The sequence below is a fragment of the Hyaena hyaena genome, unplaced genomic scaffold (genome assembly GCF_003009895.1).
Source record: "Hyaena hyaena isolate Hyena2069 unplaced genomic scaffold, ASM300989v1 scaffold_777, whole genome shotgun sequence".
In the NCBI taxonomy this organism is placed as follows: Eukaryota; Metazoa; Chordata; class Mammalia; order Carnivora; family Hyaenidae; genus Hyaena; species Hyaena hyaena.
In genome coordinates, this window is record NW_024081407.1 from 649,151 (window position 1) to 933,339 (window position 284,189).

Consider the following 284,189-nt stretch of genomic DNA (forward strand, 5'->3'; position numbering starts at 1 on the left):
GCAGCTCTCTCGTTTGGTGGAGTTACAAGGCAGGATCTCTTAGATACTAGTTGCTCTTTTAAACGATGGTCTTTTCTGTGCTGTAGAGCAGACAGATCAGCTCATGGTCCCTCTGTGCTAACCTTCCCCACCGCAGTTCACAGGGCTGGGGGCTCCTTTTGTTACCATGTCCCCACCTCTCTGGCCATTCTTGATGTGCTCTGTTGCACAGAAGCCAGCCAGCCCTCAGTTCTTCAGGAGGAACGGCTCTATAAAATAGGTATAGATTGTGGAGGAGGTGAGTTCAGGGTCTTCCTACAACACTATCTTGGACCAGACTCAGTATTTTTATAAAACTCAAAATGCAAAACATCAAAAACTGTCAAGTAACCAACAGAATATTCAATGTTTACAAAGAAAGAGCCACTGAATTCAGTTTACAGTTTTAACTATTTAATAGAGGTATTCGTTGTACACATGGTTTCGGTTTATAGAAGCACAAAATTTCTCTCTGGAAATACTTAACCTGAGTTGAAAATGAAGTCAGAACTGAAGAGACTTTAATTCACAAAAACAATTCTCAAAATGCAAGCAACGATTCCCACCTGCGGAGTTGCTCTGAAATTCAGGGTTCACCCCCAGGACAGGAATGGGGGGACACCCCTTGTAGATGGAACGCTGTGCTGAGGTCATAGGACTGCACTTGTGGGCCCTTAATCAGGGTGAGCTTTCTCAGGCACCCCCGGAAGGACGTCTGGCTGCTCAGACAGTTCTGCTTCACATCAGCTGTTAAGGAAGAGAGGGGAAGTCTGGCTTAGTTCTATTAAATTGCACGAATAGCACAATAGGGGCAAAAAATAATATCGAGTAATTTCTTCATCAAAATTAGGCTTCTGTGATAAGTCCATGAAAACTTTTAATGTGTAGTAATTTTAAGGCATAGTTATGACTTAAGAGTCATCAACGAGATGTTTGTGTTGTCATTTGTAATAAGCACTGCGAACATCCGAAACATAGAATTCAAATCCAGGATCCGTGTGAGAGGGTAAGACCATGTTTCTTTGTCCTCTAAAATGGTTACCCGCCCTAAAATGATCTCCTACTCTGGGGGGTCATCTAGCTTACTTTACATTGCATCTGTGTTCTCAGAGCCTTACCTAATGATGAATTTACGTGCACAGATTTTAGTTTTTCTGAGAACTTCGAGGTATTTGAAATAGACTTTCTAAAAATGTAAAGGAATACATTTAGAAATGTAAAGGAATGCATTTTTAGAAAGTATGTATTTTTTAGAATGGTTTTTTAGAAACCATGTATTTTTCTTAATCCCTATTCTGTATCCAGCTAAACTGACAGTGCTGCTTCAAAGTGGACGGGCAAAGCAGACACCCATACGTACCTGGGTAGCCGCCGACATAAATGGGATTGTTGGTGTCTGCTGAGGTGGACTGCGTGTGTGGACTTTCGGCACGAACTGCATTCCCATCCACAATCAGAGCCAAGCGGTGTTTGCTTTTCTGAGCTTGAAGCGTGTGCCATCTCCCGTCGCACAGAGCACTGGCAGCTGGCGGTTTGTACGCGGCGGTTAGCCTCCCGGCACCATTGTTAACGTGAAACAAGATCTAAACAACCAAGACACAGGCAAATACCTTGGTGAGTTTTTCCATATTGAAGGAACACGATCCATTTACGTAATGCTCTTGGAGTAGATAAATCCCAACATTCTGCTAAAAAGGAGGGTAAGCGATGAAAAACAGTGATTGTGAAACAACCTCAAAGGATTCAGATTTCCTCACTCCCGAAATTACAGAAAGGATCAATGACCACCCCATGGGAACAAGCCCGAGCCATTGCCCTCAAAGCAGGGCCATTTTCAGGGCTGCAGGAGCTGATGGGTGTAGACGGTCAGTTCATAGTAGGTGGCTCACACCGATGAAGGAACATTTACAGACTCTCTTGTGACAGACGATAGGTACCCTACCTACCACAGCAAGTTGTAGCACAGAAAAATCTAAGACTTGCAAAAGAGAGCAGGGAAGACGTGTAAGTATAGTATTGTAGAGGTGAGTGTATTTCAAGGTCAACTCTGATAAATTAAAGATGTACAGTACAGACCCTCGGGCAACAGCTAAGAAAAGTTTTAAAGGAAAAATAAGCCAATAGTAGAGGTAAAATATACATCAGAAATCACATTTTTGGCAACTGTTACGTTTCCAATAACATTTTTTAGATGTCACATAAAAATGTGCAAATGATACAAAAATTTTTCAAAATTCTTTTGAAGCACAGACGAGACAGCCTTTGGCTATAAGCCACAGTGTAGAGAGGCAAGCGCTATGATGTAGAGGCAGCTCTGTTTAGACATGAAGATGAACTAAGAGGTGAAGGGCAAGGGGCAGCTCTGATTTTCTTACATCCTCCTCACCCCCATTCTAGGATGTCTGAGCGGCCAGAAACCCAGTGGGGAGAAGCAGAATTACTGGAAACAAGCAAATGAGATTGCAAACACAATTGGAAAAAACTAGAGCACAGAGACTTGTTCCTTCCCTTGCAGGAGGCAGTAGCTTAAGTAGGTTCAAGCATCTTAGTTCCAGAGCAACACAAGTTGACCACAGTGCAAGAGAAATGGCCAAGTGTAGTTAGATAGAGAGGAGATTTGAGAGACGCCTTTCATCCCCATGGTCTAGGAGTGGCCTGGCAACAGCTCGCCAGTTCTCCTAGGGTCCTCTGGGGGACACAGAAGATGGCTGAAAAGGTAGCAGTGTCCCTGACGGGAAGCTTGATCTGCAAGGGATGTTGGCCAGATCTCCAGGATCAGTCCCCACACACTGGCGAGAGCTGAAACTCCACACCACTCGTCACAGCTCACCGGGGAGCACAGGCCACAAAAGACAGAGGTGGGGCCTGAAGACCAGGAGAGCGGAGCCACACCTCAGCTACGGTCAGGAGAGAGCTTACAGAAAAGAAAGGACATTACATCTTGCCTGTATCCACATAGCCCCAGTGGGGTGAGGAAGGAGCAGGAGAACCAGGAGAAACCCTGGAGGCAGTTTTCAAGCAAAAGAGACTAAGGTATTCTAATTGTTCAGTTCATTTTGTTCCGAGCATGGGAAGGACTGGAAATGGAAAAGCAAGAGCGTAATAGTTAACAAGGAAAAAAAATGAACCGTTGATAAACACAACAGCACAGATCAATGGCAGGAAACGAGGCTGGGTGTAAAAACCCAATCTCAAGAGAATATATACTGTATCGTACCATTTATATAACACTCATGAGCTAACAGAGAGCTGGAGAACAGATCAGTGGTTGCCCAGGGTTGGGGAGAGAGTTGGTGTGGATACGAAGGGGTGGGTTGAGGGAGCCTTGAGGTACAATTAAGTGACTTGATTGTGAGGGTGGATACATAAAGCTAAACAAAATTGTGTAGAGCTACACACACACACACGTATATGTATAAGTAATGCAACTGAAAAACTTCTGGCGTGTGCCAGTGTCTATTTCATGGATCTGATGTTGTAGGAGAGTTATGCTGTGGCCCTGGGTGGCTCAGTAGGTTAAGCGTCTGACCTTGGCTCAGGTCATGATCTCAGAGTTTGTGAGTTTGAGACCCACATATGCTGACAGCTCAGAGCCTGGGGCCTGCTTCTGTGTCTCCCTCTCTCTTTCAAATGTTTGAAAAAACATTTTTTTAATTAAAAAAAAGTTATGCAGATGCTAACACAGGAGGATCTCCCTATACATTTTACTATAACTTGTTAGCAATCCATAATTACTTCCAAATAAAAAGGGAACACATATCAGGGAAGGTAGAGCATCAGGTTGGCAACTTTGAGATGGCTCTGGAAAAAAGATTTCTGTGTGGTAAAGTTGCAATTTTGCTTTAACTTTAATTTCCATTTTCTGGTCATTTTTAATTTTTAATTAATTAAGCCTTTTCTCCATTCCACTGAAACGATCAATGGAAGTCTGGATCTAGATATTTGTGCTGTCTCGGGCACTAGGGCAAAGGAGGACCCCAAGCACCTACCTTGCCATTCACAATCTCCAGTCCGATGGCATCCACTTTGGCACTGCTGATCCCCAGGAGGACGCCATTCTCGGAGGTGGTGCGGAATTCCAGTGTTATGTTTACATCTGACTGGACTCTGTAGCCTTCCTTGACTGAAAGATACAAGGATGATCTTGAGTTAGGGGTGAGCCTGGCCCAGGGAGGCTCAGAGTCAGAGAGGCCGTGGGCCGGCCAGCTGGCTGTGCCTCTTGGCTCCTAGGTCAGGGGCCCCGGCACTAGCTGTTTCTCTGAATCCATCTCCATCCTCGCCAGCAGCTCACCTCCACTCTCTGGCCTCAGATTCCTCATCTGTAAGATGAAGTGATGCTATTCAAGATAACCTGGCGGGGCTGAGGCGGACCAGAGCCCAGGCAGGCCCATTCTCTCCTCTAGGGAAAAGCCAGAAGGGATTTGATTCATAGAATCCCTTCATCAGCTACCCAGTAATAGTCCACTTTATTTTCCCAATATCCACATACCGAGTATGTCATCATTTACTGAGCATATTAGTACCCACACTAGTTTTGGGGGTTTTTTTGTTGTTGTCTTTGTTTTTTTTTACATAAGGATTTAATGGGTATTTTATTCAAGTGCTAGAAAAGCTGAGAATCCAAACTGGGGATACGTAGCTGGCAGCTGTTCAGCGCAGGGTTAGAGGAAAGTGGGGAGCAGGTGGAGTTACCAGAGCGTGGAAGCCCAGAGGAAGGAGAGAAGCGTGCTGGCTTTTCCGTTCCTCCCGGCCGTCCCCGGTCTCCCACTAGGACTCCCTGACACCTGTGGTTCCTGGGGTAGGAAGCAGAACCGAGGCCAAGAGGGGCAGGGTTGGGAGTGCAAACAGGCGAGAAACACTAACTCAAGTACATCACACGGAGAGGGAAGGCCGGCTCCATTACAAAGGCTGGTTCTGGGCCCTGAGGAATAGACATTCGAAGGCCTTTTAGACATTTAAATTCCTCTACTTAGGATCCATAGTGTCAACAGTCTCAGGGGAGTCCGTTTCTTCATCAAATCTGACTTGCATTTGGCTGGTCTAGATACTTGATGCACTGATTTTTGTCACAGGCCTTTATTAACTGGGGCAGAGAGAATATTCTGCCTTCCGTAAATTCAGGGCAAGTACAGAGAGAACCAGCACCACGTTTGCCCTCTGCTGGAAGGAGCCGCTCTCCGGGCTGGAGCAGCTGGGCCCTCTGGGGCCACGAGCGGGAGGAGGCTTCTGCCTTAGGAGTTGAGAAATGAGAAGACACTGGAACACTTAACTAACGATGGTCCGCCTGCCTGTCCAGGGGATCCCATCCTATCAGGACAGACCATTGGATCCATTTCAGAGTGCAGCCTAAACCCACACGTTGCCTTCCAGATCACCGATAACACGTACCAAGAGCTGCATATCCACTTCCTTCAAAGAAAGTTCCTTCCTGGGCCACTGCATAGCACCTGGTCACTGCAGATGCTGACACTGGGCTGCCCTTGTCCAGCTGTCTGCCGTTCACTATCACCTCCCCGATGCAGGCGGGGACACTGTGGGTGATCTAAACCAAGTGACATGAGAATAGATACACTAAGTATAACCAGAAGGGCAAGGGTAAAATTTTCTTAATGCTTCAACAAGACACGTTAAAATATTAACTTTTGGTTTTTAAAATCGAATTTCCACAACAGTTTACATAAACATCTAACTGAAAGCTACTGGCTAGTAAGATCTTGGCTCGTAATGCAGTAAACATATTTTCTATTATTTTGATTAAGTAGTGTGGGAATCAAGGCCCTGAGTTTTCTAATCTGCAACTATAAATCTACTGGACATCCTGCATTGTACCAGGGCTAAATGGCTGGGGAAAGGGAAAGGCTCGTTAATTAACAGGAAAGGTCGGCTGAGCTTCCAGGGGAAGCCCCCACACAACTTAGGGATGCCGTTTAAAAGGTGTGCATCATGGGGCACCTGGGTGGCTCAGGTAGTTGAGCGTCCGACTTCGGCTTAGGTCATGATCTCATGGTTCATGGGTTCGAGCCCCACATCAGACTCTGCTGTCAGTCTGGGACCTGCTTCGGATCCTCTGTCCCCCTTTCTCTCTGCCCCTCCTCTGCTTGTGTGCACTCTCTCTCAAAAACAAACATTAAAAATATTTTTTAAAAATATCATATACTGTAATACTTAGGGTCACTGGGGGCACCTGGATGGGTCAGTGGGTTGAGTGACTTCAGCTCCGGTCATGAGCTCACAGCTCGTGAGTTGGAACCCGGCGACCAGCTATGTGCTGACAGCTCAGAGCCTGGAGCCTGCTTTGGATTCTGTGTCTCCCTCTGTCTCTCTGCCCCTCCCCTACTCATGCTCTGTCTTATCTCTCAAAAATAAACATTAAAAAAACTTTTTTTAAATGCAGCCAAGCTCCAGTTTCAAACAAGGTAATTCAACAAATAACATTTTCCTTTACAAACAAAACAAAAGCACAACCACAATAAAGGCAAACTGGGCTCCATACAGGAAATGCAACTTACGTTTCCAATGTTCCTGGCTCTGTACTCAGAGGGAAGACCTCCTAGGTACAGCTTTCCTTCCACGTCCAACATGGTACCGTCTCCCACCGCGGTCACCGTGGCGGATTCCTGGCCGTCAACAGTCACGAAGCCCTTCCTTTTAAAGTGCTCTGTCTTGACCTAGAGCAAAATGAGAATATCCACAGTTTTTAAGGAATCTGAGAAAACTGTAACAGATGTTTGTTTGCAACATCTGTTCATTACAGCTGTAACAACGTGAATGAGGTCCTAAAGGACGGCTCCGATTTTTGCACGGTCGCTGCTGAGGAGACCGAGCCGGGCAGGAGGCCAGAGCAGGCCCAGCTAAAGCGCGCGCGTTAGGGGGCGCCTGGGTGGCTTAGTCGGTTAAGCGTCCGACTTTCGCTTAGGTCATGATCTCGCGGTTCGTGGGTTCGAGCCCCGCATCGGGCTCTGTGCTGACTGCCAGCTCAGAGCCTGGAGCCTGTTTCAGTCTGTGACTCCCTCTCTCTCTGACCCTCCCCTGCTCACGCTGTCTCTCTCTCTCTCTCTCTCTCTCTCCTAGAAATAAATAAAAAATATTAAAAAAAAATAAAAATAAAGCGCGCGCGTTAGAACAGGAAGTTCTCCCGACCTAGTTAGAGGCAAGCAAAGGCCATGACCTAAGGGTTGGCCCATTCACTCCACCCTTATCAAGGGCAGGCTTGATTTACTTCTCATCAAGTCGAGAATATTTTTGGTCCCTTTCACTCATTCCACCAGCGTTAGCTCCGGAGTGCCTTTTAGGTGTCAGACACCGAGCTAAGCCTCAGGATGCAGAAAAGGTCCCTGCCTGCAAGCAGCTCATGTTCTATAGCGGAGGCAGCGGACACACAGCAAGCTGGAAATCAAAAGGATCATTTCATGACGGTGAACTGGAGCGGATACGAGGGGATGGGTGGAATAAACCTTAGCACGAGTGATCACAAGCTTCCTGAGGGCATACCGTGTGCCACCTGCCATCACTGATCAGTGCCGGGTGGGAGACCTTAGTTCTGCCTTTCCCAAGATCGAACAGGAAGTGAAGGCGGCCCCCGTGCAGCTGGAGCATGGCATAATCCGCGTGGCTCTGATGGGCCATGTAGTAAATCAGACCACTGGAGGCAAACGTCCGGATGCTTAGCTGAACGGAGAGCCTGGAGGGAAGACAAGAGCTCGGCCCTCAGAAAGAAACTTTCACTTGTAACAGTAACCTCCAAGAGAGATGCCAATGGCTGTTTCAACCCGTATATTTAACAGCCCAGCAGAGAGCCATTCATTAGTCTTTCATCCATCCATCCATCCATTCACCCAGCTAATAGTTACCACATACGTGTGTCTGCCAGGAACTGTACTAGATGCTGAGGCTGGAGCAGTGGACAAAGAGGAATGTCCTTTCTCCTCCCACAGAACTAATACTAGAAATCTAGCAGAGAGAAAACTGGGTCATGGGTCCTGAGAGGCCAACTGGTGGTTCCGTTAAGTAGTCGGGGCAGGCAGCTCGGAACGGGTGCGGTTTCCGCGGAGACCTGAATGACAGGAGCCAGCCGCACAGAGCTCAGCACTTTGTTTTCAGACAGTGCTGGGCAGGTTAGAACGATGGGCTTGGTTTGGGCGGCCGCCCGGGATCCCCCTGCCAGGGCTCCGTGGGAGACGGCACCGCTCGGCAGTGGAGGGAAGGCTGCGTCTGGGTTCCCCCCCGCAGGAGGCAGCACGGCGCTAAAGCGCTCTGGGACGGGGAAAGGAAGAGAGTAGGTCTGTCCTCGTGGATGAGGGCCTCCGGGAGGCAGTATTTAGATTCCAAGCGCAGCGGGAAGTCACAGTATTAAGAAGCGGAGTGGGCATGGCTTGATTTACATCTTAAAAGGGACTTCTGATGTGAAGAGTCCATCCGAGGAGGCCAGGGTGTCCACAGACAGCTGTTGCAGCCGTCCACGAGGCCAGGGGGCCGTGGGGGACACAGAGGGGATGAACTCACTCCTGCAGTGCTCCAGAGGAGGAAGCAGTAAGACCTGTAGGTGCACTGAATTTGGGGAGGGCAGGAAAGACCACCGTCTCTAGGTTTGGGCCCTGGGCATCCACGGGTACGGTGCTGAGGTCTACAGAAATGGCAAAGATCGGGCGAGCAGGGGCGGGGGAAGACTGTGAATTCTCTTTTGGTTATGTTGATAGTGAGGAGCTCGTGCCAATCCAGGCAGAGATGTGGAGGAGCCAGCCGGGCATACACTGCCTGAGTTCGAAGCAGACATCAGGGCCAGGGATGTGGGAGCTGGTGCAAATCGATGCTATTTTACAGCCCTTGAAGTGTGGAAGCTCCCTGGAAGAATACACAGAAGAGGCCCTGGGCCTTCTCGGATGGAAGAGGAGCCAGCAAAGGAGGCTGAGCAGGGGTGAGGAGGGGTGAGCAGGAAATCAGGAGCAGCTGGGGCTAGGGCAGCCAAGGAGGCCGAGTGGCCAAAGGCATGTGACAGTGCCGAGGGCCCAGCACGGAAGGCACCACGGGATGTGGCCACAGCAGGTCTGGGAGAACTGTGGCAAGAATGATGCAGAGGGGAGGGGAGGGGAGGCTGACTGGGCGGGCGGGGAAGAAAAGAGAGGGAGGAAAGGGAGACTGCCACGTGAGGCAGCTTTTTTTTTTTTTTTTTTTTTTTTTTAATAAGGCAACTCTTTTAAGACGTCTTACTATGAAATACAGCCAGGATACTGTGAGCTCAGGTCCTGATCTCGCAATCCATGAGATGGAGCCCCGCCCTGAGCTCTGCATGAGGCCTGCTTGGGATTCTCTCTCTCCCTCTCTGCCTCTCCCCTGCTTGCTTGCGCACATGCATGCTCTGTCTCTCTCTCTCTCTCAAAATAAATAAACATTAAAAAATAATGAGGTGCAGATCTACTAGAAAGGGAATGACCAGCACAGACATAGCACCTGGGTTTGGATCCTGGTTCTGCTGTGTGCCCTGAGGCTGGGGACCTGACTTCCCTCTTACCTAGTCTCCTTGTCTATAAAATAAAGATGGTGCCTTCCCCATACAAGAACTCTGAGGACTGAGTTGGGGTATATCGAGGCAATCTGTGGCACAAGTGTTTGCACCTCTTTAACACTGAGGAGGAGGGTGATGGCTTGGGGGTGAGGGGGTCCCGAGGGCTAGCAAGAGAGGGAGCAGGACCCCTCCTCTGTGGTGCAGGGGAAGAGAGACAAGGGTGGGGACAAAGGCAGCGGGGGTGCTCTTTTGGGTAGTGGGCGGAGGAGGGGGTTCTCTGTTCACTGAGGCAGTCCTTGGCTGGGGCATGAAGAGAGGCTATGGGAATGCAGAGTTTTGAAATAAGAGAAGCTATAAAAACTTTTTTTTAGAAAATGAACATAATAGAGAAATGTATTGGCTTCCCATACAGTCTGGAGGGTCTATCTGAAATCAATGGCCGTGGCTTTCAAGTCAAACCAGGTAGGAAGGAGAGACACACTTTTGCAGCCTTGACCACCAGTTTGGGTTCTGGTACAGATTGGCCAAGTAGGAGTTTTTCCCGGGGCCATGGTGGAAGTTTACAAAGGAACACCAGTAATTATGGCACTGTGCCCTTCTTGGCTGGGGATAGACCGTTCTAGGGGAGCTGTGGGAGGGGGTTGGTGAGAAAGCATGAGGGGTTCAAGGTCTTGATGCAGTTGAGGAGCTGTTGGAATGGGAGGTAGCAGCAGAAATGAGGAGGAGTGGGTTAATAGGATGTGTCAAGTAGAGATTTTGGTTGGAGGAGGGATAGGTATTTACCAAGAAGGCCAGGATGTGTGTGACCATGGGGAGAGGGTGGCTGAGGAAGAGCCCTGGGACAGAGAGGAGCCAGAGGAGCGGGAAGGTCTGGTGTGGGGTGGCTGGATTCACGGAGAAAGACGGCCCAAGTTGTGGAACAGAGACATTTCAGACACAAGGTCTGAAGACGGTGCCATGGGGGCAGTGATCACGGGGGGCAGTTACACCAGGTGCAGGCCGAAGGAGCAGAGGAAGGTGGACTCCCCCAGGCCACATCGTGGGATGTGAGCTGGCTTTGTCAACAAAGAGTCCTCGGGGACAAGCAGATGTGAGGGCAAGAGTGAACATGCAGACTGGTGTGGGTGTGGCACCAGGGAGTTTGAAAGGCACAGTGAAAGAGTTTGGGTGGACAATTTGATCACATTAGTAAATGCTTACAAGAGAATGGGCTTGAAAAGTCCAGATGATGCTAGATCTAGAGGACTGGAGTTTCTGGAACAAGAGTGACTTAGAGAGATTCCCTACCTATATGCTTTCCTGTATTCATACAGAGAGGCAGCAGCTAGCCTTCATCAAGAAGGGGAAAGACAAGCCCCAGGAGCCCTGCAGAACCTCATTTTAAGCGTCTGAATTACACAAAGGCTGCATTCCTCTCTCTGCCTTTTCACTGCTGCCATTTGGTTGCAAGTTGAATACTCCATAATAAAATACAAGAAGCTTCTGGAAAAGACTCGTCTGAAGAATACCTCCCAGATTCATTTGTCAGTGAGACATCTAATAAAGACTTTAGAACAATACCCACCTCTTTCTGACGGCCAGCTGATTGAAAGGCAACACAAAATGGCTGCCCTGCGTGAGGCCAAACTGGTGAGCGTTGGGGACGTACTCGGGGGCCCTGTCCACAGCACACTGTTCCTGTAAGAGACGCAGACGAACTCTCAGCCACACAGAGCCAGGGCCCCCACCAATGTGTACAAAAGTATCTTAGAAGCAACAGGATCGGAACACCAATAGCCACAAATGCACGTTTGCACGGACTTATTCTCTGCTTTAAATCATGTACTTGCTGTGTCTTTATCTGAGAAGGCAATTAGAGCTTCTGTTTTTCACCTCAGTCCCACTCTTAAGTTTAACTTTTAAGTTTGCTTAAAATCCCCATGAATTTTCATCAGGCCAAAGGGGCAAAGGCCTTGCTGCTGCCCTCCCCTGCCTCTCACCCTGGGGAAGGCCCAGGGGATCAGTGGCAGCATGTGCACCAGGAGACCGGAAGTGCCCACAGGTGACCAGCAGGGGTCTCTAATTCCTCCCAGACAAGAGCAGGGTCCAGCTGGGAGGAGCGAGGCTGGAAGGGGGGCTGCTGGGGAACCTGCACGTGGCCTGGCCGCACCATCCACACAGTGAGTCTGGACCACGTGAGGCTACCGCTTGGGGTAGGTAGATGCTACCAAGAGCACTGTCCTCAGCTCAAAGATCAGCCCTACTTGGAAGGTACTGCTTTTTGTACGACTGCACCACCATCTAAATAATTAGATGCGTGTTTTCAACCAAGGAAACAGAGAAATGAGAAAAGGGAGAAGAGAATGAGAACTAATAACTGCCATTAAAAATACTTGTTCATGTGGCACCCGGGTAGCTCAGTCGGTTAAGTGTCTGACTTCGGCTCAGGTCATGATCTTGTAGTTCATGAGTTCGAGCCCCACGTCGGTCTCCGTGCTCACAGCTCAGAGCCTGGAGCCTGCTTCGGATTCTGTGTTTCTCTCTCTCTCTCTCTCTGCCCCTCCCCTGCTCATGCTCTGTCTCTCTCTCTCAAAAATAAACATTAAAAAAAATATTTTTTAAATACTTGGTCAAACTTGGCTTCTCCTAGATGAATCAATTTTTTTTCAAGCAACAAATAAATGTTCAATTTTTATTTTACATAATGACTTATTTTCCAGTTTCTGACTAAATCGAAAGTGACAATGTGTCCATATAGAAACTCTTCCGAAAAGCCTGCTGTATGGTAGTCCGATGAAGACAGCTGTCAGGGCCTGCTGTCTGTAAATGCTGTGCTGTGTAAGCAGAGAGCCATTCCCAGCCCTGCCCCTGCTCTGCTTCTCAACACGGGGATGACTCTGGCAACCATTCCTAGGCTTCTTTGAAAAATGGCTTCCTTGGGGCTCCTGGGGGGCTCCATTGGTTGATCATCAGACTCGTAATTTAGGCTCAGGTGATGATCTCGCAGTCCGTGGGATTGAACCCCATGTCGGGCTCTGTGCTGAGCATGGAGTCTGCTTGGGATTCTCTCTCTCCCTGTCTCTCTCTCTCTGCTCCTCCCCCACAGACGCTCTCTCTCAAAAAGAAACATTTAAAAGAAAGATAAAGAAAAATGGCTTCCTCTGGGAGTTGGAGGGCAGGTGAATGGAAGAAGCTGGAGTGTTTCTCCTCCCTTCCAGCTCCAGGTGGCCTCTCTGACAGGCCCTTCATTCTCTGTGCCCCAGTGCTCACCAGGACACCCTCTCTGCTCAGACGCCCCCCCCCCCAACCCCGCAGCCCCGACTCCCACGCCCTGGAAGCACTACCTCCCCCGCGGTGTCGCTCCACGGTGCTCCTTTGGTTCTCCCAACACCTTTGTGACGAGGTCCCCCTTTCAGCCTCCTCTGGGCTGCACACTTTCGTTCTGACCAGACGCGACTGATAGAATTAAGGAAAGCCCCTCTTACCAGACGTGGTAAAGGCTGAGGCTCTGGCGGGAGCTCGCTGTCCTCCCCACGAAGAGCTGGCTTCGGCCTTTCCGAAAGCAAGCAGGTGTCCAAGTCTACTTGTTCGTAGCCACCCGCACTCGTGAAGTCCAAATGTCTAGATACACAGGGTTTCCAACATTAACGAAGATACTACGTACAAGCTGACACGTGAACCAAAGTCATTTGGTGGTTGAATACCACAGTCCGTGAGACGCCATTAATATATTACTCTTGGTGAAACCAAAGTGACCATCTTCCAGTGACTAGAAGTCCCTAAATCTCATATATTCTCTCATTTGATTCTTCGGGCCGCCCCAGCCCCTCCCCGCATCGTCCTGGCCACCACTGGGCATCCCTCAAGACGTGGCTCCAGCGCAGCCCTGGCAGGGGTGAGAGATTCTGGCCCTGTTTCTCGCGGACCACACTGGCCTCAGGTGAACACCGAGTCCCTTCTTACAGGTGGACACCTGCCAGGCAGTCCTGCCCCACAGTCATGCCGTTGCCTTCGCTCTGCAGCCCTCAAAACACACCCCGTGCGCGCCTACCCTCTCAGCGCCTTGAGGACGCAGCTGGGGACAGCGCGGAAACACTCCTGCCCTACGGAACTCCCAGCCGCGGGGCCTTCGGGACTAAGATGCTGAGCCAATTTATTTAGAAACAGAGAACTGGGCGAATACGTAAACCAGCTGACCAGTGAGCAGAACAAGGCTCTGACATGATCACTGTGCTGAAACCCAGTGTAATGTTTTCTTCTTTCCAAGTCCAAGGACTCCTAAGAGGTTCTTTGACAGGGGGCAGCGCAGCCATCAGAGGCCCAAGCCGTTGTGCGAGGTCTCGAGGCAAACCGGCAGCTCCGCTAGGAGGGGGCTTGTGTGTCCTGGGCAGATCTGGCTCCGGCCCTACCTGGAGGTCTGCTTTTGTTTCCCCAGCCTTCTCACACAGGCCGGGGGCGAGTGAGGAGGAAATAGACCCCCGCGGGCACGTGTCTATTCCCTTCCTGAGGATGAGCTCCACGGGGGAAACACTTGCAGATCTTAGACGGTAACTGTTTTGGGAGGAGCCATTCACCCAAAGCTGTGGGAAACCCACTGTAAAAGTTCCTTTAAAGCAGAGAGTTCAAGACAGCAAGAAACTTGCATCACAAGATATCTGTATTCCCGGTAGTGAGCGTCAAGGTGTATTTGACCTCTGATGTCTGTTCATAGTCCGATGGAACTAATGTGTTTTGTTTTGTTTGTTTTTTTAATGTATGATTACCAGATCTATCCATTGTTCTAACCCAGTAGAATCCATTTGGGAGACTTGGGATAGAACAGTGGGGTTCACCTATTATTCAGAAACTTGTAGGATTTTAGGTAATCTCACACAGCAAAATTAGATGGCAAGTCAGGGTGGGTACTCAGCGTTAAAAGATTAGGAAGCACAAAACCACATTGAGAGCAGTTACACTTACTCCATATTAAAGATCAGGTTTTTGATACAGCCATGGAATGATCGTCGCATCTTGAGCACTGATGTCCACTCCTCCTCCGGAATCCCCCCTATGTACAGGTTGGATACATTGATTGTCCTGCTTTCTGCTGATGGGCCCAACTTCATTTCCACAGGATTGGTCTCATCCAGTTGGACAGTGATAATGCTAAAAGGTCAAAGGAGAAAAAAGCGTTTAAATATAATAAACATAACTATTTTAATACATAATTCCACAAGTTCTTACTGAAGATAAATTTTAATGACACTAAGTGAATAAAAAGGTGAGTCTTGAAAATTAACACTTAACAATGGAACATCCTCCCCAAATGAATGGATGTTATCAAATGCTACTGAGTTCAATTGATTTTTGGAGAGCATGTTTCTTTTCCTTGACCTGTGATAAAATGTGCAGCATGCTTCTGAAACATTTGGTTTACTTATCTACAGCTTTGAAGAGATATATGTAGGAATGTTGACACAATGCTATTTACTATTTTACTGTTATTGTGTTCCTACAGACTCTTTTACATTTATTATTTAGTATTGATGCAATGACATCTACTCCCACCATGGTACTATCTGCCACAGAATTAATCTGATGTGAAACATTTCATCCTGGGCCCCACACAAGAACAGAGTTAAGGTTTCTTTATTGTGAAAGTTCCACAAGTATCTTATTACTGAGCAGATGCACCAGAGTGATTCTGGAGCTATAAAATCTCAGAATGTTCATGACTTCATACTAATCATCCCAATCCTTTCGCTGCAAAGAATATCCTAACATGGTCCCTACTGCCAAGGTCACCGTGGCCTTGTACATGAATACCTCCCAGTCCTCAGCAGAGAGATGGAGTGCTCTTGCCCGTCGCCGTAGGTGCCCTTGGGGGCACGCAGCACAGCTCTTCTTGGGTTTGTTCCGTCCCCAGAATTAACATGCACTTCAATGTGGCCTTCAATCAGCATGATGGAAAAGAAGGCCTGGGAAGGTTGCTAAGAGATTTTCAATAGAAAACACATTACTCTGTGATTTTTTAAATTATGAAGATAATATGGGAATATTAACAAGGAAGCAACTTGTCAAGAATATCACCATCTAACACAAGTCTTTCAAATTTTGCGTATGACTTTCTAATCTCTGTTCACAGGATTTACATTCTGCTTTATGGTCTTCTCATTAACCCTATCAAAGATTCCCATTTCTACTTCATGCTTTTTATTGCCACATGATGTACCAGCAGATAGATATACTGTAAATCATTGACCAATTTTTTGTTAAAATTTTAGTTTCCAATTTTTTGTTACCAAACATAACACTTTTTTTTTTTTGGCCTGTGAAATTGTTTCTTGCATTTCTAAAAGTGGGATTAAAATGTTGAAGAGTTTGGAAATTATTAAAGCTTTGAGAACTATTTTGCCACATTGAAAATAGGTCCATCAGCAGAACGCGAGTATGAGTGTTTCACAGTACACTTGTGAGCCCTGGATGACAGCATTCCATTTTGCTGACCCAGCAGCAAACTATGATTTGCAGATGGTCCTATTAAGATTGGTGGAGGCAGGGCACCTGGGTGGCTCAGTCGGTTAACGACCGACTTCGGCTCAGGTTATGACCTCACGGATCATGGGTTTGAGCCCCACATTGGGCTCTACACTGACAGCTCAGAGCTTGGAGCCTGCTTCAGATTCTGTCTCCCTCTCTCTCTGCCCCTCCCCCCTTGTGTTTTGTCTCTCTCAAAAATAAACATTAAAAAAATTTTAAGATTGGTGAAGGCAAGCAGTCCATTGGTTCCTCAAAAAGTTAAACAAAGAATTATCATGTGACCTAGCAATTCCACTCCTAGGTATATACCCAAAAGAAACGAAAGCAGGTAGTCAAATACTTTGATGTGAATGTTCACAGCAGCATATTAACAACAGATAAAAGGTAGAAACAACCACCAAATGTCCATCAGTGAATAAATTATGCTATGTACGTATAATGGAATAGCAATTCAGCCATAAAAATGAAGTACTGACATATCCCCACAATGTGAACAAACTTCAAAAACATGCTAAATGGAAGACACAAAGGGTCACATGCTGTATGAGCCCATTTATATGAAATCTAGAGAATAGGGACACTCATTCATAGATACAGAAGGAAGATGCTGGTCACCAGGGACCAGGGAGCTGAGGGGATGGGACGTGCCTGCTTAGTGGCACAGGCTATTATTGTGGGTGACAAAAATGCTTTGAAGCTAGATGGAGGAGGTGGCCTCACCACGTTGTCAAAGCCCTACATGCTAACTGTTCACTGTAAAATGGTTACTTTTATGTAAATTTCATCTCAACTAGGAGAAAACAAAAAAGATTGGTGGAGCCCATAAACCACTCTGTCGCTGTTAGACCTTCGCCAAGTGCCTCATGAGGCACCAGGAGTCTGCAGACCGGTGTTCCTGCCCTGGCTCTAACATATATCAGCTGTGTGACCTTGGGCAGGTTAACAACCTGAACCCACTTCCTCCTCAGCAAAACGTAGGAAGCAGCATTCGCCCTGCGGCGTGGCTGCGACCACTACACAGCAATGTCTGTAAAGTACCTTGTGTGAAAGAGGACAGTATGCTATGAGCTCTACGTGAACTCTATCTCATTAAGACCGTAAATGAGCATTCTGTAAAGCCTCTACAAATTACGTGATACATGCAAGTTTGAGCAAAGGAAAGGGTAAATCTCATCGATGCTCTTAAAATGGAAAATAAATATGGAAGACCATCAACTTTTCTCTCTCCTACAGCTGCTCCGCTGTGCATATTGTCACAGGCCACATTTCTCTTTCTGCTCCTTTCAGTCCTATTTGTAGATAAGGAAAAATGTGCTACGTGGGGCACAATTTGACATTCACTGAAATGCTATCTGAATGAGTTTGAAAAGGAGGGGTAGCACCTTCTCAGAAGCTCAACAAAAGAAATGGATCGTGTAATACAAAGAAGTCACTGGTTCATCGGGGAAGGCATTCAGCGATAGGGACTTCTGCATATTAAGATGCACACTCGGAAACAACTGGCCACACGGCTGCAACAGATGTTCACGGCTAAGTCATCTTCCAACTAGTGCTTCTTGAAGTCCTTTCCTTCCTGAGCCCGTGCCTGAGGACCAACGGCATCTGCGCTACTCACCCCGTGTGCCTGCTGATGACCCCGCTTCGCCCTGTGCCCGCCCAGGGCAGCCAGGATGATGCCGCTGCTGCTCTTGGTGGCGAATGTTGCCAGCAGTTCTGATTCTGGCGACAAAGACTTGGGTGACAATTCAATGTAGCCACCTTTCAAGAAGCTAACACTTCGGATAGGCTGGATAAAAAGGAAAAAGAGCACCGTCAGGCCCCCCTGAACATTACTGCTGGCCTCCCCATCCTCTCTCTCCCCCATCCACCTCACTGGCATAGACTGTACTATTATTATGTTGGGAAGTCAGTGGACATTTACAGAAACTCATTCCAATATTAGTAAGATGCTTCCCACCTCCAGTATGCAGCCTTTTCTCACTCCATAGGAATTTCTGAGCAAATCAAAGGTTGATCTGGAGATTTCCAGGTTTTTGATACAGCCCACATAGCTTTTGCTGGTGACACCTTTCCTGTAGGGAAGGGTATAAGAATGACAAAATTTGGATTTTATAACTCCGTTTTTGAAAGAAGGAGTAAAAATAGACCTACAATTGAAGAAGATCTGCTTCTATGTGTCATTCTACAGGTATGTCTATGCCTCCCGCTAAGAAGGATATTGATGGTGATGGATATTGATGATATTGATGGTCTAATGACCAAGGAAAGGGGTTGAATTTAGGGAGTTTGGCTAAATGGCTACCCAGATAAAAATGCATCATATTTTAATGGAAAGTATTGTAGTCACTGCAATTTAAATATACTCCTTAAAACACAGACCAATTACAAGAAACTACACAGTCCTAAGGAAACAAAAGCACATAGATTGAAATCCAGTAACATATTTTTCTTTTTTAAAAAAGGTTATTGATTTATTTTGAGAGAGAGTATATGTGCGCATGTGAGCAGCGGAGAGGGAGAGGGAGAATCACAAGTAGACTCCTTGCCGTCAGCAGAGGGCCTGACGCGAAGCTTGATCTCACGACCTGTGAGATCATGACCCGAGCCAAAATCAAGAGTTGGACTCTTAGCCAACTGAGCCACCCAGGGGCCTCAGTACCGTATTTTTCTTAATAGAAGTTGCCACACTGCTGGTTGGGATAAAGTTGTAATGTAATCAATCTCTCATTTCCAAAATATGGAGATGACTGAACAGAGTTTGGAGTTACACTCTATAGCATCAGTTAGTCACAGGAGAACTTTGAAGTCACATGGTTTCCAGTCAGAGTCACATCTCCTTTTTCTTTCCCTCTGTGTTGAGTAGTGAGCTGCAGACCATTAGGCCACTGCAAGATTCAGGGCAGATTTTAACCTTTCTGGGTCTGTTTCTTCTTTGTAACTGAGGAGCCTGACCTTGATAGATACCCAAGTTCCTTCCAGCATAAAAGTCTGTGATCTGGAATGCCTTCCTAGAAAAGGGGACCTTTTCTCCAGTGTCTACACAGTGTCCATTTAGGCAGAGTACACAGGAACTGTGGCACAGCTTGTCGCTACAGGAGCACCCACCCACCCTGCTGCCGCCACGTGAGGAAACAGTATCTGGAATCGGGGATCAGGAGACCGTCTTGCAGTTCCAGATCCATCTTGGCAGAGGGGTAAGACCTGGGGCAAGTGACCGACTCCCCGGAAGCGTAAGTGTGATTCATTTCCAAGATGGGGCGTGGGGGGCTGGTGACCGTGGGCGCAAGCTGTGTCCCTTGGAACTTTCAGAAATTCCTGGCAAGGAAAAGGGGTGAGGAGTGGATCCGGGCTGCTCGGCTTAACAGCAACCAGAGTGGACGCACCCCCGTGCCGCTGATTAGGATTCCGTGCACGAGTCAGCTGGAAGACGGGATAGTGCTCCTAACGGATTTGGAGACCACTGGGCAGGTGACTCGGCTTTGACATTTGGTAATCCCACTCCCCGGAATCGGTCTTGCCCAGACTGCTGGCATTTTGTACAGGACCCTTTTGTTTTTAATGGTGTGAAAGAAACATAGGGCTTCATCTGTCCAATCCAAAATTACAAAACTAAGGACCAAGACCCACAGAGAGCTTATGTAAATTATCAAAGTCACCAAACTAAACATGAATCAGTGTTAAAAAGGGACTTCATTGCCTCCCCTGCCACCTTTCTTCCAACTTCCTGATGCTGGTCTTTCAGCCTTTCACATACATTATTCGTTCTCATCACACAAAGGAGAAATGCAGGCAGCATGATTTTATTTATTGTTTGCCCTGAAAGAGAGCCTACTGTTCTGACATTTCTAGAGAGAACAACTTGTGATGGAAAGTGGGGTCTACAAGTACTGTACAGTATAAAGTAACAGTAACGACCACTAGATGTTCTAAAGACAACAAATAGAAAATCGTTAATTTTCCCGCAGAAGGGTTTCTTTATATCCCAATTAATATGACACACAGTGGTTAGAATCAAGGCAGAGGTGAGGGGTTACAATTTGCCCCCCATAAAAGATAATGAAGTCCTAACTCCCAGTACCTGTGAATGTGACCTTATTTGGAAATCGGGTCTTTAGAGATGTACTCAGGATGAGGTCATCGGGCAGGTCCTAATCCAATATGACCCCTTGTCCTTATCAAAAGGGAAATTTAGGGGCACCTGGGTGGCTCCGTTGGTTAAGTGTTGGCTCACGTCATAATCTTGTGATTCATGAGATCGAGTGCCACGCCGGGCTCCGAACAGACAGCATGGAGCCTGCTTGGGATTCTCTCTCCCTGTCTCTCCCTGTTCCTCCCCTGCTCATATCCAAAAATAAATTTAAAAAGGGAAATCTGGACACAGAGATACAGAGGGAAGACAGTGTAGTAAGGCACAGAGAGAATGCAGGCCTCGAGCCGAGTAATGTCTGAAACTCCCAGAAGCTAGGAGAGAGGCATGGAACAGATCCCTTCTCACAGCCCTCAGAAGGAAGCACGCAGTTTTGTCGACACCTTGATTTTGGACTTGTAGCCTCCACAGTTGCTTATGTCCCCTGGCTTATGGCACCTTATTATGGCAGCCCTGGGAAACTGACACATTTGACAATTACAAACATGACAGTTGTGCCACGTGACATACCTCACAACTCTTGACCTAGGTAATCCACCCACATAAATTGGATCTTTATCTAGACGATTGAGGTCAGAAGATGCTCCTGGGGTTTCACCTTGCTTGGTTTCTTTATAACTGGTGTTATATGCATCAGTAACTGCTAGGAGTCCTAAAAGGAGATCAAAGAGGAGAAACGGGAAAATGAAAATCCCCTTCTACATTAAAGTAAAAACAAAGCTCATTTATAAAGACCTACTCTTTCACATTCTGCACATTTGACCAGGGAGTGTTCTTGACTATTAAAAAATCGTCTGTATAAAAGTCAGTGTATCTAGAATATACAAAACTAAATGACAGCAGTGTCTGCACGGCAGAAAAGAGAATGGATTTGATCCTTGATTTCCAATTCAGCAATTAATGTTAAGTAATGTACTTGGAAACCATAGAAAAATGGAATTATAATATTTCTCCAGCAAAATGTGAATCCTGGCACTTAGTATTTCAAAGAAAACCATGGCTTTCTATTAGAATATCATTCAAGAACACCCAAGGAGCTATAAGGTAAATAAAGACCACTGGTTTTGGAAGGATTTCTGTTCCCATGAGGGGGACCAGCATCTCCTTGCTCTTCTGTGCACTTAACTTGCTTTCGGTTTCTCTGGAAGGCGATTTTGTACCAGGTTCCGTTGTTATAGCGCCTGTCGGTAATAAGAGCAAGAGGCCCTGAACCCAGGTCAACGGTAACTCTAACTCTGCCATGTACCAGCTCGATGGATAAAAAGTCTTTCTGTGAAGAAGAGAAGAGAGTTACTGGCGGCTGTGTCATTCTTACAGACTCAAGGGTGGCAGAAGTCTTCCAAAGTCAAACTCAGAAAACTGGATCTGGCCTATCAGTCAGAGGTCTCTGTTAGGAAATTAACATGTCCAGGAAGACTTTCTAGAATACTACACAGATATAAAGGAGAGAAACACATTGTTGCCAAAATCCACAACTCCGTAAAATAGGTGGAATCTCTATATCTTTTTCATTGAGATTGACATGGGCCAGTCTCCCCACCCACAGAAAAAAAAAAAAAACACAAAAAAACGAGAAGATCAAGAGAGATCACCTGCACAATAGGATAAAAATAACATGGAATTCAAAGAAGGCCTCAGTGCTCACAGTGAACGTGGAGCAAGACATCTGAAAGTCAAAATTTAATCACAACTGTTACTGTTACCTATAAGGATAAGAAGGCTGTTTTCTACTTGTCTCTCTTCTGTATTTTCCAAAGGTTCTTCGGTGAATTTATAATAGTTACTTAAAACAGGAAATAGTATGGCATACATATGTATGTGTTATCTTCGCATATGCTCTTCAGTCATGAAACGTAATTCTCCTCCTAGCAATCTGACTGTACACACAGAGCCGCCTGCTGTCCCATAAGCCACTTACGGTGCCATTTGAAGCGAGGTAGAGAAGCAGCCCGTTGGGTGAAAAGGTGCTGAAAAGCATAATGATGTGGGTCCCAGTAGCCCGGAGTGTCTTCTCCACAACTGAATAACCACTCCCATCAAAATGGAAGGAAGACTCTTCGTTCTGGGGGCTGCAAAACAGAGCAGATGAAATACAATCTGTTCTCAGGAAGGCAGTTAAAGAGAGGACACGATACCTTTATGGAGATCCCCCCCTCAAAAAACTGGTAGAGCTGTTATTTCCGTAATTTGATAACAAGCATAAATCATAGTATCTTAGAATACGCTCGCCACGAGATTATGCAGAACAAGTAAGTGCCAGTTCCTTTATGCAGAACAGAAACTTAATGCAAGCAGCGCTGGCTGTAGTAAAGAGAAATGTCTTCAAAGGATGGATAACTGCTGTAAATACTTCTGCATATCAAGTAGATTATTTGTTCTAATGTCCTTTTAATTGTCCCTTCTTAATCCCAAAGCTTTCAGAGTAATTTTTATATCAGCATGTTATCACCCTCTACTGGTTTTAAACTAAGATGTCAGCTAAACTGGAGTAATGATGGAAACAAGTATGTATCAATGTAGCGGAAGGACCGCTGTACCAGAAAAATCATTAACAAAAAAAATATCAAAAATCTGCAGGATACATTTGGAACAAAACTATTTAATATAGACCTCAGTACTTCTCAGGCGAGCGTCTGACTTTTCCAGTCTTCGGCACACCTCGAAAGGCTGCCTTTATTCATGCTTTAATTATAAAGGAGGTTTATCTGGAACATGTCATAATAGGTCTAAAATTTTTGCTTCTGGGCTTCAGAGTGAAACTTGGACTTGGGCGTGTTTTGGGGGTAGGAATTTGGACTTTTCCCTATTGAATAACCCAACTCGGTGCCATATCTCCAAGCGGGACAAGTCACCCAACCGTGACGCAGTTTCCATCCACAAAACAAACCTAGCAGTGCTTTGTGAAACCCGACGTTTCAAACTGATCGCTTCCCACAGTCCAGCTTTCTCTAAAGACTGCCGTCTTCTGACCTCTTTCAAGAAGGGTTTAACTTAAAGGAAATGTACTCTGCATAAAGAAACGATGGCTTAATTCTCTGTTATTTAATTCTTAAACCTGTGACTTCCTCCAAGCATGTTCCATTGCTCTATCCCTTGGCTGATCACTTTCATGGGGCTAAGGACACAGACTCTAGAACCAGATTGCCAGGGCTCAAATCCCAGTCCCTCAATTTACTAGCTGTGTGAACTCAGAAAAGTTACCTAATGTCTCTGCGCTTCATTCTTTTCATCTATAAAATAAGGGCAACAATAGCAGCTCTCAGGAAGGGCTGTGCATGATTTAATACATGTAAAGTTCTTAAAACAGTGCTTGGCACTTAAATGTTCAGTCCATTCGGCTTTGATTATTCTGCTTTGTTCCAAGGTCCCTGATGGGTCGCCATTTTGTCTCTCAAAAGCTGAGCCTCAAAAATTAAGTACCTTTTCGAAGGGCACACCCAAGAAAATGGGGAAGCCAGGTTTCAAACAGAACTCCAGAAATCTGTCTTGTTCCGCTGTGCACACCCTCTCCTTCCCCAGAGCTCACGGGTTCTCTGTTCTCAGGAACTCTCTACTTCTGGCTTCTCTCCATCGGCAGGGTCTGCCCAAACGAGGCAGCCACAAAAAGGGGTGCATTCGGATGAAACAATGTGTGAACACACGTCTTTGGAGAAGGTTGTTCTTGCCCTTGGGTCAATGACACACTTCTGGGGCTTGTCCCTTGTGGGTCTTCCATTCTATAACCAGGAGGCCCCGGTGCCCATTGGCAGGTGGGCCACAGGAAGGCAGCTCCAGGCCCCCCACCCAGGCAGGAGGTCCCAGGACAGAGGAAAGCAGGGTTGGTAAGAGCACTTTACAGAGAGCTCTTTTCCAGACCCAACCATTCCAGGCAAGAGTCCTGTCAGGCAGGCCAAGGGAGACCCTCTCCCTCCCCAGCTATCAGCCCTGTGAGCCTTAAAAAATCACGAGGCCTCTAGTCCGAGCCCTCACTTATGATGGGGTAACACCTAATGCAGCACCATCAGCACTCAAGGCAGCTGTTACAAGAGCGAGTGGGCAGCACCGGGGCCCAGGCCTATGATGCCGCTTCACCTGTTCCCTGCTCCTGCCGTAGCAGAGTACTGTCTCTCTTCCAGACGGCTCACTCTCCTAGAGACCAGGAGATGTTGGAGGTGAAGTCAGGGGACCGATGTTGATCTCACCAGCACCTAGCTGAGGGCCCTGAACGCAGGCAACTGACCTGTCCCAAAGGTCAGCCACACAGCCTATCACAACATCCACTCATAACCAATACAAGAATAAAGACCTGTTAATTAAATAAAAAGGTTTTATTTTTCCATCATTAGATGAAAACTGCTAGAATCCAGGGTTTCTTTTGTAATATCCTTTAGAATTTAAGAGATTGTTTATAGTTATAAACATATGCCGACAGCATAGAAAGAAGCGTAAATATATTCAAAGAGGAATAAAACAAAAAATTCAATTAGTTTACTTGGTAATGTCAGTCAACGTTAAAGGTAAATTCTTCTATTGAGAAAATTATTTTTTTAATTTAAAGGACATCAATGGACCACACTAATGATTTAATAGTGGCAGATTACACGCAGAGGTCCAAAGCACATTGAATCCTAATCACTGGTCTGCTAACATTGATTCATTTACTAGAATTAGTGTGTTAATTCTTTGAGCTCAAGTCTTTGTCTGATAGGTAGGGACAGTTGCCTAAAATGGAGATAATTCAATTTACAAATGTAGACCAAAAGCACAGCTGTGTCTGTCTCAGCACTTGCCATGGTATGTGCTCTGTGGACACAAGCAAGTCTGGAATGCTGGTTTTTAAAAAGTTTGGAATCAAGTGAGTCTGGGGATGCTGCAACTCCAGCACTGTTAAACTATAGGGCAAGGTTACTAAACATTTGCACATTAGAGGCTCTGATGGCCTCACATTGGGGAAATGCACTTAATCATTTAACTCACTGTTTCCCAAACGTTTATGGTCAGGACACTCCTGACACCCCCACTTTTTAAAAAGTATGTATTATGCTGGTAAGGATGTGGGGATACATGGGCACCCTCCTACACTGTTGGTGGGAATGTAAACTGGTGCAGCCCCTCTGGAAAACAGTGTGGAGGTTCCTCAAAAAATTAACAATAGAACTCCCCTATGACCCAGCAATAGCGCTGCTGGGAATTTACCCAAGGGATACAGGAGTGCTGATGCACATGTACCCCAGTGTTCATAGCAGCACTCTCAACAATAGCCAAAACATGGGAAGAGCCTAAGTGTCCATCAACGGACGAATGGATCAAGAAGATGTGGTTTATCTATACAATGGAATACTACGTGGCCACGAGAAAGAATGAAATGTGGCCATTTATAGCAACGTGGGTGGAACTTGAGGGTGTTATGCTGAGCGAAATAAGTCAGGCAGAGAAGGACAGATACCATATGTTTGCACGTATAGGAGGATTAGGAGGAACTTAACAGAGGACCGTGGGGGAGGAGAAGGGGAAAAATAGTTGGGGAGAGGGAAGAAGGCAAACCATGAGAGACTCTTGAATACTGAGAACAAACTGAGGGCTGATGGGGGTGGCGGGGAAGAAAAGGGGGGTGATGGGCATGGAGGAGGGCACTTATTGGGATGAGCACTGGGTGTTATATGGAAACCAACTTGACAATAAACTATAAAAGAAAAGAAAAAGCCCTATGTGCTTAACTTCTCAAAGATGTTTAAAACTTTGTATAAATTAAAGAGGTACGAGATGACATCTGAGAATAATGTCAAGCTAAGAAAGCTTCTGTTATACACAGGCCAAAAATGTTTCAGCCCATTACATCAAATAAAGCTGATTCATTCTGGGTCAAGGAAAAAAAATTTTTTTAAATAGTAAAAGTATCTATTAGTATCCTATCTACTGGTATTCTTAAAAATAAAACATACTTTAGAAGTGGTAGTCAGTGTACGAATAGCCAGGTGATTTGTTCAGTACCCAGAAAAATATGTAATCAAAACTTTGAGCTAATGAGTCCGTCAGATGCTAAGGTTCAGCTGGGTGGTCAGGCTTCTACCAAAAAAGCCAGTTCCAGGATGAATGTCGGGAGGGTGGCGTGCCCCACCTGCTCATCCCTCCCCTCAGTTCGAAGTGACCTTCATCTTTCCCTGGAGGTTCAGGTTGGGTAGACATGTAGTGAGGGTGGGCAGTTCTTAAAGAGAAGAAAATCAGTGGCCACATAGAAAATTGACTTCCTCTCCCAACAAAAGAGAAGAGCTAGCAGTCATTACATTCACTCATTGCTGCAGTTTAAAGTCAGCGGTTTTAAGATAACCCTGCAAATGGCAGGTGAAATTGGGGACATTGTAACAGCTAAAGTACAGAGGGACATTTTCCATATTAGACATTTTCCATCTCTGTTAAGACTTTCTACAAGTAAGATTAATGATCAGGGGTCAGTATGGGGGCCCAGAGGCCCAGGGGCCAGAACATTTTCAAGTTTGAAAACTATTGCTGGAGAAGTGTCCCCAGTAGAGAAACAGCATGAGGAAAAAGTGATGGGGAGTTCTCTGCCCCCAGAGTTCTAGAGCTGGTGCCTTTACCTCACTAGGTGCTGACATTTTTTATTATTATTCACCGCAGGAAGATCAGAGGGGAAGAGTCTCAAATTTATTGAGCATTTTCACATACGCCATGCTAGATGTTCTTCACGCCACTTTCGGGAGGTAGGACAAACATGACGACGATTTTCCTTTTCTGGAAGAAGAAGTCAAATCTCCACGAAGTAAGTGACTTACTACCAAGTCACCAAGAGGGATTTTGGTAGGAGAGGGGGCCTGAGAAAGTTAGATTCCAAAGCTGGTTTTTTTTTTTCAGACCTAAGGCTCCGATAACCAAGCTTCTGGTCATGACTTTGAAAGCAAGTGGAGTAAGGGGAAAGTAGCAAATAAAAAGCTCAAACCACAAAATCCCAAGCTCTGAGCCCTAAGAGAAAACAGATCTGACAGTAACAAAATGAAAACTCGCCCACGAGTTTCCAAATGTAATGGGAATTGCTTCCAACTGATCTTGTCACAGCTCACTGTTAATTACAGATATCTATCTGGACAGAGCAGCCCATTAGATGACAGAATCCTATCAGATGTTACATTTCTCTAATGGCAAAGGCAATCTATTGTCTTAATTACTAAAGTGCTAGAAAACAGGTCTTGTATATTTACAGAGCGGCAATTAGTTTTTTAGAAAATAACACAGGGAGTGTTGAGCTCGGTGGGCTTGTTATTAAATGCCTGCTGCTACATCAATACCTGTAAAACGATTTTAGGTAGTTGCTCTCCATTGCCAAATGAATGCAATGCATTTAATAATTGAATCATTGCATTTAATTTCTAGAATTTTAGAATTTAAGAATAGGAAAGCACTTATCCATAACAACCGATGGCACAAACAAAATTCTTCTCCTTGGAGGTATTTTCAAAATAAAGATGTACCAGGATTTACCCAAGACTTCACTGTGGCTCTTTGAGACAGAAGGTTATTGGAGAGAATGTCTGATGCTTCTCAATTTTATGATCCATGATGCCAAAGCATACGGAAGAGTGAAAACAGTACTGTTTAGAGGTTAAAAATGATCCCTAAACTTCTATTAGTGAATGACCTACATCACATCCTTTGCAGTAAGATGACTGATACCACAGACTCTGTACTGCCCGTGATGCGCACGTGAATCCTCTAAGCACCTGTCAGGTGTTAACAACATACTATGTGTTCAATTATAGGGATTTTTTTTTTTTTTTTTACAAATAGTTTATTGTCAAATTAGTTTCCACGTAACACTCAGTGCTCATCCCCACAAGTGCCCTCCTCCATGCCCATCCCCCCTCCCCCCCACATCCATCAGTCCTCAGTTTTTGTCAGCATTCAAGAGTCTCTCATGGTTTGCCTCTCTCCCTTTCCCCCACCATTTCCCCCCTTCTTCTCCCCCATGGTCCTCCATCAAGTTCCTCCTAATCCTCCTATACGTGCAAACATATGACGGGTACTCTACACGTTCAGAGAAACTTCTCTAGTAACAGACTATAGAAATGATCCCTGAAAGTATAGTCTTAATTATCGGGCATTTTACCTTCCGAAGCAGCCGTGGCACTTGCCCTCCCGTTCAATATAGTTCCACAGGCCGATGGACTGTCCGTTCAAGAAGGCCTCTCCCATGCAGCCTTTAAAATGAGTAACCTTCACAGCAGGAGACTTCTAATATAAACAAACAAAACAAACAACCCACGTGTATCGGAAGGAAAGGAGTAAATTCTCCATGTGCACGAAACCCCTTCCTGGGAGCTCAAATCTAACAGATCCAAATTTGGGAATGCAACATCCAGAAAAACGGCCCGGTTGGAATCACTGAATTTCCTTCCAATTAATAAGTAGAATCCTAGAATTAGAGACAACCTGACAGGATTTTAAAGGTCACCTCGGTTCCCAGGATCCCTGGAGAGAAGCCCCTTTCACAGCCGAGGAAACAGGCTCAGAGCATGTCCGGGGTGAGGGTCTGGCTGGGGTGGAGACCCTTACTCTCATTTCAGAGCACTGAACCGCACAAGTCCAGGCGACTGAACTCTATTCAATAAGGGGACAACAGGTATAATAAAATACATATCACAGGCTCCTGTGGCCAACACGAATTAGCATCATTCTACCACTAGAGTTAGAATAGCAATAAGGGAAACTAGAGAAATTAAGGTGGAATATTGAATTTCCTGTTTATAGCTTTTGAGTTGCGCTCATTTCCTCTACACTCAACGAACCAATGCTTCCAAATCTATAAGGATCACAAAGAATTGCGAAAAGAACACTTTCAGAATTCAGAACTGGAAAAGAAATTCAAATAGCAAAAATGAACCACTGGCTTCTTTTCCATTTACGCTATTTATTCAGCAGGGCCCTTTGCTTCCTAAAACCAGCCCAATTCTGCAAATTTACTGTCAGGAAGCAAAATGATAGAAACAAAAAAATACTCCTCTGCATAAGATAGTCAATAATTTGAACATTAATTTTATATACAGGTAAACACAATCAGTCCTGTTCAGGTGAACGTTCCGAATGTTACCTTGATCTGTCCTCCAAGCCCTCCAACAAACATGAGTGTCGAGTTGTTTATATCCAGAACTTTAGCTGTTTGAGGTGATTTACTTGTTTTTGGTGATGGCTTCTGAGTTGCGCTCATTTCCTTTACACTCAATGAACCAACATTTCCAAATCTATAAGGGTCACCAAGAATTGCAAAAAGAACACTTTCAGAATTCCAAGTCCCTCCACGTACGTACGCATCTGTTTATAACACAGTTCCCTCGGTGGCCCCCACCAGTCTCCCTCTCCAAGGCCTGCCCACTTCGCCCCGTTTACTCTCAAACCCTTGTGAAGAAGGTCTTCTAAATCATATACATTCCTTCGTGCTAAAGATAGTTTTAGATAATGAGTTAAACTATACAGTAAAACCTTGGTTTGCAAGCAGAATTCATCCCAGAAACATGCTTATAATCCCAGAGCACTGGTTTATCAAAGCGAATTTCAACAACCATTGGCTCAGTTGTGATCATGTTGCGTTTAATGTCACATAGTACTCGTATTACAAGACATCGCTTGTTTATCGAGTTAAAATTTATGAGAAATGTTTGCTCGTCTTGCAGAACATTCGCAAAACAAGTTACACACAATCCAAGGTTGTGCTGTATTTGAAACAGTCTGCTGCCTTCGGTATTACTCCCTTTCTATAAATAGCAAAGCAAAAGACAAAAATTCCCAGCTATTAACACACCATCAACAATAAACTATAATATCACGGAAAAACAAAACGATAAACCTAAAGCTGCTTCAAAGGAGTCACCTCTGGAGAGGGGCTTTACAATGGAGAGTTTTGCTTTGGGTCTGAATTTTAAGAAACCACCTTCTCCATCTGGATCCTTGCATTCTGTCCTCTTCTCTGTGCACACCACACCCACCCACTATGTGGAATTTCTACCCGCTGCCTCACACCCCTCTCTACAGGGAAGAACACAATTTACTAGGTTGGCTGCCACAGATTTAGACCAAGCGTCCTAAAGTAACATAATTTTTTTTTTTTACTTCTTTTAATTATTGATTTTGGTAACAGTTTATTTCTTCTGTCATAAGAAATAAAGTCCTTATTTCTATAATGTAAACCAACTATCCTTTTACTACAACCTGACTTCCCAGAAGTTTCAAAGACAATCATATAATGTGAAAAACACGTTACAAATGTATAAGGTACAGTTTTCAGAAAGAGGCGCTTGGGGAACACTTCCTGCCTCTACTACCTGGTTACATGGATACTGTGCCATTTGTCGTTGTTGATTGCGAAGTCTGGAAATTCCAGCCGTGTTGACCCGGAGCCCATATCCCAGAGAAAGGCCACCTTCCCTCGCCGCATCTCCACCGCCAGGAAGTCGGACTGAGTGTGGGCATGAGCTGGGATGAGTTTATGTGCCAGACTGGTTGCATGACTACCAAACCATGTTAAACAAGGGGTTCCTACAGCATTTTCTCTATTCTTAAAAGCAGAAATACCTATTTTTTGTCTTTAAAATGCTCGCCTCCCTGGAGCTGGGGCATGACGCCGAGTATTGGAGACAGGCCACTGTTGGGCATGAGTGCCCCACCCCCCTGGCCTACCAGCATGGCCTTCCACAATCCCTTCCAGAAAATTCCCCCAAGAACTCTCACTGGGAGTCACCAGTAGCCTAGCATGTGGGAAGGCGCTGTACTTATCTGCTCAGTCTGAAAAGGCAATAAATGAATGTGAAATACACAGCAAGACGGGAGCCATGAAATCCCACATCACGGTCTTGTATGTAAGTGGCACCTTAGCTCCAAAGAAGATGTTCTGGAATTTGTGCTTGTTAATATTTTCTGCTGTAGCACCCACCCACTCCCACTGGTACAGACAAACATATCAGTGGCCTTCCACAGGGGACTTGCCTTCTGAGAACCACCAGAATGTTGGGTGCAAGAGCTTGGGTGAGGTTGGACACTTCTGATACACCCCTTAGGGTGCATCCTCCACTCCTGATAACAACCATCAAGATCCGATTTTACAATCCTAAAATCCAATGCTAAACTCAGTGGCTGAAGAGGCTGGACGGGGGAGGAAATACTACCCCACAGCTAGCAATTAAGAGAGCAGAGGGAAGACTCTCATCAATACCACGGTCCTCCTCACGGGCATTGAGTTTTGTACTATGTGTGTTTTTAATCTGATGCCACCAGTTCGACAAATGCTTATTACTTCCCTTAGAAGAATTAGTGATTTCACCAAGGCCCTATTTTTTTCCCCATCAGAAAAAAACACAACAAAACAACCCTGCCGATTCAGAAAATATCCATGTTCCTAAGAGATTCACTGTTGCTTTCTGCAGGTCCACACTCACACTGGTGCTGCTCCCCAGGTAGAAGAGAAGGTTATCGGGTTCACTTGTCTTAACATTTAGTGTTAAGGTGTTATAGTTGGTGGAAGAAATCTGAGGCTGGTAGGCCCGGATACAATCTCTGTCTGCAGACACAGCGACTTTAATCTGTAAAAGAAAAGGGGAAGCAGCCTAATCGCTTAGTGACTCATGCGGGCAGCATGCTGAGAGTTCAAAAGCGCCGTTTCCTAACAGATTTTCACTGTTTGGCAGGTTTCCTCTCTCGGTGGATGCCTCACGTTTTGGGTCTCCTAAAAGTGAGAAATCTGGTGGTGATGAAAGTGAGTTTATTTGGTGAACTATTTAAATAGCAAAAAATCACTCTTGAAGTTTTATAAGTATCTTCTGTAGGAAACAGTCTTGCTCATGTGAGATTTAATTCTGTAAGACAAGGAGCTTACCCGGATCACCTTGGAATCTTTACACAACACAGGGAGGATATTTGATAATCGTTTGACAAATAAATGAGGCGATAATCTATTTATACATTCAGCAAATACTTATACAGAAATTTTTGCCCTTACTACATATTTCTCTAAGTATCTGCATATATTTCTTATATTAACATTATTGCATATATTTTGCACGCATATATATTGCATATATTTCTTATATTAATGTTAAAGATTATAGGTTTGTATTAACCAGAGCATTTGGAAACCTCCATCCAGCTTACATTTATTTGGTAACTTTAACTGAAACAAATGGAAACCGGAGCTCACATCAATCTACAGCTCTTTTCCAATCGTGAGGCCACTCGAGGGAGAGAGAATCTAAGATTCCAGAACTTGTTTGTAACTAGAAGGATTCAGGAAGATGAGCCTGAGACCAGGGGTCACATTTATCCTCTACAAATTCCCGGCGGCATGACAACTGCATATTCTGTTGAAAGTATTATCATTTCCCTAAAATGCCTCTACTGATGGCCATAAACCATTTCCTCAAGTTCATAATTTTCCAGCTATCAAGTGTTTTCTGCATTTAGTGACCTGGATTTGTGTGTGCTTAGAGTGTTGTGTTGGACTCCTGGAAGATGAGTTTCATAGTGTGCAAACATCCTGAAAACTACTTGGATTATTAACACCAGGTTGGTCAAATGATGCCAATACCACCGCACCCAGCCATTGAAACTTCGGCGTAAACACTTTGACCAAGTGCTCTACACCAGGTAGCGAGGAGTTGTAAATGGATACATCTAGGCTACAATTATAAATCTCTATAGAGACATGAGATCTCTTGGCTAACAACATTTTGAAACATGTTGAACAAAGCAAAAAAAAAAAAATGATACTAATTAAGTAGTACATTTAGATATACGGTCTAGGGCAGGAAAGAAGGTATTTTTAAGACATGGCACAGGCGCCAGAAATAAAAGTCGTAAGTTGTCATTGAAAAATTTATGTATGTACTTAAGTAAATATATTGAACACAAAGTTTCAAATATACTGCAGACAAGGCTGGAAGAAATCTGAGATCTAAAGCTGAGTCCGTGGAAGCCCAGGGGCCCAGTGTGACAGTCACCTCCACACAAGTTCCCTGAGACCTGCGGTTCCCAAGAGCCCCAGCTACAGGATGGCTGCGTCCCCGCGTGCCACAGAAGCCCACACTCACAGAAGCCGCCTGTTTCCGGGCCTGGCTGATCAGCAGTTTGATTTCTGATAGGTTTCTGCTCAGGTTCTCTTCTAGGATCTTCAGAGGCTTCAACCGATCAAATAAAAGGCTGGCTTGTGTCTCTGCATCTTTAACTCTCCTTCCAGCTAGCAGAGCTTATGAGTTCAAGGTGGCAAGAAAGTTGGCAGCAGGGCAGAAACCAGAGAAATTAATTAGTCATTACCAGTGCATTGGATAAAATATAATATCCTAGTAAGCAAATCCTCAAAGTTTTGCTAAATACGGTTGACCTTTGAGCAGCGCAGGGGTTGGGGCACTCAAACCTCATGCAGTTGCAAATCTACATATAACTTTTGACTCCCCAAAGACTTAACTAGGGATAGCCTACAGTTGACGGGAGGCTTTACCAATAACAAAGATAATCAATTACCACGTTTTGTATGTTACATGTACTTTACACTCTATTCTTACAATAAAGAATAAAGTAAGCTAAAAAAAATGTTATCACAAAAATCATAAGGAAAATATATTTTCAATACCTTTATTATATTTATCAACTCTGTATAAGGGACCCAAGCAGTTGAAATCTCTTGTTCCAAAGTCAGCTGTATATGAAAAATGTACCAGCACCAGGCACTACCCACAACCTTTCTCTTTCTTTATAAATGCAAATCCAGATACCAGTGCTTTTTTGTTCTTTAGGAATTCTGTTTGGGAACAGGACACCATTGTACACCCGGCCAGTTCAAAATCTCACGACGCAGACTTCGCTAGTGGGAAGGGGGAGACCGTGACGTACTGGTCATTGAAGAGTCCTGTAGAAGTTTGTTTGTTTCTTGTAAGGTGGCATTAACCTTGGACAAGCTGGTGGATGTATTCAACAGCTCCTTGCGCAATCCCACAGTGTTCTTTAGAGTGCTTGCCGCACTCCAATTTGCAGATGTGGCCAGCTCTTTGATTTTGGTCCCTTTGTCTTTGACACCTGAAATAAATGTACATGCAATCATGCCCTCCACTGATTATACACGGGGAAGGCCATAAACCACAATAAATGTAACTTTACTTAGAAACCTGTTACAGTTGTTTCTCATTGGCTGCTAAACACAAAATGGGGCTCCCGGTTTGTAATGGCAGCATTAAGGCTGCATATCATATGCCTACTGCTCCCTTTGAGGGACAAATGAAATAATCTTGGTAACAATCCTCTCTGTATTGAAATTTCAGTGTGCAGGGAGATGGCGACAGCACCTGCTAATGGCCATGTGCTCAGCATCTTCTATGTGAATAAGCTACGCTTCTTTATTTGGTCTCACTTCTATCCCTCCATTCCCATATTCTTTAAACACTTTCTTCAGATCACTCTGTGTGTATGGATAAGCAGGTTGGGGGGTTTAAACTCGTAGGTGAGATGGGCATATCATAGGCTAGAAGAAGTCATATCTACTCACACTGTCAGCTGGCTGCTAGACATAACAGCAGAGTAAAGACTAAACGATCACTATCGATAAAGTGGAATTTAGCCATTCTAGAAAATCTGGGGGATGAATTCTCTTTAAAAAGGCAGTAGTATTCATTTTAAAGTATTCAATCACCAATGGGACAAAAATTAACACTAGAAGAAGCATGATGAAGAGTAGACAGGATTTTGGGACGCCTGGGTAGCTCAGTCAGTTAAGCATGCGACTTCTGCTCAGGCCATCATCTCCCGGTTTGTGGGTTTGAGCCCTGCATTGGGCTCTGTGATGACAGCTTAGAGCCTGGAGCCTGCTTCAGATTCTGTCTCCCTCTCTCTCTGCCCCTCCCCTGCTCACTCTCTCTTTCTCTCAAAAACATTTAAAAAAATTTTTTTAGGAGTAGGCAGGTTTCTTTTTTACTCTTGTGGCAACTTTTCTGCAAGTTTGAAATTATTTCCAAATAAAGTTATTTTTAAGGGCTTAATCAACATACATCCTGCATCCCTGAAGGAAAAGGAGGGAAGGAGGGAGAGGGAGGAGGAGGAAGAAAGAGAGGGAGGGAAAGGGAAGAAGGAAGGAAGGAAAAAGTGTCCAGATCAGAAAAGGCTCCAATGACTTAAGGTTACAAGTCCATTCAGAGAGCCCCAGGCCCAGGTCCCCACCGTAATTCTCATGTTTACAAGGTGAACTGGCAGGAAGAAGTCTGGGCTGTTAGGACATCCTAGAAGTCTTAGAAAAAATAGAGAAGGTTGAGGGAATGTAAGTAGCGCGTGGCAGCAGGATTCATTTGTAGGACGCTTTTAAAAAGTTATCCTATTTCAAATGTTAATGAATAGTGCATTTCCAAACCATCAATATTAAAGTGATTTATGAGCTTATTTTAGAATGCTTTATTGCCTCATGAAGGAAGATTCCCAAGCAAGAGTTCTTTAATTGACCACAGTTATAATGAATCTAGCATTTCCCCTTAAAACAGGAACATTCAGCTTCTTGCTGACTTCTTTGAATGACCCTTTCATTTAAGGGAGGTGTCAAGCTCACATTAAAAGTCAGCAATTCACATGCTAAAGTCAAGTCTCCCAAAGCTTTTGTTTTTTCGGAGTATAATTCTAGCATTTCAATGCCAGTGTTCTGGAATTATTTAAAAAGGAGTCCTCTTCATTTCCAAATCATACTCCTCGGCAGGTAAAAGCTCTATCAATCTTGGTCTCCTGTTGAGCAAGGGCGCCTAATCAGACTTGTGGCAGGACTTCCTCACACACACATTTCAAATGGCTTTGAAATGAGAAAGCATTAATTAAATCAAGAGCCCCCTTTTCCACTTACCTTCAGGGATTGCTCTAAGTCTCAAGAGTGATTCATTGGTCCGCCCAGTAATTGTACGAGCATTCTCTTGAAATCTGTTTGCTGAATTTTTCAATTCACTCAGTGCCAATGCGATACCTATTTAAAGGGGAAAAAGTGTCCTTTTTTGGGTTGGCCTACTCAGCAGTTTCATTGATCACTCTGATCCGTCTACAGAATCAACAGCTTTCTACAGAGACCTCCCAGTATTGACATTTTTCCAGAAAGACTTAGCATCACTCATTATAGAAGTTAAGGCTGTTTTTTGCTTGCTTGATCATTTTTTCTAGTTTGCTTGTTGCCCTTCTCCCTAATATTTCTTCTTAAATTGCATGTCCAATTTAATTAGAGTTCAAGGTGAAGACTTGTGTTTAAATCACTCAGTCTTCATCACTCTCACTGACTTCCTGTCCACACCCAAATCTTGTCCAAGTCTCTCCTCCGGGTTGTAAAACCTCAAACTAGTCCTGCCCAGGAATCTTCCCCAGCGGAGCCCCTCCATCCCCCATCCTTCTCTGGCCAATGGCCCTCCCCTTCCTGCACTCTCTCCCCACCCAATGGGTACTAGACTTGGCCTCCTTCAAGTCTGATCAGAGCTGTGGGAGCAAAGCTTTTAATATTTCTGTTCATAATACACAATCACGTCTTGATTCTGGACACAGGGTTAAAAAATGAATTACGAATAAAATCCTTGACGAACACGACGGTTCTGCTTAAGATTTTAATTGCCAGAAAATTCGTTACTTGGTAGCCTATGAAATACCTTTGGCTGTGTAAACGGAAACCACATCCCATCAACACTGATGCTAGAGTTTGTGTTTAATGTGCTTTATGATTCATCATTAGGAGCCTTCTGTACCGTGAGATGACAGCATAAATTTTAAATAATGTCACTCACAGAGAAACAAAAAATACGTGCATATCCATGCCCTGGGCTCAGACAGCTATGGGAGGATGCAGTACTGGCCATGGAAGTGATCTGAAAGGGGTGTGCGCTTTGTTTATGGCCCACCATTTACTCCCATAGGAAAAGACATTATTTTTGATATGTTAGAAGATACTCAGGTGAAAAGTATATGTTACAAAACTCGTATTTTTTTCTTATGCAACAGATTCCTGCTGCCATTGTGTGTTGTGCTTAACGGAGAGCCCTTATATGTATGCCAAATAATTGTTTACTGAAACCCTCAAGAAAAAAAACTATCTGCCTAGGTTATTTTTTAAATAAAATTGATAAAACAATTGTGACTTAATTCAATAATGACTTAATGAGAAGCTACCATGAGTCTAATATTATATTAGCTCTGTCTGGCCAAAGTGCCAAAGAAGTGTACCACACAGAGCACAACTCTTCACGAAACTGCTGTGTGGCAGATAGAGGAACCCATAAAGCCAAAGAGAACTCGCCAAATGCTGCGAAACGGTGACAGCTCACGAGCTAAAGCCATGGGTGGAGGATTTAGTTACCCAAGAACGCTTAACAAGCCTGTGGAAGATTAGAGGGGCCCGCACATTAAGAGAGAGCACTTAAATAAAAGTTTAAGAGATAAATAAAAACTTAAATTATATGCTGTTCCTATGTCAGGAAATTGGCTGTGACTGTGACGAAGCAGCATTCACTTTTCAAATTCCTCCAGGAGAGGAGAACGTTCCGGCAGTATGCTCAGAGAAGTTTTTGTATTCCCTCTGCTTAGCAATACAGTCCAAGCTAAAAACTCACCTTGATGCTTTCTGCTCAGGCTGTTGCCTTCTTTCAGAAATCTGGAACTGCGCTGGAGAGCCACTTTCCCATTAGGAGCAAGGGACTCTGAGAACTGGAAAATAGGAGAGTGTAAACATGGTGGTGGCTGGTGGTGGGGGGTGGGGGGAGGATTGGAACGGGGGGGGGGGGGTTGGGACGGGGCGGGGGGGGTGACAGGGGGCGGGTGCACTCCTGCTGGAGACAGGAGAGCAACTCTATCCGAATAGCCAAATAGTCAAGTTCTAGACATAGGAGTCCATGAGGTAATATGTAGGGATAATTTAAAGTGTCCCAGTTTATGGCTGAGGAGAAAAAACGTAAAGCATTTTTAAATAAAGACAAAACCCACCATTAAATGAATGGTATCCACAGGTAAGAAAAGCTACCTCAAGTAGATATCAAGAAGCATTATCCTTCTGTTATAATTGTGAGCTTTTCCTCATCTCCATATCACTAGTCCCTAGTCTTTGTAAAGTATTTATGATCTTAAGAAATTAAAACTTGTATCACATGATGACAGGACCAAACAGATCTCGCCAGATAAGAATACTGACCAGCATGAACTTAAGCCACTAGGTCTTTGCTCAGCACCTTCTGGAACAATCTCCCATAGTGCCTAGAAAAGGAAGGCACCTATTGCAGCCCCCGAGGCACCTCTCACCAGGCTTGCCATTGTCCCGGTCCTGAGAGCGTCTTCTGCCACTTTCTCTGATTCTTCAATCATGCTCCGAATGTTGGAATGGACGTGGGTGGCACTGGTGGCATTCAGGGACACATGTCTAACGCTGCCAAGGCCACTAGGTAATCAGCAAATGTACAGATGTTAGTATAAACTAAATGGAACTTCCCCACTATTCCTAAAGCTTCCTAGGTAAGAAACTAGAAAAGAATCAACAGGGAATTAACAACATAGGGATTCCCTTCCAACTCCAAATGCCATCTCTGAAAGAAGTAGCTACATTGTCATGAAGACACTCAGAGGTGCTGTTTAATGAACACCTGAAGAAGAGACCATTGCTTTTGCCCATCTTTTTAACCATCAGTTTCGACCAGCTGCCCTCAACATGGTTTCTGTTCAAGCCCTCTGCAAGTGTCTGGGGCACCGTGCCCTGTTTGGCATTGGTTGTAATCTCTCCTGGTCCACACTTGTTAATTTTCAAAGAGCGTCCCTAAGTATATATATAAGAATCCTGAATCTTGTCCCTCAAAAGGTACACACCGATTTAACGAAATTCACTAGAGGTTCTGGAGGAGGATCAGATAATATTTCAATCATCTGAACTCCACTCTTACAAGTGGGCAAGTCACTTATGAACTTGCCAACTGGTAATGATGCGATCTCATCCAGCTTCACTCTATCTTCAAAATGAAATCTGACAATTGACATATCTTTGCCTGCTGAGTAACTCGCTTCATTTTCTTCCCAAGGTTATCAAGTTGAGAGATCCCCTGACCAGACACCAGCACTTACTACTTGACTGGCAAAATTTGGTGATTGATAAATAGAAGGTAATGATGTTATTTAACCTCATGTATCATAACAAATTGCTTTTACGATTCGTACTAGGTAATAAAGGTTTTGTTCTACCTATGTATGTAGTCAGAGTATTTTTTTCTCTTTTGGAGAATAATGAAAGCTGATGAAAAGGGAGAAACTAAGCATCTAATTCTACTTCCTATTATAGATTCTTATGGCATGTGGAGGCAGTAATGCTCCATTCAGCACATAATGTACACAGCATTCTAGCTTCTATCATTTTTAATTGCTTTTGTTGTGTGAGCTAATCTTTTATGGCAGCACTCCTCAAATTGGAAAGATATTTATTTTTCTCCTTCCACAAAACACACGGAACACCCAGAAGCCCACATATTCTCAGTGTGGCCAGACATTTTCTACCTATAATTTGTAACAAATTTTAACAAAATCAGTTTACCAATTAACCAGGATATTGTGTGAATCACTGATAAGGCTGAAACACTAGTTCCTTTGTTTGCTGTACTTCAGATACACCAGGCCAGGGGTCTTTAAAAATATGTCGGGGAGAGGCACGTGAGTGGCTCCAATGGTTAAGCACCAAATCTTGATTTTGGCTCAGGTCATGATCTCATGGTTTGTGGGTTCAAGCCCTACATCGGGCTCTGTCTTCTTCTCTTTCTCTCTGCCCTCCCCTGCTCTTTCTCTCTCCAAATAAATAATCTTTAAAATATATATATGACAAGGGCACTTGGGTGGCTCAGTGGGTTAACCCTCCGACTTCAGTTCAGGTCATGAGCTCAGTTTGTGACTTCGAGACCTGTGTCAGGCTGTGTGCTGACAGCTCAGAGCCTGGAGCCTGCTTCCAATTCTGTGTTTCCCTCTCTCGCTCCGCTCCTCCCCAGTTCATGCTCTATCTCTGTCAGTTTCTCTCAAAAAGAAACATTAAAAAAATTAATATCTTCATTCCGTCCAACCTAATAAGGCCCTGAGTACTTAGTAGGTACTTAACAAGGCCTTAATGGCTTGATATTGCAGCATAACATTTGTATGAATTCCTCTCCAGTTCCGTTTGCATTTTTCCCCCATAGGTGGAAGGGCAACAATGTTCCCAGACGTGGGAGGAAATCCCCCTTGCCGTGTGAATAAAATAGCAGTCTTCCTTTGTCAACCAAAGAAGAGGGACTCAACACGGCGATCAAAAGAGCCATTCTTCTCTCCGATCAACGGATCACCTCCCCTGGGATTCCTGCAAGGCCTGGTCTCACCTGTCCAGAGCACCCGCTAGTCTCTGGAGGTTAGCTGCGTGGTCCTCCGCTCTGTATACAAGGTCAAGAGCTCCTCTTTGGGACATCTGCATGACCAGATCGTCTACGTGGCGCCTGATTTTGGCGGTCCAGATGAGCAGCTCATCCCGGTGCCGCTCTAACTGCTAGGAGAGAAATTCACATAATGCTTCGGTGTAACAGTGTACACTTGTGAGTGTGTGGGGAGGGGGAGGGGGAGGCGTGTGAAGACGCTTTGGAAACTGTATGTGGCGGAACTTACTGCGAGGGCAGTTTCTACAGCAGCTGCTGGCGAAGTGACAGCGTCCAGCAATCTTCTCCCTCTGGCAATCAGCGCCGAGGTCAGGTTTTGTTCCTGTTGAACATGTAGCTTCTTATCCTGCGGCAAAAATCACCTTTGAGGATGCTTCAAAAAAAGGGGGTTGGCTTCTAAAGGTCAGTGCCCGACACTATGTGTTGAAGTTAGTACTTGGGCCTCATTTTTCAAGAAGCTAAGACCGGTCTTATTTACGTAGAAGAATTTGGCTCCCAGTCCTGAGAAGGAAAGAGTCTGTCCTTGTTAAGACTCACAGTTAGGGGCGCCTGGGTGGCTCAGTCCGGTAAGTGCCTACTGCTGATTGAGACTCCGGTCACAATCGCATGGTCCTGTGAGTTCGAGCCCCGCGGCGAGCTCTGCGCTGACCCTGCTTGGGATTCTCTCTCTCCCTCTCTATGCCCCTCCCCTGCTTGCACGCGTGCGCTCTCAAAATAAACTTTAAAAAAATTATATATATATATGAAAACTCACGTTAAATTCTCGCAGGTTGGCGCTGACAAGGTGCAATAGGCGGTTGCTTTCCTGGGTCTTCACCTCTGCCTCCCTCACAAGGTCCCTCGCTGCTTGCAGTTCACCGTTGTGTTTTGAAAGAAGGCTGCTTGCCGCTTCTTTTAAGACCTCCAACTCTCTCTGTGGCCTCTGGAAATTTTTCTCAATCTGTGACAACAAATCTTCAGCGGCCCTGATAAACATAGATGGTTCGTGTAATAAGTGAATGAACAATGCGCACATCATGAAACGCAGTGGAAGGATCTGCATATCCATGTGCCGCGTCTTGGGGGACTTGTAAGTGGCCCATCATAACCTCTTAAAGGGAGTAATTTTTCTAAGACAGCTACAGGCACCATATTTTTATACTTTATCCTTAACAGACTATTGACAAACTTCCTAACATATGTTCATAAAAGAATTAAAAGAAATCCTCTTTGTGAATCTGGATGCGGTAAATTGGACCCACAGTCAGAGTGATCCCAACTGTAGTCTTGTTTTATTGTACGGCAAGAAACTGAAAAGAAGCCATTCGGTGATGTGCTATGAAGTTACCAATGTATCAGAGGACATAAAGGTATTTCTGCAGCTACTTAAAGAGATCTTATAAAAACTTCAAATTCAAGGTTCCAGAAAGATCTAACTCGTACCACCGATGATAGACCAAGGTTTAGGAAATTAAGATATTTTTTCCTATTCTTTTGTACATATGCCATCAAATTGCTCATGTAAGTCCATTTTGAACTTGAAGTTACATAGAATAAATGAAATTTTCACAGTATAAATGTTGGCAGAGATTGACTATATCCCATGAACTTCCTGCCTCAATTTGTTAGGAGAACTTCATGGCAAATGCCTGTGAATCACCCTCAGCTTTCACAGATGTCATATTGCTGGCCAAAGACAGAGCATAAAATGATTTCTAAAGGTGCATGCTTGAACGCTGACATTAGAGAGTCACCAGGAATTACTTGAACATTCTTAAGATTTCTCATGATCATAAGATGTCGCATTATGATACAGCAAATAACTCAAAGTACATGGGAAACACACAAGTAAATCTAATATATCTCTAATGTCTGACCATGGATCAGTCACGTCTTTTTTTAATATAATTTATTCTCAAGTTACCTAACATACAGTGTATACAGTGTGTGTATGTATACAGTGTGCTCTTGGCTTCAGAAGTAGATTCCCATGATTCATTGTTTATATACAACACTCAGTGCTCATCCCAACAGTGCCCTTCTCAATGCCCATCACCCATTTTCCCCTCTCCCCCAAAACTCCCACATCAACCCTCAGTTTATTCTCTGTATTCAAGGGTCTCTTATGGTTTGCCTCCCTCTCTGTTTGAAACTATTTCTTCCCCATCCCTTCCCCCATGATCTTCTCCTAAGTTTCTCCAGTTCCACATGAGTAAAACCTTATGATATCTTTCTCTGACTGACTTATTTCACTAAGCATAACACCCTCCAGTTCCATCCACGTTGTAGCAAATGGCCAGATTTCATTCCTTCTCATTGCCATGTAGTATTCCATTGTATAAATATACCACATCTTCTTGATCCATTCATCAGTTGATGGATATTTGGGCTCTTTCCATAATTTGGCTATTGCTGAAAGTGCTGCTATGAACATTGGGGTACATGTGCCCCTATGCATCAGCACTCCTGTATCTCTTGGGTAAATTCCTAGCAGTGCTATTGCTGGGTCATAGGGTAGTTCTACTTTTAATTTTTTGAGGAACCTTCTCATTGTTTTCCAGAGCGGCTACCCCATTTTGCATTTCCACCAACAGTGAAAGAGCGTTCCCATTTCTCCACATTCTTGCCAACATGTGTTGTTTCCTGCGTTTTTCATTTTAGCCACTCTGACCAGTGTGAGGTGGTATCTAGTGTGGCTTTGATCCATGTTTCCCTGGTGATGAGTGATGTTGAGCATCTTTTCATGTGTCTGTTGGCCATATAGATGTCTTCTTTGGAAAAGTGTCTATTCATGTCTTCTGCCCATTTCTTCATTGGGTTATTTAGTTTTCAGGTGTTGGGTTTGTTAAGTTCTTTATAGATTTTGGATACTAACCCTTTATCCAATATGTCATTTGCAAATATCTTTTCCCATTCCGTCAGTTGCCTTTTAGTTTTGTTGATTGTTTCCTTTGCTGTACAGAAGCTTTTTATCTTGATGATGTCCCAATAGTTCATTTTTGCTTTTAATTCCCTTGCCTTTGGAGACATGTCAAGTAAGAAGTTGCTGTAGCCAAGGTGAAAGAAGTTATTGCCTGTTTTCTTCTCTAGGGTTTTGATGGTTACCTGTCTCACATTTTGAGTTTATTTTTGTGTGTGGTGTAAGAAAGTGGTCCAAGTTCGTTCTTCTGCATGTTGCTGTCCAATTCTCCCCAGCACCATTTGCTAAAGAGACTGTCTTTTTTCCATTGGATACTCTTCCCTGCTTTGTCAAAGATCAGTTGGCCATATGTTTGTGGGTCCAATTCTGGGTTCTCTATTCTATTCCATTGGTCTATGCATCTGTTTTTGTGCCAATACCATACTGTCCTGATGATGACAGCTTTGTAGTAGAGGCTAAAGTCTGGGATTGTGATGCCTCCCACTTTGGATTTCTTTTTCAACATTACTATGGCCATTAGGGGTCTTTTCTGGTTCCATAAAAATTTTAGAAGAATTGTCTGTTCTAGCTCCGAGAAGATTGCCGGTGCAATTTTGACTGGGATTGCATTGAATGTGTAGACTGCTTTGGGTAGTACTGACATTTTAACAATATTCTTCCAATCCATGAGCATGGAATGTTCTTCCATTTCTTTTTGTCATCTTCAATTTCCTTCATAAGCTTTCTATAGTTTCCAACATACAGATCTTTTACATCTTTAATTAGGTTTATTTGGTTAGGTTTATTTCTCTTCATGGTTCTTGGTGCTATTGGAAATGGGATCAATTTCTTGATTTCTCTTTCTGTTGCTTCATTTTTGATGTATAGACATGCAACCGATTTCTGTGAACTGATTTTGTATCCTGCAACTTTGCTGGATTTGTGTATCAGTTCTAGAAGCTTTCTGGTGGGTTCTTTTGGGTTTTCCATGTACAGTATCATGTCATTTGTGAAAAGTGAAAATTTGACTTCTTCTTTGCCAATCTGGATGTCTTTTATTTCCTATTGTTGTCTGATTGGTGATCCTAGGAATTCCAACACTTTGTGAAACAACAGCGGTAAAAGCAGACTGGACCAGTCACTTCTTCCCATCAAAGTACCTAAGAAATCTTAAAACAGGCATCAACTTTTCATCTATGAAGTGACTTTGCCACCAAAAACTGTGATCACATACAGGGTTACAGTCATCATTGACCTGGCAAAGACTGTAAAGAAAACAACAACAAAAGAAACTCAGCACTCTTCATTTCTTCCTGCAAACTTTTTTCAACTGATACAGCTAAGCCAGTGTTTCTCAATCTACATCCCTCCACAGCACCAATGCCCCATGAGCTGGAAGCAGGTTTCATGAGAAAGAGTTCCGTGATGAAGTAAGTGGGGCTGTCTTCTCTCGGCTTCTCCCAGAGAGTTCTGATGCACAGAGCGTGCTAACAGCTTGGAAAGGATCTGCAGTGAAGACCTTGTCTCTCCTTAGTAGACACTGCCTTTCCCAAACTTATGCGGTCACAGGACACATTTCTTTAATGAAGTATCTCTGGCTAGCACTCAGGACATGAGCATGGAAAACAGCTGGGAAACAAAGCTACAAAGGATAACTTACAGCATGAAGTAAAGGAGTCAGCTATCCTTCGAAAGCCCTGCTGGCAAATCTGGCCCCTGGCTGGTATCTGCAAGCATCCCCACCAATCCCTGACTGCTAAGAATGGCTCATTGCCTCAACCGTTTGTGCAAACAGTGTGGTTTGTCCTGCTTTCCTTCTGAGAGTCTGGAATGTAGTATGTGCTAGGTGGAAGGTGCAGATGAGACCAGGCCCCAGTAAAAACCCTGGATGTTGAACTTTTCATGGGCTTTCCTGGGTAGAAACATCCCAAATGTGGTGCCACAGTTTCATTGCCAGGGCACTGTATGCTCTCACCCATCCTGGGGAGGAGAGAGCTTAGGAAAAGTTTCCTGGTTTCCTCCAGGCTCCGCTGTCTTCTCCCCTGTGTATCCAGCTGTGCATGCTTCATTCATCCCCTAAGAAATCTTGTCCATGAGTCTGGAGAGTCCTAGAGTCCTAGTGAAGCTCTGAATGGTTTGGGGGACCCCAACACAAGCATGATAAGCAACTGGATGGTGTGATAAGTATTCTCACCTATCAGAATGTCATAATTCAGCAGTGGGGCATCTGGGTGGCTCAGTCGGTAAAGCGTCCGACCCTCGATTTCAGCTCAGGTCCTGATCTCATGGTTTGTGAGATCGAGTCCCGCATAGGACTCCATGCTGGCAGTGTGAAGCCTGCTTGGAATTCTCTCTCCCCCTCTCTCTCTGCCCCTCCTTCTCAAAATAAGTAAATAAACATTAAAAAAATACCATACTTCAGCATACATGACCACTTTCCCAAGAGTTATTATAAAAAGCTGACATGTAACTCCTAAAATAATCTGTGACATTTGAAATGGCATCAACGCACAGGGATTATCTATGGAAAATAAGACGGAGATGGCCAGAGAACACATCTTAAACTCCTAAATGTTTTTAAATAAAAGGTATCTTTAGTAGTAATGATTTTACTTACAAGTTGAAGAGAGAGATCGGCAGCCTTATGGGTAACTTTATTGCCAATAGAAAAAGAGCTACAATGGCAGAAAAAGGGTGGTAGAGGGCCCAGCAGGTGAGGAGGGCTGGGCACGCTAAAGGAACAAGGTGGGGGAGGGGCTCCCCTGTCTTCCCCCCTCCTCCCAAACGCTACTTAGAAAATGAACTTCTCCCATTTGGACTATAAGCTCCTAGTGGGCAGGAAGGCTCTGTTCTCCTTTGGGTCCCCAACTCCTAGCACAATGCCTATCCCCTGGGGACTCAATCCATTTGATGAAGGAACAAATGAATGAATGAACTGACTGTGGTAATGGTGGGAGAGACATTCCCACGAATGAGTCCCAAGAATCTCCAGGGCATCTTCAGCTTTAATCAGCTCCCCAATGAGTCTGATATGCAGCCGAGGGAAGAAGCAATGAGAGGACACACCATGTGTGGAGGGTAGGAAGAGCGGGGCCAGTAAGGGAGCCCCAGGAGAGCTGGAATCGAATACACCAAGTTTAGATGTAATCCTGGAGGCAGTGGGGGGCTAAGGACGCTTAGGAAGCAGAGCAGAGCAGCGCTGAGCCTGGGATGACCGCCTCAAGAATGATGGGTCCTGGTGAGCTCTTTTCCTTCCCACACCACACATTTCAGGTGAAGGGAGGACGCACATGAGAGGTCAGGGTCAGGGAAACATGATTATAACCTAGCACATGTCTCTGATCTGCTCATTGAAATTCCACCCACCCATCTTTTATGGACTGGTCTCAAGTGGTTCTTCCTTCCATTGGGTTGGAAAATCATAGGGTTTAGAGTGACACAGATTTAGGTGTGCGGTCAGGTTTCATACGATCCTGAAGGTTTAATATTGGGCAAATCACTTGTAGTTTCTGGGCCCGTTTCCCCAGCTGGACCCTCCCCAACCTCACAAAGCAGCAGAGATGATTATGCGACGGGATGAGAGAAGTGAAGCCCGCACCTTCCTCGGCCCAGAGCAGGTGCTCCAAGATGGTGGCACTCTTCCCATTTCCTGGGACCTCATCTTCCTCTGATCTCTCCTCGCAGCCATTTCGTTGTGAGTTCTTGGCCCTAACCAATGTTCTAGTGATTATTTTACTAGTTCTCTCTCCAATGCCATCTGACAGTAAGTTCCTCCTTTTGTTTTCCACATAACATATCAACAACAATGTCAAAAATCATATTCAGTGATTTTTGTATAAGCTCAAAGAAAGACGTATGCCAAGAAAACCGTAAGCTCAACTCTGCAGTGTGTTGCCCGTGGAAGTGTAACAGAACTCTTTTTAAGTCTTTTGGAAAATAACTTGAAAATGCAAGTCAGGAATCTTCAAAATGGAAATTATTTGGCTACCTGATTCCACTTCTTAATATCTAGCCTAATAAGATGATAACATAAAATGTAGGAAAAGATTTTTGTCTAAGACATCCATCACAACATTATTTTAAAAAGCAAAATAGATTAAATACTGCACTACACAGAATGGAGTTTTGATGGCATATTGTGTAACTACTTAGATATTTATCACACCGCAGGAGGAACACAACTTGTGCTACGTTACATCAAGTAACAATTGTGAAAATACTAAGAAAAAAGCCTGAAAAAAAAACAAGCCCTAGTGAGCAGGTCTAACAATTCTTGGATCTCTCCTACCACATCGTGCTTTTCAACGAGAGTTTAAACAACGGAGCTACATCATTCTGACATAACATTAATCTGTCTTAGAGCTTACAGCGGGTTAACAGCCACTGACTATATTTTCTTCCATGGGAATTCACTGCATCATATTTGATCTTCAGTAAATATGGTATCATGAGGTTCTTTTGTGGTACATGGAAATGTTCCAGAGTCACTAAGAAAGACAGATACTGGCATTGATTATACTTCTTCTATTGGGAGTATCTGGCACCCATCTCTTCATTTTTTGTGTGTGACGATCGGGCCCCTCTCTTACGACATTCCATCCCCAGTGACAGCACTTTCCCTCACCCCCCTCCCACATGCCTCCTGACCCCTCAGTATTCAAGCTCCTACCTCTAATTGATTGTGTCATGAATGGTATTTAGAAACTTACTTGAGTTCCAGTATGGCTTGTTGTTGCAACTGCCCAAAATGCCTCTTCTGTATGATTTCTAGCAGAGATGTAATATTCTTTTGCATATTCTGAAGAGTAGAACTGGGTAGCTGGAAGTCTTCATCCAAGGTCTGGTTTAGAGTTGCTGCTTTTTCAATAATTTCTATGGAGGAAAGCCATCAATTGTTCAGCAGGTCTCTCAAAGTGGACAGCACTAAAATGGAAAGACTTGGAACCTTCTTCGGGGAGGCCAGCTTTGTTCACCTAAATTGGGGTGACCCTCAGGCCAAGCCAGGCCAGCCCATCGATCCCAATGTGCTCTGGTTCCCCCTTATCAAAATACTCAAGAATTTGAGATTATTGGTTTATTTAATGTTGGTATTCTCTGGTATCCATAAACTCATAAGGGCAAGGGCTGTGGCCGCCATGTTTCCCTCACCATTTCTTGCACCTGGCATAAACATTTGCACATACAAGAGCTCAGTAAATATTTACTGCATAAATGAACGACCAATACTCAATGCAATTCTTCTTAATAAACAGATCATGTGTTCTAATAATTTCCTTACCTTTTGCCCTGTAAAGTCTAACTTTTATAGGATTTAGTACTTTTTATATCCTTAAACTAGAACCCAACAAGAAAAGCCAGAATAGGGGCGCCTGGGTGGCTTAGTCGGTTAAGCGTCCGGCTTTCGCTTAGGTCATGATCTCGCAGTTCGTGGGTTCGAGCCCCGCGTCGGGCTCTGTGCTGACTGCCAGCTCAGAGCCTGGAGCCTGTTTCAGAGTCTGTGTCTCCCTCTCTCTCTGACCCTCCCCTGCTCACGCTGTCTCTCTCTCTCTCTCCTAGAAATAAATAAAAATATTTAAAAAAAAAAAAAAAAGAAAGAAAAGCCAGAATATGTTTCTGGTAGCCAGAAAACTGAAAATAGCATTCCTGAAGCCAGATCAGAGGATACATTTCAGTTGAGTAGAACGAAATTATTCTAATATTGTGGGTACACACTGAAGCCCCAAATCCTATCAGCTCCTATTCGGGGCAGAGGGGTTGGTGTCGAGAGGTTAGCTCACCTGCTCTATGGTGTTGCTGCCTTGGCATCGGTTTTGTGTGGTCAAGCAGCCTGCAGTGACCTTAAACTGACAACAGTCCCTCGTGCAAGCCCATGCCCCAGATAACAGCCCCGGCAAGGTCAACAAGCAAATGTCAATTCTTGTTCTGACCTCCCCAACAGTCCTGGTGAACAAGCCTCCCCTACCTCTCAGGGCCTTCTCCTTAGGGGCCTCTTTGATAAGACCTCTGTGGTGCTTACCAAGGCCCTTCTGTTTTGGTTTGGACTGACCAACCTTTGCCTGGGACCCCAAAGCACTCCACCAAAGAACCTCAATAGAAAATATACCCCAGGCCCTGTCTCTCTCTCTCTCTCTGCCTGTACCCCACCTTAACTTAGGTGGCCCCTTGAGGCATGGTGGGTGCTTCCTCCTGGACCTGTGAGTAATAACCTTCTGCATCTCATGTTCTCTTGGGGGCTGTTGTGGGGGTTTGGCTCACCATCTGGCCCTCTGTGTTCCACTTAATAAGCGTTCATTTGACAAATCCATAATAAATGGGGAGGCACCATACTCACTGATACTTAGGAACTTATAAGGAATTATGAAAAAACTAAAAAAAGAAAGCATTCATGTTTCTAAAAGACAAAACTCTGAACAAAAGTCTATGATCTTTCACCTCAGGACTCAGGATCCCCAAGTATGGAATATTCTAGGCTTTTGGCTCCAGGAAGTTTAGTGCGAATCACACACGTCTATTCATATGTTTAATAAATGGAATGGAGCTCTTCCTGCCACAGAAGCACAGGCGGGACACGGATCCCAAGCACACTACCTTGGATATTTATCTGCAGCTTCTCAGTAAATGTCAAGAGGTCTTGGGTCTTGCGGAGAAGTCTTTCCGTCACCCTGGTCACATGTTGGCTACTCCTTAACACTCTAGTGAGCTGACAGAAAATAAAGATCTCAGGTTAGTTTGACTTTGAATAACATGCAAGCTTTGGCATTCCAGTGGTCTCTTTAAGCAACAAAATATATCCCGGGGTATGGAGGAAAGCCATCTCCTGTGTCACGTAAAGCGAGGTTAATATTTCAGGGTTGGAAATGAAGTGCTTAGCGAAATAATTTACTACTCCATCTGTGGGAGGAAAGAAGGAATTTTTTTTTTAAAAGAGCCTAATTGGCTATTAAACCACAAACTCCCAAGCATGTCTATTGTGAAGATTCTATATTCACTTTAGGACACAAGTATATAGAGTATGGAAAGCAAAATCTCGCTCATTTGTACTGACCGCGAGAACTTAGCTGAGGAGTTAAGAACACGGAGTCAGGTGCACACGGGGTGTGAGGCCTGATTCCACCAGGCTGGAGACCTGGTACCTAACCATGTCCTGGCCTCACCAATGGCACGGAGTAATACTGAAGCTTACCCCATGCGGCCTTGTGAGGATAAAACGCCATGATGGCTGCGAGGCCTGCAGCCCGATAGCAGCGCCCCAGCGCCCCCTGCAGTTACTTTCATTAAGGATGTTACAATTTGTAAAAGGAAAGGTTGTACTTTTTGGGAGTGTAAAGTAACTCAGACTGGTTCTAAAAGTGTTTTCTAGTCAAAAATCCAAAGAGAATCTTCTTTAATGGGTAGAGAGAATTATTCTAATCGGCTTATCATTTCCTACCAACTGTTTGCTCACTGAGGTGCTTAGAAGCCACATTTAAACCCTTAAGCTCTTCCCAAATCATCCTTAATTCTAAATTAACAGGCCGGCCTAATACTTTAGGGTGCACGATTGTGTGTGTGTGTGTGTGTGTGTGTATACATACATGCAGAGATGCACTATCATACACATATCTATATACATACGTGCCTATGTGGGTATGAACATGGACACACACACACACACACACACACACGAAATCCAAAAGCGAACATTATAAATCTGACAATAGGCCTTCCTCACCATCTGCGAATGAGGAGATTTTTTTGTGTCACTAAAAACCATGCATCTGGCACGGGCCGAATGGAATAAATCATTCCCTGCTGACATCAAAACAGGTTCACTTGACGTTCAAACTGCACCAGTCAGAAGCACGCGGCCTGCAGCCTGAGAGTTGCACAGACACCTGTGGCGCTGTCCCCGGCAGCCCCTTGGTTCCCCGGAGGGAATGACAAGGCCAAAGGTGCGGTACAGGCCGTCATCCCTCAGCAAAAGTGACAGGAGGAATTAAGTCCAGACTCTCTTCCCACCAAACACAGAAACTGGCAGGGTTAAAACCAATTTGATGACATCGTTCCTGGAGCACAGCTCCTGGGAGGAAGGGCTTGCCCTGATTTAATAGAACCTTCCAGACTGGCCCAATGCAATGGCTTTCAAGGGCTGGATGGGAGGCGGGTCTTCTGGGTGGAGAACTTACCTCCCTTAGCAGGTGGTCTGTTTGTTTTGCAGCATCTTCGAGCTCATCTTCTGCCCGGTCCTTACGTGTTTTTTCTTTCAGTAAAGCTTCCTTAAAAGGACAAAGTAGACAAATTAGTGGTTCTGGACTAAGAATCACTTTTCTTTTTTTAAGTTTATGTATTCATTTTGAGAGAGAGTGAATGTGAGAGGGATGGAGAGAGAGAGAGAAAAGCGGGGAGAGAGAGAGAGAGAGAGAGAGAATGCCAAGCAGGCTTTGCACTGTCAGTGCAGAGCAGGATACAGGGCTCAAACACAAACCAGGAGATCATGACCTGAGCCGAAACCGAGTGTCGGACACTTAACCAACTAAGCCACCCGGGTGCCCCAAGAATCACTTCTTTTTTGCTGTTCACAGAAGGAAAACCTTCTTTCCTTAAAACTGCATTAAACAATAAAATAAGTCTCACTTGCTTAAGTTTTGATGATAACTAGTTTCATACTGTCATTTTTTGCATTATATTTCCTATATAGATATGAACGTAGTCAAGTGTGTTATGTAGAATCTGATATTCCTGCAGTTCTTTTTTTTTTAATTTTTAAAATTTATTTCTGAGAGAGGGAGTGTGTGTGTGAGCAGGGGAGGGTCAGAGAGAGAGGGAGATACAGAATCTGAAGCAGGCTCTAGGCTCTGAGCTGTCAGCGCAGAGCCTGATGCAGGGCTCGAACCCACAAAACCGGGAGATCATGATCTGAGCTAAAGACGCTTAACCGACTAAGCCACCCAGGCGCTTCTATTCCTACAATTCTTGGGTAAGCCTGGCTTGATTTCAGGATCAGAGTCGTGTAAGTTTTAACTATAATTACTGATACCTTAAAAAAACACTACGCAGAAATACAAAGTATTATGTAAAGAAAAGCCTTTATAATTCCTAACAATTAAGTGCTTGATTCATGCTAACACTCCTCTGGTTTTGTGACTTGCCTGATCTTATTTAAACCTTACAACAAGCCTCTGAAGGGGCTGTGTTATTGTTTAGGGTCAAGGGAGTTAAGTTGCCTTGCAAGGTGGCTGTTAGGTAAACTGTGGAAACAATGGACAGTTTAAGAGGTCACCTGCATACTTTACATACACATAAAAAGTGACTTAAAGAAACTGACAAAGTGGTTTAAATAAGAGCAAGTCATTCAAAAAGAGTTGAAATTTACATCAAGTACTTCCCTTGCTTGACAAATTTAAAATACTGTTACATTGCTAGGGTCTATGCTGACAGAAAATAATATTTACTGATTATGTCTATAGTAGCGGAAAAGAAATTTAAACGCTGCTTGCTTGCTTTTTTTTGGAGAACTTTTTCATCTTTCAAAAACATTTTTTTTTTCCATTTCAGGAAAAATAATGTGAAAACACATCTCTGAGAGTTCCCTAACCTCTCTTTATGGCCATTAAGTCTATAGAGAAAAGACGAGATGGTTGAAGCAGCCATATTCACACACACGCCTAAGCTTTTATCTTACACCAGGCATTCAGGAATGACTATGCTTTTCATTACCTCCTGACACAGTAAATTCACTATCTCAAGCTCTAATGTGTAGGTTTTAAGCAAAATTAAGAATTGCATTTTTTCCCATTAGAATTAAAAATGCTACAGTAGCATGCTGTCCACTAAGCCAATTTCTTAACTTTCCATCCCTTTTTTGGACCCAGATCCTGTGTGACTAAACATAAAACTATGATTTACTCCCAGAGATGTTTAGATACCCTTCTGGGGAAGAGAAACTTTTGTGCCCTACAAACCTAGCTAAGAATAATACATTTACAGAAAACAGTTGACTGCCAGCATACTCCAGCATTAAAGAAGACACTGTTTGCTTCCTGTATTGGTATTAGGACAGCTGCTTTCAAACATCCACAGATCTGTCATAAAGAGGTGCAAATGGACTTGTCTTACCCCAAAAGGCACAAGGACCGGACTGTGGGGAGGAATTTTTATGGAGGCATTTATGGGACAAGTCAACCAATTTATTTTTTATTTATCTTTTTAATTTAAAAAAACTTTTTAAATGTTTGTTTTTGTGAGAGAGACAGAGTGGGAGTGGGGGAAGGGCAGAAAGAAAGGGAGACACAGAATCTGAAGCAGGCTCCAGGCTCTGAGCAGTCGGCACAGAGTCTGACGCGGGGCTCGAACTCATGGACTGCGAGATCATGACCTAAGCCACGAAGTCAGACACTTAGTCGAGTGAGCCACCCGGGTGCCCCACAAATCAAACAATTTAGAGTGGTCCCACAAGGAAACAGGTTAGTGTGTGGACGATAAGTCCCTGATTACACTGCAGGAAGCCTAGACGCCGGGAATGAGACTCCCGCCCTGATGAGGAAGACGGACAGAATGACAGAATACTGTCCCCACTGACTCTCCCATCTCTCAGTGACATAGGTTTCTACCCATCTCCGCATTCCCAGTACCTACCCGGAGATATTTCGTTGTATTTTCCAGGTCTGACAAAATTCCAGACGGGACAGGGATCACGCCAGTGAGGTTCACGGAAAGGATGGTGTTCCCAATCTTATCTAAGTCATTCAGCAGCACACCCACACATTCATCATCACAAGCTAGAAGGGAAAGAAAGTTGAACTTGATGCACATTTTCTCTGGATCTGCACGAGCCATTCTGCAGTAATGACAGCCATGGGCAGAGAACATTCTCCCGCCACCTGTGTGACAGAAGGGAGGCAGGAAGTACTGAGCCCCTATTCTCAGACGATGCCTTTAAGCCTCAAATCAGACCAGTGACTTCCCTGGGGTCACACAGAAAGAAACAGCTGATGCCCAGCATGGATCTGAGGCCAGGTGTGTGTTTCCTTCTGCTGCTCCAAACTTCACAGTGCATTTGCTCATCTTTGACTTGGACGGATGGCAATGAACTCCAAACGTATTTCCTCTCAGAGCCTTGTCTGTCATATCCTCAGATAGCTCGCTGACACACCTACTTTATCCTGCCGATGCCATGACAGGGAAAAATTTGAGAGAGAGAAAAATCTCTGTACATTTAGAGGAGGAAAAATACCCACAAACACAAAAGCTTTCCAGCAGAATGTGCCTCGGTTCGCATTCGTCGCACCGGAGCCCTGTGGCGCCTGGCCTGCAGACACACTGCCCGGACCTGCGGTCACAGTTGCCATGGACAGAGCCACTGGGGCTGCAGTCACACCGTTGGCAAGTGCCACCCAGCGCTCGAGGGTTCCCGTGATAGCCTGAGGAGCACCTGCAGGAAGGTATACACAGTAGTATCAACACCAGCAAGTCCGTATATCACACCAGCCCTCGTTCAAGGAAGGCGAGCATTGCTGCCAAATAAAATACAGAGAACGCAAGCCCATTTACCTCACTCTACATTGTATGTAGATGCTGTTTTGGAATAAAATAAGGTCCCGTATCGGTCACGCACGTCCACACCGATAACGTCTCCCAAATCACATTAGTAAATACGCCCTGTACGCGTCAACGGGGCAGACGCGCCTAGCAATTTCCACGCATGGTAACCAACCCCCCAGGGTACCTTTCACAGTACTGTCCTTCGTAGCCCAGACTGCAGGCGTCGCAGCGGAAATCGTGATCACCTTCCAAGACGCAAGTGGGACTAAAACTAGAAGAAAAAAAATCGTTTTTTGAATTCTCAGATCTTCAAATCTTCCTTATGGGATTTACTCATCACTCTGAGGATACTCCCTACTGCTCTGAAGGTTAAGTGCTTACACCAGACAGACAACCTTTTTAGGACTTAAAATCTACTGGGGGTCAAAAGAAGGAAAACAAACATGTGACCAACACTATCGCATGCATCTCTCGTATCCAAAAGATACTCCTCGCACGTCCGCTCAGTGACAACCGTGCGTGCACAGGGGCAAATAGGCAGATTGCAACAAACCTGCACCATCGCATGCATTTCAACAAATTAGTCACCAAACAAGAACGTTTTCCAGGTGGAAAGGGTCTTGTTCTGAGGTTGAAGGGCATTATCACCTGGCTTATTAGATGGAAAGGGGACTGGAGAGAGCTGTACAAGCCCGTGAGCAAGCACGGGAGGCTGCCACCTGACCAGCGCTGGTGGCTGGAACTGACTAGAAAGGAGGCAAGGAGGAAAAGCAGAGAGGAAGTTCTGCACAGGGGAGTGGGCACCATCTGTAAATAAATGAACCCAAGGACAGGGAGCCATGTGATGGGCCATTAGGAGCAAAATGACAGAGCCGTTCAAAATTTAATAATCCTCTCAGATCTCAGGGATTTCAGCTTTTGGATACTTCAACCTCTGCTGCCACATTTTAAATTACCCGTGCCCCTTGCGCCATCTACAGGCTAAATTTGGTACCTGCAACCTGCTGGAAAAAGCCTCTGGGGTAGCCCGGTATTTTTGACAGGTAGGAGTTTCTGGAAAGTGTGACAGGGTTCTGGGTCAGCCCCATTTCAGTTTGGACTTATTTTTCCTCCTTAGAGACTAAAGGAACAGACTTTGTGGAAACAAGACATAAGCAAAGTAAAGCATGTCTGTGAGGGTCTCTCAGATGCAGAGCTCATAGAGATATCCACACCCGTCTCACTACCGTGCACCTGGGGGGTGGGGGGGGCTAGAACCTTTTTAGATTGAAGAAGTAAAATATCCAAAAGTATGCAAATGTGCAAGCTAGAAGGTGAAACGTGGACATGGAAGGAGCTATCTATATGTATATGGGCACACAGGTAGATATGAATTTTTTCCATGTTAGCATATTCTACATTCAGTTACATAGTTTAATTGCCCCTTTTGCCAATTAGGTACCTACAGATATACCTTATTCTTAGTGTTAGTCCCAGATTTCATTGTAGCTGTGTACCACGATATATAAAAATCAGTTCCCTGTAAGTAGATATTTCATTTCCCCTGTGATTGCTTACAAGTATAAGCCATGTCAAAATATATCTATCTTTGCACACACGTGCAAGTATTTCTATAGCATTGATTACAGAAGTGGAATTAAGGAGTCAAAATCTATATATATATTTTAACCCAAAAAGTTCACTAGTAATAACTATAAATTTTAGGGTGCCTGATAGTTCAGAAGGGAAGCTTCTCCCTTGGCACTCCACCAAGCATTACTTACTTGGAAACAATAAGAGAAGACTAAAGCAATGATTGAAAAGAAAACTTCATTTTAGTCTACCATAAGTTGGTATTCGATCTGTACACATTCCATGCCTTGTCAAATATTCTAAGCAATGATGAAATGTTATTTATGAATTACAATTTCATGTAAACAAAAGAGGTCTCATAGATATTCCAATATCCATATCAAATCTCTGGTTCTTTTTGGTGTTCGGATAATTCTAATGTGAGCATCACGAGTTCAAGGCAGAAGCTAGCCTCGATCTCATGACTAGAGCATTTCTGCATTTCATCGGTTCACCAGCATAAACAAATCCTAACCCCCCGTCCCTTACATTAAACAGGAATGGAATATTTTGTATCGATATTCATAAGATTAATAACAACTCATCTCCAGGTACGCTGGATATAGAGGCTGGAAGCTAAAATTCTTCTTCAGAAAATAAAACCTGAAAGTACTTTATTTCATGGGTTCCTTCTAATACTCCAATCCCAACACAGATACTTCGCTTTGGGAAAGATTCTCTTCAAATGCTGTACTAATGAACACATTCTCTTAAAATCAGCCTTTCTCAACACACAGGGTATTAGTCGACACAGGCCACACCAAGAGCCTGGAACCCACAGCCGGGAATGGAAGCAGCCCCAGCTTCAGGGCACAGGTGTGCGCGTGCACCTGTGCGGGCTCACCTGGCAGGCGGGCTGCGGGGACAGGCGCACACGGAGCAGTCGCTGGCTGAGCCAGTCACCTTCCCGAAGTACCCAGGGGCACACACGTCACAGTGGTCACCGGCGGTGCCATGGCTGCAGTTCTGGATCCCCGTGTTTCATGAGGAGAAGAAAATAATGGATAATTGTTAGAAATCATCTTTACCTGGTAATACCTAAGCAAGCCACGGTCTGTCAAGTAGTACTTTTATTATTATTATATTATTATTATTGGAGGAAGAGCATTTTTTTGTCCTTTTTTTTAATATTTATTTTTACTTATTTTGAGAGAGAGATAGAGAGAGATAGCCAGTGCGGGGGGTGGGGGCAGAAAGGGCGGGGGAAGAGAGAGAGAGAGAGAGAGAGAGAGAATCCCAAGCAGGCTCCACGACATCACCACAGAACCTGATGCAGGGCTTGATCCCACAAATAGAGATCACGATCTGAGCTGAAATCAAGAGCCAGGCGCTTAACCTACTGAGCTACCCAGGCTCTCCTCTTCTTTTTTTTTTTTAAACTTGGAAATACTGCCCACTCTGGCCTGCATTCATCATAATGAATACAGCCTAGAAATTAGCAATACATTCTTAAGGAAAACACACACACATACAACATGTATACACACGCAGGGCTTCCAGAAGCAACCAGCTTTCAGTTCCTTAAAATATGGATCTAAAAGATATACTAACTCAGAAAAAAGTTTTGAAGCACATTGGTTTTACACATAGTTGGGGTTCACTGATCTCACGTGAGGGGCTGAAAGAACAAAAGTGAACAGACAGACGATTTAGGAAACGGGGAAGAACATGCTGAGCTTTATTTAGAGCGCCACCAACAGATCCTTGCAATAAGCAAGTCATTTCTAGTTACACTGTATGTCGTCATTTTGATGACACGTCTTATGATCCACCCTTTAAAAAAGTTTTTGAATCTAAAAGAACAAATAACTGTTGACATCCATTTCCAAGGTGAAATCTGCTTTGGCCCAGTTGGCTCCCTGGCCACCCAGGCCCTGGGCACTGGATTCCGTGTGGGACGTGGGGACAAAAAGACAAGAGAGGTAACACTGGCAAACAGAAGCCGACTTTATTCTTGGCAGCCAGAGAGGACATACAAAGACACCTTTTTAGGCGTCTGAAACATTACTTTTAAGACCCTGTTGATTAAAAATATCCCAGTATTTTCGGTTTTGAAATTAGATTCCTATTTCACCCGGTGAAAGTAGATTTTACTGGGATCCCTATGGCTCCTAATAGCGCGATCTCCTTAGAAGTAAAATTTGCAACCTCTCTCTTAAAAAGAACATGTGTTAAGCTTCTTGTTTTGTTTTAATGATACACAATATAAATCTGATGAAGAATAAATAGAAGATGGTGAGGAAGGATTGATCAGATTTCCTGGTGTTCACTGCTGCCGCCCACTCCAGCATTAAAAACTCCCCAAATCCACAACAGATTGTGAGCTTCCTGGGTTTCAAGATCCTAGAGAAATGAAGACATGCTGTCCCCAAAGAGTGGCTGGGAAGTGACAACCTGTTGTCAACTGATATGGAGGGTGAGTTACGTGCCGTGAGACCTGCACACAAAAGGCTGGTCAGTTTTTCAATCATAAAAGCATTTTAAGTGGTATCTCGTGGAAGGGTGAACCCAAGGAATGGAACTCCATGGATACCATGGTGGTCCTCAGTCTCTGGCCCTTTCCAGGTCAACTGTCTGACCAGTCATTTTTAAGATACAATCAAAGTCCCAGTGACAGGAAGAGGGGGGAACACTCTACAGGCTGAGGGACAAAATCAGATCCAAAATGGTCTTGACGCCCACCTACGTGATAATCCATAGGGAGTGCTTAAAAGAGATTTTGTTAAGTAGAAGTGCGCGGTTACACTAAACCACAAGAGACCTCACAAGATGAAGATGGAAGAGGAAAGAGAAGGCCCCATGTTCAAAGAGCGAGGACTCGGGTGTTAAACACGTGGAAAGAGTGGAAGAGTCTTAGTGTCTAGTTTCCTGGCAGAGGCAGCCGTGACCAGGCTGGCAAAACCCATGGGCTGCATTCATGGGCCGCCTCGAGTCAGACAGAGAGGCCCCACCCATACCTGGAGTAAAGGCGCCAGGCTCTGGGCAGGATACTCTAACCTCAGGATGGTGAATGGACTCAACCATTGCATAGAAACATCAGGCATATAAACTAAGGATCTTTGACCAGGAGACTCAGGGCCTTTGACATGTGAAAGAGGAATTTAATGCTTTACAAGTTATTTCTTAGAATATTGCCATCTTTCATGGCCAAATTTGAATTAGTGGTTTGTCTCAATGGCTCCAAAGATTAAAAGTGCACATATAGGTGGACAGGCCAGGGCATTAAATTCCAGGAATGATCAGGGATGCCCAAAGATGAGATGAGCTGCTGTGGGAGTGAGCTCCCCATTGCTGGAGGTGTGAAAACATCCATTAAGTAAGTGCTTGGTGTGAACATTGTAGTTCAGACTTAAGTCATCTTGGAGCATGTGTATCCACTGTTCTGCAAATCTTAACAAATCCAGCCCTGAGCTCTTATGGGCTCCAGGTAACATCTGGCAAGCTTTTCCTCCCAGAGCAGGGAACTGTCCAAAAGCTATCTGTCTTCATTGATGCTGGTGACACTCTCACCACAATCTTTTCCTGGATTGGGGTAAGCCGGATGCATTCTTTCTTGGGTACGAATCAACAGGTCAGTTGCTGATCTTAGAACTTTGTTCTGTGAATTTGCACCAGGAAAGGCTGGGTAATAATTTAATGTCCTAAAAGTACCTCATCTTGTTAAAATAGTTAGCTGTACCAAGGAAAGGTGCAGCATGAAAGAACTGATAAACTTAAATAAACATTTTTAAAAATTTTACTTGAGAGAGACAGAGCACGAGTGGGAGAGGGCAGGGAGAGAGGGAAATACAGAATCCAAAACAGGCTCCAGGCCCTGAGCTGTCAGCCCAGAGCCGGGCACGGGACTCAAACTCATGAACCACGAGATCTTGAGCTTCAAGGACTGAGCCACCCACGAGCCCCAGACCTGACCAACTTCTTTAAATGTCCATGAGACCTTTGTCCCCATGACTGGCCAAGGGACCCTCCCAGCTAATTGCATCTCGGTTTAAGTTGCCTGAAATCAATTCTCCTTAAATCCTTAAATGAGATTTTCTCATTTTCTTGATTAGGACCTTACTGTTGCCTGGAGCATGAGCTGATTAAAGTGAATAAATTTTTTTTAATAGTGTTGCAGCTATCTGCATCTTCATTAAGTCCATTTTACCTGGTAGAACTGGAATAATTCTTTAATTCCACACCTATAATGGAGTTGCCAAAGGTTAATAGATATCTTTTTAATTGAGGGACTCCCTGCTGTGCTGCGGCATTGAAATTCACCTGCAACAGTTCAGCCACGTCCCCAGTGCAAATGACCTTTAAATGCCACATAAGAAAAATGCTTCCAGACAGAAGAAGGCAGATCTAGAGTGGTGCATGCCAGTTGGGAGCCCCCCACCTCCCCCGGTCCTAATTTCCCTGTCCTGTTCCTGTGCCTAAGCCCACCTGGGAGTGCTCAGGCTTCAGGTGTGTCTTTCTCGGCGGGCTGCTCACTTCCCTTCAGGGAGTTATTTTACCTGAGGTAAGTTAGTCTTGGCACAATTTATACGAGTTACCAATGTTTCTCCAAGAATTAGGATTTTAAAAATGAGATTTCCAGAGTTAGGGAAAGAATATCAGATTATTCTAGGTTATCAAGAAGGCCCTGTCAGCTTCAGTGAAATCACAGACCCAAGAGTTTGCCCTCAGTCAAGACCTCAAGACTTCCATCTGGCCAGTTTGTTCCTTTCTAGTGATGAGAATTCTCCTTAGGTTTCCAGGACCAATCTTGGTCTAAGGGGTTAGAAGGAGAACCCCAGGTCCCAAACGGCACCGCTTAGGCCAAAACACCAAACTGGACCTAATACCTACCCTGACTCAACCTCCCCCAGAAATGTATTTAACCAGTCAGTCAGGAGTTTTCTGATCAGCACCAGTGAGGTAACCAGTCACGTGGGCCCTCCTCTATCCCGGAAAAGGAAGGGGGAGGTAATCCACCTAATCAGACCCCCTGCCCCTCCCCCTAAGGGAAAGTGACCTTGCCCGGAACAATCCTTTTTTTTTTTTTTTTTTAAATATATTTTTTTATTTATTTCTAGGAGAGAGAGAGAGACAGCGTGAGCAGGGGAGGGTCAGAGAGAGAGGGAGACACAGACTCTGAAACAGGCTCAAGGCTCCGAGCTGGCAGTCAGCACAGAGCCCGACGCGGGGCTCGAACCCACGAACTGCGAGATCATGACCTAAGAGAAAGTCGGACGCTCAACCGACTAAGCCACCCAGCCGCCCCCTTTTGTTTTTGAAAATAACTTCCTTGCCCCCCTCCCTCCTAAAAAATTTCTATTCTGTACAACTCCAGAGACCCCCTCTACGTGATGGATGGGACTGCTGCCCAATTCACGAATCCCTCAGTAAAGTCAGTTATAGCCTCAACTTTTGAATTTTGAATTTTGGTTTTTTAACAAGGAAAAGGTGTCTGAGAAGCAAATGCATACTAAGACATCCAAGAAAAGAAGTATTATTCATTTTTTAAAATTTATTTTTGAGAGAGACACAGAGCATGAGCGGGGGAGGGGCAGAGGGAGAGGAAGACACAGAATCTAAAGCAGGCTCCAGGCCCTGAACTGTCAGCACAGAGCCCGATGAGAGGCTCGAACCCAGAAACCACAGAATCATGACCTGAGCCGAAGTCGGAGGCTTAACAGACTGAGCCACCCAAGATCCCAAAAAATAAGCATTTTTTTTAAAATGCAAGGAGAGAAATAAACTTGTAGGAGTGGCATTAACTTATTTTAAAACCTCCAGCGGACCCACCCAATTCCAGGACACAAAGGTCTCATCTACTTTGACCACAACCACCAGTACTGCAAGTACACGTAACCAATTCCCCAGTTGATGCCCACAAACAGGTTCACGGAACTAAAACTTCTAAAAGATTTTGCACTGACGACATCTGCCCTCTTAGCCAATAAGCATTTTGGAAGGACATTTATGTATGGTTTACTCTCTCTAAACCAAGAAATCGATAGGACTCTGGGCCAGAGATTCAAAGACTCGGTGCCTCCTCTAAGAACCCACACAAACACACGTACCAGACACTTCCCGGTTTCGGGGTCGCAGACATCACTGTGGTTGCTGCAATGGCAGGGCACACAAGGGGCAAGCAGAGGCCGGGGTCCTCGGCCACCACCCTGCGGGATCTCCCCTCTATGGTAACCAGGTGCGCAGTCCTGAGAAGATGCAAAAGGAAACGAACATGATTAAAACAATGGGTGAAGGACTTGTAAGGATTCTGATGCCAATTCCACTTCAGATCCCCAGCTCTGCTCAGTATATTCTGTGACCAGTTCTGTTGTGTGGGTCACCCCCCTCCCCCAAGCAACGTTTGGACACCAGCAGGGTGTCCTACAATTTATTTCTGACACTGAACACCTGGAGGTGGCATCAAAGCTCACAGGTTAAGGGCTCAGTTCTAGAAGTCTGCCCCTCCCCACCAAATCCAAGTTGTCACAAGTCCAGGCTGTCACCTGTGCTTCTGACAATGAGCTACAGACTGGAGGTTCCAACAACTCCCTCCTCGAGCTTGATTTTGCTAGGGTGGAGCCAGAACTAGATCACTGGCTTCTGATAGAAGGATATAACTCAGAAACCACCAGATGGAAGAGATATTGAGGGCATGGTATGGGGACGGGGATTGGAGCTTCCACGTCCTCTGTTGGCTCACCACGTGCCACCAACAAGGAGATTATCTGAACTCTATCCTTGTGGCCTTTAAAAAAAAATGTTTATTTTTGAGAGAGAGAGAGAGAAAGACAGAGTATGAGCCAAGGGAGGCAGAGAGAAAGGGAGATACAGAATCTGACGCAGGCCCCAGGTTCTGAGAGGTCAGCACAGAGCCCAGCATGGGGCTCAAACCCACAAACTGTGAGATCATGACCTGAGCGGAGTCGGACACTTCACAGACTGAGCCACCCAGACACCCCTATCCTTTTGGGTTTTCATGGAGTTTTCCTTACATAGGGCACAATTGAGGAAATCAATGGCCCCTGGAAACTGATTCAAGCTCTAGCCCCTCCTCTGTCCCCTGAGGTCTGGCGATAAGACTGAAAGTTCTCCCACATGCTGGGTTCTTCTGGTGACCAGCCTCCATCCTTACAGGACCTAGGAACTTTCCAAAAGTCACCTTATTCATATAACAAGAGACACATTTACAGATCTCATCACTTAGGAAATTCCAAGCATTTAAGAACTGTGTGCTAGATGGCACAGAAACAGACACTCAGATCAATGGAACAGAATAGAGAACTCAGAAAAGGACCCACAAACATATGGCCAACTAATCTCTGACAAAGCAGGAAAGCATATCCAATGGAATAAAAACAGTCTCTTCAGTAAGTGGTGCTGGGAAAACTGGACAGCGACATGCAGAGAAATGAACCTGGACCACTTTCTTACACCATACACAATATAAGCTCAAAATGGATGAAAGACCTAAATGTAAGACAGGAAGCCATCAAAATCCTTGAGGAGAAATCAGGCAAAAACCTCCTTGACTTCCACCACAGCGACTTCTTACTCAACACATCTCCGGAGGCAAGGGAAACAAAAGCAAAAATGAGCTATTGGGACCTCATCAAAATAAAAAGCTTCTGCCCAGCGAAGGAAACAATCAGCAAAACTAAAAGGCAACTGACAGAATGGGAGAAGATAGTTGCAAATGACATTTCAGATAAAGGGTTAATATCCAAAATCTGTAAGGAACTTATCAAACTCAACACCCAAAAAACAAATAATCCAGTGAAGAAATGGGCATAAGACATGAATGACACTTCTCCAAAGAAGACAACCTGATGGCCAACCGACACATGAAAAAAATGCTCAACATCACTCATCATCAGAGAAATACAAATCAAAACCACAATGAGACACCACCTCACACCCGTCCGAATGGCTGACGTTAACAACTCAGGCAACAACAAATGTTGGCGAGGACACAGAGAAAGAGGATCTCTTTTGCACTGCTGGTGGGAATGCAAACTGGTGTAGCCACTCTGGAAAACAGTATGGAGTTTCCTTAAAAAAATTAAAAATAGAACTACCCTACGTCCCAGCAATTACACTACTAGACATTTATCCAAGGGATATCGGTGTGCTGTTTCAAAGGGACCCATGCACCCCAATGTTTATAGCAGCACTATCAACAACAGCCAAAGCATGGAAAGAGCCCAAATGTCCATCAATGGTTGGATATACGGATGGCACACACACACACACGCACACACACACACACACACGCACACACACACACACACACACTGAAGTATTACTCGGCAATCAAAAAGAATGAAATCTTGCCATTTGCAACTATGTGGATGGAACTAGAGCATATTAGGCTAAGCAAGATTAGTCAGAGAAAGGCAAATTATGACTTCACTCACATGAGGACTTTAAGATACAGAACAGATGAACATAGGGGAAGGAAAGCAAAAATCATAAAAACAGGGAGGGGGACAAAACATAAGAGACTCTTAAATACAGAGAACAAATAGAGGGTTATTGGAAGGGTTGTGGGACGGGGGATGGGCTAAATGGGTGAGGGGCATTAAGGAATCTGCTCCTGAAATCATTGTCGCACTCTATGTTAACTAACTTGGATGTAAATTTAAAACATAAATTAAAATAAGCACAAAAGTAAATAAATAAATCTTCAATGGAATTCATGAGAAAATAATTGTAGGATTACAGTTATCAGATTACAACTGAAAAATATTTTGAATTGTCATTTGTAAGATTTCAAAGATAATTTTATATGAATCGTATGATGTCTGAATTATATCTCAATAAAGCTGTTACAGAAAAGCTAAAATAAATACAGAACTCTGTGCTAGGAATTGGGGATAAAGACCAAATATCTATTTCTTCTTATGAATCACAGTGTCACAACTTGAATAAACATTTCTCCAAAGAAGATACAAGCGGCTAATAAGCACCTGAGAAGGTGTTCAAGCTCACCAATCATTAGGGAACTGCAAATCAAAATCACCATGAGATACCACCTCATGCCCACCAGGATAACTACCATCAAAAAACCAGAAAACAATAAGTTGTCAAGGATGCGGAAAAAGCGGGCCCCTCATGCACCATGGGTGGGAATAGAAAATGGTGCAGCACTGTGGAAAACAGTATGGCGGCTCCTCAAAACGTTAAAAACAGAACTACCACATGACCGAGCAATGCTACCTTTGGGTATAAACCCCAAAGAATTGAAATGAGGGTTCTGGAGACATATTTGGGTAGCTATATTCACAACAGGCAAAATGAGTCAATGCAGCATCCACTGACAGATGAATTAACAAGAAAACTGTGGTGTATGCATACAGTGGAATAGTATTCAGCCTTCAAAAGGAAGCAAATTCTGATACATGCCACAGCATGGATGCAATCAGAAGACAGGAGGCTAGCCAGTCACAAATGAGAAATACTGCAGGATTCCATTTAACTGAAGGACCTAGTGTGGGTAGAATTCACGCAGAAGGGAAGGTGACTGCCAGGCCTGTGGGAAGGGAGACGGGGGAGTTCCCGTTTAATGGGTACAGATTTTCAGTTTTGCAAGTCGAAGAATCCTGGGGTTTGGTGGTACAACAGTGTGAATGTACTTAATGCTACTGAATGATACACTTAAAAATGGTTAAGATTTAACCAAAATTTGTGTTTATGCATATTTGACCATAATTAAGTTTTTTTAAAGAGAGAAATTATACAATACATACAAATTCCGATCATCACTGGGAGTTGTTTTAACAAGTGGATTTCCATTCAGAACCAGGTAATGGGTCTAAGTACCGTGTCCCTACCTGACAGGAGAACCCAGCCGTGCCAGGGGGACAGAGACACTTCTCTAAACGGGATGCCACCTTCCGTCCCGGGGGCAACTTTTCCACCTTTCTGCCAACCTCCATGGAAATATTCGAGATTCTGTGAAACCGTGAAATGTGAGAGGGGATGTGAATATGTAAAAAGACACTTTCTAGAGACCTAGCACATTACATAATGAATTTGCTCATATATTAAACCGGAGCTTTCCTGCCGGGTTGAGAGTAGCTCCTACATGATTATAAAGGGAATGTGTAAAAGCCCATCAGTACTGTCATTACACAGTGAAGGTCCCCAGCCGCCATCTTACACCTGACAAGTGATGTTCCAGAAAGCACACCTAGAACAACCCCGGAAGTACTAGTTTGGTCATAACTTAGCAGCTTTCTTTATGGGATAAGTACTAAACCAGCAGGTGACAGCATTCTTGATGTGTCATTACAAAGAAACAGCATTTCAGTTCAAGGGCAGAAGATGGCAGAACTGTTTTGTTTTGTCTTTATATTTCATCCTCAGCTAAGATTTCACCATTATGTACTCATATTTTATATCCATATTAATTGGAGGATGAATAATTGAGGTCATTTTCCACACATTTCACAATATTAATATTTAATAAAGTTTTGGTGAGGAGCACAGATATATGTAGACTAATAAATATATGAAGTAATAAGGATGAATCAAATCTCTTCGGTTTGGTTTCAAATTTTAAAAAATCTGTTTCGCTCTAGAAGATTCCAAGTACCTGCTTTGCTGTAATCCTTGACCATAAGATGCTTTGATGAGGATGTACTCGATGTTGCTTAGAACAGACATGAAATCAGAGCGTGTGACAGGTTTTTCAGAAACAGAGTTAAAATATCTCCAAAAATTCTGTGGGGGGAGAAACACAATTCGATTACATCCAGGTTACAAATCCTCAGGTGCTTGTGAACTTATTCTTTTATAAATTCTCCAGAAGTGAGCCCAGTCCCGTGCATGAGCACGAGCATAACGGAGGCAGTGTCCTGTCACCTCCTGGGGCGGCAGTGACACCAGCCTCGTTTGTCAGCAGACAGGTGTCATCTACAGCAGATGAATGGTGAACCATCCACAGACCTCTACTGGGTGAGAGAGCACACACCTGCCCGGTCCAAGCAAGTCCAGACCTTCGCACCATTACGTCCACTCAGGGGGAGGCTCAGGTATCACGATGAACGATTTAGGGTGCAATTTTGCCCCCAAATTAACACAAACCTAATATCCAGTTTTTGAGAACATGAAATTTTAATCATTTTTACAAATCTTGCCAAACCCGATGGAATTTCGATCTCCAGGTCTTCTGGCTGGCTCTCCTAATGGCTCCCTGTCATTCCACTGCACCCAGTGCTAACTTCACACCGTTAAGGGACATATGCGAAAAGGGTCACCATCACCTCTTTCATTCCCACTTCTTGGTCTTGCCACACTCCGTTCTCCGGTGCTGCCACATCCACATAAATGACTTGCTTTCTGGTCCGGCCTCCTCTGATGAGCACTTGGGGCTCAAGGTTGAAGGTGCCCATGCCATTGGAAGAATAGAAGGCCACACTGTACTTCAGTCTGCCACCATAGGCCAGGAGCTGTGGGACAGTAAATGGCTTACATCTCTGACATGCGCTGGTTTATTTTCATCACAAGCCTACTGCCATTTGAAAGAAATCCTGCATCTTAAAACTACATCACATGGGTGGAATAGGTTTTCTGGAATTTGCTTCCTTCTAATTCGACTTAATTATGGATTATTAGGTTGACTCAAGCTATAGTTCTTTCTTTTTTATGTTTACTTATTTTGAGAGAGAGAGAGCACAAGCACATGCAGAGGCCAACTCAGGGCTCGAACCCATGAAACCATGCCATCACGACCTGAACCAAAATCAAGAGCAGGATGCTTAACCAACTGGGTTACCTAGGCACCCCAGTTCCTTTTTTTAAAGTAAGTGATGTTTTAACAGGTTCTTTTTGTTTGTTTGTTTAAATGGAGGCATGCTCGGCATGTAAAAAGCTGTACCTATTTCCATTGTACAGCTCAGCGAGTCTGGGAATGAGTATACACCTGTGAGGCCACCACCCTCATCGAGGCTACAGACATGGCCATCACCTCCCAGAACTTCCTCTTGACGCCACCCATGGAGGTAAGCGCCAAAGTAACAAATCTGTGGTGTAATAGTCCTCATTATTTTCAAGCTCCTTTGAATTAAAAAGGACCTACAGCTATAGGAACACTGGATACATATTTGCAAATTTTAATGTTTTTTATTGTTGTTTTGTTTTTTTATTTCTGAGAGAGAGAGACAGAGACAGCATGAGCAGGGGAGGGTCAGAGAGAGAGAGAGGAAGACACAGAATCTAAAACAGACTCCAGGCTCTGAGCTAGCTGTCAGCACTAAGCCTGATGCAGGGCTCGAACCCATGAACCGTGAGATCATGACCTGAGCCGAAGTCGGACACTTAACCAACTGAGCCATCCAGGCAGCCCCATATTTGCAAATTTTAAAGATCTGGGCTAATTCACACACACACTCTGAAATTTATTTAAACAAAAATGTGAGTGAGGGCTTCACTACTCTGTTACAGTAGGTTGTAAACCCCGCCCTCACCCAACAACTGGTGATTTCTTAAGAAGAAACACAGCATCTAGGTTGCCTTGAGCTTACATTAATAACAATGAAAAATCCTTGTGAAAGGAGAAAGAGAGAGAGAAAGAAGAGAGAGAGGGGAGACACAGAATCCAAAGCAGGCTCCAGGCTCTGAGCTAGCTGTCAGCACAGAGCCCGATGCGGGGCTCAAACCCACGAACTGGGAGATCATGACCTGAGTTGAAGTTGGACACTTAACTGACTGAGCCACCCAAGCACCCCATGGGGGGATTTTGCTAAGAGTTGAACTTCTCCATCCCCACTTAGAAGAGTGAACTAATAACCCCCTGGGTTAATGGTAGGCTAACACAGCCCATTGTGAATTTGGAGACCAGAGTCTCCCAGGAAGTGCGGACCAGTTCTAGGCTGGGCGGGGCCTCACCTGGTCTCCCTGGAAGCGCTCTGGCAGCCTCCAGTAAAAAGGCTCCGTGTGGACATGCTGCCTGACAGTCACGGCGTCCAGGAGGATGTCAGGAGCCTGGTAATACACGCCCTGGGTCGTGCCCCTGAGGTTGCTCTGCGAAACCACACGCAGGAGAGGCTGACGGGAGCCCAGAGTTATCTAGTCATGGAAGGAAAGAAAAACACACCTTAGGACACGAATTCAAGCCCCACCTCTGATGTGCCAGATTCTACCACCGTTTCACAGACGGGATGGCTTTGTTATTAGAACAGGAATAACAAAGACGTTTCCTTCAAACTCAACCGTCTGGGGGAAGATGCAAATCACACGTGTTTTACACGCTTGCATTTAGGGCAAGCTACTGCTACACTGGGGCGAGAGTCCATCCTATGAAGGAGGCTGCTGTGAGTTGCAGTTTTATCTTCCCTCCAAGTAGAGCTTTCCATAGAGTAGCTAAGAGCAACACTGGGTGCCTTTGGTCCCAGCTTCGTTTATTTCCGTGGGTGGCAGAAAACAGAGCCCCGATTCACAACAAACCCAGATCAGCTTCCTGGAATTTCTGATGCCATCAAAGCAAAGTTTAAAGTACTGGACAGTCTCCCCTGCCGTCATCCAACTTCCATGGCGGGGAGGGCTTTACAAAGAGCAAGTCTTACTGCGTTTGCAACTTACCGGGGTCCTCACGTAACCCTCGAGCTCTGAGCAGACTTGTGACAGCCCGAAGCAGAAGCACGGGGCGCACCCCAGAGGGTCATCAGCGCGGAGGCCGTAGGTGCCGGCTCGACACTCACCACACTGAAGGCCAAACACATTTTCCTAAAGGGGAAAGAGCAACAGACTCGTTTGTTGGTACCTAAAAAAAAGGAGAGATGATTTTGGAACAGGAATGAAATCAGACACAAAAATAATTTTGGAGCAGCAAACGTTTCCAAAATAGCCGTTTCCTTAGGCAAAGCAAGCTCCCTAACCTCAAGGAACACCCACTCTCTGGCGCCCAGAGAGCAGTGATTCCCAAACGCAGCTGACCCTCCGGATCAGCTGGGAAGCCGCGGGCATATATAGACTGCCTGATGAGCCTTTCCTGGAGCGGCCTGACGGTGCCTCCCCAAGGCCCCAGGTGACTCTGATGACCAGTCAGGTGGCGAATCAGGGACCGGGTGATCCCTAGGGCAGGCCCTTCCTGTCCTGTTCGGATGAAAGCTGCTATCACCTGTGTGGTAAGCCAAAAAAACATTCACTGGTGTTTCCATTCCTTCCGGGCCATAGTAACTGCACGAGCTTTCCCTTCCTCATCCTTAGTCACTAATCAGCCCACTACCCTCTCTCTTCCATCTCACCAGCACCTGGAAAAGGATCAGAGGTCGTCAGTTACCTCCTAATCACAAAGCACAGCGGGAAACACAGAATTAAACATGATGTTGAAATCTTACCTGCTGGAACAACAATAAACACAAATTTCCTTCAGTCTGGTCGGCACATACCAAAGAATAATTACCAGCTAGAAAATCACATCTTCTTGAAGCCCTGTGCTACCTGTATATTCAAGATGCTGGCTACTCAGCCAACCGGAACACAACAGAAAACTCAGTGTTTTTCCGTTCATTTCCATCATCTGACACTTAGAATAACCAGTAAAAACCCCACTTTAGAGAACTGTTCTAGAAGAGCCCACACAGCCTTTTAACTCGAAACTAGAAGGTAGTGAGTGCTACAAGAAGGGTCTACAACCCAGCTGCTGATTTCAATACAGCAAAACCTTGCATTGCGAGTAGCCTGTTCTGCGAGCATTCTGCAAGACAAGCAAACATGTCTAGCAAATTTTGACTTGATAAATCAATGTCTTGCAACATGAGTAGGATGTGACGCTGCACGTCACACGATCCCAACTGAGCCAATGGTTCTTCTCTCTCTTTCTCTCCCCCTTGTTCACTGCGGGACTGTGGGTGATCATCAATGCAATATCACATTTCTGCGAAATCTTCCAAAGGAAGCAAAAGCATGTGTCATTGGATAGGCTCCTTGTTAAAGGTGCGTGAAAATAAAAAGCTTCCACTGAGCCAATAGATAGCAGTGATTCCGTTAGTGACCGTGAAAGGCGTCCTACACAATAACCCTCCTCTCTCTTATCTCCCTCACACCAGCCACGAAGCTTTTCAAAGCTGAGTGCAGGTGAATTTGTTCATTTTTCTTTATATGTTGTATTTTCTGTATTATTTTGTATTATACAGTACTGTGGTCATTTTATATGGATATTTTGGGGTTGTAGAACGAATCATCTGAGTTTCCATTATTTCTTATGGGAAATTCGCTTTCATATACAAGTGCTTTGGATTACAAGCATGCTTCCGGAATGAATTATGCTCACAGACCAAGGTCCTACTGTAGCTGAAAGCCCAAAAGTCATAATGATGTGTGCAAGAAGGGGAGAAAGCAGAACGCCAAGGGCCGTTACCTTGCAAGAGCAGGAACCGGTCTCCTCTGCGCAGCTGCAGAGACCCTGTTCCTCATCACAGGTGTCTGCCAAGGTCCCTCTCGGGTCACAGTCACAGGCCACACAGTCTGGAAAGCCTCTGTACCCCTGGGAGCACTGATGGCAGCTGGGGCCACCGAACGCCGGCTTACATCGGCAACGGCCAGTGAGCACGTCGCACTGACGACTGGCTGCCCCAACACCACTGCAATTGCAGGCCTGGAAAAACAAACTCACTAAATCAAAAGGTACCTCTTACATTTTCATCATGTACACGTGCTGGGATTACATTAGAACACTAAGTGTGGGGAAGTGATCTGGGTAAGTGGGTCTCTCTCATTATGGCTCCCCAGATTCACTTTGCCAGGAGCCCAGTGGGAGGCGGTGACTGGATGTCTGTGCCCCGTTGAGGCACATGCACCCTGGGCCCAACCTGTGACCTGAAAGTCAACATCATCTACAAGTCAAAGTCAAGTCTGTTTTCAAAACACAAACTATGTCTCAGTTTACCCAATGAAAGCTACATAGAAAACAGAAATGCTCAAGACTGGATATAACCCTCCAGTAACGTGACATATGCCCTTCTCCTGGAAGAGAGTGTACATGCAGAATACATGTAAGGGGCATCAAAATAAAGGTTTCCAGCCATCGATTCCACAGCTGGTTCTTAAAAAAAAAACTTAGAATGATGTACTTGAAAGGTGCTGCTCCTTCCACGTTGATGCCTGAACCAATCCTGAATTTTAAATCCAAACCACAGAGCTGTTCACTGGGTTAAGGTCAAGTGAATGAATGACAGAGAAGGAACATAACTTGTTCCAGCAAAGGGCTTCCGGTTAAGAAAACACAGACAGGGGCGCCTGGGTGGCTCAGTCGGTTAAGCGGCCGACTTCAGCTCAGGTCATGATCTCGTGGTTCATGAGTTTGAGCCCCGCGTCAGGCTCTGTGTCTGTCTCTCTGTCTCTCAAAAATAAAAATAAATGTCAAAAAAAAAAACAAAACCCCACCAAAAACCAAAAAAAAAAAAAACGCAGAGGGCAGCACACACCTGGCATCCGAGCTCCGGGTCGCGGCCCCAGTATCCGTCCTCACATTCATCACAGGATGCGCCCCGAGTATGAGGAGGGCAGATGCACTCCCCTGATTCCGGGTGACAAGTGTGCAGTGTGTGGGCACAGTCACAGGCTGCAATGAAGGCAGACAGTGTTGTAACACATCAGGGCCATCGTGCGGTTGAAGGGGTCCGAGTTGATGCCACGGGTCATCCCCCTTTTATTAATTATCCCAAACTGTTCTAAACCATTCTTCTAGTTCCTAACAGAGACCTCGTGGTTCCCAAGACTCGTCTGTGTCTCCCGGGAGGTGGCTGTTCCTCCCTGTTAGGAGGCGCTGCTGGAAAAGGGTTAATCGGGACAGATCAACAGAAACAGGTGGGAAGAACAGATACAGCCAATATTTACGGGGCACGTATCGTGTGCCAAATGCCGTGTTAAGGACTTTATACTCAGCATTAAAAATAAGTCCTGGATGGAGATTGTCATTAGCTTCTCTATTTGGCAGATGGAGAAACTAAAGCTAATCGAAGGTCACACAATTAGGAAAGCCTGACCAGAGCTCCTGGACTAATGAAGAATAGGGATCAGGAAACAGAAAAAAGGTATGAAATCTTACACATAAGGGAAAAAGTAAAGGGACGTAACAGAATTCGAAGTCAAAGGAGAGCTCCAAGCAAAGTCTGGAAATTCCTACACAGTCTCAAATAATAAAGTCCAGAACTTACGTGTACAGCCACCGTCCTGAAATGCATAGAAGCCATGCGCACACCTGTCGCACTTTTTCCCAGCTACACCTGGCACACAGGGACACTGGCCTTCCTCCGTGCAGTCATCCGACAGGGAGCCTGACACGCTGCAGTTACAGGGCAGGCACCCACGCCCTGTGTCCAGCCCGTAATAGCCGTGCTGTTTCACAGGAGGGGCAGAATTGGGGAAGCCACAAACACATTTTAGTTAGCCACTAACACTCACGAGAACGTTTCTCAACTCAAACATAGGGTGTTTCATAGAATCATAAAGTGTTCACGACCTCATTCCACCCCCTTGTGAACTGAACACATACTCTGCAGGTAAGGACCCACTGCATTCATCAGCCACCTTCTGGGCATTAGCTCTTTCCGGCTGTCATGAAGTCCATTTCATTGGAACCAATGTTAAGGTAGTGATCATAGACATCGCCGACTCACACTTTAATCGCACGCAGTGACCAGCGGGCATCTTACCGAGCACTGGTCACACTGCCGTCCGGTCACATGAGGTTTGCAGTCACAGACTCCCGTCTCCAAATGGCAGACACCAGAAAGGGAGCCTTTTCCATGGCATGCACAGGCTAACACACACACAAGAGAGACATTTGTGCCCATTTCTGGATACAGTTGTAATAAGATCCCCTAATCCCCAAAGGAACACTTTTAAACATTCATGTTTCAAATCATAAAACTAAATCACTTTACAATAACTTTTAAAGTTTAGTATTTTTCTGAAGAGTAAGCCAGAATAGGGGTGGTGGAAGAAAGCATCGCACAGGAAAACCACTGAAGCTATGAAGATAACAATTAACAAATGATCTTAACCAATTTCATGAATTCCCTGAAATTGTAAAAATGAGCCACCAGTGTTTATTAACAAATCTTCATAAGAAACGGATAATGGAGGTTTCAAAACCCATTGAGCCACCTGCTCTCATTCCAGTCATATAGATATTTAATATTTTAAGGCTCCGTTATAACAATCTAAATAGCTAATTTCATTTCATAGTTTATGTAATGTACTTCCCTGTTCTAAGTCAAGAGTCATTTGTAGCTCTAATGTACTCCGCTTCAGGCCAAACATTTCAATTTATCTACAGTTATAATATTGATGTTTATTTATTTATTTTTAAAAAGAGTTTTAAATGTTTATTTATTTTTGAGAGAAAGACAAGCCGGGGAGGAGCACTGAGAGACATGGAGACGCAGAATCTGAAGCAGGCTCCAGGCTCTGAGCCGTCAGCACAGAGCCCGATGTGGGACTTGAACCCAAGAACCGCAAGATCATGACCTAAGCTGAAGTCAGACGCTCAACTGACTGAGCCACCCGGGTGCCCCAACAGTTATACTATTGATGTTTAAAGCTTCCAAGTCCCTCCCCTTTTCAAAGTGATGCCATTTAACGGCTCCAAGAAATGTTTAATATTTATGGACTATAAATGTTTGATATTTACAGACTAGCTGTCAATATGCATGTCCCTGAAAATATTTCATATGTTCACTGACAAAACACCCTAGAAATGCACACGACTTATGAGCGCTTGCACTCAGGGAATGCGTGCTATCTGTCGTACGGTGTAATGATGCGAAAACAGAAAACCTTCACAAGTTATCTCAAGCGCAAGCACACTTCGTGTTGCAGAGCGGCGGCAGACACAGGACACTGCAAGCCAGAGGCTCAGAAGACAGGTGGCGTAACTGTCTGCGGCAAAGGCACCGAGCTGGTGTTCCCTGGTTTAAGTGGATCCACGATTCACTAGGGGCCCCACTCACCGGAGCCCATTGCTGTAACTCAACTGTGCCCCTGGGGCCTTGTGGACCCAATATCTAGAAAGAGTAAATAGCTGGCCTGCCAGAAGGCCTTTTGCATGCAAATCCAGAGCTCACACCCACAAAGGCCTTCTTCTCAGGCCTTCCCTTCATTTGGGCTCCACCTCCACTATCCCCCCCCCCCCCCCCCCCCCCCCCCCCCCCCCCCCCCCGCCCCTGACGGTTCACCCCAGGGCCACGCCTCAGACAACTAGGGCCGGCTCCCATGCCCCAGAGCCTGCTGAAATGGTTTAAAGTAGCCGATCCTAAACCCGTTTCCCCTGCCTTGCCCCTTCCTTCCTGAGGAAAGCACAACAAAGGCTCTAAAACCACATTTACCCTCCGGACCTACATGGGTGCTTCCTCAGTGCCCGCCCCACAATGCCTTGCTGTGTCCCTTCCTCCTGGCATCCGCTGGCCTTGCCATACCTAAATAATACTGAAACATATGTGTGTGTGTATATATATATATATATATATATACACACACATAATAATAAAACATATGTATATATATATAAAAAGTTTATTTATTTTGAAAGAGAGAGTAGGGGTAGGGACAGAGAGAGAGAGAGAGAGAATCCCAAGCAGGCTCCGCACACTGTCAGTGCAGAGCCCAACATGGGGCTCAAACTTAGGAACTGCGAGATCGTGACCTGAGATCATGATCATGACCTGACTCATAGCCCACTCCCTCTCACCGAGATTCGGTTTCCTCCTAATTTCTTGTGTCTCTCCCTCCAGTGCCTCCCTCACTGTGTCTCCGTGAAAGCTTCCCCTCCCTCTGGGGAAAGGCCAAAGTTCACTGTATGACCATCACAAAACATTGATGATAATAAATTGTATCTGCCGTCCTGTCTGTTTACGCCTGTGTCACATTACAGTAGATCTCACTTACCCTGCATAACAGACTGAGGAGGGACGCATTCTAATTTTCTCTACTGTTCAGTAAGAAATCTGCAAGTTAGAGAGATTGTGTAGGTCCACTGGTCACACAGCTGCTAGCAATTGGCCTTCTATGGTAACAACTCTAGTAGGGATTATTACAGAAACTTTTTTACTGTAAATAATACTAACTTAAAATAGTGCCACTAGGGGCCTCTGGGTGGCTCAGGCAGTTAAGCTTCCGACTCATGACTTCAGCTCAGGTCATGATCTCACAGTTTGGGGGTTCGAGCCCCACATCAGGCTCTGTGCTGACAGTGCAGAGCCTGCTTGGGATTTTCTCTCTCTCCCTCTCTCTCTGCCTTGCCCGGCTCACATGTGTGCTCTCTCTCATTCTCTCTCTCTCTCAAAATAAACTTTAAAGAAAATAAAATACAAAATAAAATAAAATAAAAGAGGTCCTAGTAACCGACTGCTAGGTGCTTTACATATAACGTAATTCTCACAACAACCTCACGATATAAAATGATACCCAGCTAACATGTTTCACATAAGGGTCCTTGAACAGTAGAGCTTGGTGGGGTCCCAGTGCCCCCGGGCTGCCCTGCAAAACCATTCCGGAAGCACCAATTCTGCTACCATGAGTCTCTGAGCTCCACTTCTTCCCTGATTCCTGCATACCTGAATGTCCAAATGCCTTCCCAACACCCCCCTAGGAATTCCCATGTCAGTAATAGCGAATACCGGGACTCTCACTGGGGTGAACCTAATAAAACAGTAGTATATTAGTAGGCGGGGGCTCTGGGAATCCATAAAAGGGATTCTATCATAGGCCTGGAACGTTTCTTTCATTATTATTATTATTATTGTTTTATTTTAGAGAGATAGAGAGTATGCAAGCAGGAGAGAGGGGCAGAAGGAGGGACACACAGAGAGAGAGAGAATCTTAAGCAGGTTCAAGCCCAATGTGAAGCCCAATGTGGGGCTTGATCTCACAACCCTGGGATCATGACCTGAGCCAAAATCAGGAGTCAGAGGCTCAACCAACTGAGCCACACAGGCACCCCTGGCCTGGAAGGATCTCTAGTGAAATACCCAGAAATAGGAAGAAATCATCTCATTAAAGCTGGGGAACAGGAAGAGGAAGTGAAGCAAGAATAAAACTTAAAAATGCTTGGAAACTAGAAAGAACCCGGACAGTGTCCCTCTATCACCAGTCCAGCCATCTGGGCCACCAACCTGCCCGTCCTAACCCTGACCCCCCTCCTGACCTCCGGTCACCACAGAGCATCTTCACGTCTTCCCGGTGACCAAGGCTTTGCTGGAAACCCTCGTTAACTCTGCCAGCAGCCTTCTTTCCTGGCCTCGTCTGCCTTCTTGCCAACGTCGTCCACCACAGCGGTTCTAGAGCTGCGTAGAACTGTTCTACACAGATCTGTTCACGTGAGCTGGAGTTCCGGACAGATGGCGCAGCCTCGGCGGGTGGGCTCCATCCACGCTGGAGGCCGAGGCTCCCGCCCTGGCCCGCCCTGCCTTTCACTTTCTAGCACACTCTTCCGGGACTCTGCTCCTCCGGCCTGGACGACACTGTCCCACCACTTGCCGGGCCGCCCGGGCATCTGCTACCCATCCTTCCAGACTCACATCAAGTGGTGTTTCCACGGACAGCGCTGGGCCCTTATGGAGTGTGTGCACACCCCAGGGACGGCCATTTATCACCCCAGAGACCTGCCTGTCGCATCTCCCCGGCGCTGCGTGCACAGGTCTCCTGAGCCCTGGGAGGTGGCTGATGCAGCTGACCAGCAAGACCTCTAATTTCCCTTAAATTAATACCTGGGCCAAGAGCTCGGACCCGGACCCAAACCCGTCTGTTCTGACCCTCCTCGCCCACTTCTGCTCATCACCGAGACCTATTATCTACACAAAATACCGAAGCAGTTTTGTCAGTGTAGATCCAAATAATGAAGGAAAATGATTTCTTTCTTGGCCACAGTGAAAAACGTTGAAACACGTTTGAACAGCTCGGGTATGTAAATTCCCTTTTGCAGCTATGAATTTTATGTTATCTAAATTACAGATCAAGTGTTTCTTGGGAAACGTTAGCATCCTAATCAAAATAGGCTATAAAATATGCACTGAAATTGACGAAGGAAAGCAAATATCTCATTAATAGTTTAAAAATCTGATTACATGACAAAGTGATATTATTTTTACATATTGGGTAAAATAAGATGTGTTATTAAAATATATTTCATCTATTTATGTGGTGACTAGAAAAAAATTTTAGATGTTTATACAGTGATTTTTGAGACGGAGAGAGAGAGAGAGAGAGCACATACAAGTGGGGGAAGGGCAGAAACAGAGGCACAGAATGTGAAGCAGGCTCCAGGCTCTGAGACGTCAGCGCAGAGCCCGACATGGGGCTCGAATCCACAAACCGTGATAACCATGACCTGAGCTGAAGTTGGACGCTCAACTGACTGAGCCACCCAGGCGCCCCAGTGACTAGAAAATTTTAAATTACATGTGCTATTTACGTTTCTACTGGAAAATGTAATAAAATAATAAATAGTAAATAATAAAAATAATTAAATAATAATAGTTATTATTATATAATAACTATATATATATTACAAAAAATTGACATAGTTATATATATGTGTGTATATATATATAATAATAGTTATTATAACACTTATAATAGCTACCATTTATTACATGTCCAGGACTTTGTTATCCCACTGACTTCTCACGAAGTCTCATATATGTGTGTGTGTATATATATATATATGTATATATATATACACATATATATAACTATGTCAATTTTTTGTATAAGGAAATAGTGGTTCAGGGAGGTTATTAAATTTGTCTAATGTCACACAGCTGGTTGTGACCAACCCTGAGCTCTATCTGTCCTGCATTAGTCAGACTCCAAAGCCCGAGACCCACATCTGTGCTTCACCTCCACACCTGAGTCATAATTTTTCCAACTCCTATGACTATACTTAGCATAGTGACTGTTTAATAAACGATGAATGAACAAAGGAATGAATCATCAAGGTTTAAAGATGAAAGGAAAAGGCATGAGTGTAGTGAAAGCATCCTGTAAACTTTGAAGCTTTACACAAACACCCGTTATCATAATGATCTTACTATGATAACCAATCAAGGTGGCCGGGTTGCTGAAGATCAAGATGACCGGCCCAAGGCTACAAAGCCTTTCCTGCCTGGGAAAATATCTTTTCCGTATCACTAGCACCCTCTTGTGTCCGCATAATGTAACAGCACAGTAGGACTGGACATGTATAGGAAATCATCAAAATAATGTAAAATTGCCATTTTTTCTCTTTCACGCCTTCAAGAGCTGTGCACAGAAATCTGAGGGCTGCATTAGCCCTGAGGCTACAAGCTGCTCATCTCAGGTATGTAAAATTCTGCTCTCTTCGGTGAATGGTTCTAAGTGATCCGTAATGTCGGGAAGGAAGCACAGCCCTGCAGAGCGGCATGAGAGTCGGTAGTTCAGACACGGACCTCTGAGATTCCAGGTTTCCCATTTCCCACCCTGTATCTTGAAATCCCGTCTGACTCATGAGACCCCTCGGCCTGTCTTCACAAACACTGCAGACCCTGACCCCACTCTGCCGCGGTCACGGAGAGCAGTGCTAGCACTCTGTCAAGCACCACCTCCTCCTCCGGGGCAAGGGCACCTATTTGCTAGACCATCTGACCTCCTTTACAGGAACTGATTGAGCTAAGGCGGGGCAAGCAGGGAAGACTTAGGACTTGGGTCTACACTGGCATTTACCACAAGTACCGATCGAGATGAAGTGACCCTTTGTGACACACGTAAGTAGATGGATGGAGACTTCACAGGGCGACCAATAAGGGCTCTGACCTCACAGCCCACACACTCACCGCGGCAATTTTTAGCAGTCACAGCATCCCCATAGAATCCGTCAGCACACCTCTCGCAGTGGGCGCCAGCCGTGTTCCCAGTGCACTTCAGGCACTCTCCCGTGACGGAGTCACAGTGACCGGCCTCTGAGGGATCCACGTTGCCGCTGCAGTTGCAGGGGACACAGGATTCCCCGGGCACTGTTGGGTTTCCATAGTAACCGTCTGCGCATCTGCAAAAAGATTGAAAGAGGGGTCCGAATGAATGCCATCACTCTAGACGTGACCCCACCATCCGGGGATTCTCTGAATGGTTAATAAGTCAGACGGACTCTTTAAGTAAGATTTATTGTGGAGCAGGGCAACCCCAAGCTCGGGCATTCGGGTTTTCTCACTCGCTGTGAAGACAGAGAGTGCATCCAGAAGGAGCCATAAATCCAAGTGGCTGTGCACTCAGCCCCAGGTCAACTGGATCTGCAGGCCACGAGTGTGGTGTGGCGCTCCTAGGGACTTTAGGCAGAGCCGGGCACTGACACTTACACATGGGAAAAGACACTGTTGGCTTTCGGGTGCCAGAAGACGGCTATTAAATCAAACTGCCTCTCACCTATAGAACTAGCCAGAGTCAAGGGATTTCTCAATGTGTGAACAGTAAACACTGGCTCCTCACTGGGTCTATTGTCCCTGATGAGAACTCACGTTAGCTCGAGGAGACCAAATGCTGTTCTTGAAAATTTCCCAGGGAGTTTTTCACATGAGTTTTCTAATCGGCATACTGGCTTTTCTCTATAATTATGTGACATAATAATTACACCCCAACGCTCTAAAATCACACTTAGCTACACATTTAGAAGTAAACACATATAACTGACACTGAATTAACAAAAAAAGTTTGATGAAACTTTCTGGAAATCAGTTGAGGGATGCAGACAGAGTACCTCTCGCACCAAGCTCCAGAGTATCCGGGGGCACACTGGTCACAGACCACTTCGTCCCCATCTTCTAGGTGGCAGGTGGGGCTGAAACTGTCAATGCATTACAGATTAACACAATTTTCCAATGGGTGATGCAGAACTTCTAAACATTTAAAGCGCTCGTGTTTTAGGGGTGCCCGGGTGGCTCAGTCGGTTAAGTGTCTGACTCTTGCTCTCAGGTCAAGTCATGATCTCACAAGGTTCATGAGTTTGAGCCCCTGATCAGGCTCTGCTCTGGCAGCATGGAGCCTGCTTGGGATTCTCTCGCTCCCTCTCTCTCTCTGCCCCTCCTCTGCTTGCTCCTTCCCTCTCTCTCTTAAAATAAAACAAACATTAAAAATTTTTCAAAAATAAAAGTAAAATGCTCATCTTTCACCACTCCTTACAAACTTTCACTACATCTTCACTCCAGAACCGCAGCCACGGACCACACAGCCCACCTCACTGGGCAATGGCCGCTCGCTGTTCCCTGTTCCTGCCTATCCCTCACTTCTTCAGAGAGTCCCCCTCTCTGGGTTCCCTGGCACTGGTCTACCTGTCTCAGGGCCCTGCCCCCACTGGCCAAGAGTGAGCTCTAGCTCACAGCCCCTCAACCTTCTCCAAAGGACCCCCACTGCTGACGAAGGTCCCTTCCACCCCTGTTCCTGGGTTTTGGGGGACCTGTGAAGGGGGGGCTGGGGGCAGCTGAGAGTCTCCCACAATTTCATCAGAGTAGCCCTGTCTGCATCTGTTTTGCACAATAGAGTTTCAAATAAAAATCCCCATGGGGGAGTTCTCTGAGTCAAGGGCAAGGGGAAGTCCTAAACAGTAAACCAGCAAGAGAGAAACAGGCTTTCAAACCACTGGCCCCCAAACGAGACCTTGTGCACCGCTGCCCCCCCAGCCCCCACCCCCCGTCCCTCAGGCTTTGTGCGGCAGGACAACTGTGAGTTCATAAACAGGATCTGCTCCTTTGTGCCACATGCCTCCGCGTACTCGGTTTCTCCTGCCCGGAAGGCCCTTCTCTGTGGCCTTCAAATTCCTTCCCACCCTCAAGCCTCAGATCAAGGGCTTCCTCCGTGCCATTCCTGGCAGATTCGCACTCTCCTGATGGTGGACGTACGTCCACCGAGTCATGACCACACTGCGCGTCCCGTGGGACCAACAGCCGTGCGCGAACACACTGATACTCGAGCACCTACCATGATGCTCAGCAGGCACTTCAGAAAGATTGGTTGAATCATTAAATGAGTTCAGCCCATTTTCAATGAGCCTCCTATTTACATATTTTGGTCATTATATCAAAAAGTCCTCGAGGCCAGGAACAACGGCATAGTCACTTCTCTGTACCTCATATGTGCTAGCCTACTGGCAAGTACGTACAAAAAATGAATGAGCAACGTTAGACCAAGAGGAACAAAATTATGTGTATGTCCTTGCCATCACATAACTTTTCTTATTTCATTTAGTAGACCAAGCTTGTTCTTTTTTTTTTTTTAAAGAGAATCCACCCCTCCATCTTTATTTTTTTTAATTTTTTTTAATGTTTTATTTATTTCTAGGAGAAAGAGAGAGACAGCGTGAGCAGGGGAGGGTCAGAGAGAGAAGGAGTCACAGACTGAAACAGGCTCCAGGCTCTGAGCTGGCAGTCAGCACAGTGCCCGACACGGGGCTCGAACCCACGAACCGCGAGATCATGACCTAAGCATAAGTCGGACGCTTAACCGACTAAACCACCCAGGCGCCCCTCCACCCCTCCATCTTTAATCCCACGTAATTACCACTGGGTAATCACGCTCTCCTCACACACAAAGTCTGGCTCTGAAGGCATCAGCGCACATCTGAAAGGACATTCTGGCCACGCCGGGCAGGGCCCCCGGGCGGAGTTTCCAGGCTTTCCAGGCTTACTTGTTGGAGGTTGTGGAGAGGGGGCAGGCACAGCGCTGGCAGTCCCTCGGAGTCCCTCGGGAAGGCAGCCCGTAGAAGCCGGGCGCGCACTGGTCACAGTGGGCGCCCGTGGTGTTGTGCTTGCATGCCTAGAACACAGGAATGAATGAGGAGGCGACTCGGTTGGGGTCTCCTTAAAGGAGTGTCTGATTCATCTACAGACAACCTGGAGTCAGAGTGGAGAAAAAAATAAAAGATCAAATGCTCAAACAAGTCACCAAACTCTGTTACATGAGGAGGGATGCCGGTTTCCAGATAAATGAATAACAAAACGTAATTCGCATGATCTGTATAAATGAGAAGCTTTCACTTCTGCCTATGGTGGGGGAACTGCTATCAGACTCACCCTTCTGGAGGAAAGAACTAGAAAGCTGGAGCAAGATATATCGAACAACTTCTTTCAGACACTGGGCCACAGAGGGGTGCAGAAAGACCCAGAGAAGGGAGGTGATGGAATGAACCCACAACGACATGTCTTTCTATGGGGAGGGGACGGGGTGGGCAACAAGTGGTTTTGCTGAGCTGAGGAGACAGAGGTCAGGCCATGGGGGGACTGGAGCTGCTGGAATTTGGGCAGAGAATCGGAGCTTCACAGAATAAGAGCTCCAGAAATCTGCACAGAAGACCCCTTCAAATAACTACTGCATACTAAACTTCTCGTGTGTAGAGTGCATTTCCATGAGGCCAGGTGAAAAATTCAGAAGTCACCCAGAGCCCAGGGACACTAGAATAGTCACCGGCCAGTACGAGGAGTCTCCGTTAAACACCCAGAGCGCTCAGCCGAGACCCCAGAAGAAAAACTCACTTGCAGTAAGGTAAAACCCACCCTAGAATAGAGGTTATTTTAGAACCACCCTATCAAAACTTAAACACAAAGTGTGAAACAATCAAGCTGACTTATGGTAATTCAACTGCCTGCCAAAACAAACTTTGATGTTCTTTAAAGGAAAGCAACAAAATCTAAAAACGTAACAATGCACAACTTTCACCCTGCAATCAAAAACTACGGTGTAGGGGCGCCTGGGTGGCTCAGTTGGTTAAGTGTCTGACTCTTGATTTCAGCTCTGGTCATGATCCCAGGGTTGTGGTTTGAGCCCTGCATCGGGTTCTGCACTGGGCGTGGAGCCTGCTTGAGATTTTCTGTCTCCCTCTCTCTCCCTCTGCCCCCTTCCCCTGCTCTCTCTCTCACTCATTCTCGCTCTCAAAAAAAAAAAAAAAAAAAAAAAATGCCTACTGAGTACACTTCCACTAGTCAAATCTAGGAAAATTTGGAATCCCTGAGTCCAGAGAGATAATTAGTAGGTAAATAAGTAAACACAAGAAAGGGGACACGGTTCTTGCTTACAGTGGAGGCTGTGCACCAAGCAAAGCAGTAAGCATGCGTGCAGGAGCACTGAAGTTGGAGAGCTACCCTTTTGCGAACATCATGGTAAGTAAACCCTGGGGCAAGAATCAACAGTGACTGCTAAATCTAAGGGGCAAATTTGATGATGAATATGATACTTGCATGGTCTTAAAGTGTCTCCCTCGGGCTGCTCATTAATTACAAAAGAAAAGAATGGTAAATATATAGTAGAGAAACTGACTAACCCCTGGCCTGTGTAATTAACACCACCCGCGAGGGGCAGTGGATACCATGGGCTTCCGCACGCGGTTCTGAGAAGGCCACAGCATCACTAATGAAGTGTTCTCGCCCGAAACGCATACCTTGAATCTATTCATGGAAGAGCAAGAGAAGAACCCCAAGTAAGGGGCATTCTGTCTTTGGAAAAAATGATTGTGTTCTTCAAGGTGCCATCATCATAAAAGACAAAGAAATGCTGTGGAAGTATTTCAGATTACAGGCAACTGAAGAGACAGAATACAATGCAATACCAGATCCTAGACGGGGCCTGTAATGGTGGAAAAAACGCTTTAAAGGACATAACTGAGTCAACCAGCAAAATGGACAAATGGATGGTAGATTAAAAAAAGTAGAACATTAATGTTCCATTCATTGAAGTTTATAAGGTACTATGGTTATATCAGAGAAAAACCTTATTCTCAGGACATGCACACCGAAGTATTTAGAGATAAATGAGCACAGTGTATACAACTTTGTATTAGAAAAATATTATGATTAGATAAAGAGATAATGAGAATAATGCAGCAAAAGAGTAAACTGTGGGATCTTTAAGTACTATTTTTATTCCCACTTTTGCATAAATTAAAAATGACTTCCAAATAAGGATTTGTTTATTTTTTAAATTTTTAATGTTTATTTATTTTTGAGAGAGAGAGACAAGAGTGTGAGCAGGGGAAGGCCAGAGAGAGAGGGAGACACAGAGTCTGAAGCGGGCTCCAGGCTCTGAGCTGTCAGCACAGAGCCTGATGTGGGGCTTGAACTCACAGACTATGAGACCATGACCTGAGCTGAATAAAGTTGGACACTTAACCGACTGAGAAACCCAGGCACCCAAGGGCTTTTTTTTTTTTATATGCAGGATAATAACTACTGGATATGAAAAAAAAAAGCAAACAAACAAAAACTAAATGTGATTCATAAGGAGAAAAATCTAAAAACCAGGCAGAGAAAAACAGACTAACACAGAGAGAATTACATTGATAAGAATTACTACCGATTTTTCATTTGAGACAATGCAAGCCATAAGCAAACAGAACAATTCTCAAGTACTGAAAAAAAAAATCTGCAAAAACCTATTTCCAACTTGCAGGTGAAAGAAAGCCTTTCTCAGGTGAATAAAACAGGAGCGAATTTGTGGGCCATCGGACTTACACTTGAGGAAAAACTTAAAAACAACTCTGCAGGGGGCGGAAACATGGAACCAGATAAGATCTTGGATTTATACCAAGGATTGAAGAGCATCAGAAATGATGAATAAAGGACAAACATGAAGGACTTATTTCCTTTTTGAAAACCTCTCTTCAGAGAGTAGGTATGCAGGAGAAGAGATGGGTACAGTGGGGCCAGGTGGGAAGCAACACTGAGCACAGGGTCAAATGCACGGCTCAAGGGAAAGCCCGGCCTGTTTTCAACATTCGTTCCCAAGATCCTCTCTTCCCGTGACTCCATCTCCCCAGGTCACCACATAAGCCCCATCTCTATGCTGATGCCACCCAGAGCTTTCTCCCATGATCTCTACCTACCCCTGCCTGTACTCACTTGCCCTGGCTTCCCCCTGTGGGTCCAATTTTGCCACCCTTTTCCCTTTACTGCCCTTCTCCTAGACCCGCTCACTATACATACCTTCTGGCCATCTCTCCTTTAACAATTTAAATAACATTTCTGACTTCTAAACTACATACTTTTCTACAATTTCTGAGGCTGATAAAAGTTTTCCCGTATGTTAAATTTAATTTGGGACTATAAATACTTGTCGTACATCCTTTTAAACAGGCTTTCATCATTGGGGCGCCTGGGTGGCTTAGTCGGTTAAGCGTCCGACTTTCGCTCAGGTCATGATCTCGCGGTTCGTGGGTTCGAGCCCCGCGTCGGGCTCTGTGCTGACTGCCAGCTCAGAGCCTGGAGCCTGTTTCAGAGTCTGTGACTCCCTCTCTCTCTGACCCACCCCTGCTCATGCTGTCTCTCTCTCTCTCTCTTAGAAATAAATAAAACATTAAAAAAAAAAAAGACTTATAAACAGGCTTTCATCAGTTTGAGTTAGGGTTATCCTAGATCAGGGCTTCTAAACTTGAACTGTTTACCAATCACCTGAGTTAAATGTCAATTCTGATTGATTTGTTCCCTGAGTTCCGCATTTCTATGAGAGCTCTCTGGTGATGCCTAGGCTATGTATGGTCTTCAGGTGACATTTCGGTAGGGACGTCTTAGACTTTTTTTCTCCCCACCCCCATATGACCTTAATTTTTATAATTAACCTGAATTAATTAAAAATGGAGCTGGTCTTGGTAAACGGCTACATAGCTGAGCTCAGAGTATTATGCAAAATAACTAGTTTCATTAAAATACATTTGATTACGTCCACTTGCAAAATAGCTAGGATATGATTTCTTTGATCAAAAGGCCAGATAGGGTTTTCTTTTTCTTTGGGAAGACCATTATGTAGTTCTGCTAAAAAACCTACTAAGGGCCTGTTTTATCTTTTAATTTCAATTCTTTTTTAATTTGAGAGAGAGAAAGAAAGACAGCATGAGCAGGGGAGAGAGGCAGAGGTGGGTAGAAAGAGAGAGAGAAACTTAAGCAGGCGCCACACTCAGTGCAAAGCCCGATGCAGAGCTCAATCCCACAACCTTGGGGTCATGACCTGAGCCGAAATCAACAGTTGGATGCTCAACCGACTGAGTCACCCAAGTGCCACCCCACACCCCCGTAAGTATCTGTTTTAATGCTTTCTCAGTCACCATCCCTGTAAGTGACCAGCCCTGTTAGGATAAGAATGTTCATCTCCTTGGGAAGGAAAAATATCTTCTCTTGATTGGAAAAGAAAAATAACTTTACAGTGGAAAAACCTGGCCGTCACCACCTTCTCTGGCTGTCCCAGGCTAACGTCCCCAGGAAAAAGACCAGGGCACTACATGTCCCTGACAGTGTGCACCGAGAGGCCACCTTCACGTCTTCTTATCTAAAATGCTTGATGCTGGAAAGGAACGGGACACGAGTGGAAAATCTGATGACATCAGAGTGAAGTCTGCAGTCCGTGGATGAGATGGAGCCAGAGTGAATGTCTTAGTTTTGATCACCAGACTCTGGTTATGCAAGGCAGCAGCATCAGGGGAAGCAGGGTGAAGGCCGCACAGGGTCTCTCTATACTGGTTTTGTAAGCCTTTCTGTACATCTAACATGGTTTCCGAAAATTTTTCAGTGATAAAAACCCTTATCATTTATGATCATTAGGACTTGAAGGCCAGGTGCTATTAGCATCTTCACTTTAATGTGGGTATTTATTTTTAATTTTATAAATATACATTGATAGAAGCCTGTACAAATACCCTTTCAGTCCACCTGTACCCAAAGTCATTGGTGCCACATCCACGCCTGTCGACCAGCCGACCCCCGTACCCCCAGACTACTCCACCCCCTCCCCCCCACTGCTGGCAGAGGGCCCTGGAAGGCTGGCCTTGAGAACCCAGGTGGAAAGGCAGAGGCATTTTAGAAAAAGCAACAACCTCATCAAGCTCTGGGAAACTAGTCCTGAGGGACTGAGTGTGTGTGCAAATCATCATTTCATGCAATTCCTACAGACACACACATTCCCAGAACAGAGAAATGAACAAAGAACAAAATGAAAGCTTTACTTACAGAATCAAGAAAAACTAGGCTCTAGAGAGAATAAGCAATCCAGGGCATCTCCACGGGTCTGATAATTAATTTTCCCTCGCCCTGGGACTCAATCAATCTCTTCTGGAAAGAGCATGAACGTTTCCCTGCAGTGAATCTGACTCCGCTGATTAACATATGTGTTCACTCCATCTACGTGCAGTAAATCCATTAGAACCCAGGAGTGTGGCCTGGCTCCCAGGCAAAAGAACCTAAAGGAATTCCTGATTGAAGTTAAAAAACAAGTCTTGCCCTGTATCTGCCCCAAAGTTCATTCTCAAGATTAACTGCATATTTGTCAAGCCATGTTTCAACTCCTGTTGCATGAAAGAAGTACTTGTTCAAAGAGTTTATCCGAGCTATGAAGCATTATATATTGAACAAACGAGTGTGATTATCAGAAATTGTATTATTCCTTTTATGATATACTGTGTAATATGTTAAAAAATATGAGAATTTTCATGTAAAAGTCCTGATCCTTTTTACTTAATCAGTGGATAATATTTTCTACCTTTATATCACTTTATAATCTTACAAAGTAATTTGTTGTTCTAATAATAAACCTGCAATGAAATTATATATCCCTTTTCCGTTTTCACCAAAGTAACTTTTTTTTTTTTCCCAAAAAAAGTGTGCGTCAGGGGGTAGCAGGAAACATTTTATGACATGAACTGAAGTCTGAAAATTTCCTTTGGGGTCTACAAGGGCAGGGATAATCTTCGATGGAGGAAGCAATTTTTAAAAAGCACTCTGCATGGCAGATGACTTTGGGAAGGGTAGGAGAAGGCACTCGAGGTTTTGGGAACAGACTCACAAAGCAAACGCCGTGGATATCACATTCGGTTGCATGGCCGTGGCATTCACAGGGTTGACAAATTCCTCCAAAGAGTATTCCATCCACACGGTAATAGCCAGGGAGGCAGGACTGCAAAAGACAGAAGGCAACCTTGGACATTATCCAAATCATCATCTTTTTTTATTATTACTTTTAAATTTCTTAAAGTTTATTTATTTATCAAGAGAGAGAGGAAACACGAAAAGACAGAGAGAGAGAGCGAACACGAGTAGGGGAGGGGCACAGAGAAAGGGAGACAGAGAATTCCAAGCAGCTCCCTGCTCTCAGTGCAGAGCCTGACACGGGGCTCGATATCAGGAAACTGCAAGATTGTGACCTGAGCCAAAATCAAGAGCAGGACACTTAACCAACTGAGCCATCCAGGCACTCCTCATCTTCTTTTCAATACATTAGAAACAAAAACGGCTCCATTTTCCATAAATAAAGAAATTTCTCTTTTTCCTGCAAACTTCTTTACCGAGGCATCATTTATGTGCCAAAAAATGCACCTATTTTTTAGAACTTTTTTTAAATGTTTATTTATTTTGGAGAGAGAGACTGAGTGTGAATGGGGGAGGGGCAGAGAAAGAGGGAGACACAGAATCTGCAGCAGGCTCTAGGCTCTGAGCTGTCAGCACAGAGCCTGATGTGGGGCTTGAACTCAAGAACTGCGAGATCGTGACCTGAGCCAAAGTCGGATGCTTAACTGACTGAGCCACCTAGGCACCCCTAAAATGCACCCATCTTCAGGGTACAGTACAATGAATTTTTTAGTAAACTTACCAAAGTGTACAATCATGATCACAATCCAGTTCCTTATTTCTTTTTGTTATTATTTATTTAGTTTTAATTTTTGAAAAAATTTTTGTATATATAATTTATTGTCAAGTTACCAAACGTGCAGTGTATAGTGTGCTCTTGGTTTTGAGGATAGATTCCCATGATTCATTGCTTGCATACAACACCCAGTGCTCATCCCAACAAGTGCCCTCCTCAAAGCCCATCACCCATTTCCCCCTTATTTCTTTTTAAGGGTAGAAGCATGTACACCCAAACCTAGTGGCTATACATGCACTTGAGTGGCATTTGCTGCAATATTACTAGAAATCATAACACTCAACCACTTCACCAGTGTTTCAATCAAGAGAACAGTTTCCTCTCAACTTGATTTTATTTTCTTCTGCATAAAATTCAGTAAATGTTACCATCAAAGTGTTCAAGCGTAGGTCTGTGTCAAACGGCATCAGTTTAATTGCGCAAACATTACAGGTGTGCTTTTCACGGTATCCAGGGTGCCGTCCCCTGCCTGTGAGGAACAGGGGGCCACCCCGGACACAGTCTTCCATGTAATTCTCATGATGACCCTGAGAAATATTCTACTTTATAGACGTGAAGTCTGGAACACAGAAGAGTTAGACATGATACCCACCGTGCCAGTGGAGTGATTCGAAGTCGGGTGTGTATACCACTCAGGCCAGCGGCCGCAGAGGTGCCAGGGACCACACCAGACACAAAACATGTTCACAGTACAGACTGGGGAGTGATTACTTTGGAGGCCAGCATACTCCCGTGGGGCTATGGAGGAGGGATGTGGATTCCGTTTTTATCGTAAAAAGTATTAAAATTTTATTTTCTTTATGTAAATAAGATATACATGTGCTCATTCGCACTGACCTTGAGGATGTCCCCTAACACCTCCATGCACCCATACTCTCCTCAAGGACAATGGGAAAGTCTACAGGTGGGCACCGAGGAGGGGCTGCCTGGGGGCTGTGTGGTCGCTACAGTGCCATCGAGAATTCCATTCCCAGGGTGCCTGGGTGGTGCAGTCAGTGAAGCGTCCGACTCTTGATCTCAGCTCAGGTAATGATCTCAAGGCTCCTGAGTCTGAGTCCCGCACTGGGCTCTGCGCTGATGGCCTTCTTGGGATTCTGCCTCTCCTTCTCTCTGCCCCTCTCCCACTTGTGCTTTCTTTCTTTCTCTCTCTCTCTGTCTCTCTCAAAATAAATAAACTTAAAAAAAAAAAAAAAGAATTTCATTCCCCACCAATAGCTGCCCAATTCCTTCTGTCAGCTTTGATTAGAGAAAGAGTTCTTCTGCCTGACAAAAACACTGAAATATATGCGTTAAGCTCCATGCACTAGCTTGAGCCATCATCTTAAGCACATGGGTACCTTTCCCTCCAAACCCAGTGGACTTTCGGTTCTCCAGCCGCACCTGCTCACTGCTGCCCCCTCTTGGTCGGGCTGGGTCAGGCTCTTACTTGATCCTCCAGTTTTCCTATTTCCTTCCACATCGCACACTCTGTGAGGTAGCCTTTAGGTCATTTACCCGTTAAGCATTAACTACATAGGAATTACGATATGTAATTTCTTGGTCTAAAAAGAAACGTTTTAGATCTAAAAAAAAAGTTCACTAGGTCAAAAATGAAACAATGCTGCAAAAAATTTAAAATAGCAATAGAAATAATTAAATATTGACATCATAAAGCATAGGCCAGCTTTATTAGCTGCAAAGTTTATAGCTGATAAAGATTCATAAAATCGGATCATAAATACAATGTTCTCTCTTTGTAAAAATGATTGCCAAAAAAATAACAGCCTAATTATGAACAAATGTTCATAATTATCGTCAGTCTTGAACATGGGAGAGGCAGGACCATTTGGCAGTTAACAGCACAGATGAACTTGAAACCTAATGAGACTACTTCCTAGCCCTTTCCTACAGAAAGATGTTAGGATGGTGCCCAATATATAAAGAGTTCTCAGCAGGAGAGAGTTATTATCAACGTTAATGTCCAAATAGTTTCAAAATTATTTCCAAAAAAAATTTTCTAACCAACAGACTACTTTCGGTGATGATTGACTGCAAGTGCATTTTCTTACCCTTCGTTGTGAGGTGGAGCTCACCTAAGTTAATGTAGCTGGGGGCCATAAAAAGTCTCAAAATGGGTCTGGCTTGCCTAGTGTTTTCTAGGTTGCATGCTTGTGATTAGTCAACATTCAGATACAGTCAAGTTCAATCCCCCTTAGAAATGCAAAATATGGCATGGAACTTTCCAGATGACTAAGGCAAGGGAGTAGACTTAAGTCGGAGCATTTCCAGGTGCCTCAGGAGCCCCCTGGAAGAGGCACCAGATTTCCTTAAACATCGTGATTACCAATATTCCTACAGCCTCCAAAAGTCTGAGTCAAACATTAAGTTTCTAAAGTTAAAATGCAAATGTGGGTCATTGTATTACCTTCGATGTGCTTTTTTCCCCTTAGGAAAAAACAAAAGGAAGTGTATGGGAAGGGGACAGGAAGGGACAGGAAGAGGAGCCTTACCTCACAGGAGATCCCTGCGTAGCCTTGGGGACATTCACAGTGTTCCACCTCGGTGGCCAGTGTCAGGTCTATGACATTAGGGCTGGCTGTGTCCAAAGAGACAGAATCCAACCTACCAATAGAAAGGGGTCCTCATGTGACTTAGCCACCCACCTGCAAATGACATCTAACACCTTGATGAAGGTGGATTCTTAAAAAAGGCTTGTTCAGGCAAAACAGGGATGTGACTTTTGTAAGCAACTAAAGATTTTCACACCAATATGATTTCTGCAAGCCATCAGTATTCGCGGGGAGGCCTTTGAGCATTTGGTGGAAAGGCATGTGATTGTCCAGACAGCTGTGGGAAGGGTCTGATGGTGTCCAGCCTGAGGTGAAGCATTTCGGAAAAATGAATCCATTCCATCATCCTATCTCAAATACAGAGATTGTCCTTAAATGTATAATCCTGTGTTTGCACTGGCTGTAGCCAATATTTACACTTAGCCTGGCATTGCCAGAGATTGACCTTCTAGAAGCAGTAAAAAGACTAAAGAGGGGAACGTTAGCTTAAATAGACAGTAAGATCTAAGACTGTTAACATGAGGAGTGTGAAAAGTAGATGCAAGATGGTCCAGCCGATTGTTAACTTGTCAGGAAGTTCTCAGAAAACCATCCTAGACTATCTCCTAACTGAGACACAGTTTCTTGGACAACTATTCTTATATCGTCCATAATATTATAGTCATAAACATATTTTTACGACAGCTGGTTCCATTAGGTGCACCTTTAAAATAATCAAGTAAAATACATTATGCTTAAAATGCATACTAATAGGTGAGGACAAGATTAACATACCTTCACCAAAACCTTTCCCTCTCATTCAGTACCCACCTGTAAAGAGCCATTTTTGCAGAATTGTAGTTGGCTCTGATCAAGAGATGTGTCATGTTGGCCAGGACAGTCATCAGCTGGTCACGATCTATCTCCCTTTTGTTATGAAAATCTCGGAAGTTCTCTGGCACAAGTCTGACCACGTTCAAATACTCTTCATAGGGTTGTAATGACAGGCCCTCCGCCTGGGTGCTCAGAGTGAGTCCATTTCCCTAACATTTAAAGCAAGAGGAAATATATTTGTAATTCAACTTCCTGGTCAAAAAGTAAAAGCAAATTTGTATTCAGCAATGTGCTTTTTATTTGTGCTTAGGTTCTCAGGGTAAACATGCAATAGTGTCTATAGCTCTTGGTCCAAAACGATCAGAGGAAAGGTGTTTCAGGGTCTCCCCTTCAGAGGGATTCAGAGTTTAAATCTAAAGACAGGTCCTTCCCTGGGATCTCAGAAAAGAAACGGTATATATCTGCCCACAATTTTCCTCAAAGTGATTAATCCAACACCTCTAATCTTTTTTTAAAAACTTTTTTAATATTTTTATTTGTATTTGGTGGGGGGGAGGGAAGAGAGAGAAGGAGACACAGAATCCGAAGCAGGCTCCAGGCTCTGAGCTGTCAGCACAGAGCCAGACACGGGGCTTGAACCCATGAACCATGTGATCATGACCTGAGCTGAAGTCGGACGCTTAACTGACCGAGCCACCCAGGTGCACCATGACACCCCTGATCTTTAACTGAAGGGCAAAAGTAGAAAAACTATGTAAGAATACCTCTAGCTTTTAATAAATTCCCATTCACAAAAATGCTTGAGGTCACACTGTCCCCACTTGCCACAGGCTGGACAGGGAGATTTGGGTCATCAAAGGTGCAGACTAGAAGCTGAAGTGGTTTCTTACCTTTGGGAAAATTTCTGGGGAGGCTGAGCTGGGCCTTTTTGTGACAGGGGAGGAGGGGAGTGAGGATACAGGATTAGGGACAGAGGCTGAGAACAAAAACGGCACCGCATCTCCTGTCCCCACACTGCCAAGTGCTACTGCCTAACTATTCATATGGGAGCCAATGAAGGAGGAGACAGAGGGACTCAAATGGCTGACAAGGTAGTTCCAACATCAAGGCAAACACCTGTCTCCGTTTTAAATGTGAAAAGACGCGTCAGCTTCAAGGATCCGTGGAAGAGCCACACGAGCTGTCCTCAGGCAATTCCGGAAATGGACCCAAAGACAACGCTCACACTGTCTGGTCAGTTTCCAGATCAGGCAAAGCACTGCTGAACAGCCACCTGGGCGTGTGCTCCTTGCTGCCAGAGTGTCCCTTAGCCACTCGGAGTCACAAAACCGTCACCCAACTAAGCCCTCGAGCTCTACAGCAAAGCAATGTGAGAGCACCTACCTTGATGATAACATCGGCGTGAGACATGAGGTCACCACCGTCCACCATCTCCACTGGAATATCATAGGACACCGTGTACTTCAGGAATCCACCAAAAGCAGTCAGCTGAAACATGTAAGCGGGAGTAAACACCGAGGGCAAATGATCTCAGCCCCCCAGGAAGAGGAAGTGGTGGCTAGGACCCATCGGGAAACAACCAGGCTACAAGGTGTCCAAGTGGCCGTAGTATGGAAGGAAGTTCATATTAAGCCAGTGAAAAGAAAGCATATTATAAGAATAGTGTGTTTAATCGATATTGCCAAACTGCAGGATATAATTTTTTTAATGTTTATTTATTTTTGAAAGAGAGAGAGAGAGCGAGTGCAGGGGAGGGGCAGAGAGAGAGGAAGGCAGAGTATCTGAAGCTTAACAGCACAGAGCCTGATGTGGGGCTCAAACTCATGAACCGAGATCAGTTACCTGAGCCTCTCAGGCACCACAATGCAGAATATAATTTAAAAGGACAGTTGGGGCGCCTGGGTGGCTCAGTTGGTTGGGTGTTGGGCTTCAGCTCAGGTCACGATCTCACAGTTCATCAGTTTGAGCCCTGCATTGGGCTCTGTGCTGACAGCTCAGAGCCTGGAGCCTGCTTCAGATTCTGGGTCTCCTTCTCTCTCTGCCCCTCCCTCACTCGTGCTCTGTCTCTCTCTCTCTCAAAAAAATAAACATTAAAAAAAATTTAAATGGACAGAAGATGCATTCCTTCTTAGAGACTCCCCCCAGATTAATTAGCATAAATAAACTCCTGCGAATCACACAGTACACGTGTATTTCACTTAAATCCTCTAGGATTTAGGAGTTAAATTCATGACAATAACCCCAACATTTTGATCTCATTGCCCAGCTTGTAGGAGAACAATAAGGATCCTGTCTCATCAGCTAGAAGAAGGATGAAAGGTTTTTCTTCCTGGTGATCTCCTTTAATGTAAAGTGGAAATTTTCATTGTGACAGGAATGTTACAATAATATCACATTCAAAATCTAGTCTTTGAGCCAGAGAATGGAAAGGCGATCATAACAGAAAAAAATAAATCATTGACTTTTGGTAATTAGATCCCATTATAAACAGAGTACATCTTCTAGGATTATAATTCGATGAGAAAAAAGAATCATTTTCAAAATAAATACTACTTAAACCTAAATCTAAGTAAAACAAGTTCTAAAATTAAAATATAACCAACAAATGAAACAGCTTACCAATCTATAAGACCTGCACTACGGTGAAACATATCATTACCTTATTATTTTTTTTACTTAAAAAGTTTTTAATGTCTACTTATTTTTGAGAGACAGAGAGAGACAGAGTAGGAGTGGTGAAAAGGCAGAGAGAGAGAGAGACAGCATCTGAAGCAGGCTCCAGGCTCTGAGCTGTCCACACAGAGCCCAAAGCAGGGTTTGAACTCACAAGCTATGAGATCATGACCTGTGCAGAAGTCGGACACTGAGCCGACTGAGCCACCCAGGCACCCCAACATACCATTACTTTAAAACAAACTGAACGTGTGGTGTAGGTAGGTGAACACCAAGCTCGAATGACTGAGTCTATTCCCAGATCATCCGAATCTGTAGACTTCCTACAACAGACTGCTTATGACCAATATGGCCGAGAACAAAGTTCATATCTTAATGATGTTATAAAGTCAAGCAAGGATAAGCAAGACCATGTGGGTTGGGCAGATATAAGTAAATGCTATATAATTTTCTGTCAAACCCTCAAGTAACCATAAGATGACTTAAATTGTCAAGTTACGTTCTTTCTCAATGTGCCTTGAGATCTTTGTCCAAGATGTTACTTCTGGTGATGGGCCTACCTTATTTCCGAGGTAGGCCTCCGGAGCCAACCAGTAATACTTGGAAGTCAGGCTCTGCACGGCCACCGTGTTGTTGATGCTGACCTGATGACGCCCACCCAGAGCGTCCTGCTGAGACGGGACCTTGCTTGCACTGATCAGGTCGGTGACAAGCCACCCAGACATATCTTTCACCTTAAAAAAAGATTCAGAATGTCGGAATACGAAATAGAAATCACCTTAGTTTTCACCCAGAAATCCTCATGATGAAGAAACAGACCCAGAAAGCTTAGCCAGGGACAGAGCTAACACACTGTGGCCACAGGACCACACGACGCATGACCCTCCTACTTGTCAAAGGGCCGAGAAAATCTGAGAATGAGTCAACACTCCTCAAATCCAGATCAATTATAAGCAAGCAGGTGAGCAAAATTGTCAAGGCTACAGATATACATTTTAGATTTTAAAAAATAGCAAAGACCTTAATATAAATGCATTGAACAAAATGTTTTTGCTAACTCTGATTTCTTCGTCATTGCTTCTTGCTTTTCACCAAAGAGCTAAAAAGTATGTAAATTAAACCTCCAGATCTTATCCTCCCAATTTGTCATCTACAAAGAGAGGAAAAGCCATCACCCCAGCATGGTGGCCATAGGCCACAGCATGGTGGCCACCGCATGGTGGCCTTCATTCTCATTACTGCCTGGAATTCCCACTCCCTCCCGCATGGGGCTCCCACTCCTCCCAGCCTGCCAGGCAGGGAGGGAGGGAGGGAGAAGGGAGGGAAAGGAGAGTGAGGGACTAGCACCCCCCAACCCCTCCCTGAATACTGGTCTCCCCAGATGGCCGTGGGGAGGTGAGGTGGTTACCATGGACGAACCCTGTGCCATGCAGTCCTTCCTAAGCCCCGGCCATCACACTCTCCTCCCAAGGCACCATTTGGCATGCCCTATGACTCCCCATTCCCAGAACAACTGAGGCTATAGTCCCTACGTCACTCACTGTTGTACCTACCCCCACCAGGTGCTCTGGACTAGAAAATTCCTCATGAGCCCATGTCCTGCTGTACGTCCTGGCCTGAGACCAGCGTGGAGCAGGTGGGGTGAGATCTGACCCCACAACCTGATACATTTCCCCACAGGAGAAATTTAAACATGATACATTCTATGATACCATAATATCCTATTGTTTGGGTAGGGAAATGTACGTAGGAATAAACACATGACCAAGGAAGAAATCTTCGTGACACTCCAATAGCAAGTGGCTTCTGATCCATGCCAGTGTCACTGCTAACTGCTGACAGCGGTGTTTCCAAGAGAGGGAAAGAACACAGGTCCCAGAAAACTCATTTGAGTGGGCACGCTTCTTAAATTCTGGCTCAGGGAAGGTACCCGCACCTGACTGATAGACCAAGAAAGGCTGCCGCAGACATCAGACACGCCGAAGCAGAAGCACTCTGAGCAGCCCTTGGGGTTTCTCTCCTTCAGGTTATAGAATCCCGGCTTGCAGAGGTCACAATTTTCCCCTTCGACATTTTCCTGCACGTTAGACAAAAGATTTGCCCTGAAACCAAAGTGTTCTAGGTAGACAGAATACGCTGGTATTAACATGACATTAACAAGAAAGTTGTTTAGTGATCCAGAGAAACAAGTAAATAAATAGATGCTCAAAGTAAATGTAAAGCCTCATGAAGTCATTATTTCCAGGATACATATTTCGAAATAATTACCATTTAATTTTGTAGTCAAGAATGAGGGTCAGGATCTCAGAGCTTGGTCATTGTATTAAAATGGCTTCTTTCAAATTGCTTTATTTGAAATCTCCCAATTTTGCTAATCTTTAAAGAAGCTTAAAATCTGAAGAGTGCTATATAATTGTTTGTCTTATTAATATGCTCAAGATTACTTTCAGTCACTTATGATGTGTGCTTACATAGGAAGAAGCACTTAAGATACAATGAGAAGTCCTACAATTATGGTTATTATGAGAAAATGGATATTAATATCAGATAGCCAATTTTTTAAAATCATTAATTATTTAATGTGTTTTTTTAATCATTGTCCAATTCCTTTCTTTTTTAACATTTTTTAATGTTTATTTATTTTTGAGAGACAGAGAGAGACAGAGCATGGGTAGAGGAGGGGGAGAGAGAGAGGGAGACACAGATTCGGAAGCAGGCTCCAGGCTCCAAGCTGTCAGCACAGAGCCTGATGTGGGGCTCCAACCCATTAACCATGAGATCATGACCTGAGCTGAAGTCGGACTTTAAACTGACTGAGCCACCCAGGCACGCCCCTGTCCAATTCCTTTTTAAGAGAAACCCACAATAACATATCTGCCTTTAATTAATGTTCTTATAACTGGTTCTCCTCTAAAAATTAAGCTGGAAAAGAATGTCATACAAGAGGTTAATGGCCCAGGCCGCAGAAATGTAGTAGTTGATTTCATCTTGGAAATCACAGAAATACCTCTGGACTATGTGGCCATTGTCCAGAAGGCACCAAAAAAACCAAACTGGGTGTGCCCATCTAAGTCCAAAGACATGGATGTGACATAACTTCATGCTTCTCGGGAAGATGTGGGGAAGGAGAGTTCTCCTTAAACCTTGCTGCTTTGCTCAAGAACTGATCTTCTGAGCCTATGGAATGTGTTCCTTTCTTGCACACATCAAAGGAAACTCAGGGTCACCTTTAACCCTCCCCCCCCCACATACCTTACACAGACAAGGTTCTGAGCATGGGTCCTCGTTCACACTGCCAGCCCGGCTACACTCACAGCGGACACAGGCTGGGTAAGCCTTGTAACCAAACTGGCAGCGATCACATTTTTCTCCTGCGTAGCCTTCCTTGCACGGACATTGACCTGGCCACTTCCCTGGGAAGAAAAGATAGCGGTGGCCCATCAGGAGGCTCAAAAGGTAAAGTAGGGGTTGGCAAACTATTTCTGTAAAGTGCCAGACATGAAATAGTTCCAACTTTTTTGGCCAAAGAATTGCTAATGCAGTTACTCAATTCTGCCATGACTGCTTCAAAGCAGCCACGCATAATACATAAGCAGATGAGCATAGCTCTGTTCTAATAAAACTTTATATACAAAAACAGGCAGTGTGCCAGATATGGCACATGGACCATAGCTTGTCAACCCATGATTTAAAAAAAGAAAACAGAGATGAAAAACAGAGAGAGGCTAATGAGAAGGTAAAACGGCACCGTGACTTTGGAAAACGGTTTGACATGTCTCCAAAATATTAAGCAGAGACTTACTATCTGACCCAGCAATTCCACTCCTGTCCTTTTACGTGAGAAAAATGAAACATACATCCACAAAAATGTTACATGTGAATACTTGCAGCAGCCTTATTCATAATAACCAGAAAGTGGAAATAAATGAAATACTCATTAACTGATGAAGGGATATACAAAATGTGGCATATAAATACAGTAGAGTAGTATTCAGGGGGAAAAAAAAAGTACTGATAGATGCTACAACATGGATAAACCTTGAAAACATTATGCTAAGTGAAAGAAGCCAGTTGTAAAAGACCATCTACTGTATGTTCTATTCATATGAAATGTCCGAATAAGCAAATCTATAGAGAGAAAGTAGATTAGTGGGTGCCTCGGGCAGGGATGGAGGCGTGGAGGGAAATGGGGAATGATTACCAACAGGTAAGGGATTTCTTTCTGAGGTGATGAAAATGATCTAAAATTGGGCTGCCTTGATGGTTGTAACTATGAATATACGGAATCATACACTTTAAATGGGTGAATTGTATCTAGTGAATTGTATCACAAAATACAGTGTTATTTTCTTTGTTAAAGCACAAAAGAAATGGTAAAGGACAATGGACACAATCTCTTCTTTTAATGCCGGCTTTGAAACTTTCTAATTGTGTAACCTCAGCCAAGTTTCTTAACTGCTCTGCGCTAGTTTCCTTGCCTATAAAATGCGTTAAATAATTTCTGCTATGGTTGAACGCTTAAATGATATATTTTTTAAAATGAACCCAATCAAGGGTAATTGTTGCTATAATCAACATCATCCTCAGTATCGTTAGGCTCCCATCACCAGTCACATGTAAGGATTAATTCGATTCTGTAAATTACCCTCCACATTTCGGGTGGGCCCCACAGTTTGGCACATCCTTCCCTGCTGATCAATATCCATTTTCACTGCTAGTGACTGAGGATTGGATGAGGTCACAGAAGTCTGAACAAATGCAACCTTTTCAGGAGATTCTGGTATTTGCCAGTCCTTCGCCAGTGTTTGAAACAGAAAGAACACTGACATTTGCAAAGTTAGCGGGAGAAATTGTTTGCTTTGCGAGATGATGTATGCGAAAGCTTTGTGAGTGTCTTCTAAGAGCTAAATAGAGGGGTTGCTATTTACTGTGTTCCCCATATGGCTTGAAACTGAATCTTATTTCGTCTCTCATCAAATGCTCAATTATCTGCTCAAATGTCATTTCATCGCCCAACGTTGCCTCCTTTACACCTCATCTTCCTCCAATCACGATTCCTAGTTCTCCTTAACGCCCACAGCATTCATCCCGACCTGGAGTTATATTATGCATGTACTTGTTCGTCTGCCTGTGAGCTGGAATTGTGATCATCTTGTTCAGGACACATTCCCGGGTTCTAAAAACATTGCCTGACACACAGTAAGTGCTGAATAAGCGTTTCGTGAACAGAAGAATCAAGAGGATCAGATTATCCAACCGCTATCCAAAGGTAACAGTTCCACCAGGTACAAGGCTGCCACACACACACACACACACACACACACACACACACACACACAAAATCAATTCAAGCCCCAGAACGAATCAAGTACTTACCTTTGTGTAAGCCAGATTGGAGCTCATCCTTAATACAGACTGAACTGAGGGACCCGAAAGGGTCACAGTCACAGGGACGACAAGGGTTGTCCTCATAAGGAGACACCTGAAAGGCGGGAGTTTGTCCTGGATTATCTCACTAGAAATAACAGCAATATTAGCAATAATAACAATATCAATGACAAAGGATCGGCTTTTTGTTCAAGAAGTGACGGTTCTAATGATTTTGTACACCCAGGGAGGCTGGGTCTCAGGAACATAAGGTGGGCTCAAGCCAGAAAGCCCCCAACAGTTTTGTGATGGGACGGCCTGGTATCATTAGCGGAGCGTCATCCTTTCCGGTGACCGCTGCTACGTGGCCGCCCTCGCTCAGCTATCTCTCACAGCCATTTAGGAGCATCACCCAGACCAGACTGTCACAGAGAGCCAGGTCGTAACTACATATCAGGTCAGCGGAGGAGACACTGAGCACTTCCTACAGGCACGACACATGGCTGACTCTCTACATTCACAGTTAGTGTTACAAAACCAGGATCACACAGCCAGTAGCCCTTCCCCTCCGCCCCGATCCAAGTTAAATAACAAGTGACCATCCTACTCTGAGCAAGAAACCACACAGATAGAGTAATAACCTGATATGTGAAAAAGGCTACTGGCATAATACGAATCTAAATGAAATATCACAAAAGAAAATGACTTTCTAATAATGAAGGTGACGCTTGAAGTCTCGTCTCCACTTTGAAATGGCAATGAAATTCAGCTACAGCGAAGAAACACTCTTACATTGTGCGGTCTGTAATATCCATCGATGCAGGTTTCGCAATTGATTCCCATGGTGTTTTGCAGGCAGTTGATGCACACCCCTCCTCCTCTGAACTGTCCTGCGATATTCAAGCTTCTCCTCTGACTTGCAACATTTCCATCATAGTAACAGTCTTGGGCTTTATTGTGACAATTACACTCTAGGAGAATTTCAACATCTCAATTCATATATCCCTTATGTCCTATATAAAGAAAACCCTTCCCTCCCCAAGGTAAGTGTCTATGACTGCAAATTAAATCAAAATTCCGGAATAGGTCATTTTAATAGGATATGGACAATCTGATGGAGGACAATGGAAGTCGCCGTCAAAACTATAAACATGCACACCCACTTGACCCCTCAACCTATCTTCCGGGATCATATCCTGCAGAAGTACTTTGCACTTATGACTGACATGTACAGGGTTAATCACTGCAGCACTGTTTGTGCTAACAAAAGACTGGTAACACCCAAACTATCCATGGATGGATAGCTATTTTAATTAGGTGGCATCCATTTAATAGAATTCAGTGTTCCTGTTTTTATTTATTTAAAAAAAATTTTTAATGTTTATTTTTTTTAATTTTTTTAATGTTTTTATTTATTTCTAGGAGAGAGAGAGAGAGAGAGACAGCGCGAGCAAGGGAGGGTCAGAGAGAGAGGGAGTCACAGACTGAAACAGGCTCCAGGCTCTGAGCTGGCAGTCAGCACAGAGCCCGACGCGGGGCTCGAACCCATGAACCGCGAGATCATGACCCAAGCGAAAGTCGGACGCTTAACCGGCTAAGCCACCCAGGCGCCCCTTTAATGTTTATTTTTGAGAGAGAGACACAGAGCATTAGCAGGGGAGGGGCAGGGAGAGATGGAGACACAGAATCCGAAGCAGGCTCTAGGCTCTAAGCTATCAGCAAACAAGCCCAATGCAGGGCTTGAACTCAGGAACCGTGAGATCATGATGTGAGCCAAAGTAAGACACTCAACTGACTGAGCTACCCAGGCGCCCCAGTGCTTCCTGTTTTTAAAAACAGCATTTTGAGGGGCGCCTGGGTGGCTCAGTCAGTTGAGCGCCGACTTCGGTTAAGGTCATGATCTCACGGTTTGTGGGTTTGAGCCCTGCATCGGGCTCTGTGCTGACAGCTCAGAGCCTGGAGCCTGCTTCAGAGTCTGTGTCTCCCTGTCTCTCTGACTCTCCCTTGCTCACACTGTCTCTCTGTGTCTCTCACAAATAAATAAAAAACATTAAAAAAATTAATAACAGCATTTTGATACAGAACAGTGTGATGGTTAAGAGAACAGAAGTGGGTGGGGGATGGGTGAAACAGGTGAAGGGGATTAAGAACACACTCATCATGGTGAGCACTGAGTAATGCGTAGAATTGTTGAATCACTATATTGTACACCTGAAACCAACATAACACTACCTGTTAATTATACTGGAATTAAAATAAAATCAATAAAATTTAAAAATGAGAACAGCATTTCATATTGCATATATAGTTAAATATAAAAGCAATGTGTAGAATGACATGCATTACATGTTAGGTTCTGTGTCCAAGCTAGCCTGGGGATAGGAACGTGTCGACGTAGGCTTCATTTACGTAAGAATGTCAGGAAGACCACAGTAGGAAACAGTAAAAGGTGGGAAGGATGGAGATGGAGCGGAAGTGATACTTTTCACCACATATTTGTATATATTGGTCGATGTTGGAACCATGTGAACCTATTGCCTATTTAAAAATTAAACCCAAATTAGGGGCGTCTGGGTGGCTCTGTTGGTTAAGCATGCAACTTCAGCTCAGGTCATGATCTCAAGTTTGTGAGTTCAAGTCCCACATCGGGCTCTGTGCTCTCAGCACACAGCTCACTTCGGATGCTCTGTTCCCTTCTCTCTCTCTCCGCCCCTCCCTCGCCCATGCTGTCTCTTTCTCAAAAATAAATAAACATTAAAAAAAACTTAAACCCACATTAATAAAGAATAAACTAATACAGGGGAAGAGGAACTTTAGCTGAAATAGCAAATCCCAAAAGACACACATGGGCCATAACACTTTAAGTTGTATTAAGGTCCTATGTAGCTTTGGGAACTATTTGAATGTTTAAGGAAACAGGTTACGTACTAACTACAAATGTCAGGTCCTCATAAAGTTAAGCATGTTAAGAAGGAAGACAACGACATTCTTCCAGCTCTCAGTGTACTTACTTTCACACGTGTTACCAGAAGAAACGGTGCCGGGCCGCCAGGGCTGCTGGTGGTAGCCTGGGCAACACCGGGTGCAGCTCTCCCCGCACGTGTTGTGTTCACACTGACACTGCAGTTTCTAGAAACAGGGAATGCAAAACCGCCTCTGAAAATGAGCCTGCATATTTATTTTACGAAGAACCTACCCCAGGGAAATCCGTGGCATGGCGGTACACGGGACGACACGCGGCTGTATCAAGCATACTGGCATTTACCTCTTAGAGGAAAATACACACCTGTGTCCCGGCGACAAAGAGAAGCGAGGAGGGACACAACAAGGCTAAAAATAAAATCGGTTCATGAACAAAAAGTGTTCAGAGTAACATGCACTGATGTTAAGGGCTTATAAGCTCCTATTAATAATTATCTTGATCTTCAGAGGTTTCATCCTCAAAAGAGGATAATCCTATTCGAGAGTCAGAGAATTACGAAGATTGGGGGTGTGGGGGAAATAACAAATCGCTTCATATAAGTTGTTTAAGAGAAGACAGGGTGTCAAATTATTCCCTTAGTATTGTGCTAACATGGGTAAACTTGATTTTCTCTTGATTTAGTGCCACAGAAATGGAAGAGGGAGAGAAATGGGAGGAGGGGAGCCATTCTTTTAAAAATATATGAGCATAATTTATAACTTTGTTGGCCTTTTGCTTGACAGTCTTATAGAGAGAAGAGCTTCAAAATTCATAAGGCCACTGAACTGTATACTTCTAAATGGTTAAAATGGTAAATATTATGTTAGCTATATCTTACCACAAAACATTCCTAGTAAATGCTTAATTAGAAGCACATCTTACAATCAAAAGATAAACTAAAGAAATAAAAGGCATCCAAATTGTAAAGGAAAAAGCAAAGCTCTAATGAGAAAGAATGAAATCTGGCCATGTGTAACAACATGGATGGAACTTGAGGGTGTTATGCTGAGCGAAATAAGTCAGGCAGAGGACAAATACCACACGTTTGCACGTAGAGTAGGGTTAGGAGGAACCTAATGAAGGACCGTGGAGGAGAAGAAGGGGAAAAATAGTGAGGGAGAGGGAGGGAGGCAAACCATGAGAGACTCTTGAATGCTAAGAACAAACTGAGGGCTGATGGGGGTGGGGGAGAGGGGAAGGGGGGAGATGGGCATGGAGGAGGGGAACTTGTGGGGATGAGCACTGGGTGTTATATGGAAACCAACTTGACAATAAACTATTTAAAAAAAAAGTAAAGCTCTCACTATTTGTAGATAACATGATACCATATATGGAAAACCCTAAAGACTCCACCAAAAAACTACTAGAACTGATAAATGAATTCGGTAAAGTGGCAGGATGCAAAATCAATGTACAGAAATCTGTTGCATTGCTATACACTAATAATGAAGCAAAAGAAAGGGAAATTAAGAAAACAATCCCATTGGGGCACCTGGGTGGTTCAGCAGGTTAAATGTCTGACTCTTGATTTCAACTCGGATCATGATCTCATAGTTTGTGGAATCAAGCTCCCCATTAGGCTCTGCACTGACAGAGTGGAGTCTGCTTGGGATTCTCTCTCCTCCTCTCTCTGCCCCCACCCCATACCTCATCCATTCACACATACTCTTTATCTCTCTCTCGCTCTCAAACTAAATAAACATTAAAAAAAAAAAAAAAGAAAGAAAACTATCCCATTTACCACTGCACCAAAACCAATAAAATATCTAGGAAGAAACTCAACCAAAGAGGTGAAAGAACTGTCCTCTGAAAACTATAAAATACTGATGAAAGAAATTCAAGAAGATGCAAAATAATGGGAGGAAATTCCATGTTCATGGATTGGAAGAACAATTATTATTAAAATGTCTATACTATCCAAAGAAATCTACAGATTTAACACAATCCCTATCAAAATACCAACAGAAATTTTCATAGAATTAGAACAAATAAATCTACAAGTTGTATGGAACCACACAAGACCTCAAACAGCCAAAGCAATCTTGAAAATGAAAGACAAAACTGGAGGTATCACAATTCCAGATTTTAAGTTACATTACAAAGTGATAGTACGGCACTGATATGAAAAATAGACACATAGATCAGTGGAATAGACTTAAAACCCAAGAAATAAACCCACAATTCTTTGGCCAAGTGATCTTTGACAAAGGAGGAATAAATATACAGTGAGAAAAAGACAGTATCTTTCACAAATGGTGTTGGGAAAACCGGACAGCTACATGCAAAAGAACGAAACTGGCCCACCTTCTCACACCATACATATAAATAAACTCAGAATAGATTAAAGATCTAAATGTGAGACCTGAAACCATGAAAATCCTTGAGGAGACCTCAGGCAGTCATTTCTCTGACATGTCTCCTGGGGCAAGGGAAATAAAAGCAAAAATAAACTTTTGGGACTAAATCAAAATAAACTTTCTGTACAGTGAAGGAACAAAACTAAAAGGCAACCTACTGAATGGGAGAAGATATTTACAGATGACATAGGTGATAAAGGGTTAGTACCCAAAATATATAGACTGATACCACTCAACACCCCAAAAAACCAATTAATCCAATTAAAAAATGGGCAGAAAACATGAACAGACATTTTTCCAAACCAACAGACACATGAAAAGATGCTCAACATCACTCATCATCAGGGAAATGCAAATCAAAACTACAGTGAGATATCATCTCACACCTGTCAGAATGCTAAAATCAACAACACAAGTAACAATAGGTGTTGGGGCACCCGGGTGCCTCAGTCAGTTAAGCATCTGACTTCGGCTCAGGTCATGATCTCATGGTTCACAAGTTCGAGACCTGTGTTGGACTCTGTGCTGACAGCTCAGAGCCTAGAGCCTGCTTTAGATTCTGTGTCTCCCTCTCTCTCTCGGCCCCTCTCCCACTTGCACTCTGTCTCTGTTTCTCTCTCTCTAAAATAAATAAACATTAAAAAAAAAAAAAAACCCAACAGGTGTTGGCGAGGATGTGGAGAAAAAGGAACCCTCTTGCACTATTGTTGGTGGGAATCCAAATTGGTGTAGCCACTGTGGAAAACAGTATGGAGGCTCCTCAAAAAGTTAAAAATAGAACTAGCCTACAATCCAGTAATTACACCACTGGGTATTTACCCCCTAAAAAACAAAAATGCTAATTCAAAACGACATATGCACCCCTGTGTTTATAGTAGCATTATTTACAAAAGCCAAACTACGAAATCAGCCCAAGTGTCTACTGATAGATGAATGAATAAAGAAAATAACAGTATATATATACCATGGAATGTTATTCCACCATAAAAAAGAATGAAATCTTGCTATTTACAATAACATAGATAGGTCTAGAGAGTGTAATGCTAAGTGAAATAAGACGGCTGGAGGAAGACAAATACCATATGATCTCATTTGTATGTAGAATTTAAGAAACAAAACAAATGAGCAAAGGGAATAAAAGAAAGAGGCAAACCAAGAATCAGACCCTTAATTATAGAGAATGAGCTGATGGTTATCAGAGGGGAGGTGGGTGGGATATAGGGGGATGGGTGAAATAAGTGATAGAACATAAAGAGTACACTCATCATGATGAAACCAAAAAAAAAAAAAAAAATCCCTGCTTTGTGCTGGACATAGTAGGAAAACAAATGTATATATATATATATATATATGGGTGTGTGTGTGTGTGTGTGTATGTATATCCTCCAAAGTGAAATAAAATTGTTCAAAAAATGAAACCAGTTAAATTATCTGATAAATCTTTTTCTGCAGTGTGATTTTATACCTTTTAACATCTGACTTGAATATAAAAACTAGTAAGTAAAACATTATAGCTGTAATTTCAATTTTGAAGCTTCAATACACTGTAAAATACTAGAACTCACCTTTGTAGTTTCATCCCACGGGCAGCTACTAGCATGGCCATAACAAATACACATTCCGCCAACAGAAATGTCTTTGATTGAATAGTAATACTAAGGAAAACAAAAATGACAAACAAAAATTAAGGCCTCTTCTATTTCAGTTAACAGAAAACGTTGGGCTCATCAATAAATAGCTCAGTTGTTATTGGTAACCTAAAAAATAATTAGATATACATTTTAAATTATATTTCATGTACAAAGAATCCTGTGTTCAATGAAAACAAATAATGCTCAAATGAGTTCATCAACAAAAACCAAAGGCATCTAAAAGAAATTCTTAAACCAAGAAATTCTTATAACTGCACCTTATACCAGGCAGTCATATTCAAAACTCATGTCACTGAAAACCGTAAAAAACATCATTACATTGAATACAGCACTATATAACTCAATATAGTACTTTATACAAGGGATAATAACTCATGACCAAGTAGGATTTTCCTCCAAAATACAACACACATAAATCCATAACTTTACATCACTGTCTTAATAGAATAAAGGAGAAAAAAAGCGTTTGATCATTTCAAATAGATTCACAAAAAGCCCTGAATTTATCATCATTCGTGAAAAACACTTGGGGAACCAGTGGAAGAGGATCTCCTCAGCCTAATAAAGGGAATCCATGAGCCACCAAAAGCTTGAAGTGAAAGATGAAGTGGTCTCCTCTTACAATCTGCTCTCACCATTTCCGTTCCGTGTCCATGGGAGGTGCCAGCCAGTTCAATAATGCAAGAAAAAAGAAATCAAAGGTGTACAGAGGACGCAGTAAGACCCAACTCTCAATTTTTGCAGGTAATATTATTGTGTACTTAGGAAAAATCTAAAAAAAAAAAAAAACTACTAGAAACACTATGTGACTTTAGCCATGTCTTAATAGGCAAAACAATAAACAAAAATGAAGGTATTTCTATACACTAGCAATGAACAAATGGAAAATAAAATTTAGAAAGCAATCTATGAAGTCTAACATGCAAAAATGTGTAATACTTAAGAATACACTGAATTATAGACGTACAAATAAACAAATAATAAAACATTGCCAAGAAGAACTACAGAGGACCTAGATAAGTAGAGAGATATAACGTGTTTATGGATCAAATGATACAATACTGTCAAACTGTCTTCCAAAATCCTTCCCAAACTGATCAAACCAGGGAAATCCCAATGAAAATCTTAGCAGGATTTTTTTTGACACTAATTAACAAACTGATTCTAAAATTTATAAGGAAACACAGTCAACCTAGGATAACCAAAAATATTAAAAAATAATTCAGTAGGGCTACCATAGGGCCTGACTTCAAGATTTACTCTTAAAAACTACGGCAATCGAGAAAGCTTGTTATGGGCATAAACACAGACAAATAGATCAATAGACTAGCATGGAGCTCAGACATGGAGGTAGACAATCGTAAGGTCAAATAATTTTCAACAAGGCACCAAAACAATTTAATGGAGGAAAATATTTTCAACAAACGGTGCTGGAACAATTGTATGTTTAGACGGGGAAACAAAGAGCCTTGACCTCTACCTTACACCAAACACAAACATTCATTTGAAAGGACAATAGCTGTCAAACCCGGAATAAAAAACTATTTTTCAAAAAGGATATAGAAAGCATTAATATAAAATTTTAAATGGTACGTTGGACTTCATCAAAATTAAAGCCTCTCAAATGTCATGGGAAAGTGAATAGCAAGCTCCAGACAGAGATCTTTGCAGTGTAGACACGTGACAAAGGACTTTCAGACAAAATATATAAAGGTCTTTTATAGCTCCGTAATAGGGAGACGAAATGACCCAAATGAAAAATGGACAAAAAGATTCGATCAGGTACCAATAAGCACCTGTTCAACATGTGTGGTCAGGGAAATCCAAATTAACATCCCAAGGAACTGACGCCACATGCACTTCAGAATGGCTGATGTGAAACTGGGTGACAACCCACGTCGGTGACAGCGTGTCATGTGACAGAACTCTCACACATTGCTGGTCTGCAAAAAAGCCTTTCCATAATGCTTAGCAAATTCCTAAATATTAAACACACAGCCACCCTATACCTCAGTAACTCTACTTCTCATTTATCCAAGGGACTGGAAAATGTTTGTCCGTACAAACCTTGTACGTCTACTGTAACTTAAAATTTGTACCTCTCCTTGAACATAAATAATAAGTCAAATTTTAAAATTTTCTTGTAAGTGACTTGCTGAAGATCAGATGTGGAGCCAGAGCAGAATGTGAAAAGCAAATACCACAACATTCGCTTCGCTATGGCATTATGGGAGGAGGGGGCTCAAGGACACGAGGTCAGAACCATCCTGCTTAGAGGTGGCACATTAAACAAAACATATATAATAATCCTCAATGAAATAAGAAAAAAAAAGGCTAATTTGGGAGGTAAAGGCCAACCGAAAAGAACAGGCTATTTCTCTTGAACAAAATAAACTTTTCACAAGGGGCGGGAGCCTTGCCGTAGACTTACCCGTCTTGTAACAATAGGATCGAGGTCTTTAGGGTCACGGTGGCTCAGGGTCATAAGATCGGCATTGAGGGTTCTGATACGCTGTAAGCGAAGGCGGATGTATCGTGCAGAAGTAAACTCCAACAGCTTGGGTGAAAGATCATCCGCGCTCGGTCTGCCGTTGATCAGTGACGTATGAATCTAAAGATAAAGACATCAAAATAAATAAATGTCAATTTTAAGCATGCAAAAATATAGCCCTGATTGTTTATCCTGAGGGTATAGGTATAATCTTTACTGATACTATCTAAAACCAAACCAAGCAACTAGATTCTTGTAGAAATCCAGCGTTCCTTAACTACTACTTGTGGACACAGAACCACTTCTCCCGGGGTAGTGAGGGTATTTTAACATGTTTCATTAGGCTACGATTTCTCTGAAACACATTCTAAGTGAAAGGCACAGACTGGGGAGAGTGAGAGAAGGTGCCAGGAAGCTTTGTATAGTTTCTCGCTCTTGAAACAAGGCAGGCTTGCTGCTGCATTCCTGCTGTGAAAAGTGCTGGGGAGAGGTTTTGTAGTTTTATCTCATCAAGCCAGGTGCTACTAAAGAACGGTTTATTTTTTATTACATTCTGACTTTAATGAAGTGTGTACGGTCTGGGTGTGGTGAGCACGGGGCTGAAATACTTTATGAGCCACCTCCAAGGCTCAACACCGCCAAACAGGAGAACTCCACAAAGAAAACTAGAAACTACATCTTTTCGAGGCATTTTAGTCCTCTCCTTAATATTCTGACAAATGTCCTTGTGCTGTTGTCGTGGGAACGATGCTCTGAAGAGGCTCTGATAGAGCTATTGAGTTACAGCTGAGTGAAGACCAGGGCTCTCCTAGAAAGGATGAAATCAATAAGGTGAAATGTACGGGTTATGACATCAATCATCAGCAGACATCAGTCAATACCTTAAGCACAGCTAGCCAGTTAGATTAAAGATCTCTGTAATCTGTACTAAGAGAGATCTATTTTGAGTGTTCATTGTTGGCTCTTACAATGGCTATCTTAACATGGGAGGTGAGGGCTCTGGTGAAACACCAGACGTCACTGGCGGGGGCACGGTACCTCTCCATGCTCAAGCGGCACCAGTCTAGAATAGTAGGAGGTGCAGATCACTTCGTCATCGGCCCTGTAAGTGGGCGGCCCCCGTCTTGGAGTGATATTGTAGCGGGTCAAACACTCTGTGTCACTGACGGCATAATATTGCCAGGGACTGAACTTGGTGCCATCCAGGGAACGCTCCAGAATCCAGTTTCCGGGTCGAGGGGCATTGGCAGCTTTGATGATGACGTAGGCGACTTGAAAGACCTGAAACAAAGACACTGAGAAATGTCAATCGAGAATCAGTAGCACTTGCAAAAAATAGTTCCCTCGAGAGAACTATCATACGATGACCACCAATGTCTCATAAGGCTTTTGAGTGCGACTGCACAGAAGGATTGATCAGAAATATGTTTTGTGCATGTTCTCCTGGTAGCACTGCTTTTCCAAATGAACTCAGAAAGTCCTCACAAGGACTTTTATATTTTTACAATTTATAAATAAATTTATATTATTACGATTATTATCAACAGTATTAATATTAAATAAGTGCTTGTTCTCTTGTTTCCAGTGTCTTTCCATCTGGATTCTGAATGATAATAGTGACATTATATTTCATAAACATAGCCTAAATGCATTTCTCTGTTTAGAGAGAGAGAGCACACATACTCGCTTGCAAACACATACTCACTTGCAACCAGAAGAGGGGCAGAGAAAAAGAGAGAGAGAGAATCCCAAGCAGGCTTCGTGCTGTCAGCACAGAGCCTGATGTGGGGCTCCATCCTACAAACCAAGAGATCATGACCTGAGCCAAACTCAATAGTTGGACGTTCAACCGACTGAGCCACCAAGGCACCCCTTAAGTGTATTTCTTATAGTAATTTGGAAATAACATATCTGAATATGAGGCAGGAAAGGCAGTCCGCTAAGTGTGTGCCTATCTGAATAATATAAACCCAAAGCACAACAATAGTGAATGCAGACAAGGATATGGAACAATAGGAACTCCCGTTAATTGCTGATGGGAATGCAAAATGCTACAGCCACTTTGGAATGCAGTTTGTCAGTTTCTTACAAAACTAAACATATTCTTACCATACAACCCAGCAAGTGTACTCCTTGGTCTTTACCTAAATGAATGGAAAACTTCCACTGGTGAATGGATAAACAAAGGGTGACACATCTTCAGTAATAGAAAGAAATAAGTTCTCACACCACGAAAAGTTATGGAGGAATCTTAAATGCACGTTGCTAAGTGAAAGAGTCAATTTGAAAAGGCTACATACGATGTAATTCCAAAAATGTCGCATTTTGAATAAAGTGAAAATACAGAGACAGTAAAAAGATGAGTAATCATCAGGGGTTAGGGGCAAGGAGAGATGCATAGTGGATCAAGAGGATTTTTAGGGCAGCGAAGCCGCTCTGTATGATACTGTAATTGCAGACACATATCATTATTTTATACATGTGTTAAAATCCATAGAATGTGCAGCACAGAGTGAAACCATGTAAATTAACGACTTAGTTAATAACAATATATTCATATCGGCTCACCGGCTAAAACAAATGTTTTACACTAACGCAAGATGTGAGTAAGAGTGTGGAGGCATGAGGGGGATACGGGACTCTGTACTTTACCGTCATTTTTCTATAAACATGAAACCTGCTCAGAAAGATTAAAAGCTATTCATTTAAAAGGAAATAAGAAGTTAGAAAGTAGAGAGGAGGCACAAAGGGGAAAGGGGGATGTAGATGACCACCAACCGGACGAGGGGACCGGCCAGGTAAACCGTGGGTTTGGAAGGGGCCCTTGTAGCTACGCCACCCCAAACTCAGCTCTAACAAAGAACCATCTCTCTACCAACCAGCCCCTCTTGGAACACTGCAGTGACAGGAAATTCACTTGCTCCGAAGATAGTTCTTTTGTTTTATGGAAGTTTCCTGTTGGAGGAGCTTTTCTTTCCCTGTATTGATTCTCAAGGTGCCTCGTAAATTCCATGCTCCAAAACATCAGAAAAGATGCTGATTCCATTTCCTGTCACTCTCCTCCAGACATCTGAACATGCCAATCCTATATCGTCTCCGGAATGCAAAGTTTTCAGCATCAACTTTCTATTTACCTGAAGATATTCATCATTTAACAAGACCTCATTGCTTTGTCGTGATGCTCTAAATGCAGACTTACTATCAAATGCAGTTCCCATGAACTGAATACAAAATTCCAAATGTTTTCTGAGTTGGGGAAAACATAGGAAAAATATTCTGTCCTTTGTTCCTTAGCACGCAGTCACTCTTCTGTTAGTAAACTTAGATTACCAGCTCAAAGGAGGGCTGTAAGCAACAATACAAAAAATGCCTTCTTCCATGTGAACTGCTATTTGCTCCAGATTTCCTGTAACCCAGATTGATGGAGGTGATTTTTTTTAAACCAAAGTGAAATATTTTTTATTTTTAAAATAGATATGCAACATATGTATATAAATGTGTACATACATATAGTGTTTATGTGTGTATATTCATGTGTATGTATGCATATAGATGTGTATGCTTTGGGAAGGAAGTTATTATTTGCTTATTCTGAGTCTTATTGCCTCTAGGTTTTTTGTTTCTCTTCTTAGCTTCTCCATCTTAGCCCTCCCAATTTCAGGAACACAAGAACTCCTAATGTTAACCCACCATAAGCCAAATAAATTCACATTCACCTCCTGACTCATTCTCTGGGAGACAATTATATTTCATTATAGTAACTCGATTCACCTACAAGAAACATCCTCCAACCAAGCTTAGTCTGCAAGTGATAGAAGTGTGTCTGATATTTTGATGACCTGTATTCATGTGCAATTTCCTTCTAAAATGCAACCACTGTTTCTAAAGCACATTAGAAGTAAAACAATATTCTCAGGTTTCAGTCATGAGGAAAATGAGGAACTATGTATCTGCTATTAATGCTTGGAACTAGACCAGAATAGGCTATGTTGAAAAAGCTAGAACCACTTTTAAAAATTAAAATAGCACAAAGACTATTTTGTCCTGGCATAAACATCTCCAGAAAATTCTCCCATAAACACAACTTCATGATTTTTATTTGTGAGTGTTTACTTCAAAGAGCCCTTCCCCCAAATTTATAATTCACATATTTCTATTCATATAATGTTTCCCTCATTTCCTATATTTTAATGTTGCTGAAATACTGAACCCTTCTGAGAAGTAGGTTCGGTTGGCAATGAACTTTACTGTCTCCTCTAGAACTAGTCCTGAAGTACATCCAGAGTTTGTTATACAGCTTAGTGGCGGGCTATTTCCACCTTCTCGAAGATCCAGTGCTGTCTGAGAGCATCCTGACAGACTCTAGCCTTCATAGGTTCGCACTGGTTTCGTCATTGTTGTTGTTTTTAATTTAAATGTTAGTTAACATACAACACAATATTGGTTTCAAGAGTAGAACTCAGCGATTCATCACTTACATAGAACACCCAGTGCTCATCGTAACAATACCCATCACCCATTCTCCTTAATACCTATCACCCATCTAGCCCATCCCCCACCCTCTTCCCTCCATCAACCCTCAGTTTGTTCTCTGTCCTTAAGAGTCTCTCGTAGTTTGGTTCCCTCTATTCTCTCCCTCCTACCCCAACATTCCCATTTATTCATCTGTTCTGTTTCTTAAATTCTACATATGAGTGAAATCATATGGTATTTGTCTTCTACTGGTTTTCATAGCGATGTTCAAACTAATTGAAGGGAGAACATCCTCATCTTTACTTATTGCCTGTCCAATTGCTTCGCAAATATTTTCATCATAGAAGTAGAACTCCATGATCATGGAACCTTGATCCTTGATCATCACCAGTGGTGAACATTTTAAACTAGACTTTAAAAACTGGGGGTGCCCAGTGAAAAAGAGGGATAGAAGTAAAGGAAATTCACAAAGACAGCTGACATGAACTGCATTTACCTTCAGTTTTCCAGTTTCACATTTAAAAATGGAAAGAGCTAATAGGTTGATGACTTCATGCATTTTAAGAGCTGTATGTGTGTCATCTCATTTAATCCCAAACAACTCCTTGAATTCCAAATGATTATTGTTCCCATTTAACATATTTTTTTCAAAAGTTTATTTATTTATTTTGAGAGAGAGGGAAAGAGAGGGAATACCAGGCAGGCTCTGCACTGTCAGTGTGGAGCCTGATGCAGGGCTCGAACTCACAAACTCAAAGACCATGACTTGAGCAGAAATCAAGAATCAGATAGCCAACCAACAGAGCCACCCAGGCTCTCCCTCTTCCATTGTACATATTTGGAAACTGAAGTATAGAGAGGGTCAGAGACCAACTACTGAGATGCAGGTCCCAATAAGAAATTAGGCAGTGTCTCTCCAAAGTCAGCCACCATACATCCTCCTGGCCCCCAAATGCCCACACATACCTAAGGTTGCCTTAATGAAATCTGTGACAGTTCTGTGTTTCTTTGTTTTGGGAGTTTTTTCTTGTTTGTTTTTTTTTGGTTGTTGTTGTTGTTTTATTTATTTATTTTTTTGCATGGTTGACTAAACTGCCTTTTCTCTCCATGTAAGGTTGGCTGAGCACAAGCTGATGTGGCAATTTTCACAAGACTCAGAGTCCCTGTGGTCTTGCCAGACCTGCAGCTGATACAGCCATTTCAAAATCCACCTTCATCACGGTTTTCCACCAAGTGACCTTTGTTAGTCATCACTGGAATGCACATAAACAGTGTCACATAAATAAAGTAGACATACATCAAACACCACTTTCTACAGAGGAATCCTGACATGAATTTTCATGTGGGCCGCCATCTTAAACATATTAAGTCCACCTCGGGCATAGCATCTTTATAATTTAGATAGCCTAATTCTCCAACATTGGAGGTTAATTTCCAATGTACATGAAGAAGTCAAGTCTCTCCTCATCACGGGAAGCTCAGCTCCTCTCGGCTGGGCCTCTGCATATAACCTGCAGGGGACCCAGATACCACACACGACCCCCCTCTGGAAATTTTCCAAACAAGCACTTACCTGCCTCCATGATAGTCACTAAGCAGTGAATGGAGGAATTTCTCTCTAATGTGAAGGAAAAGAGATTTTTGCAGAGTTTTGGGTTATGAGTCAAATTCTATTCTTAAAAAGTTAAGTGTATTTGATAAGCAACATTGCTCAATATCCCTACAGAAAGTAGTAAATGTGTGCTTTGTAAGCTCTATTTCTTATGACATTATTAGGATATGAAATTCAAAATGACCACTTGAATTAGTATTTATTACTCAAGAATAAAGAGGTTCTTATTTATCAGAAGGCTGACTACTACCACAGATACATATCACTTCTGGTTTTAGAGTATCCATCACTCATGTATCTAATCCGCTGATAATCATGCGAAGGAGCAAGGGAAGTTTGGGGCTTAGAGGACAGTACCGGGTATATACTTGCACACCCACAACACACGTTTTAGGTGTTGCCTCTTGTGGGCAATCACCTTAAAATGCCATTTCTACCATATTTTAGTTGGCTATTTTACTGTTATCTCTTCATTGTAGGACCCGTATACAAAATAAACAGACAGAAGGAAACAGCTTTGTGAATGAAAAGAGAATTCTGGAATAAAACTAGGTTTCTTTTTCTTTAAGTCTGGTGCTTTCATTAGAAATGCCAAATGAACCCCAATCTTACCCCTTCTTTCTTTTCCCACTTTTTCTCTTCATTGGGAAAAGGGGGACTTGGCTACCAGTAGTGACAAATTTAAATCAAGTAGCTCTCGTTCTTTAAATTTTTTAAGATTCAGGTCTCAGAAAATCAAGGGATGGCCCACTTTTGAATCAAGCCCACATACTTCAAGGAGACATTGAGGAAAAGCCAAAGTAATAAAGACGGTCAGCAGCAAACGGGGGGCCCAGAGATATGAGCCTGTCTAGAAAGGAAGCAGTAACTTATAACCAGCAATCCAAAGATGGGAAAGTGATATTCAAAACATCTGTCAGAAGCAGTTCTGTGTTTCGTCAACTGGAAAAGCTACTTTAAAAAGGACCCATCAGTAAGCTGTCCCATGTCACCGTTTCCATTTAAGGACGACTAGCAAGTATTTCAAAGGAAAAGCGTCACACCACTTGAAGAAGTCAAAACGGAGAAATAAGAGGTTGGTTTTCATTCCGTCTCAGTGTATTTCTCCACATAATTGTTCCCAGCGCTGAATTTTCCCAAGTGTTCTGGAATGCTTTTGCTAAATTCTGTGGAAGATTGGTTGGAACTACATCAAAAGCACAGCCAGGCATGTCACCATATGCCCTTTGTGGAGACCTTCACCATTTTTCCCTACTCTGTATAAGTGTCATGTGATGGCCTGGCACCCCTTCAATGAGATAAGCCCACTTGTGAGATGCAGTTTCAGGTCATTCTCCAACCTGAAAAATAAAAAAGGCACCTTTCCTATCCCCCGACTCCTAACCTCCACCCATTTTTCACCTACAAATATCTGAGGCTTCCAAATTATACTAGGCTTTTCACCAAAATGCAGTCTCCCGTTTATTTATGTTGGAGCAGAAGTGGCAATAAATAATTTTCCTTTCTTCCCCTCCTCACTGTGGAAGTAGGCTCAGAAATCTGTCATGGAGACTGAAGAAGGAAATCAGCAATATTCCAGAAAAAGGCAAAACTGGAGGTTATGGCCTCGCTGGGTAGCTGGAGTGGTCTGCCTCACCTACTGGCTCTGCATCACAGGCTGAGTGGACATGTGCACGCCTGCTCCATGACCTTGCCCTGTGGGTCAGGAACCTGTGTCCTATGAACAACCTGTCCAATAAAAGAAGAATAGGGCTGTGCGCCCCGAGTTCCCCCCCCCCCCCCCCCCCCCCCGACCCTGAGTCAGCTCTTCAGCCAGCTAGAAAAATGCCTGCTCCTCTCCTGGGGAGGAGGAGAGACAGGCAAAGAAGCAGAGATGTTAGTCTCAGAGGTGCTCCCGTAAGGACACATGAGGAAGGAGCAAGGAGTGCTCCCTAACAATTTTTCGCTTGAGCTTCATTCAATAAACACTGATTGAGTATCTGCTTTGTGCCAGGGACTGTACGTCACAGACACAACCAATACAGCGGGGAAGAGGACATAGTTAGTGTGGCTGGATGCCCTGATGGAAAAGACAGAGGTTGACCAAGTCGCCAGGAAGACAGAAGGTGTTGAAGGTGTCTGGCTACGGTGGGGGAGGCCAGTCTAAACTGGAGAAGACGGGATGGCTGGGGAAGTCTTCTTTGAGAAGAGGGGAGGACTGAGGAGGAGATGACTAGGTAAAGTGAGAGAAAGTGCAGAGGGACAGGAGGGACGACCCTGCAGGGCCAGAGCACAGAGCGGGAGAGAAATGGCAGGAGGCCAGGCCAGCTAGGTAGACAGAAGGAGGGAGCCTGCGAAGGGCACCATGTTCAAACTTTTAGAACATCAGAGGACCTGGGGCGCCTGGGTGGCTTAGTCGGTTAAGCATCTGACTTTGGCTCAGGTCATGATCTCGCGGTTCGTGGGTTCGAGCCCCACATCGGGCTCTGTGCTGACTGCCAGCTCAGAGCCTGGAGCCTGTTTCAGTCTGTGACTCCCTCTCTCTCTGACCCTCCCCTGCTCACACTGTCTCTCTCTCTCTCTCCTAGAAATAAATAAAAACATTAAAAAAAATTAAAAAAAAAAAAAAAAGAACATCAGAGGACCTTAAACCAGGGAGCTGCAGAGTCAGCAGGGGGGGAAAAGACCATGGAACTGATGTTGGTGCTGGGAAATCGGGAGAGATGGTGACACTGATGTAGTGAAGACCAAGACCAAAGCAGAGAAAAGGTCAAGTGCATCTTAAGGAGTTTTCTTTTTCCTTTTTCAAGTTTATTTATTTATTTTGAGAAAGAGAGAGCATGAGCGGGAGAGGGATAGAGAAAGAGGAAGAGAGAATCCCAAGCTGGCTCCAGGCTGTCTGCACAGGACAGGGCAGGGCTAGAACTCACAAACCGTGAGATCATGACCTGAGCTGAAACAAAGTGTCAGACGCTTAATTGACTGAGCCACCCGGGTGTCCCAAAGAGTTTTCTAAAAAGTCAAATGTAAGTGAGAAAGAAAATACAAAGAGGTCAAGCAGAGCTTTCCAACTCCAGCCGGACACAACATGGCTTCAAAGCTCACACTTCCCCCTTCTTTCCTCAGTCTCAGAAAACTTCTGGCTGCAAAATTTGGAAACTCAACTTCTTTTCACTTCATCTGCTAGAATTCCTGTTGGCCTATGGTGCCCCAGTTTTTCTCACAATGGTTGCATGCTTATAGCTTCCTATCCCTTCTTCTCATCCCTAATCATGAGAAAGCAGTGTCATCACAGCCTATGAAAGTAAAAGGGGCTCCTAATCATTAAGCCTCACAAACCCAACTGGCGATACCATCCAGAAAAGCTGCACTTGACTAACTCCATTAAACATTAACCTATTAGTTACACATTTACAGCTCCTAGAAACAATAATTATGTGTCTCTCTCCTTTGGTCATGAAATCTAGCCAAATTGTTTCTAGTTTTAGCACTAGAGAAATTAGAGAGCATTTTCTTTTTGTTTTTGCAAGACTTCATTCTTTGGTCTATGTCCTATATCAAGACTGTCATTTTTCTTTAGATACATCTAACTTCACTCAGCATCTATCACTTGTCAGGCATCAAATGGATGGTTATCACATTTAAATTATGAAACTTAAAGCTCTCTTAAAAAAAAAAAAAAAGAATATCTAGGGGCACCTGGGTAGCTCTGTTGGTTAAATGTCTGACTCTTGATTTCAGCTCAGGTCATGATCCCACAGTTCGTGAGTTCAAAGCCCACACTGGGTTCTGTGCTGCCAGCTCAGAGCCTGGAGCCTGCTTCAGATTCTGTGTCTTCCTTTCTCTCTCTCTCTGCCCCTCCCCAGCTTACACTCTGTTTTTCTCTCTCAAAATTAAACAAACATTAACAAATTAAAAAAATAAAATATCTAAATAAGTGTCTTATGTAGGAAGCTTTTGTTTACATAAAAATATGTGATGGAAATGTAAAATGGTACAGCCATTATGGAAGACAGTATGGTGGATCCTCAAAAAATTAATCATAGGATTACCATATGATCCAGCAATCCCACTTCTGAAAGTAACGACTTAAACAGATACCAGTATACCAATGTCTACAGAGGCATTATTCACAGTACCCAAGAGACAGAAATAACCCAAATACCCATTAATGGATAAATGAAACCCTGAGATGTCCCTATAATGGGATATTATTCAGCCTTAAAAATGAATGAAATTCTCATACATCCTATGACACGGGTGAACCTTGAGGACATTATGCTAAGTGAAATACATCAAACACAAAAGGATAAATACTGTACGATTCCACTCATGGGTCACCTAGAGTAGTCAAATAGAGGCTTGATTATTCATCTAGAGGTGAATAGTGGTGATGGTTGTACAACAGTGTGAATGCACTTAATGCCACTGAACGGTACACTTAAAAGAATGGTTAAAATGACAAATGTATATTTTACCATAAGAAAAAAAAGGATGCGAAAATAGAGAAAAGTGGATGGTATGAAGACTCAACTTTTCCTGGAAGATGGGGATTTCTAAATTGCACGTGAGTAGAACACAGTATTTCTGATCAGGGAACTCTGGAGAAGCCGATGAAGCCACGTGGAGGGCACACAATCAGCTCAGAGGGGATGTTTGGAATCTCATCTTTCCCATGATCTTGTTTCTGTCATGGTCTTACAAAGCTCTGGTAAGGCGCGACGGTACTTCACAAAATATAAAATCCAAGCTCCAGACCATTCGGGTTTGAAAAGGAAAGGAGGCCCTGGCGATGCCTTGACTGAAGACCCATGGTTCAGACAGAATGCTTTCCTCCTTGGGGCTACTTCCTGAACCACAAGCTGACCTAGGGGCAACCCTGTTTCCTGACTGGCCCGTAGATAAATCTGGTATAAAGCAATCGATAACCCTAAATAGTGACAACCTCAGTGGAGGCCTACTACCTGGTTATTTTACTGGCTTTCTTGTGCTTCTACCATATGAAGAGCAAACGTAAATATCCTCTGATAACATGCCATAAAATATTACTAAAGAGGAAATTTTAAATTATAAGACTGATGGTGATTTTCAGTCACCTTCTAAACATGAGGGGGGAAGTTCTTAGAAACTATTGAACATGTACTAGATCAATCACTTGATGATTTGCTTTTAAAACTATGATTAATCATTCAAATTTGATCAAAAGCTATTATAGAGGGGGGTATATGGAAACTTTTGTATTTGTCACTGAATTTTTCTATAAATCAAAAACTTCTCCGCGAATAAAGTCTATGAATTTGTCAAAAACAAACAAAACTATTTACACATGACTATCATAGTTATCACCCTAAGAAAGCTTAACCCACCCCAGTTGGCTAATAAGTGATTTTAAGACTTCACCAAATTTCACCAGACATCCGGTTCAGAGAGCTGTGAGGCCCCAGCTAATAATCTGCAGGTTTTAATTTGATCTCACAGCTTTCCCAGACTTCATTTCCGTACCTTATGGCACATAAAGGGCAGGCCAGAGTGACCCAGTGCCCTCCAAGTATCTACATAAAAATCTCAAGGGGATCCCAGGTTTCAGGAAGTGCACTGGCATAAACAGGCCACTGTCCCTGTCACTAGGGGTCTTCTACCTTTGTCACGCTGCCAGCTTTGTCATTTCACCAAGAATAATGCTCATAGAGTAAGACATTTTTAATTTCTTACGATCTAGAGAATTACAAAACTAAGCTCAATGCTTTCCACAAGTCAGGCTTAAAATGATAAATCCAGAGCGTGTTTCCTCTCCATCCCACTGCACTCTTCATGATGAAGAATGTGAATACAGATCGATACGTTCTTCACTTATTTCATATTATAAGTAGAGTGGGAAATAACGCATAGGAAATCACTTTATAAAATGCTCACTTCCGATGGAAGGTACCACTATCAGAATTTTAGTGACTTTTCTCCAGTGCCATAGTTATTCTTCTGACAAGTGGTACCTCTCCAAACAATGATATTTAGAGTCAATTCAACTTTTTCCTCTTTGGTGACAATAGGAGTTGAAAATTGTGTCTTGCCTCTTGCATGGATGGTCAAATGTCTAGAAATTTCACTACCATGTTACAAGCAATTTGATGGCTCCTGTAGAGATGAATAATCATGACATAATGATTATTCATACATGTGAAGGTAATAGACAAGAACAAATAAACACTGTTTAAGTATCTGAATCCAGCCCAGCGCCCCCAAATATATGTCCAATACAGTGACATAAGTCAATAAGTATATGTTACATCTGAATAAGTGCATGAACAAATAATAACAAATAAACAAACAAATAAATAATAGATGCTCTTAGTAGAGAACAAAAACTGAAGGGAAATGTTCATCTCTGTGCTGCTGAGGGGTTGTAGGACACAAATTTCCACTCACTGTCAGAGAGCATATAAAGTAACCAATATTTTGGAAAAACTAAGGCAGTAAAGATCCCATCTGAGGGGCGCCTGGATAGCTCAGTTGGTTAACATCTGACTTGGGCTCAAGTCATCATCTCACGTTCATGAGTTCCAGCCCACTTCAGGTGAGCTCAAGCCCTGCTTTGGGTAAAACAAACAAACAAATAAAAAACGAGCCCTGCTTATTTCTCTCCCCCTCTCTCTCTCTGGCCCTCACTCACTTGCACCTTCTCTCTCTCTCTCTCAAAAAAAGAAAAAAGATCCACATTTGAAAGATGTTTAAGCTCTTTGACCCAATAATCCCATTTCATGGAATCTACACTAAAATATAATCATTCCTTAGTCAGGAAAATATTCAAATATTTGTTGCAGCATGACTTTATGAAATTGGAAACAGCTTATATGTCCAACAATGGGAACAGGCTGAATAAATTACCATGTACCCAGATGGTGACCTATTATTCTGTCATTAAAAATTGTTACAGGAATTTAGAAGCTGGCCATGAAGAAGACATTGGTACTTCCTGGCTCTCCTGGAGCAACCAACTAGAAAACTGGATAAAGTATATAAAAGAGTGGCACTAAAAAATTAGGGGTGCGGGGGTGGCTCAGTCTGTTAAGCACCCAGCTTTGGCTCAGTTCATGATCTCACAGTCTGTAAGTTTGAGCCCCATGTCAGGCTCTGTGCTGACAGCTCAGAGTCTGGAGCTTGCTTTGGATTCTGTGTCCCACTCTCTCTCTGTTCCTCCTCTGCTCACGCTCTGTCTCTCTCTGTCTCAGAAATGAATAAACATTAAACAAATTTTTTAAGGAATTGGACAGCAGGCAGCACAGGACAGTGTTTCTGGGGAGAAGAGCTTATTGCCTGGAGACACTTTCTGGACGGTGGTTTGTCAATGTCTTATAAAGTCAAATATTGACATATCCTTTGGCTACACAATTCCAATCCTAAGAAATAAAAACATATGTCCAGAAAAAGATTTGCATACGAATGTTCATGGCAGCTTTATTTACAGTAGTCAGAATCTATAGCAACTAGTACATAAATAAGTTCTTAGATCTAATGCATAATACAGTGATTATAGTCCACAATACTTTATAATAAACTTCCAAGTTGCTAAGAGACTAGATCTTTGTTGTAGACTTTGGGTCTAAAGTTCTCTCTTGTCCAGCAAGACAGCGAATGCAGGATTAAAATGCAAGAGATGGCTATTGTCCGGGAAAAGACAAGAGCCCCGAATAAGAGTCCTTGCTCTGTATTTATTAAGATCAGAAGGCTTACAAACATCATGGGTGTGCACAAGGAGACCATGACTCTGTGAACATTAACCCATGGCGTGAGGGAAAGGGGGTTTTAAAGATATATGGTGTTAGGGGTTTGGGTCAATATAAACCAAACAAACTCCTGACGCTGGGCAGATGAATGTTAATGGGAGACATGAGGCACCGTGTCTGTTTATCTTAGCCAGCCTAGGGGATAAGACAGAGTGTGCAACCTCAAGGTCAACAAGGCACCTTTCTTTTGCTAATTAGCTCTGCTCTGGGCAGCATCACAGTGGTCTATAACCCTATTTACCTGTTTACCTAATTTGGTCCTTTCTTCCTGTGAAAGCAGCTTTCTGTTACAGTGCTAAATTGGGGGGGGCATATCGGCCCTGAATACCTACTCTTATTTACCTCATATACCTTTGTATTGGGGCCTTTGCCCCACCCTCCGTATCCTGGGGGCCTTTGACCCGCCCTCTATACTTATTTACCTAATCTTGTTTACCCAAATTGGGTGTGAGCATCCTATGGTTTTGTAATTCTTTTTGCTTTGTTAACCCATCAGTGCAGGCTCAGGGAATCCCTAAGGTATTCAATTGTTCTCAACATGAAACAGACATAATAATTAGATGACAGGATAGAAGTGTTGGCTAATGCTACTGTAGTAATCATACTGCAATAATAAATATATCAAACCAAGTTGTGCATCTCAGACTTAGTGTCGTCTGTCAATTACATCTCAATAAAAAATAAATAAAATAAAATAGGCATTGAGAAAAAGAACTGGAATAACCCAAACAACAGAACAAGAGGACCGAGAAACAAATGTTGGTATATTCCCGAAGTAAAATACTACCCAGAAATTAAAGAACAAGCCACTAATACAAGGACCTGTGGCTGAATCTCACAGATAGAACGCTAAAAGAAGCCAGACAAAGTGACACACCGTTTAATTCCATTCCTATATTATATAACAGGAGAAGCTAATCTAAAGTCAGAAACATTCAGAACAGTGGTTCCTCTGGAGGGGGGAAGGGGAGGGGCTGGTGGAGCGCAGACTGGGAAAGGCACAGGGGGAGATTCTAGGGCCATGGAAATGGTCTGTATTTTGATAAGGCTGTGGCTTACACACGTGTCTGTATGTATCAAAACCCATCCAACTATACCCTTGAGATGGGTGCATCCGGCAGTGCGCAACTTGTATCTCAATCAACAGGAAAATGAAAGAAGACACTTATTACAGGACCGAATGTACTATTTTAGCTCTGTAAACATGACTTTCCCTAGCTGCACTCCTGCGTACCCTTCCTCATTCCCTGCTCCTTTCCCTCTCTCCCTTCCTTTGGGTTGTCTCCCTCATCCCCTAAGCTGCCCTTCCTATGTTCTCCAAGCACCGTCAACGCCTATTGCACCGGACCAAAGAGGTCTACTTACTTGCATATTTCCCCCACGACCAAATAGCCATGATGGCCAGGCTCGGCCTTAAAGAACAATCGAAGCAGCAATGATAACAACCAGCATATATATGAGGAAGCTACTGTTTGCTCCGTACTTTCTCTGTGCTAAGGGTTTTCCCCAAATATCATCACTGTCTTGTTCATCAAGGAATCCTGAGACCCTGGCACCCAATAAGCAGAGATCATGAATTATTAAATATACACATTGTTCTCACCCAGCGTGGAACGGATCAAAAGGTAATTCCTCATAATTAATATCACAAGTGATTTTTTAAAAACTTGTTGTCTTATATTTTTTTATATTTAAAAAATGTCGCTTCTATATCAAAATAAAGAATATTTCTGCATAGAGAAAAGGTTAATTGAAGACATTAAAAACACAAGAGCTATTCTGAGGTATAACTGAGGTAATTATGAGCTCCTTGCTTTGTCTAGTTGTTACACCTTTCTTTTTAAGGATAAAGATGCTACAGTTTGAGTAGATCACTAAGTAAAAAGAAAAAAAAAAACAGCCAATGCTAGAATGGATTCCAACTGCACTGTATTTTTCAAAGAAGTATTTCTTTAGAAATTAAAACTTATCTTTTTTTTAACTTCAGTATAACAGGAAGAAATAATGAATTCAGAACAGACCTCTCTTTCTTTCCATACATATACAAAAAAACTTTATTTTGAAGTCAAAATAGTTGGGGACAAGAAACATATAAGGAGACAGGGTCTCAAAACCTGCGTGGATTTCCCAGAATCCTTCCCAAAGCCCAGTCTAAGAAGCCCTGGTGAGGAAGACATACGTATTAGTAAGACCAATCCGCTGCTGTTCAAAACAAGATGGGGGGGGGGGGTGCTACCATAAATGTGCTAAATGGAAATATGTTTATGCTTGACGGTTTGACAAACTATTGATAATATATAAATGATAAAGCTTAAAAATAAATCTTGTCGGGGCCGCTGGGTGGCTCAGTTGGTTAAGTGTCTCACTCTTGCTTTCAGTTCACATCATGATGTCAAGCATCATGAGATCCAGCCCTGCATCTGGCTCTGCGCTGACAGTACAGAGCCTGCATGGGATTCTCTCTTTCCCTCGTCCTCTATCTCTCCCCCCCACTCATGCATGTGCATGCTCTCTCTCTCTCTCTCTCAATAAATAAACATTAAAAAAATAAATTTTGTCAAGAAACCGAAGTCCATACAGTCCTTGAAGTCTGGCCTTAGTTATTTTCACGTATTCAGCTCACCTGCCAGGAACATTGAACAACTCAAGGCATAGTATTTGTATCCCCATTTGACCCTATAGCTCTCTAGGACACCGAAGATAAAGGTGTGACACCTAAGGACGAGCTATGGGAGGCTGGCAGAAGCCACCCGCCAGACACAGGCATTCTCAAAAGTATGAGGCGGTCACAGCTTTACGACAGGCCTCAAACTGTTTATCCCTCTTCCGCTGACAGGCTGGGCGGCTCCTTGTTTCCTCTCCTTGGATCCTCAATGACTGCAGTGACTGGGTGGCCCACAGAGCACAAGGAAGAGCTCCCACGTGACTCTGGAGGCCAGGTCTCTATGTGGACATGACTTCTGCCACTTTCTTTGACATTTGTGCTGGAGCCCTGAAGTGCCATGTAGGCAATCTGCCTCAAGGCTGCAGTGCTCCGAGGAAGCCCACACCAGCCCACATGGAGAGGCCACACAGAGAAGTCTTGAGACCACATGAAGGGAGAGAGTGGCCAGCCCCCAGGTGCCCAGGCACCCCTGTCTCAGCTGCCCCAATACCCTTTTCCCAGCTGTCCCAGAACCCCCCACCTCAGCTGCCCAGACCCCCCTCCCCGGCTCCCCCACCTCCAACCCCCATGGCCTGCAACCTTACACATGCACCTGCTCCATCAAGCCCTTCCTGAATCACTCACCCATAGAAACTGGGATAAACATAATGAATGCTGTTGTTTGAAGGCATAAAGGTCTGCCGTGATTTCTTACACAACAGATACACAACAGCTAACTGGAGGAGAAGTCCCATATGAAACAATAAAATGAGATAATAAAAATATGAAAACAAAAGAAAGACACATCGATGAGAGTAGCAGTTTCACAGAGAACAGGACGAAAATGGTAAAAATGCCCAAAGGACAAGAATTTTGTGTGGCTTACTTTCAGATCACAATGAAGAGCTTAAGATTTCTTCCAATCTATTCTTTTTGCCAAGCAAACTCAAGAAAAAACTTAGTATCTGAAATCGGTTGAGACCAGTATAAAGTAACAGAAAATTGAAACAGAATGAATCATTTTGGATAAATGCAAGTATACGGTTAACAATAATTCCTACCATAGTTTCCAGAAAGGGTCTCTGCCTGACCTCTTTTAATGAACAGCCAAGACTCACTTGCAATGAGAAACTCCAATTTACATGCAGTTCTTGTCCTAAAAATCTTTCAAGGTTTTCCCTCCGAAGACTGTGAAATCTTATTTACCCTGTCAGTGTGCTTAGCAAAACACTTTCTATTTGGATGACACACTCATAAACCTCAATCTAGTTCTGGTCAGTTTTTCAGAAATTTTAGGGAAAAAAAAAACCAACAGATATCCACATTAATGAGGTTTTATAAAACCAGGCAAACAAGCAGCTATTGTCTGAAGGTCTGTATAAAACAAAGGCCCTTCTGTGATTATGTTCCCACAACAAAGTGCCACTTCCTAATTAAACCTACACAGAAAATAAAGCACTGCCTCAAAAGGCAGTTTTCAGTGCCATAGGAAACATTTCCTTTTTTTTACGAGATGTATTGTCTCTTCTAAAGGAACATTACACACTCTGACTCACAAATTTGACCACCTCCCAGTGAAACATTTTGCCCAGGTTTAAACATTTTCGAGGGAGAATATAAAACATCGATTCATCTTCTTGCTTCTTGGCCAAAAATCCCATGGCAGGTAGCACCCACATCTACCAGTCACTGCAGGGAAAGGACCCACTGAGCAGAAACGTGAGGTGAGAAAAACGAGGGGAGGGAGTAAGAAGACCCTGAACTATCCCAAATCAGGAGGAAACTGTAAGACACCCCCAGCTGGTCTCCTCATAATGCAGAGGAATCCAGTGATAGGAGACCAGGCACAAATGAGGTGAGACAATAACAGAGTGTAGAAGGGACCACAAGTCTTGATTTCCAATGGCAGCTTCAGCACATAGAGCCACTTACCCCTTCGTGGGCCAGTGAACCGCTCTGTGCTGCAATGTGCTTACCTCCAAAGAGACCATCTGTATTCCAGGATTTTTGGAGAGAGCAGATAAAATAATATGGATGAGGGAAAAAAGTGCTCTGTAATCTATAACCTATACTTACGTAAGTATGTATACATATATAGAATCCTGTATATATTCATTGTATATGAATATACAATACATAGATTGTACATATACAATGTATACATGTATAGATTTAATATGTATATTAAAGTTCTGTATTATTACAAAATCCATAATATTAAATTCTGTATATTATATACAGATAACACAGTACATATAATCTATATACTACATACAGTTGACCCTTAAATACCCTATTATTGTTTAACCTGCATGAGTCTACTTATACACGGAGTTTTTGCAATGCAGTACAATACTGTAAGTGTATTTTCTTTCCTTATGATTTTCTTAATAATATTTTCTTTTTTCTGGCTTATTTGATTGCAAGAATACAGTAGATAATACATACAATATAGGAAAATATGTGTTAATCAACTATTTATGTTATCGATAAGGCTTCCAGTCAACAGAAGGCCAATAGTTGAGTTTTGAGGGTATCAAAAATTATATGTGAATTTTCAACTGTACAGGTGGTCAGTAATCCTAACCCCTACATTGTCCAAGGGTCAACTGTGTAAGTCCTATACATACACAATATGTTTTATACATATATACATGTTCACATGTGAAGTATACGTATAGATTCCTATAGACATACAGGCAATAAATATTCCTTTTAATGGGATAATCAAAATAAAAAATAAACTATAAAATAGTTGTTAGGGAATTGCTCTTAATTTTGTTAGGGCTGCTACTGGCATGGTGCCAAGTCAGGACAAATCTCTTTAGTTTCTGAAGACACAAAAAATACTGTATTAGTACAATATCATAATGACTGCCATTCACCTGGAAACTGCTTGGGAAGCTGAAATCAACATTCCAAAATGTTTAACAATCTCTGAATCTCAGGGTTGGGTATATGCACACTTACTGTAATATGCTTTCTATATATCAAAAAATGTCCATAAGAAAAAGGCTCAATAAATAAATAAATCTGAGAGAGATCTGCATAATGCACTTTTTAAAAACCGGAGAGCACGACAAAGATGTTACACTGTATAAAAAAGATGAAGACCCTTCTGAGTACCAATTAGTCTAAGCAATCTTAATTTGGAAATGTATCTAAAAAGCAGTAGAAATTACCTACGGGTCTATAACTATGTAAACATGCCTACTTTTGAAATATGCCTTAAAGACCTAAAACCAACGAACCCTTGGAATTCCTCAAGCCAACTCGGCTCAACCTAAAGCAAAAGAGTTCCAGTCAGGGGCGCCTGGGTGGCTTAGTCGGTTAAGCATCCGACTTTCACTTAGGTCATGATCTCACGGTTCGTGGGTTCGAGCCCCGCATCGGGCTCTGTGCTGACTGCCAGCTCAGAGCCTGGAGCCTATTTCAGAGTCTGTGACTCCCTCTCTCTCTGACCCTCCCCTGCTCACGCTGTCTCTCTCTCTCTCCTAGAAATAAATAAAATTTTTAAAAAATATATTAAAAAAAGAGTTCCCATCAGAGTGAGATCAAACATGACACACTGCATGATAAACGACAGTCTAACATGGATCTGAAATCTCTATGTGAAATGCCCAGCTATTGGTTTGTCTCTAAACCCACATACTATCACATTTCTGATGGTAAAAATGGCTGTAGTTTTCCCCTTGAAAAAAGAAAATAAACTGAAAAGATGACGGGAATACCGAGATCTCCTGCAGAAACATTCTCACCATTGAAATAAAAACAGACCAGGCCAATAGGGGGGCTTCTTTTCTCTTCTGCTTTAGGGGAATTTATAAATATTAAGACATGACAGCACAACTCAAGACATATGGCTGAAAACAGCTGGAAGTGTTACTTCACTTAAATAAATACCATGAACCTAAACATGGGGACCCTCGCATTTTGCTTCTTTTTTTACCGTTATTATTCGAAATCAAAAGTTCCTTGTACATGAATATACACAATATTACCTTGTCTTCTACTTAAAATCCTGCACATTTTAAAAACTATCCCTTATTTGGGGCACCTGAGCAGCTCAGTCAGTTGAGCAGCTGACTCTTGATTTTGGATCAGGTCATGAGATCAAGCCCCGCATTGGGCTCTGTACTGACATTGCAGACCCTGCTTAGGATTCTCTCTGTGTCCCTCCCATCTGGATCTCCCCTACTCACGCATGGCTACACTCTCTTTCTCGCTATTAAAATAAACAAACATTAAAAAAAAAAAAAAAACTAAGACTTGTTCAAAGAATTATAACTCTTTGCCATTAAATTACAATTCCTATTTCGACGCTGCAGTGCACATTTCAACGATTTGTCTCTTTCAGCTTATATTTAACATGATATTGATGAGTTCTAATGCAAGTGAAATTGAATGGAAATAAATAACAACATCATGCAATGGCTTTTCTGGAGAACTCAGATGAGAGATTTTGCCAATAGCCCAAAATACCGGCAATCTCTCTTTTCATTCCTTCCTCTCAGATTTCCTTTTCCTTCCCTTTCCCAGAAATATCGGGAAAACCAGGGCCCATATCGTATTTTTCTCCATCCTCCTATGTGGTCTTGAAGCAAAGCAAGAGGATACAGGCGTGGCCAGAGCCATTTATACGTTGCCGTGGCCAGCTCGTACTGAAGGCTCCCTCACAGAAGTAAGGACCATCCATTACTCTTGGCCTCACTGATGGCATGACAGGGCTGGAGCACAGCCAACAGGAGTCACGTGATCTCTTTGGTTTCTTAGCCTTATTTTCTATGTACACCCTTCTGCGATACCTTTGCACCCTGATAACAGCAAGCCAATAACCTCAAAAGCCAATAACCTCTGTTCCATCCCTGACCCCCAGCGTTTCTGATAACATGTAGCACACAGCTTGACATGGTACCCCAAACGGCCAAGCGTGCCCTGCCCTCTTACCCAGCTTCTAAGAACACCAAACCACGTGGACACTCATATTCTCACAGATACCTGGGAGTGACGAATGCGACAAGAAAGGGACGACTTCTGTACATCAATTGAACTCATCTGGTGGAAAACAGTCTGACCAGAATGTGAACATGTCCAGACACAAGCCGGGCTTTCTGGAAGGGCATCGGAAGAGCACAACTCAGCAACCCAGAGACACCCTTCGGTGCTTCTGGCCCAACCTACCTGCCTTAAGTCCAGAGTGATTGTGACCCAGTGATATTCTCTCCCGTTCTGAATACTGGGGCTTTGCCACCAGTTGTTGGTCCCATCGATTGCATGCGATATTGGATGGCGTTCTGCGAAAAGAAAAAATAGAAGTTTTTGACTTCCCAACAGCAAGGCTAGTGGGAATAAATGGGAGTGAAGGTGAACACAATGTTCGTGACTCCCAACAGAAGCCTGCAGCCACCATTTCTAGAGGTGCAGTCTCGAAGGGCACTTCCGAATAGGAGTAACACTTGCCTTTGGGGTTGGCACTGTTGGCGTCGCAGATCCGGCACTGGGCGTTGCGTACCGGTCGGCCGGGAACGTGCTCCACAAGTTTGCAGGACATCTCGGGCCCCCGCTCGCCGCAGGTGGCGTTGGTGCTGATGTGCGCATTGCTAGCAAGATTGAGGATGGCAGGAAACAGCCCTGAAAGTCAGGATTCACCAAGTCAGCCCAGCCACTTGAAATCAAAAGGATGGGATTGGGGCGCCTGGGTGGCTTAGTCGGTTAAGCGTCCGACTTTCGCTTGGGTCATGATCTCGTGGTTCGTGGGTTCGAGCCCCGCGTCGGGCTCTGTGCTGACTGCCAGCTCAGAGCCTGGAGCCTGTTTCAGTTTGTGACTCCCTCTCTCTCTGACCCTCCCCTGCTCATGCTGTCTCTCTCTCTCTCTCCTAGAAATAAATAAAACATTAAAAAAAATAAAAAAAAAAGGATGGGATTACTTCATCTCACTTTGCAGGTGAATTAAAAGAGATTTTTCAATCTGTGTGCTGAGGGAAGGAAGCCTTACACGGAGCAGCATATATGGTGGATTCATTTATATGAAATTCTAGGACAAGAAATACTCATCTCTGATGAAACAATCAGAACAGGCAGTTGCAGGGGGTGAGGATTGACTGGGGGGCGACACGAGGGAACTTTGGGGGTAATGTTACATTCTATACCCCGATAAAGGCTTGGATTAAACACACATGCTGTCGTGAAAAACTGAAGAATGCACAAGTCTACAGTTTGGGTAAGTTTGAGTAGTTCACTGTGTGTACACTTTACCTGCAAAACAAAAAAGAATCACATACTGATGTAGGTGCTTAAGAGTTTAGGAGCAGGGGTGCCTGGGTAGCCCAGTCGGTTGAGCATCCAACTGTTGGTTTCTACTCAGATCACGATCTCATGGTTTTGTGAGTTCGAGCCCTGAGTTGGGCCCTAGGCACAGACCACGTGGATCCTGCTACGTGGTGCCTGCTTGGGATTTTCTCTCTCTCCCTCTCTCTCTCTCTCTTCCTCTCACTCTGCTCCCTCCCCCATTCACGCTGTCTCTGTCTCTCTCCAAATAAATAAATAAAACTTATTAAAAAAAAAGTTTAGGACCAAAGCATACAGATATCTAAACTCACTTTGAAACACATCAAAAAAAAAGCTGGGTTGATGGACAGACATAGAATACAGGTGGGAGAAAGAGTAAAATGCTCATTGTAGGATCTAGGTGGGTGGAGAGAAGTTCATCGTACAATCCTTTGCACATCTCTGATCGAAAATCTTCACAATAAAATGTTGGGAAAATAGGTTTTGAGACAAGTTTCAAATGATCCAAGGCATGTACCTGCCAATGAAATTCAAACACCTTTCACTTAAAAGAAGGGCATTTCTCTGTCCGCTTCGGTCCCGCTGCCTCTGCTAGTACACGTGGTCTTTCTGTAATCATCTAGGATTTTCGCCTCCTTCTCCGTTTTCTTTACTGCCTATTTTTGTTGGTGAGTAAGAGGTTAGAACATAATGATCCCGGTTTCGAAATTCTCTTCAATTCAGTGTTAATCTTTGCCTTTGTACATTCCTTTTTGTCTTTGATTTTTGTCTCTTAGCAACTTGTCCAAACTATTCAGAAGATAATTTTTGGATGACTGTGGGAAGCAGAACTCCTTTAGGGTCTTTGGAAACTTAGCTTTATCTTGTTAAAAGAAGATAAGAGCAGTGAAGTTTCCATAAAGATCTAGAAACGATGGTGTACAGGACACCAGAGAGGCATTCTACCTAAATGGACACTGTGTACAGAGAGATACCACTGTGGTTGGGGGTGCTGGTTAGCTAAGGGGCGTTTCTCTAATTTACTCGAGGTTGATCTTCTAAGATCACAGAAGATAATCTCTTCTTTGTAAAGAACAATGAGTCAATGTTTTCTCTGCAATGTTTCTGTTCCAGTGAAATCTGAAAAAGCACAATATAAACTTGGTAATACAGAAGGAATTCATGTCTTCAATTTTTATTGTTTAGGTACTGCCTAATGTTTGCAATGATCTTTTCTAATATAGATATCTTAATCACTGAAATTACAAAATTAAAATGGTTTTTTTTCTTCAGAGTTACTGCATTAAAAAAAAACTTACTATGTATCTATAGTAAAAATAGATGCCACAGAGGCACCTGGATGGCTCAGGCAGTTGAGCGTCCGGTTTCAGCTCGGGTCCTGATCTCACAGTTCGTGAGTTTGAGCCCTGTGTCTGGCTCTGTGCTAACAGTGAGCCTGGAGCTTGCTTTGAATTCTGGAGCTGGCTTTGAATTCTGTGTCTCCCTTTCTCTCTGCCCCTCCCCTCTCTCTCAAAAATAAATACATAAACTTAAAGATAAATATTTTTGAAAACGCGACATACAACAGAATTACCTATTTGTAGTGTTCTACCCCAGGAGAATGACCCTGTTCAAGTCTGGAGGCCCTTAGCCTCTCAACAAAAAAATAGTTACTGAATGTTTGTGTTCCAGATCATGATTCCTAATTGTGAACACAATCCACACTTATAATATTATATACAATATTTAATATATACAATATTTAAAATATTATATATATTTTCACTGTGAACTTAAAGTTGGTTATTTTTATCATATTCCTTTAAAGGGGATTTCTTCTTTATGAAGAAACAGACAAATCATTACGTGTAATTATGCAGTTCCCTGATGTATTATTTTTATCTACCAGTAGTTAGTTAAACACATTTTACGTACAGATCTAGTTCCTAAAGTGACATGTCGTTCTTGCGTGTGGTATTCACATGGCAGGAGGTGCTGATAGTGAATTGTTTGGTCTGAGGCAAATACTAATGTTCTCCATCCTTGAGGATCACACCATTCTAGTCATCTGGTTTGAATGTGTCTAATGAGGCAATCATTTAAAATACAATATGGTTTGGGGGCGCCTGGGTGGCTCAGTCAGTTAAGCGTCCGACTCTTGATTGCGGCTCAGGTCGTGATCTCATAGTCATGGGACTGAGCCCCAAGTCAGGCTCCATGTTCAGCATGGAGCCCGCTTCAGATCCTCTCTCCCTTTTTCTCTGTCCCTCTCCCCTGCTCTTTCACTCCCTAAATAAATAAATAAATAAATAAATAAATAAATAATAAGCAGACATTTAAAAAAAGAATAAAGTGCAATAATGGTTTTACAGCTTGGTGTTTTAACCCTTCAGCTAAAATGATATTTTTCTGGCTCTACACCACATGTATGCAAGTAGATCTGCAGTACAAATCAGCTCTATCCATTCTCTTTGCACAGATCAGCCAAGCAAGAAAAAGAAACCAAGGTCATGGGAACTGATTTAGCAATGCAGTTCTCTATCAACAAATACTTCACATGTTAACTTCACAAGGCCTCCCCCTTCTTTGCCCCTCACCTCATTTGCTTCACATCAAGAGAACTCCCTGCTTTCTGCTCTGGGCTCCCTCCCACTCTGGAGAACCTCAATGGCCTTGAGTTACTGGGGGGCAGCTGGGGGTGGTGAGGGCACATGCTCTCTGGACTCAGAAGCTCCTGCTCTGAGTCACTGATGAAAAGAAGCTCAAACCTCATGAACATAACTTAACATAATTTGGTTGAATAATAGCTCATTTATAGTAGTCAACATCAGGTAGTTTTTGGTACTAGATAGGCTTTAATTTTGGTTTATATTTATTTATTTATTTGTGACAGAGACAGCTTGAGCACAGGAGGGCAGAGAGAGAGAGAGAGAGAGAGAGAGAGAGAATCCCAAGGAGGCTCCATGCTGTCAGCACAGAGCCCGATGTGGGGCTCAAACTCACGAAATGGTGAGATTATGATATGAGCTGAAGTCAAGAGTAGGATGCTTGACTGACTGAGCCACCCAGGTGCCCCTCTACTAGATAGGCTTTAAAGAACTTCTACATGTTCTTACCTTGCTGGTATCATAAATACACTTTTAATAAAAAGAAAAATAAATTCCTTGGGTAGCATGGCTGAGTAGAAAACCTTTAAACAGCTAATGTCATAAAAACATCCTGGCTATCTTTTACTACAACTCAGTCTTTCTTCTCAGATAAACTAGTGTTTGGGAAAAAAAACAAAAAACAAAAACTATTCTCTAAACATTATTCCTTACATGAATACATTTAGTTTCACTTCGTAGTTATAAAATAATTACTGTTCCCTGTTGCATATGACCACATCTGCTAGAAGATGAAAAAAAGGTAGTAATACACACTAGAAAAAGCATGTACTAAAATTAATTTTTTTTAAGGGGCGCCTGGGTGACTCAGTTAGTTAGGCATCCTGACTCTTGATGTCGGCTCAGGTCCTGATCTCAGGGTCGTAGGTTCAGGCCCCGTGCTGGCTTTCATGCTGAGTGTAGAGACTACTTAAAAATAATAATAATAATTTTTTTTTAATCACCTCAGGTTGCTGAATCATTTCAAAGACCACTGAAATATCTCAGTTAAGGGAAACTACCCAAGCTTCAAGTTGGAGGAGGGAAAGGAAATCAAAGAGTGAGAAAGGACATCGGGATCAAGAATCTAGCAAGAGCAAACGTTTGATTTTATGCATAAAAATCAAAGGCAGGATGGAGGCTACAGCAGTATACATATGTGACAGTTTTCTCATTCTGTAGCTGTGCACTTAATAAATTAGACTATACATTTTTGTTGAAAGACATTATTTAGTCAGTGTTCCTATAATACTAATCTGTATTTTTCCCTCATTCAATGGGACACAAAATGGAATCAGCCCTCTATGCATGTATTTAGCCAGTAGCTAAAGACTTTATAGTGCTAAACTCCATTGAGCATGAAATAAATTCCTTCTCATTCACTAGTAGTTGGTTTTGGGTTTCTTTTTTTTAATTCCCCTTCTTCACAGCCCGAGTACATTTGGTCATCTTAAATGCGTGTTAGGACCTCATCAATCTAGTGGAAATTCTCTTATTAATATGAGGTTAAATAAAACAAAACGCCACAAAGCTGGCATTTTGGCAACAACGCTATTACATATAATTACCCAAGTTTTCATCTGAGATACTTCAAGATAGCTTAATAATTCATCGTTAGAGGTTTCTAGACGTTTTTCTCAGCAGGAAATATTTTTGCTGCCTTTAAATTGGAGTACCAAAAATGTCGATTAGCCCTGAAGCTAACTGCAACATCTTTTTCACCAATATTTCTCAGATGATTCAGGGTCAATGGTTGAGGGTTTTAATGCATTTGTGTATAGGAGAAGCATGAGTTTTTCTAGGGAGGTTTGTTCTCTCTTTTGGAAAAGGAAAACAGTTTTGAGTTCTACAAAATGTTAGTATATGATGTTATACTAATCCATACTCAAAATCAATGTGATATCCTGAAAAGAAAATGATCTGCATTTCTTAGTTAAGGAGTCTGGGGCAATAATTTCAGATCATTTTGTTCCCCAAGACGGAATTATAAATTATGAGAACTGTATGGGGCTGAATAATCAAAGTGGCTTCTGGTGTCAGAAGTTTTTATTTTGCAAAAATAATCAAAGTTACTTATTCAATCATGGAGAAATTTGGAAAAATAGAAACGTAACTTTCTGAACCTAGAAATTTGTGATTTAAAAAAAATTCAAATCCATTTTTTAAAATTTTTTTAAATGTTTTATTTATTTCAGAGAGAGAGAGAGAGACAGTGTGAGCAGGGGAAGGTCAGAGAGAGAGGGAGATACAGAATCCGAAACAGGCTCCAGGCTCTGAGCTAGCTCTCAGCACAGAGCCTGACATGGGGCTCAAACTCATGAACCGTGAGATCATGACCCAAGCCAAAGTCGGATGCTTAACTGACTATTCTCCATTTATCCTAATCTCACCCATTTACCCAACTGACATCTATAAATTGATTAGAGAAGGCTAGTATTAGAAATAAAACACTCTGGGGCACTTCCGGTGGCTCAGTGGGTTAAGCGTCCCACTTCGGCTCAGGTCACGATCTTGTGGTTTGTGGGTTTGAGCCTCGCATCAGGCTCCGTGCTGACAGCTCAGAGCCTGGAGCCTGCTTCAGATTCATCTCCATCTCTCTCTGCCCCTCCACTGCTCATGCTCTGTCTCTCTCTGTCTCTGCTGCTTTCTCAAAAATAAATATTTTTTAAAAATTTAAAATAACAAAAGAAACTACCCAGTTTGCCAGCACTCTCTTTGAATCCTGGTAGCTGTCTGGTTGAACAATAAAAACAGCACCTCTAACAACCTCAAATGGCATTATTCAGAGAAAAACTCTAGAAGGATGTAATACTATTCCAGGATAATAACACCAAAGTGTTCTAATAACTTAATATTCCAGGCTAATAGTATTAAAGCATTCTAATGACTTGAATTTTAGGAAGATGCATGATTTCATTTGTGGTACTGTATCCACATGAGTCTGAAGAAGCAGGTGAGGATGTCTGATTAAGTTCAATAAACTTTCCGGAGACTCTCAGGATCAAAGCACTATTCCCCCACCCCCCACCCCCACCCCAAGACACCAGGATGCCTGAGCTGGGCTGTTCCTAACCCTCAGGCTATTACAATCAGAAGGGAAAGACAGGCATTTACTCACAGATTCTAGTAAGAATAATATTTAAAATGCAGCAATATTTTAAAACGTATAAAAGGAGAGACTCTGGAACAAGGAATGCAGTTAGGGATAATCAGGCAAATGGAGGAGGGTGTGTATGTACTCAGGCAAAGGCAGGTCTTGTTAGTCTTCAAATCAATTTCATTTTCCTTCCCTTTGCACATTTCATATAACCCTTCATGCCCTATTCACCCTTCCAGCTCAGTCCTGATCTTTCCAGAATCCCAGACTAATATAAATGTTCTTCTTGGGGCGTCTGGGTGGCTCAGTCGGTTAGGCATCCGACTTCAGCTCAGGTCATGATCTCACGGTATGTGGGATCGAGCCCCACGTCAGGCTCTGTGCTGACAGCTCAGAGACTAGAGCCTGCTTCTGATTCTGTGTCTCACTCTCTCTCTCTCTCCGCCCCTCCCCTCCTCATGCTCTGTCTCTCTCTGTCTGTCTCTCTCTCTCTCTCTCTCTCAAAAATAAATAAATGTTTAAAAAAAATTTTCTTAATTAAACGTCTTGTTCTTAATCAGCATGCCCTATCTGCATGCATGATTATACCAGTTCCCCTCTCCCTTCCATTTTTCTACCCTCACTATGCTTCTCTGGAAAATAAAAACAAGTCTGATCAATCTGTGGGTTACTTTGGGGCAGAACCATATCCTACTTGCCCTGTTTGCCTCTGGCTTATACGAATGCACAATAAAGCCTGAATGGAAGAATAAATAATGAATGAAGGAACGCTCTCTCTCACTCCTGGGTTACTTACTACTAAGTGCACAGAACTGGAAGCCTAAATCTAGACTCTTCCTGGCTCCACCACTAACTACATGACTTAGGCAAATCAGCCTCTCAGAGCCTCTATTTCTTCAACTATTTTTTTAAGCTTGTTTATTTATTTTTGAGAGAGGAAGAGATGGAGTGCAAGTGAGGGAGGGGTGGAGAGAGAGGATCCCAAGCAGGCCGACAGTACAGAGCCCAAAGTGGCTTCTCCATCCCACGAACCATGAGATCATGACCTGAGCCGAAACAAGAGTCGGACACTCAACTGACTGAGCCACCCAGGCATCCCAATTTCTTTGCCTATTAAATGAGTATTTTTATGAGCCCTTTTTTCTACGTTATTCGAATTCTGGCATTTTACCTTAATAGATTATCAGGTAAATTTGTCCACCATTCTCTTTCCCGCAATTTGGAAAATGAAGTAAAAAAAAAAAAAAAAAATTCTCCATTCAGTGTACAGAAAGGCAAAGAGAAGTAACTTGGTAATTCTTTTATCATTTTGGATAAAAGAACCAAAAAGAGGGGCGCCTGGGTGGCTCAGTCGGTTGAGCATACAACTTCGGCTCTGGTCATGATCTCAGGGTTCATGGGTTCCAGCCCCACATCAGGCTCTGTGCTGACAGCTTGGAGCCTGGAGCCTGCTTCAGATTCTGTGTCTCCCTCTCTCTCTGCCTGTCTCCCCGCTCACACTCTGCCTCTCTCTGTCTCTCAAAAAATAAAAATAAATAAATGTTAAAAATTTTTTTAAAAAGAACTCAAAAGAAATATAAACTGGCTTTCTATTTCTTTCTCTTTTTCTCTCCCTTTCTTTCCTTCTTTCTCTTTCCTTCCCCTCCCTTCCCCTCCCTTTCTTTCTTTCTTTCTTTCTTTCTTTCTTTCTTTCTTTCTTTCTTTCTTTCCTCTTTCCTTTGCTCCTTTGGGAGTCACTCCTCAGAGCTTCTGACTCTCAAGAGGAGGAGAGAAACAAATGATGCTTCCTACAGCCCTGATCATAAGCCAGAGAACTCTCAGAGGCTGGCTCTGCTTCTCATCTATGCCTATGGCAATAGCACTTCCTTGACTCCTGCCTACTCCCCAGGGTATAAATCTACATCATGTGGAATTCTTCCAAGACAGTAAGTTCTATTTAATATGGCAGGTTTAATGTCAAACCTGCACACATTCAGGATTAAAACGGAAATGTCCACTCCAACCATGTATTTTCTATCAATTCTATTAGAATGTAAAGTCTATTACAATCATCACGATTTATGAAAGGCAGTATCTGGGTAAGGAGGAAGAACATGGGCTTCTGAGTCATCACAGCATGGATGTGAAGTATAAGTTCGCCAGCTGTGTGGCCATGGCTAAGTGGCTTTACTCCTCAGTCTCCTTATTTGTGCAATGGGAAGAGCACTGCCTAGGGACTTTTGTGAGCATTAAGTCAGATTATGGGTAAAATATAATGTAGTAGGAGCTCAATAAAGAGTTGCTCTTATTACTTGCATATTATAAGTGGGTGCCACTAATGTCAATTTCCTCAACTACAGTTAGACTTACGTGGTTTATTTCATTTATTTGAGTCTCTGTTTCTCCGATTTTATTTTAGATGAAATAGCAGGTTTCCCTTTAAGAGTCACTGAGTATGAGAAATATCTACCTTTAACAGAAGAGACACACTCAGCCCAGAGTCATGTGCATCATGAAAGGCGCATGGAGGGAACCCAGATTCTGCAGGCAGGAACTCACCGCACAGAAGGCTGAGCAGGACAGCTCCCTCTATTCACACTTGACCCCCTTCCCTCCTCCCTGCCTCCCCCCTTTCTTCTTTGCTTACTGGTCCTTCTGATGCTGCCTTTGTGACGCTGTGTGGTTATAAATCCCTGTAAGTTAAATGCATATTTGTCAATCACAATCGTCTCTCATTGTCCTAGATGACAGGGGAAGACATCTCTGAGGAGGTGACATTTGAACAGTTACACCAAAAATGAAGAGTCAGATACGTTAACTCTTTTTTTTTTTTTAATGTTTTATTTATTTCTAGGAGAGAGAGAGAGAGACAGCATGAGCAGGGGAGGGTCAGAGAGAGAGGGAGTCACAGACTGAAACAGGCTCCAGGCTCCGAGCTGGCAGTCAGCACAGAGCCCGACGCGGGGCTCGAACCCACGAACCGCGAGATCATGACCTAAGCGAAAGTCGGACGCTTAACCGACTAAGCCACCCAGGCGCCCTCAGATACGTTAACTCTTAAGGGCAGCGCTGTATTTTAATCTATTTGGCTTTCTTTGTAATACGTTTTGTATGCACTTAAAAACACGCTAAGAATAGGACTGCCAGCTTTGCCAAGGGGGCCCGTTGGTACCAAAAGGCCAAAAGCCAGGAAGGGAAAGTACTCTTATTAAAGCGTTGTGAGTCAGGGGCTGATGGCATAGGTGGCTCGTAGTCCCCTTTCCCCACCTCCTCTTCCCCGAATCTAGTTCATCTTTGGACAAAGGCAGCCAGGAGGTCCCTGACCTTCTGATCCAGGTGGGTCATGAAGGTGAGTGAGAATGTCCCCGGCCAAGCCAAGAGCCAAGGTCCTGCTCAGGTGAAGTCCCACATGGCCTGACCAGGTGGGCCTGGCACGGCACCCGCCCCCAGCTCCGGGGCACTGAGTGGAAAATGAGCCCTTAATGCCACCCAGGCTGCCTGGGCCAGGAGATGAGATGCCTTAAGCAAGCTAACGTAAACTGTCAGGTCATCTTTATCTTCTCCACCATTCACCCTCATCAAGTTCTCACGTGATTTCTTGCATTTGGCATCGGAGCTTATTTTCAGGGACACATTCTCTACGGATGCTGAGGACTGTGGGTCTAAGTGAAAGAGAGGGGGAAAGACTGCGGAGGGTTTAAGTTGAAATCACTTACAGTAGCACATCCCCAGTCCCTAAAATATGTTCCGGAGGCTACCTACACATTGTGGCAAAATGCATCTTACCTTAAAAGTTTTTTCTCTAGGGGCACCTGGGTGGCTCAGTCGGTTGAGCGTCCGACTTCGGCTCAGGTCATGATCTCACGGTTGTGGGTTCGAGCCCCGCGTCGGGCTCTGTGTTGACAGCCAGCTCAGGGCCTGGAGCCTGTTCCAGATTCTGTGTCTTCCTCTCTCTCTCTGACCCTCCCCTGCTCATGCATTCTCTCTCTCTCTCTCTCAGAAATAAACAAAACATTTTTAAAAAGTTTTTTTCTAGAAAACAACACAAACATCCCTGCAGATTATGAATTAGATGTGGACGAAAAATAAGTGTAAGTGAAACTGTTTACCCACTTCTACTTGTGACTGATCAGCAACTGACAGAGGCTCCTTACAACACCTGGTTCCTTCCTCTTCTGTTCCTTTTCCCCAGGAAACCTACAACTGTGTTATCATAATAGGAGCATACGATTTAAAGAAACTCTATTTCAAGTTATTTATCCTAAATAAAAAATCATTTTAATCACTAGTAAGTGAACTTGTTTTGTATATCAAATCCCATTACTCTCAGAACGCTGAAATAATATCGATCAAGGCTAATGATGAAATGTGTAAAAGTCTCGTTTGCTTAGTGTTAAACAGGGCTTTTGTTTCCAACGCGAATTACTCAAAAGTGACCAGTTATTTTATTTTCTCAAAAAGCTCATACTTGGGAACATTTTTAAATGAAGACAACTTGGGGTCCTCTCTGGGCTGGGAGCCCTGTCAGCTCAAGACAGAAGCAGGGCACCAAGAGAGAATGGCTCCCCGCCCACAGCTCCTCCTCCTTCAAAAGCAAACACTTGGTTTTTGGACTACACCAATGTAATCATTGATGGCTGTTAGTAAAAGAAAAGCTTTAAGATATTCTGGAGATTTCAAGGCCCTTTCCAGCTCAGTGGGGAAAAGAGGAGGAGGAGGGGGGAGAAGGAGAGAAAGAAAGAAAGACCCCACATAATCAGTGAGGGAAAAGTCAAATCCAAACTCCTGGGAGTTTGGCATTTAACACAGTTGACTTTTTTTTTGTCTCACGTGGGAAGATGAAGAGAAGTTTAATCTCAGAAAAACCAGAGGGGGTGGTGAGCTAAAGGCCTTCTCAGGGTTTTGCTGAGTTCCATTTCCATAGCAATGGCCTCAAGGTGTCCTTGACAAAGACAGAGGATTTCACTGTAAGATAAATCAGTGGAATGAGCCAGCTGGGCACAAATATCTTCTGCAGAAAACAGCACCTTATCGAGATCTGCCCACTCCTCCCACAAAGGCTTATTTAATGCTAATATTCAATGACATTGTGGTTTTCGATCCAGCCTAAAAGTTCAGTTGCAGAGACAAAAACTAGAATTCATTTATCAGGAAGTGTTTTTCTCTTTGGCTGCCAAGGGTAGCAACTTAAATATGCTACCTGTCAAAAACATTATTGCATTTAGGCAAAACACAAAAGGTCCTCAACACACACACACAGTTTGAAAATTTCGTATCGTTCCCGCTGCCCTGAAAAGGCACTACGGCTCCCCCCTCCTTCCAGATTCTTACAGGGGTGAACTAACTGCAAAGAAAGTCAAAAAGCAAGTATGGACTTCAAGTTCAGTATTGCCAGCCTGTTGAATTCAAATGCAGTCATATTATATCTTGCTTATATCATGTATAATGTGGGCAATGTTTATAGCATTTGTTTAAATACCTAAAAACATCAATTAATTCAACATTTTCTAACCAGCCAAACGCTTCCCCAAACCATCGACTTTTCTACAAACCCTTCAAGGTCTTAATTATTTCTTTCTCCTTCTGCCACTGCTCTGCTCTGTGATATAGATTTTCCTTGCTTCTGCTTTAAAACTTTGGCAAGCCTTTTGATGAATGTGCCCCCCACATTTCCAGGGTGTGTGACCAGTGTCTTCAGTTTAATGCTCTGCTGAAACTGTCCTGAAAGTTTTCATAATTGAAACAAAGAGCCCCCTATTTTCATTTTTCACTAGCTCCTCCTGGGCACAGCAGTAGTGTCCAGCGAGGACTGTCCCCACAAGTGCCCACGTAACCCTGATGAAATCGTCTGCCATTCAAAGTCACCACCTGTAACTGAACACCAGTACAATGACCCCAAAGTGGCTGGATCCACCAGATTACAGGGTTTTTTTTATCCAGAACATTCCGACCGCCACATCTTACAAACAAGTTATCTGAGATATCTCCCATCTTGGAGTCCAACCATAGACAAATATATTTAACAACTAGAGTAAACACTCCAATATAAAGTACACAGACTTTAATGCTCTTGATAGCATTCTCATTGGGATTGATAACCTCGTATTTTCTCAGGTCCAGTACCATGGTTTGTTTCTGAAATCAGGCTACCTCTTTCAACAGATGTATACATGTAATGCAATCGTTCCTTTTTTTTTTTTTTTTTTCTTTACAAAAAGCTGTTACTAAGTCAAGGATGTATATAAGAATTTCATTCACTGTCTGTCCAGTTCCTTGCCTCAAATCTGCTCTTCACTCACCTTCAACTGGGATTCTGTTCCTTTAAGTCACTAAAAATGCCCTTTTCAAGGGCATCAACTTCCATGTTGCCCAACCCTATCTGCAGTTCACCTTCAATTTACTTGACCTTGCATGGGCTTCTGTCAAAACTGACCTTTCCTTCTTCTTTAAACCCTATCTTCCTTTGGCCTTCATCCTACTACAGACCCCATTCTCCCTCCATCACGGTAACTGGGTCACTCTTGGCTGGTTGTCCTAGAGGACCTGAGGGAGGAGCTGATTTCCTATGGAAAGCCCAAGATGGCCCAGGAGCATTTTCATGGGGAAAAGGGGAAGCAGTGTACTTTCTCAAAAAGCCATCTTGAAACAAAGAGAAGCAACCTAAAGCATACTGAACTGAGGGTAGATGCTTGGGTTCTCCACATCGTGTTCCCAAGGCGTCCTTGTTAATATTATTAATCCTAACTGAGATATTGATCGAAAAAGGCATCACATGTATGGGACATGAATATGCGGGGTGTGGAATGAGTGGAATCTCAACGAGGCCAAAATGAAACCAGCAGAAGTTTAACAGGGACAAATGCAGGACCCTCCACTTTCCTCCCCAAAAATCTATCTACAAGCATGGGAGGAGCTTGGCGAAGGTGGAAAAGATATTATGGATCCTGTGATAGGTATACACAATATGAAAATAGCACTCCGAAAGAAGTTACCATGATCCAAGGTTGAATTAATAATGCCATGCTATTAAAGACAGAAGAGAGGGTGCCTGGGTGGCTCAGTTGGTTAAGCGTCGGACTTGGGCTCAGGTCATGATCTCGCGGTTTGTGAGTTCGAGCCCTCGCATCGGGCTCTGGGCTGACAGTTTGGAGCCTGGAGCCTGCCTCAGATTCCGTGTCTTCCTCTCTCTCTGCCCCTCCCCCGCTTATGCTGTCTCTCTCTGTGTCTCTCAAAAATAAATTAAAAAAAACACTTAAAAAAATAAAAGACAGAAGAGGACCCTTAAGCATCCACAAATGTGATCGTTACAATTTAGCTATGCACAAGATAGTCGAAAGTCATTCTGCACTGACTGTGCAAAAGGAGTTGAGAATCACTTCTCCAGCTTTACATGCATAGATCACCTGGAGATCTCCTTAAAAGTGGAGGTTCCCACTGCAGGTCTGAGGTGGGCCTGGGATGCGTCATGAAAGAGAATCTCTGGGCGCTGCTGTTCTGGACTCCGGAGATTAAATGATCTCTTGGGTTCTTTCTAGCTCTAATACCACTCTGGGGTTGGCTAATTCAGCCAAGCCTTGGCATAACAATCAGCAGACTAATTAGCAAGATCATGCTTCCTCCAGTAGTTTTGTCATTATTGCACCAGAACCCCAGACTCCCCACCCTGCATTCATGTCTTGGAGACGCTGAGCGACTATTTCTAGAGGGAATGGGATGCTTCAGTTAATGAAGGGTCTTGGCTTACTGGAAAGAGAAAAAGAATCTTCAAGTTTCCCAAACTAAAGACACAATAGATCAGCAAGTTCAAATGAGCATCAACCAGGGAAATCTATGAAAGCAAACCAGTGGTTTGATTCCTCTGCCCTGTTCCATGTGAATAATGCTGCCACTGGCCTGCTTCACTCAGACTGCAAACAATGCTATTGACGACACAGTGAAATGCTTACAATATAATGTTGCAATTTAAAAGAAGAGGAGTGCTTGGGTGGCTCAATCAGTTAAGCATCAGGTATTGATCTCACTGCTCGTGAGTTCGAGCCCCATATCGGGCTCTGTGCTGACAGCTCAGAGATTCTGTGTGATTCAGATTCTGTGTCTCCGTCTCTCTGCCCCGCCCCTGCTCACCCTCTGTCTCTCCCCCTCTGTCTGTTTCTCCCTCTCTCTCAAATATAAACGTTAAAAAAAATTTTTTTTCCATTTAAAAGGAGGACATTTACTTGGCATGGTCTCACTCTGAGGGAAAGTCACCCTCTAAGCCTGAGCCCTGCAGGTTGCTGACACTCTAACCAGGTGTCTTTTCCCAGAGGCCTGCGGGAAGGGGTTTGTGCAAGGTGGGGAGGAGTGGGTTGGAGAGGACAGTGTGACATCTCTTCCCTGGCTGCCTGGGAACCTTGCATTTGAGCTTCTGAGACAGAACATAGGTCTAGGTGACAGAAGGGGAAGGAAGAGTTTTCAAGAGCGCCTCTGAAGGCACAAACAGGGCCATTCGCAGAAGGTGGGGCCAGCGCCCCACTCCAGGGAAGAGAACAGCTGGAGATAGGTAGGGAAGGTCACAGAGATACAGTTCATCACTACAGCGGGACCCTTTTTTGAAAAGAGTTTCTTTAGTTTGAGGATGTGTTTGTGCGTGAGCAAGGGAGGGGCAAAGAGAGAAGGAGAGAGAGGATCCCAAGCAGGCTCCACGCTCAGTGCAGAGCCTGACGTGGGGCTCAGTCTCACAAACTGCAAGATCATGGCCCGAGACAAAATCAGGAGTCAGATGCTGAACCGACTGAGCCACCCAGGTCCCCCATATTAACCTTTTATTTTTATTTTTTTTTAATATTTTTATTTATTTCTAGGAGAGAGAGAGAGAGAAAGAGAGAGACACGGCGTGAGCAGCGGAGGGTCAGAGAGAGAGGGAATCACAGACCGAAACAGGCTCCAGGCTCTGAGCTGGCAGTCAGCACAGAGCCCGACGCGGGGCTCGAACCCACAAAACGCGAGATCATGACCTAAGCGAAAGTCGGACGCTTAACCGACTAAGCCACCCAGGCGCCCCTTAACCCTTTATTTTTTAAGTTCTCTATATTACGTTTTATCACGATAATACAGGCCTGGAAAATTTACTTTATTTCCACACATTAGTAATGAGGAAATCAGAACTGAGACTCTGGGTTAACAGATTACTCTCAAAGAAACCACATTGATATACATCTTCTGTAGTGCATTTTCTTTTAAAACAAACGAGTAAAAACCAAATGGCCCATCTTTACTCTGCTCTCCACTGCGGCTTACAGCTTTCCCATTCTAAATTTCTTGGTTCAAGCTCAAGTTGCCAAGTCCACACGGACAGTTTTCCCGTTTTCCCTTTCCTCAGCCCTCCCCTTCCCGCCCCTTCCCTCCCCTTCCTGCACCTTGGCACAGACCTCCCTCTGTTTTCCCCACGCCCCTGGCTCTCACCCAGAAAAAGCTGGCAAGTTTAGGGGCCTCATTTGTTTATAGGAGAATGTCAGCCCTTCTTCCAACTTCTGGGACCACGCCCCCAGGCTGTCAATACGGCACTTCTTTAAATGTGGTGTTCGTTTCCTTGCAGGGATTACATTTCCCAGAGTTCCCTTTCATCTGCCTGTGCTGACAATTAGTCAAACTGGGGATGTAAACTGAGGTTTGACTCACAAGGAACATCTACTTAAGTATAAATGGTACCAGGTATAATATCTGAAATTTACTTTAAGATACTTCAGTATAAAGAGTGTGATAGTGTGTGTGTGTGTGTGTGTGTGTGTGTGTGTGTGTGTGTGTGTGTCTTAGGTTAAACTACCCAGATGCAGCTAGTGTTAAAGTTGGTGAGGTACCTCCGGGGGTAGTCAGCTGGTACTCCAGTCAGGAAGACTGCTCGAATTCCAGCGGTGCCCATCATAGTGTTCTGTTATCTGTCTCCATCAACACCAGCATTTTGCTAATTAGCAAATCAGAAATGGACAGAAAACTAGTAGGTTGGGAATGACACGATGGGTAATAGAAATGGGCTTTCGGGGCACCCAGGTTGCTCAGTCAGTTGAATGTCTGACTCTTGAATTCGGTTCAGGTCATGATCCCAGGGACGTGAGAAGACATACTTCCTGTGGAGCCCGCCTGAGATTCTCTCTCTCTCTGCCCCTCTCCCTTCCCCTGCTTATGCATATGCATGCTCTCCCTTTCTCTCTAAACAAACAAACAAAGAAAACAACACACACACATAGGAAAGCAAGCAAGCAAGCAAGCAAGAAAGAAATGGACTCTCACTAGAGAAATTCATGGTGGTCAAGGTATCTACAGAAGTTAAAATATCTTAAGAGACATCTGACAAAGGCACAATAAAGGGGTTGACAAATCATCCCTTGAAAAAAAATATGTAATTGGACAAAATGTTTAAAAACAACTATTTTATGGAGCACCTGGGTGGCTCAGTCAGTTAAGCGTCCGACTTCGGCTCAGGTCATGATTTTGTGGTTTGTGGGCTCAAGCCCTGCATCAGGCTCTGTGCTGACAGCTAGCTCAGAGCCTGGAGCCTGTTTCAGATTCTGTGTCTCCCTCTCTCTCTGCCCCTCCCCCACTCATGTTCTGTCTCTGTCTCAAAAATAAGAAAAGTATAAAAAAAAATTTTTTTAAATAAGAACAATTTTAGCACTCTGAAATCAACCAAAGGCCAATAACAAATTAAAGAGCTGTTCTTTACGAAAAGCTGTCAGGGTTTCACAAAAGACCGGCAGGCAAGATGAGCCCTCTGCCCAAGCTGCTGCACCTTCACCCAGCTCCTCGCCCCCGCAGAAGGTCTCCCCACCCGCCATTTTTAAGTCAACTCCATGCCCATGGTGGAGCCCAATGCAAGACTTAAATCCACAATCCTGATATCAAGACCTGCGCTGAGATCAAGAGTTGGATGCTTAACCAACTGAGCTACCCAGGCGCCCCTGAAGAGATGTTTTTATTTATAGATAGGAAGACTCAATACTATCAGACAGCAATTCTCCCCCAATTCATCTTTAGATTGAATCCACTTCCTATCAAAATCTCAGTTGGCATCTTTTGTAGAAATTGACAAGCTGTTACTAACGGAAATGCAAAGGACCTGAAACTGTCAACGCAATTTAGAAAAAGTAAACAAAATTGAATGTCTTACACTACAGATTTCAAAAGTTACTATAAAATGAAAGGAATCCAGACAGCAGGGTGTTAGCATGAAAAAATACATATGAATCAACGGAACAAAATAGAGTCTGGAAATATACACTCATATTTATGGCAAATCGACTTTTGGCAAAATGCCAAGGCAATTTTGTCTTTCCAACAAATGTTTGGAACTACTGGTATATCCATATGCAAACACCGAATTTAGATCCTGCCTCCTCACTGCACATAAAAGTTAACTCAAAATGGATCATAGACCTAAATGTAAGAGCTAAATGTTAAAACTTCTAGAAGAAAATAGAGGATAAATCTTTGTGACCTTGGATGGGACAAAAACTCTTAAATTTGACAGCAAAAGAACAATCCATAAGAGAAAAAAATGATAAAATGGACCTAATATAAAATTTAAAAAGCCTTTGGTGCTTCAAAACACACTAGTAAGAAAATCTAGGGGCTGGGTTAAATGGGTGATGGGCATTAAGAAGGGCACTTGTAATGAGCACTGTGAGTGCTCATCACATGTAAGTGATGAATCACTGGGTTCTACTCTCAAAGCCAAGAATACATTGTATGTTAACTAACCTGAAAAGAAAAAAAAAGAAAACAAGAAAATCTAGGGGCACCTGGTTGACTTGGTAGAGCACACGACTTAATCTCAGCACTGTAAATTTGAGCCCCATGTTGGGTGAAGAGATGACTTAAAAATAAAATTGATGCACCTGGGTGGCTCAGTTGGTTAAGCTCTGACTTCAGCTCAGGTCATGATTTCATGATGTGAGTTCAAGTCCCGCATCGGGGACTGTGCTGACAGCTCAGAGCCTGGAGCTTGCTTCAGATTCTGTGTCTCCTTCTTTCTTTGTCCCTTCCCCGCTCGTGCTCTGTCTTTCTCTCTCTCTCTCAAAAGTAAGGAAACATTAAATAAAATTAAATAGAATAAAATCTTTTTAAAAAAAGAAAAGAAAAACTAAAGGCAAGTCATAAGCTGAGAATAAATACTTTCAAATTACATTTCTTTTTTTTTTTTTAATGTTTTATTTATTTCTGACAGAGAGAGACAGCGTGAGCAGGGGAGGGTCGGAAAGAGAAGGAGATACAGAATTGGAAACAGACTCCAGGCTCTGAGCTAGCTGTCAGCACAGAGCCCAATGAGGGGCTCGAACCCATAAACCATGAGATCATGACCTGAGCCGAAGTTGGATGCTTAACCAACTGAGCCACCCAGGGGCTCCTCAAATCACATTTCTGATAAAAGACTTGTATCCAGAAAATATGAAGAACTTTTATAACTCGATACTCCAAAGACAGAAAAACCCAATAAAAACTGGGCGAAATACTGGAATAGATATTTCACCACAGAAGGTATATGAATAACTAGTAAGCACATGAAATATATCCAATATCATTAATTATTAGGGAAATGCAAGTTAAAGCACAAGATACCACTTCAGAGACACGAAAATGTCTACAATCAGAAAGACAGATGATATGTAGTGTTCATAAAGATGTGAGGAGCTGGAATTCTCATACACTACTGGTAGGAATGTAAAAATGGTACAGCCACTTTGGAAAGTAATCTCACAGTCTCTTTAAAAAGTTAACATAAATTTTCCACATGACCTATATTCTACTCTTAGCAGTTTCACTCAGGAGAAATGAAATATGGCTATAGGCGGACTTGAATGCACATGTTTATAACATTATCCTAATAGCCCCAAAATGGAAATAATCAAAATGTCTATCAACTGGTGACTGGATTTTTTTAAATGTGGCTATGGGGCGCCTGGGTAGCTCAGTCAGGTGAGCATTCAACTCTTGATTTTGGCTCAGGTCATGATTCCAGGGTTGTGGGATAGAGCCCTGCGTTGGGCTCCTCGCTAAGCACGGAGCCTGCTCAAGATTCTCTTTCTCCTGGGGCACCTGGGTGGCTCAGTTGGTTGAGCATCCAACTTCGGCTCAGGTCACAATCTCACTGCTTGTGAGTTTGAGCCCCGCATCAGGCTCTGTGGTGACAGCTCGGAGCCTGGAGCCTGATTCGAATTCTGTGTCTCCCTCTCTCTCTGCCCCTCCCCCATTTGTGCTCTGTCTCTCTCTATTTCTCAACAATAAATAAATGTAAAAAAACCACCAGTTCTCTTTCTCCCTTTGTCTCTGCCCCTTCCCCAGCTCATGCGCATTCTCTCTCAAAAAATTAATTAATTTAATTAAATTAATGTGGCTATCTACACAGTGGAATAGTATTCAGCAATAAAGTATAACAAACTCCAGATACACTGCACAATCTAGATGAATCTAGAGAATATCGTTTAAACAAAAGAAGATAGATACAAAAGAATACACACTGTATGACTCCATGCATATGAAATTTCCAGAAAAGGCAAATCAAAAAGTACAGAAAGTAGATGATTGCTTGGGGCCGAGGTGAGAGTAGAGGTGGGGACTGAGTGGAAAGGAGCACGAAGAAGCTTTTTCAAGTCTTGGAAATTATCCACACCAGATTGTAGTAATGATAGTACAACACTCTAAATTTACTGGAAAAAAAAACAAAAACCAACAAACAAAAAAACACTGCATGGTACACATCCAACTGGTAGAATTTTATGGTATATAAATTACACCCCAATAAAACTGTTAAATAGGTCAGAGTGTCTCCTCTCCCTTGCATGTAAGGGGTATAATTTCATGCAGCCTGTAGCCTTCATTCTGAAGGACAGTGGTGCCCCCTGAGGACTGACCCCTAAAAAGTCCTGGATCCAGAAGGAGGCTTAGCAAGGCTGCTTATTGCTTGCTGCTGATTCAAGGAAGAAGTCTTCACACCCCAAAGGACAGAAAGCTGCAAGTCTATCAGATTGATTGGATAAGACCTGTTTTCTGGCCTGACTGCTAATGAAGGTATGTTAATAATGTGTAACGGGTAAGCCATGCATCTGACATCATCTAGCGGGTAAGACAGTAGGGGAGCAGTGAATTCTCATGCACCTCAAACCTCTCAGTGGGTACCATCATTCACCAAAAAAGAACCTAAGCATCTAGTGTAACAAAATCAGCCTAGGGAAGTTCGTGACAGAAACCAAAGCGATGTTTATCTCCTTTACTAGCTGATTCCTTCGAATATTATTTCGGAATTCTTTTACTCTCCAATTTCAAATTGCGTCATTTACCGAATGCTGTCTTGTGCACAAATTTTCAGGTTTGAAGACTTGAATGAGGCATATCTTAATTATAATTAAGCCGATTATAATAATTAACATGAAACCAACAAAGTCGGGACCCACTAAAGACACAGGAGAGGTTATGCTCATATTTCTCAGGAGAATGGGCCATTCTTTCATTCAGTAATAAGTGATTTTTATCAAACAAAAATCCATCTGTGACATAAATTCTGTATGCCTTTGTTCTGTTCCCAAGAAAAGGATGGCTCAGCCCAGAATGCCTGGAGGAGAACAGCTGTTCTTCGACTTAGACAATGTCCTCCAAAGGCAGGCAGGTAGAGTTCCTTTAAAACAACACCTCTATTATTAAAATATAACTGTGTGAGCTAGTTAAGAAATGCCAACCAGTTTATTTAAAAAAAATTTTTAATGTTTATTCGATTTTGAGAGAGACAGAGCACAAGGGGGGAGGATCAGAGAGAGAGGGAGACACGGAATCCGAAATAGGCTCCAGGCTCTGAGCTGGCAGTCAGCACAGAGCCCGACGCGGGGCTCGAACCCACAAACTGTGAGATCATGACCTGAGCCGAAGTCGGACGCTCAACCGACCAAGCCACCCAAGTGCCCCAAGAAATGCCAACCAGGGTAAAGTCACACCCCACAGAGTATTCTGAAGTCACCCTCCTTAAAAGAAAAGCTCCTGCAGTAGAAATGTAGTGGTGAATCAGTTCTCTTTCACATTATGGTGACATTATTCAAAAGCAGTAAGAGGAGTTATATTGGTGTTTGAGCTGTTCAGGAACAAAAATCTCTCCCCGGTCTGAGCTGAGGAGCACATGCAGCAGAATGCTTTCGGTATTTTTCATGCTCATTTGACTACACGCACTGGGAGTACAAAAACCCCTGGTCACCTGCGTGTGGAACATTCTAGCAATCAAAATACTTTTTGCCTCTGTGCATTAATAAATCACTGCCTTGAGATGCTTGGAAGTTAGTGGCTCCAAATCTACAAATAAAATGTTGTTAAATATAATCAGGGTTTTAAATCTGTATTCAATATTCACCATCAGTCATTATTTTAATTATAAGAATACAAGCCAATTTTGCTTTGTACTAAATTAGTTGATAGGGGAAAAAAGCCCAGATTAATAATCTCTTCAAGTTATTCAGCCCCTTCTAATCACTGGATTCTATTCTCTCTCCATATTTGGATGCCAACTGTGAACACGGAAGGTATCTGGATTCCTTATTTCTGCTGCTAGGTTGTCCCCGATCATGTGCTCTGGATTAGAATGTGAGCTCAGCTCTTGGTCCCAAAAATGTTTGTCCACCTCCCCCCGCCCTCGCCCCCGCCCAATTTCATTACGTGACTTCTTCCTTGTTCCCCATCCTTGAATCCTGTCATCCAGGCTTCTTGAGCTGGTACCCTGTCCTTTCCCTGCCACTGATTCCCAAGAGATTATCACTCTGCTTAGTGGCTTCTCTAATCCCAACTGCCTGTCTGCCTAGATCCCTAAATAACACCCACCAGATTCCTTTGCCCTCCTGTTGCTTGACCACACTGGGGCGTCCATTCATCCCCCCAACTAGTATTTACAGAAGCAACACTGAACGCCAGGCGCCATGCTGGCTATTAGAAATAAGGACAACATCCCTACCCTCGAGGAGAGACAGGCAAGTTAACAAAGTCACAAAACAATGAGCTGAGCAGGGGTGGAAACAAACTGCTATGGAGACAAGTAGGCAGAAAGCCTGAATGGGTATAGCCGAGTAAGTCAGGGAGCCACCAGTGCAAGGAAACGACTTTCCATGTGCCAGACAGAACAGAGTGTTCAAGGCTCACAGATGTGAGCTGCCATGACCCATCGTGGGAACCTGAGATGTCTCTGAATGGCCAAGCTAGGGTTGGCAGTGAGAGAAGCAGTAAGGAGGGGTCTGAGTACAGAGGGCCCCGGAAGTCCTCCTCACAGTGAGTGAGAAGCCATTCAACAAGAATGGGATGACACGGCCAACTTCACAGTCCCCAAACTCATGGAGACTTCACATACCAACAGCTTTCTGGGCTCTTACTGGCTACATCAGACTTCTTAGTACCTGCAGCTGGGCTGGGCCCTCCAGCAGAATTTGCCCACCTCTCCCCCCAGAAGACGGGCCCAGGTCCAGATGCTGGTTCTGTCGGTCTGGGGTTAGTCAGTACAAAAACCTCTCCAGGTATCTTTAGGAGCTGATCTGTAAGATCAATACAGGGGTGTGTGTTTCGTATGTGGGGCATATGTGGTATATATGTGGAAGAGTGAGGTTGGATGTCACTAGAAGGGAAATAATAAGCCAAACATTGAAAAAAAAAACCAACTTCTGAAGGGAGGCAGGGAGCAAATGCCCAAAGGATCATCAGTGAAAGCAAGAGCAGAGAAGGACAGAAGAAGTAGGTGAGAAGGAGAGCTGAACATCGTTGTCATCGGACCTGAGAAGATGCAGATTGGATCTGGAGAGAAGGGGGTGACCCAGATAAATGCAGAGAAAAAGGTAGCCGTGGCTTGTCCTTTTAAAGGAGTTGTGAAAGAGCGATATGGCTCCAAACAGTGTCTATATATGGAATGGATTTACTAAAATTTGGATGGATCATATAAAGACTGAAAAATAACCCAGTCAATCAACTGCTGAGCCCTGCAAGGCCAGCTCTTATCCTCAAAATGGAAGGGACTCTAAATGTCATATTCAATCAGGAAGGACTTTTTTTAATTTTCTTTTTTAATGTTTATTTATTTTTGAGAGTGAAAGAGACTGAGTGTGAGCGGGGGAGGGGCAGAGAGCGATGGAGCTACCGAATCTGAAGCAGGATCCAGGCTCTGGGCTGTCAGCACAGAGCCCAGCACGGGGCTTGAACCCATGGACTGTGAGATCATGACCTGAGCTGAAGAGGGATACATAACTGACCGAGCCACCCAGGCGCCCCTATTGGGAAAGGTTTTAAAGAAAGAAGGGCCTTTATATGTGACTAAGTCAGCAAACAGAGATTGAAACTGTGCTCATTTAACCAGAATTGCAGCAATCGATATATATCAGGTGAGCACCTACCAATGACACACACTTGTTGAGGGGCTCCTGGGACACAAAGAAGAAAGAAACTGTCTTTCTCTGAGCAACTTTAATGACACAAGCTGGGAGTGCGGGGATCCCTCACAGCTTTGAGGTGCTTAGTATCATCCCCACTTCCCAGAGCAATGGGGATCGCATGAAATAGACGTGAAGTGAACAAGGATGGTGCTTGGGTGTAAGCGCTCAGTACCCATGTACACAAAGCACTAGCCTCCAAGCTACCGCATGCTCGGTGGGGTCAGTGCCCTTGATCTGCCGCCATGGATAAGTTAGAGGCTATTCCCAAACATTGCTGCATTGCTGTGTATTTGCATTTCGCTGGCACAGCTGAGGTTAGGATGTTCCCTTACTGCCTCTCAACCCTGGCTGCACAGAGGAGTCACGTGCGGATCGTTTTTCAAGTGCACATGACTGGCCACCACCCCAGACCCCATAAATTATACTCAGCAGAGGCAGGATCTGGGCAATGATGTTGTTAAAATCTAACGTGCATCCCAGAGACAGACTGTACTAAGTGTGCAGAAGACCAGCCGACAGGTGAGCTCTGAGTTTCCCACAGAAGGAAGGAAGTCTAGGAAACAGACATCCCCTCACAGGGTGTTTGGTGTGGAAGAGCCAGCTGCTCCTTCAAGCCCAGCTAGTGCCGAACATTCTTTTGGTCTCGCCGTCTCCCGCCTTTCCCTGCCCCATGATTCGGTCTACCCAGGTCATCGTCAACATGCATGACTGTAAGCAAACAAATTAGAATAGTAACATCCACAACTGAGACTTGAATCCCTTCATTTCTTCTCTGCCCATTATTTCTCCTGGAGAATAGTTTTTTCATATGCACTTTTCTTTTCTTTTTATGTTTTATTTATTTCTAGGAGAGAGAGAGACAGCGTGAACAGGGGAGGGTCAGAGAGAGAGGGAGTCACAGACTGAAACAGGCTCCAGGCTCCGAGCTGGCAGTCAGCACAGAGCCCGACGCGGGGCTCGAACCCACGAACCGCAAGATCATGACCTAAGCGAAAGTCGGACGCCCAACCGACTAAGCCACCCAGGCGCCCTTCATATGCACTTTTCAATTCAGTTCATATGCACTTCAAAAACAATTCTATCAACAACATCAAGAAATGCCTGGGATCACAGCAAGGAAGGCAGCTGAGAACAGGGTCCTCAAGAAACGCTAGCCTTTGTACGTCGGGGTCCCAGTGTGTTTCTTGCACGAATGAATGGATAAATGAATTAGCAAACACAGGGACAAAAATCAGAAACATGGAATAGAAATGGCAATCTCACAAGAAAATATTATTCCTTACCCTAAGAAGGTATTAGCTATTTGAAATGCTAACTCCTTTTAAGAAAAGCTACAGAAGCTTCTAAAGGCATTTCAGATGTTAGTATCTTAAACTCCCCTCCACCCCACACTTCTAGAATGAACAAAGGAATACCCACGAATCCAGAAGTACATTTGTAAGGAGCCGGGAAAACTAGATTTTGTGCAAAAACAAAGAAGGTGTTTGGATGAAGGAGGTCAAAAGGTACAAACTTCCAGCTACAAATAAACAATTCCTGGGGAAGTAACGTGCAGCATGGTGACCATAGTTAATAATACCCTGTTGTGTATTTGAAAGCCGCAAAAGGAGTAAATCTTAAAAGTTCATATCACAAGAAAAATGTGTAACTATGCATGGGAATGGAGGTTAACTATACTTATGATGGTGATCATTTTGCAATATACACAAACATTGAATCACTATGTTGTACACTTGAAACTAATATATGCAATGTGTCAGTTATACCTCATTTGAAAAAGAAAGGAATGCCAGAATTAGACGTTCAGGATAAAGGGGCTAGAAGACAAGACGGGAATTTTGAGGGTGAGGAAAGGATAAGGGTGGGGAAAGGATAAAGCTTGTTGACTGTAGCGCACAGTAACGGGGACAGAAGGTAAGCCAAGTGGCAGAGTTGTGGAAAAAACTTAAAAAAAATTTTTTTAACATTTATTCATTTTTGAGAGACACAGCGTCATTGGGGGAGGGGCAGAGAGAGAGGGAGACACAGAATCTGTAACAGGCTCCAGGCTCTGAGCTGTCAGCACAGAGCCTGATGTGGGGCTCGAACTCACAAACCGTGAGATCATAACCTGAGCTGAAGTCGGATTCTTAACCGACTGAACCACCCAGGCGCCCCAGGAAATAACTATTTAAACTAGAAACCCGTAACAGTCAGCTTGAAGATCAACTGGAAAGATCCTTGTACCTCTGGATACCAAAATGGGAATAAGGATTTTTGAAACACAGATTCCAAATCCCACATAGATCTGCAAATGCTAGTCCCCATTGGTGACATGAAATGCAGGGAGCTAGGGGACCTCATGCCCAGAGGAGGGTCAGGACTCAGGGCTGGGCTGGCAATCCAGGGGCTAGGTAGGGTTTTATGGTTGTTATGGCAACGCCACCACCTCAGGACCATTTGTGGGCGCTGCCACATCCCGCTGCCAATGGCTCAGGTCTGAGCACAAGAACCTCATACCCTCCAGTTATCTGTGTATTGAAAGAAATGCTGGGAGCTAAGGTTTTGATCTTTGCAGGAAAAATACCCCTTCGTTTTGACCCTGACTTATAGAATTCTGGGCAAGCCATCCTAAAGAGGATCAGAAGCCAGCTGTGGCTGGGTGGGATCCCTAACTTATCACCAAAAAAAAAAAAAAAAAAAAAAAAAAAAAAAAAAAACCAATGCAAATCCAAAAACAGGTCAGTTAACGGGGCACCTGGGTGGCTTAGTCGGTTAAGCGTCCCACTTTCGCTTGGGTCATGATCTCACTGTTCGTGGGTTCGAGCCCCGCGTCGGGCTCTGTGCTGACTGCCAGCTCGGAGCCTGGAGCCTGTTTCAGTCTGTGACTCCCTCTCTCTCTGACCCTCCCCTGCTCACGCTGTCTCTCTCTCTCTCTCCTAAAAATAAATAAAACATTAAAAAAAAAAAAAACAGGTCAGTTAATAAAGGGCATCGAAACGAGGCTGTCCTGGGGCAGGAAGCTGCAGGCTGCGCACGGGTGGTCGGGCTACACTTTAGATGAGAAATGGGGGTGCAATTCAAGTAAGGCGGTTAACAACGCAGACCTGCCAAACAGCTGGTGGCCCATCCACCACGTGCAGTGGGGGAGGAAGGAGGCGTTTGGGCTAGAGAATGGTGTGGATAAGGCGACGTAGTCCTGGCTGAGCCAAGCGGGCTATGGAGGGCGGCGGCCGTGCAGGAGTTGGAAGTGGGCGAGCACAGGATGACAGCAAGGTGTCCGCAGCGCGGGCCTAACTGCGGGGTAAGCGCACGTTGGGAGAAAGCATGTGAGCGCCAGACTTCTTAGACGTGGCTGGGGGCGCCCTTGGCGGCTCAGCCGGCTGAGAATCCAACTTTGGCTCAGGTCACAATCTCCGGTGCGTGAGTTCAAGTCCCGCGTCGGGCTCTCTACTATCGGCACAGAGCCCGCTTCTGCCTGCCTCTCTCTCTGCCCCTCCCCTTCTTGTGCTCTTTCGCTGTCTCTCAAAAAAAATAAATAAACCTTATAAAACGTGGCTGGGGGGCACCTGGGTGGTTCAGTCAGTTAAGTGTCCGACTCTTGATTTTGGCCCAGGTCATGATCTCACACGGGATCAAAGCCCGCATTGCGCTCTGCGCTGGCAGCACGGAGCCTGCTTGGGCTTCCCTCTCTCTCTCTCTCTCTCTCTCTCTCTCTCTCTCTCTCTGCCCCTTCCCTGCTCGCATTCCCGCTCTCTAACTCAAAATAAATAATTTTTTTATTTTTTCCCAAATGTTTTATTTATTTCTAGGAGAGAGAGAGAGAGAGACAGCATGAGCAGGGGAGGGTCAGAGAGAGAGGGAGTCACAGACTGAAACAGGCTCCAGGCTCTGAGCTGGCAGTCAGCACGGAGCCCGACGCGGGGCTCGAACCCACGAACCGCGAGATCATGACCTAAGCGAAAGTCGGACGCTTAACCGACTAAGCCACCCACCCAGGCGCCCCTAAATAATTTTTTTTAAAAAACTTAAAAAATATATTAAACGTGGTTGGTTATAGTTTAGACAGCTGGTGACTATTTGCAGTGGTCATAAGGAGAAACAAAATTTTTTTAAAAATCAGGGAACCATTTAAAGAAAGGAACAAAAATGCAGGGAGACAATTTGGATAAGGGGATTCAGAAGAGGAAAAGGCAGACGCAGCCAAGGGAACTGAGAGAATGTCAGGACCTAGGGGAATTCCGGAGGGAAGTGATTGGAAGTGCCGGCCCGAGATAACAAGATCATCGCTGTTAGTCCAATTCTGTCACTGCGAAAACGTCCGAAGACATTTAAAAGTGTGTGCCGTGTAATAATCAGCACCGTGACATGAGGGGTATGCTTTCCCCCTAAATGTTCTCTCTTCACTAAAGATGATCTGCTAAACTTCAGCATCTTCTTTATTGTTACACAGAATTTCCTGAGGCTGTGGCAGGAAATTATGGAACAGCACAAGACAATGCAGGAAATACTTCAGAGAATGGGGAACGATGGCATTTTCTATAAATACTCGTTGATCTAAATTTGACATTCCCACCAGCAACGCGAGAGATTCTCTGGCAAAAGAATTTGAGTCCCACTGCCTGCCAGGCCAAAAGATCAGACTTCAAAGATACTTTAGGAATGAAGAGATTCAAACTTCAAATAGTAAATTCAGAAAAGAAGGGGGAAAAAAAAGGCACACACACATGCTGAAGCCAGGATCTTAGGAATTTCCACACCACCGTTTCTGGATGAACACTCAGAGGTAAATGCTTACCTAGGCAAGAATGTCATCCACCGAGCTGATTTGGATTCTCACTGCCTCCATTGTCTGTCTCCTGCCCCCAAGCAAGACAGAAAATCCCTGGGAACAAGTTAACCCAAAGGAAGCTCTCTCGGTCTAGCCTGGAGGAGGGAGGAGACCAACAAAGAATCAAGTGGAAGGATTCTGTGCTATTAAATGGTTACTCTGGGCACCGACTGTCCCCCCTCAGCATAAAGGCCACGAAAACGCAGTGAACCCAGCTATGGTGTGGCGCTTCATGCTGAAATAGCTCCCTGGCCGGCATGTTCCAACAGAACCCAAGTTCATGACCTTAACTAAATTACTTCTTATAAAGGAATTTTTTTTCCTCCTCATTAATTTTGAAGTGCCTTTATTTACTCAATTGTCTGTGGATACATATTAGTATTTTAAAATTAAAACAAGTAAAAGAATTATTTGCAAGTGTGTAAATAAATAACTTACAGACATCTTTCTTGGGGGACTATGTATAGTTTTCCCTGTTTGCCCAAACATTTCTAGGGAATGTAACTAAAAACTTTATCTAAGGTCTAAGATGGAGGGTTCTCCCTGGTTGTCTCCAGCTAATCTTTGTAATCAAAGTGCAGACTTAACTTTATTCACTGGGAATTATTTTTAAAACTTAAATTTTCGGGGGGCTCCTGGATGGCTCAGTCAGTTGAGTGTCTGACTCTTGATTTCGGCTCATGTCATAAGCTCACGGTTCGTGGGAGCCCCAAGTCAGGCTCTGTGCTGAGAGCGCACAGCCTGCTTGGGATTCTCTCTCCCCTTCCCTCTCTCAGTCCCTTCCATGTTTGCATGCATGTGCTCTTTCTCTTCTCAAAAATAAATAAATTAAATTTTTAAAAATTAAATTTTTCTGTGCCTGCCATGGGTGTTCCAGTAACAAATCACACTTGGTGAAATCATGAACACACTATTCTATGGGGCGCCTGGGTGGCTCAGTCGGTTAAGCTTCCAACTTCAGCTCAGGTCATGATCTCACAGTTTGTGGGTTTGAGCCCCGCATTGGGCTCTGTGCTGCTGGCTCAGAGCCTGGAGCCTGCTTCAGATTCTGTGTCTCCCTCTCTCTCTGCCCTTCCCCTGCTCATGTTCTGTCTCCCTCTGTCTCAAAAATAAATAAACATTAAAAAAAAATTGCCAAAAAAAAAAAGAACACACTATTCTAAACCTCTAATAGAATTCTTCTCAAACTTGACTTCTCTACATCATAAATCTCCTAAAATACACTTTTAAAAAGTATTACTGCTTAAGGAATAGCTCGTCAATGCAATGGTAAGCAGTACTTTCAGAACGAGTACAAGGTCATGAAATCAATTGGTGGCCTGCTTTTCAAATTCCAAAAGATGTAGCGAATCCGGCTCTAATACCTTTCTGTCAAAGACCATGTTGAAGGTGACAAGTTTACAAGTATGTACATTCATTAAGTGATGTGTTAATTCCCTGCAACAGGTGCACTGAAGTGGGAATGGGGAGGGCCAGGGAGAGGGGAACGCTGTTCCATGTTCTGTCCGGAAATAACAGGGTCCTCCGTTACAGAAGAAGTAGGTTTCATTAAGTAGCTCGCTTTTAGGAGTTACATGAAGAAACGTCTATGGGAGAATCCACAAGAAACCAAAGTAGTGCTTGCCGTAAAAGGTGACAAGATGTCAAGGCTTTACCCTTTTCTACATACCCTTTAGTGCCCTTTGGATTTTGTTCCATGGGCATGGATCATCTATACAAAATATATATTTTTTTTTCAGTTGCCTGATTCGTAAGTAAAGATATTGATTTCAATTTGGCTCAACAAAGATAGATGGCTATTAACTGCTGGGACTGTGGCAAAGCAACGAACATACAGATATGAATAAAACTGTCCCTGGCCTCAAGAAGCCCAAGCCAGTGGGGGAGCCACATGGGGGAGCCAGCTGTTTACACCACCATGATAAGTAAGTCAGTATGACAAGAGCATTAATCAGAAAGAATTCCCCTGGGAATTCAGGGAGGAGCACCTAAGAAACACTTCAGCGTCCAGGGGACCGGGAAGGTTTTCCAGGATGTCAGAATCGAAACAGCAGACTTGCCTGACACTTACCAGCCTGTGTGCCAGGAAATACTGGTTTCCTATGAGGAGGTTCAAGTGTGGCTAAAATTAATGGCCCTCAGCTCTGGGACACAGGCCAGCCAGAGTCCCAGCCTCCTTGGTGTAACCCCCGGGGTAAAGCACGCACTGTTATTTTGCATATATGTGTGAAAAAGTGAGGGGTGTGGGTGGCACCAGCCCAAGCCCATAAGGTGGTGTTTCTAGAAAAATCACTGAGGCGGCAGTGCTGAGAACGGAGAAGAGGGGCGGAGGGAGGTTTGGTGAGAGAACTATCCCGATATTTCATGGGAAAAATAAACAATTCCTGAGCCTAGTCAGTAGTGGGGACGAAAAAAAAAAATGGAGACAGATTACACAGATTTTCAGGAGGTAAAATCAACAAGTCTTTTTTTTTTTTAATGTTTTTTATTTATTTCTAGGAGAGAGAGAGAGAGAGAGAGAGAGAGGGAGACAGCGTAAGCAAGGGAGGGTCAGAGAGAGAGGGAGTCACAGACTGAAACAGGCTCCAGGCTCTGAGCTGGCAGTCAGCACGGAGCCCCACGCGGGGCTTGAAACCCACGAACGGTGAGATCATGACCTAAGTGAAAGTCGGACGCTTAACCGACTAAGCCACCCAGGCGCCCCAAAATCAACAAGTCTTAATGACCAATGAATGCGGGCAATGAAAAAGGGAGGCAGTCATACATGACAGGCACAACAGTAAGAGCCGTTACCACGGATTGTATGCCTGTGACACCGGGAGGTGCCCAACGCCATGCCAATATTTCCATGTGTTATTTGATCACATGAATCCTACCCATTTCATAGACAGGAAGACTGACATTCAGAGAAGTTAAGATGTTAACCAAGGTCATATCTCACCAGAGGGACAGGTCTGGTACTTAAGCCCAAGACTATCTGATTTCAAATCGACTCCAAATTTTGAAACGATTATGCCTCCCAGAGCTTACAGCTAAGAAGAGGGCCTCCCTCATAAGTTCTATGTAATATAGTAACAACGATGCTTGTCGATTATCTATTTTAAGGGCTAACCCTGTACCTGACACTGTTCTAAGCACTTTTCCTGCATTGTTTCATTTCGTCATTAACTGCCTCTCCAGGGAAGCACTGTAATTTATTCCCATTTTGCAGATGGTGAAACCAAAGCACAGGGAGATTAAGTAATTTGTCCAATTCTGCCCAGCTAGTAAGGCCAGAGAAGAAAACGGCTAAAGCTTCAAGATACGTCTTGTCACTCCCCAAATCTGCTGTAGATGATGATGAATATCCACAGGAATTTATGAATGAATGATTATAAAATGGTAGTGTTTCAAGGATGAGTACCTTGAAATACGTGGGGATATCAACATTTTATGATACTTGCTTATATAGCAGTACAATTCTGAGACATTGCAAAACAGTATATATGTTTATTTCATATCTTTGTGTCATTTGAATTCTTCATCATGTTATATTAGCTCCAGTGGTAGGCTTTATATTTAATGTCTGGAAGGGAAAAGAAGTGGGCTGACGTCCAGGAGATGTAGAAGGTGAGCAGTAATGTTTATTACACATATCCTTGTTTCCAACTGCTAAGATCAAAAAAAATTTTTTATTGGCCCTTCTTGGGCAATGCAGCCCCAGAGGGAAGAAAAATGTGCCTTTGAAATCCCTTTAAGTGGCACGTATTTTACTGTGGAGTACATACATGCTAAATTTGAATCCTATGCCATTTTGATAATGAAGTAAACGTTCTTTTATTCACACAATAGCTGTGGACTTAACACAACGTTACTTTAAGAAACGCACCACCTCTTATTTTAGATTTAGGAATAACTCACTTTAAACAGGTTACATTTCAAGGTAAATAAGCCACTGGGTCCTATACTGTGAGTTGTAAGGTGATCCAGAGAGACTGCAGAAATTACAGAGAACTGCTAATAATCTGAGTGCTATTAGATAATGATCATTTTCAAAAATGTGGGCGCCAGAGAGCTAGCTGTGCAGCGATACGGGTCAGGATTATTTTATTATGGCCAAATTATACCGTTACATGCATCATTTCTGCTATATATGTAGGGCACAAATTATTTCTTTTTAAATGAAAACTCCCTCTAAGATGCCTGTTAGGAAGCATGCTTGGTTGACGGGGTGGAGACCAGCAAATGTGGAAGGCGGTGTGATGAAAGATTCAAAGGTTCCCGCTGTGGGTGGCTTCCCACAGCATCTTAAGCAGGAAAGCCCCATGGGGTCCCACTTTCTCCAAACACCATTCATAACCTCCCAAGCCAAGTGCGCAGCCCCCAGGGGCAAGAAAAACATTCGGGCATCTCCTCCATCTAGAACTTTCAATTTCTTGGAACAATACGACCAAGCCAGGCTGCTCTCTCTCCACCCAGTGGGAAACTGGGACATACTTGTTCATTTTCAGCAACCCCAGAGAAATGAGCTGGGCTTGCGGCGCCCTTTCCTGCAGCTCCTTTCCAGCACGTATTAACTATGTAAATTCCCTCCATGTCCCAGCCCAACTCCCGGCAGAGCAGGCGCCGGCTTTCAAAGCTGTGTTGCCAGCTCCGGTCCAGTGCGTTCATCACGAATGCCTGAATGAATGAGACGGACACGTTTCTGTAGAGTTCACAACTCAGCACAATGCCCAAATACACATTTTTCCCACGAGGCTGTTTCGCATTCTGCCTACCTGCTTTTGACTTGTACTTTTTTTGTTGTTTTCAATGAAATGTAGATTTGTGGGAATGTGCCCGTGGTCCTACGTTGCACCATTAGGGTGCATTCAACAAATATTGTGACCTCCTAGCCAACTAAAAGCGACAATGGGAAGACTTAACCCTGGGGCGGGGGGGGGGATGGGGGGTGGGAATGGAGTGAACCGCAAAAGGGGAAAGGATTCTTTCTCTCCCGGCATCAGCAGAAGCCTTGAAAATTCGCTTGGGGTCTCCGTTCTCCCCAAACCTTGCCAAGGGAACCACTGTACTCGTGCAGCGAGCGAGCACGCCAAGTCCTCCCGTCGCCGCCGGCTCGCTCACCGCGCGGCCTAAACTCGCGCGGGGAATGGGCTGGTTTGGCCAATTTGGGGGGGGGTGCACAAAAAGCGCCCTTTAGGAAGGCGAGGCGCATCTGTAGCTCGGACGCCGTCTGCGGGGGCGCAGTACCCCAAGTCCAGGACAGCTGGCCGGGGGCGCGCTTCTCACTAAGGTCTGTCCCCACTAGCCCACCTGAGCCGCGAGTGGCTCCGAGGAGCCCGCCCTGTCCCCGCCGCGGACCAGCGGGCTTTCCACCGCAGGACAATGAGGGCGACTCGGGAGGATGCCTTGCCCATTCATTCCCCGAGCCCGGCCAGCAGCCCGGGGACTGCGAGCTGGAGACCGCTGCGGGGTCGCATCTCCCCCCTCCCATACCCCCCGGCCCACTCCCGCCGTCCCCGCACCGCAAGCGTCAGCGGCGCTCTGGATCGCACAAAACACAGAGGGACCTCCCCCGAGCCCAAGGAGTTTCAAGCCCAAGGGTCGGACGAGCGGGCTGCGTCCGTCTCGGGGGGTGGGGGGGGGGGAGCGTCCCCAGCCCAGGAGACGCTTTCCAGGGGCCGCGCGGGAGACCCACGTGCGCTATCCCCACCCCCCGCCCCCCGGCCGGAGGTGAACGAGGATGAGCGCAGCGACCCAACAAGCGGCAAAGCGGCCGGCTTTGTCCCGCAGCCGCCCCCTCCCGCCGAGGGGCCGGGAACCGGGGGCCGGGGCTCACCTCTCTGCTGGCACCGCGCGGCGACCCAGAGCAGCGAGACCAGGAGTGCGAGCCCCGCGCCGCCGCCGCGCATCTCGCCGCCGCCGCTCGGGTGGGCTCCGGGGAGGAAGGCGCAGCCACGCGCGGGGTCCCTCCGCAGAGCGCGAGCCCGTCCTTCCCCGCCCGGCTCCGGCCTCCCGCCCGCCGGCCCCTCGGACACACCCCCCCGACCTCCGCCGCGCCCGCCCCTTCCCGCCCCGGCCCGCGCAGACCCCTCCCCCACGGGGCCCCCAGCTCGGCCCCGGCGACCCGCGGGGACCTGCCACTCCAGCTGGCCGTCCGCCCTGCGCGGTGCCCGGAGCGTCCCGACTCGGGGGTGCGACCCCCCTCCGAGCGGGGGAGGTGGGCGGAGAAAGTGTCTGGGAGGGAGGAGAAAATCGGCTGAAGTTGGTCGGGGCGAGTGGATTCCGGGAAAGTATTTGCCCTGCCAACCCGGCCACTCCGCGGCTCTGCGCCCCGGCCGGGCCCGGGGGCCTGGAGGATGCGCCGCCGCCGAGACGCCTTACCTCCCAGCCCCGCCCCTCCCCCACCCCGCGCCCCCCGGCGCCCCCCGGCGCCCCCCGGCCGGCCGCGGGCCTCCGCCTCCCGAACGCCACCGAGTGTAGCTGACCAGCGTCCCCTCCCTCGCAAGGTCGCCGGGCCCTGGCCGCCAGCCTCCCTTCCCGGCACGGGCCTGGGGCTTAGCTGAGCAGCCTCTTCCCTCGGCTGTTGGCAGAGGATTTTGTGAAGATTTTTCTGAAAATGAGTTGTGACTTGTTTCCCACTTTGTCTGAGGAAGGCAAGAAGGGTCAGTGGACTTAATTATTAGCTTACCCTTACAGCGGGGGGAAAAAGATGTCCCTTTTTTTTTTTTTTTTTTTGCAAGTTAGTCTTAACACGGGAGTTCAACTGCTTTGTTCTTTTTTTTTAACTACATCTGGTCCTTGTTAAATTTTTTTTTAATTTCCTCTGATTTTTTTCTATTAAAAGTATTCACAACATTTTGCAGATCTCATTTTCTCACAGTGTAAACCCAGGAGATCATAAAAACCCCTTAGTACCTTCCCCAGTTCTCTTTGTGCATTTTTTTTTTTTGCCTGATAGGGAGATAATTTTATCTCACCGTGTCAATCACTTTGACACCTCTAGCAATTCCAGTTTTCCTAAAGACACTTCCTTAAGCACTTAATGAGTAAATTATTATATTAGCGATTATTTTTTTAAAAATCATAGAGGTAGGGAACAAAAAGGTAGAATTGGACCCTTTAAAAAGGATTTGTTATGGGAGGCCTGAGTGGCTCAGGTGGGAGAGCAGGAGACTCTTAAACTTGAGGCTGTGAGTTTGACCCCCATGTTGGGTGTGGAGATTACTTTTAAAAGATCTGAGAAAAAAAAAAAAGAGGCAACATGGTTGGGTGGGAAAGTAGTCTTCACAGTACCAAGTTTAAAATACAGTTGTTTTAAGTATTAGAATATTTAAGTATTAAAGTACTCATCAAATAAATCATTAAGTAAATTCGGTATCTAAAAACTGATCGAGTACTAAACATGCAAATATGAAAACACAGAACTCTAAGTATTTCGGCACTGAAATCACTTTGGACACACATACAAGTATGTCTTTTAAAGTGTCTTCCGTGCATCAGTTATCTGTGATGATCTTCCAAATTCTGTTAAGATTCCGCAGAGCAGCAGTGGGGCGGATGGGTCTGACTTGTGTGGGATAAGGTAATGAGTTCATGGGTTAAGATCCGAAAGTGAGCAAAGGTCCCTTGGAGAACTAGACTCCAGGTCTGGTCTGGTCCAGAGTTCTCGGGGTCACTGCATGGAGACCACGGAGGAAGTCAAAAGCAGCAGGCCGAATCAGAAGGAGTCAATCTGTCTCCCTATGTCCTGGGTTCCTAGAAATTCCGGTCAGACTCCAGTCAGACCTTATCTTTGAACAGCAGACAGAGAACTCACTTGTGATGTGAGGAAGCAAAGGGCCAACACATTTGGGGAGTGAATTGGAAACATCACAATTGGCAAATAGGCACAATTTGTCATTGCTCAAAATGAAGCAGATATAATGAAGTGAAAGAATTTCCAAAACTGATTTAATGAGCAAGGTGGGATAAGATAGAATAGTAAAAATGTCACAATTCTGGGTGTCTTCTATAAATAAAAAGCAGTTGCAGTAACAAACTTTCTTTAGCATGCTTGGATAAATTAGCTGTAGCAGCATGAAAGTTCAGGGGTGGCCCATTCAAGCTGAAAACAAGATAAGAATGTTTACATTTTGTGAGAAAATAGAAACTCAGCTCAAGTAAGTACCCGCAGATGCTTGGTTCAAAGTTACCGATAAATAATAAAACAGTGAAAATACCTAAATGCTAAGTAATAAATGGTTAAGTAGTTCCTGGTAAATCAGTGTGATAAGCTATTGTGTAGGTATTTTAAAAATATAAAACTTAAAGTTTGCAAAAAGCATTGTGATATGTTAAGTGAGAAAAGCACAATTCTAGACAATATGGGTGTTCTAATTGCCATTATATAAAATAAGCACTCATGCAAATAGGAACTAGAAGGCAGCATGCAGAAAATACAGTTGTGTTCTGCTCATGAAAGGGTGAAGGATGGTGTGTGTGTTAGAGGTAGTGACAGAGGGCTTTGATCGGGCCCAGAGAAGGCTCACTGTCTTCCCCCTCATATATTGAAAGCAACATCTTGGCCAAGTTCCCTCATCTGCAAAGTGGAGATCATGGAAGACCGACATATTATGGTCCTGATCTTTGTTTGTGGAACATTCAGCCTGGCAGTTAATACAGAAAAAAGTAAAGAGGTGCCTGGGTGGCTCAGCTGGCTAAGCGTCAGATTCTTGAATTTGGCTCAGGTCATGATCCCAGGGTTTTGGGATGGAGCACACCGAGTATGAAATCTGCTTAAGATTCTCTCTCTCTGCCCGCCCGCCACTTGTTGCTCATTCTCTCTCTAAAATAAAAAGAAAGAAAAAAGTAAAAAATATGTGTGTATACATACACATGTTTTTATATATGTATATATATACATACTTATATGTATATACACACATACATATGTGTGTACATATAAAGAAACATCAGACTTCAGAGAGAGAAAATGGGGACTGAAGCATTGACGGGGCAGCCTGGGAAGGTGTTACTGAGGTTTGTCCTAAGAATTAAATGGGCTGATGTGTGTGAATCACCAGCACTCTGCCTAGCCCATGTTAAATGCTCAGCAAAGATGAATTATTTCCACTTTCTTTTAATACGACTACATTTTCCAATTAAGAGGCAAAAAAAAAAAAGCTCAATTTTGCAATTATGAACATGTTCAGAATGAGAGCTCAGACAGAGTGGGATGGACTAGACCAGAGCTTTTCAAAACCACTCAGGGGAGACTGTTGAAACGCAGATCCTCATGCAGTAGGTCTGTGGCTATAGGTTGGAGTCTCTGTGTTTCTAAAAGCTCCCGGGTGGGGCTGATCGGCTGGTAGGCAGAGCACACGTGGAGCAGTAAATTGCTGGTTCACTTGTCCTTGATCTTGCCTGCAAAGTGGAATTGATGGGGTTTTTCAAAGTATGCTGGTTTATACCCCCAGAGACTGTTTTAGTTGGTACCCGGTACAGGCTGGATAGTGAGGCATTTTAAGGCTCTCCAGGTAATCCTAATCCCCTGCAACAGAATTTGAGAAATACTGAGCTAGACTTTACTGACTCCTGCACGGAAGTCAATCCAGGTCCGGTTACTGGCGGCTGAGCCCACGGAGGAGCCAGCCTCCCAGGGGTACGGTCACCAGCAAGGGGAGGAAGTTCACCCCGGCAAGTGTGCAAGTGTGTTTCCCGCGTGGTCTGACATCCGCACAGCACAGACCCGGCCGTGATGCCCAGAGTATGGGGCAGGCCTGTTCCTCTGCAGGTGCACTTAATTCTAAAGGACTTGAGGTTCCAGGCAGGGACTCAGGCTCAGCTCACTCTAGAATCTAGGAAGTAGGCCTGGAGTCCAAAGCTGGGGGCTTGGTTCCAACGAAAGAGGTGAGAGGTCAGTTTCTAAAATTGGGTTTTGGTGTCGGAGTCTGATCCAGGACAAAGCTAAAGAGGCTGAGTGAAGGCTAAGCTCCTTAGAGGCCCGTGGCAAAACATACAGTCATTAGGGGACTAAGTCCTCGGCACGGTTGAGAGGGGCAAGACTCAGAGACAAAGTAGGTAGATTAGGAGAAGCACCCGGAATAATGGCTTCAAAGATGTGCATGTGCTAATGGTCCAAACCTGGGAATATGTTCCAGTACATGACAACGTGGACCTCACAGATGTGATTAAATAAGGATCTTCCCCCCAAATATATATATATATATTTGTTCTCTCCCAGTCCCAACCTGGAACCAAGCCATGTGATGTGTCCATCAGCAGAATAGATTTCAAAATTGTGGTGTATTTTACGATGGAATATTACTTGGCAATAAAACAGAATGAACCATTGACTCACATAACAGGGGTGAATTTCAAAAACACCGTGTTAAGTGAAAGGAGTCAGACACAAAAGGATACTGTAATAGTCCATTTATGTGAAGTTTAGCAATGGTCAAAACTAGTCAGAAGAAAACAGTGGCTGTTCATGGAGAGCACGAACATCGACCGGAAGGGGACAGAAGGGAGCCTGGGGTGATGGAAATGCTTTGTGTCCTGAATGGGGTATTGGCTATATGATTACGAACATGTATCAAGATTCATTCAATTATATAGACTTAGGACCTGTGCATTTTCTACATAAATAAGGATCTTGAGGTGAGGCGATTTTCCTGGTATATCTGGGTGGGCCCAATGTCATCCCAGAGGCCCTTAGAAGTAAAATAAGGAGGCAGGAGAGCCTGAGGCATTTGATGTGAGAAGGACTCAAACTGCCATTGCTGGTTGTGAAGATGGAGGGATGGGAGCCATGGATTAAGGAACGTGGCAGCTTCTAGACGCTGGAAAAACAGGGAAACGGATTCTCCCTGAGAGTCTCCAGAAACAGCCAGCTCTGAGAACACCTTGATTTCAGGCAATGGAAGGCCATTTTGGACTTCTGACCTCCAGAACTGTCAGGCAATACATGCGTGTTGTTTAAAGCCCGTAGGTTTGCCGTCATTTGCTACAGCAGCAGTAGGGCACAAATACATTAGATAAACACAGTCTCCCTCCCAGAAATCAAGTGGAGATGATGTTAGGCAGGGGAAATCATAAGTAGCTAAATTCCAATCCTAGCAGATACTGAAGATTTCCCTCGTGTTAGTGATAAAGGAAAAGTCGGGAAAAGGAAGAATTTGAAACAGTTAGGTGAGTTATTAGGGGGATGAGGAAGAACAGCAGGTGTGAGAGCTCAGTGTTAAAGGAGAGCCCGGGGCCTGGCACGAAACAGGACTGAGACTCTCAAGGGCTGAGAGGTTTATAAACTTTGGTCGTCACGCAAGGATTGGTGGGCTAGAAAGCCTGTAAACAACTGGGCAAAACATAGGCGGGACTCTGTCTATAGTGCTAGGTGACACACGGCTGGTTGCTTCCTGAAGTCCAAGTCTTCTGAGCACTTGGTCACCCAGGTGGGGACAGTGTTTCTAGCCTTTCTTGCCACCAGGCGTGAGTCCGTACTAGTGTGCTTGAGCCCCTACAACAAAAAGAACCAGATGGCCTAAGAAAGAGAAATTTATTTGCTCACAGTTCTGGAGGCTGGAAGTCCAAGGTCAAGGTTCCCTTCTATTCAGCTCTCTTCCTGGCTTGCGGACAGATGCCTTCCCACTGTGTCCTAACGTGACCTTTCCTCTGTGCTTGCGTGCACAGAGAGAGAAAGAGAAAGCTCTGGGCTATCTTCTTATAAGGACGCTAATCCTATTGGATCAGGGTCCCCACTCTTATGACGTCAGTTAACCTTAATTACTTCCTCAGAGGCCCCATCTCCAAGTACACTTGGGGGTTAAAGCGTCAACATAGGAACTTTGAGGGGACACAAATATTCAGTCGATGACAGACGACAGATTCTGGCGAGTTCAGGCCAACAGGATGTGAGCAGACGTGAAGTATGCAACTTGCAGCCGTTTCCCCACGGAAGAAGACCTCCTTGCCCTGAATGATGGGTCTGTCTGCTTTTCACCAGTTTAAATTCACACCTTCCACTGTGTCGCTTCAATCCCACAGATGCAAACCACTCAGGGAAGATGGATAAGCAACAGAACAGAGGATAAAGCGGAGACCGCCTGCTGCCTGGACTGTGTTGTGGAAGAAGGTCAATGTCATCTAAGTCAAGCCATTGTGTTTTGGAGTCCTTTATAGAGGCCTTTATGTTAGCCTCACACTAACATATCCTCTAATCTGAATAGCCAGGCTCTCCTCGGTGTGGTTAACAAAAATAAATGATCATGACTTGCACCAGATTATTTTGAAATTAAAAACAGAAACTTATTAAGAAACTTTTTAAGATGGTTAAGCTTGATTAATGAAGTAGTTACCCCTTAAGAGTCGGTTTCAACATAAAATCAAATAAATACCCCCTCAGAGCTGAATCTCACCCTGGGGTGCTCCATGCTTGAGTAGAACACGGTTTTCTCACTCATTCTGAATTTAACTGTGTATCATTTTGATTCACACATTATGTCTTCCCTTCAATATTTCTCACAAGAGTTTTCCTTTTTTTTTTCTTTGGCCTCAAACATTCTGTCTTCTATCTGCTTGCATGTCAGGGAAATTTTTACTTCTCAAAATCCTATTGCTACTGTTTCTTTGTAAGAGCACAGAACCGCCACATGACTAACATGATGACTAACGGCAGGAACCTGTCATGCCTTGCCCAGAATTTCCATGTCAAATGAAAACACTTCTCACCATTCAATTCAGACTTTATCTTTGAAAACATTTCTTAGAAATCATTTCTCAAGGAGATTTCTTAGCTTTTCCATTGTAAGGGACATCTAGGTCCCGCATACTTTCTGAGAAGTACCTTCCCGTGGCTCCGTGGTTACCAGAAGATCCTATTTGTACCACCTGACCCAACCTTATCCTACCCCACCCCCACCGCCAGGCCTCTACCCAGTGTGGGTTGGCCGAGCACAGCCATCATCTGAGACCTGCCCAGGTGGCATACCTGACCCTTGGCACCATCTCGGCTTTTCAGCCTTCCTTATATCCACATGTCGATGAACTTTCCTCTTTCTTTAACCATTTTTAGTTGGGTTTTTGTCACTTGACACTGAGACCTAACACACACTTTTTTTTCTGAAAATTTTTAACGTTTATTCACTTTTGAGAGAGAGAGAGAGAGAGAGAATGTGAGCAGAGGAGGGGCAGAGAGAGAGGGAGACACGGGATCTGAGCTGTCAGCACAGAGCCCAAAGCGGGGCTCAAACCCATGAACCGTGAGATTGTTTCATGAGCTGAAGTCAGAAGCTTACCTGACTGAGCCACCCAGGTGCCCCCACACACTTTTGATATTGATATTCCTCCTATTACTGGTCACAGAGAATGTCGGGTAGCATCTGCTTTCTGAGGCTTAATTTTTTTTTCAGTTACTTATTTATTTTGAGAGAGAATGAGCACAAGCTGGGGAGGAGCAGAGGGAGAGAGAAAAAGAGAGAGAATCCCAAGCAGGCTCCAAGCTAACAGCACAGAGCCTGACACAGAGCTCAAACTCAGATCATGCCCTGGGCCGAAACCTAGAGTCAGCCATTTAACTGACTGAGCCACTCAGGTGCCCTTGCTTCATGATTTCTTAAAGGACTCAGAGTATTTTATATTTGCAAATCTAAGTTTCCAGAGTATTACTCAAAAAACTACATTTCACTAGAATTTAACAAGGATTTCACACAAGAAAATGTAGTGGTAAAATACTGAAAGAATCAGACTGAGGTCAACGACCAGCTCCCACGTTTACTTGACCGGATGATCTTTGGAAAATGATTCAACTTCCTTGTCCTCACTGCCCTCATCTGTAAAATGGGAATAAATATAAGACTGATGCCAAAAAGTGAGAAACAAGATTCTTAGCATGTATAGCGCCTGGAATCAAGGAAATATCGAGCAAGAATTTTCTTCGATTCCAGTCATCATCATCACATGTGGATGAGGAAGCAATAGTGTACAGCTACTGTAAGACTGTAATAAAGATGAGGAGATTTGTCAGCCCACGCCTATAAAAGGCAGCTAGACACTTGTGAAGAGATAAACTCTCACTCACCTTCTTATTTCTAGGGAAGCAGGGCAGGACCCTGAGGGGGAAGGCAAGCCAGGAAAGAACATCTTCCCGAAACCCAAGCAGTAGGTAGAGATTAAAATAAAATAGCGACCAGTTGTAGCAAACCCCAAAAAGATTTCTAAAAATATTTTGGCAGGGAATCTCGGGCATGAGCGGACTTGGCAAGTGTCTTTATTTTTCATCGAGAAAGAGGAAGCCAAACTGGGGGGAGTCTGGAAGACAGCTGTTCACAAGGACAGGGAAACAGCATTTGTCCCTGGGACCCCCCACAGGATGTCCTCGCCTGCTGAGTATTTGTAACAATAGAACCCTTCAACAGGAACGTTAAACTTTGAAATCAGGGCTTTCAGTGGTCGCGGCAAACAAATTTATAGCTGGACACTAATGATCTGAGAAGTAAGCAATAGATGTTTAGAAACCTACTTGTCACTGTGTCATTGTCATCTGCCCTGGTTTGGAAGAAGATGCTTACAAACCATCACTTTAATGATGCCCCTCCTGTTTTTTTATTAAAGTCTCCTTCTCTTCCCTCTGGATGGAGGCAAGCAGTCTACATGGGTCTGTATTTTTCTTTTCTCCATCTTTGTGTCCAGATCCCCTGAAAGTTCTTTGCGCCTGTGATCATTTTATGATACCTTCTCCAGACTTTTCATCAAGAAGCCAATTTATAGTCACTTAACTTGTAAACCTGGCTCTGGTTTAGTAGTGGAGACAATGTTCAGATATTAGGAAGAAGAAATTACTAAGAAATAGGATTTGTTGTAGGAGTGGACAATATTCTTTTATCAAAAGACCCTTTCCAGGATATGGTAGTTCATCTCGGAAGGCAACATTGGATGTTAGAAAGTCAGAAGACCTGAGATTGTGTGTAAATAAAACTGTGTATTTAAAGTTTCAATTTATTTATTTTGAGAGAGAGAAAGCGAACATGAGTGGGGAAGGGGAGAGAGAGAAGAAGAGCGAGAATCCCAAGCAGGCTCCGAGCTGTCCGTGCGTAGCCTGATGTGGGGCTCCATCCCAGGAACCATGAGACCATGACCTGAGCTGAAATCGAGATTCAGACGCTTAACCAGCTGAGCCACCCAGGAGCCCCTAAAATTGTGTTTCTAGAAAATATTAGCTACTTGGCTCTTGGACAGATCAATTGCTATCTCTGAAGCCCTCAGTGTTACTCGGCTGTAAAATCTGAAGATGAGCGTCTCCAACTAGAAGTGATAATGACAGCAATAATAATAATAGTGCTGAATGTTGAAAGTCTGCTATACACCCATTATCACATTTATTCTACTTAAATCTCCACCTCCCCCTGTCCCAGGACAGCATCATGGCATCTGAAGGAGGCTGGAGAGCCATGCTGACTAGTCCTCCTCAACTCCTGCTCACACTCTTTAAAGTTGGCCTTAAGAATTACCTGGCAATCAGCCAACCTGCTCCAAACCACCCACTTCCCACTGAGCAAACCATCCCTCAGAGCTCAGCTACATCCCCTTCTGCCAATGACGTCCATCCCTCTTCCCATCTGTTAAATTCCTGGTCCTCCTTCAAGACTCAATTCAAACATCTCCCCCAGGTAGGCTTCCGTGATTGTTCCAATACTTTTGGACTGCTCGCTCCTTTCTGCCACTGACATACTTTGTATTGAAATCTATTGTAACCGTTCTATTAATTTTATTAATATTATTTTTCACATTAAAGAAAAAACTCATGACCCTCTTCATTTTTTGTCTTAACACTCCCACAGTGCCTGAAACTTGACAAATGTTTGTTGAAGATGATAATAATGTGGTCTTCAACAGTATGTAATGATGTTGTTGCAGTTGTGTGTGTGCTAGGTTCCAAACATTATGCTACACACATGACATAAATTATCTCAAGTGCTATAAACATCCCAAGGAGGCAGAAGGAAATGTCAGCAACTAGGTATAAACAGGGTCCTGAGTTACAAGCAACAAAAGCTGATACTGGCCATCTATAAAACAGGCAAGGAGGGGCACCTGGGTGGCTCTGTCAGTTAAGTGTCTGACTTTGGCTCAGGTCATGATCTCACAGTTAGGGGGTTCAAGCCCTGCATCGGGCTCTGTGCTGATAGTGCAGAGCCTGGCTTGGGATTCTCTCTCTCTTTCTCTCTCTCTCTCTCTCTCTCTCTCTCTCTCTCACTCTCTCCCTCCCTCTCTCTCTGCCTCTATCCCTCTTGTGCGCTCTCTCACTCTCTCCCAAAAACAAATAAATAAACTTAAAAAAAAAAAGAAGTTCATGATATATGGGTATCTCATTAAAAAAAACAGGAAAGGAAATTGGAGGGATATCAGGGGCAGGGAGAACGGAATTCACAGAATCCACAGGAACATGGAGAACAAGGCTTCTAGAACACGCAGGAACCAAGAAAATTCCAGATGCTAGGCAGCAGAACCGTAGCCAAGGTCACCCACCTAAACAGTAGAGCTGAAACAGACTACAGCACGGAGATGCGTGCGATCTTCAGATGTTCATGTCATCTTTACTCTACTAGCTCAAAGTCCAAAGCCCAGGGAACAAGTAACCAAGTGTCTGAGTTTAAATGGTGTGCCCAAGGTGTGTGTGGGGTGGGGGGGTGAAGGGCCTTCTCTTGATGCCTTCTCTTCCAATCTATGGTAGAAATTGGGAGTGAGGAAGGGGAAGACTGTTTCACATGATAGGAAATCACTCCCTGCCCAAGGAGAGAACCGAGTCCTAAGAAAATAGACAGGCACCAAAATAGCAGCTGTCTTCCAGAGACGGTCAAAAAGAGCTTTATGGAAAGACCGAAGCTCTAACATTCACTGGAGAAGTGGCGTGACTCAGAAGGGCAGAACAGAAAATAAACGATTGTGGAGGATAGTCCAAGCAAGGAGATGGCGTCAGGGGTGGGTATGTTTGGATAGGCGGGTCCACCGGTAAACTGTAAGAGACACAAGCTGGTGGGTCTCTACAGATCCCTTCCGTGCTAGACCAACCAGGCCCTGACCGTGGCTTTGGACCCTCCACTCTGGCCTCTTCCACAACTCTGGAGTTCTGCTCCTCCTTACATCTTCTGGCTTTGGCCAAAACCACTGTGCTGTTCCGCTGCTGGCACCTGAAACAGCTCCTGAAGGGGACAGATGATGAAACCCAGGAGTGGGGGGAGCTTACACCCCAAGGGGGGGGGAGATTTTGACGGATGAGGAATAGAAGACAAAGGAGCCAGACAGAAATTCCTCCTGTTTCTCTCTCCCATGCACTACTTGAAGACCCAGCCTTTCCTCCCAGAGGACCCCAGTGTGTGGACACAACCACCAAGCCCCTTGAGAGCCCCTTCTGTCTCATCATGAAACAGAACCAGCACTTAACGCCTCACTCTGCGTTGCCTGCCTCCCTCCTTCCTTCTCTCCACATCCTCCGCTCTTCTGTTGCCATGGATTTCACTTTTCAAATAAAGCATCAGCATTTTCCGCTTTGCCTAGCATCTGTCTGTGGGAGACGGGGCTGACAGCGGCCCCTCTTAAATGGAGCAGTGAGCGGGGAGCGGGAAGCAGGTTTAGATCCTGCAGCGGGACGACAATGTGTAGGAAGAGAGCGAGGTGAAGCCTCTGACCTTGAAGCCCAGGTGATGTGAAATTTTATAGGTTCCTGAGCAGAGAAACAGCAAGACCAAAACCTTAGAAGAATCTATCTGCTGGCAGTTACCAGAAAGAGCGGAATCAAGACGTGGAAGGTGGGTGACTAGGTTAGTAATGGGGGGCGAGGTGGGGAGAGCATAGACTAGACGACTGGCAGTAGGAACAGAGAAGAATGAATAAAACAAGATTTCAAAGGAGAAATATGACTTAGTAACTAATTGGAAACCGACAATAAAGGAAGCTGGGGATTTAAAACTTTCTCTCCTAGAATGAAAAAAAAAAAATAGGTTAGATGGGAAAGGTGAGCCAACGGGAGAAGAAATAATGAGTGCTGTAGATGGTTGTAGTTCAGACGTTACCAAATCGTTAAATGGAGATGTGAGAGAGACAACTGGAAATGCAAGACAGAGAGTTGAGACAGAGTCTTCCATGCCTGAGCGCAAAGTCCTGGACACGAGCGAGCTCACGAGGTGCAACTGCTCAGAGAGAAAACCAGGCAAGGCATTTTGCTATGTCATAAATCACCCAAACTCAATGGGCAGGATGATAATCGTTCTTTTCCTCAAGGTGATTCTGTGGGCTGGAGGTTTGGGCTGGCCCAGCTCAGTGCTTTTTCCTGCTGGCCTTCTCTGGGCTCATTCGTGTCTATAGTCAATGTCAGGTTAAGAAAGTAGGTAATTTAAGGAGAAGCCATGGCTGGGAGTCATGGAGTTAAAATACAGGAGTCGACCATAGTCAAAGGATGCTATTAGGTTTAGTGGATTAGGAATTAGAACAAAGATCAGGGTTAGAACAAAATATTTAAAGTAACAGGAATGGAGGGCAAATCTACTGAGTGCGGTAGATAGAGAGCAGTTGTCGACAGCATATCATAATGGTAATCGTTAGTGCTAACAGCTATGGGGCTTTCGCAACGGGCCAGGTATTGCTCTGAGGGCCTTTGTGCATTATCTCACTTAATCTCTGCAACAACCCTGTGAGATAGGTATGGTTCTTAGCTTTATTTTTCAGTGAATAAACAGGCACAAAATACTTAAGTAGCTTGACCAAGATCAATCCAGAGGGATCGGGAGTCTGAAATTTGGGAGAAAGGCTGGATTCAGTGATCTCCGTCTTGGCGTGGATGCCTCGCAATAGTGAGTTCCAGGGTACGTCCCTGCTGGATGCTGACTAATATAAAGAAAAAAGCTCTCAAGGCAAGGAAGGCAGACACTACAGGTAAGATGCTGAAGGTCATAAGTGCAGATGTTGAAGTTGATGAGAATAATGGTGGATAATAAAGCATAAAATAAAAGGAGGATGCAAACCAAGCCCTAAAAACTCCAGTGAAATACAGGATGTGAAAAGGTTGTACAACACTGAAACAAACATGAAACGCAGACACAGGAGAGGACATATCATCAGGACATGCAGTGACAAACAACTTCCAAACCTCGGAAGCTTAAATCAACAAAGGTATCTTTCTTGATCACTTAGCACACCAACCACACTTAGCAGTGGGCTTTATTCAGTCTTGTGAATCAGGGGTTCAAGCTGACACAGTGATGGATGCTCATTTCAATACACGCTTCCATACCCACTGAGACAGCCACAGAAATAAAAGGCATACTGGCTCTTAAACTTTCTACTGACATTCCATTGGCTAAGGCAAGTCATCTGATCATACCCAACGTCAGTAGGATCCCATTGTGTGCCTATCAGCGGAGGAGAACTGGAAATATTTGGAGAAAGAGTGCTGATGACAAGCACAGAGAAATTCTTACGTAGTATTCTAAGACATGGTGGGCCGACACATACGAACGAGAATGTGGAGATAGGGATCCCAGCCAAGCGTGTAAATGAAATGGAAACCAAGAGAGACAGAGGCGGCGGTGAGGCCAGGGTAGGGTCTGAAGCACAGCGAGGATTGCTCCCCAGAAGGTAGTTGTGCAATTGGAAGATGGAGAAGCTTATTGGAAGAGACCTCCCCGACCCAGGAAACGCCATCCCGAGTTAGGATGGGGAGGCTCTTTTTCTTCCAGTCCACACTTTCTCCGAGTCTGTCCTGGGACAAAGCATGACCAATTCAAGGAGTGGAATGGGAATTTCACTGGGGTCAGGAAAGGCCTTAAGTAATAGGAATGACAGGAGCTGAGTTATCCCCAAGACCCGGCTCTCTGTAGCTGGCCATGTGCTCTGGACAAGGGCTCTGACCGAGACCCTTTGAGAAACCAAATATTTGAGCTGTTGTTAACAGCTGCCCTGTTTAGGCTCATCCTTACAAATCTTCAGAAAGTTTAGCTTCCAAGATGAAAATGAAAGTGCCAGTGGCTACACAGTTTTTATTTTCTACTAAATCTGCAGAGATGGACATTTTAATACAAATAAAGCCTTAATTTATTGTTGCTGAATTTTAGAACATAATGGACGTTATGTTTAGTTACAGGTTTTTAAAAGCCAGTGCTATTCAAACTGGTCTTTTGTTAAACTTCTTTAGCGCCCAGGGCACAGCTTTACATCTGTAACTCAGGCAGGGCTTTTATGAAGAGAAGGGTTATTGAGATAATGAGCTCAGGTTTGTTTGTTTTTTGATTACCTACATTCCTAAGGTATTTAGGACCTGAAGAATCTAGAAGAATGCACCGATTTTTTTTTTCTAGTCGATTGCCTTACTTAAATATCAGATGTTTCAAGTGAGCTTATGGCCAACCTGTCAATTTATGCCTGAATTCTCTCACAACTCTGGGTCATGCATCATGAATAGCAGCCTGTAAGTCATGCAGGGCTCTATAACTCACCCATAAAAAGCTATGGTCCTGAAATCTGCAGAGAAACAGGGACCAGCCCGGGCCTATTTTAATGAGAACCACCCGTGCAAGGCAGACTTCTTCAATTTCAGCACAGACATTAGAGAAGGAAGCAAAACATATGTAGTGGGGAAAAATAAACAGATTTCAAGAGCGGAGCAGCATATGTCTTTCCTCCCTGAGAATTAGGCCAAAAATGTCCTCCCTTCAAAGCCACAAGGACAAGCTAAGCAGCCAAGGATTGAAAACAAAATACCTCATACAAAGGGACGGGAAAGAGGAGTTGAAAGAAGGTCACATGCCACATGTGCCGGTCACGATGTCACAGAGCATTGGTGGGGGGCTTCATCTATTCTTCTGTAAACTGCCAGCTCAGCGAGCTTGGAGGATTTGCTTGATATGTATCCTTTAATGGAATAGCTATTTTTCAGTAACAGTCGACACAGTTTTGGTGGGCAGGAATGGTTCAATAGGTGATTATTATTCATGAAAGGCTGGATTTTACTTACAAAATGAAGTTGATTTATGGCTAATTGAAATAAGGATGTTATGACCCTGGGCAGAAGGAACTGTTGCTTGTAACCTCACCTTTCTTCCTGCTAACAAACCCCCATTTTATCCAGGTTAAGATGCTCTGTGCTCAAGGGAAGGCGGCTCTTTCCCACCTGTGAGTGAAGCTTGATAAATGCCGTGTGATCAGGGCAATTCCGTTCTTATTGCCAGAGATTTGCTCAGATACAGGCTCTTGACTCTGTTTTTCTTTTCTTAATCAGCATTACTAAAGTATATTTATATGTGAAATAAAATCTGGCAATTTTAAGTGAGCAATCTGGTAAGACTGACGAATGTAAACAGCCATGTAACCATGTCCACATTCGTGACATAAAACGTTTCCTCACCCCCAAAAAGTTTCGTTATTTCCTTCCCCCACTTTCTGGAAACCACTGCTCTGCTTTATTTCACTATGGAGCGACATTTTCTAAGTTTTCATGTAAATTAAATTATACCACGTGTAGTTTTTGTGTTTTTCTTCTTTTGTTTTACATAACGCGCTTAAGACCCATCCATATTGTGTGATTTGGCAGTCTGTGTTTTTTAGCCAAGTGGCTTTTCATTGCATGGGTAGAATGCAACAGATGTACCGATTTGGAAGACTTCCAGATTTTGATTCTTACACATAAGATTGCTGAACATTCAAATACAAATCTTTTTGTTGTCATTTTCTTAAGTAAATATCTAGGAGTGGGATTTGCTGAGTCATATGATGAGAATATACAAAGTATGTATAAGCTTAAAGAAGCGGCAAAAGTACTTTCCAAAGCAGCATGATATCCAAGATTTTCTGGTTGCTCTAACTTCTTCCCTTACGTTTAGTATTTTTATCCTTAAAATATGTTTTTTACTGTTTATTTTTGAGAGAGAGTGAGAGAGTACGAGTGGGCAAAGGGCAGAGAGAGGGAGACACAGAATCTGAAGCAGGCTCCAGGCTCTGAGCTGTCAACACAGAGCTGGACTCGGGCTTGAACCCATGAACTGTGAGATCACGACCTGAGCCGAAGTCGGACCCTTAACCAACTGTTGTCTGCATGCTTTTCTCATGATTAGATTGCAGTTATGGGTTTTAGGGGAGATTACAGAGGTAAAGTGCCATTTTCATCCTATCACATTACATGCTGACATTTTAAAGGTACGTGGTTGATAAATTTTTTAAGGTTGATGTTAATCAGCTGACTGAAGGAGTGTTTGTAGGGTTTCCCCAAGTCAAGTTATTCTTTTCCCCTTCCCGTGTTGTACCCTGTGCAAGTCACCGTGCACAGCCCACACTTAACAGAGTAGGACTAAGTTCCCCCATCTGTAGAGGATCAATATGTTCTTCTTTAGGTTATAATCCAGCATGTTATTTACTTATTTTATTCATAATTTTTTTCCAGCTTTGGCCATTGAGACCTCTTTCCGTTGGTTCCTTTGACATATCCTCCATCATGGTGAACTTGGTGTTTTGTTCATTGAGCATTTGCTTACTTTCTGGCAGTACAAGGTGCTCTGGGCTCATCTTATATATTTCCTGGCCCAGACCTATAATTAGTGGTTTCTCCAAGGAGCCCTATTTCCTTTTTATTGGGGAGTGGTATTAGAAACTAAGATACTAACTAGTGTATATACAGAAATCTATAAATATTTCCATGTCTTACCACTTGTATTTATGTCATAGGAAACATGAGTTCTTACCAACGTCTCCAATTTTAATCCAAAACCACATGGATCATTCTAGCTTTCTCCCCTCGACTCTCTCCAAATTCATACTCTAACAGTTAGAAACCCACCTACTACCATTTGTCATCTTTTTACTTAATTGTTTGACTCCAGTATACATGTGTCATAATATATATGTGTATTACCAGTATTGGAACTGTTTAACTGCTACTACCGCCCCGCCCCGGGGGAAAATAACGACATCAACTAGAGGTTGAGTGAAGTTCCTTTCCCCTTTAGTTTCACAGACTACGTTCATGTCCAAAGTTACTTAGGTCAGCACCTTTGTCTCTCACCACCCTCAGTGAGGTTGCTTCCCCTGTGTAGTACATCTGATTCTCTTGTCATAGTCTACATTCTTTCTTGGAATTCCCCCGTCCACTAAAGAATTATTTAAGATTTTTATACACTTAGGTGTACCCTTGTGTTATACAATTCTAGTGTTTCTGCAAATGCATACTGTCACATATCCATTGTTACTGTGTAATACAGAATCGTTTTATCATAATAGTGACTTTTAAAGAACAAAAGTTTTAACTTTCAACAGTTAAAATTGTCAATTTTTTCTTACAGTCTGAGTTCTTTTGTGTTCTGCCTATTATATCATGCTTAACCCATGCTTATCACAGAGTTTTTCCTATGTTTTGTTTTGAGCTTTATAGTTTTATTTCCTGTATTGGGATTTACGATCCATTTAAGATTACATCTTATATTGTATGAGGTAAGAGTTGAAGTATGTTTTTAAAAAATCTGGATGTTTCATTGTTCTAGCACTGTTTGTTAAACAGAACGTTCTTTCTCCACTGAATTACCTTGGCACCTTTTTGAAAGTCAACTGGCCGTATATGGATGAGCCTATTTATGGATATTTTCTCGTGTTCCATTGGTCTATATCTCTATCCTTATGAAAATCCCACAGTCTTGATTACCATAGCTTCATATTAAGTATTACAACCAGATGGCATATATTTTGTGAATTTATTCTCCATTTTCAAATTTGTTTTGGCTATTCTAAGTCCTTTGCATTTTATTTTCCTTTATTATTATTTTTTAATGTTTATTTTTGAAGGAGAGAGAGACAGAGTGTGAGCAGGGGAGGAGCAGAGAGAAAGGAAGACATGGAAGCCAAAGCAGGCTCTAGGCTCTGAGCTGTCAGTACAGAGCCTGACATGGGGCTTGAACCCACAAACCATGATATCACGACCTGAGTCAAAGTCAGACACCCAACTGACGAAGCCACCCAGGTGACCCTCCACATACATTTTAGAATGTGTTGGTCAATTACTGCATGCATACAAAGCCTATGGGATTTTGATTGGGAAGGCATGGACCTATAGATAAGTTGTAGCACAATTAACATTCATAAAGTTAAGTCTTCCAACCCATGAAAAAGCCTAACTCTTTCTATTTACAAAAGTCTTCTGTGATTTCTTGGAGCAATATTTTCCAGTTTCAATATATAGGTTTTGCATGTACTGTTTTGTTAAATTTGTCACGAACTATGTCATGGTTTTCAATGCTGTTACAATTTCTTTTTTCAATTTCAAACTATTTATTGCTAGGAACACAAATGATTCTTGTCTGTTAACCTTGTATCTTGAGACTTTCCTAAACTCACTTATTAATAGGAGTAGCTTTTTGTGGATTCCACAGGATTTTCTACATAAACACTCATGTCATCTTAAAAAAAAAAAAAAAAAGACAGTTTTGCTTCTTTGTTTCCATCTTAAAGCCTTTGGTTTCTTTTTCTTGCTTTGTTGCCCAGGCTAGAAGCTCTAGCACAATGTTTAATAGAAGTGATGAGAGTAGACATCTTTGCCTTCTTCATAATCAGACAGGGAAGCTGTGAGTCTTTCACCATTGAGAGTGATATTAGCTGTAGGATTTTTGTAGAAATAATTTATGACATTGAGGAATTTCTTTCTTCTCCTAGTATGTAGAGAGATTTTTGTTTTGTTTTGTTTTGTTTGGCGGGGGCGGGGGGGGGCGGAATCTCAAGCAGGCTCCACACTCAGCATGAAGCCCAACACAGGACTCAATCCCATGACCCTGAGATCATGACCGAGCTGAAATCGAGTCGGACACTCAACTGAGACACCCAGGCACGCCGAGAGTTTTAACGTATAAATGTTGATTATTCTGGAATACTTTTACTGTAACTATTGGGGTGATCATATGGATTTTCTTCTCTTCTCTGCCCCCCCCTTTTTTTAAGTCTTCCACTGTATTACACTGACCTGCATTCCTTGGAGAAAACCCCATGTAGTTACAATGTGTTACCTAATGTGCCATATTTTATGTATTTTTGGATTTAGTTTGCTGAGGAGTTTCATATCTATGCTTTCGAGGGACATCAGTGGTTACTGTTCTTTTCCTGTAGCGGATTTTTATGGTTGTGACTTTGGGGTGATGCTGGCCCACTCCTGTCTAGAACTGGCCTCGCTCACCTGCAGGTCTGGTGTCTACACCCCAGTCTCAGCCTCTGCAGGTGAGCGAGGCCAGCAGACTCAGTTTCAGCCGTCTTCCTGGGCTGAGTCCTGGGAACTATCTCTATGCAGTAATCTTGGGCACATGGAAGGCTCAGTCCTTTTATTTCCCTCCCCTCATGGATCCCAGGTCCACACTGCCTGTTGTTTCGTGTCCAAAAATGGAACATCTTTCACATATTTTGACCAGTTTTCTAGTTGTTTGATGTGGAAGGTTAAATCTGGTCCCTCTTACTAGATCACAGTCAGAAAAGGAAATCCTGAATTTTGGCTAAGGAGACAACAAGGAAATCTCTGCTAGAAGTTTCATCCGGGTTTCATCAGTCTTAAAAAAGGGACAGAAGGAAGGGGTGCCCTCTATATCCGCCTTTAGACATCACCGTGTGAGAATATGGTACCTGTGGCCACAAGGGCTGATGTCCTGAGGAAGGCAAATAAAAACGGGCAAAGAATCCGGGTCCTTGATGATATTGCCGGGCTCCTGGATTACACAGCCTGGAGTCAGCTACTTCCAGACTTCTTGCTATGTGAGATCCATGTTTGAAAATTATTAAACAAATTTTAGTTGTACTTTCTGTTACATGCAGCCAAAAACATCCTAACTGACATGTTCTTTGAAATATATGTATCGCCAGATTTTTAAATGTTTTTAATGTTTATATTTGAGAGCACAAGGGAGCAGGCAGAGAGAAAGGGAGACATAGAATCTGAAGCAGGCTCCAGGTTCCAAGCTATCAGCACAGAGCCCGACGTGGGGCTCAAACCTACAAACTGTGAGATCATGACCTGAGCTGAAGTTAGGTGCTTAGCTGACTGAGCCACCCAGGTGTCCCATGTATTGCCAGATTTGTGCCAGCGTGGTTCCCTTAGGTTTTTTGGTCATTTTGATTTATTTTTTAAATACTGAATTGAATAAGAATCTATTGAGTGAGGCACTGTGCTGAGAATTACAGGCGATAAATATTACCTGGTCCCATCTTTGAGGTACTTATATCTTTGTGCAGGAAAAAGCAAGGTAACAAAGTAGTATCTACACTAAAGAAACAAAAGAATACATGTCATAAAATAATAAAACAAATAAAAGAAGTGGTTAATAAACCTACTGAATGAATATTTAAATGAATCCAATAGAATCTTCAGGAACGTCTGCATGCGTCAGAATGTTAGGTGACATTAATTGACCTGACTTCTAACAAGCCCCCTCCTCTGTTATCAGGCATATTCTATTAAATATTGTGCAGATTTAAATAAAATGAGGGAGCAAAATGAAACAAAAGAGCAAAATCTTCCCAAATAATAAGTTTAGCCATAACAATAATGTTTTCACTTCAAATATTGGCCTAATAATAGTTTGAAATATCTATATAGATAAAGGCACATATACAAGATTATCTATTTATCATCTATCTCTCTATCATGTATCTCTCTATAGATATATCTATATCTATATCTAGATATATCTATATCTATCTATATCTATAGAGAGATGATATATATCTATATATCTATATCTATATCTATATATACAGATAGAGAGATATCTATATCTATATCTATATATACAGATAGAGAGATATCTATATCTATATCTATATATACAGATAGAGAGATATCTATATCTATATCTATACAGATATATATATAGATAGATAGATATATAGATATATATATATATCTCCAGATAGAGAGGAGGGGGAGAGAGAGAGAGACAGAGACAGATCTGGCTCAAAATATGTTTCCTGCTGTTGCTACTACTTTTTTTTGTCAATTGATAGAAAAATCCTAAAGAGATTCTTCACTTTCTGGAAGCAAATACACACATTTTTATTTCAGAAGATATTACTGTTAGCCCATTGTTTCCTAAATTAGGTTATGGTCAAGAATTTAGTAAATTCCTTTTTAGGAAAAAAATCTGCTTGACAAATATGAGGGAGTTGGACTTTGCTTATCCTGAGAACCTATTTGTAACAATGCTTCTTCCTGTTGAAACATGTCTCTGGATGTGCATTAGATGATGTTGAAAGTGTGACAGAAAAATAACCAGAGTTATGAGTTAAATAGGACTGAACCCGCAAGGGCAAGGAGAAAATGTAACCAATAACCATGACACCCAGGGAGCCTTGGATTTAGACACAGGAAGGCCTGGTGATGGCCGAAGGGGGAGATTTGGGCAGTAATGCCACAGGACACACGGAAGTAGATGGCCATGAAAGATTATCTCCGACACACAGTTAAACTTCAAGGAGCGAGATGGTCTCCTTCCTACATTTTTTTGAGAGGAGAAGACAAACAGTTGAGAACAATGTGCTTCCCAAAGATTCCTAACTCTCTGACATGATGTATATTCCAAATACCTAGAAGAACCATCTGCCTTTGGAAACAGGAAATAGAAATAAAAATACAGGATTGGTTGTCCCTCACCTCAAGAACAATCTTCACACTGCCCTTATCCTTCCTTGGAAAAGTGTTGAAACCAGGCCAGCTGGGCCCAGTTCAAGTACGTGCTCAGTAATATTAACAAAAATATCAACTTTGCAATATACAAAGTTCTCCTCCCCCCCTTAATCACTATCTCATTTAAGCCACACAACAAACCCATGTGGCATCATTGTCCCTATTTGGTAGATGAGAAAACAGGCTCAGTGGAATCCCACCAGCTTATGTTCTTTGGATCGTAAGATCATTATATTAGTTTTCTATTGCTGTGTAACTCATATCACACACTTTGCAGCTTAAAACAGCACTAATTTAAGTCACAGTTCTGTAGATCAGAAGTCTGGATAGGCTCGAGTAGATTCTCTGCTTAGGGTCTCAAAGGCTGTAATGGAGGTGCTGGTCAGGGTGGGCTCCTGTTTGGAAACTCTGGGCAAAAATCCACTCTCAGGAACACTGAGTCATCAGATGAATTCAGGTCTGTGAGGCTTCAGGGCTGAGGTCCTCATTTCCATGCTGGACATTGGCTTGGGTCGCTCTCAGTGCCAGAAAACACTCTCTAGTCCTCACACATGGTCCTTTCCATCTTCAAGCCAGAGACTGTGCACCATGTTCATGTTTCAAATCCCTCTGACTTCTCCTTCTATGTCCAGCTTGAGAAAACTCTAAAGGACTTGCATGATTATATTAGGCTCACGCACATAAGCTCTTTTGGACAATATAACATATTATTATCACAGGAAGTATTTCATCATACAGTGTCCACCAGTAAGGGCACAGATCATTGAGGATTATTCTTAGAATTCTGCCTGCCACATTCTCAGGTTGGGAAGAGGAAGAGGAAGAGAGAAGAAATGACCAGTCTTTGAGGACACTTAGGTTTGGGTTGGCTTGCTGACGGAGTAAGCAGAGAGTTCACGGAGGAGAATTAGCAGAAGAGAAGGTCAAGAAAAAAAAAGGGAGAGAGAGAGAGGAAAGAAATAGCCGAGTCTTCCCTAAAACAGTTTTAAGAGCTCAATCCCCCATGAGCATAGGGCCTGTTAAGGCCCAATGTCTCTGCTGACCAACAAATGTGACGTCACCAATGCCTTGACCTATGGGCTTAGCATTTCCTGTCCTGTAAGGAAAGAGATAGACAGAGAGGTGGAGAGGAAAAAATGCTCCTCTGTCCTTTTTAAAAAAATTTTTTTAATGTTTTATTTATTTCTAGGAGAGAGAGAGCTAGAGAGACAGCGTGAGCAGGGGAGGGTCAGAGAGAGAGGGAGTCACAGACTGAAACAGGCTCTAGGCTCTGAGCTGGCAGTCAGCACAGAGCCCGACGCAGAGCTCGAACCCACGAACCGCGAGATCATGACCTAAGCGAAAGTCGGACACTTAACCGACTAAGCCACCCAGGTGCCCCAATGCTCCTCTGTTCTTACCAGGGGAACCAAAACTTTCAAAACCACATTTCTTCTATAATCTTTTTCACCTGGACATGTATCTTTATGTTCAGGATCCTCTAGAGATGGGTTTGCTCTTTGCACTTCTTCAAAAGCCATTGTTTGTCTACACTCCCGTGAATGGACATGTAGACTGTTTCCGAAATTTGTATCTTACAAGTCTGGGATGAACATCCCTAAACACATATATTTTCATACTTTTCCAAATGCAAATTACTTAAGGGTAATCTATATTTGAAACTTAAATGTGTGTAAGAAAATGCTCGCCAGGAACAAATTTCTCATTATTCTAATATTTCTCATCATATGTCAATACCAAATGCCTAACTGCTTACCAAAAATGAAACTGAAATATAGTAAAAGGACTATATTAAATTATAAAGTATAGTGGCGCCTAGAATTAGGCCCCACTTGAGACATTAAGGACACTGTCCTCCATGAGGCTTCCCTGACTCCCCAGGCCAGCCAGTTTCCACAAGGTGGAGTCAACCCAAATGTCCACTGATGGATGAATTGGGTAAACAAGATATGGTCTGTACACATTGCGAAACATTCATGAGACTTAAAAAGGAAGGGAATTCTGACACAGGCCACAGCATGGATGAACACTGAAGGTATTATGCTAAGTGAAGGAAGCCAGACACTGAACTACCATTATGACATGAATCAACTTATATCAGGTACCTTGAGAGGTCAGATTCATAGAGACTGGCTGTAGTATAATTCATAGTAGAATGGCAGTTACTAGGGGCTAGAGAGGGGAAGGAAGGGGAAGTCTTACCCCTACTGTTTCTCCTAAAGGCCTTCAATATTTCACTGTATTCCTCTCGCCCCAATTGCCTGTGGGTGTGCAATGCTTCTATTACTTCCATGCACGCTAATGCTCACCGCTGCTTTAACCAGCCTCCACACTGATATCTGAACTATGCCACTGTTCCCCTTTCCTTTCTTAGTTAACATAGAAACCAGTTCCTCAAGAAGCTCCCTGAGAAGCCTGAACTGTGAAAACAAGGTCAACTCTTTTTCTTCTCTCCTGAGGGAGGAAGGACACAGGAACTGGGAAGCTCCCTGCTAAGTGTGTTGCTCTATGCTGGGTTGGGAACGGGCCGGGCACAATCAAAAAATCCCACAAAGTTTCCTACTGTTCCAAGGGTGCTTTTTCTTCATTGAGTATTTGGTTCAGGTTGTTGGTGTGAACATTCACCTTCAGATGACTTAGGTAAATGCCTGGGACTGTGACCACTGAGCTATGTGGTAAGAGGATGTCTAGCATTTTAAGAAACTGTCCAACTGTCTTCCATAAGGGTGCCATTTTGCCTTCTCACTAGCCGGGAGTCAGAGCTCTTGTTGCTCTGCATCTTGGTCAGCATTTGGCATTGTCAGTTTTTCAGATTTTAGCCATTCTAATAGGTGTGTTGTGATGTCTCCTTGTTGTTTTAGTTTGCATTTCCCTGTTGATGAGTGATGTTGAGCAAGCTTATTTGCTATCTGTGTATCTTCTTGTGTTTGTGGTCCAGTGAGTTACTTGACTCTTGGTTGATATTTCCCTCAGTTTTAGAAAGTTCTCGGATGTAGGGGCACCTGGGTGGCTCAGTTGGTTAAGCGCCTAACTTCGGCTCAGGTCATGATCTCGCAGTTTGTGAGTTCAAGCCCCTCTTTGGACTCTGTGCTGACAGCTCAGAGCCTGGAGCCTGCTTTGGATTCTGTGTCTTCCTCTCTCTCAGCCCCTCCCCCACTTGTGCTCTGTCTCTCTCTCAAAAATAAGTAAACATTTAAAAAATGTTTTTAATAAAAAAACAAAGTTCTGAGATATTATCTCTTTGAGTATGTCTTCTCTCCTAGTATCTCTCTTCTTCTAGAAATACAATTACACAAAGGTGCCTGGGGTGGCTCAGTTGGTTATGTGTCCAACTCTTGATTTTGGCTCAGGTCATGATCTTGTGGTCATGAGGTGGAGCCCTGTGTCAGGCTCTACGCTGGGAGTGGAGCCTACTTAGGAATCTCCTTCTCTCCCTCTCCCTCTGCCCCTCCCCCTGCTCGCTTGCTCTCTTTCTCTCTCAAAAAAGGAATATAATTATACATACCTTAGGCCATTTGACTGTGTCCCCATGTGTCTCATGCTCTATTCTGTTATTTCCATTCTTTTTTCTCATAATGTTTCGATTTAGATATTTTCTACTTACCTTTCTGCAAGTTCACTACTCCTATCCTTTGCTATGTCTAGTTGCTTATTAATCTCGCTCAATGAGTTATTAATTGCAGGGTTTTATGTTTTAGTTCTAAAATGCCCATGTAATTTTTGTTATAAATCTGGATTCTCTGTTGAGGATTTTCAATTTTGACCATACTTATCTCTGTTTAAAAGAAATGTATTACATTAAGTTCCTCCTAATCCTCCTGTATGTGCAAACATATGGTATCTGTCCCTCTCTGCCTGACTTATTTTGCTCAGCATAACACCCTCAAGTTCCATCCATGTTGCTACAAATGGCCAGAACTCATTCTTTCTCATTGCCATGTAGTATTCCATTGTATAGATAAACCACATCTTCTTGATCCATTCGTCCGTTGATGGACATTTAGGCTCTTTCCATGATTTGGCTAATGTTGAGAGTGCTGCTATGAACACTGGGGTACAAGTGCCCCTGTGCATCAGCACTCCGGGATCCCTTGGGTAAATTCCTAGCAGTGCTATTGCTGGGTCATAGGGGAGTTCTATTGTTAATTTTTTGAGGAAACTCCACACTGTTTTCCAGACCGTCGGGGAGAAGAAGGGGAAAAATAGTGGGGGAGAGGGAGGGAGGCAAACCATGAGAAACTCTTGAATGCTGAGAACAAACTGAGAGCTGATGGGGGTGGGGGGAGGGGAAAGGGGGTGATGGGCATGGAGGAGGGCACTTGTGGGGATGAGCACTGGGTGTTATATAAAAACCAACTCGACAATAAACTATTTTTAAAAATAAAAATAAATAAAAGAAATGTATTACACATATTAGACTCGGTGCCCTTCTGGTTTGGGATGCTTGCAGGTTGAGATCTATTGCACGTTCCATGCAGGGTGCTCCCTCCCCATGAAAGCTATCTCTCCCAAGCAAAGTGAGGCCGGGGGAGAGTTTGCTCTGCCTTTCCTGCTCAGCCCTATAGCCTCACATGCCAGCCTCACACTCAGGAAATGGAAACTCTGCCAGTCATTGTGTTCTCCTCTAGGTCTAAATCTGTCAAGCCAACTCCTATGGCCATAAAACTGCTTCATTTCCTTTCCCTCAATAAGCCCTCTGCCTTGGCCAATCTTGTGCTCAGACTTGACAACACACTCGTGAAGTGAGTCTTGGCCCACGCAGATGGGGTTCTTTGCTCTTTAGCATGTAGTTCCATTTGTTTTGTCTTTTATTTTCATATCTCTCCAAGGTCTGGTACCAGGCTGACTCGGTTGGAATGTGACTCTTCCACTTATTGTGTGTGTGGTCTCTGCAAATTGTTTCATCTTTCTGTGCTTTAGGGTTTTCATCCAGAAAATGAATGTAATACCAGTACCTACTTCACACGGTGGTGGTGGTTCCTGTAGATGGAACATCTAGAGTTGTGCAAAGCTATCTACCTGTTAATCATGAAGGGAATGATGAGGATATAGCCCTCTCTTAGCTTTGAGAGGCCAAGCCAAAAGAATTCTATGAAAATGCTGCTTCACAGCTGGAGCTCTGAAATCCTCACCATTGCCCCAAAGAGTTACAGCATATTCAACGTCCACATAAAACCCTGGTCCCTCAGGCTAGATACCTGGTCCCTAAAGCATTTGTCTCTATCACCATGCTCAGGCACTGAGTATGAGTTCTCTCCTGGGACGCTGCTGTTCCTGCCACACTCTGGCCTCCATCAAAGCCCACTCAGCCCATCAGACAATTTTGTTTAAGTTTAAACCCCAGTGATGGGTAAGTTCATGTAGCTTGTCCATGTGGCTCTGTGGCCACCATACGAATACAAGGGTACAAACGTTTGTCCCAGAGACAGGATGCTGGCCAACCTCACTCCCTAGAAGCTCCCCTACAAAATTGGAAATTGGAGGAAAATGGGACTAGGGGAAGGTCCCACTCATCTAAGATGCTCTGTTACAGAGGAATGTGGTTACTCGGTCTGTGAATTTTGCTGGGGGCGTTCAGCATTTCAACAGCTTGCACAATATCCTGGAAAAGCACAGATACTAGAAACCCTCCAAGTAGTCCTCTTATGAAGGCGCCTGCAGCTCTCCAGCGATTAGGGCCACAGGTCTGGGCTTACACAAGTTGATGTACAGATAGCATGCGGCGCAACGATGGCTGCATGGTAAGAGCGAGCTAAGTGCTGGTTACCGTTGTCTCTATGCTCACCATCATCATTCCCCATGTGGACACCATGGGAAGGTGCACCAGTCTCACCATAGCCTCAGTCCTGCTGCCAAGGTGCCTGGAGTTTCAGGCCTGTGTCAGACACCAGTCATGTGTCCCCCATCCTCAGGGAACACACCTGCAGTCCTTAAGTCATGGAAGTCATTAAGGGCAGTTCACACATATTCCATTTCTCCTTCTTCAGGCTCTATGGTAGCATTGTAATTCCTTGTCTCCTTAATGTGGGCAATGAAACATGGCAGGAGTTGCTGTGTCACTTCCAGGTGGATGTTGGAAAAGGCCATGCCTGAATTGCTATAGTCGCTCATCGCTGCTGTGGTGATTATGAACCTATGTGTTGAGATGGAAAATCCATCAGCCAGGACCCTGAGAGATGGCAGTGAGCTGAGCCCCAGCATCGGACATTCAGTGTGAATGGAAACAAACCTTTATTGTGTCATGTCACCAAGATTTGGGGACTGTTTGTCCCTGTAACCTAAGGAGCCTACCTTGAATGACATGCCCCTTAACCAGGCTTAAAGTAAATACGGTGGCACCTCACACACACCTGGGATTGGGGAAAGGTGGAAATCAACCTTACATGCATCCTTCAAATCTCCACAAAGTGACCCTCTATGTCATCTCAAATAGGCATGAGTAATGGCCGCGTTCTCGTCGAACTTTCTATACACTCTCAAGTCTTCTTACAGTTTGTTCTTTGCATGTCTGCCTAGTCTCTCCAACTGCTAGCTCCTAGAAAGGAGTAAGTGTATATATTTTTACCTGATGGTCCAATGAACTTGTAATTGAGTTTCCTAATACCCCTTTGCCTCTGTTTCCTCATCTATAAACTTGTAGTAATAATAACAGTATTTAACTCAGACTTGTAGTGAGAATTTTATGAAATTAAATGAATCAATATATTTATACCCTGGTTATACCACTGTTAAAACAGTGCCTGCCACATAAAACCCACCATATGAGTGTTAGCTCTCATTTTATTATTCTTGCCGGGGGTACCCTGCTTCTGAAAATTACTCCTGGGAAATTGAGGGGGAAAGCCCTGATTTGTAGTGTTTGTCAATTTTCATGGTGTAAATGCTCCCACAGGACTGATTTCAGGCTATCAGCATGATGTCATTAAATACAGAATCAAGAGGAGATGGTCAAGGACACCTTCTACCACACAATACCATAGACAAGTGGCTTCAAGTGCGTGGATGATACATTAGGAAATGATATGCGTGAGTATTTAGCAGCTTTGTTTTTAATGGGAGTTATCTGATTTTAAGTTTATAGAATTTAATTTTTTAAATGTTTATTTATTTATTTTTGAGAGAGAGAGCACATGAGTGGAGAGGGACAGAGAGAGGGAGGGACAGAGGATCTGAGGCAGGCTCAGTGCTGACAGCACAGAGCCCGACGCAGGGCTCGAACCCACGAACCGTGAGATCGTGACGCGAGCCAAAGTTGGACACTCAACTGATTGAGCCACCCAGGCACCCCATCATTTAATTTTTAATGAGGGGCAAGTTTAACAAGTGGCTTGCAAAATTCCAGCTTGAGCCAGCTTCAGCACACTGAATATGTACTGCGTACCCCTCCCATACCCAAAATGGATAGTTGCAAACTCACTGGGCTCAGCTACACAACTGGACATCAGTCTCCAAATCCTCGCCAACTCCGAGCACTAAACAGCTTGCACCCATCTACTGAACTTGGCAACCTGGCTGACATCTCTCTCTTTTCCGTTGTTGCCTCCCACGTTAGAGATAGTGTACACTTTCCTACTGTAAACATTTAGAAAGGATGTTTTATTATGTTATTTTTGAAATTACTTGGCAACAATTCATTCATGTAATTTGTAATCAGCTCCCATCCCTCGCAGGTCAATCCCCATATTTAAGAGTTCTTGCAAAAAAAAATAAAAAAAAAAAACTATTAAGAAGAACTAGCATACGATGTTAACGCAGTCAAATATTTATAAACATTAAATATAACAACTTCTGAAGTTAATGTGATCGACATTTGCTAATCATTTACACATTCATTCATTTCTATTTTGAAATAACTTTGTATTCTTTTTCAGCAAATACACTGACTGGAATCTGGAATTCTTGGAATTATTTGTGTAAGACTTTGCATTCCCAGAGGTCCCAGCATTGTGCCTGTGGCTGTAGGAGGGAGATAAGTCAACGATGGACAGAGCCAGGATCTCCGCTCAAGGGATGTGGTGGACACTATACCATCAACCAAAGAAGGGAAAGTGGATGGGAGGAGGAACAGATTTAAGAAGGAACTGCACTCGGTGTGGACATGTTGAGTATTAGGTGCCCGCAGGTCATCTAGGGGGAGATGGATAATAGGCATCTGGAAATGTGGATTTGCAAGTAAGACCAGAGATCAGGGAGGAGACGCAGATATAGGAGTTGGCAACAGAAATGGGCGCTCCTGGGGCTGGAGGGACAAGGATCGAAGAGAGTCCCCAAGGGGGTACCTGTCATCAAGGAGAGGAGGGAGGAAGAGATATGAGCCTGCCATTGAAATGGCAAGGATTATGTTTATGAGTATCTCAAAATAAAAAAATTTAAATGAGGAAGTTCCTCATCTATCAAAAAAACAGATTTTGAGTGTTCTAGACAAGTGTATAAACTCAAGCTTCCCTCCCTCTCAAATTTCTTGGAATACCCAGGTGTGAAATAGATTCTCTAAAATAGAAGAGTGTGCACAAGTGACTATGAATGTCCCATGCTGCATCGCATGAGGGTAGGGTTGTGCCCTTGCTGACACCCACGGTGTGCCCAGGGCCCAGTGCCTGGTAATATTTGTCAGTCATATTTGTCAAATGATAAAATGTTGCTGGAGCTAAAGATATTGTTTCACTCATCCCAAAAGTTTTAAATTTTATCCTGATCTGGACTAAATTGTATTGAACACGTGCGAACGGAGTTTTTGATACGAAAGAGGACCTGGCTCTTGGGGACCCAGACCACCAACGCTTTGCTCGGAGGGCCACTAGATGGCGCTGCTTACCCGTACAGCGGAAGAAACCAGCTTCCCCTGAGCTAGTTTCCCAGCGTCATATTCAAATGTGACAAGTATGAACTGTATGGAATCATAGAGTGATTCTGTCATGCTATTTGTCTTTGTAAACACTCTGACTTTGTAAACACTCATTTGTCTTTGTAAACACTTTTTGGTGTAAACACCAAAAAGCGCTATCTCCAGATTGTGTCTAACACACTCAGAACATGCCCAACCATCAAACCCCTTCCTCACCTTGGGACCTTCTAAGGATTCCAGGAAAACAGTAGGAGCAAACGGGCTCCTCTTCCCTTCCAATAGCAGGCACCTACTCTTCTCTTCCTTCTTTCCCATCTACTTCCCTCTTCCTTGCAACCCGATTGCTCTAAACTAGCCAGAACCGTTGACCTGTGATTCCGGGGACCTACACCTTTCATTGGCTGCCTGCAGACCCCACCTGCTAACACCTGCCCTAACTCCGGAGGTCCTCATCAGACACCTGGAGCTGGAGTTCAGCTCCTTGTCTTCACCACGGGGCAGGGAGAGGCTCCCACCATCTCAAATGTTCTTTCAGATAAATATTGTTTGGCCAGTTGCCAAATGCAGTGTTTTATTTCAACCAGACCAGGGACTAAATAGGTTTTGAGGAGCTTGGAGTGAACACAGCCACCAATCCTAACAATCCTATCATTTAAGGAGCCGAAAATCTATAGGGGATGATTAACGGAGCTACAAAGGGATCGCAACTAGTTAAGGGGGATTGCATGTGGAGTGCCGCAATGAAGCTCTGACGCAAACACAGTGGGGCACAGGTGGTTTGTTCTTGCTGATAACGGAGGGCTGGAGGACGCCCTACAGAGGAAGTGACCTTGAGCTCAAAACACAAAGAGTTCACTCAGCTGAGGAGGTGGGAAGGCAATCATCGCGTGCTGCCGACTAAGAGGTCCACATAGCTTGAGTGTCGAGTGAGCAGGACATTGGCCGACCCGACGACTGGAAGGAAGAGCTGAAGACAGACCATGGGGGGCCATGGATGCCCCACTGATATTTCAACTTGAAACATTAAGCTATGAGGAGCTGGCAAAGGTTTTCCAGGTCTGTTATGGGTTGAATTGTGTCTCTCCAAAGATATAAAGTCGTAACCTCGGTACCCGTGAAGTTGACCTTATTTGGAAGAAAGGTCATCGCAGATGTAATTGGTTATGGTAAGATGAGGTCGTATTGGGGCAGGGTGGCCCCTAAGCCAATAGGCCTCAAAAGAGAACCGACAGGCACAGAGGGAACACCATGGGACAACGGAAGCAGACACGACAGTTATGTAGCCATGAGCCAAGGGACACCCAAGATGGTCCACATTCCCAAGAGCTGCGAGACGCAGGGCCTCTTACACATAAACCTCTGATACCTCGAGTTTGGACTTCCGGCCTCCACAACTGTGAGGCAACACATTCCAGCTATTTTAAGCCCCTCGGTCTGTGATGCTTTGTCACGGCAGCTCTAGGAAAGTAATTCAAGGTCCTTTCTCTGCCCCCGCTTGCCTGGCAGCCCGCCACCTAGCCTGGCCTGGGAGGTACACCCTGGCTCCCACCTCACCTCACCTCACCTCACCCACGGCCCTTCCTACCCATGCTTCAAGGACGGACTCAAAGCCTACCTTGTCACTGCCCCCTCCAGAAAGCAGCAGTGTCACATGTCCCTAGCTGGGCCTGCATGTACCTGAAGAACCCACAAGAGCAGCCCAAGAGCCACTCGGTCTTCAGGGGACCGCTGCCGCGTCGGGGAGGGTGTTGATACTCCATAAGCAGCACCCATCGCCTTTCCATCTCCACCTTAACCTCCCGCACCTGCCACAGGGCATTACATGACCTGCCTCAGGCCTGAGCTCTGGGAAGCTCTGATTGGACCAGAGGGATGTCCATGTTGAGTCATGAGGGTCTGGATTTCCCAAAGGGAATGATTAAGGCATCTTTCAGGCCCTGGAAATAGATATCAAAATGTACAGGTGCAGAGACAGCGGGAGGAGAAAAACAAAATTCATTGTTCCTTGTTCCTCACAAGGTCAGCTCCTCCAATAAGCCAGGTAGATGTACAGAGTGTTTTCTCCCTACTGACTTGACTATCTTCAGTTTTTGAAGAGTTGGCATTTTAAATGATCCTAATGACACCAAATCTATCTTAATTACAAACTTTCCTCTTGGGGGCAGAGAGTTGTCTATGGAAGAATTTTCTAAATTTCTTAATTAACCTGCAGTGACTTTATTTTGCCAAAGATGATGCTCTGAAACCATTAGGAGATATTCTCTACGATGCAATCTCAGAATACAGCCACAACAACAACGACGACGACAAAAACTGCACCATAAAACAAAACAAAACTTGTAACACTAAACCACTCATGAACGAAAGGCCAGAAAGACTATGGAAATAAGCGACAACTAGATGATGAACTTGAAGCTCTAAGGTTGCAGAGATTGATGTTGATATTCTGCACACATCATTTCCAAGGGAATGTTTGATGATAAATGGTATTTTTTTTAACCTGCTTCAAATCTAATTTTTGAAGATGAGGGTTTTATAAGCAAGCTTTGATTCACGAATATGTGGCTTTTTGCCATCTGCTTTATCTTTTGAAGAAAGTGTTTAATCCTTCCTCTAGACAGAGACTGTATCTTGAGTCTGATAGAATTGAGCCGAGATATAATTGGGAAGAAGAATTTCATTATTTCCCCAGCTTCCCTTGTATTTAGTCCCATCCAATGCAGGAGGACTTTCCCAGAGACGAAGGGAACTTCAGCAACTTGCTCAGGTCCTTTGTTAACGCCCAAGTGGGAGGCGACAATATCTCCACCCGCCAGAAACGGCATATCTGGTGGGCAGAATCAAGATGCAGCAGGTCAAGATCACCCCGTCTTTTTGCTCCAACTTTCCCTTTCCAGAGCTTTCTTTGGGTCAAGTGGTACTAGGGAGGTGGTGAGCCTTTTGGGACCCAACGTAGGCAGAGTTGGGCCGTTCTGGGTTCAGGAGATACAAGTCTGAGGTATTGGAGGAGCCCGCCTCTGTGTTAGGCTGGTTATTGGTGGGCACTGGCGCTCAGGTACTGGTCGTAGGCTGCTGGGGCCGTGGGCCTCGGAGCTGCCTGAGGCCCACACAGCCTGTCTTGCTGAGCTTGGAGGATGCCCCAGTGCCCTGGCATCGTCAGCCCCGACCGCCTACACACGCACACACATACCTTGGGCCTGGGCCTCTCTCCACCTGCATGGCTCCTAGGTACCTCTCCTCCAGACCCCCCCACCCCTACCCCGGGAGGCCTCCTCGCTCTGCACGAAGCCCGTGGCAAGCCTCCCTGGCAGACCACCTGGGTCCTTGTCTGGAACTGCCGCCACAGCCACACCAATGTGGAGATTACCATCGTTAATGCTTTCCTGTGTATGCTTTTCCGGAACTCTCTCTCAGAGAGGCAGGGTGGGTGGTGGGTCGAGAGCCACAGTTCTTTTCTTTGCTTTCTGAGCTTTCCCGACAGAGGTAATTAGGAGATGTCTTTTTGCTTCTTTCTAGATGTCTCTCTACTATCTCCCCTCGGAATAAAGTGTAGCTCTCCCTCTAGCTCGTGTAATGAGGGCTGACATTCATTAAGTGCTCGCCGGACAATGTGTATTAACTCATGTGACCTTCACAGATATTTTATCAAGTGATTTAATATCGTCCCCTTTCCACGGACGAGGAAACCCGGTAGCTCAGCCCGCCTCCCACTGTCCTCCAGGCTCACAAACCCAGGGGATTGCGCTCAGTGGTGTTGCCTTCCTTGCTGGTTCTGTGCTAAGGTAGAGCTGGTAGAGAGATCAGCATCCACCACTGGCCCCAGACAGGAGGGTGGCTTGGGTGTGGGGTGCCCGGGAGGCTGGATCCTGGGACCCTCCCTCACATTTCCCTTCCCAGAACAACTACAACTGACAGTGGATAGTGTGTGTGTGTGTGTGTGTGTGTGTTATGGCTGAACTTTTACCACTAAAAGTTCACCCTCTTGGATCAAAAAGAAAGCAAAAGGGTAACACAACAGGGGCCAGGTACTTATCAGACCATTTGCAGCCCGAGGCCTGGAGAAGAGTCACTTTGTAGGAGGCCCGGGCAGGTGACTTTGGATCTGGGGAATGGATCTGGGGAATGCAGGCAGAGTAAATTGCTGCCCTACAGGATCCTGGGGGTGGAGGTAGAGGGGCAGGAAGGAATGAGACTGGAAGGGGCCTAGGGTCCCCAAGGTCAGTATCCATGCAGATGAGTGCAAGGAACTCCCACCTTTTCCTAAGAGAAATTAGTTAAAAAAATTTTAATGCTTATTTATTTTTGAGACAGACAGAGACAGAGTGCAAATGGGGGGGGGGGAGGGCGGAGAGAGAGAGACACACAGAATCTGAATCAGGCTCCAGGCTCTGAGCTGTCAGCACAGAGCCCGACACAGGGCTCGAACTCACAAGCCGTGAGATCATGACCTGAGCTGAAGTCAGACACTTAACCGACTGAGCCACACAGGCGCCCTGGGAAATTATTTTTTTTTTTAATCTTTTATTTATTTCTAGGAGAGAGAGAGAGAGAGACAGCATGAGCAGGGGAGGGTCAGAGAGAGAGGGAGTCACAGACTGAAACAGGCTCCAGGCTCTGAGCTGGCAGGCAGCACAGAGCCCAATGTGGGGCTCGAACCCACGAACCGCGAGATCATGACCTAAGCGAAAGTCGGACGCTTAACCGACTAAGCCACCCAGGTGCCCCTGGGAAATTATTTTTTTAAAGAAGATAGCCTTTTACTGTTACAAAGGCATATGTGTGTGTGTGTGTGTGTGTGTGTGTATTAGAAAATATAAGTATTTCTGATATGTACATATATGTTATAATGCACAGGTAAACAGAAATTAGGAAATAAAAAATGCCAATCCAGATTTCTACTGTTAATGTTTTAGGGCGGATCCCTTTCACAGATACACATTTTTTACCCAAACGAGCTGGTTCTATCCATGTCGTTTTGTGACCTGCTGTTTTCAATGACCAGCCTCCACCTCTCCACGGACTTTTCACTCGTCCACCACCCTTCTGTATTCGGACTCCCCAGTAGTACCCAAATGTCCTTCATAGGCAGTTTATCCTGATCCAGCCCCAATGTGAGCATACTCACTGCACCTGGTTCTTATGTTCTAGGTAGAGGCCCTGCTAGGGGCCTGGAGAACATCCCCCACCCCGCGCCGCTGCGATGTGTTTGGGGGTCACTCCTTGGGGATACTTTCTCTTCACCCTTGGCATTTCCAGTAACTGAGAGCATGATCTAAAGGCTTGAGAAACTCAGGGGCGCCTGGGTGGCTCAGTTGGTTAAGCGTCCGACTTTGGCTCTGGTCATGATCTCTTCGTTCGTAGGTTGGAGCCCCGCGTCAGGCTCTGTGCTGACAGCTTCTGATTCTGTGTCTCCCTCTCTCTCTCTGGCCCTCCCTCACGTGCTCTCTCTCTCTCTCAAAAATAAATAAGCATTAAACAATTTTAAACAAATAAAGGATTGGGAAACTCAAATGAGCCAGCTGGGCTTAAACACATGGTTCCCACCCTGAGCCTGTGACCCCAAACCTCTGCACATTCCCCTTACTGACCAGGGCCTGGCTCCTCCATGTGTGTTCTCTGTCTTTTGAATGTTTTTCTTTAAAAAAGTTGTGGGTTTTTTTTTCAGATGAGAGAAGTGAACGATACACAGATCTGTTTGGGTCCTGCATGAGGAGTTTGCAGCCTACATCCAAATTTCTGATCCACCACCCTCTCCTGTTTTATGGCAGAAATCGCTTCACATTTCAGAGACTTCTTTTTTTAATCGGCAGTTAAATGACAGTAGCAGTACTGATCTCCCATGTGACAGGGAAGTGTAGAAACCAAACTGGGTGGAAGGTGTTAGGAAAATGATTTTAGGGTTAAAGTTTCTGTGCCAACAAAAGCTCTTGACGACTGACGTCACGTTGAGAAAATAAGAAGGGAGAGGAAATACAATGGTGTTATATTCTTGGTGCCATTTTTGGTTGTTCTGTTTCCTGATGATAAAGGAGGAGACCTAGGGGCTGATACGTATTTGGGGCCCACCCTCCCTACCTCACCCCTGCACCACCGCGGTGCACAGGAGGAGGAGAAGGACGGCCAGGGTTCACAGCCGCCTATTATAATCTCGAGGGCAAGGGAGGAAGAGAGGTGATGTTTTGCTAGATTTTCTCATTGAGCTGATACATCCTTGGGTCTTTCCTGATGATGGTCTGATGGGCTCACCTAAAACAACGAAGGTCCCAGATCAACGAATTTACGATGAAAACCCCTCTCCTACGGGAAATGATTTCCAAGTTCATCACCAGGCAGCGTGTTACAGAGACCAAGGCTCCCCGTGGCACATCAGTTTTACACCCAGGACAGAAAGCAGGGAGAAAACGGAGAGGGGTGGGTATCACCCCGAGGACGGGCGCACTTGGGAGGAGAGCCCGCCGCCCGGCTCCCGCGCCCTTGCTCGCATCGCACCACCCCTCCGCTCGCCTTGCGGGGGCGGGGCATTGTGGGGGCCGTGTGGTTCCGGCCCGGGCAGAGCGGGGGATCGAACCGCACAGGCGGCTGGACAGGGACACAGGGACAGCAGCCGGGCATGGCTGCAGGGGGCGGAGGGCCTCGCCCGGCGGCGCTTCACACACTCAGGCCGGCACGCTCCGTTTACACCCGTGCGTCTTAAGCCACTTGCATCCACATTCAGTTTCATGGCTATTTGTTTGTTTCTCTTATTTTCTGGAGCTGTGCTGAATGTCTCTAAGTCATACAGCAAAGATGCCCTACAACTTCACATATCCCCTCCCCCCCCACCCCAGGTCCACATCTCCCCCCACCCCACCCCTCCCAGGTCCATATCCTCCCCGTCTGGAGCCCACCTGGACCACAGGCCCTCCCACTAGGCCTCCCCTGGGCCTGTCTGCTGAGAGTTCTCTTTCCTTCCTCCTTTCCCAGGGAGAGCTCACCACTACCTCCAGCGGCTCATAACTGCTGCCTTAGAGAAGAATAGCTGGTCCAGAGGAGGGCTGCTGGCAGGAGAGACAGAGACCGCCTGAACTCTGCCCTCTTATCAGAGCCGCCTGTGTCCCTCCCTCCTCACTCGCACTGCAAAGGGCCACCTCACCCGCTGAGTTTAGCCCAGGTGGGAACTGGGCTTGGGAGCACACACGGGCCTCAATCAATGAGGCCAAAAATGTTGAACTAATGACTCTTCTCTCTGCTTCAGGCAATCTTTCCTTAGTCTACTTTTGGAAGATTATAAAAACCCATGAGGAACCATTCTTTACGGAAGAAGAAACTGTTGATGGCCAACCCAACAGCCCGTCTCCTCCTTCCCTGTAGCAGGATGTTGGTGGCCAAGGCCAGGGGCAGGGAGTGGCCCACTGCCCCAGGTCTAAGCCAGCTCTGCACCCCTCCCACTGAGTGGGACTTGGCCGAAGTTCTGGCAAAGGATCGAAGTGTGGGCAGGGCAGCGGTGGCCTGGGTGAAATTTCAGGGAGTGGCTGTGTTCCCCAGGAAGAGGGACACTGGAAGAAGGCAGTCTACCCGTCCCCCGCCCCCACGCAGCAACACAGTGCATTTCACACACACCATATACAACACACAGACCACAGACACAACACACACCACACCCACAACACGTATACTTAACCCGGGCCACACACAACGCATACATACGCAAACACACAACATCCATACCGCACAGACCACACACACAACATACACCATACACAACACACACCACAGACACAACACACTACCCGTGCAACACATGTATACATAATACATACCACCCACAGCGTATGCACACATCTACAGAGACCACACAACACAGGCCCCACACAAAACGCACAACACATATACCTGTCTATACAACAGCACAATATAGACCACACAGAGGTACACACCACACACACACATCACACACACAGACGCACTTGCCAACTCCCCTTTCTCCCGCCTTCAGATACTGTCAGGTGAGTCTGTGTTTGGAGGCGTCACCACCATTGTGCAACCATGAGGAAGCCCCCCAGGAAAGCACAGGAAAGCCGGCGCTGAGCCCTGATGCTATTGATCTTCTGGGCCGGACGATTCTGCAATTCCCTGGCTCCTGACTTCCTCTTCTGTAAAAGAATAAATCTCTATTTCCTAAGTAATTTTTTCCATCATGCATTCTGCTCTTTGCAGCTGAAATCAGCCTAACATACTGTGGACCAGATCGTAGACCTGTAGCACTATGTCTTACACGTCACTCAGTCCTGTACGGCACCTGGGGGGTGGCCAAGGATGTCAGTTGAGTAGGTAAGTGAGTGATGCAGGGGGATTGGTGCAGGGCAGTGGGAAGAGGGTGTATCCTGTGCTCGAGGCCCTGGGGGAAAATACTCCTCCTGAGTATATAGTCGCTGGCATAAATGCTTTACACTTACTGATTTATATGATCATCAGGAGAACGGGGTGAGACAGGTGCATTCATTGCCATCCCCATTTGATGCAGGGGAAGACTGAGGTGTGGAGAGTGAAAGTGACTTTGCAGGGATTGCACAGCAAAGGATGTGGTCGCAGGGCTGGGGCCAGGGTGAGACGAGGGAAGCTTTGCTCGCCTTGGGGCAAAATGAAAGGAAATGCCCCAAACACTTAGGAATCGGGCTAGACCATGTCTTAATATCTAATGTTCAAAATAAAAATTAACATGCAAATTCAGGATGAGCAAAATATTAAAATCATAAATAAAGGTGGGATTCATCCCTGCACTTGTGCAACCTGGCCTCTCTCTCCTCACCCCGATCTCAGCTCTGAAATAGAACATTATTTACAGAACGAAGCGGCCTGCCTGGGGGGCCTTAGTTTGTTGATGTGATTTTTAAAATTTTTGAGTTCTTAAATGTTTTTATTTCTTTTTGAGAGAGCACAAGTGGGGGAGGGGTGGAGAGAGAAGGGGACAGAAGATCCGAAGCAGGCAAGGGGCTCACAGCACAGAGACCGATGTGGGGCTCAAACTCACAAACAGCAAGATCATGACCTGAGCCAAAGTCAGACACTCTGCTGACTGGGCCACGTGCCCCTGATATGATTTGTTTCAAATACTGCATGAGGATTGCTGAGTTTTTTGATTCCCTCTTAAATTTTGTGCCCAAGTTGAGTACCCCATTCCCCTCACCCCAGTCCTGCCCTCGAGTAGCCAAGCCAGGATTTGAACACGAATAGGCTCGTACTAACCTTGTGTTCTCAGACACTGGCTTCGCCTTTCTTTAAAGGAGTTGTGGGAAAGAGCGCTGGGTCATCCTTGAGGTGGTTCTTACTGCTCCAGAAGACTTTGGGAGCCGAGGGAAACATATATTCATTTACCCACGCTAGTTTGAAAAAAAACATTTCTACACGGCCTATGCTCATTAAAAACAAAACAAAAACTTTTTAAACTAGGCTCATTTTCAAGATGTGGAAACAGACCCAGTGACGTGTGGAACAATTTGCCTCAGTTTACACTGCCAACAAGTGGATGGGCCAGGGTTCGATCCCAGGATTCTGCTTCCAGAGCTAAGATCTTTCCATGGCCCCATGGCATTTCTGCATATATGGTAAGCACATTTAGTATAGTCACCTGAAACTAGACAAATGTAGGCCTGTAACAAAGATTTTAGCCTGGAAAGAAGCCAGTGGTACATGCAGGGGTAAACTGAGGCACAGGTGAAGGCGGGGTGGATATTGGACTGGAGGAGTAAAGAGGCTGGTGGAGGAAAAGAGAATGCATTTTTTAAAATGTTTATTGTATTTTGAGAGAGAGAGGGAGAGTGAGCTGGGGAGCGCCAGAGAGAGGGAGAGGGAGAGAGAATCACAAGCAGGCTCCATGCTGTCAGCACAGAGCCCAGTGTGGGGCTCAAACTCACAAATTGCGAGATCATGACCTGAGCTGAACCCAAGAGTGGGACACTGAACTACCCAGGCATCCTGAGAGTGCATTTTCCAGGGGACGCCTGAGGGCTGTGGGGAGAGGAGAGAGGGCAAATGCAGGGAAAGTCCTGGAAGAATGCTGTCATGAGCAGAGTGTGTAGAACCTACTGTAAAATGCCATGTCTCAAGAACTGCGCCATGAAGTACCCAGAAGAGCTACGGTAGTTGAGAAATAAGAGACTGGATGTGAAAGGACTTGCTTGCCCAGGGTCACGTGCTCTCAGCTGTGATGTCAGAACCTGCTGGGAGGGGAGCCCAATGCTCTTCGTGTTTTCTCTGGAGACTGCACGTGGGAAGGAGCACGGTTGGAAATTTGTGTCCATCACAAGCTGTCCCTAACGTGACGGGCCATTGAGGAAAGAAGGAAAAGTGGGGCAGACAGCGATGAATCACAACTCAGGTGAAGACACCCTCCACCCTGTCCTGTGGCTTCCTAGAGCTTCTAGAAATCTCTACTCTCCACCCTGGCTTCTCCTATGTGATCTGTTACTCCCATTTGTGTGCGTATCTGATAGGTCTACAAATGCTGATGTTCTTTAAACAGCCAAGGAGAGATTCAGATAACGTGAATAGCAAGAACTTTCTATCTTGCAGTCACTGGCCCCAAATCCCTTACACCACGGGCACAGAGCCAGCCACATGCACAGAACCACGTGGCGGTGCCTGTGACAGGGTCCCCTCCATACAACCATTCCTCAGATTCAGAAGCAGACTCACACACAAACTCAGCAGCACAGCTCGCTATCTGCATTAATACGACGTCACTACTCCACCATCTTCCTCAAGGTAAGTTTGCTCTTCTCGAAAACTCTTGCCTAGAAAGTTGCAAATTACTTTGTCTTTCCAGAATCTTCTTGAAAGACCCATTGGCCTTTCGATAGAAAGCATCACAGATAGTTTACAGCCCTCCGTCAACCCCTGCTTCAAAATCATTGCCTTTCTGTGCCTACTGGTCTTAACCATTGTATTAGGTTATTGTTGTATTGTTGTGTTGAGTATTGTTCTTACCTCGTCCCAGTCAAGGCCGCTGAAGTTGAAAATCAACCTTAAACCAGGCTTCGGAATCTTGATGAGGATTCCTGGCATTGGCCTCCTCCCTGAGTCGCCTCCCACGGCACAATGAGGGTAAACACAGCTTTGTTTGTTTATCAGCAGATTATTCAGGTGATATTTTCAGGGAGCTGGAATTTGATAACAGAAAGAAAAGAGAAAAAGAGGTGTAAGAGAAGAGGGACAGTGGGGGTGAATTCGTTAGGGACAAGTAGGGACGTTCCAGGGCTCAGCACCTGCGTGGTGCATGAGCCTGGCCTGGTGAGCCTGATGGTGGTCAGCTCCATGGCATTCCGGGGTGAAGTTTGCCGCCCTCATGCTTCCCTGTGTCGGCAGCTTGCAAACATGGTTCCCAACCCCCAAGTAGAAGGGCGGGTTACATTTGCTAAAGAATCTTTCACTGTCCTTTGAGGAAAAGCTTCAATATTTCTGATTCCACAGCCTGCGTCCTTCCCTTCCCAAGATGGTGTCCGGGCGGCCGAGCTTACCGAGCCCTCAGGGCTGCAGCCAGGGTCCCCGTGGCCTCTCAGCAAGGGTCACTCCTCGCTTACTGGCCACTTCAGCCGGGCCTGGGGCTGTCCCCTGCTGGCCTTGCCCCCTCTCTCTGTCCAAGGGGCAAGGTCTGACCGTGACCCCCGTTTGCTCCCCGCAGGGGGTACACTCTGCGGGCTTACCTGCGGGTCCAGACTCCTCCCTCACAGCAGCCACTGCCCACCCAGGGCGTCCTCTGACATGTGAGCGACTTCTGTGCCTTCCACGAGGCCCGCACTTGTGTGAGTGACCTCCCAGTCATTGCCCAGCTTGGCTACTCGTGCAGGCAGATGGGACACCCACGTGGGGTCAAGGACTCCGAGGTGTTTTCTTCCCAGAATCCTGCACGGCTGTAGGACGGAAGTCAGCTGCCGTATGAACAGCACAGGCCGGGAGGGGGGTTGGGGGGGATGTAGCCCACAGAAATATCTTGTCTCACAGTTCCAGAGGCTGTAAGTTGAAGACCGAGGTGTTAATAGGCTTGGTTTCCTTTGAGGCCTCTCCCTGGCTGTCCGAGGACTGTCTTCTCCCTGTACCTCTACATGGTCTTCGCTCTATGCCAGTCTGTGTCCTGAACTGCTCTTCTTTTTTTATTTTTAAGCTTTTTTTTTAAAAAAAATGTTTATTTATTTTTGAGAGAGAGACAGACAGAGCATTAGTGGAGGAGAGGCAGAGAGAGAGGAAGACACAGAATCTGCAGGCTCTGAGCTGTCAGCACAAAGCCTGACACGGGGCTCAAACTCAACGGACTCGGAGACCATGACTTGAGCTGAAGTCAGACACCCAACAGACTGAGCCTCCCAGACGCTCCTGAACTCCTCTTCTCATTAAAAGCCCCACTCACACTGATTAGAGCCCACCCACATGACCTCATTTTGCCTTAATTGCCTCTTTAAAGGTCCTATCTCCAAATACAGTCACAGTCCGAAGTACTGAGGGTTAGGACTTCCACATAGGAAACTTGGGGCCACAGGGAGGTGGGGGAACACACAAGTTAGTTCATCACGGAGCCCTTCTCCGCTGCTGTTTCCCACATACTCCATTCTGTTCTCTGTGCAGTTCCCACGGACCAGAAGCCCCAATTATGTGCTTCCTTTTCCTTTCAAGGTGGGAGTTTTCTTATTTTCCCTTTCTGATCTACCTTCTCCCCTTCCAACATGGCGAAGTGCTACTATGGGACAGTTTCTAGGGGAAAGAAATGAGAAGTCCATTAGTTTAATATTTTCAAAGTATTATCTTCCTTACCTTTATGTGGAGGTTATGAATAAGCCTGGCAAACTGAGGAGGTTGATAAAACTGACTTGCAGGAGCATCCGGGTACCTGAGAGCCAATTTGCTTCAAGGAAGGCAAGGTCTGCCCAGTGGGCTCACTTGGGCTCCAGGGATACCTCAGCCTTCACAGCCTGGGGAAGAAAGGCCCTGTACCATCTCAGAGAGTTTGCTCTCTGAGTCTGTAACCATTTGGACCCCAGTAAAAGCTGGAACCGTAAGAGAAGTAGCCATTTTACTCAACCGAAGAGTCTCCCTGGGGCTCTGAGATTCCAGAACAAAGGGGGACAAGATTCTGCGAACAAAATGGGTTTAGCAAGCCAGCAAACATTCAGATCTTGCCGATAAGAGGAACTCATTTGTACCCTCAAGCTATGAGGCTAGGAATATCCAGATTCTTTGAATCTGATTGAGAAAGAAAAAAAAAGTTAAAAATAAAAAAAAAAAGAGGACCAGGTTAATTGACAACATTTTCATGGCCGTTTGTTCTTAAGTAAGCAGTTTTGAAACCACTTATCACGTAACTTTTTACCTACAACCCTTTTCAACTTTAATGAAGTGTGTTTCTTGTGTGGAATTTTTATAATTTTACTTTCTGTATTAGAGTGGTTGTCAGTATTTGATAATGAGCCTGAAGCCAGCTGAACATTCTTTAGAAGTTTTCCAGGTATCTGATTGAGTTTATCAGCGTCTTTCTTTCATAGCTTCTTGACTGCCTCTCCGAATGATTAGAGAGTTCTTTCAAAATTGTGCCAAGCTTGAAGTGATAATGAAACAGTGCTAATCAGAAAGTAGTTGTACAGACAGACATGGTCGATAGGATGGCTGGCTTACCAAGTAATGAAGGGCCAACAGCGCCGCCTAGTGGAATAACACGGGTACTAAAGTGTTGATGCCAGCTAACAGGAACTCCATAAAATCAGTACGAAGTCAGGGTTAAGCCTCATTGTATTGCAGATTTTCACAAGCACGATAAAAAACTGTAAGTGAAAATTCTAATAATTTTAGAGTGGTAAATTTAGAATGTAGAATTCCTAATGTTAGGAATAAGTTAAAAAATATATCGATTATTATTTTTGTAGCTCACAGAATTTATAATATCATGCATTTGTTGAAATAGTCTTAAACCTAAAAAACGCAGATAAAAGTGACTCTAATAATATCAAAGCAATCCTTCATCTTAGCTTATCAAAAAATAATCACAGTGAATTATTAAGAGAAGAGCAGATGCTATACTATCTATAAGACCAAAATATTTTGACTGCATTTTCATGAGACATTAATAAATATGGTTAAGTACTGCCACTAGTACATTTGGGAAAAATTATAAACTGCCAAGAAAAGAACACATATTTAATTTTTTTTTTTCAGAATTTTCTCCAAGTGTGACCAATGCTGAGTAGAGATTGGTGACATTTATTACTGTCTTTCCTAGTTGCCTCATTCAGCTAACTGGAAAATTATTCTGCATAATTTTAAGTTAATGTACAATGAAAGAGAAGAGATTCCCAGAAGATTCTGAAAATTAAATGAAAGAGACCCACAGGCCAAAGTTACACAGACCCACAAATTGCATAGAGAAATCAATACAATTTGATAATCTAATGGAAAAGGCTTGACAGAAGAGAAATCTTCTTTTAGAAGGAATCACTTCATTCGGATTCTCCTGGTCATTGAATATGAATACATATTAGAGGCACCTGGGCGGCTCAGTCAGTTAAGCGTCCGACTTTGGCGCAGGTCACAATCTCACAGTTTGTGAGTTCGAGCCCTGCGTCGGGCTCTGTGCTAACAGCTCAGACCCTGGAGTCTGTTTCAGATTCTGTGTCTCCCTCTCTCTCTGCCTCCCCTCTGCTTGTGCTATCTTTCTCTGTCTCTCAAAAATAAATAAATGTAAAAAAACCTTTTTTTAAAATATGAACACGTATTAGTGGTATTTGTTCACATTCTAATTGCATTCACTTAACAGGTTAGAGTCAAGCTGTTATCAAATGAAATTTTAAAATGTAAGCCATACAGAGTTGGTTAACATTGAATATAAATCATTTTTTTTTTTTTGCATTTAATAAAATGAACAAAGAGACAATCAAGCTTTAAGCCAGGAAGTGAAACGCTCAAAGTTGTTTGTACTTTCAGGCAGAAAATCCAAATTTAATAACTCATGATCAGCTACAGAGTTGTTTTTTTTTTTTTTAATATCAATACCTAGAAAAATGAGTTTCAGAGAAACTAGTTTTCATGAACAGAGCCTGATGGGTCAAAACTCAGTATGTCTTCATGTGTGTAATTTCTGGAATAGGATCTAAATTTAAAGTCCTGGTTATGTCCATCAGTGGTTATTTGGGCCCATCTATCCCACCCAGGCCTCTTCAAGTGCACCTGTCCCGACCACAGGCTGTGAGCACAGGAACTGAACTCACTCCTTCCAGCTGAGAAAGTAGGAGATCCTGTCTCCCAGTTGCCTGCTTTTAAAATGCTCTGTGCCTCCTTTATGACCTTGGTTTTTTAGTGTGTTTTTTCCCTCCCTACATATATGCTCTCAAACCCTTAGCTATGAGGACAAAAGGAAAAAAAAAAAAAAAAAAGAAGCGTGTTTTCCAACAGTAGCATCTTTTCAATCACTGTCAATGAGACTATGTTGCCATAATCCGATAATTGTTAAGAATAAGGTGAAAAGACAGTAGAGAGTTTGTGATTTGGGGATTCCAACAGTCAGGGAACAGGTACCCTGACCAATTTGTTCTACTTACACACGCTAAATGTGCTAGGCTGGGATGACATATTGATACGCCCACAAGCAGTGAAGGCAAACACACAGGCCAAAAGCAAAGTGAAGCTGGAAGCTGAAATAGAAAGTAGACACAGGAGGCAGGTTTTAGCCTCAAGGATATTTGCCAAACCTGGTGCCTCGGTCTTTGGTTTTCAAGGCTGGTCTGAGAAGAAAAATCTAACAAGAAACCCCCCTGTATTGAGCTGACTCACTTGGTGTTGGGAAGGCCTAAAGGCACCAACTCCCTACCCCCAGGGCAAGGTCAACTTACCGGCTTGAATCCTTGACCTAGAGAGGGGTAACAAATCTTCCCGAAAAGTGCTCACCACCAGGTAGCCTTATGCAAGTTTGTACCTTGAATTCCCTCTGTTTTGGTGCTCCAGAATTTCTCGAACCATCACTTAGTTTAGTCATTCAGGGTTGTTGGTGGCCTCAGATAACTGGGAAAAGCAGGCCAAAGTGATTTCTGGAAGCATTGACCTCCAAGTGATCTCCAAGAATTCTCTCAAAGAAAATTCCAGAAAATATGACATCAACACTAAAACAATCACAAAACACACAAGGAGTCACGGTTCCACTGTCGAGAGGTGGCAAAAACAGACAGCAGAACTAGACTCACGGGAAGGCAGGTACTGGAATGATCAGATACAGAATGTAACAAAAATGTTTAATGTGCTTTAAAGAAATAAAAATGAGAGCTTACAATAGTAATACAAAAAAGCAGTTCTAAAAGTAGTCGCATAATTTCTAGGCAAGATCTGCCTAATAATTGACATGAAAACAGTTGACTGATTTAGCAGCAGTTTGTACCTCAAGAGACAATTAGTAAAAGGAACCCTAATTCTGAAGACATTATCCAGAGTTTGGCACCTAAGACCAGCACCTGATGGCAAATCTGACAGAGAGGTTAAGGACACAGTGGCTCGAGGGGAAAGGTCCACTATATGAAGGTGTCAAAGGCAATATTTAAAGAGAGAATAGCTGTGGATTTTTCAAAGCTGATAAAAATCTTCAATTCACACACTAACTGCAACAATTTCCAAATAGAATTACAAGGGAAGGAAAAAGCCATGCACATTTAGTTGTATCATAGTGAGACAGACAGACCTTTGAAAAACCTAGAGAGAAAACACGAGCTGACTACGATTTCATGACATTTTGTCAGAGATCTGATTTTTCCATAAGCAACAGTGGGAGATCGAGAATAGTATTTTTAGTGTGCTTAGAGAAAATAGATGTCAACTTAGAATTCTATTCTTGGCAAAAACTATCTTTCAGAGATGAATGTAAAATAAAATAATTTTCAGAACAATATAAACCTTTGTTAAGGAAATTTTGAAGGATGGATTTCATGAAAAAAAATGACCCCAAATGTAGATCTGAGATACAATGAAGGGCTGCTGAGAAGAGCTAATGTATGCAGGTCCTGGCTGTATGAAATATAACAATAAATCCTGTAGAATTACACAAAAATAATGAGAAAATGCACTACTAAAGGAATAATCAGAATTACAGTGTTTCAAATTCCTTGTACCATTTAAGAAAACCGTAAAGATATCCACTGACTTTAAACTTGGTTAAGTTAAATAATGTATTAAAAATTTCTGGTGTGGCTACTATATGCCATCCATGTGTCAAAGGCTCCAATGTTTGTATTTTTCAGTCCAGACCTCTGCCCGGCAGGCCAGATACATGCATCAAACTGTTTATTTGACGTGTCTGCTTGGATATCTATTAGACAACCCAGATTTACCCTCATCTGCAACCCCCGCGAACCCTCCAAACCAGCCCCATTCAGCTTGCAAGCTTTCCCATCGCATGGGATCGCCGCTCTATGCTTCCACTTGCTCGATACAAAAACCCTCTTTTCAGTTTATCAGGATGACTGAGTGTCCTAAAACTCTTTCCAGAGTACCTCGTGTACGTCCCACTGCTAACATCCTGCTCTGAGCCAGCATCGCTTCTCACCTGGATTTTTGCCATTGGCTTCTGTCTCCCCACTTCTGCCACTAGCACTTTAGATTCTGTTTCTCTTACAACATCAGGGTCATCCTTTCAGAATAAGTCAGGTCATTAACAGTCCTCTGCTCAAACACCTGAAATGGCTTCTCATTTCAACCTAGAGTAAAAGCCAAAGGCTTCACCACAGACCTTACCAAAGCCCATATGTGACAACCTGTCCCCCTCTTCCTTTTTTTTTTAATGTTTATTTTTGAGAGCAAACACAAGCAGGGGAGGGGCAGAGAGAGAGGAAGACAGAATCTGAAGCAGGCTCCAGGCTCTGTGCTGTCAGCACAGAGGCCGACACGGGCCCAAAGCCACAAATCATGAGATCATGACCTGAGCCAAAGACGGATGCTTAACCGACTGAGCCACCCAGGAGCCCCTGCTCCTCTCTTCCTTCACTGCTCTGACTTCACCTCCTGTCCGCCCCACCGCTCCCTACCCTTCCCGGAGAGCCAGGCACACGCCTGCCTTCTGGGTGCCCTGGGAGCTTCCTCTGCCTTGAATGCTCCTTTCTCAGACACCTATGGAGCGAATCCCTCACTGTCTTCAATAGTTGCTCATATGTTCCCTTCGCTATGAGACCCAACCTATTTGATATTGCAAATGCCTGGCCATCCCTGCCGTCCTGCATTCCTGACCCTATTACCCTGCTCCATTGTAACACTTCTAACATACTATTTAATTTGCTTATTTATTGTATCTACTATTTATCATTTCTCTCTCTCTCTGAGAGAGAGAGAGTATGTGAGTGGAGGAGGGACAGAGGGAAAAGGGGACAGAGAATCCCAACTGGGCTTTGTGCTGATGGCAGCGAGCCTGACGCGGGGCTCAAACTCAAGAACTGTGAGATCATGATCTGAGCTGATGCCGGATGCTGTACTGACTGAGCCACCACACACTCCTATTGTTTCTCTCTTGATTTCTCTCTCGTGTGCCCTGAAATATAAGCTTCATAAGAATAGGAACCTTCTCTCTTTCCTTGTGTACCAGTCTACCCAAGCACCTGTGGCCTGGTGACTTACCTGGTGGTGTGAGCCCAACTTCGCTCTTGAGGAGGCTGCACCCTTGGCAATCACCCCTTCTCAGTTAAAAGGTGCTGCGCTCTCTATCCATGGTCCTGATGCAAGACAGGACCCGTGGATCCCTCGAGTTCTGCACGGTTTCCTTCCTGCCCCACTGGGTAAGTGTGGCTCCCGTTCTGCTGGGCCGTCAGGTGATTCCTCTGCCTGCCTGTTCGTCCCCCAGTACAAGGAGCCCAAAGTGCCTTGCAGCAGCAGTGAACTACAGTTCAAGGGGACCCCTGCTCCGTCTCTCAGCACACGTGTTTACACAAGCAGCAACACGCATAATCCTCAAGGACACAAATTTGAACAAACAAGGAGTCACAACAAAATACATGCAGTATGATTCCAATTCTACATGTTCTAAAACAGTTTATTATATATATGTAAAAATAATAGCATTTATGTAATATATATGTGATATATACATAATACATTTATATATAAATTTATGTAATATATATAATACATACTATAAAAAGATATTTGCAAACAGAAACATGTATAATAGAATTATATAGAAAGCATGGGAATTATCATTCATAAATGAAAAATCACCGTTCTCTCTAAGTGAAAAGGGAAGGCAATGGGACACACGTTGGACCTCCAAGGTCATGGTAATGAGCTATTTCTTCATCTACGCTGTGGGCACATTGCTAGAACAATGTCCTTATTCTTTTCCCTTATACGTCTTTGTGTCTGTTCATAAACTGTTGAATTACCCAGGTGAGAGGTTTTATGTGACATAGACAGCTGTATAAAATACAATAGTGTCCTCAGGGTGCTTGCTGTCTAGTGAGGGACATAGACGTGTCCTAGGTGGTTATAGTACAAAGCAGAGAGTGAAAAGGAAATACGAATCTTGCACGTCACATAACATGAAGACAGAGGGTTACAAGGTGCACATTAAATGGTCAGGGAAGGTTCATCATAGGAGTGGCGCTGGAGATGGAGCTTGGAGGAAGAATGTGTGGTGACTCCGGTGGGTCCCGCTGAGGAGACCCCCGTCTGGGGCTGGATGTCGTGAGGAATGGGCAGAGGAGAGAGCAGTCACCGCCGACAGGATTCCAGCTGAAAACACATGGAAGGGGTAGACATTAGTCTAGTTCTCAAATTTTGACTGTAACCGTTTGGGGTAGGAAATCGAAAATGAAAGCACCAATTGTGAATGGTAATTTATACACGTTTCCTTATTTCTTAACAAGATTCTACAGGAAGGACAACGTTGTTCTAGCCTACACATCCCTGTGGAGCAAGTAACCTGCCTTTAGATACAACTTGAAAGCTGGTGCTCAGGTGAAGGTCTTACCCAAGACCCGTGGCTGGTGAGGCCATGGAGTGTTGCGTTGTCTGTATGCCTTCCACCCTTACAGCATAGAGCTTTACACTGCTGGGGCAACCCATGTCCTTCGCTGGCCATCAGATGCATTTTATTTTATTTATTTTATTTAAAAAAATTTAATGTTTTCTTTATTTTTGAGAGAGAGGGAGAGAATATGAGTGAGGGAGGGTCAGAGAGAGAGGGAGATACAGAATCCGAAACAGGCTCCAGGTTCTGAGCTGGCTGTCAGCACAGAGCCCAACACGGGGCCCAAACCCACGAACCGTGAAATCATGACCTGAGCCAAAGTCAGACGCTCAACTGACTGAGCCACCCAGGCGCTCCCAGATGTATTTTAGGTAAAAGAAAAAGTCACAGATGTGTATGGAAGGAAAACATATCCCTAGTAACAACAAGATTGTCACTAGGAATTTGGGAGTGTGTCATTTACAAAGAAAACTCTTTTACTGACTCCTGTTTTATTGGGAATTACATGTGCTCCCTTATGCAGTCCTCAGTCCTGAAGCTGCCACGGATTTACAATGATTACCCAGCGTGCTCGGTAAACTGGCCCATAACTCATTCTGGTTGGCTAGAGTGTGATGTGCTTTGCATTTTGTGATTGAAAATCCTCTCAAACTGTCACTTGTAGCTCTGGTTTTATTCTAATTCTAGTAACACATTAAAGTGCCATGATTTGGGGGATTTATTGGTTGAATTTGGGCCGATAGGAACCGAGCCTCTGCTAGGCCAATTGCAATGTTTCCCATGAGACCTGGAGGCTGCTCAGAGCAGGCATTGTGATTGGTCCAGTAATCAGAAAACCTGAATTACAACTTTGGATCTACCACTCGTTAGGCATGGGAACTTAAACAAAACACCTCCCCTCTCTGAGATGAGAATCATTTTCTAAATAATGGAAAGAGCACTGCTCTGCCTCCCAACTCCACAGTGTTCTTATGAAAATCAGAAAATGAAAGTAGTATTTGTTTGAAAACTAAAAAGTCCCACACACAAAAATATGAATAGTATTTTTCCTACGTAAGCAATTTAGAAAATGAGTTAACTTTTTCAGTTTTATTGAGGTAAATTGATATGAAATAAAAGTTCATGTTTAAAAGATAATTTGTTAAGTTTTGGCATTATATACATACGTACACACACACGCCATATGTATACGCCCCCCAAACTTTCTTCATACCCCTTGGTAATCTTTCTTGCTGCTCTCTGTCACCACATCTCTAGGTAATCAGTGACATGCTTTGTGTCACTATAGATTGTATACTCAGGGATTGTGTATAAATGAGATCATCAAGTATGTACACTTAGGTGTGTGTGGTCTCTTTCACTCAGCATAATTATTTTCAGATTCCTCTATCTTGCTATGTGTACCCATAGTTCATTACTTTTTATTGCTATATATTATTCCATTATATGCATATAGTGCAGTTTGCTTCTCGTTCACTTATTGGTGGACATTTGGGTTTTCAGGTTTTGGCTGTTACGAATAAATCTACCATGAATATTCAAGTATAAATCTCTGTGTAGACACATGTACTCATTTATCTTGAGTAAATACCTAGGAGTGGAATGACTAGATTATGTGGTAAGTGTATGTTTAAGTTTTTAAGGAAACATCCAGGCGTTTTGCAACATGCTTACACCATTTTACAGTTCCACCAACAGCGTATAAGAGTTAAAGTTATTCCATGTGCATACCAACACTCAGCGTGGTTAGTCTTCCGAAATTCAGCAATTCCAGTAGATGTATAGTGGTATCTTATTGTGGCATTGATTTGCCTTTCCCTAATGACTAATGATGTTGCACATATTTTCACATGCTCATTCACTATGCACATATCTTTTTGATGAAATGTCCAAATATTTTGCCCAACTTTTACTAGGTTGTTTGTTTTCTTATTATTGAATTCTAAGAATCCTTATTTAATCTGGGTACAAGTCCTTATTGGATATGTAATTTGCAAATATTTTCTCCCAGTCTTTTTATTCTTTTTTTTTTTAAGTTTATGTGTTTATTTTGAAAGAGAAAGAGAGAGTGTGTGAGCAGGGGAGGGGCAGAAAGAGAGATGGGGGGAATCCCAAACAGGCTCTGTGCCCTCAGTGCAGAGCCTGACGCAGTGTTTGATCTCATAAACTATAGTATCATGACCTGAGCCAAAGATAGATGCTTAATGGACTGAGCCACCCAGGTGCCCCTTTTTATTCTGTACTAGTACCTTCCAAAGAGTATATATTCTTCATTTCTATGGAGTTTATTTCATCAGTTTTTTTTTTCTCTTAGGAGTTGTGGTTTTGTGTTATCTAAGAAATCTTTGCCTTACACAAGATCACAGAGATTTTCTCTCTCTCTCTCTCTCTTTTTTTTTTTTTTTTTTACAAATAGTTTATTGTCAAATTAGTTTCCACATAACACTCAGTGCTCATCCCCACAAGTGCCCTCCTCCATGCCCATCCCCCCTCCCCCCCACATCCATCAGTCCTCAGTTTTTGTCAGCATTCAAGAGTCTCTCATGGTTTGCCTCTCTCCCTTTCCCCCACCATTTCCGCCCTTCTTCTCCCCCTTGTTCCTCCGTCAAGTTCCTCCTAATCCTCCTATACATGCAAAAATATGATATTTGTCCTTCTCTGCCTGACTTATTTCGCTCAGCATAACACCCTCAAGGTCCATCCACGTTGCTACACATGGCCAGATTTCATTCTTTCTCATTGCCATGTAGTATTCCATGGTATAGATAAACCACATCTTCTTGATGCATTCATCTGTTGATGGACACTTAGGCTCTTTCCATGTTTTAGCTATTGTGGAGAGTGCTGCTATGAACATTGGGGTACACGTGCTCCTATGCCTCAGCATTTCTGTATCCCTTGGGTAAATTCTTAGCAGTGCTATTGCTGGGTCATAGGGGAGTTCTATTGTTAGTTTCCTGAGGAACCTCCACACTGTTTTCCAGAGGGGCTGTACCAGTTTGCATTCCCACCAACAGTGTAGGAGGGTGCCCGTTTCTCCACATCCTCGCCAGCATCTAGAGTTCTCTGATTTGCTCATTTTAGCCACTCTGACTGGCGTGAGGTGGTATCTCAGTGTGGTTTTGATTTGTATTTCCCTGATGAGGAGGGATGCTGAGCATCGTTTCATGTGTCTGTTGGCCATCTGGATGTCCTCTTTGGAGAAGTGTCTCTTCATGTCTTCTGCCCATTTCTTCACTGGGTTGTTTGTTTTTCCGGCGTGTAGTTTGGTGAGTTCCTTATAGATTCTGGATATTAACCCTTTATCTGATATGTCATTTGCAACTATCTTTTCCCATTCCGTTGGTTGCCTATTAATTTTCTGGGTTGTTTCCTTGGCTGTGCAGAAGCTTTTAATCTTGATGAGGTCCCAATCGTTTAGTTTTGCTCTTGATTCCCTTGCTTTTGGGGATGTGTCAAGTAAGAAGTTGCTGCGGTGGAGGTCAAGGAGGTTGTTTCCCGCTTTCTCCTCTAGGGTGTTGATAGTTTCCTGTCTCACGTTCAGGTCCTTTATCCATTTTGAGTTTATTTTTGTGCATGGGGTGAGAAAATGATCTAGTTTCATTCTTCTGCATGTTGCTGTCCAATTCTCCCAACACCATCTGTTAAAAAGGCTGTCATTTTTCCATTGGATATTCTTTCCTGCTTTGTCAAAGATCAGTTGGCTGTATACTTTTGGGTCCACTTCTGAGTTCTCAATTCTGTTCCATTGGTCTATGTGTCTGTTTTTGTGCCAATACCATACTGTCTTGAGGATGACAGCTTTGTAGTAGAGGCTGAAGTCTGGGATGGTGATACCTCCCGTTTTGGTTTTATTTTTCAGTATTACTTTGGCTATTCAGGGTCTTTTGTGGTTCCATACAAATTTTTGGATAGTTTGTTCTAGTTTTGTGAAGTATGCTGGTGCAATTTTGATTGGAATTGCATTGAATGTGTAGAGTGCTTTAGGTAGTAATGACATCTTAACTATATTTATTCTTCCTATCCATGAGCATGGAATGTTTTTCCATTTCTTTGTGTCTTCTTCAATTTCCTTCATAAGTTTTCTATAGTTTTCATCATACAGATCTCTTGTATCCTTGGTTAGGTTTATTCCGAGGTATTTTATGGTTTTTTGTGCAATTGTGAATGGGATCAGTTTCTTGATTTCTCTTTCTGTTGCTTCATCATTGGTGTATAAAAATGCAACCGATTTCTGTACGTTGATTTTGTACCCTGCAACTTGGCTGAATTCTTGGATCAGTTCTAGGAGGCTTTGGTGGAGTCACAGAGATTTTCTCTTATGTTTTCTTCTAAAAGTTTTATAGCTTTACATTTTACATTTGAGTCTATGATGCATCTTTATAATGATGTAAGGTTTGGATAGAGATTATTTTCTCTTTTCTTTTCTTCTTCCTCTTCCTCTTCTTGTTCCTCTTTTGCATTGTTCCAGCATCATTGGTTGAAAAGATTATCCTTTCACCAGTCAATTGCACCTTTGTAAAAACAAATCAGTTGGATATGTGTGTTTATATTTGAAATATTTCTGGGCTATTTGTCTTTTCATGTGTCTGTTGGCCATCTGTGTATCTCCTTTGGAGAAATGTCTGTTCATGTCTTCCACCCTTTTTTTTTTAAAGGAAATAATGAACAAAACTAAAAGACAGCCCAGTGAATGGGAGAGGATAATTGCAAATGACGTATCTAATAAAGGGTTGGCATCCAAACTATGTAAAGGAATTGGGGTGCCTGGGTGGCTCAGTTGATAGTGTCTGACTCTTGATTTCAGCTCAGGTCATGATTTCACCATGGTGATATTGAGCCCCACATTGTACACCGTGCTGGGTGTGGAGCCTACTTAAGATTCTGTTTCCCTCTCCCTCTGACCCCCCCCTGCTTGTGTGGACTCTCTTTCTCTTTCTCAAAAAGAAAAAAATATATATATATATAAAGAACTTATACAACGCAACACCAAAAAAACCCAAATAAGCAGATCTAATTTTAAAGTGTTTTTCACTACTGAGGGAATACCTTATGAATACTCTACCTGAGGTCATGTAAGTTATAAGGTTTTCCACTCTGGAACACAAACTCTTTCTGGTCCTGTGTGAGTTGATAACAATTGTTCTCTTAACCCTTTGGGGTCATTCCTTTCCTGGCCTTGAGTCGATTTATCATGTGCATACACTGATCAGTACTCAGCTACAGACTGGAGGGGGCCCTTTGCAAACCTCCAGAACTCTCTGAATAGAGCTCCCACCTCTCTAGTTCTCTGATCTGTAAAGTCTAGCCCCTTTGGTCTCCCAATACTTCTGGCATCATCTCTTGAACTCAGGAAGACTGCCCAGCTGTTCTTGGTTGCCCTCCTTTCCAGCAAATGAGAAGGCACTCATGTGGCTACCATGTTTGTTTCTCTTATTTCAGGACTCGTCATCCTGCCTCAATGTCCAATGTCTGAAAACCATTGTTTACATATTTTGTCCTATTTGTCAGACATCCCATTTTGACTAGAGGTGAAAATCTCACATTTACTATTTATACTAGTTTTGATTCCCATGATTCTGTCTTTTCTGCTTGCCTTTCCACATCTATGTTAGGATTTCACGAAACCAAAGCCTTATTAAATAGGAATCCAGGGTTTGGAGGAAAGAAGGAACAGGGGGTTCATAAATAACGTTAAAGACAAAAGTAATGCAACACACCTTCACTGGGCTCTTTCTATCTTTGAGGCACTGTGCTTGCTGCCACGCAGGTATTAGATGTTTGCATAAGCTGCATCCCCCATAGGGACCTATAGAAAGACTTGAGGATTTCTTTGTGAAACAGGGGATACTCCTATCCATTGCTTTTGTTCTTTGCCACTCCCTCCATTCATTTCCCAAGCCTCCTATAAAAGTATTTCCCCAATGAGACAGCCTGTGATGGCTGCTTGGAAGTTGTGGGTATCTGTGATCTTTTCCTCGTTGCTATGGGTTTTCTAAGACTGCCTATTCAACCATTCAGCCTGATTTGAGAAGAAATGATCAAGCCATTAGTTGCATCCACTTAGGGATGATCTTACAAAACCTGACTCTTGTCCTCATCTCAGTTCAATTATGTGTTCTGTTTTCCTGAATTTGCTGATGCTTTATTTATGTTGGGCACGCAGGCTGGCCTTGTTAGAGCAGTCTGTGCCCTTGCAGGAGAGCTCCGTTCTGCTGCATTTGTGTCACACATTTGCTATACAATGAAAAGCTAAAGTGAGGAGGCTCAAGGAAATGTCAGCCTGTGATGGGTGTGAAGCTCCGGCTGTGCTCTTCCATCTTCTGGAAGAAACATTACTTTCAATTGATTTGTCATCTGCAAAACCACAATCCTAATAAATATTTCATTAGAAGGTACTACCAGCCTTTATAGGACACTGGCAATCTTTGCAGACTCCAAAGCCTTTTGCTTATTTTCTGAACTGCCAGTGGAATCAAATCAAAGGAATAGCACCTTCTTAATAGAAGTCTAGCTAGAGAAAGGGCTATATATTCCCCATAGGCATAGGCATGATGCCCACTCATGCCATCCCATGTGAAAGGAACCCAGGAGGTTGCTTAGAAAGAGTGGAGGCAACCATTTGTTAGTGGGAACTTACTAAGTATATGGACCAAAGATACAGAGAAGAAAATTCCTTCCTTCCCCATCTGTTCACACTGGGCCACTGTTAGGACTCCATCTTTAATTGCATTCTTGTTATTTGTGTACCTGTCTGTCTCTTCCTTGAGGCTGAAGCAAGAAAATGTGGCCTGATGTGACTGGCAAGGTGCCAGACCAGTGGCTCACACACACAGCATTGCTCAGGGGTAATGCATCTATCTGCACATAATGTCTCCATCCCCTGAGCCAACCCAGGCACCCATTTCAGCTTTTCTTTGAGTTCCAGTACAAGTACTAGCGAACACTGTCAACCCCAGTGAACACTGAGTGGTTGAGATGTCGGAAGAAGGTGACTCATGTACTCCTTAGCAAACAACCCAAAAGTCCTACCTAGCCATTGGGGTTTTGCAAAGTGATCTCTCAGCTATAGAGCTGCCTCAGGGATGCTTCTCATCCTTCTACCAACCCCTATCAGCCTCTCTGCCTTCTCTCCCCTCAGTAGGAGAGTTCTTCTGAGAGGGAGTTTCAAAATCCTTTCTCTTCTAATCTGGAAAGGTGGGAAGGACTTTAGCACTATACCAGCAACTTCCAAATTTGAACCCCCAAACTTATTACTGTTGCTCCCCCAAACTATGAGCTCTCCAGGTAACAGATTACAACCTCTTTGGAAGGCATTTTGGTGGTCATTCTTTGTAACTTATTCTTTCATTTTGCACCTCACTTTTAACCAGGAAGATTTTCAAAATATTATTTTCAAACACATACAGTGATCGCAGCAGAATTCTGATGGAATAAATCTTCATCACTTTACATCAGAGTACAAAGTACCCGGGGCAGATCACTAAGAGATGGAACAATCAGACAAGGTTATAAAGAGAACGTTAGAATGGAATTGGGCCTTGACACAAGAATTGACTTCGGGTGGGGATGAAAAGGGAAACCATTACAATCTATCTTCTGAACTTCTAAGTTATTCCCATGTTAACTCTTCCTAAATAAAAGCATGGCAGAAAGAACATGATATTCTCAGCACATTTTCCACCAAAGTTGGCTATGATGATTTCTAAGTCATATAGGAAGATGTCAAATCTTCACTCCAGAGGGGATCCAGAACAGAACATGAGAGAGAATGCACTGAGGCATGGATGTGTGCCCTGTGATGGTAGCCATTGCAGTAAATAAAGGCAGTCATACTAACGTGCATGTAACACAGGCAAAAGTGAATTAATATCACCTCTGGGTGTAAGGCATAGGGTCCTGAGCTGAGATATATATTTCTATTTATAAATCAGGTATAGGGGTGCCTGGGTGGCTCAGTTGGTTAAGCATCTGACTTCAGCTCAGGTCATGAACTCACAGATCATGGGTTCAAGCTCTGCATCAGGCTTTGTGCTGACAGCTCAGACCCTGAAGCCTGCTTCAGATTCTTTGTGTCTCTCTCTGCCCCTCCCCTGCTCATGCTCTGTCTCTCTTTCTGTCTCAAAAATAAACATTTAAAAATATTAAAAAGATAAATCAGGTATAAATTTCATAAAATAAAATTCACCAACTTTTAGTGAATTTTGATAAATGTATTTGGTCATGTAACCCTCACCGTGATCATTATATAAAATATTGCCGGAACCCAAAAATGTTCCTTTGTGCCTCCTTACAGTCCATCTTCTTCTTGTACACTCTGGGCCTTGGCAATCACTGATCTGTTTTCTATCACTATGGTCTTGCTTTGTAGATAAATGGAATCACATAGTATGTAGTCTTTTGGGCCTTCATTCATGTAACATGATGCTTCTGAGATTTATCCATGTTAATTTGGCAGCTGTTTGGATTATGGATTGAATAGCCCAAGTATTACTGACAAAGAAATTAGATAGTTGCCTATAGTTAAGGCCCAGGCATGAGATAATAAGGATGTCAGAACCAGTTTGTTGAAGTAATGACAGAAAAGACCAAGAGAGAGGGAATGGGAGAATAAAAAGAAGAAAGGAAGGGACAATCCACAGAGAGAAGGTTCTAGTGATTGAATGAAAGGTGAGAACGAAGGAAAGGATAAGAACAGTTCATAGTTTGCCAACTTCCATTTCTAGTAGAATGATTACAAAAAAATAAAGAAATCTGGGTTTAGAGAGAAGAGGGGAAGATAAGTTCAGTATTATCTATATTCATTTTGAAATACTTTTGTGAAGTCCAAGTGGACATCTAGAACCGACAACTGAAAATGTGGTCATGAACTTTTAGAAAGTGGCCAGATGAGGGGGCTGCCTTTTCAGAGTCATGCATGTAGCCCTGACAGTAAAACCCCAAGATAGAAACACGGAGAAAAGAGCTCTTCTCTTAGGATTGAAAGTTTTGCCAGGCCCACATTTAGGGTGTGGGAGAAAAACCAAAGCACAGTGAAACATGAATTTCTGGGTGAGTGAGGATCACCAGTTGTGGAAGACAAAGGAAGCTAAGAGTCAAGGAGACGGAAGAAGCTATAGTCTTCTATAAGACTATAATGACTATAAGAGTATAATGAGCCCCAAGGAATGGCCATTGAATTGAGAGAGCCCAGAGGCATCTGACTACACATTTGCTCTGCTCAGTAACAGGTAGGGTACAAGTGAGTTTGAAGCCTGTGGTACAAACTGGAGCCAGTCTTATAGGCCAAGTAGTCCAGTGGTTTAGTAGGGGAAAAAGGTAAATAGTAGAAACTTATCTGTAGTAGCAGAAGCCCAAGCCAAAAAAGAGGAAATGTGCCAGGGGCAGGGGTGGGGGTGGAGATGTGAGTCAGAAAGAAAGGGAAAATTCTTGAAGTAGCTGGCAGACCTCTCTGCTTTGCACGATCAGGGCAGCTACAGGCATCATGTTTACAGTTGGAGGATCCAACCTTTGTCAAACACTTGTCCCACGCAGGAAGAAATGCACAGGGACCTAAAGTGATCTGTCCATGGTCATAAAGAAATCTGTGGGGGAAAGCAGAGCAAACAACCAAGTCACAATTTCTTTTAGAATTTGACAAAATTATTCCTTAAAATTGTTTTTCAGTATTTATTTTTGAGAGAGAGAGAGACCTGGCAACCATGAGCAGGGGAGGGGCAGAGAGAGGGAGACACAGAAGCCAAAGCAGGCTCCAGACTTGTGCTGTGAGCACAGAGCCTGATGCGGGGCTTGAACCCACTAACTAACTGTGCGATCATGACTTGAGCAAAAGTCAGACACTTAACCAACTGAGCCACCCAGGCACCCCCAAAATTATTCTTAATTTCACCTTTCAAAAGTAAATGCTCTACAGTAAATATCTAAGCCACCTAAGACAAGGTATTTGATTTCTTTATCTTGGTCTTCTTGTTGGTCAAATAGAATCTAAGAGTTTGTGGGGATTAAAATAGGTAAAAATGGAAAGGTCCTGGAGCGGAGTAAACAACAAATAGATTTTAGTGACTCTGTTACTAATCATTGTTATCATTCAAACATTCCAACCATCCCAGATCTTTCCAGTTTCTAGAACGTGACATATTCTCTCATTTCAAGGTCTTCTCACGTGACATTTTCAGGAAAGCTCTGTTTCAGACTCTCCTCTGGCTAAATTCCTCATATCAGCTGCCACTTCCAACAGAACCCTCCCTTAATCTTGTCAAACCAAGTTAAATATACCTGTTACTTCTCCTACCATATCATAGGGTCACATTATATATGGGAATCAAATTATAAAGTTGGCCTGCAAGGCAAAAATTACATAAGTATAGCCAAATGACATGTAAAATTACATACACACTCACATACATGCTTACACCCTCACATAATTGCACTTACTCATACTCAGACACACACACACACACACACACACACACACACTTTAATAAGGTACGCTAAATATGTCCAACATGACTGATTTTTCCTGCAGTATTAGTACAGTGATATAAGAATGTGGGAATCAAACACACGAACTCAAAGCATGAGGGCCATCTAGTTACCATGCATTACTCTCCTTTCCTCTGGCACAAGTGTCCTGAAATTTATGCCAGAGCATTTGAGTCTAGTTAAGGCCAAGCTCCCTCACTCCACTTCAACTTAACACGTTAACTAGCCACATGAAGTAATCTGAAATTTGTGTTTAACAGACTTCTCCCACAGGGAATGCCAAGAGATATAAAAAAAACCAGATCATTTTGAATGAGGAGGAAATTGTTTTCTGTTTATTAAATTTTATTGGGTAGACCAGAGAGTTATTTGGAAAAACACCACCACAACCACCAAGTTAGATTCTTACCTCACACCTAACATAAAATAAATTTCAGACAAATCCAAAATTTAAAGGTTTTCACATGTAACTTTTTAAAAAGTTAAAACTGAAACCCAAATGTATGAATATTTTAGAAGAAAATATGTGAAAAAATTTTATAGTCTTCACAAGGAGAAGGAAATCATACCAAAAAATAGGATCTAAGACATGGAAACCACAAAGGAAAAGATTGCTCTAACAAGCTACTGATCCAGAGAGACGTGTCATTTCTTATGATCTCTTGTACTGCTGCTTTACCCTTCTCCTTCCATTTCTTTTACCCCAAGTAGTTTCACCCTAAATGAATAGCTTCTTAGGGATTGTCAAGGCAGAGGAAGTCAAAGATGGAGAGCATTTTAGTACCCTGAGGCCACACAGATCTCACGGTGCCCCTGATCTTGTAAACAATCAAACAGTACAGATTAGACCATTGTTCAAAGGATTTGTTTCCTCAGTTTTATTGAGATATAATTAACATATTACATAGTGTAAGGTTATGGTGTGCAGTGTATTGATTGGATACACTTATATATCGAAAAATGATTACCACCATCGTGTTAACTAGAATCTGAATCACATCACCTAATTACCATTTCTTTTTTGTGGTAAGAACATTTAAGGTCTACTGCCTTAGGAACTTTTGAGTATATAATACAGTATTGTTGACTATAGTCATCATGCTTTATGATAGATCCCCAAAACTTATTTGTCTTACAACTGGAAATTTGTACACTTCGACCAACATCTTCCACTTTCTCCCATACCCAGTCCCTGCTAACCAACACTCTATTCTCTGTTTCTATGAATTTGGTTTCTTTTAGATTTCACATGTAAGTGCTATCATATAGTATTTGTCCTTCTGTGTCTGACTTATTTCACTTAGCATATGGCGTCAAGATCCATACATATTGTTGTAAATGGCAGGATTTCCTTCTTGGTCATGGCATATCTTCTTCATCCATTCATCTGTCAATGGACACTTAGGTTGTCTCCATATTTTGGCTATTGTGAATAATCCTGAAGTGGCATGGGTGTGCAGATATCTCTTCAAGATCCTGAAGTGGATCTTCAAGATACCCAGAAGTGGAATTTCTGGGTCATATGGTAGTTCTATTTTAGTTTTTGAGGGACCACCATACTGTTTTCCATAGTGGCTACACCAGTCTGTATTTCCACCCACAGTGCAGAAGGGTTCCCTTTTCTGCATAGCCTCACCAACGCTTGTTACCTCTTGTCTTTTTGGTGCTAGCCATTCTGACAGGTGTGAGATAATAGCTCATTGTGATTTTGATTTGCATTTCCCTGATGGTTGGTGATGTTTGTTTGAGGACATCTAGCCTCCATTGTTTAATTTATGACCTATCCTCTGTGAAATTCATCCACTTAACATTCTGAAGTCCACACAGATGCTCTTCTCCTCATTGCCATCATTCTCATCTCCAACCTTGTCCCATCAGCCACTATTTATTTATGCTCTTCCTTCCTCGTCTCCATTTCATAATTTTTTTGAAATACTGGCTTTGACTTCTGACCTCTGTTTCATACCCACAAAGCCCTTAACTGTTTCTTTTTAAAAGCTAGTGAGGAATATTCAAAATAATATTACCAAAAGTCACTTAGAATATAAAACAAATACCAAAGGCAGTCAGGTAAACCACACTGCAAAAACTTTTGATCCAAACCAAAACAGATCACGACGGTAGGTCATTTCTAAAATACAATAACCTTTATTTGGCTGCATGGGTCTTAATAAGACTACCAAGTTGGGGAAAGAACCCAACTGATGATGTGAACGTTCTTATTCAAGGGAAGATCTATGGGTTTGGCAAAAATAGCCTAAGAAGGGGCAGGGAGAGGAGAACCTTCCAGGTGGGTGCTGGGGTTGGGAAGGGCATGGTCACTGAAGGAATTGGATGGTGTGGTAGAGAGAGCCATGAGAGAGGATGGAGGGACATGAAAGGTCCAGCTCACAGAGACCTGGGGAAGGAATTTGTCTTTATTCTCAGGGCACAGTTGAGGTTTGGCAGTAGGAACAGCCTTGGGATGAGCATGTCTGAGCTGCAAATGCATGTTCACATTTCATTCCACCTGCCACAGCACACTTGCAACCAATGTCCCCATGCCCTCACAGCAAAGCACCAGCATCTTTTCTATATGAAGAAAAGAACATACACGCATATGCGAGTGTGCACTCATACACGAGCGGCCCAGAAAATTACAGGGTGCCAACTTGTTAACATGTCTTGAGAAATTCCATACTTGCCCTGGTACCAAATATTCAGATGAAAATATCCAGAGTATAAGCAAGGATTGACACATCCACGTCTGCATCTCCATCTTTTCCCCTTTAGGACTGCAGTAACTTATAGAAAGTCACTGAGTAAAGCTTCATCTTCCAACACTGTCACAATATCCAGTCTAAGAAAAGACGGAGGTCTTTCCACTTAAATGAAAATAACCAGGTAACAAATCTCCAACTTGAAGAATGTACCCGATCAAATGAAACAAATAATTCTTCATTTACATTCTTAACTCCATTTTATGAATTCCCCAATGATAGTGTATGGAGTATTAGAGTCTGTGCTGAGAAGTGAGGTTGAGATGGAAGATTCTACAGCAGACGGTAGAGGTGGGTGGGGCAGGTCTCTGATCTGACAACTTTCACAGCGTGTGCCAGAACAGCATCCTATGCTAGTTGCCTTAGAGAAACCCAGTGCATGGACCACAAGCATCTCCAGACCCTGGTCTGCTTGGCCCTGTGACCAGCTCAGGCAAGCATCTCCTTTGCCTTTTAGTCCTCGGGACCAAATTCTCTCTTTTAGCTCCATGGGGAAGAGAAATCTTAACTTCTTTGCTAATGAGGTTAGTTAATGTTTTGAGGGCAGTTAAGCAAAGGGCAGTCCTTGTACTAAGCATTGCATGTGCGCTAACTCCCTTACTAGTCACTCTGGCTTGCAGACAAGGTGGCTTTGCCATCTTCATGTCACACAGGAGGAAGCCAAGGCTGAGGAAGAGTAAACAACTTGCCTAATGTGCTGTAGGACAAAAAATTGTAGAACCAGTGTTAAAATCCAGATTTGTCAAATGCCAAAGTCATTTCTCTTAACCATTAATGTATACTAGCCTGGTCAAACTAAACCTGGTCAAATCGGTCTATGCATTTACTAACTGGCTAAATAGCAAGGATTGGAGTGATGGATTTCTGAAAAAGTGCATTGATTCATGGTAATAATAATAACTCTGTGTGGTGAAGTATAGTTTATAATGAGTCATCACACCTATTATCCCACTGAACCATTTCTATCACCTTCTGATGTAGATGGCACGTGTCTCTACGTGAGGTTCAGAAGCTGAGTGAGAAGGCAAGTTCTCTGGGCAATCAATGGAAGAGCTGCTTCTGAAAGCCAAGTTTCCCCACTGCAAGTTGAGTTTTTTATCCAGCCCTCAGTGTCATGATGACACATTTCCTCCACTGTCTTCTCTGTGCCCAGGGAGGTCACCAGGCTCCACACTGATACTCAGTGTTCTGCAGGCCACTCAAATTCTCCTCTTCCTCCCTCAGAGCTCATCGAAATTGTATGGACAGCAGGCAACTATTCTCTTCATGGAACAATCTCTGAGGTACAAGGCAGGCCACATCAGTGACCAAAATAATTCTACCTACTGACCAAAGCCTAGAAGTCAACCAGTTACAGTCTCAGTCATTTTATTTTGAGGATTTGATTCTGCCTTAATATATAAGATTCCCCCAGGAAAGGTGGTACTTCAACGTGTTTTCAGGAAAGGGCAATGTAGGAGAGTGGGATGTTGCTGAGCCTGGAGTCAGGACACCGGGATTCAAGTTCAGCCGGTGCTTTGCCTTTGGCAGGGATCTGGGGGCATCCCTTGATGGCGCCAGATCTCCATCCAATTATCTACAAATTCAGAGGCAGTAAACCAGAGACCTGGGATTCCCCACAGCTCTAGCATGATGGATTTTTTCCGCTTTGTTTTATGCCCTTTGTTGACGTTTAGACTTTTCAACTGTTTTGAATTACGAGATAAATCAACAGAGGAAGAGTACAGACTCCTGTTGATGACATACTTCAGGGAGTCTTTAGTGTTTACTGGTTAAAAATAATTTGCTTGGCTCTAAAAAGATAGTTGTGAAACTTTCTGGCAGGACTTGACATGGAAGCCTGACTATGCTTAGCCCATTTCAAATGATACTTGTTGAAGTTGCTGAAAACAAAATCTTCCTTGAATACTCTTCCAGAAAAAGGTGATGCTGCGTCACCTCGGTCCTGAGAGCTGTCAGTCTCCTACAGTCATGTTCAAGAGGATCACCTTCCCAAATGCTTTCCAGCTCTTAACCTCACCAGTCACTGAACCCCGTGTTCTTTTCATATGTCTTTTTAAAAAATTTTTTCTTTTAATGTTTATTTATTTTTGAAAGAGAGAGAGACAGAGTGTGAGCTGGGGAGGGACAGAGAGAAGAGGGAGACACAGAATCCAAAGCTGGCTCCAGGCTCCGACCTGTCAGCTCCTACCCACAAACCACGAGCTCATGACCTGAACACAAGTTGGACGCTTAACCAACTGACCCACCAGGCACCCCTCATATTTTCTCCATGCACTTTCTTTATTCTTTCCATTTTTCCCCTCTCTGTTCATCAATTTTCCATTCCATTCACTTTTGCTGTCTATTCTACTCTTTGGAAAAATGCCTAGAGCTCGATGTCTTACAGACTTTGTAAACAGAAGAGTTTTATTGTGTAATTGGGGCTAATCTAGCTACTTCATAGATCTGCTGACTCTGTTAAACCTGCAAAATGTCATTCTTGAGATTATGGTAAACCTTGTAATTAGTTAATAAAAATTACTACACTGTAGAAAGTCTATTCAACCTTCCAACTGCAAGAGCCCTCCCCCATCACCCCATCTTCCTCCTGGCTGTGGCTCACAGGCAATGTCCATACCTTGGTGCCCCATCTTCCTCCTGGCTGTGGCTCACAGGCAATGTCCATACCTTGGTGCCTCCCCATCACAGGTGCCAAAGTGCCTCAAATATAACAGTAATGTTGGATTGACTAAAAGACTGAGAGGCACATACTGGTATTTCAAGTAAATACACAGAAACAGATTTGAAAGGGAAGAGTAAGAAAAGGTGAAGCAGATTCACTTTCATTCTTTTATTATTATTATTATTATTATTAAGCCTTTTATTTGTATTCCAGTTAGTTAACACACAGTGTTATGTTAGTTTCAGGTGCACAATATAGTGATTCTGTATTCACTTTCTTCGATGCTGACTGCCTGATTTTCCTGATGTGCTTCCTGTTGTCCATTATGCCTGCCCTGATTTCATTTAGATAAGCCACCTCTGCATTTTTTTATGGAAGGGAGAAGCAAGACACTGAAAATGAGAGCAGCTGTCATTTATGGGCATGTTCTATGAGTCGGACTCCAAGCTGAGGCTCACCCAGTCCTTACAGAAATTGTCTTATTTTTTAAGAAAATGTTTATTTATTTTTGAGACAGAGAGTGTGTAGGGGAGGAACAGAGAGAGAGGGAGACTCAGAATCCAAAGCAGGCTCCAGGCTGTGAGCTGTCAGCACAGAGCCTGACACGGGGCTCGAACCCACAAACCGTGAGATCATGACCTGAGCCGAAGTCAGACACTTAACCGACTGAGCCACCCAGGTGCCCCAGGAATTCTCTAATTTGCAGAGAGAACCCAACACCCCCAATGCAGGGCCAATCTTTCACTGACAATGCTGTTTCTCTTCTACTTTTTTGGAAGAGAAGTAATTTTTTTGAATTGGGAATCAATTTATCAATTTCATTTTCAATGGTGAGGATGAAACACACACACATTTGTATGTATTTCAAAAGGATCAGGATTTTGGAAAGAGCCTAAAAGAAACAGTAGTATAATTCCCAAGCTACTGCAAGAAAAATACTAGACTCCCCAGACTGGAAAGAAAACTTTTCCAATTATATGTGAAGAACATTCCCCCACGATCACCCCTAGACCCTCCCATTTCCACCCCCCCCACACCTTTCTAAAAGTCAACACAACATTTTGGGGACAAACATGGCGGCAGGGTGGGAGGAGTGGGGGATGGGAGGGTAAATGAGAAAGGAGAGGCTCACACAGCGGTGGCAAGTCACTGTTACTAACAGCGTTGTTTCATAGCAGGACATGTGGGAATTTGCCTGGGACCAGAGTGAAGAAATGAAGCAACTTGCTGTCCTAGTAAACAATGTCCTTCACGTGACAGTCTAAGGTGCACCGTCCCTTGCTGTTGGGGCTCCAGGATCTTCCCATGGAGGTGGCGCTCTCTGGGTCTGCTGCCAAACCCTTCCCACCTTCCCAAGATTTTACCTGGAATGTTTTCTACTTAGCTATCCACCTTCCTTACTTAGCAAATTAATCTTTCCAGATTGCAGAGGGAAACTATGGCCCGGATTTTGAATCTCATACAAGAGCTTCCTTCCTCCTTCCCCACATCCTCCTCCTTCTTCTCTGGGCTCTGTGGACTCACTTTTCAAGTCTTTTCTCTACATTTTCTTATGTTTCCTTTCATTCCTGTTGTATGGTTCTATATGTAAAATACCATGTTGCTTAAAGAAAATGATAAAATAAAAGCAGAGGGAACAAACTTATAGAAGTCCCCTTTCAAATGGGCGCTTGGCTTGAAATGCGCTTGGAACAACACAAGTGTCAGGTTGGCCAAGGGCACGTCTTCCCTCACCCCTACACACTGCCTTTCAAGCTTCTCCCTCAGCTCATGGGGGAAAAGTAGCTCTTGTGAGATCTTGGCTATCATGTACTTGAGTGTAAATGCACCAGATGAGGTATCTGGAGTGCCAAGGTTTTGACTCAGCTTTCTGTCTACTGACCTGTTTGACCCTGAGGGAGTCACTTGGTGTCTCTAATCCCCAGGCTCCTCAGTTTAGATGGATGGTCCTCAGAGTTCTGCCAGCTCAGGCGCCTGGGTGACTCAGTCGGTTAAGTGTCTGACTCTTGGTTTTGGCTCAGGTCATGATCTCACAGTTCCTGAGTATTTATACATTTTATTTTTAAAAAGCCACAATGTGAACACATCAGTAGGGGCTCAGATAATGCCTTTGAGGCTCTCTGGGTAAGGGAGGGGAGCTTAGCCTGTGCTGGCTTCGCAGTTAACTCACCTCCACCTGAGAGGTCCCCCAGAACACCTCAGGGGAGAACAGAGCTCTGGCTCTTCTAAGATCACAAGTTCATGTGCATGGAACCAGAAGACTCTGGATGAAACTGTGGCTTTATATCTTGGTATTTCATATGCTTACAAAACAGGAAAAAATTGGGGAGGCATAAGGAACCATTCTAGGCTTACTCTTATTTGCTTCTTGAAGGGCAAAGTATATTGATGGGGATGTGAACTGAACCAAAAAGCCAAAAAGCCAAAAAACAAAGCAGAACAAAACAAAAACCAGCTCCAATTTACTGAACAGCAGAACAAATTGAATCCGAATACACACGCTTTTATACAGCCACGAACCACGACAAAGGTTGATGTCTTTCCCCTTCAAAAAAAACAACAACATGTTTTGCTTTCTTTCCCATATTGTTTTCATTAATTTTGCTTTTGAATTTTAAAAATATCTGTAGGTATAGTATGCATGATATTCAGCCAAACTGAGCTGTGCAATAATCATAATGATGATGATGATAATAATAATAATAATTTTCTCATTTTCTTATAACTAAAGTTAAATCTATCTCATGTCCTCATATCTGCCCAGAAACTGAAAACTCACACAAACTCAGTGATATAAATGCAATTCAAGTCAGTGATTTCGTAGTAATTTTTGGTTTAAACCCAAGCAAATTAAAAGATGTTTCCTTCCCCACCCATTAGCTGGTCCGAGCTGGCTGTGGGACTTCCCACTTAACGGGCTCTCAGGGCAACGAGTCAGGCAGCTGGGTGGACTGCTCTCTGCGCTTCCAGCATCTGGACAGGCCGGCGATTCCATCAATTCTCAGCACCCCAAGCAAGCCCCACCCTCAGGAACTCAGAGGCAGGCACTGTGCAGGAATTTGCACAGGCTCCAATCCATGCAACGTGGGCCTTGAAGTGGGGCCGGCCTGGTGAGCGTGGGAAAAAGGCCTACATGCCTGAGTGGAGCTTGGAAGGGGCCAAGCACAATAGACAAGAATATGCTAGAATATGCTACTACAGGAAACGTGTTAAAGTAGAAATAGAATTTACTTAGTTAGGTGTGATATATAACTGCAAAAACTATAAAGTATTTGTGGTACTGAAGACTTCTTTCTATTCTTTTTAATTATTTTATTTTATTAAAAAATATTTTAATGTTTATATATGAGACAGAGACGGAAGGCAGGGGGGTGTGGGCAGAGACACAGAACTGAAGCAGGCTCCAGGCTCTGAGCTGTCAGCACAGAGCCCGACGCAGGGCTCCATCCCATGAACTGTGAGATCATGATCTTAGCCGAAATCAAGAGTCGGACACTTAACTGCCTGAACCACTCAGGCGCCCCTGTCTCGTTCATTTATGAAAGTTATGACAACTGGCAACAGAGCTGACTTGAATTTTCCTCCATGACTAAAAAAGGCATTATTAATTGTTGATAGTGGCTGATGGGTATATGGGGATTTATTGTGCTTTTATATAATAAAATGTTTTTAAAGTATTATCATTACACAGCTAGAGCATGAGTCGAAATCAAAGAAAAAGAAAAAAAAAATCCTTCCTCCACATACCCGACACAGCAGCAAATCAGTTTCTATTCTTCCCTGCTTTCTTTCAATTTTTGCCCGTGTGCATATGTAATTTTTATACAGTTGCAATCATTTATGTATACGTTTCCAAGCTGAGAGGCAGCTTAACTCCCTTTCTTTCAGTTTCTGCTCACTTTAAAGTCAGGTGACCACAAGACGACGACGTCCATGATGGTGATGGTGGTGATGGCCACTCCTTAATGGAGCCCCAGCTCTGGGTCATTGCTGCTCACGATCTATGTCTGACCCCAGAACAGAGTCAGCAAAGCTGAAAACTTGTGTAAAGTCATAAAGCCAGTAGAACAATAATGATACTTGTCATCGCGAATACTTAGCAAGTACTTTACTCTATGCCGGGCCCCAGCTAAGCAGTTTGCCTGCTTCATCCCAGTGAATCCTCAAAGCAATGCCACATGATTACTATCCCTGTCCCCCAGAGGAGGAACCTCAAGTGTCAAGAGCCAAAGTAATCAGCCCCCCTCACGCCTCTAGAAAATGGTGGAGCTAGGAATTGATTCAAAGCTCTCGGCCTACAAAACCTGACTCGTAACCAAGTATTTGAAACTGGATGTGGATTCCCTCAAACTCAGGGCTTCCTCCCCTTTACACTCTGTCTTACCACCTTGACAGGGAGGGAGGCTCTTTCCTGCTAACAGTTTAGGCAAAATCTGAAATGACAACAGTAACAGGTTCTTGGAGGAGGGTTTTTTTTTTTTTTTAATGTTCATTCATTTATTTTGAGAGCGAGCAAGAAGGCGAATGCACGGGCAGGGGAGGGGCAGAGAGGAGAGATAGAATCCCAAGCAGGCTTTGCACCACCAGCATAGAGCCTGATGCGAGGCTCAAACTCACAAACCATGAGATTGTGACCTGAGCTGAAGTCAAAAGTCTGATGTTTAATTATCTTTGCTTCCCAGGCACCCCAGGAGGGTTTTTTTTTAACGTTTATTTATTTCATACTCCCTTCGGCAGCACATATACTAAAAATGTTTATTATGTTATTTATTTATTTTGAAAAAGAGAGAGAGTGAGAGCACATGCATGCACAAGCAGGGGCGGGGCAGAGAAAGGGAGAGAGAGAATTCCAAGCAGGCTCTGCACTGATAGTGCTTGATGTAGGGCTTGATCTTAGGGAACTCTGAGATCATGACCTGAGCTGAAACCAAGAGTTGGACGCTTAACCGACTGAGATACCCAGGTGCCCCCACTGGAGGAGTTTTTAAACAAGATTTTAAGCTTATAATTTATCAAATGCAGAAGTTAAATATACATCATGCATATTTTAACGTTCCTTTTGGAGAAACATGTATCTCAGATCGGAACTGAATGGTTCACTTGACTGAACGTAGTCTCTCTGCTTCTAATTTTTTAAGCCATTTTTTCAATATATTAATCTTAAAATGCCACAATAATTTGAAACGTCTTAAAAAGAGACTTGATCTTTAATGAGCTCTGCTACTTTGGTCTGAAGATATTATAGAGGATCTCATTGCTCTTAAATTCATGACCTTGCTTTCTGATAAAAACTGAATGTGCAGAATGCTGATTTGGTGTTTGATTACTCCCTCGACTTTTAATCAAAACATCTTTTTTATCTCCTCTTTCCTTCAGTGCTGTTTAAGCATGACGTTTGCTTTGATGATCAGGCGCAAATGATCAGGGCTATAAAAGCCTTCGCTGTCACTCAGCTTCCAGGAGGACAGACAGGAAGACTCTGGGACCACTCAGCCAGGAGAACTGGGGTTAGCTCAGTGGAGGGGTTTCCCGAGAGGAAACGGTGTGCAATACCCAAATGCACCTCCTTCTGCAAACAACCTTCTTAAAAGGCCAATTTTCCGTTGTTGGGATGGTTTAATAAAATGCAACTGGCTGGCAAAGGCAGACTCCATGTGTTCTGAGGGTTGCACAGTGCTTGATTTCTGTGACAGGCTGGAGCTGTTGATGCGAAGTTCCAGGGTGAAGCAGCCGTGCTGTGGGCTCTCTGCTCCTGAACGGATGATGTTAGCAATGTAATTCTGCTGAAATAGAAGTTGGATACCGGTTGATAAACAAGGCAGGTTTTAGTTACGTTTCTGGTCACGTGGGTCACATAGTAGTAGAGGGGCAGTAACCCTCTCAAGATAGAGTGGGCTCAATTTATAAATCAGAAGCCTCCGTGGGAGAGGAGGCACAAGTCACTGATAGGTTCCCTCCATTGGCCAATCCCCTGCACTCAAGGGGAGCAAACAATGATAAATTCGATTCACAAACATATGGGCAGGGTTCTCAGCCTCACAGTGATTGAAATTTGGGGTGAGATCACTCTGTGCTGTGGATGTTAGCAGCATCCCTGGTCTCTACCCCTGAGATGCCAGTGGCAGCCCACCAACCCCATGGCTGACAACCCAGCCTATCCCCAGACATGGCCAAGTGTCCTCTGGGGACAAAATTGGCCCATGAGAACCGCTGCTGTAGGGGGCGGTGAGCACTGTGTGTGACAAGGGAATGCCCAGGATGCTCTATGAAGGCAGGAAGGATGTCCAGGCAGCCTTGGAGTAAAGGGGGACGTCATGAATGCTCCCTTGAGGCGGTGACCCTGTGTCTGGTGAGAAGCGTGAGTGGTGCTGGCATGGGAAATAATGGAGCAGCATAACAAAGGAATGGCATCCTGAACACGCAGAGGGTATGTGGGGCAGTTGCTACCTCAGTATTGCTGGCAAGTCAGGTATGGCAAGTGTGTTGGGGGTGGACAGTAGGCCATGAGACTGTGATGGGGCAAGTGTGTGACTCTGGGCTACAGGGAGAGTCTGTGGGCCCGGGTGTGTCGTTGAAGGGGCTGTAAGTAGTGGGTTGGTAGGAACAGGCTTCTAGAACATTCTGGCCGTGATGCTGAGGATGAGTTATGGTAGGCTCTTGAATGCACCAGGTGCTGTGCTGCTCACTTTACTCACTCCATTCGGTCCTCACAGCTGGCCTGGGATCTAAACTAAAACCAAGCAGGACAACCAAGGGTTGTCAGGCCTCAAATGTTTGTTCATTTCAGTGAGCATTTATTGGGCACCTACTGTGTCCTCAGAATTGTTTCAGGGCTCTGGGGGAGACAAGGAGCTTGAAATCTGAAGACAAAGGCTTTTGCAAGAGAAGCTTGTCTTGGAGAGAAAAGCAGTTCAATGTGGATGTGCCTGAGAACCTCCCCTGAATCTCTTGCTGCCTAGGAAAGCCTGTTTTCCCCTGGGAAGAGCTGATGGCTGAAGAGCTTGGTTACGGGAAGTTTCTAGGAGATGAAAGGGACCAGGCTCACTGTCCTGGTGAAGCTCCCCACACTTGAGCCCCTGGAGAAAGTGGTGGAATTGGCCATCTTCCTCCTGCTCTGTCGGGCCTCCAGTCACAGGCTATACACGGAGCCACATTCTTTTTTTTTTTTTTTTAATTTTTTTTTTAATGTTTTATTTATTTCCAGGAGGGAGAGACAGCGTGAGCAGGGGAGGGTCAGAGAGAGAGGGAGTCACAGACTGAAACAGGCTCCAGGCTCTGAGCTGGCAGTCAGCACAGAGCCCGACGCGGGGCACGAACCCACAAACCGCGAGATCATGACCTAAGCGAAAGTCGGACGCTTAGCCGACTAAGCCACCCAGGCGCCCCATGGAGCCACATTCTTAAGGCATTTTATTCCCATAGCAACCTTATAGGTACTTGGTCTCCACTTCACATATGAAGACAGGGAAATGCAGATCAGCTAAGTAGTCTGTCCAGGGTCACATAGTTTTCAGTAATGAACTCAGGATTCAAACCCAAGACGGTCAGCCACAGCAACCAGGGTTTATGACATTGACCGCCGGGCTGTGTTGCTTCCTGCTGAGCTCCCTCTGGGCTGGAAGGCTGGGGCATGTTTTGATCAGAATAATAAAGGCCACTTGACTAAGGAAAAAACTGTGCAGAGGCGAGTGAGGTATGCGCATGGTAGAAAGAACAGCATTTAGATCAGACAACCCAGGTATTGATGGTAACCGATACTAACTAGATGTGTATCACGGAGCGTGAGCTAACCCCACCAAAGCATGGCTGTCTCACATTGAACATTAGGTTAGCAATACCAACCCCTCAAGTCTTTTCAATATCAGATAGACTATGTAACAGTGTCTAAAACAGCTCCTGACACTGTGGGAAATACCCTGGAAATAGACGGTGAGCGAAAGATAGTGGTACTTCTTGGATACAGGCTTGATTGGCCTTGAAAAGAGTGGGAAGTTCATGATCAAGAGCATAAAAATCAAGCACATGGAGAATGTTCAGTAACTGGATCTAGAGGTGTGTGTGTGTGTGTGTGTGTGTGTGTGTGTGTGTGTGTGTTGGGGGTGGTATATGTGTATATATACATATATATATATATATATATATACACTGCCATTTATACTGAGGTCTTACTATGCGCCTGTGGGTCATAAACCAATAATAACCACGAATTCGAGAATTGTGTTTTGTATGTAGGGTTCCCCCACTATGTGTGTTTTGCAGATGCTTTCCCATGAACTGATTGGAGACACGGCGATTTGACACAGCCTCTCCGCGGTGTCTGCAAAAGCTAGCCACAGGCCATGCTGGATGCAGATGTGTCCAGGTCAGGAAGCACTGCTTGAATTTGCTCTTCCTGCCTGCCTACTTCGCAGGCTCTCCTGTACTTTTGCTTGCCTGGGTTGGACTCCTCAATAAATCATTAGCCCCATAGCTTTGGCCTCAAGCACTGCTTCTGAGGATACCTGACTAAGACAGATAATTTCTCTCTCTCTCTCTCTCTTTTTTTTCTTTTTGGTAACAGAAAATATACCGAAGTAGATACACATCGGGAAAAGATCTATATTTACATATGCAAGATCTTAACCGGATTGTCTATACTTTTTTACATCTTCTATTTTAAAATTTAAATTAAAAAAAATGGTTATTTAATACACTATTTAAACATACCCATTACTTTCTTCCAAAATTAACAGACATGATGTGTAGACATAAGCTTAAGAGTCACCGTGAGGATAAAAAGAATTGTTTTCAGTAGATATTCCATGCGAGTGAATTCAGGGGGAGCTTTGGATGCTTTCGTAAACTACTATTTTGTACTCTCATCATTTCAATTTTATTTTATTTAAAATTAAAGAAATCGGGATGCCTGGGTGGCTCAGTCAGTTAAGCATCCAACTTCAGCTCAGGTCATGATCTTGCGGTTTGTGGGTTCGAGCCTCTCGTCAGGCTCTGTGCTGACAGCTCAGAGCCTGGGGCCTGCTTCGGATTCTGTGTCTCTCTCTCTCTCTCTGCCCCTGCTCATGCTCTGTTTCTGTCTCTGTCTCAAAAATAAACATTAAATTTTTTTAAATAAATCAATAATAAGCATAAAATTAAAGAAATCATAAATGTTGACTTTCATATGTTGGAAGAAGAATCAATAGGAATATACAAAAATGTAGTAAACCCACTGAGCATACTAAATCATTTCAATTATTCCATGACTTTCTTAGGTGCTGAAGATGATCATGTGACTTACCATAATCTGGAATTTCAAAAATCTGTTCAACAAAGCTTCATTCTGAGATTTATTCCAAGGAGAAATTTATTTGGAGAGTCTTGGAGCATCTCTTTTGGCCAAAGTTGGATGTGTGGGATACACAGGGAACCATAAAGCCAACAGCATGCCCGTTACTGTTTTTTCTCCAAGGATCAATATTAATGCAAGCAAAATGAAAGCTGCCTTGGATTTTGCATGCTTTCAGTAGTAAAGAGGTTAAATGTCCTTCACTTCCTAGGGTGGTCTGCTTTGCAGTGAGAATCCCACTCACATAGTGGGAATGAGCTCTGGGAAATTGCCCCCGCCCTACTACCACAGTGGTCCATTTTATAGATGAGGACACTGCCCAGAGACAATGACCATCTAGAGGTGAACCATTCCCTGTCCAGATAACCACAGTTGACTAAGTGGACAGTATCTACACACTGTGTCTACATACATCAAAAACCTAGAAGAAACAGCTATTCACATAGCTCATTCATTTGATATACACGAACTTTGGTAGAGAATGACAGAACTATTTTGGGAAGGGATTAAATCCCTTATGCCAAAGTCTTCTGGAATGACATTTAGCTTTGCTTTTCCTACTTGTGCTGGGGGTACAGTGAGAAGGGTTAACACTGAACTATGGAATTATATCTATGAGTGTAGTTATGTAGTCATTTCTTTACCTGTGTTCCCTCCAGCCCTACCTTCTACGAATTTGAAAACAAAAATCCATATCCTGGCTGTAGTTATTCCATCTTTCTATGGGCTAAGCTGAGAGTCTGAAAGTTCCATCCTGGGCTGAGAAGTTGGATTAACTGGTCTTGAATTCTGGTTCTGCCATTGACAAGGTACTTGAATTTGGAAGGTGACTTGACTGTGCCTAAGTAACTTGACTCTTTCTATCTTCATATCCTTTTCCGTAAAATTGCCACGATTTTAATATTCATCTTGCTTGTACTGTGCCTAGTGCCATGCCTTTCCTATAGTGAACACTTGACAAATGTTGGCTATTGATATGTGCTCAAAAAGTATGCATTGGGGGCACCTGGGTGGCTCAGTCTGTTGAGCGTCCGACTTCGGCTCAGGTCATGACCTCATGGTTTGTGGGTTCAAGCCCTGCGTCAGGCTCTGTGCTGACAGCTAGCTCAGAGCCTGGAGCTTGTTTCAGATTCTGTGTCTCCCTCTCTCTCTGACCTTCCCCTGCTCACGCTGTCCCTCTCTCTCTCAGAAATAAATAAAACATTTTTTAAAAAGTATGCATTGGAAAGAAGATGTTAAGAGGAAAGAGGGAGAATTACCACAAAGAAGAAAGCTGTTGATTCTTGCTTAGACCGTCTCAGCTCCCATTTTTCAGAGACTCTAACAAAGTTTCTCATGCTTTTGAAAGACGGAAAGAGGATGCATACCTAACATCTTTGAATAGCAGAACCCAGTTGTCAGATAAAATTTACATATATAAAGCATAGTGTGCTCTAAAAACTCAGGGTACACATTTGGCTACATTACTTCCCTCGTGTTTCCCCAATTAATAGCTAGACCATTCAAGAAAAGTCCAAAGTAGCCACCTTTATCCAAGAATCCCAGGGGCTTGTTCAGTCAATGCCAAGTGGAGGGAGAAATGGCTTTGTGCTGTTTTACACCTCCTGCTGTTCTCTTGCCCAGACTCTGGTCCCTGCATGGATGGACCTGCTGATTCCCCAGGTGGTGTCCAGCCGGGGCCCAGCTCCAGCTCCTGGCTCTGAGAGCATGTCATGGGACCAGCATCATTCTCCAAGACACACAACTGCTGTGCTGAAGGCTGCCAGCAAAAGCCACACGCTTCCGGCCCACACCAGCCTTCGCTACGGACTGCCAGCCCTCTTCTCAGAACCTGGGTCCTCACCCTTGACAGCTCTTCTCTCCCTAATCACTACCTATTTTTAGGATTTTTCACCTCTGCAAATATGTCTGCCTCCTCCTCAACCATTTGCCAGGGCTGCCGTCACTAAGCACAACAGATGGGGTGGCTTAGACAACAGAAGTTTATTTTCTCATCGTTCTGGAGGCTACGAATCCCAGATCAAGATGTCAGCAGGATTGGTTGCTTCGGAGGCCTTTGTCCTTGGCTTGCAGATGGCTGTCTCTTTCTTGTGTCCTCACATGGCCCTGTCGCCACACACAGTCCCATCTGAGGTACGTGGGGTTAGGACTTCAGTATTTGAAATTTGAGAGGACCCAGTTCAGTCCACGATGCCAGTAATTCACTCTACACACTCAGAGGTATAAATTAGCTGCGTTAATTCAGGAAAGTGTTGAGGGAGGGAGGGAGGGAGGGAGAGATGGGGGAGAGAGAGGGAGAGAGGGAGAATGGATGGATGGATGGGTTGGTTGACAGGTGTGTTCCAGGGAGGCTCTCTACCTTCTTCGAGAACAATGGATACCTGTGCTAACCCTACTAAGGCAGCCTCAAGCGGCTGATCAAACATTTAACGTGTCCCTACTAAACCCAGACATCCGGAGGGAAACAGATGACTGTGGAGTGTCTCTGGGTGAAATGAGCACAGGGGGTCCTGGGCCCCTTCACTCTCTCCTCACTGAGTTGCGTCGGACAAGCCCTGTGCAGAAACCTTTGGCCTGGAGGGCTGCAGGTGTCCAGGCTCCTCCCCTTACTTTTTCACAACTGCACGATTCATCAAAGCTTGAAACGGGTGTGCATGATATCACCCAACGATCCTTAGCCTTGGAAACATAATTTCAGTCGCCAGCATTCCTGAAGCTCGCCGTCACTCTGAAGGGGTTCCGGGCGGGTTCCCGAGCCCACGCACACAGCTTGGCACTCGAACGGCCTGCTTTGCTTTTCCACTTCGCTTCTTTTGGGGGGATGGGCTGCTCCATGGCTGGCTCAGCTCTGATACCCAAGAAAAGCTGAGAGGGGGAAGTGAGACGCAGCCTCCCTGTGACCTCTTTGCACGCACCAGGCCAATAAAACTCGGGCCGAATGACAGTGACAGCTGCCTTGTGGCACTCAGAGGGAATCGAGCGGTTCAGTTCCGCAGTCTCAGGGACAAGTGTATCATTACAGCCCGGGTGCTCAGAGAGAAGCCACCTAAATCCACCCTCCGGGACAGGCCACGGTGGGGTGTCTCGGGTGGGCTCCCTGGCTGCGGCAGCTCGGCTTTTGGCAGCTGGGGGACACAATCCCAGCCTTGGGGCGTCAGAGGCCGGGGGCAAAAAGGAAGGAAGATGGGGGCCAAGCCGTCAAGTGGCCGCTGCAGGGACAAGGGCCCTAGGAGGGTGGTGTGCCCGCGCGGGAGGCAGCAATTCTCCCCATGGGATGACGCCCTGCTCTCGGGGAAGGACCCCCGGTCCCTGCTGAAGCGGGGCATGCGCCACGTCAGTTTCAGCCTGGTCACCAAGGGAATGACAGACATCCCCGACTTTCTGTGGGGCTTGTCTGAGGTCCAGAAACTCAATCTGTCGCACAACCAGCTCAGGGCTCTCCCGCCCGACGTGGGGAGGCTGAGCCGCCTGGTCGTCCTGAACGTATGCGGGAACCGCCTGCGGAGCCTGCCTCGAGAAATCAGCCTCCTCAAGAGCCTGAAGGTGCTGTTCGTGAACATGAACTGCCTGACCGAGCTGCCGGCTGAGCTGAGCGCCTGCAGGAGCCTGGAGGTCCTGAGCCTGTCGCACAACCGCCTCTCGCAGCTTCCCGCCAGCCTCGCCGACCTCTCCCGACTGAGGAAGCTGAACCTGAGCAACAACTATTTTGCGCACATCCCCGTCTGCGTGTTTGCACTCAAGGAGCTGGACTTCCTGCACGTGGGCTCCAATCGCCTGGAAAACATCGCCGAGAGCATCCAGTGCCTGGTCAGCCTGCAGATCTTCATCGCGGAGAGCAACAACATCCATTCCTTCCCCAGGGCGCTCTGCCTGCTCAGCGGCCTGGAGCTGCTGAACTTGAATGACAATGACATCCAGACCCTCCCTGAGGAGCTCTGCCTGCTGTGGAGGCTGGGGCGGATTGCCTGGAATCCCATGGACAAAGGGCTCCACATTTCTCACAACCCGCTGTCCAAGCCTCTGCCGGAGCTGGTGGAGGGGGGCCTGGAGGTGCTCTTTGGTTACCTGAAGGATAAAAAGCACAGATGACTGGAGCCCCCCAGGCACAGCCAGTCGTCAACTCGCCGACACCTGTCAGCCAGGTGCTTCTCCAGGCTCAGCTCTCTCCTCTCACTGTTCACGTCGGTCAGCACTTGTGTGCGTTTTTGCTGGACTGGAATTGCACAGCAATTCTGTGGAGGTGTTTGCTTTCCCCTCCATATGTGCCTACGGAGTCCCACGATGTGATGTTCATCTCATCCAGAACATAAATGGAAGCAGGTCTTTGGTTTTTCTCCAAAGAGAAACCACTCTGGTTCTTCCAAGGAGCAGGGGGCTCAGCCCTTGGAATAGTAGATGGCACGTCTGATTCGATGGAATTCAGAAGTCAGATATTTGCTAAGGGTGTGCTGCAGGCCAAGTATGGCAAGAGACAGTGGCACCATCTGGTTTCAGTCCTTGAACTGGCATCCTGCAGCCAGGGAGCGGCAGCAAGATGCACGCGAACATCAGCCTTGGTCAAGGATTATGGGACCCAAAGAGGGAGCTGGAGCCCTGCTCTCCTAACAATGACCGGGTCAGGGAGAGCGTTCCCCATGCATTCTAACATCTAAACAATCATGAGAAGTGTGTCTCTAAAATGATTGTAAAGTAATAATCAAGCTGCTCACGTTCACGTCTGCTGGTGAGTGACGGGAATAGCATGATGGCTTCCAGATAATAAATACACAACCAATTTTAACGTACAGTTTCAATCTTCTTTCCTAATCCCCTGGCAGCCACTGGCATATCCCTGCGCTCTTTTAGAGATGGCAGCCGATGGTTAATTTATCCAATTCTACTTTCTCTTCTCCTCCCTTACTAGATTTGCCCCCTCAGGGCTGAGGTAATGACTGGAGGCAGGGATGGGAGTGGGGGGAGGGAATGGCCAGACTGCAGGAAGGAGTACGTAAAGCATAGGAAAGTCATTATCCTTTTCACGTTCAAAGAAGGGTAATATTGGCCACTTGGCTTTTACATGCAACTTTAAAAAATGAGTCTGGCGACACTTCAGAGCTCTTTGGACAAAAGGCTCTGTAAAAATATTACCTTTGTTTTGTTTTCAATTCTAAGAGTACACGGTTGTTAGTTAAACATGGACATTAGGATGAGCAATTACAGAATTCCTGCCACAAGGGTCATTGGATCTTACTGCTACCACAGCACCCCAGAGTCCCCTGAGACATTACCATTCATTCAGAGTTAAAGGAATTCCAATGAAAAGGTGGCAGTGAAAAAGTACGGTCCCTTCTGATCAGTGGAGAGCCAACAGCTTAGGTTTCAGGGCTGATTTGGCTACAGAATATAGCAAACGATGTTGAGACTTAGGATTTGGGGTTGGTGCCAAGACTTGTCTGACTTCTTAATACTCTTAGTTTAATGTAGTTAAAATTATATATATATTTTAAAACTTTTTATTTATTTGTTTATTTTCAGAGAGAGAGAGAGAGCATGAGCAAGGAAGGGGCAGAGAGAGAGGGAGAGAGAATCACAAGCAGGCTCCTTGCTGTCAGCGGAGAGCTTGATGCAGGGCTAGAACTCACAAACTGTGAGGTCATGACCTGAGCCGAAACCAAGAACTGGACACTTAAGTGACTGAGTCACACAGGCGCCCCAGTTAGGCTTATTTCTTAACATTTTCTGCATGCTGGACACTGGGCTGGGAGTTCGAGGACTCCTTCCCCCAAGGAGCTCAGGGTCTGGTGAAACGGACAGACTCGCATGCGTTTCTACAATACACAGCAGGTTGTGAGCCCTGCTGAGGGAAATGTAAGCAAAGGCCACAGTAAGGATGACACACTGAACAGTGTAGACTAGACGAGATCACTAGGACAGTGATCGAAGGACCCGATTGGGGTGAGCCAGTCACACCCTCCGTTGTCTACAGTCATCTCATCCCAAATCCCAGCCCCCACCCTCTACTCGGAAAAGAGTGGCAAAGCGCTGGGGCAGCGGGTAGTGCCCTCTCAGGTTCTGAGCTTCGGCAGTTTTAGTTTGGAGCTGCTCAAAGGGAGTCCACAGAATTTATTCATAGGAAAAGTGATTTTCCTGATAGACTCCAAAGTCAATTTTCCCATCCATAAAAGAGAGAAGCCAATTCCCACTCTTATCGTCAGATACCATCCATCCATTGGCACATTTGTGCATGAGCTCTTCTGTTGAACCACTGCAAACAGGTCTTACCCGTGTCACTGGGAGACAGCTGAAGAAGTCCTCTGTAAGCTCCCCCCCCCTGCAGCGCCGAGATCTGGGTGTTCCTGCCAGGCACACACAGGCACACGCCGGTAGCCGCGCCCACGTTAGCTTGCTGGAGCCAAGGCTATTTAAAGACATCAGTGGAATTCTTCCTTGACCTCATGACTCAGTGGGACATTGTAGGGCGAGCCTTCCCCCGCAGAGCAGAGCTGGGCAGATCGCTCCCTGAAGCTCTTTGGCTGGGACACAGGCAGCTGTCAGACAGACACCCGCAGGTGCCAGAATCACACCCGTTGCTGGCGGCTGTTGCAGAAACTCTTGGGCTCCCAGTGAATCTGCATGACCTTGAATGGGGAAGAGCAGCGGGCCGGGAAAGTGGCCCCACGCTTTTTCTGCTGAACCGTTCTTTTCTTTCCTCGCCTCGCTTTTTCGGTCACTTGATCCCATAGTAACTCTACTCCAGGGAAAGAACGGAACCATATTTTGCAGGTGACCCTAGAGCTGATGATACCTTCTTATAAGAAAAACCTGGTTTCCATTTCTTGGCCAGCTGCCATTGGTACCTTTCAAAAGTATAGTAGAAAGTTGTTTTTGGTTTTTTGTTTTGTTTTTTGTTAATGCTCAGGGTTGAGGAAATAATGAACGTAAGAGTAGTTGCCACATATGCTTTAGGTATTGATTCTTTGTGAATGCTCCTTTTTATTGATAAAGGGAAGTGCTAAGCAAAAAAAAAAAAAACAAAAAACAGAAAAACCCTGGTAAACGTGCTTGGTTATTCAAAACGCTAACGTGGAGGGAATTTGATACAACCTTCAGTGTCTTTGCTGTCAAATTCTGAAGTTTGCTGACTGACTGTGAATGCTTCTTGCTTATCTTTTGTAGTTCTAATACTGCCACATTCAAATAACTCTCAGGTATTTCTAAGGCTTCGGGAATCAAAGCATTGAGGACGGATGCGCTGGCTGCGGAGTGTATTTAGCCAAAGAATATGCACTAATTGGGTGCTTGATGTGGGGAGCTGGTAGCTCGCATTCCCGATGATATTGTGGTTTTCATGTCACTTGGCTCTCAGTACGGAGCAATCTCAGTGGTGTGTTCAGAACCCCTTTTGAAGCTGGTGCAGACTACAAACGTACAATTAAGAAAAAATCCCATGTTCATGGGAAAGTAAGACGACTTTGAAAAGATACATCTCTTGGGGGAATAATACTGCTAAATGCAGAAAACTGCTGCATATTCACAGGAAAAATGAAGTCATTTCTCAGCTTGTTGACTTAATACATGGTTAATAAAAGAGATGAGCTCCATTCTTGGGCTGTAGTTAATAGACTGCCTTTCTGTAGTCACCTACGATAGAGTGACTTTGGAATGGTGCACCTGTATTTCACAATGAAGTCATGCTGGCATTGGAAAGGGAAGGAGAGAATGCTGTTATTATTTGCAGAGACACATTAAAGTAAACCCCTTTCTTGTGGTAATGGATTATTGCTCTTTAAGATTCCATTTCATATGCCTCAAAGCACATACTGAATATGCATTTTGGTAGCTATGCATTAAAAATGGAGGAAATTTAAAGGACTGTGGGCTTAGTCACCAGAAAACACAGGCAGGTATCAGCATCCTGAGATTACCAGGTATGTGAGGCTGGGCTGGGGGGTGTTTCTCTTCGGTAATATAAATGGGGTAGGGAGACTCTGGATAGAGTCACTGAGATTCTGTTACAAATGATGAGAGATAGAAGTTCAGAAAATGGTCTCAAAACTTAAAAATAAAAAGCAGAAATTCCACCCGCTAGATTTACCTAATATGCAGGTCCTATTCAATTGTTCCATCAATATCTACTTAAGTATCTATGGGTGCTCTATCTTATTACGCCACCAAAGAATTGTTTTCAGTACTGTGTAAGATATACTTGAGAAACAAAATACCCAGCCTACAGACTGTGCAACTAAGTACCAGTACCCAGTAATTATAATTCAGCCAAGAACACCTAAATACAATGCCTTCGTATGTTTTAAGAAAACAAAATAAAATTCAGAGAACATGAAAGCTTATTATAAACAATAATAGGAACAGTCTTGACCTTGTTGAGAAAAGAACTTTTTACAAGTGCTCCTTTTAAGTTACCTGTCAAGTTATGTGTTGAATCCAAAGCATTCCTAATTAAAAAAAAAAAAAAAAAGGACAGCACAGTAATAAAAGGGAAGCAGAGAGGGCTCATAATGAATTTGTAAGAGCTTGGGCGTCATTAGGCAAACATCACTGAAAGCTATTAGCATGAAGCTTGCTATGCAGATTTTTAAAGTGGTGTCAAAGGAATCTACTTGCAAGGAGAGAGATTATTTTCTGCTGCTTCTGGACTCACTCCTTTTTTTCAGCACAAGACAGAAAATGAAAGACGAACTGGAGTCCATACCAAAAGTGTCCAAGTATTTCCTGATGTTCTGGAGAGAAACATACATTGTGAAAACTACAAGACTATTGGCTTCCGTGGTATGAGCTGGAGCTGCCAATGGCACATTGTATCACCATATTCTGTGGTCTCTGGAATTCCCCAGAAGACAGTGTGCCGGGACATGGCACTTGGGAGAAGCCTGTTTTCTTCTGTCCCCTGAACGTTTCTCCAATCGTTCTTATGCATGCTCCCAGGGAGAGGTCCTACAGGGGTGTAGGCAAAGCTCTGCACTGAGAGTTGGACATGTCGACTGTATGGCATGTAGTGAGCATCGCTGTGTCCTAAGACTGTGCAGGTATTGGGGACATGAGAAGGGAACAGATCCCCACCCTCCTAGGGCTCCCATGCCCAGGGACTCCACAGATGAGGCTGAGCTAAATAAACAGCTATATCCTGGGAGGCCAGTTTCCTTAATAGATGCACAAGTGAATGCAAAGGCGTGTGGGTGGGATTATAGGAGGGGCAGAAGTGTAATGTGATTACAATAGTGTAATCACAGTTATTGATCCAATGCTTTTGGGTTTTTTTGTTTTTGTTTTTGTTTTGTTTTTTTGCTTTTCCTTGATGGAAAATTTGTGAATCTCACCATCCCAGAGAGGTCTGCTTTATAACCTCGTTGTGGCATTTTTTTTTCCTACCCAAATCTAAGATGTTGGGCAGCCACATGGCGGGACAGAAGGCAAATCATGAGAATGGCAGCACCACGTGCCATGGGGTCCAGAGATACTCCCAAGCCTCTCTCTGACTCCATTATGGGCAAAGGTCTTTCCTGAGGGTTCTGAAAGGTCTGGTTGGCAGTGATCCTCAACACTGACTGCTCATCAGAATCCCCCGTGGGACTTCAAAAAAAGAAAGCCTCAATTTTAGAGATTCTGATATAGTTAAATTAAGTGGGGTCTGGGCTTCTGATTTTTTTTTAAAGCTCAGTAGATAATTCTGTTGCTGACTTTATGCTGAGAAATGCTGGTATAGGCTCTTACCCACAGAGTGTGATGTGGGACTGGGAAGCCAATGGTGGAGCCTACCCACGGAAAGAGGAAGGTAAAAGGTGAGAGATCTCTGAACCTGGCTGGCAGCCCTGCTGGTGCATTGTGATGAGACTCATCTGGCCCTTGTTAAAAATTTAGAATCCCAGGTCCCCTTGGTATGACTTCAGATTCAAGGGGTCCAGGGCAGGGCCTGGCAGGTGTGGGTCTGACAGGCACTCTTGGCGATTCCTATCACATGGCGGACTGGAGAAAGCGTGGGTCAGCAGAACGTGTCCCACTGGAAAATGGGAAAAGCTCTGTGATTCCAGACTCAGCTGTGACCTGGGCACTGCTGATTTTCCTGACTGGCTCTGTCACCAGACTTTGAACTCTTTGCTGACTCTTATCTTTGCATCCAGGATACAGAAGGTACTCAATAACGATGTCTTGAATGAATGAACGAGTGAAAAAGAAAGTCAATGAGTACACACAGACAATTTGACTTCTCTGGGCCTCAGTTTTCTGTAAAGTGAGGCAACTAAACTTAACTTATTTTAAAGTGAACTCACTTTAAGCTTCCTTCAGTTTTAAAATTCTGATTGTTTTTGTTGTTGTTTTGTTTTTTTGTTTTTTGTTTTTTGCTTTGCCTTCCCTCATCTAACGCTTCGGTGAATAGATAGCCAAGCTTATAATCATTGTGCAGCACTACTGAAAATACCATTTAATTCTGATTCCAGTTTGCAGACCTCTGAATTGTCTGGATTTCATCTCTAATTTTTTATTGGATTGGAGGCTCAGAACAAACAGTTCTGTTTGGCTTTGTTGATTGGTTGATTTAAAATTCCTCCAGTTTTTCTGGAAGACAAAAGAATGCATAATTATCTGTATTCCATTTTTAAAAAAAATAAAGGTCATCAGATGTGATTCAGTAACATGATTTGGCCTCTTAAATAATTTTGTTGCCCTAAGTACTTAGAGAGCTCAAAGTATTGTTCTGGTACTCCACTTTTGTGCCAACATGAAGAAGAGAAAGCTAGGGAATGTTTTCTCTCTGGAAATCACACAAGTAGTCTAAACAAAGAATCTACCCAAGAAGGATACAAGTCTTCTTTACATTTCCTTATTTTATACTTTCTTATTATCATGATTTAAAATGTCTGCTGTAAATAACTAGAAATCTGTTGGATCTCCCAGAAATGTATGTAATATGTCTGTTACAGAAGACTTTCATTTTTCATCTGACCATGCAGTCTGTTGGCTCTAGAAAATTTTTAATCACTTAGTTTGTGAATGACCTTTCCAGGCTCTTGTTACGAATTCACTAACACGAATAGCATTTTAGTGGACTCTCTTCCTACAGCTGAAAGAAGAAACGAACTCTGTTTCTGATTGGTCAGAATGAACAGATGCAGGGGTGCCTGGGTGGCTCAGTCAGTTGAGCATCTGACTTCAACTCGGGTCATGATCTTGTGCCTCATGAGTTTGAGCTCTGCATCAGGCTCTCTGCTGTCAGGGTAGAGCCCACTTCAGATCCTCTATCCCCCTGTCTTTCTGCCCATCCCCTGCTTGTGCTCTCTCTCTCTCAAAAATAAATAAACAGTTTTTAAAAATAATGAACAGATGTATTTTCTTTAATGCACATGAGGTCAGGTCCTTCATAGTCATCACCCATTGTGCAAAGGTCAAGGATGAACTTGATTAAACCCCATGGCATGTGTGCCCCAAAGTGTTGACTCAGCAGGTCTAGGGTGTTCAAACTCTGCACCTTTCAAAGAAAAGCCTGGCCTTTGACCAAGTCCTGGGAAATAACCTCTAAGCCCTTGCAGTCCCGTGTGTGATTAGTGTCTTTGTAGATATCTGGGCCACACCAGCTACTCTATGCTCACAGTGTGATTTATGGTGCCATCCTTGGTGACACAGTGTCAGCATGACCTCTGGAGAGGCCAGAGACAGAGGAGCTAAGTCAGCCACAGGGGCGCTCCATGCCTACCTGACAACTCCCACTAAAAATCAACCAATCACCAAGGCTCCAGTGAGCCCCCCTGGTTGCAGATACTCTATACATGTCTCACATCATCGCCGGGAGAATTAAGTACTGTCAAACAACTCCATTAGGAGAGGACAGCGGGAAGCTTGTGCCCTGGTCTCTCCTGGGTTCTGCCATATGTCCCTTATCTTGGTGGATTTTGATTCACATCTCTTTTCTATAATAAACCACCACCATGAGTACAACAGATTTTCTGAATTCTGTGAGTCCTTCTAGCGAATCATTGGACCTGAAGGTGGTGTTGGGGATTCCCAAGGCATGGGTTAAGAACTAGATTTTACTAAGAAAACAAGAGAAGAGAAGCCACAGGTCCTGAGTCTCCCCTCCATGCTGGCCACGTGTGGCAGGTATGTCTTTCTGGCAGAGAACTCACCTCCTTGACTGCTCTTCTTCTTTATAGGGAAGACTTGAGCACAATAATCAGACTGCTTTGGTGCCTGCCCAAAGTGGAAGTTGTCTAAGAAAGCCAGCCCCAGAGCACCAAAAATCCTTGCCCATCATGTATTTTTCCATAGGAATGAACCTCACCAGTCCCAGGGAAGACAGCCTAGAGTACCATTCCATCCTCTGGAAAGAGGTCCCACTAACTCATTGTCCAGGCCAGCCAGAGGAACCTACCACATAGTTTTTAAACATTTTTGCTCTTCAGACAACCCTTTGTCAAGATATTAGCCATATCACAATGTCCTCGCAAGTGGAATAATGCTACTCTGTTAGGAGGCCATTTGTAGGTCAATCTCAGTTATCCAGCATATAGCTGAGATCCCAGAGTTAATATCATACATTTTATTCATTTATTCATAGGTGAGAGCTTTAACCATCAGATAATGAATGAATGCACGCACGTGCACGCACACACACACACACACACACACACACATGCTAAGTTAGACAATAATACATGTATGGAGAACGACAACACAGTGAGAAGAAATAGGGCTGGAGAGGTGTGTGTTAGCATGTTGTCAGGCAAGTTGCAGGGAAAATCATGTTGGAACGGAGACCTACAGATGGTAAGGCAGGTGAGCATTTCAGGAGAAAATATCCCAGACAGGAGAGAAAGCATGTGGAAGGGAGAAGAGTGCTTGGGGAGTCAGTGAATGGAGTGGGGGCTGGGAGAACCCTGAGGTCATACTTTTGGCACGGATGGCTCATTAAAGGCTTTAAGCCCATTGGAAGATCTTCGGCTTTTGCTCTGAGTGAGGTGGGAAGCCATTGGAGGTTTTAAATGGAGAAACACATGCTAACTTAACATTTTAGAGGAGTTCCTTTGATTGCTGGATTGAGAATACACCAAGAGGAAAAAGTAAAGACTAATTTTAATTTTTTAAAAACATCTATTGATTGTTGAGAGACAGAGCATGAGCAGGGGAGGGGCCGAGAGAGGGGGAGACACAGAATCTGAAGCAGGTTCCAGATCCTGAGCTGTCAGCAAGGAGCCTGACTTGGAGCTCAAACCCATGAACCATGAGATCATGACCTGAGCTGAAGTCTGACACTTAATTGACTGAACCACCCAGGAGCCCCAAGGTTAATTTTAAATCTGTTCCAATATTTCAAGCGACAGATGGTGGCTTGTAGCAGGGTGATGGTGGGGAAGGTGATCCTACTGTGGAGATAATTTTTTTTAGTATATTTATTTATTTTGAGAGAGAGAGAGAGAGAGAACAAGTGAAGGAGGGGAAGAGAGACAGGGACAGAGAGAATCCCAAGCAGGTTGAGAACTGCCAGCACAGAGCCCAAAACGGGGCTCGAACTCACGAGCCGTGAGATCATGACCTGAGCTGAGACCAAGAATCAGACGCTTTACCAACTGAGCCCCCCAGGAGCCCCTATTATGGAAATATTTTGATGGTAGCTTGCAGCAGAAATTGCTGATGGATTGGACGTAGGGAGAGAGAGAGACGGACACAGAAATAAAGAAACAGAGAGACAGGGAGATCCAGAATAAAATCAGTGTGTTTGGCCTAAAAAACTAGAAGGATAAAGTTGTCATTTATTGTGAAAGAAAGGGTTTAGGGGAGAAGATCAACATGCTAAGTTTGAGGTGATAAATAGCTCTTCAAATGGGTCTACCAAATAAACATTAAGATAAAGAATTTAGGGCTCAGGGGAGAGATGTCAGTTGAAGATACACATTTGGGAATCAAGAGCAAAAAACACAAAAACAAGTCAGGAAAAGATGCGCTCATTGTGAAAGGTTTCAGTCAAAACTGGCAACTCTCCACGTTTTAGTATGCAAAGTGCTGTGCTCATTCATCTGGGAAATTTCCATAGGTGGTAATGCTTGCTTTCTTCCCGATGTTAGATAAATGGGATATTACTATATGTAGATCTTAGACTTGTATTTGTGAAAAACTCTGATATGATTTGTTGCTAGGAAGAGAGGCATTCTCTGATCACATAGGAAGTAGAGCACAGAAGGGCAAATGTCTGCAGGAGACACTTACCCCCCAGCTACCTTTGTCTGCTCAGGGATGCCTCCCCACCTTCCTCACTGGCAGTGGGGAGGGGATTTTAGTCAATCCCCGAGGAATGCTGTATATTGGTATCCCTCGGGAGCCACTGAAATCTAGTTGGACAAGTCTTCATTCATCTCCCTTCCCTCTTTCTCTTTCTCCATGTGTTTTAATCTGTTTTGATCTTAGGAAACATCATCACATTTGCAAGGGATAGCAAATCCATGTTCACAGCAGATTTTCTCTTTGGACTTTGGGGTTTGCCCTACCTTCACACCTGGTTCCCCACCCGCCCTGGGCCTTCGGATGGGTCCGATCTGACATGGGGCACAGATTTCTCTGTTACTGTCTATTGTATTGCGTTATGCTACGGTTTTCCTTGGTCTGAATTACTAACGTCTCTCCGATTTAAGTAGAAGCAAACAGCTTTGTTTCAGAGCGCCAACCAAATACCATCTTCCATTTTCGCCCTCATCTTGTACTGTCTCTACAGGCATGGAAATACCATAAAGTCATGCACAATGAGGAATCACGATGATTTAGATTTTTATTCCTGCAGGTGGGGCAGAAAAATTGCTCTATACATTAGGATATGATTTTTCCCCAAGCCCCAGAGAGAAGGGGACTTTTTCAGATCAAGGCAGGATGTGACCCGTCATTTTCTCATTTTTCTGCATGGGATACTGAAAGAAAATTAAAATGCTGAACAATTTTGAAAAACAAAGAAAAAGTTCTCCTGGAATAGATGTACAAGTTTCCCCACATATTGGTTAAATAATCGAATTGTCATTTATATCTCGCTAATACAAGGGCTTGCGAACAGATCTTACACTCCTACCTCAAGCTGCAGAGACAGCCTGCGGAATTTTATCTTCTCACCGGGAAAGTATTTTCTCCAGTGTGTTTTGATGATGACAAGCCCTTTTTCCATCTTTCAGTTCCTCCTCCTTGGGGGAACCAAAATGTAAGGAATAACTTCTGATTTGATACTTGCTGTTCTCCCCACGTATCATGGAGGTTTAAACACTGTCTACAGACTTGCTAACAACCCACTTTGAATCTATACTTTGGGAAAACGAGAGACAAAGGGGAAGAGAAGAAAGAACCTTTTAAAAGAATACATTTGAGAATATGTGTGAAATATTTGGAAGGAAAGATGGCTCACTAATTCTACCGAGTACACAGTGTTGTATAAAGCTACAGGCAAGGGGGGTGTGGGGAAGAATATTTCTAAGCTAAAATCCTGTCATTCTGCTACCTGGAAAGTCTCACTGCTGGTGAGGATGCTTTCCTCTATATCTTAATTCAAAATTTCATACTTCATCACTCATTCTAGAAAAGAGTGATCAGCGTTTGTGTTTGCCAACTAAAATGACACAGCTGTAGGAAAAGCAGCATAAACACTCGTCAAAATTCACAGGATTGGGGCGTCTGGGTGGCTCAGTCGGTTAAGCGTCTGACTTCAGCTCAGATCATGATCTCACGTTTCACGGGGCTCATGGTCTCACAGTTCAAGGGTTCGAGCCCTGTGTCCAGCTCTGTGCTGATAACTCAGAGCCTGGAGCTTGCTTCAGATTCTGTGTCTCTTTCTCTCTGCCTCTCCCCTGCTTGTACTCTATCTCTCTCTTTCTCTTAAAAATAAACAAACATTTTTTTAAAAGTCACAGGATTTATCAGCTTTGAAATCACAATTCTTGATGTTTTTAATTAAAGGATTAACGTTACTTTGAATTTTTGTACAAAATTAAGGCTTTACGAATAATGTGACCACATTATTTCAAACCTTAAAATTCAGATTTTCATATGATGTAACAATATTGTATGATGCAGAGAAGTGTCAATTAGTGTAATATCAAAGATAATAAAAATTGGACTTTGTACCCAATTCCATAGTTAAGGGATGGACAAGCATTGGTGTATTTTCTCATCTTTATTTTTTTTAATTTTTTAATGTTTATTTACTTTTGAGAGAGAGAGAGAGAGAGAGACAGAGTGTGAGTGGTGGATGGGGAGATGGAGAAGGGGAGACAGACTCAGAAGCTGGCTCCAGGATCCGAGCTGTCAGCACAGAGCCCGATGCAGGACTTGAATTGAACTCACAAACTGTGAGATCATGACCTGAGCTGAAGTCAGATGCTTAACTGACTGAGCCACCCGGGCACCCTTTCTCATCTTAATCTTAACCAGGCTAACATCTATCCAATAGTGGCAAACTCTAGATTCAGAACAAACAAAACTTAAAATTCATCTAATCTAAACTTCTCTCTCCATACATCTTCTTTTTTTAATGTTTCTTTATTTGAGAGAGAGAAAGAGAGAGAGGGAGAGGGAGAGGGTGGGAGAGAGAGAGAGAGAGAACAAGTGGGGGAGGGGCAGAGAGAAAGGGGGACAGAGGATCCAAGATGGGCTGACAGCAGGGAGCTTGATGCAGGTTTGGAACTCATGAACTGTGAGATCATGACCTGAGCCGAAGTTAGACACTTAACTGACTGAGCCACCCAGACGCCCCTCCCCACCCATCTTCTAATAAACATTTGTGCTCAAACATGCCCAGGACCTGAGGGCTCACCCATATGTAAACAGCCCTGTCCATTGATTTCTTGGTATTTTTCTCTTAAATATCCTTGTGCCTTGTTCTCTATCTCAGTAAATGGTACCTCCGTCCACCAGCAACCTGAGATTCATTCTAGCCATCTGGCTCTTAGCTAATCTACTACCCTGTCCTGAGAGTCCACCCCCAAACCCTTTGTCCAGTCTCGGCTACTGTCCTGCCCACGCCATCATCACGCCTCATTCTGATCTCCCTCTTTCCTTCCCTTGGCCCCTTTTTCATCCAGCCTCCTCTCAAGCACTAAGAGGAATAACTGGATCATGGAAGGCCCCTGCTTAAAGTCCTTTAATAAACATTTTCAACAAAATCCAAACTCCTTAATGTGATCTACAAGGTCCTGCAAACTCTAGCTTCAACTATTTCTTCAGACCCATTGCCTACCCCTCGGTTCTCTCATGAATGTGCACCCATGATGGCCTTCTTTAGCTCCGGAAGGTGCCAAACACTGACCTATCTTAGTGGTTTCGCTGTTCCCTCCCTGGGGATGATCTTAACTCGCTCCTCACCCTTCAGATTTTAACTCAAATACACTCTCTCAGGAAAGCTTTCTCTGCCCTTTTCCTTCATGATTTTTTCTTCACAGTCCTCATCACAATTGAAATATGTGCATGTGTGTGTGTGTGATCACATGCACATATAACGTGTATATGTAATTATGTACATATACGCCCTGATGTATGATATATATAATATCTGTATATAACATCTCCCACCCCAGGACAGTGGGCAGCATGTTTGCCTCATTTCACTGCTGCGTTACCCCACATACAACTTTCTTCCTGGCCCACACTGGGTATTTAGGACATTGTATCGAATATATTCATGTGCAATTATTAGAAATCATTAATTTGGAAATTGTGTCTTAGTTGCAATTTGTTTTCTCAACCAAATGATGTGTGTGTATCCCTGATTAAGAAGTACCTTTTCGTATAAAACAAAGTTACGCTCATTAAAAAATATTATACTTGAGAAGTAAAAAATAAACGTATGAAGTGCTCATCACTTATTTAGGTTAACTTTAACATTGACAGCGCATGCATAATTAAACTCACAGTCATGAGTTAAATAAATAAGTGATTAGCTTGGGGACAGAATGGCCACCATCGGCAGTATCTTCTCTGTTACTGTTTGTTTGACAGAGGACATTATCCCGTTGCTGTAGTTTAGCTACATATGTTTCTTAGCTGGTGGTACGTGGAATAAATAATCATAAAGATTAAATACGATGATAACACAGCATAAGTAACGTTCATTGAGTACTTACCACAAGCCGGGCCTATTTAATTCTGACAAGATCTCTATCTATTAGTAGGTCCTTTTATTACCCCATTTTACAGGATAGAGTCTTGGGCAGTGGACATTATGTGTCAATCTAGTAACTGAAGGACCTGGGCATTGACTTCGGGGGTGTCCAATGCCAGTCACTCCGCTCATAACTATTGTACCGTGTTGTGTCTCTGGTACATTGTCCTGACCTCGGAGGGCATCAGGATTGCAACAGCAAGGGACCCCTTTCCTTCCTTTGCATGTAAATACCACACACCAGGGTTCTTAATTCACAACTTTATAAGAAAAGACTGAAGTAAAAAGAGCTATGCAGTTTGCTGAAGAGTAAATTTAGCTTGTAATCTGGATGTGTATTTAAGAAAGAGATCACTAATATTCAAGCATGTCCATGGTAGTTTTTGGTATTACCATGAATTCCCGCAATATGGGTATGGGGAATTATCATCTAGGAACTGATCTATATTGAGTAACTATGGAGTGATGTACCTCTCCTAATTAATTTCTACAACAACACTACTAGTTGGTTACTTTCCATTAATGAGGAAAGTGGAGTGCAGAGTGTGCCCACAGTCATGTGTCAGCAGCAGCAGGCTTGGAGGAAGTCGATGCCTCTCCTAGCCTAGGATGTGACTCGGTGAATGCTACCATAGGGAAATGTCAAGATCCACTTGAACAGGAGGTATCACTTAAGGCCATCAAGGCCATTTCCACCCTTGTGGAGAGAATTGGAAGTCAATGTGAGTTGAAGCCGAAGAAAGTTAAGAGAAAGGAAGGTTGGGTAGGAGCAGAGGAAACCAGAGTCAGGCTGGGTTTTACAAGCTTTCAGTAAAGGTACAAGGGTGGGTAAAGGTCTCTAAGGAGCTCACCCCTGCATGTGCTCATTCCCCAGCTGTCCAGCCAGGAGCCTTTGGGACAATCTCCATCCTGCTTCTGGGAAATTATCCTCCTTTGACATTCTGTTTCTTCTTTTCTCCCCTGCACTGTCCCTGCTGTCACTGTTAGAGAGGCCCCTTCCTGTAACAAAACCAGCGTGTTCCTCCAAGACACCCATTAACAGTTGTGCCCTCATGGCCAACCATTAAATTCTCCAAGGACAGACTTTGCACTTCAGCCATAGGGGGCACATCCCCCGGGTTACATTTCTCCCAGCGATGATCTTTGAGTTCTAGTGGTTGATGTCCAAACTCGTACCACTTGGGAGTCAGGGTGGCTCCAATGTGTACCTTCCACCTAGGCTCCAGCGTGTCCACGGCTCTTGGGGCCACATTCCCAGACTTCCTCGGAATTTGCTGGGAAACAGATTCTCATCCGGGGTGCGTGTTGTCATTGTCCAGGCAGCCTGTCTCCTCTCCCCACAAGTATCTTCCATGTGACTCTTTGGGCTCAGGCTGGAAGCCGTCTCCCCAGGCTGAATGCCGACAGAGACAATGCTTCCAGACCCCACTCCCAGCTGGACAACGTGGTTAACTGCATGAAGCCCACCGCAAAGCCAACCGCAGAGCTCCAAACGCGCCAACCTTTCCCGATATACCATCTGTCATTTCCAGTTCAAACAGGTCTTCAAACGTTGTAGAAGTATTTTACTGATTACTTTTTCCAATAAACAAATACAAATATTTTTACATTCTGGTTTCAGTTGTAGCAACTCTTACAATGTTTGGCTGCGAAAATCGAAGACAGTTTAAGGCATGTTTTAGACATCAACGCAGCCCTTCAATAATGCGTTCAATACCTCTAAAAGTGACAGCAAATCACGGATGAAATGAAACAGTAAAGAGAGCGAAGGCAGATTTCACATATGGTGGCAGCACTGTCATTTCAAGCCTCAGACAGAACACTGGATCAAAATGCCGAATGTGATGGATGACACTTCCACCTCCCAGATGGGTTGCTTTGGCTGCTGACACAGAGCATGCTTTTTGCACTACGTATTCTAAGTCAAAAGAAAAAAAATTTTTAATGTAGGGCAAAGTTTCGTCTCATCCCATGGAGACTTCCATGGTCTGGGATATTCTCGTGAGAGGTGCAAATCCAGGCACGCCATTCCGCACTTTGCCCTCCCTGGGGGAGAACAACAAAGAAAAAGGTCACAGCTCCACTGAGGAACGGGGGCAGGGCCCACCTGCTGCAAGCATCTCATGTGCCAACCCCAACTCTCAGAGACTGATTTTGTCCCTGCTTGCATCCTAACAGCTGCGCTCAGCCATCTCGACCCCAAGGCACTTTCCTCTAGGGTTTGGGTCCAATCTGGTTCCTAAAGGTCTCCATGTGTTAGGGCTTCACTTCTCCATCCACTGCTCTCTCTCTCCCGGTTCTATATCTGCTTCTGGTTTCCATTCAGACTCCTTTGAAGTTATTTCACTTTGCTGGGTGCCAGTTTTCTTTTAGTGGTTATTTACTTTAGAGAGAGAGACAGTGTGTGTGCATGCAAGTGGAGGAGGGGCAGAGAGAGAGGGACAGAGGATCGGAAGCGGGCTGTGCACTGACAGCAACGAGCCCGACGTGGGGCTTGAACTCACAAACCCTGAGATCATGACCTGAGCTGAAGTTAGACACTCAACGAATGAGCCACCCAGGCAAGAGAAGCCACTGCCTTCTCTGATCCCTGGACTCTCCAGGGGATATCATGTCCCCTTTTCCAGAGATATCCATAGTTCTGGGAGAATAAATCCCCACAGGCTGCACCTTTGAAATGCTGTTCTGGGATTCCTTGTTACATGGTTGAAGGGGATTAGTGTCACTTGCTTCTTATCTTCTTGCTGTGCTTCTAATTTCAAGAGTCATGGGGTAGAGCCACCTGTCTTCCACTATATTAATCAATATAGTTAGACAACGCTAATCCCTCTACTGTACGGGGACATCACCCAGGGGTGTCCATAACCTCCAGGGCTGACATCACAGCATCGCCTTAGCTCAGTTGTCGGTATGAGCCTATGAGATACACTTGTCAAAAGATAGCACCTCGTTGAGTGACTGGATCCTTCTATGCCTTCCCTTGGTGACAGTAGCTCCATGGCATGGTGAACGCCATATGACAATGTGTGAATTACCTGGCAGCGGCCCCTACTGCCTAAAATAGTCCTATCACATGGTCATCAGGGTCAATTGCCACAGAGACCATATTACAGGAGGGACTTTCCGAGTCTATCGAAAAGCTGGAGATAAGTAAAGCACCTCCTCTTTTCCTTTTGGATTAAATCATGATCAGTAAAGTACAGCCTATATATCAAGTAGCTCACTGCTTATTTGTGTAAATAAAGTTTTATTGGAACACAGCCCCACTCATTCCTTTGTATATAGTTTCTGGCTGCATTTACGTTACTACAGCAGAGTTGAGTAGCTGCAGCACAGGCCCCTGGACTGTGTCACTGAGGTTTGTTTCTTTGGGAACACTGGACTCCCTCGATGTTGTGAATGCCTTCACAGAATGTGATCTTTGCTTCAGTAGAATTTTGTTGGTAGGGTAGTTGTGAAGAAGATTAATCTGTCCCAAAGAGACAGACATTTCATCTATCAACTATCCAGCAGTGGCTTGAGGAAAGACACTAATCAACTTCTGAGTTTTCCATTTGCCTGCACATCTAAGGTTAATAACCACAGTGCTCCAGAACTGGTGCTCTGAATTCTACATGGAATTGAGATGATCTTTTTCTACTATCTATTTGGTCCTACAGGTATATTTCATTTGATTGTGTTTCCCTTTATTGTGCCTCACAGATATGCATATTTTTCTTTACAAATGAGGTCAGTGTCAACCTTGTGTTAAGCAACTCTATCAAGGCCATTTTTCCAACAGCCTTTGCTCACTTCATGTCTCTGTGTCACATCTTAGAAATTCCCACAGTATTTCAAAATTTTCATCATTATTCTATTATAACAAATAGTGCTATTTGTGCTATAACAAGTGCTCTGCGAACAGTGATCTATGATGTTACTATTGTAATGGTCATGAGGTACCACGAACCACGCCCATATAATAATGTGAACTTGGGGCGCCTGACTCAGTCAATTGATCATACTTTGGCTCAGGACATGGTCTCTTGGTGCATGAGTTGAAGCCCCACATCAGGCTTTGTGCTGACAGCTTAGAGCCTAGAGCCTGCGTTGGATTCTATGTCTCCCTTTCTCTCTGCTCCTCCTCCACTCATGCTCTCTCTTTCTCAAAAATAAACATTAAAATAATAATAATAAAAAGAATGTGAACTTAATTGATAAATGTGTTCTGACTGCTTCACCGACCCGCTGTTTTCTGTCTCCCTTCCTCTCCTCAGGCCTCCCTATTCCCTAAGGCACAACAATATTGAAATTAGGTCAGTTAATAACCAAAAAATGGCCTCTAAGTGTTCAAATAAAAGGAAGAGTTACACGGTCTCTCCTTGTAGGTCAAAAGCTAGAAATGTTTGAGCTTATGTGAGGAAGTCATGTCAAAAACTGAGAAAGGCTGAAAGTGAGGCCTCTTGTGCCAAACAATTAGCCTAACTGTGAAGGCAAATGAAAAGTTCTGGAAGGAAATGAAAAGTACGACTCCAGTGAACACAGAGTGATAAGAATGTGAAACAGACTTACTACTGATATGGATAAAGTTTGAGCCGTCTGGACAGAAAATCAAACCAGTCACAACCTTCCCTTAAACCAAAGCCTAAGCCAAAGCAGGACCCTAACTCTCTTCAATTCTGGGAAGACAGAGAGGTAAGGAAGCTGCAGAAGAAAAGTGTGAAGCTGGCAGAGATTGGCTTGTGAGGATTAAGGAAAGAGGCCACTTGTGTAACATCAAAGTGCATGGTGAAGCAGCTAGTGCTGATGTAGAAGCTACAGAAAGTTCTTCAGACGATCTGGCTTAGATCATTCATTAAGGTGGCTACACTCAACACCATATTTTCAGTGTAGAAGAAACAGTCTTCTATTGAAAGGGGATGCTATCCAGGACTTTCATAGTTAGACAGAAGTCAATGCCTGACTTCAAAGCTTCAAAGGACAGGCTGAATCTCTGGTTAGTTGCTGATGCAGCTGGTGACTTGAAGTTGAAGCCAGTGCTCATTTACCATTCTGAAAATCCTAGGGCCCTTAAGAATTATGCTAAATCTACTCTGCCTGTGCTCTCTAAACAGAACAACAGAGCCAGATGACAGCACATTTGTTTACAGGATGGTTTACTGAATATTTTAAGCCCACTCTTGAGACCTACTGCTCAGGAAAAAAGATTCCTTGAAAAATATTACTGCTCGTTGACAATGCACCTGGTCACCTAAGAGCTCGGACGGAGATGTTTGAGATTAATGTTTTCATGCCTGCTAACACAACATCCATTCTGCAGCCCCCGGGTCATTTTGGCTTTTGGGTCTTGTTATTTAAGAAACACATTCTGTAAGGCTATAGCTGTCGTATACTGATTCCTCTGATGGATCTGGGCAAAGCCCATTGAAAAGCTTCTGGAAAGGGTTCACCATTCTAAGAGGCCTTTAAGAAGATTTGTAATTCACGGAAAGAAGTCAAAAGATCAACATTGTCAACAGTTTGGAAGAAGCTGATTCCAACTCTTATGGATGACCTTGAGGGGTTCAAGGCTTCAGTAGCAGAAGTCACTGAAGATGTGGTAGGTTTAGCAGGAGACCTAGCATTAGACGTGGAACCCGAAGATGGGACTGAACTGCTGTGATCCCAAGATAACACTTTAACACATGAGGCGTTGCTTCTGATGGCTGAGCAAAGAAAGTGGTTTCTTGAGATGGAAGCTACTCCTAGTAAAGCTGCTGCAAAGACTGTCGAAATGACAACACAGGATTTAGAATAGTCCATAAACTTTGTTTTTAAAGCAGCAGCAGAGTTTGAGGGGATTGACTCCAATCCTGAAGGAAATTCTACTCTGAGTAAAATGCTATCAAACAGCATTGCATGGTGCAGAGAAATTGCTCATCACAAAAAGAGCCAAACTGTGTGGCAAACTTCACTGCTGTCTTATTTTAAGAAATGGCCACAGCCACGCGAGCCTTCATCAACCACCACCCTGATGAGTCAGCAGCCGTCAGCGTGAAAGTAGGACCCTCTGCCACCAAAAAGATTACAACTCGCTGCAAGCCCAGATGACGGTTAGCCTTTTTTAGTAATGAAGTATTTCTTTAATTAAGGTATGTACATTGCTTTTGAGACATAATGTTATTGCTACTTAATAACTATAGTATAGTGTAAAACAACTTTAACACACACTGGAAAACCTAGAAATTTATTTATCTCTCTTTACTGCAACACTCCCTTTATTTGCAATAATCTGGAACTGAACCCACAATACCTCTGAAGTGGGCTGTTGTCCTGCTATCTGTACATTTCTTTTTTCCTTTCTTGCTTTCTTTTGATTTATTCCCACCCCCCTTCACTTCACTTTTCCCTCTACTAGCTGGGAACTTCTAAGATATATCTTTTCTAATTAGTACTTGTTGAAGTCTAAAGTTAAACTACGTCTCTACTCTCTTTTACAAGGTCTTTAAAATAACTCTGATGACCTCTGTCCTTGCTTATTATGCACTGTTTCCCACATTTTGCATTTTAGTACACACATGTATTTTGCATTTTAGTTTTATCTCTTTTTAAAATAAATCATATAGGACATTTTTATTATTTTTAATATGGTCTAGTTTTACCTGCATATTTAGCCCATTTTTTTTAAGTCCTTCTATTGTCCAGCTTAGATCTCCCATCTCGGAATCACACTTTTTCTTTAACTAATGTACATCCTTTCAAATTTCCTCTGATTAGAGTGCATTAGTCATTATTGGAAAATGCTATAAATTTTTATTTATCTAAAATATCTTTGGGGCACCTGGGTGGCTCTTTCAGTTAAGCGTCTGACTCTTGATTTCAGCGCAGGTCATGATCCCAGGGCCATGGGATCAAGCCCTGAGTCAGGCTCCACACTCACTGTGTGAGCCTGCTTGGGATTTTTTCTCTCTGTCTGTTCCTCTCCCCTGCTTCTACCCTGTCAATCTCTCCCTCTCTCTAAAAATATTTTTTAAAAAAATCTTTGTTTTGTCCTCATTATTGAGTGACTTTTTTTTTTTTTGCCAGGTATATAACTCTAGGCTGATTGTCATTTTCTCTTAGCATGTTAGAGTCTTTCTTTCTACTGTATATTGTCTTCCATTGCTTTGTTTTGTTTTGTTTTGAAAAGTCAGCTGTCAGGCTAATTGCTGTTTTTTTTTAAGGCAATTCGTCTTTTATCTGTGGATGATTTCATGAAATGTTTTTCCTTGCGTCTGTTGTTCCTCACTTTCATTATCATGTGGCTTAGTGTTTTTATTTCCCGGGCTTGGTTGGGATTCACTAGCTTCTTGAATCTGTAAATCGATGTTTTTCCTCAGTTCTGGAATGTTCTCAGCAGCTACAAGATTGCCGCTATCTATTCTAGCCACTCTTTCTGAAACTCCAATTCAGAGTTTCTTAGATTTTTCTCACCCTATCATATATCTTAACCTCATTTTCTTATTTTTCATCACTTTTCCTCACTAGGCTGAATTCTAGAAAGTTTCTTCAGATCTATCTCCTACTTAATAAATTTTTCTGCAGCTAGGTCTTGATCACTTAAACAGCATTCAATGCATTTTCAATTTCAATGGTTATCTTTTTAATTTTGAGATATACCACTTGCTTCTTAGTCCAATCTCCTAGGTCTTTCTTTCTAATCTTTTCCTTATTGGTATTTTTATTCCTTTTTCTTTCCACATCACTTAACATATTAAACATACTTATTTTCAATCCATCGTCTGATCATTTTAATATCTAACGTCTTATTCCAGTTGTGATAACTTCTTGCCAAAAGCAACAGAAATGATCATCATTATTGTGATTTTTGACTGTGAAGCTTTATCGGAAGCAACTGGAGGAATCCTTTAAACCTAGGGTGAAGGTGGGGAAGAGATTCCTTCAGAAATGGTCTGCATTTGGTTTTGCTGGTTCTTGCCAGCCTTGCTTGCCTGAGAAGCTCTAGACTACCCAATTTTGGGCTGCAGACGTGCTGGTGGACATATTTTTCACTACCCTGCCCAAATCTTTAGGACAGGATATTTCTTTAGCTACCCCCTGGGAAAGAACTATGGGTTGACTCCCAGTTCACCCTTGTCTGAGGGTTAGCTATTTGGTTGGACTTGACATTTTTTGCAGGCCAGTGGATAGACTTCTCACTTTGGGCAGACCCCAGGCTTTGCCTCCTTTTCCTCTTGCCCTAAAAACTATCAAGATTTAAGCTCATGTCCATCTAGGTTTGGCAAATGCTTTCGTTTTAAATACCTGCCTCAGTGATTCACGTCCATCTCTGAATTCTCACTTCCCACATCACTGTGGTACATACAATTTTTTCTTAAGTATGATATCCAGAATTTTTATTTGTTTTATGTGGGATCATCACTAGGCTTGACCATGGATACTTGGGACAAAAGCCTGGAATTGAGACTTTATGGAAATGTCAACTTATGTCTGCAGCTTTCAAGCGACTTCATGTGTGTGTAACATACATTGTAAAGGCAAATGTTTTTGGTAAAATTTCATAAATTAAGACTTAATACAATGTTTATTGTATTTGTTCTGATTATAATACTTTTATGTGCTCATTACAGAGCTAAATTACAACTCACTGAATGAGCTGGAAAAGTACCAATGAGAAACTTAGCATGACCCCTCATCTCACCATCCAGAAGTGGCCACTGATGATGTTTTGTTAAATGCATTTTTTTAAGTTTATTTATGTATTTTTGAGAGACAGAGCATGAGCAGGGGAGAGGCAGATAGAGAGAGAGAGAAGGAAATTCCAAGCAGTCTCCATGCTGTCAGAAGGAGCCTGATGCGGTGCTCAAACCCATGAAACCATGAGATAATGACCTGAGCTAAAATCAAGAGTTGGACACTTAACTGACTGAGCCACTCAGGTGCCTGTTAATCTACTTTTATCCAGCTTTTGGCATGCTATCATGTTTTTTAAATAGTTGAGAATTTAACTATAAAACAACTGTGTTGTTTTAAATGCATTTGTTTAACTGGAAGATGATCTTTTTTTTTTTTTTTTGAGATGAAAGTTGCAGGACAGCATCACTTCACTCTTTGTCTATTCTGAGGTCATAGCGGATCAGTTAACTGCTTGTAAGATACACTACATTGCTCTGCGTAATCTATCCTGGTGGATCTAATCAAAAGAATCCACTCAGGAAACCATGAGGGAGCCATAATTGAAGAAACAGTGCCCCCCAGGGAGGCCTCTAGCTATAAAGGACTAAGACCATGCAGAAGTGGCATGGCCATTTTTTACATGCTGTTGCAAGCTGTGTCTGAGCTCCATTTAACAGAAAGAGTTGTCTGATGAAATTGCACCTGGGACTGGAAGGATCGTTGGTACTTTACAAATAAAAATGTCTCAGTATAATAACGCAGTTACAACTACAGAAGTTTCACATTAGCACCGACCTCTGTGGGTCTGTCTCTGAGATATAGATAGAATTGCATTCACCTCATGCCCCATGCAAAGACCTGAACATGCCCATATTGACTCCCTGTAGTAGGCAGGGGCTTTTTATCCAAGTTACTAAAAAACAAAAACAAAAACAAAAACAAACAAACAAAAAACTTTGAAAAGAACAAAAATCCACAACTGACCTGAAATAATTTGATCTGTAACCATGCTTTCCTCTTCACTGACGTCTGGAGAAAGGCTTCCCAGAGTGAACATGGACCCAATTTCCTGAGGGGGGGAAGTTTAAGGGGTACAGAAGACTGTGGAATTGGATTCCAACAGAAGAACCCAAGGTTGTAGATGTGAGCAAAGCCATGGAAGCCCTGAACACCTTCCATAGATCTCAATGAGCTCAAAAGATGGAGTCATGTTTTAATTCCTTGGCCAAGAAGTCTTAGGTGAATATCCACTGAGTCTGTGGAGCCAAATGAAGGATAACAGTCATTACATTTTCCTAAGGGTGAGTAAGACCCCCTTCCATGACAAAAAGCACAATCTCCGGTATCACAAAGACTGGATTCCCAATGCCAGGCCAGTGGCTTCCTGACTAGGTGAAGTCACAAGAGGGATTTAACATCTCATCTACAACATAGTGATGATAAGATCCATCACCTCAGGGCTGCTGGAAGGATTGAGAATGACCTTTCTAATGAACTTGGCACAAGATAAAAGGCAGAGATTTCACCTTGTTGTAGAAGTCCATGAGTTCTAGGACCATTCCTTGATCCTTATAGCTTCTAAAGCAGCTAACATGTCGTAGGTGTTCATCAAGTGAATGGGCAAAGTGTTCAGGTGTAGAACTAAACATTTTTTTTTAATTTTTATTTATTTCTAGGAGAGAGAGAGATAGACAGCATGAACAGGGGAGGATCAGAGAGAGAGGGAGACACAGACTCTGAAACAGGCTCCAGGCTCTCAGCCGGCAGTCAACACAGAGCCCAACGCGGGGCCCGAACCCACGAAACGCGAGATCATGACCTAAGCGAAAGTCGGAAGCCTACCTGACTAAGCCACCCAGGCGCCCCTAGAACTAAATATTCTTGATAAAAGGTGTGTTGTTGCCTTATCAAGAAGATTTCACTGGGACCAGCCTTGTTGATGCCTTCCGACTGGGGCGTCCTGACAGCTCCAAGGATGAAAGTTGTCTATTTTCTGCCCGCTGCAGCCTCAGGCATGGACCTTATGTCCATGCTTCTTGCCTGAGACCGGACTCTGTCCAAAGGAGACCAGATGTCTGGCCCATACCAGCTTTGATTTACCCCCACCTCCCTTTCCCCTTTCCCCTTGACTTCTCAACCTGTCCACACACTCCACTCAGGTAGCCAGGATTCACACCCTCCCACATGCCACTGGTGGGAAGTAAGGACCAGATGGAAGCAAAAGGGGAAGAAACGTATTTCAGGTATGGTAGAAGAGGACATCGAAAGTCGAGCCCCAGTGTGAAAAATGATCAAGTAGTTTTACTAGGAGGCAGATTTAATAAATTATAACAGTGAATCCGTAGCGTGATGTCAGACAAATGAAATATTTAACACGATGTAATAATCCCTCCAGTAATGTTAGAATGTTTGCGTTTGTTCATCTAAAGCACTCCCTGATGAGACGCCCTGGATGGGGAACATGCTAGAAGGCTTCTCTCTAAATTATGGCATCCCCTAGAGTCAAAGGAGGGGGGTCCTCTTTCCCAGGCCTCTCAGCATGGTGGGATTTATCCCTTAATGTGGCATACTGCCTTCTAATTAACAAATAATGAGTTGAAGGACACCTAGAAAATCATTCTTCTGCTCTCTCCTCTGTGAAGAGAATGTGCACATGCCTCTTGCACACTCCTTTCTCAGGTGGGCGAGGCTGGTCAAGGGCCTCTGTTTATCTCCCACCCGGTAATTTAGTATCTGCTGTGAATGGAGAAGACATACAATAAGTATTTCCCAGCCTCGTGGTCGGTTTGCTTGTTCACAAAACAGACCTGCTGAAACTTTGTCAACATTCAGGTTTCTATTTAATGGCATAAAAGAAAAAAAAAAGAAAGAGAAAAAAGAATCCTTTATTTGGAATTCCCAGGCTCCCATAAAATAGAGTTGTTATTTTGAGACCGAACTGCGTGGATAATCAACTCACGGCACTGTTATTAATTTACGTATTTAGTCAGTATCCATTTCTGGATTATTTTCATTTGTTAATTAAACAGCACCTCTAAGGGAGACAAAGACAATTGAATTGTCACCATGTCCCGGTGGTCCCCTTTGCTAGCTGAGAAGTCATTCCACAGCACAATGGTAAACTCACCAAGGGCCAGGTGACTGCGTGTGACAGGGACAGGTGTTGCTCCAGCCACCTGTCAGTCATGGTGGGATTCCTCTGCCCGCCCCCTACCCCACCTCTGCTCTGAACGCAACACTTGTGTCTCCTACTTGCAAAGGAAATCCAGAGACGTGGCTCTTGGCACAAATAACACGTGAATGACTCTTTTCAAGCTTGGGGTGAATTCGGGGGCTATTGGTCAATGCATTTAGGTCAGGAAAAGGATCTAATTAGCCAGACCCAGAGAGCATATACCTCCCTATGTGGTCATTCCAGACAGCTTTATCTGTAGTAGTTCTGGTTGATAGAAGTAGAGGATGCCAATTTTAGAGTTTGGAGCAGTGGCCAAATATCCATCAAAGGCCGGACAATAATCAGCTTGTTATTTGCAAGCAAAGCAGGCTTGGTCACAGCTTCCAGAAGTCAAAGGCTACCAATTTTCCTGGCTGCATCACTGAAATGTTTCTATTTAGACAAGAAGCTGGTAAGGGCCATATTCCCTTACTTTGCAGAACTGGTTAAAACAGATGTTTTTCTGGGATAGCAGATAATGACAAACCCTCAGCTGCCCCATGGCTTAAAGGGACCCTCAAGGCATGCTGGAATTGGAAAGGCTATAGAATGAGCGCATATATATGTGGTTATTTCCTTGGACACTTGATTGTGTGTCTGTGTATCTGTTGGTTTATTTCAAGATCCCAGGAAAAAATAAAGAAGGCTTCTTGGTAAAAGTATATCTTAGGTAAAAATTCTGATATGTCATGCACAGAATTCTGGACCATTTTTATTTCTGATGCACAATTTATCCCTGACTCAACTACCCAGAACCACTAATGTCCCCTTGGGAGGGGACGGCAACATTTTCCTGTTTATTACATGACCATTTCTCAAACTCTTCCTCCCTGTATAGCACGCACCCTGCTCTGTTTCTGAACCTCAGTCCTTGGTGACCTTACTCTCCATCTTTTTAGTGGTCTCCTCTTTAGATCTCCTCCAGTGCAAGATCTCTTCTCAACCATGTCTCAACAATAGAAAACAATTAAGGAACATTCTAAAACGAAAAGTGAGAAGTTCGATATATTTCTAAATAGTGACATACTACTCGTAACAAGCAGAGGAAAAGGTCAATCGATATTCTTCATCTCTGGTTTGAGAAGGATGAAGCCTTGATTTTTTGAGAGGACAGTGTCTCCCAAAGGTACCAGATTCACTGGGTTCTTCTCCCTGGCAGCTAGGGTGTGGCAGTGAGCCTGAGGGGCAGGGAAGGAATGGGGGCAACCTTGGTTTGCTCCAATAGGCCTATCAGAAAGAACTGCTACCAGATCCAGGACCCTGGGATGCCCCCAAAGCTCTTTTTTTTAATGTTTTTATTTATTTCTGAGAGAGAGAGAGACAGCGTGAGCAGGGGAGGGTCAGAGAGAGAGGGAGACACAGAATCCGATGCAGGCTCCAGGCTCTGAACTGTCAGCACAGAGCCCTATGCGGGGCTTGAACCCACGAACCGTGAGATCATGACCTGAGCCAAAGTCGGACACTTAACCGCTGAGCCACCCAGGCGCCCCCAAAGCTCTTCATTAACAGAGTCACCCCCAAAGGCCAGCAGAAGAGTGTTCTCCAAGCTCTTCGGGAATGGAGATCTCTTGAAGGCACTTTGTACCCCATTATCTCCCAAGTCTCCCTGGTCATGAAAGATGTTGGGAGAAGTAAAGAATCAGGGGGCTGTTACTGGAGGTCATGTTTGATAGGTTTTCTTCTGTCAGAAGATTTCTGGGACAAAGAGAGAATACGGTCATCAGTCCTACCCTTTTGGCTGGCGGGACCCAGCAGAGAGGACATGCAGCAAAGCTGGCATTTCTACTCTGTGCAAGGCTGTTAGGTGCTGTACAATATTTCTTTACCATGCTGTCACACTTCGGCTGGGAATAAATGCTAGAGCTAAGAGTTTTAACTTAGGATTTCTCGCTCCCAAAGTCCCTGTCTTTCCAGCAATGGGCTGAGCCTGACGTGTCGAGAATCAGGGTCCCGAGGACACAGCACACACATGAAAGAGATATTGGCCACCATTTGGGGTTTCAAGTCGGTTCCTCAGAAGGGTTTGTGGCTGACTTGGGAGGGGTCATCTCACGCCCGTGGACAGACCTAAAACCACTTGAGGTGAGGTCCCCTCCTTTTATGGGGGAGGCGTGGGAGGCTCAGGGAGCCCTGGCCTCAGTCAGGGAAGGAAACAGTGTTCAGGTAGAAGCTAAAGCCGCTGGACAGGCCACGCATGTTATTTTCCTTTAAGTATCCATAAAGTTCAGCACATCCGGAGGGGGCTCAGCTGGTTCAGCGTCCAGTTCTTGATCCCAGCTCAGGTCAAGATCTCATGGTTCATGAGATTGAGCCCCATGTCAGGCTCTGAGCTGACAGTGGGGAGCCTGCTTGGGATCCTCTCTCTCCCTCCCTCTCTGCTCCTATCTCACTCACTTACTCTTGTTCTCTTTCTCTCAAAATAAAGAAATAAATAAACATTTTTAAAAAGTATCCAGAAGGTTCAGTAAGAACAGGCAGGAAAGCCCAGATTTCTGAGTAGTTCATTGTCACCAATAATTCTCTCAACAGGGGAAATAGCGTGAGTGCTTTTTGCTACTTCATTTAACTCCCCTCCTCATCTGATACCCAGAAGTCTTGAATGACCCCCATTATGCAAAGGGATATAAGGAATCTTGAAGTTGTTGCAGGTAGATGCTAGCCTTAGAAGAGTGAGTGTTCCAGGCAGCTCAGGGCCCCCCAGGGCAGGCCTTTCGAATGAGGTTGTGGGGTGGGTGTCTGGGACAGCATTTGATGAGGGTGATGATAATGACGGAGCTGGGGGGATATCCTCTCACTAATCAGGTATTCTGCTCTCTGAATGTCACCCTGGACTCCCTCGAGGGATCAGGACAAGAGAGGCACAGTATGAGCTTCCTTCTGGATTTACTCTCCAAAGAAGTGCCCAAGCACAGATAGACCAGGATGAAATATTCTGGTTTTGTAAAAAGTTTATTTGTTTATTTTGAGAAAGAGAGAGGGAGAGAATGAAAGCAGGCAAGGGGCAGAGAGAGAGAGAATCCTAAGCAGGCTCCATCTGCACTGTCAGCACAGAGCCCCATGTGTGGCTTGAACCCACCAACAGTGAGATCATGACTTAAGCTGAAACCAAGAGTCAGATGCTTCGCCGACTAAGCCCCCCAGGGGCCCTCCAGGATGAAATATTCTTATGGGGCAGCAAGCACTTTATGACATCAATACCCATTCCCTTTGGTCTGTTTATTGATTAGACACTTAAAACTTCTCAACGTTTAGTCCTCTTGGAGCTGGTCAGTGATGCAGTAATTTTTGTGCTGGTGAGGGGAAATGCAAAGAAGGCTGCTCATTGTACAAGGTCATCTCATTCCATCCCCCTAAGTTCCCATTATACTAATTATCAATTTATAAGAAAAAGTATATTCACAACCCCCTCTTGCCAGAGTTTGGAAAGACTTTCCAGAAACTGTCGCACTAATGTGATTCCGTAGCACTCATGTGATTCCATGGAGAAGGTAGTAGCTGGCCCATCCCAGTGGGGCCCCCATGAATGAGCCACACTGCTGCCTGGGAGTATATGGTGTCCCTTTCATCCTCCTCACAGTCAGCCCCGGCTCAGACACTCTGCACCTATATCAAACAGGAAGTGTTATGCCTTGACTATCTCAATGGTACTTTTTGACACAATTACAATCTGTCTTCCTCCTCCCCAAAGAAGTACTTCTGTTATTAGATCGGGTTAGAAAATTCTGGGGCATCGGAGGGAGAAAACCACATTCTGGAGAGAGAGAAAGCACAGATAAGGTACAGTTTAACCACAGATTAAAGATGACAGAGTCTGGAAGATCCCTGGTGGTAATGCTCCTGAGGGCTGTTACTTTTTAGGTTCTCAAATTTAATAAAAGGTCAGAAGGTCAGACAGTGAGGAGAGGAAATGTAGAGTAGTTGCAAGCCCCATAGACAGTGGAGAAGAATGCGTGTGTCCCTTGCTCTTACAGGGAAAAGAGGAGACAGGGCATGCAGCATGCTCATTCTCCTCTTGTGTTGGCGGGAGCTCTGTGTTCTTGGACAAGGAAACAGGAAAAGGCGAGAGAGTCTTTGAAAAAATCTTGCAGACCAAAGGCAGTGAACCTCCTGCTAAAATTTCACTGGGAAGAAATGTCTTTCTAAACCACTAAAACATCTTAAAGAAAAATCATCATCCTGCCTAGGATGAAAACCTACGTCGTCTTTTTGAAACAAGAACTAGACTTCAAAGGGCGAGGAACCAATATGGACCCAAGACAGAATGTAAAAGAAAGGGAAGATAATGAGAGGAGGAAGTATTACTATTACAGAGAGCTAAAAATTCAATGCTGGATTAATCCATCTGGATACAGTCAAGAGCAGAAGTGGCACCTTGGAAACAGGTCAGTGGTGAGGAAGACAAACCTGAGATGCTCCTCCAGAACCAAGAGAAAACGACATCATGCATACAAACTGGGTCCGAGGGTGGATTGGCAGGTAAAAAAGGAAGTGCAGCGTGGGGGTCAAGAGCATGAGCCTCAAGGTCACAGACATGCCCTCGGAGTTCAACCCCAGCGCTTACTGTGTGTGTGGACATGGACTCATCTTTCATTTGTCAAACAGTGACGAGGACTTCTACTCACAGAGCTGTGCTAGGGACAGTAAGCCAACGTGTGTAAGAAATTAGCATGAAAATGGCACATGTGAGCACTTATGTGGTTAAAAAGAGAGAGAGGCAGGGGAAAGACCATCAAGTGGGACACTTGGATTAATCGTCAAAGACACAGTACGGGGAGCAGAGGATAACCCTACTGAGTCTGAGCTGAAAAGAAGTCCTGAGTGCGTGATTTCAAAGTGATCGCCAAATGAAGGCATCAATAATATGAGATGTCATTATAATATTTTTGAATTGCTAGGATTAGGAGGGAAAATGCCACAAGCATTCAGGCAGAAAAAATAGGTTACCTATGGAAGTTCAGAAATTAGGATGGCCTCAGGCAACCATTAAATACCAGAATCTGATGATGGAAGATTTGCCACTTGAAAGTAGGCAATTGCAACCCAATATAACCCCAATATATATTATTTTTCATGTGAAGACAACAGAAAGATTTCTGAATATTTAAAGTTTAGGAAGTAGGCATTAGTGAACTACTGCTTTAGATGTCCTCTGGCCAACCAAGAAATTAACCACTATATTGTGATATAAAAGGACTAATAATGAACAATGAAGTCTGTTTAATAGAGAATAAAATCTATACATTTGTTATCAATGTAGCTTGAAAGCATTCTGGAGATTTCTAATTTAATATAGAATTATATTTGATAGAAAGGTAATAATGTAATAAGAGTGAACTGGTCTAAGATCCCAGATTTTTTTAATAAGGTCTGGGATATAGGATGTGATATAGAATTAAAGCAATGCTAAATACATCATCTTCTATGGGATATGGGATTCACACAAGCTACCGTGTCACTGTTTTGCTCTGGAACTCAGGGAAAATACATACGAAGTAATACTTTGATAGCTTAAAAGAAAACCCTTGTTAGATTCAAAATAGGATATGACTCTCAAATCTTTGGAAATGAGGTAAGCAGGCAAAACCCAGTGTGTTACAAAAAGGACTGAAAACATAAGACTTAGCAAAGGGCCATACAAAACAGTCAATTTTTAAACACAAGGGAAGATACGCAGAACTTAATCGATAGATACGATGCGGTTCTGACCTCACTGTGTGCGTGCGCCTGTGTGGGTGGAGGTCAGGCAAAAGACTGAAAAGAAATGGGCTAACATTTGCTAGTTTCTAGCACAACATGTGTTGCTTTAGCATTTAGAGAAAATCAATAATATAAGAAGAAGAAAAACAACAGAAGAAAAAAGTGGGACAAGATGTAGACAGACACCCACGACGTGGCCGGGCCAAACCCTTGGTCGCCTGGAGGTGGCCGAAGGGGGTGGGCAGTTCTGTTGCCACGGCCTGCCTCTGTTCCTGGCTTCTCATTTCTCTGTCAGAGAACTTGGACTTGGGTCTTTGCTCCCGTAGGTTTAAATTGTATATAAGGTGCTGACTTAACTTCTGTTCTTCCAGTGATATTTATACCTTACTAGGTATACAATGTAAACGAATAACTTTCTAATGGTGGCATCCAGGAAGCAGAAACAAACACATTTGCGTGGAGCGCACTGCTTAACCCTCTGAGCCCGGGCTCACCTACCCATTTGGTGCAGCAGGCACCATGCCTGGGCCCACCAGACTTTAGGGACCGTTGAAAATGTTTACGTTGTGACTTTTTTGAAAAGGAGAAGCGAAACTGAATATAATAACAAACACATAATGGATCCAGCCAGTGTTATCTTTGTCTTTATATCAGCACAGTCGTACAATATCATTTTAAATATTTTTTTTTTTAAATGGAGGAAGAGGCACTTGGAGGCAAAAGCATCCAGGGTTCCTGGAAGTCATAATGCAAGCCTGCCATGAAATCACGGCATCCTGAGCCCATGGCACCCCTGAACTGACAAACCCCCTCAGCTCGTAGATCACTAAACACCCTGAGCTCACAGCCCTCAGCTCCTAGCATCGCATCTCTGAACCCACAGCATACCTGATATCATAGGCCTCTTGGGACGACTACAGCTGTGAACTTGCAGCACCTCTAACCGAGAGCGCCCAACCATAGCCTGCCCCTCCCGAATCACCTGCAGGGGCCCCAGTCACAAGTTAGGATTCCAATACCTAACCAATGGCAGAAAAGGTCACGTTCACTGGCAAACGGGTGTTACTGATCCACACAAACAATAATGTTAGTGTTTTATGTTTATGTGAGAAAAGAGGTTAACACTCCTTATTGGACATTTTCTTCTACGATACAAAAGTATGCATGTGAGTGGTCATATAAAAGCCTCAATTTGGGAGTCAGGAGAGTTTGACCCAGCATTTCATCAGATGTCAAACGTTCGGTTTATTACGAAAGTGGCCTGGGGCACCTGGGTGGCTTGGTTAGTTAAGTATCTGACTTCGACTCGGGTCATGATGTCACAGTTCGTGGGTTCAAGCCCCGCATCAGGCTCTGTGCTGACAGCTCAGAGCCTATAGCCCGTTTCAGATTCTGTGTCTGCCTCTTCTCTGCTCACACTCTGTCTCTCTGTTTTTCAAAAATAAGTAAACACTAAAAAAATTTTTTAAAAAGTGGCCCGAGTTTAGGATAATGAGGATAATATTTATTTTTAGAGTGTTTGTGTAATTAAGATGTGTGAAGTGCTGGCGCTGCTGTGGCACACGCTGTTCACTCAAGAAATGGCTGGCACAGCATGTGATACACATAGATGTCCAGGACCTGAAGCTGTTTCAAAGTCATCATGTTTCTGGAGTTTATATATTTTAATGTGTAAGCCTGCAGTTACTAGAAGGTAAAAGGCACTTATCCAAAGGATGTGTTCAATAATGTGAGACACACCATTTGGCAGGAAGTGAATGAGTTAGGAAGGTGTATATGGTTTAAAATGTTTCATTTTATAAATACAACATGCATAGCAGTTACGGCACCTACTAAATTAACAAGCATCATTGTGTATAAGCCAGAAACATCTCGGTTTATTTAAAATGGAAAAAAGAAGCCATTTAGGTAGATAGATAGATAGATAGATAGATAGATAGATAGATAGATAGATCCATTCGACCATTATTCCTGGCTTGACAAATAATTATTGAACACTTAAGTTGTGCTCAGTCACTGAGGATTCAATAGGGAATGAGATCCAGTCTTCCTCTCACAGACCTCACCTCCTCCAGCACAGAGACAGAAATGAGAAGGAAAGAAATGCCTAAGAGTGACGTGTTCATAGGTGTTCATTACATTATTTTGCTGTATATGCACCATATATATTATTCTGGATAGGTTAACAGCTATGAACAAAAATACAGCCAGGTTAATGGTATAGGAAGCCATACAGCGTGAAGAGTTGTGGAAGGGGGCAATTTTTGACAAAGTGTTCAGAGAAAACGAGGCCACATCTATTTTGTTCTTTCTCTCCCATGGTGCTCAGGACAAGATGGGAGGCACTCTAAGCTCTGCAAATAATTTCACGAAGTCCGTGTTATCACTGTCATGAGAATATCTATTATGACTGACACGCTTTGATATTCCTTAATAATTTTTTGAGATTTACCTCAAGGTACATTTCTCTCACCCAGAAAACCTCCAATTATCATGGTAATGAAAATGTTTTATCAGCGTAGAAACTAATTAGACTTTATTGGCTTCTCGTGCAAATAAGGTAGAAACATACTTGGAAGGGGAATTCTGGTTCATGGTGAGTCAGCCAATGTCACATGCAGCAATGTTAGTGTTTGATGTTAGGAAATTGGATCCTAGGAAAGTATACTTGACCCTAAAATTTCACTGAACATAGTCCACTCATGGACGATTCAGAAGCACCTTGTGGTGTGTCTCCGTGAATGTGACTTCAGTCACGTGCCAGGGGGTGGAGCGTCATGATGAATTACATGGTAGACAGCAGAGAGAGGGCATGAGCACATGTGGACCATAAGAGTGAATTTTATTGGTGGTAAGACAGGGGATGAATCCCCTATCTACCACAAAGTTGCAAAATCAGTTCCCCATGAAATAAAAATGAAGCAGTAAAAAGTTGAAAAGAGAAAACAGAAGCCCTACTTTCTTACCATGGTATCAAGTTATCCTGGGGGTGGTTCACATCATTGGCTTTGTGAGCAGGATTGTGGCTACCATGGTCCCCTCCTTATACTTTCCTGAGCCATGGTGCAGAGGGGTTGAGCTGACAGGAAAATGAAGAGGCATGGCCCCCTCGGATTGTGGCTGTCTGAGATCACCCGTCCTGATCACGTGACAGTGAGATGACCTTGGCCCTATGCTGTCCCAGTCTTTGGTGTTTACTTCTGACTTGATGGCCGTTGCCGATACTTTTTTGGGTTTTTATCTCTAGTTCACCCATGCCAGACGCATCCCCTCACACACATGCGCCCTCCAAGGTGTGTTTCAGGAAAGAACTTGATTTAAAACGCTTTGCTCTTTGGAATGACACAGGGGAGTCTGTGTTTTGTTGTTTTCTGGGGTATTTACAATTCAATCCTTGCCTTTCACTTTGTTTAGAAGAGCTAAGGTCTCTTGTTAAACATTTTTGGAAACTAGTTGGGAAAGGTGGTCTTTTTTTCCTCAGCCTGGGAGGGGATAACAAATAATATTTATCACCAGCACCACCACCAACATATACATTAAAAGCTCTTTCATAAACACCACCTACGAAATAGCCTAAGATGGCATCTATAAGCTGTCCACCACTTCACCTACTTTCAAGTCTCTTGCAAAAAATATTCTGAGCTCCCCCCTCGTTCCAGCATCCGACGGCTCACCGATAACATGCAACAGGTTCCTGTAATTTTATTCTATCTAATCCACAACCCAAACTACTTATTTCCATACATTAATTCTTCAGTTTCAGCTTCATCTGCCAAAGACCCGGATGCTGGAGAATACATACACCTCTTGGCATTCCTCTGGACACGTGGTAAGTTTACCTGCTCTGAGCGGGGCCAAAACTCTTGTGGAAACTATGGCTTGGGCAGTCACACAAATATGCCCTCCCACAACGTTAACGTAGAATGTTTTGTCCACAATTGTACCGCTTTGGGCATCGGTCCGCTTCGAAATACCCAGGACGTTCAGGTCTGACAACGGACAGCAGGTGGCGCTCTCGATTTAGGATTCCGGCTCCCAAGCAAGGCAGTAACAAGGGGAAATTTCAGGTGCGTTTGAAAATTTATTTATATATATTTTTGTCTACCAAGCCAGAAATGTACTCCATTTTCTTTAATCAGGTTTATTCGCTTCCTACTGTGTTACTTCAATTGGGCAATAGTCAACCTGACATTTCCCCTGGCTACGTTCTTTCCTAGAGCGGAGTATGAGGTTTGAGATTTACCGGAGTTTGAGAGTTGAAAGGGCAGGTCTGGCAGATGACAGAAATGCCTGATGCGACATGGAAAGCTGGTTGTCCCCGCTAATAGCTCCAAGTGGCTTCCTGCTGACACCTCCATAGCCAGGGGCATGTTGACCCTGGGGGGAGAGATTGCTGCTTGTCCTTGTGTGAGGCAGGGGAGCCCAGAGAAGGGAGCTGGGGGAAGAGTTTTCCCAGAAAACTGCCAGGCCAAGAGGGCATCATCGGAGCATTTCCCAGGGGGACCGCCTTGGCTTCCCAGGGAAGCACTTGGGTTCACTCACATCAAGCCTGCATGAGCATAGCCTTTGGTCAGTTCCTGAACAGCACTTAGGAGTATTGGTTCATTCATTCATCCATTCATTCACTCATTCAGCAAATACAAGAACTCCTATATTCCAAAAGTACTATTTGGTCATAGCATCAGCCAGGGTCTAGTCAGGAGACAGAAACCACACCAGTTTTTTTAAGAGAGGAAATGTAATATAAAAAGTTGTAAACTATGCATAAGGGTGTTAACAAGATAACTAAATAGAGAAAGGGAGAATAGCAGACATCAGAAGCTATTCTCTGCGGCTGGGGTAATCCTCCCTAAAGACTCAGAGGCCCCGGTGCTGGGTTTAGGTTTCTGGGGAGAAAGTCCCGCTCTGCTGATGCTGGTCTCTGAGCTGATGTGAGAAGGGTGGTTCTGCAAGTGTTATAAGAACCAAAATCAGGGGCGCCTGGGTGGCTTAGTCGGTTAAGCGTCCGACTTTCGCTTAGGTCATGATCTCGCGGTTCGTGGGTTCGAGCCCCGCGTCGGGCTCTGTGCTGACTGCCAGCTCAGAGCCTGGAGCCTATTTCAGAGTCTGTGT

General features: G+C 43.9%; 2 protein-coding genes, 2 long non-coding RNA genes and 1 pseudogene across 7 annotated transcripts; 2 read left to right on the forward strand and 3 right to left on the reverse strand.

Moving 5' to 3' along the window:
* Nucleotides 1-415: 415 nt before the first annotated feature.
* On the reverse strand, nt 416-167,726 carry LAMA1 (laminin subunit alpha 1). 2 transcript variants are annotated; one of them, XM_039218722.1, is made up of 63 exons: nt 167,560-167,726; nt 132,987-133,157; nt 132,708-132,820; nt 112,076-112,318; nt 110,978-111,157; nt 108,460-108,549; nt 104,587-104,704; nt 102,368-102,546; nt 101,585-101,690; nt 99,461-99,621; nt 98,145-98,285; nt 96,769-96,942; nt 94,919-95,023; nt 93,533-93,744; nt 92,663-92,774; nt 89,316-89,426; nt 83,185-83,312; nt 81,262-81,348; nt 80,345-80,556; nt 74,207-74,313; nt 73,709-73,889; nt 72,977-73,113; nt 71,911-72,147; nt 70,131-70,274; nt 69,438-69,617; nt 67,814-67,999; nt 67,144-67,271; nt 66,380-66,500; nt 62,618-62,755; nt 57,415-57,536; nt 55,144-55,230; nt 54,656-54,849; nt 54,054-54,196; nt 51,605-51,694; nt 50,028-50,139; nt 48,149-48,311; nt 41,316-41,526; nt 40,791-40,907; nt 40,511-40,671; nt 38,430-38,565; nt 37,748-37,841; nt 36,010-36,126; nt 34,029-34,211; nt 33,230-33,384; nt 31,583-31,726; nt 30,473-30,606; nt 29,245-29,395; nt 28,264-28,388; nt 22,084-22,234; nt 21,291-21,435; nt 20,676-20,817; nt 17,976-18,090; nt 17,634-17,804; nt 15,305-15,468; nt 14,459-14,644; nt 12,985-13,120; nt 11,085-11,197; nt 7,510-7,699; nt 6,528-6,686; nt 5,407-5,560; nt 4,008-4,141; nt 1,379-1,601; nt 416-765 (listed from the first exon to the last, which is right to left on the reverse strand). In XM_039218722.1, the coding sequence occupies exons 1-63, from the start codon at nt 167,630-167,632 to the stop codon at nt 605-607; spliced, it is 9,258 nt and encodes a 3,085-aa protein (XP_039074653.1). In that variant the 5' UTR covers nt 167,633-167,726; the 3' UTR covers nt 416-604. The 2 variants fall into 2 exon arrangements, with proteins under 2 accessions (XP_039074653.1, XP_039074652.1); XM_039218721.1 differs by having other exon boundaries at nt 40,511-40,674.
* LOC120221359 lies at nt 1,572-11,079 on the forward strand. 3 transcript variants are annotated; one of them, XR_005525788.1, is made up of 5 exons: nt 1,572-1,632; nt 2,416-3,051; nt 8,715-8,932; nt 9,892-9,982; nt 10,834-11,079. It is a non-coding gene; the product is annotated as an uncharacterized LOC120221359 (long non-coding RNA). The 3 variants fall into 3 exon arrangements; XR_005525789.1 differs by lacking the exon at nt 2,416-3,051 and having other exon boundaries at nt 1,574-1,632; XR_005525787.1 differs by lacking the exons at nt 1,572-1,632; nt 2,416-3,051 and having other exon boundaries at nt 7,706-8,932.
* Nucleotides 28,155-28,245, reverse strand: LOC120221367 (annotated as a pseudogene).
* A 26,089-nt stretch (nt 167,727-193,815) lies between the features above and the next one.
* LOC120221366 lies at nt 193,816-210,136 on the reverse strand. The gene is made up of 3 exons (XR_005525792.1): nt 209,914-210,136; nt 209,198-209,370; nt 193,816-195,520 (listed from the first exon to the last, which is right to left on the reverse strand). It is a non-coding gene; the product is annotated as an uncharacterized LOC120221366 (long non-coding RNA).
* Nucleotides 210,137-246,600: 36,464 nt separating this feature from the next.
* On the forward strand, nt 246,601-247,506 carry LRRC30 (leucine rich repeat containing 30). The gene has a single exon (XM_039218724.1). It carries the CDS (start codon nt 246,601-246,603, stop codon nt 247,504-247,506), a length of 906 nt encoding a protein of 301 aa, XP_039074655.1.
* The last annotated feature ends 36,683 nt before the right edge of the window (nt 247,507-284,189 follow it).

Bases quoted from the DNA above. Each gene is read 5' to 3' on its own strand.
- LRRC30 (XM_039218724.1), top strand. From the start codon at position 246,601: ATGGGGGCCAAGCCGTCAAGTGGCCGCTGCAGGGACAAGGGCCCTAGG.
- LAMA1 (XM_039218721.1), bottom strand. From the start codon at position 167,632: ATGCGCGGCGGCGGCGCGGGGCTCGCACTCCTGGTCTCGCTGCTCTGG. The intron at 73,890-74,206 runs GTAAGATGCCCG...CCTGTGAAACAG, and splicing joins GGCAGTGTGACCAGTGCTCG to CACGGCTATTACGGGCTGGA. The intron at 41,527-48,148 runs GTAAGTTTCTAA...TATGTTTATCAG, and splicing joins CAAGCCATACTGGAACTCAA to GGCCGCTGAAGATTTGTTGT.